Genomic DNA, 240,000 nt, shown 5'->3' on the forward strand with positions numbered 1-240,000 from the left:
GCTCTTATACTGAAATTGTTTCTTTGTAATCGAGCACTTTGATGGAATTCTTTTCCAAAAACAGTAAACAGATATATATATATATATATATATATATATATATATATATATATATATATATATATATATATAGAGAGAGAGAGAGAGAGAGAGAGATAATCTGTCTATCTGGCATTTTTAGGAAACTACTGGACCGATGACTTAAATTTTGTATGAGCCTTTCTATGATAAGGTGTAGTGAAATAAGTATTATAGTATCTGTTTGATGCACAATTAGGGATTAGGGTTTTAGTATTTATTGCAAAAAATGAATACAAATTTAACCATATTCAACCATCAATTTGTCATAAAGCACTCATTCTAAGTCACCAAGCCATAATTGTGTGTGTGTGTGTGTGTGTATATATATATATATACTAGGCCTGGGTGCCCAACCTTGTGCCGGGTGTTTGGAGGTGTGTGTTGAGAAAAAAAAAAAAGTGGTAGTAGGCAGGCAGGCTCCAACCTGTACCGTGAAGGAGGAAAAAAAGTGAAAAAAAAACGTGACATCTTTGCTGTTGTGTCCATCATAAAACCGGAAGTGGCGAAGATTTAAATTAAAGCTAGTCAATCGAAAAGATGGGATGACTTTCGAAAATATTGGCGAAAAGGCAACCTCTCCTTATAGAAAAATGCCCAGTTGAGGGTGAAGGAATTAATGTTTTTAGCCAATTTTTAGCTTCCAAACGATACTAATCTCGTGAAAATCCGTTGTCTCTGTCGAAAAGTTTAGGCAGACATACAAACATATATACATACATTTAAACAAACGTGATATATATATATATATATATATATATATATATATATATATATATATATATATATATATATATATCTTTTTTTTTTTTAAAAAGGAGTCACTACTTATCAAGGCCCAGAAGCCACTCGAGGATAAGGGTTAATGCATGTACAGAAGTCAATGGGAAAATATCATAGTAATCGTTAGTAGTGGAAATTTGGTAAATGGATTAATTAAGGAGAATGGCTCATCAAGAACTTGTTCACTTGAAGACGATCATATTGTAGTCAGTTGGAAAGCAGCGGAACAGAACAGAGTTCCACAGGTGTGCAGTTCTAAGAAAGAAACTTTGTTCATCGAATCTACATTTAGGTTTAGGCACAGATAAAAAGAGGTAGAAATTATTGATAGTGGTTTCAGCTAGACGAGTGTTTATCATGAAAGTCAGGCCAGGGGAGACCATAGATTGGAGCTCAGACGAGCACTTGCCATGAAAATAAAAATAAATCAGAGACAGGCTCGCATCGTCTCTTCTGTGGAAAAGAGGTTGCAGAGAAGAGAAAAGGGCATCCCTCACTAGGCTACAAAGTCTATTTTGAAATATATCAAGGCAGGATAAGCTGCTTCTAGCAGCTCCTACCCAAATATGGCAACTCCATCCTTGGACGTACTTGGCTCTTAAACAGATAGAGAATTGCATCAGCAGTGAGATATCTACTGGAGAAGTAGAACGATTCCACCATTTTCCCAGCAGCATTGGCAACAGATTTGATGTGCATGTTCTATCTTTGATCAGGAGTAAAGGTCAGACCCAGAAGCTTGTCCAAACATCGAGTCTCCCCCAAGAGGAGGTCCATTCATTTCAATTGAAGCCAGACGGGATTAGAGTGTTGATGATGTAAAGATAGAAGCTTGGTTTTAGATACATTAAAATTAACCAGCCACCTCTTTCACCATTGCACCACGTGCTCAAGAGAACGTGATTATTTGCGGCCTTTGAAATTGGTTGGTTGTTTTTGTTTTACGGCATATCAACTCTTTTCAGGTTATTTAATGCCGAATCCAAAGATTTTGAAGAAAAAATTTTTAATAGAATATATTTGTTGTTTTCAAGTGGGTTTCTATTTAACCCATAGTTGGAACCCTAACAGGTACTACCACTCTGGGTCAGAGCGGACCTGGGAGCAATGGTAATTAAAGGGTGGCTCCACACTCCCCAAAGCCCACAAGCTGGGGCCTCACCACTGGATATAGTTTAAGGTCATATCCAGGACCCCCATTGAGGGACTTTTACCCTCTGCAGGGGAGCAGTCGGTGTATTCTAATGCCCCACCGACAGGGCCGCGGCCTTTGAAGTGTTGCTATATACATAGTTTCATAATTTCATCAGCATAAATGTCTGAGAATGATCTTAGGATGTGATTTAGGAGATCATTGATGTAGATCAGGAAGAGAGTTGGGCTCAGAATGAACCTCTGGAGGTCAGATCAGCTGTGAGCTTCTGATCTGATTTCTGGTCATCAATCACTAATCTTATGAACCTATCAGAGAGAAATGATTTATTAATTAAAAAGACACTAGCAGGGGGCACCTGGTTTTGCCTGGTCATAAAATACACTTGAATATGATATTTTAATTTGTCCAGATTTCGTATATATTTTTATTGGGTCGTGAGTATTTAGATGCCATCAACTAGAATCGAAACCGAAAGCAAAACTGATGCATTCAAAGCTGGAGATGTTACCACTATACCAATGTGGCATGCATATGAACTGATTAAAAATTAAAATAAAAAAATAAGCTAAAATTAATGTATAAAATGTATATATTTTTTTTAATTTAGAACTTTTTTGGCCCACTTTAGATCTATTTTAACCGGCTAAACACCATAAAAGAAGGGTCCATAAAAAATCCAATCATTTGAGGGTCTTGATGCCGCTCTGTGACATTTAGTTTTCGGAGAGATAGAGTTTGAAAATATGGAGACAGACAGACAGACAGACATATAGCCGTTTTATATATTAGATTTCCAGCTATACTGTAGCTGGAGATTTTGTGGAGTAGACCTTTATGCTACACCCTATCAAAGCACTTTGATATGTCAAGAGCAATTGCCCTAGAAAAGAAGCCTCAGTTGAGATTCTCTAAACCTATGAAATATAACTGTCAGCACATCTGCTGTAGATCTAGCAGAATGGAAACCATATTGCATGTCACTGAGGAGGTTATTTTTACTGAAGTGGTTGACTGTTTAACACAGATTTCAGCAACTTACTCATGGTGCATAGGAGACTGATTGATCTTGAATTTTTAAACACGGGACATACTGATGAGGTTTTCCAGGGTGTTGGGAAGCATTTCTCCTTATGACAACACTTAAACAGCTTTGTAAGTATGAGAGCTAGTTCTGGTTGAAGCTTTTTCAGCACTATAATTATAGCTAGGGATGGGGCATTCTACCAGATGCCAGACATTCACTCATACTGTCTCATACATTCCAACCAAGATATCTTTTTAAGATTCTAACTATCCCTTTAAGTGCAATTCTTTAAATCTTTATTGCACTTGGTTCACCGGATATATTTGCTAGGTAGTTTTTGAAATTCTTTATCATGAGTTTATTTGCTCCTGTAATTACTGGAATAACCGAGATCTTCCTAAGATTCCAATTTCTTTTCATGTCATACATAAGACCTTGGTATTTCATTATCTCAACTCTGTTTAACCCAACATCATTGGGGACACTAACTGGAAAGCAGACCAGCAGAACAGAGTTCCACAGGTGGGCAGTTCTAGGAAAGAAGCTCTAATTTATTTTAACCTAGCATCATTGGGGGACTAACTTCTACCAAGGTTGCTTCTTTCTTCTTCTTGTCTTATTATGGGACTATATGTGCTCCCCCACTTGACAACAAATGCTGACCCTTTCATTGTTTCTATGGTCTTCTTGTCTTTCATCTTCTCTTCTGCCCATGTTGTTGTCTCCCATATTGGCAGCTGCTAAGGGGGTGCACATGGGTTCACAAGTATAAAATAAATAAAACCACTCAAAACATATACTCCAAAGCAACAAAAGACTTTGACACATTCCGTATATATCAGTTGGGTTCTGGATGCGTGTGTGACACCATCGTGGAAAACAACCCTGCTAAGCGCTAACATCCACATTTACATTTTTCTAGATCCTGTCTGTCAGTTGACGTCAGATCATCTCACTCTGATCCAAGTCACGACCTGCTTTTGGCTCTCGTAAATTCAAAACTGTCCTGAACCGTCGCAAACCCAAGACTGTCATTAACTGTCTCTAACTGTCGTGAACTGTCACAAAAGTCATTACCACCTCTTAAATCTTAAATTAACTCTAAATATATTCACCTCTATTGTCCAGTCCTTTTGTTCCAATCACTGCCATACTTTGATTAACAATCTTATTTCAGCTGCCTTTTGTGTACCTTAGTGAACAACTTCTTATACCTTTGTTCTGCTGATAAACTTATTTCTTTTTTTTTTTTTGTTTTTGTTACCTGCCTTCAACTGTGTCCAAGTTGAAAGTTCAAAAAACTGTCCTCAACCATTGGAAGCCCAAGATTGTCTGCAAACTGTCCCTAACTGTTGTAAACTGTCGCATGCTTAAAACTAGCCATAAATTAACTCTAAATCATTTGTCCAAATCCATGCCACACCTTCATTAGCAATCCTATTTCAACTTTCTGAGCAACTTCCAATACCTTTGTTCTGCTTATAAACTGATTTCCTCTTTTTTATCATATTTTTACCTTTTTTTTTTACTTCCTAACACTTAGGGAGGGGGGGGGCGACAGTATCACATCATATCCCTGAGAACCCTTATCCCTGAGTGGCTTCCGGGCCTTGATAAGTGGTGACCACAGTGTAAAAAAAAAATTTTTTTTAAATATCACTGTCAGGTTTTACAAGCTAGCACTAGCGACCAAACTCCAACCTCTGTCTCATCACCAAAATATTGCATCTCTGTGTCTGTTTTACAAGTATGTTAATGGAATGTGCTCCAACGAACTCAAAACACTTGTACCTCCTCAACGTAAATATCCCCAACTAACCCAACAAGCAGCAAAATCCCACACCTACACTGTAGAGATGCCTAGATGTCATAAAATCATCTATTCAAATAGTTTCTTCTCTCAAACTGCTAAACTTTGGAATCCCCTCCCAGGTCCCTGCTTCCCTAACTGTACTGATATGCAGAAGTTGTAGAGTAATTTTTGATTTTTATAGAAATCACCAAGATAACACATGAAGTCACTTGATGCAAAGAGCTAACAAGAATGAAAGGTGATCATTGCAAAAACAAGAAATGCCTAGTGACCTTAGTCTTGATCTTTTCAAGACTGTAAGTCAAAGGAAAACAATGAACTGTCCTTGGAAAAAAAAAACTACTGGAATAGGAAGCTATATTATAATGAGGTAGTAAAATAATGTTATACCGGCCTTCCTTGAACAGAGGAATTTACACCGATTAGCACTATAAATAGTGCTAGTGATTCCAACACCGGCAAGAGAGATATGACTGCACTTCAACTGCTAGCCGAGTGCCCAGCAGATATACACGCTTTCCTATCTTTGTACATTATTGTTAATACACTTGTTTCTTAACCGAACCTCGACTTGATTGTTCTTATTTTCACTGTTGTTCCACGACACAACAAACAATGAATTGATGCCGACCTCTAGACCAACGAATCAAACGAACTGAAACAAAGGAAACAGGGAATAGATCAGACAATTCTGATGAACACTTTTCTAGAAAAGACTGAGACTAGCAACATCACGTTTGTAAGAGAGAGGTTGCAGTAAAGAAGAAGCGATAAGAGTCAATCAAATGACAGGTACGTTTCTGCAATTTGTCAAGAACCTCCGAATGGGACACAAATTCACCAATCCAAATATGACGACAGATCTAATAGTAGTTTTGTAGAGATAGAGAATAACTTTCGGTGAAAGAAAGTGTTTAGAGTGAAAGAGAGAACTGATTTTACAATAAGTGGAAAAAGCAATGGATTTAATATGTATGGACTCCAAGAAAGGTTTGATGAGAAATAAAGATCAAGAAGTTTTAGGGTCGATTTCTCATTGAAAACAGAACCATCCATAAGAAGAAAAGTTTTAACAGGATTAAATAAAACAAACCATTTCTTACAATCCATAACTGAACCAAATCAACTTCTAGATCAACTGAATATTTCAACTGATGCAAGAAAGATAGGAAAAGATACTTCATCCAGAATTACTTGCAAGATTTGATCAGAAAGAAAATACTTAACAATGCCAAGAACTTTACCACCAGTACCATAACCTCGAAGACCAGGATGCCACACTCTGTTGAACCCCTTTGAAATGTCAAGCACAATGACCTTATCCTCGTTTGAATTATCCATAAATCGACAGATCCGTTCAGTTAAAACAGTTAATAGTTCAGCTATTAAACAAAAAACCATGAAAGCCATACTGAACATCACTAAAGAGGCCCAGATTTTCTAGAAAATTAATAAGCTTATCATTGACCAACCTCTTAAAAACTTTGCTAATAACAGAGAGAACACTAATAAGATTTAGTTGGCTCTGACTGATCATCAGCATTTTTAAAGGTACAAAAGAGGACTCCTTCCAACAAGAAGAGGAACAGGACTGAGATAAACAGAGATTGAATAGTATGGAGAGGATAAAAGAAAGTTCAGGTGCACAACGTTTGAGGACAACAACAGGAATCAAATCAGGACTGGAAGCCTTAGATTGGTCAAAACCAGTAAGAATTCTGACAACCATCTTTGGAGTGGTAATTATAGAATCAAGAGTCTGATCAACTTTTGAAGAAAAATCCGGAATAAAAGCACCAGAATCATTGATAGAAGAATTGTCAGCAAAATAACATGCAAAGCGATCAGCCTTATCCTTAGAAGATGAAATGACCTGTAGCCCATCAAAAAGAGAGGGAATAGCAGACTTACCACTATTAATAACACTATTGTAGATTTTCTAGAAAATCAGAAGACGAGATAGAATCACAAATCCTTTGTAACAGCTCGACTTAGCCTCAGAAATTGCTCTCTTGCAGGCATTGCTAGCTCTTCTGTAGGATTGTCTAGAAGCCTCAGAACCATCTCAACGATACTGAAGTAATGATTATGATTGGTAATGACACAAACATGTAAACCAGGAAGGCAAATGAGGTTCAGTTTGAAACTGACGAACAGGCATTTTGCTTCTCAACTCCCTACATAGTATCTCTGTAAATTTAGTTCCAAATAGTCGTCCGTTACATAAAAGGGTTACTGTGCATTGTTTGGGGTGAATTAACGATAAAAAAGAACCACAGAAATTACATAGTGGATAGTACATGCACGTTATTACATTAGTAGTATTAAATTCACTGCAGCATAAGGTGGTGTTCAATCTCTATTGTAACAAACTGAACAGCGTTTTGTAATGGACAGAAAACAGCCGATCGTTTTGTTAAATAGTAAGGAAGTTTAAAACGATATGACATGATAAGATATTACTTAAGAATCGTTCATAAAGAAGGAGTCATGTCCCAGAAATCTGTAGTTGCACTATTTCTTTTCTATGCCACTAGCAAAGCGGAAGGCAACGTCAGCAGCCTAATAAAATGATCCTTCTCACGAATTCGGGATCTAGTTCTGTTTTTTTTTTTTATGTTGTTGTGCCAACTTTGATTCCAGAATGAGAATGCCTTCCCACGAAGAGATGATCTCGGATTTAGTGCCCTCAGTTTCAAAAAACCGCTGTGGTTGATCGTTAAAGTAATGGAGTTAGGGTATGATTTAATTGCACTGTTTAAAATTTGTTGATTTACATCCAATTGCAAATGTATACTTTATTTAGTCCTGACATACAAAACATTACGCTCTCTTTTAAAGGGGGAGGTAATTTAACTGTCTCTCCTGTTGATATATAGTAGTTGACTTATTGGATAGTGATGTCTTCAACAGTAGTGGTAGTAGCAGTTACAGAGATATTGGTCTTTTTTAGTCTTATTTGTACGTGCAAAAAAAGAATAAAAATATTTGTTTTGAGATTTGATTTACTTTTTGAAGTATGTACGGTAAAATAAGCTGCATTTTCCTCTTCCAAAATCTGTACGATGACAAAGGACTTGAAACCTGTGTCCAATCACTTTGATGTCTAATTACCAGATGCAAGAACTCTCTAGCTTTTCTGTCACATACTTCCTATCATGACGCAACTACTAGTGCCTCGTTCTTCTCTTTAAAGTCTGTCAATGTGTAAAAAAAAAAAAGACTGTGCCATTGTTGGTTTTCTTTGAATACAAGAAAGACAGCATTCTCTCTCCGTTTTTCTGCTCCCTGGAACAGTCTGCTAGAGGAGGCTGCAATGATGCCTACCATATCCAGGTTTAAAGAGGCTTTAGACAAACATTCAGACGACGTGTGGATGTACATAATGTCTACTTGTGTTGTTGCACTTTGCTAATTTTTGCCAAATAAATTTGATTTAATTTGAAAAGTTAATATGAAATTGATCCAGCCCCACCGCACAACTCGAAGAACCGTCACGGTTGCCAGCTGAAGTCCTAAATCAAGATGGTTTCTCACCTCTACGGTCTTTAAACATGTCTTGTTGAATTTTGCTATTCTTTACCAATAAGATTGATTAATATAGCTGTTAGATAATAGCAGGGGTTAAAAGTGTTAATTGTTTATCTCTCTCTCTCTCTATATATATATATATATATATATATATATATATATATATATATATATTTTTATAAAGTAATAGGGTTCGTGAGTTTCTGTCTGTGTGTACAGCTCTCCATCATCAACGAAATATAAAGGAGGTAAGAGGGTAGATCTCTCCTGGTAGAGAAACATTAGAACCCATTTTAGGATGTTTCTGTTATAGGAGACATAAGAATCTATGCCTAATTTCTTTATATACTAGTCTACAAACCACCCCCATATCGAATGACTTATGCTCATTTGCATATCACATTATATTAAATCTCTTTAACTAATTACCTCGACCTTATTACGTATTGGAAATATTCTAATCATTTCAACTGTACTATTTACAAAATCTATTTAACATTTAATTATTTAATATATTTTCATTTAATTTTATATTCGATTTATTTCACTTTACGTATATTATCAAAACAATTCATTGGCGAGGAAAGCTTTATGTTTTGGGATTGTATTGAAAATGTAATGGAAATTTCAATTTCGTTCCGTTTTAATCTTTTATATTTTACTTGCCAATATAATTGAAAGAATACAATTCAACTATCGTAATTTTATATAAATAAACAAAAACAAATATTTTAAAATAAAACTTTATTAAAAAATAAATAATTTTATTTTTAAATGAAAAAAATCAATTTAGTAAAATAATTGTATTAAACACCCCCAGCCTTGTCAGCAAACCTGTAAACCTATAAAAGTTAACATTTCGAATGTAAACAGTGATTTTTCGATTTTGTTAGCGCTTGCCGCAATTAAACACAATTAAAACGGAACTAACTTTATTTCCATTCTATTTTTTAAACAACCCCCAAAACATAACGCTCTCTTCCAGTTATAGCCAATTTTTTTTTAATTAAATAAAACAGGTCAAAATAAACAGATAAGCGCATTTTCTTTTACATTTTTCTTACAACCATTGTCATTTAACCAACTGCAGGATATCGTTACTTTTGTGGGGTTGTTTTGAAAATGGCACGGAGATTATAATTTCGTTCCAATTTAATCTTTCTGGTCGAGCCTATTTCGAAAGCCTGTTTATCATAGATTTGAACTACAAATAATTTATTACATTTTGATTATTACTATCTTAAGACTTAAAGCTTATATTTATTTCATTTTTCTATTTATATATTGAATTAGTTATTTCCAGTCTTATTTAAACTTAGTGCTTTCTTTAAACCGGATGAACCTTTTATAAAAATATGAGTTTAACGTAAAGAACACGAACAAGGTTTTATTCAACTGAATTTCTTCCAGTTTACTAACAAAATATATAAATTTAAAAGAGATATAAATAATAAAATAAAAAGGTTATGTAATTTAAAAGAAATACACGTACTCACAAAAGCAGAACTTTTTTTACACATTTTTTTCTTTAAAACCATAACAATGAGACTAACAATTACCTAGATCTTAGTAATTATTTGTTTTAATGGAACTGTTTTAATTGTACTGTTTACTTAGTTAACCTAAGTTGGTATTACATTTATTTTACATTTACTTTTTTTTTTAATTATTACTTTTAGACTGTGACGTTTACACCCGGAAGTAATGAGTCACACGTAGGTCGCTTTTATTCATTCCTTTTGGTCAAGATCAAAGTGTAGTATCTGTTCTTCAGATGCTGCACTTCATTTTCTTGTTCTCTTTCGGTGGAGGAGAAATCCTTCACGACTGAGACAATTTTTATTTTTGTACCTTTTCTCCACGTTAAAAAACGACCCTGGTGTCTAACTCTGTCCCGTGGGGAGGCATAGTAAATAGGTACAATATAATTGTTTATAATTGTACTATTCAGAAATATTATTTATAGTTCGTCCATTTCAGTTAGTATACATTTCCTTTACGCTTAATTAATTTACAATCATTAATATCGTTAAACAATTCCGTTTAAAACCGAAATTATGCCACCCAAACGAAGTAGAAACGAAAGTGAGGAAGAAAGAATGGAAAGATTGGAAGCTAATAGACTAAGAGTTGTTGCAATTCGCTCCAATGAAAACAATTCAGATAGAGAAAGACGTCTAGAACTTAACAGGATACGTCAAAGAGAAAGGAGAGCAAGACTGTCAGATTTGGAAAGAGAAACCCAACGTGAAGCTGACAGAACTAGACATGCTGTAAGGCGGTTAAATTCATCACAAGATGAAATTCAAGAAAGGCAAAGATATGCACTGGAAAGAGAAGCAATATTACGATCGAATGAATTATATGAGGTAAGTAGACGTACACAAGGTCAGTTGAGAGTGGCTCAACGACATCAGAATGAATCGGAAACCCAACGAAGCTTTCGCCTATACCAAGGGCAACAACGAGAGGCTGCATGGAGAGAGAGTATGACTTTGCCCCAGCAATTGACAGAAAACGAGGCAGCTAGACAACGAATGACTGCTTTGAGACACCATGAAATAGAACACTGCAATAGAAAAGGATTGCTCTACAACAAAAATGACTCTCTCACTACAGCTGATATAGGAAAAATGGACAAAGTATGTCAACATTGCTCAGCTGTAAAATTTAAAGGAGAAACCCCTGGTTGTTGTTGTTCTTCTGGCAAAGTTGTGCTTGATAGCTTTCCACCACTGCCTCAGTTGCTTCAAGATTTGCTCTCCGGCAATGGTCCCATCTCTAAAGATTTTCTGCAAAATCTACGCAGTTATAACAATTGTTTTGCAATGACATCATTTGGTCACAAAATTGCGGCAGTACATGGGTGGAATCCTTCTTTTAGAATTCGAGGCCAGGTTTGCCACCAGATTGGGAGTCTTTTACCACCTGAAGATGAAACAGCAAAGTTTATTCAAGTCTACTTCTTGGATAGTCTGGAAGAGGAACTACATAATCGGGGACGTGACAGTAGACTCAATAGAGACATTCTCCAAAGTCTGACTGAATTTTTACATGAGAACAACAGCTTTATTTGTCAGCTGAAAACAACAAAGGAGAGGATTGAAGAAGAACACTTGGTAGAACATAAAGTTGTCATAAGGGAAGACCGAAGGCCGCAAGAAGAGCATCCACGGCGATTCAATGCTCCAACAACAACGTATGAGATTGGAATATTAATGGAGAATGAACCAACAGCTAACCGGGATATTGTCTTGCGTTTTAGAAATGATACATTAAAATGGATCTCCGAACTACATCCCCTCTACGATACTTTAATGTACCCATTAATGTACCCCTATGGTTCTCCATCTTACAACATCTACATGAAGGCATCCAATGGGCGAAAAGTTACCCAACAGCAATTTTATTCGTACCATTTAATGACTCGGCCTGGAAACTATTTTCTCTGGTACCGAAGGCTATTTCAACAATGGCTGGTGGATGTGTACTGCAAGATTGAAACAGAACGTTTACAGTTCCTGAGGCGTGAGCAACAGACCCTGAGAGCTGACAATTATAGCAACTTGAGAGATTCAATTCTTAGGGAGGATGGGAATCCAGAACAGTTTGGTCAACGAGTTGTACTTCCGGCAACTTATACAGGAGGCCCTCGATACATGTTTGAGCGTCAAAGTGATGCCATGGCATATGTTCGGCGAATGGGCCGAGCCGACCTCTTCATCATGTTCACAACAAATCCAAAGTGGACAGAAATTACAGAAAATTGTCTTCAAGGGCAAGACCCTCAGGATCGTCCAGATATTGTTGCCAGGGTTTTCAGGCAGAAGCTAAAAAAGTTACTTGAATTTATTAAAAAGGGAGGATTTGGCAGGTTGAGGGCTTTCCTGTACAGTATTGAATATCAAAAAAGAGGACTGCCGCATGCACACATCCTCACCTGGCAGGCCCCAGAGGACAAACTTCTACCAGAAAAAATGGATCTCTGCATATCTGCAGAGATCCCTGACAAAGAGGAAGATCCTGATCTTCATGCTAAAGTGATGGCACATATGGTGCATGGACCTTGTGGACCATTTAATCCAAATTGTCCATGTATGATTGACAACAAATGTTCCAAAAAATACCCAAAAGAATTTCTTCAGTGTACCAAGCAAGGCCAAGACTCTTACCCCAAGTACAGGCGAAGAAAACCAGAAGATGGAGGCCAGACTGGTACAATAAGGATGAAGAGAAATGGTCGGTATGTTAATCAAGAAATAACAAACCAGTGGATTGTTCCGTACAACAAGGTCCTCCTTCAGCAGTTCAATGCTCACATTAACGTAGAAATTTGCAGCTCGATCCAAAGCATCAAATATGTCCTCAAATACGTGAATAAAGGATGTGATCAAGCAGTGTTTGAACTACAAAGAACTGATGGAGCAGCTAACCAACAAGGCCAAGTACAAAGTCACATTGTGGATGAGATCCAGCAGTTCCAGAATGCAAGGTATGTCGGCAGTTCAGAGGCAGCCTGGAGGATATTGGAACATCCCATCCATGAACATTTCCCCCCAATTGTACAACTTTCTGTTCATCTTGAAAATGGGCAGCGTGTCATGTTCTCAGCTGATACTGCTCTGGAACGAGCCCAAGGTCCACCGCCTGCCACAACTTTGACAGCATTTTTTCAACTCTGCCATGAGGATGACTTTGCAAGGGGTCTCAAATACGTAGAAGTCCCTGAGTTTTACACTTGGAACAAATCGACAAAGAAATGGATGAGAAGAATGCGTGGGGTACAAGTTGAAGGTACTGAAAATGATGATGTATGGAAGGCACCATGCATTGGGAGAATCTACACGATTAGTCCAAAAGCAGGGGAGTGTTATTTCTTACGCCTGTTGCTCAATGAGGTTGCTGGTCCAACTTCATTTCAAAATTTGCGAGCATACAATGGTCAGGTGTTTGAAACACTGTCTGTCAGTTGACGTCAGATCATCTCACTCTGATCCAAGTCACGACCTGCTTTTGGCTCTCGTAAATTCAAAACTGTCCTGAACCGTCGCAAACCCAAGACTGTCATTAACTGTCTCTAACTGTCGTGAACTGTCACAAAAGTCATTACCACCTCTTAAATCTTAAATTAACTCTAAATATATTCACCTCTATTGTCCAGTCCTTTTGTTCCAATCACTGCCATACTTTGATTAACAATCTTATTTCAGCTGCCTTTTGTGTACCTTAGTGAACAACTTCTTATACCTTTGTTCTGCTGATAAACTTATTTCTTTTTTTTTTTTTGTTTTTGTTACCTGCCTTCAACTGTGTCCAAGTTGAAAGTTCAAAAAACTGTCCTCAACCATTGGAAGCCCAAGATTGTCTGCAAACTGTCCCTAACTGTTGTAAACTGTCGCATGCTTAAAACTAGCCATAAATTAACTCTAAATCATTTGTCCAAATCCATGCCACACCTTCATTAGCAATCCTATTTCAACTTTCTGAGCAACTTCCAATACCTTTGTTCTGCTTATAAACTGATTTCCTCTTTTTTATCATATTTTTACCTTTTTTTTTTACTTCCTAACACTTAGGGAGGGGGGGGGGCGACAGTATCACATCATATCCCTGAGAACCCTTATCCCTGAGTGGCTTCCGGGCCTTGATAAGTGGTGACCACAGTGTAAAAAAAAAATTTTTTTTAAATATCACTGTCAGGTTTTACAAGCTAGCACTAGCGACCAAACTCCAACCTCTGTCTCATCACCAAAATATTGCATCTCTGTGTCTGTTTTACAAGTATGTTAATGGAATGTGCTCCAACGAACTCAAAACACTTGTACCTCCTCAACGTAAATATCCCCAACTAACCCAACAAGCAGCAAAATCCCACACCTACACTGTAGAGATGCCTAGATGTCATAAAATCATCTATTCAAATAGTTTCTTCTCTCAAACTGCTAAACTTTGGAATCCCCTCCCAGGTCCCTGCTTCCCTAACTGTACTGATATGCAGAAGTTGTAGAGTAATTTTTGATTTTTATAGAAATCACCAAGATAACACATGAAGTCACTTGATGCAAAGAGCTAACAAGAATGAAAGGTGATCATTGCAAAAACAAGAAATGCCTAGTGACCTTAGTCTTGATCTTTTCAAGACTGTAAGTCAAAGGAAAACAATGAACTGTCCTTGGAAAAAAAAAACTACTGGAATAGGAAGCTATATTATAATGAGGTAGTAAAATAATGTTATACCGGCCTTCCTTGAACAGAGGAATTTACACCGATTAGCACTATAAATAGTGCTAGTGATTCCAACACCGGCAAGAGAGATATGACTGCACTTCAACTGCTAGCCGAGTGCCCAGCAGATATACACGCTTTCCTATCTTTGTACATTATTGTTAATACACTTGTTTCTTAACCGAACCTCGACTTGATTGTTCTTATTTTCACTGTTGTTCCACGACACAACAAACAATGAATTGATGCCGACTTCTAGACCAACGAATCAAACGAACTGAAACAAAGGAAACAGGGAATAGATCAGACAATTCTGATGAACACTTTTCTAGAAAAGACTGAGACTAGCAACATCACGTTTGTAAGAGAGAGGTTGCAGTAAAGAAGAAGCGATAAGAGTCAATCAAATGACAGGTACGTTTCTGCAATTTGTCAAGAACCTCCGAATGGGACACAAATTCACCAATCCAAATATGACGACAGATCTAATAGTAGTTTTGTAGAGATAGAGAATAACTTTCGGTGAAAGAAAGTGTTTAGAGTGAAAGAGAGAACTGATTTTACAATAAGTGGAAAAAGCAATGGATTTAATATGTATGGACTCCAAGAAAGGTTTGATGAGAAATAAAGATCAAGAAGTTTTAGGGTCGATTTCTCATTGAAAACAGAACCATCCATAAGAAGAAAAGTTTTAACAGGATTAAATAAAACAAACCATTTCTTACAATCCATAACTGAACCAAATCAACTTCTAGATCAACTGAATATTTCAACTGATGCAAGAAAGATAGGAAAAGATACTTCATCCAGAATTACTTGCAAGATTTGATCAGAAAGAAAATACTTAACAATGCCAAGAACTTTACCACCAGTACCATAACCTCGAAGACCAGGATGCCACACTCTGTTGAACCCCTTTGAAATGTCAAGCACAATGACCTTATCCTCGTTTGAATTATCCATAAATCGACAGATCCGTTCAGTTAAAACAGTTAATAGTTCAGCTATTAAACAAAAAACCATGAAAGCCATACTGAACATCACTAAAGAGGCCCAGATTTTCTAGAAAATTAATAAGCTTATCATTGACCAACCTCTTAAAAACTTTGCTAATAACAGAGAGAACACTAATAAGATTTAGTTGGCTCTGACTGATCATCAGCATTTTTAAAGGTACAAAAGAGGACTCCTTCCAACAAGAAGAGGAACAGGACTGAGATAAACAGAGATTGAATAGTATGGAGAGGATAAAAGAAAGTTCAGGTGCACAACGTTTGAGGACAACAACAGGAATCAAATCAGGACTGGAAGCCTTAGATTGGTCAAAACCAGTAAGAATTCTGACAACCATCTTTGGAGTGGTAATTATAGAATCAAGAGTCTGATCAACTTTTGAAGAAAAATCCGGAATAAAAGCACCAGAATCATTGATAGAAGAATTGTCAGCAAAATAACATGCAAAGCGATCAGCCTTATCCTTAGAAGATGAAATGACCTGTAGCCCATCAAAAAGAGAGGGAATAGCAGACTTACCACTATTAATAACACTATTGTAGATTTTCTAGAAAATCAGAAGACGAGATAGAATCACAAATCCTTTGTAACAGCTCGACTTAGCCTCAGAAATTGCTCTCTTGCAGGCATTGCTAGCTCTTCTGTAGGATTGTCTAGAAGCCTCAGAACCATCTCAACGATACTGAAGTAATGATTATGATTGGTAATGACACAAACATGTAAACCAGGAAGGCAAATGAGGTTCAGTTTGAAACTGACGAACAGGCATTTTGCTTCTCAACTCCCTACATAGTATCTCTGTAAATTTAGTTCCAAATAGTCGTCCGTTACATAAAAGGGTTACTGTGCATTGTTTGGGGTGAATTAACGATAAAAAAGAACCACAGAAATTACATAGTGGATAGTACATGCACGTTATTACATTAGTAGTATTAAATTCACTGCAGCATAAGGTGGTGTTCAATCTCTATTGTAACAAACTGAACAGCGTTTTGTAATGGACAGAAAACAGCCGATCGTTTTGTTAAATAGTAAGGAAGTTTAAAACGATATGACATGATAAGATATTACTTAAGAATCGTTCATAAAGAAGGAGTCATGTCCCAGAAATCTGTAGTTGCACTATTTCTTTTCTATGCCACTAGCAAAGCGGAAGGCAACGTCAGCAGCCTAATAAAATGATCCTTCTCACGAATTCGGGATCTAGTTCTGTTTTTTTTTTTTATGTTGTTGTGCCAACTTTGATTCCAGAATGAGAATGCCTTCCCACGAAGAGATGATCTCGGATTTAGTGCCCTCAGTTTCAAAAAACCGCTGTGGTTGATCGTTAAAGTAATGGAGTTAGGGTATGATTTAATTGCACTGTTTAAAATTTGTTGATTTACATCCAATTGCAAATGTATACTTTATTTAGTCCTGACATACAAAACATTACGCTCTCTTTTAAAGGGGGAGGTAATTTAACTGTCTCTCCTGTTGATATATAGTAGTTGACTTATTGGATAGTGATGTCTTCAACAGTAGTGGTAGTAGCAGTTACAGAGATATTGGTCTTTTTTAGTCTTATTTGTACGTGCAAAAAAAGAATAAAAATATTTGTTTTGAGATTTGATTTACTTTTTGAAGTATGTACGGTAAAATAAGCTGCATTTTCCTCTTCCAAAATCTGTACGATGACAAAGGACTTGAAACCTGTGTCCAATCACTTTGATGTCTAATTACCAGATGCAAGAACTCTCTAGCTTTTCTGTCACATACTTCCTATCATGACGCAACTACTAGTGCCTCGTTCTTCTCTTTAAAGTCTGTCAATGTGTAAAAAAAAAAAAGACTGTGCCATTGTTGGTTTTCTTTGAATACAAGAAAGACAGCATTCTCTCTCCGTTTTTCTGCTCCCTGGAACAGTCTGCTAGAGGAGGCTGCAATGATGCCTACCATATCCAGGTTTAAAGAGGCTTTAGACAAACATTCAGACGACGTGTGGATGTACATAATGTCTACTTGTGTTGTTGCACTTTGCTAATTTTTGCCAAATAAATTTGATTTAATTTGAAAAGTTAATATGAAATTGATCCAGCCCCACCGCACAACTCGAAGAACCGTCACGGTTGCCAGCTGAAGTCCTAAATCAAGATGGTTTCTCACCTCTACGGTCTTTAAACATGTCTTGTTGAATTTTGCTATTCTTTACCAATAAGATTGATTAATATAGCTGTTAGATAATAGCAGGGGTTAAAAGTGTTAATTGTTTATCTCTCTCTCTCTCTATATATATATATATATATATATATATATATATATATATATATATTTTTATAAAGTAATAGGGTTCGTGAGTTTCTGTCTGTGTGTACAGCTCTCCATCATCAACGAAATATAAAGGAGGTAAGAGGGTAGATCTCTCCTGGTAGAGAAACATTAGAACCCATTTTAGGATGTTTCTGTTATAGGAGACATAAGAATCTATGCCTAATTTCTTTATATACTAGTCTACAAACCACCCCCATATCGAATGACTTATGCTCATTTGCATATCACATTATATTAAATCTCTTTAACTAATTACCTCGACCTTATTACGTATTGGAAATATTCTAATCATTTCAACTGTACTATTTACAAAATCTATTTAACATTTAATTATTTAATATATTTTCATTTAATTTTATATTCGATTTATTTCACTTTACGTATATTATCAAAACAATTCATTGGCGAGGAAAGCTTTATGTTTTGGGATTGTATTGAAAATGTAATGGAAATTTCAATTTCGTTCCGTTTTAATCTTTTATATTTTACTTGCCAATATAATTGAAAGAATACAATTCAACTATCGTAATTTTATATAAATAAACAAAAACAAATATTTTAAAATAAAACTTTATTAAAAAATAAATAATTTTATTTTTAAATGAAAAAAATCAATTTAGTAAAATAATTGTATTAAACACCCCCAGCCTTGTCAGCAAACCTGTAAACCTATAAAAGTTAACATTTCGAATGTAAACAGTGATTTTTCGATTTTGTTAGCGCTTGCCGCAATTAAACACAATTAAAACGGAACTAACTTTATTTCCATTCTATTTTTTAAACAACCCCCAAAACATAACGCTCTCTTCCAGTTATAGCCAATTTTTTTTTAATTAAATAAAACAGGTCAAAATAAACAGATAAGCGCATTTTCTTTTACATTTTTCTTACAACCATTGTCATTTAACCAACTGCAGGATATCGTTACTTTTGTGGGGTTGTTTTGAAAATGGCACGGAGATTATAATTTCGTTCCAATTTAATCTTTCTGGTCGAGCCTATTTCGAAAGCCTGTTTATCATAGATTTGAACTACAAATAATTTATTACATTTTGATTATTACTATCTTAAGACTTAAAGCTTATATTTATTTCATTTTTCTATTTATATATTGAATTAGTTATTTCCAGTCTTATTTAAACTTAGTGCTTTCTTTAAACCGGATGAACCTTTTATAAAAATATGAGTTTAACGTAAAGAACACGAACAAGGTTTTATTCAACTGAATTTCTTCCAGTTTACTAACAAAATATATAAATTTAAAAGAGATATAAATAATAAAATAAAAAGGTTATGTAATTTAAAAGAAATACACGTACTCACAAAAGCAGAACTTTTTTTACACATTTTTTTCTTTAAAACCATAACAATGAGACTAACAATTACCTAGATCTTAGTAATTATTTGTTTTAATGGAACTGTTTTAATTGTACTGTTTACTTAGTTAACCTAAGTTGGTATTACATTTATTTTACATTTACTTTTTTTTTTAATTATTACTTTTAGACTGTGACGTTTACACCCGGAAGTAATGAGTCACACGTAGGTCGCTTTTATTCATTCCTTTTGGTCAAGATCAAAGTGTAGTATCTGTTCTTCAGATGCTGCACTTCATTTTCTTGTTCTCTTTCGGTGGAGGAGAAATCCTTCACGACTGAGACAATTTTTATTTTTGTACCTTTTCTCCACGTTAAAAAACGACCCTGGTGTCTAACTCTGTCCCGTGGGGAGGCATAGTAAATAGGTACAATATAATTGTTTATAATTGTACTATTCAGAAATATTATTTATAGTTCGTCCATTTCAGTTAGTATACATTTCCTTTACGCTTAATTAATTTACAATCATTAATATCGTTAAACAATTCCGTTTAAAACCGAAATTATGCCACCCAAACGAAGTAGAAACGAAAGTGAGGAAGAAAGAATGGAAAGATTGGAAGCTAATAGACTAAGAGTTGTTGCAATTCGCTCCAATGAAAACAATTCAGATAGAGAAAGACGTCTAGAACTTAACAGGATACGTCAAAGAGAAAGGAGAGCAAGACTGTCAGATTTGGAAAGAGAAACCCAACGTGAAGCTGACAGAACTAGACATGCTGTAAGGCGGTTAAATTCATCACAAGATGAAATTCAAGAAAGGCAAAGATATGCACTGGAAAGAGAAGCAATATTACGATCGAATGAATTATATGAGGTAAGTAGACGTACACAAGGTCAGTTGAGAGTGGCTCAACGACATCAGAATGAATCGGAAACCCAACGAAGCTTTCGCCTATACCAAGGGCAACAACGAGAGGCTGCATGGAGAGAGAGTATGACTTTGCCCCAGCAATTGACAGAAAACGAGGCAGCTAGACAACGAATGACTGCTTTGAGACACCATGAAATAGAACACTGCAATAGAAAAGGATTGCTCTACAACAAAAATGACTCTCTCACTACAGCTGATATAGGAAAAATGGACAAAGTATGTCAACATTGCTCAGCTGTAAAATTTAAAGGAGAAACCCCTGGTTGTTGTTGTTCTTCTGGCAAAGTTGTGCTTGATAGCTTTCCACCACTGCCTCAGTTGCTTCAAGATTTGCTCTCCGGCAATGGTCCCATCTCTAAAGATTTTCTGCAAAATCTACGCAGTTATAACAATTGTTTTGCAATGACATCATTTGGTCACAAAATTGCGGCAGTACATGGGTGGAATCCTTCTTTTAGAATTCGAGGCCAGGTTTGCCACCAGATTGGGAGTCTTTTACCACCTGAAGATGAAACAGCAAAGTTTATTCAAGTCTACTTCTTGGATAGTCTGGAAGAGGAACTACATAATCGGGGACGTGACAGTAGACTCAATAGAGACATTCTCCAAAGTCTGACTGAATTTTTACATGAGAACAACAGCTTTATTTGTCAGCTGAAAACAACAAAGGAGAGGATTGAAGAAGAACACTTGGTAGAACATAAAGTTGTCATAAGGGAAGACCGAAGGCCGCAAGAAGAGCATCCACGGCGATTCAATGCTCCAACAACAACGTATGAGATTGGAATATTAATGGAGAATGAACCAACAGCTAACCGGGATATTGTCTTGCGTTTTAGAAATGATACATTAAAATGGATCTCCGAACTACATCCCCTCTACGATACTTTAATGTACCCATTAATGTACCCCTATGGTTCTCCATCTTACAACATCTACATGAAGGCATCCAATGGGCGAAAAGTTACCCAACAGCAATTTTATTCGTACCATTTAATGACTCGGCCTGGAAACTATTTTCTCTGGTACCGAAGGCTATTTCAACAATGGCTGGTGGATGTGTACTGCAAGATTGAAACAGAACGTTTACAGTTCCTGAGGCGTGAGCAACAGACCCTGAGAGCTGACAATTATAGCAACTTGAGAGATTCAATTCTTAGGGAGGATGGGAATCCAGAACAGTTTGGTCAACGAGTTGTACTTCCGGCAACTTATACAGGAGGCCCTCGATACATGTTTGAGCGTCAAAGTGATGCCATGGCATATGTTCGGCGAATGGGCCGAGCCGACCTCTTCATCATGTTCACAACAAATCCAAAGTGGACAGAAATTACAGAAAATTGTCTTCAAGGGCAAGACCCTCAGGATCGTCCAGATATTGTTGCCAGGGTTTTCAGGCAGAAGCTAAAAAAGTTACTTGAATTTATTAAAAAGGGAGGATTTGGCAGGTTGAGGGCTTTCCTGTACAGTATTGAATATCAAAAAAGAGGACTGCCGCATGCACACATCCTCACCTGGCAGGCCCCAGAGGACAAACTTCTACCAGAAAAAATGGATCTCTGCATATCTGCAGAGATCCCTGACAAAGAGGAAGATCCTGATCTTCATGCTAAAGTGATGGCACATATGGTGCATGGACCTTGTGGACCATTTAATCCAAATTGTCCATGTATGATTGACAACAAATGTTCCAAAAAATACCCAAAAGAATTTCTTCAGTGTACCAAGCAAGGCCAAGACTCTTACCCCAAGTACAGGCGAAGAAAACCAGAAGATGGAGGCCAGACTGGTACAATAAGGATGAAGAGAAATGGTCGGTATGTTAATCAAGAAATAACAAACCAGTGGATTGTTCCGTACAACAAGGTCCTCCTTCAGCAGTTCAATGCTCACATTAACGTAGAAATTTGCAGCTCGATCCAAAGCATCAAATATGTCCTCAAATACGTGAATAAAGGATGTGATCAAGCAGTGTTTGAACTACAAAGAACTGATGGAGCAGCTAACCAACAAGGCCAAGTACAAAGTCACATTGTGGATGAGATCCAGCAGTTCCAGAATGCAAGGTATGTCGGCAGTTCAGAGGCAGCCTGGAGGATATTGGAACATCCCATCCATGAACATTTCCCCCCAATTGTACAACTTTCTGTTCATCTTGAAAATGGGCAGCGTGTCATGTTCTCAGCTGATACTGCTCTGGAACGAGCCCAAGGTCCACCGCCTGCCACAACTTTGACAGCATTTTTTCAACTCTGCCATGAGGATGACTTTGCAAGGGGTCTCAAATACGTAGAAGTCCCTGAGTTTTACACTTGGAACAAATCGACAAAGAAATGGATGAGAAGAATGCGTGGGGTACAAGTTGAAGGTACTGAAAATGATGATGTATGGAAGGCACCATGCATTGGGAGAATCTACACGATTAGTCCAAAAGCAGGGGAGTGTTATTTCTTACGCCTGTTGCTCAATGAGGTTGCTGGTCCAACTTCATTTCAAAATTTGCGAGCATACAATGGTCAGGTGTTTGAAACATACAGAGCAGCGTGCCTTGCTCGAGGCCTTCTAGAAAATGACCATCACTTGCATCAAGCAGTAGGAGAGGCAAGTGCCACTCAATCACCTTCAAATTTGCGAAGCCTATTTGTGATAATTTTAACAGCCTGTGAGCCAAGAAATCCTCTTGAGATCTGGATGGCTTTTCGTGATGTAATATCTGAAGACATTCTTCACAGATACAGGCAAGAAGTTAACAATCCAGAAGCAGATTTTAATGAGGACATCTACAATAAAACTCTTTGTCTAATTGAAGAAAAAGTTCTCCTTATGTGCGGTCAACCATTGGCAAGCTATGGATTACCTGCACCAATGCAAGGGAGAGATGAAAGACTCGCGAGAGAGTATCAACGTGAAGTTACTTATAATCTTGAAGAACTTCCCTACAAGCAGAAAATATGCAAGAAAAACTGACCGATTCTCAAAGAGAAGTTTACAATTCATTCATGGCAATGTTGGAAGCACAAGGTGAAATGAACAAAAACATGATGTTTCTTGATGCTCCAGGTGGTACGGGCAAGACTTTTGTAATCAATTTGATCCTTGCAAAGATTAGATCCATGAGAAAGATTGTGCTTGCAACAGCATTCAGTGGCATTGCTGCTACTCTACTACAAGGTGGCCGCACTCTTCACAGCACTTTTAAAGTACCCTTGGATACTCATCGAATGGATCAGCCAGTTTGCAAAATTACTGGTAACTCAGCCTTGGCAAATGTAATTAGAGACACCTCTGCAATCATTGTAGACGAAGCCCAATGACGCACAAGAGTGCTTATGAAGCAATTGACCGAACACTGCAAGACATCACAGGAAACAAGAATCCCATGGGTGGCATTCCAACCTTATTTTGCGGTGATTTCCGTCAAATCCTCCCAGTGGTTAAAAATGGCACAAGGGCTAACATTGTCAATGCAAGTTTGAAACAATCCTATCTCTGGAGGCACGTTATAGTGAAGAGACTGACTACTAATATGAGAGCCTATATCTCTGATAACACAGCTGCAGCAGACTTCTCAAAATTGCTTCTCCAAATCGGTAATGGTCAGTTTCCTATCACTTCTTCACCTGACACAATTAAGATTCCAACTGCGCTTGGTAAATGTGTCGGTAATCAGAAGCAACTGAAAGACAAAGTGTACCCAGACCTGCAAAACAATGGAAAATCACCGGATTGGCTTGCTGAGAGGGCTATTATTTCGCCATTAAACAGCAATGTGAATCATTTGAACAATTCAATAATGGATGAATTTCCAGGAGACACAAAGCAATACAAGTCAGTTGATTCAGCTACTAATGAATATGAAGCTGTTCACTACCCTGTGAAGTTTTTAAACTCTTTGGAGATATCTGGAATGCCTCCACACATTTTAAATCTCAAAATTGGATCGCCAATCATGATTCTTCGATCCTTGGAACCGCCAAAAATAACAAACGGAACCAGATGTGTTATCACCAGATTGCACACCAATGTACTTGAGGCCACCATTTCCTGTGGTCCCTACAAAGGCGAAACCGTTCTACTGCCTTAGTTCCATCGGACTCAGTACTTCCATTTAAATTCCGGAGACTCCAATTTCCTGTGAAGGTGTGTTTTGCAATGAGCATAAACAAAAGTCAAGGTCAGACATTTAACACCATTGGCGTAGACTTGACATCAGACTGCTTCAGTCACGGTATGTTCTACGTCTCCATCAGCCGGACAGGAAGTTCAGAAAAACTCTACATTCTGGCTTCAAATCAAAGCAGCAGAAATGTAGTTTACCCTGAGGCTCTTTAGTGAAAAGTTCGAGAAATGGATATGAGGAAAAACTGACATGATCTGATTGTGGTAAGTTTTTAGTATTGAATGTGCAAGATAAAATTTAAGCAAGAGTTGAAAATGACTTCAATGAAAAATTTACTATGTAACATCAAGTAACCTTCCTTTTTGATGAAAATGTTTTGTGAAGTTCCTGATTGAATTTCAGTCACTACAAGAGGTAGTTAAAATGTTAATCACCTTATGCAATCGTTGCTCTTACAACATCAACTTACTGGAAAGGTGCCCACAGATTTTGGTACCCGAGTGCGCAACAAAGCTCCGTGCGAAGCACGGGTATCTTTGCTAGTATATATATATATATATATATATATATATAGTAATTTATAAAATATATATGACCATTAAGCTACACTGAATATTCCGCGTGAAGCCTGAAGAATCCTAGAGTGGATGAAATGTGGAATATTCAGTGTAGCTTAATCGCCATATATATTTTATAAATTACTGACTAGCTCTACCTACGTATATTAATTTTATGTGAGTAAATATAGTAGTTATATATATATATATATATATATATATATATATATATATATATATATATATGTTAACATACACTGTTTCAAAATGTTCCTTCCAGCGTCTCAAGATACCGTCCTTGAAACAGTGTTAAATTCTTCTTCGGTAACAGACGATGAGATCATAAACTCAATTGAGCAGGTTCCCGAGAGATCAGAACTATCCGTGTTACCAACTCTCCCAGAAGTCCTTGCAGCAGTTGAACAGATATCATTGGGTAAAGCACCAGGAAATGACGGTATACCACCGGAAGTCTACAGATATGGTGGCCATAAACTGGCCAGAAAGCTACATGCACTTTTCGTGTCCATTTGGACATCTGGAAAAGTCCCACAGGACTTTAAAGATGAATTAATTTACCATCTTTATAAAAATAAAGGCTTGAGGAATTCCTGTGACAATCATCGTGGCATATCTCTGCTCTCAATTGCTGGAAAAATCATGGCCAGACTAATAATCAACAGATTAATCAGACATCTTGTAGATGAGATATATCCCGAATCGCAGTGTGTTTTCCGCTCTCTTTGGGGTACAATAGATATGATCTTTTCTCTGCGACAGGTCTCTGAGAAAGTTCGAGAAAAGAACCAAGAGCTATACATAGTGTTCATTGATCTTACTAAAGCCTTTGACACTGTCAACCGAACTGCCCTATGGAAAATCCTTAAGAAAATTGGTATACCTGACAATATGCTCAAAGTTATAACATCCTTCCATGATGGCATGAAGGCTTCAGTGATGCCCAATGGGGACTCTTCTGAGCCTTTCAATGTGACCAATGGAACAAAACAAGGTTGTGTAATGGCTCCAGGAATATTCACCCTTTACTTCTCTGTTATGCTGAAATATGCATTTGCAGATGTTGACACTGGCGTTCATTTCCAATTCCGTACAGATGGTGGGATTTTTAATCAACAACGCTTCAAAGCGAAAACACTTCTCCGAAGAACCATTATAAGAGATTTGCTGTTTGCAGATGATGCTGCCCTTGTCGCGACTTCTCGGGAGGAGTCTCAACATCTTGTAAATCGGTTTTCTACTGCATGTAAAGCCTTTGGCTTGACAATTAGTATAAAGAAAACGGAAGTCATCTACCAGCCACCACCTACACCAAAACAAGTACAGGGTGTTAAATAGAAACAAACCGTGCACAATTTTCCTCAGATGTCGATTCAGGTAGATGGGAAAAACCTGAAGTATGTTAACAAGTTTACATACTTGGGAAGTGTGGTTGATTCAAGTGCATCTCTTCACCATGAAGTTATCAACCGTATCTCCCGAGCAAGCAGCGCCTTTGGCAAGCTGCACACAAGATTATGGAATGTTCGGGGTTCAAGCCTGAAGACAAAAATTCATGTATATAAGGCTGTGGTACTGTCCACACTTTTGTATGCCTCGGAGACGTGGACCCCGTACCGAAAACAAATTTCGCAACTTGACGTCTTCCATAAGAGATGTCTACGTGCCATTTGCGGTTTTACTTTGAAAGACAAAATATCAAATGCAAAATTATTCACACTTTGTAAAATCAGCAACATCGAAAGCTTCTTAATCCAGTCGCAGCTTTGATGGGCGGGTCATGTGATGCGAATGGATGATGATAGGATACCGAAGCAACTCCTGTATGGCCAATCAGACAGAGGCCGTCGAAACGTGGGACGACCATGGTTGCGTTACAAAGACAAAATAAAGTCTAATTTGCAGGTTCTAAATATTGAATATAACAACATTGAGCTAACTGCAAAAGACAGAAGGAAGTGGATAGAAATGTGTGACAGAAAAATCAAGGAGTTCTCGGCGTTTTGCATCGAAAAACTAAAAGAAGCGAGAGTCAAGTAAAAAAATAATACTGAGCAGTGTGGAGCTAAATTCTCGCATTTATATGTCTGTCACCACTGCGGTCGCCATTGCAAGTCTCTAGCAGGACTAAAGTGCCACATACGTCTAAGTGAATGTCGACACGCTGTGTTCTAGACCTTCAGGTCAATTGTCGGAGTCTCATACGTCGAAAATCAACGGAGAGTCTATCATGTTAACATAATTAGTATCTAACTGGCGAAGTAAACACAGAGAGTTGAAGTGTCATTGGTTTGACAGACACATCAAGCTTGGTGGCCGGAAGTGACATGTCCGTTCTTCCGGGTTTTTGAGAAGCTAGGTAAGTTTGGTTGAATTGGATTTCAACCGTCGAAGAGAGCAGACGGATTAAACAGGTCTTCCCCCGCCTGAGAAGGAGGTTACATGTCTCAAAATAGAGGCTAGGAGAAACCCAGAGGCCAAATATTCACTTTCCATTCTTCTGCATAACGACACGTGGGAAGTGAAATAAAATCTTCATATAAACCAATCATCATCTTGTATCATTTGAAACGTCTTTTTTAACCGATTCCAGCTCCCCCAAGGACGAATGGCATCCCCAGGTAGAGCCAAAAGACAGAGGGTCAACAGCAGTTTAAAAGTTATGTCGTAAATACATGTCTGACACATACGCATAGCAAAACACTAAAAAATAGACTATTATATATATATATATATATATATATATATATATATATATATATATATATATAAATTACAATAAGTTTACCAAGGTAATCAAAATGGTAAACTTAAAATATATTATAAATATTAAAGAGTTAATATTTACAAGTAAAGTAATCTCAACCAGATGTAAAAGCTCAATAAAACCGAAAAGGAAATAGAGCTTATAATATGAACAAATGATTAATAAAACATGTTAAAAAACATCTTGAAAAAGAGTTAAAAACATATTTGATTTTAAAAAGAAGCACAAGATAGTCCTTAATCTGCGGAGTTTCGAAGAAATACTCTCCTTCACATCAGAGGGCAGGAATTAGCAAAATGCGGGATCGGGTTTTGCATGTAAAACTATTTAATGAAACCACAAGTAAGTCACAGATCTTACTTGGTTAAAAAAAGGGTGAGGTAAGGGGAATAGGAGGTAAAAGAAAAAATGATAAAAAGATTTCACATGAATGGATAGTCTAGTGAAGGGTAAAAAAAATCCAAGAATGGTAAAATCCAAACACGGTCGAATTAAAAACTTCCAATCCAACAGGTAAGTTCCAAAGGAATCACGTAACTGGAAGATGGTCCAAAATGATCCAAAAGGCAGAATTCCTTGGAAAAAATCACAAATGGAATGAGTTCAAAATCATTAAAAGAAAAGTTCAAATGTGTACAGAAAAAGCACTGGAGAGAATATTTAAAACACGTCTGCCAAGGCCGGAAGAATCAAGTAAATTCATTTATATATATATATATATATATATATATATATATATATATATATATATATATATATATATATATACACACACACACACACACACACACACACACATATATATATATATATATATATATATATATATATATATATATACACACACATATATATATATATATATTCGTAAGACAACATATGGTCAAGATAGTGTTAAACCACAGACATTCAGTTAGGCCAATCATAAAAACGAATTTAGTAAAATAGTTAATAAATAAAATGTTACGAAAAATAAAGATCACAATAATTTTTTTCAAATTGCTATTTTCAATCAATTGCGAGAAAAAGATTATCGAAAAAATAGTTAGAAAGATCTATTTGTATAATGTAGCTCCCCCCCTCTTCAAATGTACTTTTAATTTTGCAAAAATATGTGCACGCATTACACGGTTTTTAAGGTAAATTGAAAATAAAAAAATAACAAGAACTATATAGCTAAATATTTAGAAATTTGAAAAGAATTAAAATAAGCAATTGCGTCGGAATCAGGAATTTAAAACAGAATCTGCAATTTATCGTTATCAAGAATTTAGAAAATAATTGGTAATTGTATCAGAATCAGAAATTTAGAACAGAATCAGTAATTGTATTGAAATTGGGAATTTAGAACAGAATCGGTAATTGTATTGGAATCGAGAAAAATATTGGCATCATCTCATCACTACTTTCCACTGGATCATTAGTTTACAAATTTAAAGTTATTTAAATGACGCTACTGTTGCAAATTTTAAAAAGAATGAAAACATCTGAATTTTGTGTATTGATAAAGCATTGCTTTCTGATGGGAAAAGTACTATTCAAGCAAAACAATGGTTTTATAAATGTTAATCTGGGTGTATTTGGTTCAGGTTCTTTGATTTTCACACTAATCGAAACGTCATAACACATTGTTTTGAACTAGGAAATACACAGTTTAAATGTGCATTTAAAATGCATTGCTGCACATCCTGCAAGAGTTTGAATCACTTTTTAGCTTGAGATTAACGTGAAGCGTTGACTTTTGTCGCCCACTGATGATGTCATGAGCATCATTCATTCATTTCGCATGAATCAACATCCGAAGTGAAATTGTTTCTGTGAAACGAATTTGATTCGAACTTGGCACACTTAGATTGTCAGCCCGTGTCATTAACCATTTAACTACCATCAGCTTCCCAGATGAAGATAAAGCATGCATTCTGAAACACAAATCGAGAATGAAGGCTCACTGATCATACAACACAGATTATTGATTATTGATTATCTCGTATGGATGATCATTTGATATTTTTAACCTTTTAGCTTGAAATACAAGTCGCCCAACACGACACCACTGCTTGGCAGACACCCGAAAGCTGAAAGCAGAAAAAAAAAAATCCCTTTTGATAGGAAATAAACCAGAAATATTCTTGATACGCTGTCAAATCAAAAATTTCCCAATTCACGCAGAATCAAATAATGGAAAATCAAACAAACCGAAGAGCTTCTAGTTTCGCAAATTTTTTTAGATAAGTATCGATAATTTTGGTATCTTGAATATTTCAACTCTGTAATGGTTGCCAAATGTTTATGATTAGTTATGTCTCCCATTTTGACTGATATATATATAGATATTTTGGCGAAAATAATAATATGCCACATTATCCTGGCTTGTTTGCCTTTTTTTATCGCATATAAAAAATACGTTTTCTGATTTTTGCTCTTGAAAACATGCACTGGGTTGCATGTTTTAGTGGTGCATAGGAATATTGGACATTGCTGAATATGCTGATGAAACGTTGGTCTGTAAACTGCAGAAGTACTTTTATTTTATATGAATATGGATATTAGTTCAAACTGGCAAAAGATAATTTATTTTTTTTACCTTCGATTGACGGAGAGTATACACACGTCATTAACATTAAAACAATAGAAATAAAACAATTAGATACGTTTTGTACTCATCGTTTTTTTGTTTTTTTTTTGTTTCTTTTTTTTTTTTTGTTTTTTTTCAGAAACTAGAAAAATTGGCCAAAGTCGTCATGTGTTTTCCCCTCTACATCCTAAAAGCTGCATCTCTGGTTCAGGGTAAGTTTAGGAATGTCTTTCATGCTGTCTGTTTCTATTAAACTGAACAGTTTTGTTCCTGGTATATTACGCTACTGTGTTTCCTTTTCTTCTTCTTTCTTTTTTTTTTTTTTTTTTTGCATAAACAAAAGTGGAAATGGGAATCACATAAAACAAATTTCTACAACAACGACTGTAAAAATCAGGTACACGTGACCAGATCCCAATTAAAAAGTAAAATAATATTGTGCAACTGTAAACATTCACTGGGCTGCATGTTTTAATGGTGCATATGAATATCAGACGTTGCAGGTGATAGATATTCAACCAAAGCAAAAAAGCAGATGAGGGGTGGGGGCACCAAGAATTCAAATTATCTCTAGTTGGAATTCAGTCACTCAAGATATATTATTTTCTTTTAAATGAAATAAATATCTCATTAAATAGGGTTCAGACTGGGAGAAACCTATGTGACAAAATTAATGTCTAAGATTATCTTCAGATAAGCCCTTTGATTGAACATTGTCTCTAATAGATATCTTCTGGGTGGTCGAATAATGACCAATTTGTCTATTTTTTCCTATCTATGCAAGCTTCTATTTTAAACATACTTTTGTGAACTTATGTTTTTTTAATTTTTAGTTTATTTTATTTTTTTACTGTTCTTTCACTCCAAACAAGGTACAATGTCAATTAGACAAAACTATAAACATGCACTGGGTTGCATGTTTTAATGGTGCATATGAATATCAGAGGTTGCAGGTGATAAGTGTCGAGCCAAAGCAAAAAAAGATGGGAGTGAAGGATGATAATATCTGTGGTTGTAGTCCAGCCACTCAAGATATATTACTTTCTTTTAAAATAAGTATCTCATTAAACAGGTTCAGACTGGGAGCAACATTTGTGAGAAATGTAATGTCCAAGATTATCTGCAGAATGAATGGACCCTGTTTAGCCGTTGTCTCTAATGGATATCTCGAGGAGTAAGTTCTGGGTGGTCGAATGATGACCACTAACAAAGGCCAGAATCTAAGATTTTCTGTCAGGAGTGAAAAGATTCCAGTAAATAGGAAATACAGGCAGTCACAACCGACCTTCTGAAGGTTAAACGATCAATTGTGTTGGGGTGCTCTCAAGGCAAGATGGATCCTGGGTGTTCTTGGATAAAATATTGTGTTGAGATTTGGTCGGCCGAAAAATTTCATTTTGCAAGTCTGATAATAAACTTAAGAAAGCGAATACCATTTTAACCTCCAAAGGAAAATAACCTCCTGTTAATTGTTTTTAAACTGGAATCATGATTTTTATTTGAAAAGGGAATTCCTTTGTTGCAACACTTACTGAATGAAACAACAACTTTGAACCAGTACAACGAGTGGGACGATCACGACCTGTGCAATGAACGTGCATATGCATGTTTATAGCGATAGCAAATAATAAAATCAAACATTGCTTTTATAAAGGAAGTGAAATATATTAGTACATTTTTTTTTTTTACATTTTATTTTAAAAATATTAATTAATCCAAAAAATAATAAAATCTACTAGGTATTTTATAAATTTGAATTTCAATAAATTTTACAAATTAATCAACAAATGATAAAATCAAACGAATTGAAATATATTATAAATTTTATTTATTAAAGTTTTTTTTCATGAAATCGAGTTTTTTTCATTTTTATATGACAAATTAAACCTCATAATAATGACGTATCCAGCAGAGAATATATGATAATGATTGGCAATCAAGCTGTGCCATCCCGCCTACCAAATGGTGTTAATGTTATCGAAAGTTTGTATGCCTACATCTCAGCAAAGTTCTAATGCCTTTTTAAGAAATATAAAAATGGCAAAAGTAAAATTAAAAATCAAAAATAGGCATCACCACTTATCAAGGCCCAGAGGCCAGTCGAGCATAAACGTTAAAGAGTGTACAGCAGCCAATGGAACAATATCATAGTAATCATTAGAATTGTAAATTTGGTAAATTTGTTAACTTAAGGGGAACGACTCATCAAGAACTTGTTTACGTTGGGCTTGAAGACGGCCATATTTTAGTCAGCTGGAAAGCAGGAAAATTAAAAATCAAAAATCGATGAAGGTAAAAATAATAGACCACATTATTTTTGCCTTTGAATTGGTTAAAATGTGAGACAGAACTAAACGCAAACATTTAACAGAGCTTAAATGTTCAAGATAGCAGATAATTTATATGATTCAGGTTGTTCAAATTATTATTTTCGTCTCATCATTTCTTCAAGTACATTTTATCGAATTTGAAAATGTTTATGTCAAACTTGGAAATCTATATGGAATTTTTTTTTTTTAACTAAATCCATCTGAGTGTAGCAGAGCACATATGAATGTGTATGAAAATATCAGCAGCAGCAGCCAAAGGATGGATAGATGGCAAGCGATTGTATTGGCAGCATTTGAATGCGTATGCAAATTAGCAAGTGTGCTCGGGCTTGCGTCTGAAGAAAAAGAAAAAAAGGACACTACATGGTCGGAGAGAAACAAAGTCGGCAGGGAAGGTGATGGACGTGTAAAATGAAGGCAAGAATGGGCTGGCTGTGGCTGACATGTGGTTGGAAGAAAGAGAGAGTCTCTTTAAACTTGTGTCGGCATAGGGAGAAAAAAAAAAAGATAACAAACTACTTGTGTAAAAAAAAGAAAGAAAAGCTGAGTCGGATTTATTTTATTTTTGTTTGTTTGTTCTTTTCTGACGGTAACAGACAGCATGGTGGTTTGAGAGAGGTTTGAATTCTAACAAACGCAGTTCAAGCATAATAGCTACATTACATGGGTAGCTCGCATTCTGTTAAAAATTGAAAATCTCAAATCAAATAATGGAAAATGAAATACAACAGACAGTTTCTAGTTTCGGAATTTTTTTAGATGAGGATTGATGATTTAGATCATTTGGATTATCTGGACTATTATTCTCATCTTGGATGTAATCCTTACTTAGGTTTTATCTATATATTTTTAAAAATCTTATTCATCCCAAATAAAGTATATCACCACCGAAGCTTAAGGGCAACTATGATATTAGCCAGATTTATAGGCGACAACTTGGATGGGGAGTTGAGAAGAAAATGTTTGATTAACAGATTCAGCTTGTTTACTCTATTAAGTTTATCATGAGCTGCGTGCCACAATATGTATATATAGCATTTTAAACCTACTATTTACTTACATCCATATTGGATTCATCTTTAAAAGTTCTAGACTTCCTTTCAATGAAAATGAGTTTCACTCAATTGGTTCTTACAAATTGGTGTGCTCACTGAACAATGCTCCAAAATATCTAATCTCCGACCTTTTCCAAGTGCATCTTTTCGATTCCATGAATTTTTATGTCAAACTTGGGAATCTATACAGGATTTTGAAGTAAACACTTTTAATTTAATCTATGAAAGATAGATTGTTCTCGTCCTTTCAGCCATGATGTATCTAGTTTCAGTCTTTTCTATAAATACTATTATGGCATGTGTTCTTCAGAATTGTATGATCTAATCACTGCATCCTTTGTTTCAGCTCGTTTAACTCGTTGGTCTAGTTGGCTTCATTAATTTGCTGTTTTGATACTTCATTGTAATACAGCTTCCTATTTCAGTTGCTTCTTTTTTTTTTTTTTTTACATAGGCATCACCACTTATCAAGGCCCAGAGGCCACTCGAGCATAAACGTTAAAGGGTGTACAGCAGCCAATGGAACAATATCATAGTAATCATTAGAATTGTAAATTTGGTAAATTTGTTAACTTAAGCGGAACGACTCATCAAGAACTTGTTTACGTTGGACTTGAAGACGGCCATATTGTAGTCAGCTGGAAAGCAGCCAAACAGAAGACAGTTCCAAAGGTGTGCAGTTCTAAAAAAGAAACTTTGTTCATGGAATCTATGTTTAGGCTTAGGCACAGATATAGAGTACGGGAAATTATTGATAGTGGTTTCGGCTAGACGAGTTGCTTCTTTTCAAGAATTACAGGCTTGTGGAACTCTCTTCCTGTCAACTGTTTCCCTCCTACTTATAGTCGTGTTAAGACTAAGGTCAACAGGCATTTTTTGTCTTTGTGATAATTATCTTTTGTTCTTGTTAGCTTCTTACATCAAGTGGCTTCATGCCTTGTTTGGAACGAAAGAAAAAATAAGATCGAAGCAGATTTGGATATAAGAATATTGATTATATTTTTTGTTTTTGCAAGGGAAGTAACTCTTTGCTCTTTGTTGTCTGGCATAAGATAATGTGCATTTTAGAAAGCAAAATTATATCTTTTGATTTTGGCCAACCGACATTAGAAAACAACATTCAATATACGCTTTTTTAGATGTAAGTAATGATATAAAATTTTTAAGTTTATATTTCTGCCTGGAGTGTGTTGGGGTGGAGATGAAGGGAGGTGAGGAGTTACATAAATAAGCCTTCCCTTACTCACAGGTTGCCTGATTTGAAAATTGAAAAAAAAAAAAAATTAAACGTAGACAGCAATAGCATTTTGCTTTATAATCAGGATTTTGATCATTTCTGGAGAAGGAAACCTTTCTTCATTTCCTTCCGCTTTATTGGTGTCTGTCATGCAGAGGGTTATGTAATAGTCGCCATACTAGGCATTGCAAGTTAGCGACACTATTTTTTCATAACTAGGAGTCCACATACAGCATCTGGTTCTGTTATTTCAAAGTTTGTGTCAGGAGTAAAATCCCACAACTTTGCAAGTTAACAACTGCTATTTACAAAATAAAAATAAAAACTTCATGAAGGCTAGACAATACTGGGGTACAATCTTTATGATGTATAAGCTTGAGTCATTTAGCGACTACAATAACAACAACAGCAGGCGAATAAATTTGGAATATTTCGGCTTGATTTGAGTTGAGGGTTGAGGATATTCATTGTATGTAGAAAAATTCTACAAGAATGATATGATGGATGCGCAATCTATCTATATATATAAAAGGCAAAATGTGTGTTAGTGTGTTTGTGTGTTTTTGTGCGTGTGTGTGTGCATTTTTTCCGTATGTCCGGCGAAGGCTTTTTTTTTTGCAGGAATTCTCCAGGGGGTTACTATGTCTTAGAACTTTTTATATACTCCTTAGATAATAATATCTACGATTTACGAAACAACGTCATAACTATCTTTTATTTCAGCGACTTTTATCTTACAAAATTTGCGCTGTGAATTTGTTTTTCTACTACTGCTACTGCTATGATGTGATATCTGACCTAGAAAACCATATGTTAATGTTCAGCTACTTAAACGGTTCTTAAACACTTATTTCCAACTATTAACCTCAAGACTTCAGGTTCGAGCCTATCTTCCTCCCAAAACTTTTTCGCTGTTTTTTTTTGTTTTTGTTTGTTTTTTTAATATTCAAACAGGGTTATTACTTTGCTTATTATTTAGTTCCATCTACTCCCACCCCCGAACACACACACCTACAAACACCCAGGCAATGCTGGGTAACCCTGCTAGTATATATAAAATGCAAAATGGTCGCAAGCATTTGTGCATCTCCGTGAACGGCTTTTGAGATCGGGGTTCCGCTATTGAATTCACTATCCTCTTTGGCCTTTCATGATAAACACTCGTCTAGTTGAAACCACTATCAATTATTTCTTAGAACTGCATGCCTGTGGAACTCTCTTTCATTTCTCTGCTTTCCAGCTGACTAAAATATGGTTGTCTTCATGAACAAGTTCTTGATGAGCTGTTCCCTTAAGTAATTCAATTTATCAAATTTTCACTACAAGTTACTATGATATTTTCCCACTGACTACTGTACACTCATTAACCCTTATCCCTGAGTGGCCTTCAGGCCTTTATAAAAAAAAGTTGGAAATGAATGGAAATTTGGAAAGAGTCTATCAGGCATATATGCGCAGTGAAGTGATGAATGGAAGTAATATTTGGACAGTGAAGGCTTGAGGACATGTGTTGCATGGAGAAAAATAATATAAGAATGACACAGTGCATGTTTAATGTGAGTCTAAGAGATAGCTTAGTTCTAATGATCTCAGAGAAGATTAAAATCTTGACAGCATAAGAACTGCTTTATTTATTTTTCAAAATGTCCATATTTTTTTTACTGTTTCGTCTACACATAAACAACCAAATGTAGATAAATTTTAAATATATTTATACTTGGATATAAAGATTTTTTTTTTATTTATGCTCTATTCTTACAAAATAAAATCCATCAACCTTTAACATTGAAAGTATCAATGATTACTATATATATATATATATATATATATATATATATATATATATATATATATATATACACACGCACACACACACAGAATTTATCACAAAAGTGAGTGCACCTCTCACATTTCTGTAGATATTTCTTTTTGGACAACACTGACAAAATGACAATAAAAAGTAATCTGTGTGCAGCTTATATAACAGAGTTAATTTATTTTTCCTTCAAAACAACTCAAAATAATACCATCAAAAGATAACCAACTACTAACAAAAGTGAGTACACCTTTAAGAAACTACACCCCTAAATGTCCAAACTGGGTACTGCTTGTCATTTTCTCTCCAAAATGTCATGTGACTCATTAGTGCATAGGGAGCAGGTTTGTTCAAATTTGTAGTGCAGCTCTCATACTCTCTCATAGTATCACTGAAAGTTCCAACATGGCACAACATTGCAAAGAACTCTTCAAAGATGTATTGCTGTGTTACATGAAGATGGCCAAGTCTACAACAACACTACCAAATTCATTCAGGGATAAGGGTTATTGCATGTAGAGTACGTTAGTGTTGAGATTTAATAAAGTGTCTACTTAAGGGGGCGGTTCATCAGGAATTTGTTTACGTTAGACTTGAAGACATCCAGGTTGTAGTCAGGTGGGAAACAGGTAGACGGAAAAGAGTTCCACAGTCGTGCAGTTCTAAGTAGGAAGCTTTGTTCATGGAATCTACGTTTTGATTTAGGCACAGATAAAGAATGGGAAAAATTTTTGACAGTGGTTTCAGCTAGATGGGTGTTTTTTATAAAAAATTGGCGAGGGGGGACCAGAGATTGGAGCTCAGACAAGCACCTGCCATGGAAATAATGATAAAACAAAGATAGGCTCGCAACGTCTCTTCTATGAAAGAGAAGCTGTAAGGAAGAGAAAAGGCATCCCCCACCAAGCCATGAAGTCTATTTTGTACTCTGTCAAGGCAGGATAGGCTGTTTTTAGCAGCTCCTGCCCAGATGTGGCAGCAGTATTCCATCCTTGGACGTACTTGGCTTTTATACAGATAGAGAATTGCATCAGTAGTGAGATATCTTCTGGAGCAGTAGAAGGATCCCACCATCTTTCCAGCGACCTTGGCAACAGATTTGATGTACGTGTTCCATTTCAGATCAGGAGTAAAGGTCAAACCCAGAAGCTTGTCAAAATATGGAGCCTCCCCAAGACGAGAGACATCCATTTCAATTGATGCCAGATGGTGATCAGAGCGTTGATGATGTAAAGATAGAAGCTTCGTTTTGGATGCATTAAAAATAACCAGCCATCTCTTCCCCCGCTCTACCACGCACTCAAGATCAGAGGAGAGATAATCTGAGAGAACTTTGTCATTTACAGCCTTTGATATGTTGCCATAGCATAGATGTCAACGAATGATTTAAGTATATGCTTTGGGAGATCATTGATGTAGATCAGGAAGAGAGTTTGGTCCAGGATGGACCCCTGAGGGACTCCAGCATTAATACTGTGGGCCTCTGATTTCTGCCCATGAACCACTACTCTTATAAACCTATCGGAGAGAAATGATTTAATAACTGAGAAAACATTTCCAGTGATACCATAGCTGGAAATCTTGTGGAGTAGGCCCTTATGCCATACCTTATCTAAGGCCTTTGATATGTCAAGAGCAATTGCCCTGGAAAGGCAGCCTTTGTCAAGAGATTCACTAATCCTATGAGATATAACCGTTAGTGCATCTGCAGTAGATCTTGCGGAGCGGAAACCATATTGCATGTCACTAAGAAGGTTGTTTCTGTTGAGGTGGTTGACTACTTCTTTATTTAATATGGATTCCAGTAACTTACTCATGACACACAGGAGACTTTTTGGTCTGTACTGAGAGGGAGATGACTTTTAGTCTGAATTTTTAAATACAAGGCATACTGATGAGGTTTTCCAGGGTGTTGGAAAGTACTTCTCCTTAAGGCAACGCTTAAACAGTTTTGTAAGTATGGAGGCAAGTTCTGGTTGAAGCTTTTTCAGCACTATAACTGGAATGCCATCAGGGCCAGTTGCTTTACTGAAGTCAAGGTTCTTGATTAACTTGGCGACCTCACTCACAGATATTTGTATGTTGCATAGCGTGTTGTCTGTTATAGGAGGAAATATGGGTTCTTGGCAAATAGTTTGGCCTTGTCTGATGCTGACAAGATGACCTCTGGTCCATTGATGATGGTTGGAATAGGACGCATGTTTCTGTTCAGGATCCTGTTTGCTATTTACCAAAACTGGTGGGAACCAAGCCGCTGATCAGCTACTTTGGATTTAACGGACTGAGCATACCAGCAACTACTGTAAAAGAGTAATAAAAAATGCAAGAGAACTCTCTTGCATTTTTTATTACTCTTTTACAGTAGTTGCTGGCAGTCCTGAAAGCAGCTTTAGTCTCAGTACATCTATTATGTTGGTAGCTATGGAAAAAATGATTTCTGTGTGCAATGGCAGCAGCACATTCTGGGGAGAACCATGGCTGGCTGTTAGGATTTGTTGGAATTTTTGGGATGGTATGAATTAGTCTATGCCTACAATTAACCATTCGGTCAGATCTGATATTATAGAGGACACATCCTTTTTAAACATGGAATGGAGAGGTAGCTCAGATATGAATGTACGGAAGCTATCCCAGTCAGCCATAGAGTATCGATATACAGTACGGTGGAGAAGTACGTCTGAAGACTTATTACATTTCATTTTTATCTTAACTGATACAACGGAGTGATCAGAGGATCCCAGAGGAGATATAACGGAACATGAACATAGCTCAGGGGAAGTTGTGAGAGAAAGGTCTAGAAGGCTTGCATACTGACTGGTAGTATCAGGACACGGGTGGGTCGTGAACAATCTGGGTGAGGTCATAGGCAATGGAAAAATCATGACAGAACCTCCCCTCGTCATCGGTCTTATTTGAGTGGGTCAGTCGTTCTACATTATGGACATTGAAGTCACCGCAAATGTGAATGTTAGCTGAAGGATGAGCAGACAGTATGTGGTCAATTTTCTCAGATAAGATAGTAACCCCACTGTTGTGGGGGCGATAGAGGGCATAGTTGAATTTATCACATCATTTTTAATGGCCGCTTCTGATACACCTAGCAGAGGAGTGCTGTCAGCATTGGTGTAGAGATTGAAGAGGTGGAGAATCAGCCTGTTAGTGCTCAGACCATATTCCACACTATACATTAAATTGGTATGCATGGCTGTCACCCCAGGAGGAAGCCTCTTCTGAAGATGATACATAAAAAAAAACCCGCAAACAGTTTGCTGAAGACATGTCAACAAAGCACATGGATTACTGGAACCATGTATGATGCGAGGAAGATTTATTTGTTTGATTCAGATGGCTTCACGCATGTGTGGCGGAGATCAGGTGAGAAGTACAAAGATAAGTGTATCATGTCTACAGTCAAGCATGGTAGTAGGAATGTCATGATCTGGGGCTGCATGTGCTGCAGGTGTTGGAGAGATATTTCATTGAGGGAAACATGAACTCCAACATGTACTGTGAAATACTGCAGCAAAGCATGGACCCCTTTAGAAACTGAGTTGCAGAGCAGTGTTCCGGCATGACAATGACCCCAAACATACCTCGAAGACGATCACTGCTTTATTGAAGAAGCTGAGGGTAAAGATGATGGGCTAGCTAAACATGTCTCGAGACTTGAATTCCATAGAACATCATTGGAGGATCCTCAAGCGGAAGGTGGAGGTGCACAAAGTCTCAAATATCTGCCAGCTCTGCGATGTGGTCATGGAGGAGTAGAAGAGCATTCCAGTAGCTATCTGTGATGCCCAGGAAAGTAAAGGCAGTTTGGGATAATGACTATGGCCACACAAAATATTGACAGTTAACATAGTGTATGTTAATATTAACAACTTTCCCTAAGGGGTGTACACATTTTTATTGGCAGGAGTTTAGCTTTTAATGGTTGTATTTTGAATTATTTTGAGGGGAAAATAATATAAGCTGCATACAGACTACTTTTCATTGTGTCAAAGTGTCATTTTTCAGTGTTGTCTCATGAAGAGATATTCTTAAATATTTGCAGAAATGTGAGGGCGTATTCACTTTTGTGATACAGTGTGTGTGTGTGTGTATACATTTATATTATATATATATATATATATATATATATATATATATATATATGCACACAGAAAGTCTATCAGGTATGTATATGAAGTGTGAAGATATACAAAAATGAAATATCATTTATGAGGGCTGAGGACATGCGTTGCATGGAGGAAAACGATATGAGAATGATATAATGGATGTGTAATGTTAGTCTTTAAGATGACCTCATAGGGAGATTTGCGCAGAACAGGAGACTTTGTTACTTTGGTCACAATGAAAGAATGGATGAGAGTACATAGATTAGTAGATGTAGAGCCAGCAGAGAGTTATCACTGTCAACTAAGGGAAGACTCTATTAGGCATGTGTATGCAGTGCGATGGAAGGGAAATCTGGTCAGTGGGAGTTGCATGAAGAGAAATATAAGAATGATACAATGCGACCAAAGATGAAAACATCAGCAGGCAAGGTTTTGACCTCCATATTTAGGAATGTGAGAGATATTTTGTTCATTAATTACTTTGAGAAAGCAAGAACTATCAATAGCAAGCATCACTGATGCATTTGAAAGATGAGGTCACTAAAAAGGCAGCCACAAATGAAAAAGAAAAAAGTGCTCTTTGACTAAGACAATGAATCATGTCATAAGTCGATTGCAAAACTATATGCATTATAATTTAAAAGTTTATTTATTCATGAAAATTACAATTCTCAAAAAAATAAATGAGGCACAAGGTCATTCAAAAGTCTGGGGAGGGGGCTCTATGGTCATCCTAGTCACTGTAACTAAGATTTGTCTATGATTTTCCTAGGTAGAATCTTCAATCATAATACCACATTCACTCCAGGGGTCGTCCTACTTAAGATTCCTAAATTGATTTTTTTGGAGGGGGGGGGGGGGATAAATATGTATATAAATAAATAAATAGTTTTTATTGCCACCCCCCCGACAAAAGGAGGGTGGACCGATAAATTCACCCTTGTCCGTTCGTCTGTCTGCACTTTTCTCAATAACTACACCTTGGAATTTTTAAAAATTTTGTACAAACATTAAATATGACATGAGAAAAAAAAAGTAACAAAATGGATTTTCTGGGAAAACTCCAGTTGCACCCCCCCCCCCCGGTTAAAATGGCTAAAATTGACACTCTTTTGTTTATTAAAAAAATTGATGCCTTAGATTTTTATAAAACTTTCTGAAAAGGTGTAACTAATTTCTATATAATTTTGTTTGTCTATACTTTGTGATAACTCTTGGGTGTGCTCCACCTCCAGGGGCTTTTTTAGGCTAATAAAAACACTCCATTTTTTTAGACTATTTTACCATATTTGTCCAAAATTTTCTGTATGTCTACTTAACAGTTTTGCACGGTGTTGAACTCAAATTTAAATTGGGGACTTTTAGGACTAAATGGGGGTGGGGGCGCAAATGATGGACTTAAGTCATTTATTATTTTTGCATGGTGCAGAACTTAAATTTTCATGTGTTAAGGCTTAAAACTGCACCGTTTGTCTATTTTCCTTTTGGGGCTAAATGGGGGGGGGGACAATTCATAACTGGGTCATTTTTTTTATGCCTTATTCACTGTGCACCCACGGGGGACCATGCATGCTCCACTTGTTTAAATATGATTTGAAGTGAGGTGAGGAAAAAACAAAAATGAAAACTGTCCTCGTGGGGAGGAAAATAAAGAATAAAAACAAAATTTAGTTTAAAGCATCTCGACCTTAAATACTGCAGCAGAATAGATATTGTACTCAAAATTATTCATAAAAGTTTCATACCTTCCCCAGATAATTCCATAGTCTGTGGAGTTTTATCCATTGCTTTTCAACATGCACACCCAAATAGATTTTAAAACCAAATACATTTGCACCGCAAATGTTCGGTTATTGTAAGAGTTGACCTATTTCGAATGTTCGTACACATTGAATTTATCTTATATTTTTCTTTGCTACACTTTTCTCGGAAATTACTGAGCCAATTTGGTTGAAATTTTGTATGAATCTTTGTTGTGATAAAGTGCAGCGGAAGTATTATGGTATCTATTTGATGGACAGTTAGGGATAAATGGAGATTAATCATCGCAATATCATATTTACTCTAGTTTTCTCCGAAACTATTGAGCTGATCTGGCTAAAATTTTATATGAGCCTTTGTTGTGATGAGATGCAGCGAACTAAGTATTATGGTATCTGTTCGATGCATAGGGATTAATATGGATTAGTATTTAATGCAAAAATAAACATGTAAATATATTCGATCATCAATTTGGTATAAAACATTAGTCAACAGGCTATAACTTTTGCCTGATGTTAACGGGCTAAAAACTCTAGCTTCAAAATAACCTTGTCATTATTGGCACGTTAAGGGTCAGAGATACTTTCCTCCATATGAGGGCAATTAGAAATATAGTCAGTCTTTTTCTTTTTTCACAAAAAAAAAATGCTTCTGCATTGGACAAAAACAAACAAAAAAAATTGCATCAGTCTAAGTTTTTTTTAGCAATTGCACAGTATACTAACAAGACAAAATGTATATAAAAAAAAAAAAAAAATTATACCAAACGCAAGAAAATTTACTTTTCTAGTCTTTACTGATTGTAAGATTTATCATCTTTGCATTTGTTAGCGTAACTAGTATTCAGACAAGATGCAGGGGGTTTGGTTCGGTCTAGTAGTGCAAAATATTTTTTACAATTCGGTCAAAAATAAAATATTTGACCGATTGGTGACAACTATTAGTTGTATCTTTGTTATCATGTTATAAGCAAACAGTAAAGATACAAAACTCATCTGGAATCTATTTACAAACCTTCAAGAAAACGACACCAAATCCGAAAAGGTCACTAGGTGAATTTTCTGGTATTTGATAAGTTGTTTTCTATTAATGCAAATTGATCAGTGAAGGAGAAATCTGGCAAAGACAAAAAAATATCAGAACTGATACTACACTTTGCCCCTGATCATAAAGGCAGTTAGGGGATTAAACGTTTTTCTTCCATGAAATAAATACTGAACTGGACCAGGGATTGAACCTCAACACCTGGTTCAATCGGTTTGGTTACTCAAACAATATCACCGGATTTTACTTCACTGTAACAATAGGTTAGTCTGTCATCCAGTTAAAACACCTTCGTAGTTTTTACTTTACTCATCATCGAGAATTGACAGATGTTCATTTTACTTTTGCAAAACTCAATCATGTTCTGCAACGCCAATAATAACCTTTCTTTATCCCAAGCTTCTATTCACCCCCCCCCTCTCCAAACGCAGCATATTGACACTTGGATATGAATAAAAGACTGTTTGGGATCATGTCAACATTAAACTATGAGAGGAATTGAGCAGCTAGATGCCTGTTTACATTACATTTAAGCCTCAGTAAAGTGAGGGAAGCAGAAAACGGAGGGAATTCCAAAGTCTAAGTTTGAATGAAGAAACTATTAGAGTAGCAGGCTTTCTAGCATCTAGGGACCTTAACAGTGAAGGGGTTGAATTTTGCTGCTCATCAGGTTTATCGGGAGTATGTATGTTGAGGGGGGGGGGCGTAAGTTTGTCAAAACATACTCCATTAAAGTACGGGGGGGGGGGGGGGGAGAGAGAGAGACACACACAAGCATATGGATGAAAAATTGCAGCATGGGTTGGAGCTTGACCGATAATGCAGGACGTATTAAATTTAAAACTATTTTTTTGGACATTGTCTAAGAGTGATAGACACCAGTGGAAGATGCTCCAGCCAAGCTGTGGCAACAAAACTTCATGCATGGAGTAGTGTTTTCATCATTTTTTTCATTTCGCAACAGTTTATTGTGGTTGACAACCCGTGATGCTTAAGGACAAGATCCTGGTGAACCAGTCATCCATAATTTGGGAAAGTGGACAATTGATTAAATTTTTTTTTTTTTTTTGAAATCTAATCTCCTTTTATTACTTCTAATAAATTTATCTGTGTGTGTGTGTGTGTGTGTTTTTTTTTTTGGGGGGGGGGTGATAATCGTTAACTTAATGGTTTTCTTGTCTTCTCATTGTATAAGCGCTTCGGTATCTCCCAATTATTTACAAAAAAACAAAACAATTTGGTTACAGTAAAGATTGTCTGCTGTATTTGACTTCAGGCTTGCTGCTGTCCATTTGAATGGATATTTGGGGAGGGAAGAATTCACGTTTTCTTATCAGCTTGGAGGAATTATATCTAGCGTGTCATCGTCGTCCAGTTTGCGGAGCAGACAATTTTGACTTTAACCAAATTTTTTTCATATATTGGCTGTCGAAATAAGAAAAAGACAAGTCATTTTGTTTTCATCTCATTCGGTTTTCAAAATGAAACCATTTATTCATCATCAGGATGGAAGTTCTAAACTAAAAACTTTTTACTCATTCAAATCAACTAAAAAAATTTGTTGAAAAATCTGAAAATGATAAAAAATGAAAACAAGGGATGAAAAGTTTTATTAACAAAGTATTCTTTTTTGCCATTATCTTTTTTTTCGGAAAGTTTTCAATACTTTTTTTTAAATAGAAATTAAAACTAATTTTGAAAACTAGTGACTCAATTCACACCATCTTGAGGGTCGCCCACCCAACGTACCCGTGCTGCATCAGGCCACCCACATAAATAAACAACGGATCTGACAAGAAAATAAGTCAGATTTTCTTTTTGAAGGGAGATCTTTGTGGGAGGATGGGGAGGTCCTTGTTGAAAGATAAAAATAAAAACCCCAAAAATTTTATTTCCTTAAAATGAACCCTAACCCCGCCCCTTGGCAGTGAAAAAAAAAAAAAAAAAAAAAAAGTGTTAGAAGAGACTGATCCCCCACCCTAAATTTTAAAAGGATGTACAGGAATCTTTTTTGGTCAAAAGTATTGAAAACTTTTCTCTTTTAATAAAAGGAAAAAAAAAAAAAAAAAGGGGGGGGGGGGGTTAGGATTTTTTTTTAGGGTTCAACATAAGCAACAAGTTTGATTTTCTTTAATTTATTTAAGAACTTGAAAAAAAAAAGATGAAGAGCAGAAAAAAAAAATGAGAAAGAAATTTTATACATTTTTTTTTTTTTAATGAAAAAAGATGTTCAACTAAAAAAATGTTTTTTGCAACAATTTCATAAAAATCTTTTTGAAATTGGATTTTCTTTTGTGTGTCCATCACAAAAATTTTCATTTTGTCCCCAAAATTATTTTTTTTTTTTTTTTGTGGTGGTTGAAGGAGATGGTGGGATTCATAGTGTAGAGAAGAGAGGGGAAGGGAAGAAGGAGTTATTTAAAGATGAGGATGGGTCAAATCATGATTCTGGTTCAACTACTTCCTTTTTTTCTTCTTCACTTTCCGCCGTTTTCGTCTTCTTCGATGGACTCATGTCGTCTTTTATTACGTCTTCTGGGCCGCGTTTGCGCGGACTGACTACATCTGCGGACGAGAACAACGTTTTAAAGAATAAAAACAAATGAAACAAAAGTTCAATCTTTTTTTTTTTTAACCAAGTAAAAAAAAAAAAAAACTGAAAACAATAAACCAAATAAACTACTTTTTAAAAAGAATCGATCACATCTTTTATAGTTTCATTACACATCTATGAAGGCAAAAAAAAAAAAAAGGGGGGGGCAGTTCGGAAAGTTAATTAGAAAGCATGCGGGGGAGAGGGGTTAAAATTTTTTTATTTCAATTAAAAAATATTTAAAATAAAGACGCGATTATTGCGAAAAAACATTGGAAAAAATTCCGGGTATAAACAGTATCGGCTGAAGAGAGCTTGATATAGGGGACCTAAAACGGTCACCTACTATCAGAGATGAAACTGACGGTACCGATGACTTGCCTAATTTTTTTTTATTGTATATATGTATATATATATATATATATATATATATATATACACACACACACACACACGAATTGCTAGTGAACACACCCCTTCCCCATGAATATCGCTTTTCCCGCGCAACGCTAAATTGTTTACAAATCAAAAACATTTCATAAAAAGTTATGAAATCAGTTTACATTTTTTTTTTTAGTTTCTTACAAAAAAAAAAAAAAAAAAAAAAAGGCTCAACAATCGTGATTATCACATCAAAATGAAAGATTCATTTTTTTTTATAAAATACTGACCATCTCCATTTTCTTTCTCATCATTTTCCTTATTTGTCTCTTCTTTTTCTTTGTCACTTCCATCCTCATCTTCCTCTTCTGCTCCGGATTCTGATTTAGATTCTTCTTCTTCATCTGCTTTTTCAGAGTTGTTTACTTTGTCAGATTTATCACATTTTTCATCTTTTGTTTCACTGTCAACCTGTGATGAGTAAAAAAATAAAATTACAATTTATAAATTAAAACTTAACTTTAGTAATTTTTTATTTTTAGAAACTTGAAATTATTTTTTTTTACTAATTTTATTTTTATGAAAATAAAATAAACATAAACAAAAAAAAAACTTACATCTGTTTTTTTAGGAGTTTCAACTTCTGGCTTTTCGGCCTCAGTCTCAGCTGTTGGGTTTGATCTAAAAAAAATAAATAAAATAAAAAAATAATAAAAATAAAATTTTGTTTTAAAATAAAAGATTTTTTTTATAAATAAAAAATAAAAACAAGTTTTAATTTTTTATTTAAAGTTAGATAAAAAAAATTCGTGGAAAAAAGACGGAAGAAAACAATTTTATATTTTTCGATTAAAAAATCAAATCCTTTACAATTCGATTTTAAAGAAATTATCGATCACTTTTCACCAAGGTCATGGTCGATTTACTAGAGTCGATGATTGTATGGCGATATGCAGTCGGTATTCATGCAAAATACGGACCGTGCTGAAATAACGTTACTACTTAAAACCATTCTTGCTTAATATAGTGAGGGTGGGGGGCGTATAAAGAAAAATATTTAATTTATAAGAATTTTATTCAAAAAGATAACACGAATTCCAATGTTATATACCGTTCAATGAAAGAAATAAAAGGTGATTATGCACTTATGTTACCGTGCTATTTTTAGTGTTTTCACGACATTTATGAAATTGTTAGGTGAAAGTATAGAATCGCGAAACCCCCCCCCCTTCCCTCTGTTAATAATAGCTTTTTATAAATAACATTTTTGGCACGATTTTTTTTTTTAGTGCATAAGTACCAAAAATTAAATTGAAACACGATTTAAAAACTCAAATTTGTAATTATGGAGAGAAAAAAAAAATGAAACACGAAAAAATAAAATTAGACGATTTAAAAATTAAGCAGAAACTTTTTTTTTTACCTCACTAGTAATATTTATGATGATGCCGGTAATGGTAAAGTAATAATTACAACAAAAAAAAATAAATAAATACCAATCTTTATTAAATTCAAAAGTGAGGACTAAAATTTTTTTTTTTTTTTTATATATATAACTTTTAATCACCTTTTCATACAATTTAGAGGCAATTGCCGGACTAGATTAATCCAGCTAAGAAACGGGGGGAGGGGGGTAACGGATATAGATAGAAATAAAGGGGGTGGTAGGGTGGGCTCTTAATATATCGATCAGAAAGAATTGCAACGAGAAAAATAAAGTCAGAATTGTTGAAAGAGCCAAGATCATAAACGGCTGCTGCTGCTTATTTGAAAATATGAGGGAGGGGGAAAAGATTGACCAACGTGAGAGGGGGAGTACGAAGAAAGACAGTTGACCAATAAGAGAGGGAGGGGGAGAAAGAAATTGACCAATGAGAAGAGGAGTCCGTAAGAAAAAGAAAGAAGAAAAAACAAGCGCCAATCAAATGACGAATTGAAAAACGAAGACAAAGACCGAAAAAAAAAAAAAAAAAAAAAATTTTTTAAATATACGCTTAAATCTTTCAAACAAACGATATACAAGAAAATACTGTTCAAATATTTTAAGCGGTCAATTGAAAATTAGAGAAATGAAGCGAAAATTAGATTAAGTCGGGAACGTTCAAGTATTACTTTAACAAAATATTTTAAATTTCGCAAAAGTGATTGAATTTATTTCAAATTGCGGAAAAAAGGCGAACAATCAAAAACAAAAAGCATGAGAATTAAAAGTTTGCGTTATCTTTTTTTTTTTTTACAATTAGTTTTTTAAAAAAATAAAGCGGGGCCCAATAGACTTTAACACAAGTTTGACGATAAGTGAAGTATTGTTAATATTAAAGTACCGAATATATATATAAACATGTTTTATTAACTTCTTATATATAAGATATATATATATATATATAAAATGCGATAACTCAAAAATTCTCCAGAAGCTAATGGAAAGGAGTGAAGAAAAAAAACAAATTTTTAGTCTTAAGACAGAAGAAATTTAGTTTCATTTTTAATGAAAAAAAAAAAAAAAAAAAACCCTACTATTTAAGTGCGCGTAGTTTTTGTCGGTTTTTTCTTTTTTTTTCTCGAAATTTTCGCCTATTTATGGATTGCTAAGGGTTTGAAAATTTTTAATGAAAATCAATTCTTAAATTGATAATTTATTTTCCAACAAATTGCGGCTCAAGTCATGGCAAAAATATTTTCTTTTTTATTCAGTAAAAAAATATAATTTCTCAGTACTACAATTCGAAACGTAATTATTAATGTGAAATAAACTAACAAAAATTCGAAGGCGAACAGTGAACAAAGAAATATCAAGATTTCTTGGAAGAATAGAAATGCAGAGTAACAAAGAAACAATGATTAAGATTCTTGTAAATTCATAAAAGATTGAATTTATACACATATATATTAAGATAGAAATTAAAACAAATGAATAAATGATTGAATTTTCTTTTTTAATTTACCTTGTTTCTGGCATTTTGTCCGAAGAGAAATGTACGAACTTGCGTGCGAAGAAGCTGAGAGATGAATTGATCTAATCAAAGCAGACGACCGACTCCGACTGGCGAGCCGCCTCTTCCCGCCAACATAAAGGCGACCGGCATTACTCGTCGCTGATTGGTTAATTCACCAACACACCGAGAAGCAGCAGCCGCACGGTCACGTGGTAAAAAACCCAATATGGCAGCCGCAACAACTCTACTACAGTATGAGGACTTGAAACTCTTACTACAGGTTCCTCAATCGCTTTATTATTTTTTTTTCTTCCTATTTTATAACCCCCTTATTATATGAAATATTTAAGCGTGTATTTGTTATTATAAGCGTATAAAAGTAAGAAAAAAAAAGGAATTATTTATTTTATTTTTTTTTGTAACTTCCCTCAACGATTCTTAACTTTCTTCCTCTCTCACCCGGAAGAAAACCTCCCATTCATTGGTTTCGTTTACTTATAACCACTAAGAATATAAATAATAACAATAAAATAGATTTCGAGAGAAAGAAGTATTCAGAAAATATCTATATGTGATCTATGTAGCCTTTATTTTCTTTCGCTTTTTATTTAAAAAAAATCACTGAATGCTCTTTAAGTATTTAAAAAAAAAAATCCACCTCACATGGAGAATCAACGTGATAGTGTTAACTTTTGTGGAAGGAATAATATATATATATATATATATATATATATATATATATATATATATATATATACACTATAGATCAATCGTCGCTCTTTTCATACACGTGTGTATATATATGTTAAAAAGGAAATATTTTCGAGTGGCTCCGCCATCTTAAAGCATTTCTTCACTTTTCAAAACATTAACGTTGTAAACGTCCGTATTTGAATAAGGAAGTCCATTGTTGTCGAATTTAAATAAAATGGGGGGTGGGGATCAGGGTTTATATTAAAATCTGAATTAGAAGTTCATAAATTAGTAAATACAATATATCAAAGTCCAATTGATTATCTTATTTTAATTTCGACCCGGTGTTTTCTTTTTGAGGTTTCATTTAAGAGTATGTTTTACAATCCACAGATTCTAAAAAGCGAAAAAAACGTTAAACAATATAGCTGTGATTGCGGCTTAGATAAGTTAGTACAGGTGTTTTCGTGAAAATGAAAAAAAAAAATTTAGAAATTAGTTTTGAAACAAAACTAAAACAAACACGCTTGCATGTATTCATCCGATAAAAGTCTTTCTTTTATCATTTCCCCTCCTATATTTTTTGGTTTCTTTAATGTTTATTCTTCCTTTCCTTAAATAAAAGTAAAGTGGTTAGTTTTTTTTGTTTTTTTTTTAACAATAGAAGCAAAAAAATAAAAATTTGGATCCCATGCCAAAATGTGCGTGGTTTCGTTTTACATATCAGAAAACAAACATAAATAAAAACGACCCACCCACTTTTGTCATTTAGGAAATTTTTTTTGGTTATATATAATTAATTTCTTGCTGGGTCAAAGATTTTTAAATGTTAACCTTTTTCTTTTTTATCAGTAAAAAAGAAAAAAAAATGTGATGCCAGCTTAAGTATTTATTGCTGTACAAAAATAAATCAACTTTTTCATTAGTTAATTGTGGAGGTTGAAGAAATACTATTCTTTTCATTCATTCAACCGCTGCCCCCCCCCCAAAGTTTAATACAATTCAGATAACAATTATTCAAAGTTATTAAAAAAAACTTTCACCGTCAATAGTCTGAATTATTTTAAAATTTGTTTAAACTTCCTTTGAATTAAGATTTACTTGAGACAGTTAAAAATCAAATAAAATTCATGGAAAATTTATTCAAGTTTTAAAAAGTCAACTGAAAAAGAGTGTTTGCTAAGATTCGTCGTAATCCATTCATTGTAGCCCTATTTCATGGCATACTAAAAGGAGGATTTGATAAATGAAGTTGCTGGTTCTGCAAATAGAAACAGAAAATGAACTCTTCCGAGCTAGGGGTGTGTGGTGTGAGTAGTGGACTGGTTCATCTTTCTTCGGGTGAGAAAAGGTGAACTATTCCATAAAGTTGGAGGGAGAAAAAAGTATAGACAAATACAAAACCGTTTCATATCTTAAAAACACACACACACACACACACACACACACAAACTATAATAGTTATATTGAAGCGGTTTACTCCCAAAAGATAACCAAATTTTATATGGTTTTGTCTTATTTTTCCAAAAGGTTACAGGGCAAATTAATCCACCATATTAATTTGCTGTATGATTTTTGTTGGTTTCTTTTTAATAAACAATGTCACTGTACCAAACGTACCATTCCTTAACCATAACACTAACCTTAAGTCAGGGTGGCAATAATGACTTTCTTAATAGTGCAATTTAAGAGTCGTGCTAAAATATAATGACATTAATTAGAAAGACATCTTTAACATAGGGAGAGAGGATTAAAAAAAAACAAACTATTCTGTACTTTCACTTTGACAAACAAAAAAAATACTGTAAAATTGAATTTAAGTAGAAAATTCTATCTAAAAAATATGGCTCGGCCCGTACAATGCACAAGCACCGATTTTATTTGTTAATTAATATTTGCAAAATAATAAAAAAGAAAAATCGGCAAAAATTAAAACAAATTATTTGCAAAAATAATCCGCAAAAAAATACAATTCAATCTGCAGAAAGACGAATTAATGTTTTCAAAATAATATTAAAGGAAATTCGCAAAATTCAGGCAACAAATTAGTTTGGTCATGTTTAGTTTTGCCAGCGTTTGCAAGTACAAACTCTGGCAGAACTAGTTGATACAATTGGCAGCGATTTTTAGGAGCTAACCGGTTCAATATAACATTTTTTCCTCTTTTTTTATGTAACAATAAAAAAAAAGAAGCAAAATGCTTTTTTTTTCTAATAAGTTTTTTAGTCTGAGAAACAGGTTTTATTTATTTGTTTTAGACAAACCTTGCATTCTCCCCTCCCCTTCGTTTCTGTTGTCTGTCTTGGCGTTGTGTGTATACACTCACACACACACACACACACACACACGCACATATGCACACACACACACGTCCAAATTACATACCTGTTTGCAAAGATATTAATCTTATTCTTTGAACTAACAAGTGGTTTCTTCCATGGGGTTCGATTAAACCGCCCTATTTCTTGCAGTCGTCTAGAAACAGTCTGTCTTGACACATTAACACATGAGGTACTATTCATAACCCTTTTAATTTCTGTGCAAGACTTAAAACGGTCCTTTAATGACATACACAGCATTATTCGATCTTCTCTTGCCGAAGTTTTGCGGGGCCTGCCGGTTTTAAAAGCACTAACTATATTGCCAGTATCATTGTAGGATTTAACAACCCTGCCTACAACACTCCTGGAACGTTTCACTTTTTCTGAAATCTCTCTAATGGTGTGCTTTTCCTTGTGTAGCTTCACAATAGCTTGTCTCACAGAGTAATCAAGTTTTTGGCGTTCCGCCATGGTGCCGGCTGATGCAACGTTTACAAACGACTTATTCTTTAGAGGAAATCAAAAAATTTGAATATAGCATACTGTTTACATGGTTTTTCTCAAATTTTGTCCCTTACTTTTGGACGTAGGCCCTCTTGCAGTTTAAGGAAACTAAAATATGAAGAAGAAAATGGGACATAAGTCGTGTTACACCGGTAGGAAGAATGCCACTTGATTGGATAGTGAAATTGGCATCATTTTATAAATAAAATGAGATATTTAAACTGACATTTTTTTTTTTATTAAATTATTTTTAATAAATACAGGAATTAAAAAAAAATGATTTTTAGCAGTTTAGATTTTTTTTATTGAATTACTTCCGCGTAATTTTATAGATAAAATGACAAACAAATGGAGATAATTAAAAATGCTAGCAATGAAACGCCAAACGGTATTGAAATTGAGTCAATTTCAATGTTTTCTAGTCAATTTCAAATTGACTAGAAAACATTTTTTTTTACAAACAAATAAAGATAATTTTCGATTTTTTTTTTTTTTTTTTTTTTTTTTAGAGATCTAATCAATGTTTTTAAATTTTAAAATAAAATAATTATCTTTATTTGTTTGCCATTTTATTTATAAAATTACGCGGGAGTTATTTAAATAAAAAAGATCTTATTTTTTTTGTTTAAAAATTCCTGTATTTAATGAAAATTATTTAATAAAAAAAATATTATTTTCTTATAGTGTCAATTTCAATATTTCATTTTATTTATAAAATGACGCCAATTTCACTATCAAATCAAGTGGCATTCTTCCTAAGGTGTAACACGACTTATGTCCCATTTTCTTCTTCATATTTTAGTTTCTTTAAACTGCAAGAGGGCTATGTTATTATGGATGATAACGACTACCAAGTTGTCAAAATTTCAGCTTTTCACAGTTGTTATTTCTAACAAATATTAGGTTTTAAAATTTTGTCCCTTATTTTTGGACGCTACTGTATGTCTGTGTATCTGTATGTATATTACCTGTGCCCCCCCCACCTCCTCCCTGACGAGGGACAGTTTAAATTATGAAGGTGGGGAAAGCGCCTTGTGACGGTCTGTGATGAACGTCTTAACATTTGTTACCGGGCTTTTTTGTGTGTGTGTGTGTGTGTGCAATTAAAGAAAACTGGTCCCCTGGAGATATTCATTATAAATTGATCTTAATTAAGTTCATTTTTTTAAAGTTCATTTTATAATAATTATAATGATAATAAACATTTTTTTAAAAACTTCCCTTTTTCATCGTCAAACTTTTGCTTCCCCCCCTCGTTACTGATGTTTTTTTTTTCTGACTTCTCTCTTCGTTTTATTTATTTTTTAAACTAACCTCTTTCAAACTTCTACACTTATTACTCTCTCTCTCTCTCTCTCTCTCTCTGATATTTTCAGTCTTTCTTTTAGACGCAGTCTCTCTCTCTCTCTCTCTCTCTCTCTCTCTCTCTCTCTCTCTCTCTCTCTCTCTCTCTCTCAGGCGCCGCGCCGTCTTCTCTCTCTCTTCTGGGCGTCGTCTCTCGCTCACTTTCTCTCTGTGTCTGTCTCTGTCTCTCTCTCTCCCTCTCTTTCAGGCGCTATCTCTCGCTCTCACCTTTTCTTTCTCTTTTTCTTTCAGGCGCCGTTTCTCGCTTTCTCTCTCTCTCTCTCACTCTTTTAGGCGCCGTGCGTCTCTCTCGCTCTCTCTCTCTCTCTCTCTCTCTCTCTCTTTTTCAGGCGCCGTCTCTCGCTTTCTCTCTCTCTCTCTCTCTCTCTCTCTCTCTTTTTCAGGCGCCGTCTCTCGCTTTCTCTCTCTCTCTCTCTCTCTCTCTCTCTCTCTCTTTCAGGCGCCGTCTTTCGCCTTTTTTTCTCTCTCTCTCTTCTGGGCGTCGTCTCGCTCACTTTCTTTCTCTCTCTCTCTCTCTCTCTGTCTCTGGCGCCGTCTCTCTCTCGCTCTCTCCTTTTCTCTCTCTTTTTCTTTTACGCGCCGTTTCTCGCACACACTCTATCTCTCTCTCTTTTAGGCGCCGTCTCTCTCTCTCTCTCTCTCTCTCTCTCTTTTAGGCGCTGTCTCTCGCGTCGTCTCTCGCTCACTTCCTGTTCCAGGCGTCTCTCTCTCTCTCTCTCTCTCTCTCTCTCTCTCTCTGTGACGTATTTTGGTCGCGTTGTTTATCAGTCTTTCTTTATTTCTTTCAGGCGTTTTTATTTTTATCGGCCCCCTCACCTCCATAATTTTCCTCCATGTTTTTTCTCCTTCTGCGTATTCATTTTTTTTTTTTTTTTTCGTTTTAACTCTTTGACTGTTCTTTTCGTTTCCTCTATTTTCTTCTCCCCCTTGCATTCATTTTCACCTCCACCTTCTACCTTCTTTTCCCACTTGTTTTATCCCTTCTGATTTTCTTAGCATACTTAACGGCTAAATTGACCATTTTAATTCGTTTAAATAATATATATATATATATATATATATATATATATATATATGAAATTGATTTCAAATATTTATTTTTCAAACTATATAATTCGACATTTGACAAAATAGGAATAATTTTAAAAAGTTATGGAATTTTTTTTTCAAAAACCAAATTATAAAATAAAAATAGATACGCAATATCCGGAAGTTTCATCGAATGTTCAGCTTGTTTGGCAGGCCGAGAGCAGACTCAATGCGTTTTATCGAATAAATACCGAATAAAAAGAACCTTTCAAAACAAAGATTGTTTTATCTTCTAAACGACATTTGCCATTTTAACTCTCACAGATATTATTTACTACATTATTGCCATCATTTTAAAATGTTTAATTTAAAATTAAATATCTCCGACCAAATGTCCAGTGCCAAGGAATTGATATAAATAAATTAAATTTACCTCAGAGAAGAAAAAAAAAAAAATAAAAAAAGATTTAGAATTCATTCTCGAATATGAAAATTCAATTTATCGATTAGATGGCCTTTCAGCATAGGACCATAGGATGCTTCAGTTTGTGAAAAGGACCTGAACATTCTTTGCAATTATTTTATTTGTTTTATAGGGGGGGGGGGGGTGACTTGCCTTGTAATAAAATAGTTTTAAAAAGTGACTTTCACACACACACACACACACATATATATATATATATATATATATATATATATATATATATATATATATATATATATATTATATGGAAAAATGCGCGCATGAAAAGTAATATTATATTTTATTAAACCTGGAAAAGTAAAGGACAAGAAATTCAACCTGAAAAAGTAAAGAACAAGATATTCTAGTAAAGTAAAAAATAAGAATTTTTTAGACTTAAAATATTGCAGCTAAAAATAAAATTTGAATATTGATAAATATTTTATTTATTATTTGCATATGTTGTTGTTTATTGTTGAGTTAGAAAGGGTGTCAGTCGCTGGATTGAACTTATTTCCCCCCTATTATTTGCATATATTTATGTAGTCAAAATTTTTTGAATAAAATTAATTCATTAGTTAGTTAGTTAGTTAGTAGATGGAATTAATAATTTTATAATTTACATAAAAATTAATAATTTTATTATATCATCATTAGGATCATTTAATTCTTTCTAACTCAACAATAAACAACAACATATACAAATAATAAATAAAATATTTATCAATATTCAAATTTTATTTTTAGCTGCAATATTGGGATGAATCTTATTTTTTACTTTACTAGAATATCTTATTTTTTACTTTACTAGAATATCTTGTTCTTTACTTTTCCAGGTTGAATTTCTTGTCCTTTACTTTTCCAGGTTTAATAAAATCTTAAGAATATTACTTTTCATGCACGCATTTTTCCATATAATCCATGATTTTTCCAGGCATTGCTATTGTATTAATATATAAATTTATAATATTTATTAATGATTGTCAAAAAAAATTAGCTCTCAAACACACATTTATGAAATATTTATCATTCAATCACAGTAGTTCCAAGCCAGGGTCTCTACCGAGACTGCGGTTCATGAATTCGTGATCTGTATAGAGCGTAAACTAACAAAAAAGAAGATGGCACTCGGTTTCTTTTTAGATATCGTTGGAGCTTTTGACAACATACCCTTCAGTAGTATGTTCAAGTCGCTATGAGAACTCAATGTGCCACCAGTACTCATCCGATGGATTGAGTATATGGTGAGGCACAGAACAGTTCAAGTAGAACTACTGAGGGCAACTGTTAAAAGGAAAGTAGTTAAATGAAACCCCCAAAGTGGGATTTTATCACCTGTACTATGGAACTGTATGCTGAATCCTCTTTTAAAGGAGTTTAAAAATAGGAATATTTATGCCCAGGCTGCTGCTGATGACATCGTAGTGCTGGTCGCGGGTTCAAAAGCATCATTGGTCAGACACATTGCCAAAATGGGACTACATTTTTCATCAAATGTGATAACGAAAAATTTGAGTTCATTGAAAGAATATGTATATCATAGAATTCACTAATATTTTTAATCGATAAATTCACCATTTTTTGCTATAAAATCATAAGGAGAGTTAAAAAAAATTAGTTATTAAAAAAAAAAGTTCAGTTTTTTAATTATAAAAAAAAACGATACACGGGATTGAACCTAAAATCTTTCCACCAACCCCCGGTACTCTAATCGTTACACTAACATGTCATATTGGCAAAATCGCAGTAAAAAATATTTATATACAAAAAAAAGTTATGCAAAATAAAAAAAGCGTTAGTCACTTATGTACTTACTCTCCTGTTTGTGAACTCACATATTTTGTTGTAACTTTTTTTCTACTGAACTAATTTTCGAAATTTCTTTTTCAAAATGTAGCTAATGAGGTGTTCTATCCAACTATATAACCTGTTTGAAATTTGGTTGCGAACGGAATTAGTGGTGGGGGTTTGAATGTGTCTCGATTCATTCAATTTCAGACTTAAGCATATATTCAACCGCTACCGTGGTTGAATGATATATATGAGGTATTCTGTCGAAAAATAAATTTTTGCATGTAAATCTCCGGTTTACAGTTTTTGTTTATGCTTATGATATATATATATATACACACACACACCGGAGATTTACATGCAAAAATTTATTTTTCGACAGAAGAATACCTCCAATAAGGAAAGGTGGTGAAATATCCTTATTCCGTGGAGTTTCAAAGAATGTAAGGTTCTTTTCATTAGAGGAAACAAACTAGTTAGCAGATCATAAAGATAGCGAAGCTAAAGATTTGATGGTTTTTAGCATTTCATGAAACTTCACTCCATGATGTTGGTCATAGAGTTTAAAATACAGTTTATGTAGAGCAATGTTTGTACATTAATGCTTACATAAGGTTTGTCAAAAGGGATAAAGAAAGAGGAAAATATATAAAAATATTTTATAAAGATCGCGGGGGGGGGAGAGAATGTGAAATAATAATCTGCTTAGATGTTAAAAGTAGTTTTGTTTTCGTTATATATTACTAAATGTTAAATCTCTGTTAAAAATCAAGTTAGTAATTATGAAACTGACATTGAGAAAAGCACGCTGGAAACGTGTCTATTATGTAAAAGAAACCAAAGCAAAACAAAATAACCACTGAATTTGAACTGATGTCGTGTTTATCTAACAATTAAACTCGAATTTTAACTCAAAATGATTCCTCAGTTAATAATATTTATTAATAATAATAATATGAATTAATAATATTTAACAAAAACGACAACATAAAACTATGTTTAATGGCCAAACAGATTTTTTTTTCTCACATTCTTTTTTTTTTTTTTTTTACATGGTGGTCACCACTTATCAAGGCCCGGAAGCCACTCAGGGATAAGGGTTATTGCAAGTACAGTACGTTAGTGTGGAGATTTGATGAAGTGTTTACTTAAGGGGGCGGTTCATTAGGAATTTCTATGGCTGTAATATTTTAAAATTTGATATATAAATCTCGCTATGTCTGTATGTCTATGTGCGTCGGTCTCAGTTTTTCAAATTGTATCTCCTCCCAGACGGAAGGTCGCTGGACAGCGTGCAATGGCTCAAAAGATAGCATTTTTGGTGCAGAATTATATTAGAAATATTTACTCGATTAGAGGTTAAAAAAAAAAAGGGGTCAAAATTGAAAAAAATCACAACTTGCCAAGCGTAGCACAATGGCATCGTTCTATGCATGCATACTTCCTGTAAAACATATCTATTTATTTAGTTATTTTACAACACTTTCAAGTTGGTTTGGTGCAGTGGATAACATAACCGACTACTAATACCAGTGTTGTGGTTTCGATCTTCACCATTTCCTGTTCCGTTTGTTTTTTACATTCCGATATTTTTGACTTTTAAATGTTATGTAATAATTTTACAAGAACACTTTTATTAAAAAGATACAGAAGAATGTTTTTGATGTACGTATGTCATATTCAATATATACATATATATTATATAGATTTCTGTCTTTCTCGTAATTTATAAGAATAATTTATTAAAGAATACAATTTATATAGAAATCTATTTCACAAGCTTTCTATACTTGTTTTGACGCAATTTTAAACAAATCCAATATCTTTTATATACATTTGAAAAAATGCTGACTTATGTCACTGGAAATGATGTCAGCTCTCTATAATGCCATTAATTTTTACTTCTCGCAGATATGGTTCAACGTGTTTCTTCACTATAATACCGAGAAAAAAAATACTCATTTACATGTTAAAAAATGGCACCTACGTGAGTGTCGCGTCTCAAATAGTGAAATATCTAAGAATCACAACAAGCAATAAGGTAGAAAAAAATATTACGAATGAAAATATGTACTGAAGAACAAAATAGAGTTGCTGTGTTTTAAGAAACAAACAATGGATTTTAGTATCAGTTTAAAATTCTCGAGTCATTATACCGGAAATGACGTCATATCTCTAAAACTTGACTGGCTATTTTGTTTAGCATTTGTTCAAATATGATATCCTAACTCTGTTTATGGGGGGCGGGGGGAGGGATAAGATCGTTTGAATTCAAAGAACACATACTACACTTTGACTGGCCATTTTCTTTTGTATTAGTACAAATATGATATCTGTACTCTGCTTATGGAGTGGGAGGGGGGCAAATATGAGATTGCTTAAATGCTGAAGAACAAATACTACACTTTAATCTTAGTCAAAAGACCAAGTAACCATATTATATAGCATACTTTCCTCCCAAACATTATGTTCTATTGAAAAAAAAAATCTTTATGATGTACGACACTGACACTACATGTCATATTCCAAAAATCACATGGAAAACCTGCTGATTCCTATAATCAGGTAAATGTATCAGATAACACTGAGGCCTTATTTGTCACATCCCAAATATCACGAAAATAGATCAAGTAATGTGTATTTTCGTCCATTATGTCCTCATGGCAGTAATTGCAAAATCTCTTAAGGGAGTCACTGGAAAACTGAGACAGATACTACACTTTGATCTTAGCCAAAAAATCAAGTAGCCATATTAAATAGCGTAGATTCATCCCAAACATAATCTTCTATCAAAAAAAGAATAAAAATCTTTATGATGTTCAATACTGACAATGTCATATTCCAAAAATCACATTGAAAAACTGCTGATTCCAAAAATCAGATAAATAGATAAGTTATGGTGACTGCATATTTTTCACAGTCCTACCAGGCATTATCTCCTCCCTAAACATGAATTTGTATTGGATTCACTCCTTAACTAATTAAGCGATCATTATGAATTTTTGATATGTGTATATATATATATATATATATATATATATATATATATATATATTCAATTTAAAATGGGAAATAATAGGATCTTATAAAGCATATATGCCGGGGGGCAGATTCTGTGCACTTTGTAGATCTGAAGCCCTTAAGATTTTGAAATATAATAAAAATAAAACCATTCTCTGGAACTTAAAAGGTGAAATTTTTTCCGGATGCGTTCATAAACGTTCGTTTAGATTTGACAAATTTAAGTCACCATAAATCATAAATTTATCTTATGACTACTCTATTTTAAAATTTATAATTTATAAATTAATAACTATTATTATTATTATTATTATTATTATTATATTATCTAATATTTTACCATTATGTTCTTTTTTATTTTATTTTATTATCTATTTCACTTTGAATTTATATGTTACTATTGTATGAATATAAGGTCTATAAATATTATAATTACTAATTTTTAAAAAAATATTTTTATTTAATCACTTCCAATAGGATTCCTTTATTATAGTTAAATTCAACTATTAAATAATTAGTGTTTATCTCTCTTTGAATAGATAAATCCGTTATTTTTCTGTTTTAATAAAATTATCTCCTTTTGTAATTGAAATATCTCAGCTGATTTTAAATTTAACGTCACTAACGATTTTAACTGTTAATATTGTTCCATAGCGTCTCCTTTGAAAGTTTGTATATCAACATTTTCAAGCATTCATAAACTACATTTACCATCCCAATGAATGCATTGACGATGATACGTACGACTTTTAGAAAGCGAACCATTAAAAGGTATTTATATTTTGTTAAAATATTTAAAATTTAGACTCTCTTAACCTTACCCTTCAACAAGATCCTATCTTATTTTATTTTCATTTTATCTTACTTTGTTTATCAACATCAAAAAAGTAACTATTTTCCTTTTATATTTTAAATATTTTCCAGGTACATCTGCCTTACATAAAAATGCTAGGTTTATTTTGGTGTCTTTAGAAGAAAAAAAAAAACCCACCCAGTATTATTGCTGATGAGGAGACTTTTTTTCAAAAGTATATGATAAAATTATTGTCCAAGACTCAATATCTATCACAATAAAAACATCGTTTCCGAAACGATCGTACAATTTATTGATTTTGTTTTGTTCTTCCTTATGAAACCGATTTTTAACTTTTAATTCTAATTATAAATTATTAATCATCTTACTTAATATTAAAATAGCTCTAGAATATATATACCTATCGAGCTTATTATATATCTACATTACAACGAGCACTGTTTTCTTTTCTTTTAATTGTATTATTGAATGTACTAATACATTAAAATGTACTTTGCTCTTTTGTTCTAATCCCTTAAGTATATGTATTATAAATTTCTGTAATGGATTCACTCCTAAACTAATTAACCGATCATTATGAATTTTTAGTGTGTGTTTATGATTATACATTTCTATGTATTGGATTCACTCATAAGCTAATTGACCGATCATTATGAATTTTTAGTATGTGTATATATTTATATGTTTTTATATTTTGGCAGTAAGTCATTATTCAAGCATGTCTGATTGTTATTCTTTTTTCCAATTTTTCTGGATATCTTTTCAATTCGTCGAGCAGTCTTTTTATTTCAGCTGGCATGTTGTATATAATGGTGCCCAAAAGTTGTTGTTCAGCCATATTCTTCTCAAACGCTTTCTATCGGTGCATCTGATTGTCATCAGGAGCGATTGTTGTTATTGCTTTCTTTTTCTGTTTCTTTGAGGCTTGGTGTATTTATAGTTTTCTATTTTTTTATTTATTGGTTATAAAGGTGGGTACAAGATGGTTAGGGGCGAATTATTTTTATTTTTAATTTTGATTTTCTTATTCTATATTTTATTTATTTAGTTTCTTGTAAGTTATTAAATACGGTTAGTATATTTGTCCCGGTGTTAAATGAGATCCGGTTAAAAAGGGGCTGTAGTTTTTTGATTAGTATGTCTTCTAGTAATTTTAGTTGCTGTGTGTAATTGTTAAGGTATCGAATTTTAGTATTGTTAGTTAAGATGTTTCTAATATCAGATGACTGTAGGTTTTTATTATGGGATGTTAGGTGTTGTTTTATGGCGCTATTGTCGACTAAATGATAGTCAGGAGAGTGTTGTTGTGGTGTGGCCTATGTATGCATTGTATGAGTTTTTAGAATGGGTTCGGAGACCTTCTTCGAAGGGGCAAATAAATTCATACACTACATTAGTTTGGTTTAGTGTGGTGTTTGTATTATTATTGTTTTTAATTATTAAATTGGAGGTTTTAAATTTAGTATAATATATTAGTTTGAACTTTTTGTTCTAGTTGGTGGGCCTGGTGTATCTTTTAATTAGGTTATTATTTTTTCATCTGTTTTCTAGTTAGTGTGTAGTTGGTTTTTATAGTATACTTTGATGGTGTCATTTTTGTTAGTATTTATGTTTTTATTGTGGAGTGAGTTTAAATACAGCTTTATGTGCTTCTCAACAATTTTATTGGAAAAATTATTGTTTATTAGGGTTTGTTTTATATTTGTTGGTTCTTTGTAAAATATTTGTCAGGTTCATGCTATATTGTATGAGTGGTGAATCAAATTTTTTATAAGGGTTGTTTTATATTTTTCTGGGCGTTTGCTATAGTAATTTAAGAGTATTGCATTATTGTTGGTAGTTTTTTTTATATGTTGATGTTATGTATTTAGTGGGGTTGCTTGAATCTACTGATATGTTGAGAAATGGTATTTTGTTATTTATGTTTGGTTTGTGTGTAAATTTGAGGATGGAGTGTGTTTCTAGTTTAGTTTAGTTTGAGTTTTTAATGTCTTGTACAGATTCAGCTGCAATGAATGTTGTTGACATATCGGGCATAGATAGTGGGTTTATTTTTTTGATCTGAGAAGATTTTGTTTTCGAGGTGGATCATGAAGTAGTCTGCGAATGTAGGGCCTAGAGGTGACCCCATTGAGATACCATCTATTTGGATGTATGTTTTCACATAAGGGTCAGTGGAGGGAACGTGTGTGGTGCATTTTAATAGTAATTTTTCGAGGGTTTGGTGTTTTATAGCTGGAGGGGATATCATGTTGTGGTTGATAGCGACATTAGTGAAGAGGTTTTCGGCATTGAGAGATGCGGTTATGCATTTGTGGGGAGAGTTTAATTTTAATAGGTCGATGAAGTCAGTGGTAGATTTTATGTAGTATTTACTAGGTATGTAAGGTTGGATAATGTTATTGATTGTTTTAGCAATATTATATACTGGGGTAGGGATTTGGGAGATTAGGGGTCTTAGAGGATATCCTGTTTTGTGAATTTTAATTTTCCCGTATATATAGCCATGTTTATAGTCTCTTATTATTTTATTAAGTTTTATTGTTCCGCTTTCAGTGTTGTTTGCTGTTATAATATGGTTAATTTGTTTTTTTTTAGTTCTGTAGGATTTTTTGTGGGTGGTTTAAATTTTGTTTTATCTCAGAGAATGTTGTTTATTTTCATGTTGTAGTCGGGTTTTATTTAAGATTGTGTACATATTGGATTTGTCCGCCATTCATATTGTGATGTAGGTATTGTAAAGTTCTTTGGCTGCTTCTTTTAGCTTTGGGGTTAGGAGGGGGTTAAGTTGCCTGCATTTGTATCGATTTTTATATCCTTCAGCTTTTAAGAGATCTTTGAGGTTGGGGTGTGTGGAGATTTTATTTATTTTTTTTTTTTAGGTCTTGGATTTGTTGGTAGAATATTTCGATTTCACATAGTTTAACGTTTTTGGTTGTAATTCTTAGAAAGGTGGCAGTTGGGGCCAAGGTTAAGTAATTGTTTTTGTTGTTCGATAAGGGGGTTGTTTGATAGGTTTAAGTATTTTTCTTTAGTATTTGGAAGATAAATGTGTCCTTTGTATAGTCAGTTCAGTTTTTGTTGTAGTTTTATTTTGTGTTGGATTTGGTCAAGGTTGGAGATTGTGTTGATAGTTTGAAACTGAGTTTCAGTTGTTTTTTTCTTTGAGTTACAGTTTAATTGTTTGAAGTTCTTGGTGAAGGGTTTGAATAGCCTTGTTGGCAGATGATATTTGCCTTCGGATCAGGTTTTTCTTGAAGTTGTTAGTAAATCATTCGGTCCGTAGATAGATAGATAGAAAGCGCTTGAGAAGAATATGATTGAACAACAACTTTTGGGCGCCGTTATATACAACATGCCAGCTGAAATAAAAAAGATCGCTCGACAAATTGAAAAGATATGCAGAAAAATCTGAAAAAAGAATAACTCTGTCGTGTTCAATCAGACGTGCTTGAGTATTTATATATTTGTATATATCGGATTCACTCCTAAACTAATTACCGATCATTATGAATTTTAAGTATTGTATATGTTTCTATATTTGTATAGATGTCATATTCCAAAAATCATATACAAGAATCACTTACTTTTTAATGTGTACAAGAAATTTTACCCAAAAAATAAAGTGCTTTACAATATAGTACTCTTATGAAAAAAAAAACAAATAAAATCTTACCTGTAATGTACATAAAGTAACCTTATATATTCGAGTAGTATGATTTTTAAATAAAAAAAATAAGGTGCTTCTTCACTATAGCACCCAGATGAAAAAAACAAATTTTTACCCCTGACATAAAGAAAATTTAGCAGAACATAAAATTACATAAAAGTATCTTTTTTCTTTTTTTTAAATAAAAAATAAGGTACTTGTACAGTATTGTACCCATATGAAAAATAAAGAAAATCTTTCCTAACATACATAAAAGTTATCAAAACCGAAAATCGTGTTATATATTCTGAGTAGTATGACATTTATATAAGAAATAAGGTACTTCACTATAGCACTCTGATGTAAAAACAAACTCTTACCTGTGAAATATGGAAAAGTTAGCATAACAGAAAATTATGTAAAATCGAGTAGTTTCATCTTTATTTTAGAAATAAGGTACTTGTACAGTATCCTACCCAAGAAATAGGGTACTTGTGCAGTATAGTACTTGTATGAAAAAAAAAAAAAAAAAAACTACCTTTGACGTACATACAAGTTATTTAAACCAGCAGTCACGTAATATAACTGAGTAGTACTATATTTATATAAGAAATAAGGTGCTTCTCCACTATAGTACCAAGATAAAAAAAAAAAACTCTTACCTTTGATGCATGGAAAAATTAGCATAAAAGAAAATTACATAAATAATCGAGTAGTTTCATTTTTAAATGAGAAATAAGGTATTTGCACAGTATTTTACCCAAGAAATGAAGTACTTATACAGTATAGTACCTGTATAAAAAAAAAACAAAAATAATTTTACGTGCGACGTACTACAATTCTGTTTATCGTCCTTATTATTCATATTCTAAAAATCTGGTTTAAGTATCCAATAGTTTTTGATGATATTTGTCATATTCAAAAAATCATGTAAATTGATCAAATCTTCTGTATTTAGGCAGCAGTGGGGGAACTAGTCTGTTTTGTTATCACAAGTTGTTGGTTGGTTGTTTTTGTTTTACGGCATATCAACCCTTTTCAGGTTATTTAATGCCGAATCCAAAGATTTTGAAGAAAAATTTTTTAATGGAATATTTCTTGTTTTCAAGTCAGTTTCTATTTAACCCATAGTTGGAACTCTAACAGGTACTACCACTTCGGGTCAGAGTGGACCTGGGAGCAATGGCAATTAAAGGGTGGCTCCACATTCCCCAAAGTCCGCAAGCTGGGGCCTCACCACTGGATATAGTTTAAGGTCATATCCAGGACCTTTGTTGTCACAAATCAATCTCCCAAGCATTATTGATTACTTTATTTCATATATAGTTTAAAGAGTGAGGTATATGAAGTCATAGCCAGAAATGGCTGAAGCAGTTTACAGTCTAAAAATTAATTTTTACATATATTTTTTTAAGAGGGTTGTATATGGAATCAGTCCTGGAAATGGCCGAAACAGTTCAGTCTCAGAATTATTTTATTTCATATATATTTTTAAGATTAAGAGGGTATATATATGGAGTCGGTCCTGGAAATGGTTGAAGCAGTTTCTGATTTAAAAATGACATTTTATAGAATTATATTTTAAAATTTAAAAGGGGGTGGGGAGTCCATCCCAGAAATGGCTGAAGCAATTTATGATCTGAAAATTACTTTATTTCATATATATTGCAAGGAAACGGAGCAGGGGGATATATGGAGTCAGTTCAGGAAATGACTGAAATAGTTTATGATCTGAAAATTACTTTATTTCATATATATTTTTAAGAGTGGAGGGTGGGAGGAAGAATATGGAGTCAGTCCCGGAAATGAATGAAGCAGTTTACAATCTCAAAATTACTTTATTTAATATAATTTTTTAAGAGAGACGGAGGAAGGGTATATGGAGTCAGTCCCAGACATGGTAGAAGCAATTTACAGTCTCAAAATTACTTTATTTCATATATATTTTAAAGAGTGAGAGAGGAATGTGTAGTAGGTTCCGGAAATGGCTGAAGCACTTTATGATCTCAAAATTACTGTATTTCATGTATATTTTTAAGAAGGGGGGGGGAATATGAAGTAAGTCCCATAGATGGCCGAAGCAGTTTACGATCTCAAAATTACTTTATCTCATATATACTATAGTATACCTGCAGAATCATATTCCAGAAATGACATCATTTATTTTGCTAATATGCTGTCGCTGGTGGGGAGGGAAGAAGTAATATTGAAAATCATGGTGAAGCAAGGGATGTTTTATCACTATTCATGTCAATGCATTTATGTAATTCTTTAGAAAACGTGCTGAGTTCTGTTCCAGAAATGATATCATTTCACTAAAATTGATAGTATTGGTATTCAGGACGGGAAAAAACAGTAATGGGGAATTTTATAGTGAAGCAAGAGTTACCTAATCCTAAGCTTCTTAATGTATTTATGTATTTATTTTTAAAACCAGCTGAGTAATCTTCCAAAAATTATATCTTTTGTCAAAAAATTTTAGTGTTGGTGGGAAAATAAAATGAAACACAGTAATGTGGAATTTTATACTGGTGCAAAGGTTGTCTAATCATTGACTGTCAATGAATTTATGTATTAGTTTTAAAATCCTGCTGAGACATCTTCCAAAACTGATATCATTTTTCTTAAAATCATAGTGCCGATAGTAGGAAAAAAAGAAACTCAAAAATGTTGAATTTTTTGTAACTGCGACAATTTATTTATGTATTAATTTTTTTGTAACTGCGACAATTTATTTATGTATTAATTTTTTTGTAACTGCGACAATTTATTTATGTATTAATTTTTTTGTAACCGCGACAATTTATTTATGTATTAATTTTTAAAATTTGCTGAGTCATCTTCCGGAAATGACATTATTTCTCTTAAAATTATGGTGTTGGTAGTGGGGGGGGGGAGAAACACAACATTATTGAAATTCATGTTGAAGCAAGGGTTTACTAATCTCTAACTGTATAAATGTATTTATGCATTAATTTCGAAAATCTTGTGAATTTGAATTAAAAAAAAAAAAAAAAATTATCTTTAATTTCTCTAAAAATACATGGTGCCAGGATGTGGGGGACGAAAACTAACACACTGTTGAATTATATCATGAAGCAAGAGTTGCCTAATTTCTAAGTGTGACAATGTATTTATGTATTAATTTGAAAAACCCGATAAGTTATCTTCCAGAAATGGCAACATTTCACTTAAAATTATAGTGGTGATTGTGATTGGAGAATAAACACAGTAATAACAAATTTTATGTTGAAGCAAGGGTTGCCTAATCACTAACCAAGACAATGTATTTATGTATTAATTTGGAAATCCTAATGATCCATCTTCTAAATATGACTTTATTTTTTTAAATTTATGGTTGCATTGGGGGAAGAGAAATTAGTTCATATACATTGTACCATACTTGTTAAGAGTATGTTAAATTGTACCATACTTGTTAAGAGTATGTTAAATTGTACCATACTTGTTAAGAGTATGTTAAATTGTACCATACTTGTTAAGAGTATGTTAAATTGTACCATACTTGTTAAGAGTATGTTAAATTGTTTCATATATGTATTTACATTACCCTTCGGGGGGGTAGATAAAATTATTTTAAATATGTGTTGTTAAAATTATAGTGGTGATATATTATCCGTTCTAGGAAAGGAAAAATGTTTTAATATACATGCTGTAAATTTCCTGTTCTAGGAAGATACAATTATTTCATACATATGTTGTGTAATACGCGTCCTATGGTAGGTAAAATAATTTTTTTGCTCGAGATAGCAAATGATACAGAGAGATGAAAAATTCCTCTATTCTAAGAATAACAAGTATGTTCAAAATCAACTTCATTTTAATCATTGTTTTATACAGTCCCGAGCAACGCCGGGTAGCCCTGCTAGTTTATATATATATATATATATATATATATATATATATATATAAAACAATCTTATAAGTATACCTATAAAGTTGAGTTTCTTTTTCTCGCTCTGACCTTGATATTATAACTTTATTTATTCTATTTAAAAATGATTAAAACAAACTTTTTAATATACTCAATCATGGATATGCGAGCAACTTCATGAAGTTTAACTAATTTGCATATTCCTTTAACAAACGAGCTTTCATTAATTAATTATTCAATTTTTATGGTTTTTGCATTGTGCACAATTGCATAGCATTTAGGATGAAAAAGTTCTTGCATAGAACACAGACATGTTATGTATATAAAAAGTGACCTTGTTTGTGTGTGCGTGAAACTCCCCTATGAATACTTGGTCAACAGACTAGGGTGTTTGGACCCCGGGGACACTTTTGATCATTAAAAATAACTGTTAAGTGGTAAAAATGATCTGTTTCGTTCTGCAGAAACAAACGGTTATTATTATGTTAATACCATCTCTTTTCATGCATATACTCTTCAGAAAAATTAGAAATTCTTTGCTTGAATATAAAAAAAATTGAATGACAATATATTGCTGCAAGAAAAAAAAAATGTACCAAAATTTTTACATGCTGCAGGAGCTGTTTTGCATGAAATTAAATATTTGGATCTTGGAATGTAACTATACTGTTATTCTTATATATATATATATATATATATATATATATATATATATATATATATATATATATACGCACACATTTCCACAAAACCTCTGACCTTGATGGAGGGAAGACGAAAACTTGCTGCTATGGTTTCAAATGATCTGAAATAACAACAAAGGGAGACTTGATTCCAAATATTTCTCGTATGTTATATCTTTCTTCTTTTGAAAATAAGGTACAATTATGAATATCTCCAGTATCAAATAATCCTTATACACTGAAATTTACTTTATGTATAAAAACCAAAGAAGAGAGATATAACATGAGAAATATTTGGAATCCAGTTTCTTCTTGCTGTTATTTCATATCATTTGAAACCATAGCAGCATGTTTCATCAAGGCCAAAGGTTTTGTGGAAATATCAGGTATTGTAATTTATATGTAAAACTAGGAAAACAAATGACTGTGATTGAAACATTTTATAGCTGTAAAAAAAGTGCCAAATATAGGCTCTGTATGATGGATGATCCACTTAATGTGTGAGCTAAAGGGCAAATGTGACATAGTCCACTACACAATTCCGGTCATTACCTTTCTAATGAGCCTTTATTTGTTAAATTCTGATCAATAGTCGCTGAGATTTGGACCTTACAAAACTGACAAAAAAGGTGGTGAAAACCAAATAGGGCAGATATAACATATGAGAAATATTTGGAATCAAGTCTCCCGTTGCTGTTATTTAAGATCATTTGAAACCATAACAGCAAGTTTTAGTCTTCTCTCCATCAAGGCCAGAAGTTTTGGGGAAATATCAGATATTTTGTAATTCATATGCAAGACTAGGAAAACAAATGACTATAATTGAAACATTGGTAAACGTGCAGTATATTTCCACCCTCAAAAAGTCCTTTAAAATTACCACCATTATAGGTTTTTGAGAGTGCTGAAAACAAAAATAACATTTAAAATTCCAGGAAACGATTAGTTTTCACGGCATGAAGTAATTATAGTTTCAAAAGTGGAGAATCACTTTTCTACATTAATTTAAGATAAAATGAGCACCCACTTGATGGCCAATTTTCCGTAAATCAGTATTTTTCCGGGTATCAAGCAACGTAATTCTTCGTTATAAGTAGTGGGCATTGTTGTACGTGCAAGCACGCTCATGTTTTTGCTTAATATCTGGAAAAATACTTATTTGCAGAAAATTTAAATGCGATATTCGTTTTCTGCACACCCAAAAACCTGTAGAAAAGGTAGGTTTTGTGTTGGTCTAGCAGGCCACAATAAACACTACCCCTAAAAAAAATGATAGACTTCCCCCCCCCCCCAAAAAAAAGTGGGCATCAAGTGGGTTCTCATTTTACATTAAATTAATGTAGAAAAGTGATCCCCCACTTTTGGAAACTATAATTTCTTCATATCTTGGAAATTAATCGTTTCCTGGAACTTAAGACATTTTTTTCGTTTTCAGCACCCTCGAAAACCCATAATAGTCGTAATTTTTAAAGGAGTTTTGGAGGCTGGAAAGATACTGCATCTGTACCAAAACATTTTGTGGCTGCAAAAAAAAGTGCCAAACATAGGCACCAGATTATAAATGATCCCCTTAATATGCAACCTTGAAGGCAAATGTCATATATTCCAATACACAATTCCGATCACTAGCTTCCCAACGAATCTTCATTTGTTAAATTCTGATCAATAGTCGCTGAGATTTGGAACTTATAAAAATTGCCAAAATGGTGGTATATTTAAATTAGTGCCCTGGCAAGGCCAGAGGGGAGACAAGCAAAACAAAACTCTAAGAAAAATTCATCCCAAAGCAGCAAAACTAAAGCCACGACACTATTTATACAAATGTAGTCAAATCTGGGCATATTTTATTGGTTTGAAAATATAGATTCTTTTTTACTAATTGTCATAAAATTTTAACCATAGAATAGTATTATAATCTTCAAAAAGCTTGCAAATTTTCCTGTAGTTTCGTCTCATAGAACCAAAGATATGAGCATTTCGATATTCAATTTGGCTACAAATATATATATATATATATATATATATATATATATATATATATATATAAAGTTGGTGCAAAAATGTTTTTTTGACGTTCAACTTCAAAAGATCATAACTCCTTTCATAATAAACTTTATTAATCGAAATAAGAACCATTAGAATCGACACATTTTTGCCAACAAGAAACAAGTTTATTTATCCCATTAGCATAGAAATCCGGAGTTCTGGAAGTGATGGAGTCATTGAAGGCCGATTCGGCATCATCTCGGCTTTTGATGCATTTTTCGCGCAGGAAGTTGTCGAGATGCTTGAAAAAGTGATAATTGGTGGGCGAGAGGTCCGGTGAATATTGCAGGTGAGGCTTCTGCAGGGTCAGTTGAGCAACATGTGGGCAAGTGTTGTCATGGAGGAGAATTGGTCCCTCCATATTGACCAATTTCCAGCACATATGTTGGAGCTTCTGGTGCATTCTGTCAATTTGTCAGCAGCCCAGATTCAAGAAGTTGTGATGGATGAGACCAGCTGCAGACCACCAAACAGTCACTACAACCTTCTTTTTGGTGCAATTTCAGCTTCAAGAAGTGTTGTGGAGCTTCTCTGGTATCCAACCACTGTGCTGAACGTCGCCGGTTGTCGTAGAGGATCCACTTCTCATCACGCGTCACAATCCGCTCAAGAAATGGGCCGTTTTCGTTGTGCAGAAGGAGCGTAGAAGACAATTTTTTTATTATCGTTCAGTTCATGCAGCACCCATTTATCCAACTTTTTTGACTTCCCTATTTGTTTTAATTGGTGAACTAATTGAAATGAGCTTTCAAATGTTCGTTATCAACCGCAGTCGGCCGGCCAGCCGCGACCGTCTTCAGCTTTGAGGCTTTCGTCACTATTGCGAAATTTCTTGAACCACTGTTGGCCCACGTGTTCGTTAGTAGTTCCTGGGCCAAACATATCATTGATATCACAAACTGTCTCAGCAGCTTTTCGGCCTAGTTTGAACTGGAACAAGAAAATCGTGCAGATTTGAATTTTGTCCATGATGTTGAAAAGCCTGCAAAAAAAATGAAGACATTGAGAATAGTAATGAATAGCATGATTCGATAGAGCGAAAAACGCACTTCAAAATGATATATAACATGGCTATATATATATATATATATATATATATATATATATATATATATATATTTATATGCGAGATAAGACACAGATTAAAGATCAGGTAAAATATCCTTTGAGGTAATACTTTCAGGGTGATCCTAGCCAAAGGTAAAGCTCAATATTTAAAAATAGAGCAATATATAAGTTTAGTGGTTAAAGTTAAATTCTGAAAATCAAAATATAAACACATATATTCGAATTAAAACACAAGGAATATATAGAGGGGAGTAACTCCCCTCTATATATTCCTTGTGTCAAACAGTAAATTCTTAATTCGAATATGTGTTTATATGTTGATTTTCAGAATTTAACTTTAACCACTAAATTTATATATAATATCAATGAATTAATTCATAAATCATATATATTTCACATTCAGTTATCACATTTTTCAAATCATGAAGAGTGTGGACGATTTTAGTAAATGGTTGAATCATTTAAGGTGTCCCCAAGGAAATAGTCAAGATGTGAAAGATTTGGTGATCAGGGTGGGCACTCGATGGGAACAAATCCTTAGTTAAATATGAAACACAAAACAAAAGTATATATATTGTAACATAACGGTGATTTGGGGAATTTGGTTCTTTTGATGTGATGTAGGGATCGAGAGTATTTTGCCATTCAATTTCCAATCTTGCTTGATTTTTTTATTTGTAATGCAAACCAATTTTTAAAAAAATATTTATAAAAAAAAAATTAGATGTTATGTATTGAAACTTAAGAATATTCTTTTTATTAACATGGTTTCAGTGACTGGGCAAGCTGATTTGGGTTATTTTGTCGTTTTAACCTATCAATTACAGAATATATAAAAGACTTTAAATCATAAACATTTGTTTTGTTTTTGTTTGAAACGATTCCAACTTGCAATGAAAAATACAAATGAAATTCATAAAAATTAGCCAAAGGGTTTTACAGTTTTTCTTTTTATTTGCATATTTTAAACGCGAAAAAGTTGTCGATTTAAAAAAAAAAAAATTTTTTTTAAAAAAAGCTTTCATGGCTTTGGCTTTATTTCTTTACGTGTACACATCATAAAGCAGAACCAGATACATTGTTTGAACGCCCAAGCAAGAAGACTTGAGTTTTATAATATGATAGATATATATTTTAGTTTGGATTTCAGTATGTTAGGTTCAATATAATAATCAATAGAAAATTGTCTCTACAATATTATAAAATATAGTCTAATATATAAACAACTATATGTCTGTCTGTCTATTGATCTGTCGGTCTGTCTCCATATTTTCAAACTCTATCTCCTCCGAAACTAAAAATCATAAAGCGGCACTAGGGGCCTCAATTGATTGGATTTTTTACGGGCTATTCTTTTATGGGTCTTTAACCAGTTAAAATTATTTTTTTTAAGGGATCAAAAATGGGTCAAAATTGAAAAAATTTGTTATACATTTTGTACATTCATCTTAGTTGATTTTTAATTTTAAATTTTGAATCAGTTTATATGCATGCCACGTTGGTACAGTGATAACGTCACCAGCTTTGTATGCTACAGTTTTGGTTTCAATTCTAGCTGATGGCACTTAAACACTTTTTTTTTTTTACTTTTGAAATCACGGCTCTATAATATATATGAAATCTGGACAAATTAAAATATCATATTTAAGTGTATTTTACAACTAGGCAAAGTTAGCCCTCCTCCCCGTAAGTATTACATATATGTAATCGGCATGAATTAAAATATATTTAAACATATCTTACGATTGGGCAATGTAGGGCGACCTGCTAGTATATATATATATATATATAATGTTTGTGAACTGAAACTATATTATTACTATCTTTCTATGCCCAATCTAGGCGAAGGAGCCAAATATTATCTGTTCTGTTGTCATATCTTCCCAGGCATTACCTTCCTCTTGTAAAAATATGCTCTGTTTGGTTGCATATTTTTGTGAGTGTATATAATATCTATTAATGTGTGTATATTTAATGTGTGCATCTTTAATAATATACATAACTGGTGGTTTAATGGAGTGGAAAATATCAAATTTGGTCAACGTGTTACTTCATTGTTGACCTTCTTAATTGGATTTGTTTGGACACATGTTTATATCCAGCATCACTTTACTTGTAATACCAGTTAATCGGCTTTAAAGTGATTTATGTGTTTGAAAAGTACTTATGTTTTTATGTATGAAGAATTAGCCTTTATCTGTTTTTCTGCATGAAGACTTAGCTCATATTTATTTATTGGGTTAGACTATATCTATTTTTGTGTATGAAGAATTAGGCCATATCTATTTTTGTGTATGAAGAATTAGGCCATATCTATTTTTGTGTATGAAAAGTTAGGCCATGTCTATTTTTGTGTATGAGGCCATATCTATTTTTGTGTATGAAGAGTCAGGCCACATCTACTTTTGTGTATGAAGAGTCAGGCCACATCTACTTTTGTGTATGAAGAGTCAGGCCACATCTACTTTTGTGTATGAATGTCAGGCCATATCTACTTTTGTGTATAAAGAGTCAGGCCACATCTACTTTTGTGTATGAAGAGTCAGGCCACATCTACTTTTGTGTATGAAGAGTCAGGCCACATCTACTTTTGTGTATGAAGAGTCAGGCCACATCTACTTTTGTGTATGAAGAGTCAGGCCACATCTACTTTTGTGTATGAAGAGTCAGGCCACATCTACTTTTGTGTATGAAGAGTCAGGCCACATCTACTTTTGTGTATGAAGAGTCAGGCCACATCTACTTTTGTGTATGAAGAGTCAGGCCACATCTACTTTTGTGTATGAAGAGTCAGGCCACATCTACTTTTGTGTATGAAGAGTCAGGCCACATCTACTTTTGTGTATGAAGAGTCAGGCCACATCTACTTTTGTGTATGAAGAGTCAGGCCACATCTACTTTTGTGTATGAAGAGTCAGGCCACATCTACTTTTGTGTATGAAGAGTCAGGCCACATCTACTTTTGTGTATGAAGAGTCAGGCCACATCTACTTTTGTGTATGAAGAGTCAGGCCACATCTACTTTTGTGTATGAAGAGTCAGGCCACATCTACTTTTGTGTATGAAGAGTCAGGCCACATCTACTTTTGTGTATGAAGAGTCAGGCCACATCTACTTTTGTGTATGAAGAGTCAGGCCACATCTACTTTTGTGTATGAAGAGTCAGGCCACATCTACTTTTGTGTATGAATGTCAGGCCACATCTACTTTTGTGTATGAAGAGTCAGGCCACATCTACTTTTGTGTATGAGAACATATCTACTTTTGTGTATGAAGAGTTAGGCCACATCTATTTTTGTTACTTTTATTTACCCATCCACCCATTTCTTCCTGTTTCTTAATTTTTTGTAATAAAATATTTACAGTTTTGGAAGGATAATTCAATAACAGAATATCTCTTTAAGAAAACCGTTTTTAATAAAATCAGTAAAACCTTTTATGAAATATTAAAATTTAAATCCTACAAATACTTATATGCACAATAGACTTTTTGTCTATTAAAAACGGAAGTTATAGCCGAAATTTCTTTATAACAAATTGACGGTTGACATATGTTTAAATTTATGCTTATTTTTGCATTAAATACCAATTCCTAACTGTGTATCGAATGAATACCATAATACTTAGTTCACTGCACCTTATCATAACAAAGGTCCATATAAAATTTCAGCGAGATCAGCTCAGTAGTTTCCAAGAAAAAGTGGAACAGACAGACAAACAAAGAGAAATGTAATATAAAATTTTTAGCAGCTGTTACCAGTCAGTAATCATTTTTTTTTAAATTAGATTTTTGTGAAGTTGAGATACAGATGAAATTGTTTAAAACTATAACATAATTTAAAACAAGTTCAGCTATAAAAAATGTTTGACTGTTAATTGCCACAGACATTGATTTCTTTGACAATTTTATGTAGATAGCATATTAATAAATAATTTCAGATTCTCACTTGACCCCCAATTAAATGAATGGCTCTTTCTCTCCTTGACAAAGCCCTGACCACCACCACCACCACAACTTTGATAAGCTCCTGGGCCTGAATTCAGACTTTAAATGGAATAATAAATAATTAATAAAATAATTATAATAATAAAAACGAGTTATATTATTTACCAAGACTGATTTTTTATGTAGAGGGTGTTTATATATTTACAAAACTTTTTATTAAAACTATTTAAACCAAGCCTTTTAAAGGCAGGCATTCCAACCACAGTGTTCTATTTTGGGGGTAACAATCAAAATTTGGATTGATATTTTTATTTAAAAAAAAAAAATAATAATGATAAAAACGAGTTATAATAAAAATATCAATCCAAAGTTTGATTTAAATAGTTCTATTAAAAGTTTTGGAAATATATAAAAAACGCACTCTTGGTCATGAAAATCCGTGAAACTATCGCAAATATGTGTGCAAAGGTCAAGGACAAATCAGTGTCAACCAGAATTTGTCTTTTTGTTTCTTTCTTTGCAGTGAAATCGGTTGGGGTATTTATTCCCTACTTGATCCCATTCTCTTGATTCGTTCTTCTTCTATCCTTAATCAGTATTCTTTCCTATTTTCATTGTTTTTTTTGTTTGTTTTTTTTTTTTACTAATGAATCACCACTTGTCAAGTCTAAAAGCCAATCAAGGATAAGGGTTAATGAGATGGATAGATTGTCAATCGAATGATGAACAGTATGAGAGGATTGAAAATAATGAATGGAATAAACAATATTTAATTACTTATGAGAATTGAGCATTGAAAGATAATACAATAGTACAATGTGATAGAAGTAATAGTATAACTTTAGCTTCAGAGAGACAGATACCAAATCTCCATTATTTATAGACAAGATTAAGATTAATAATAGAAGTATGAGTAGAGTTTTGGCGATAGACAGACAGATAATCTTGATTATTAATAGATTAGAATAAGATGCTGAGAATTTGAAATGAGCCTCATTTTCAAAGCTTCTTTGTGATAAGTTGACCAATGAGAGAATAGAGATTGGCGACAATGGAAGCATAATAAAAAAAAAAAATGATTTTTCTTAAATCCTTGACAGATTTAAAATAAGAATAGATACATTCATAAGAATAGATTACATGAAATGCGTCAATAAAAGAGTTTAATATATTTGAGCGAAGCGTTGCAATTATCTTTAACAATAAAAACTATCTCTTGTTAAAATAAGATTACTACTAATAATACTAAATCTACTACTACTAATAATAATAATTAAATAAAGAGTTAAATACGTCCTAAGATGAAGTATTGTACCTTTTCCTTCTTTGACATGTTACAAAAACCATCTTCGAAATTTAAGTGGGCGAGGACCGATTCGCTTCCCTACTTCCTCTTTCTCACAGAAGACAGAAGAGACATTACAAGTCTTTCTCTGCTCTATCATTACTTTTATGGTAGGTGTTCGACTGAGCTCCAATCTGTGACCCCCCCACCCACCCCACTGTAAAACATTCACAACAAATACTTATCTAACTACAACAATTGTCAACAACTTCCCTCACTATGCCTAAAACTAAATGAAATTTTCATGAACAGAGTTTCTTTCCTAGAACTATTCATTTGTGGAACATATTACTGTAGGGCTGCTTCACAGCTGACTACAGCATGGTTATTTTCCAATCTAATGTGAATAAGATCTTATTGAACCGTTCTCTTAAATTATGTAGCATAAACGGAGTTCCATGATAAATAATCATATTGTCTTATATACCTAACACTTAATCCTTATCCTAGAGTGGCCTACAGGCCTTGATAAGTCGTGTAACCCCCAAGTGAAAAAAAAAAAGAAAAAAATCCAAAATTATTTAAATAAACCTTTTATAGTTACGGGTGATCCATAGAATCTAATCTTTTTACCATCTCTCATTACTTCAGTCTTCCCAAGAACTTCCCATATATGGAACATATTACGATGTAACTGATTTCCCTGTAGGCAACAACGTTGAATTTGAAGACGGGTGTTAACGAATGACTTATCCATAAGTAATTATGGATACCCGGCATTGCCCGGGTGGAGATGAAGTTAGGGTTGGACACAGCTGCTAAGTCAAAAATAAAAGAACGGATAAAAACAGTGAAAATGTGATGAGGCAGAAAAAGAAGTATGTGAAAACCAATTTAAGTGAACTCGGTCTAGAAAAATGAAAAATAGAAGAAAAACACGTAATGTGACCCAAATGTTAAAACTTTTAAAAAAAAAAAAAAAAAATCGAAATAAGGAATTGTTTTTTAAAATTACAAAACGACCTTGTTTTCAAAAAATAAAAAAGATAAGTTCTAAAAAAAGTAGAATTTTGTTTTAAGCGAAATAACCGTTAGAAAAATGAAAAATAAAAGAAAAAAAAATCACATTACGTAACCCAAATGTTAAAACTTTCTATTAAAACCTCTAGTAAAAAAATCGAAATAAAGAAATTGTTTTTAAAATTACAAAACAACCCTGTTTTCAAAAAAACAAAAAAACACCATTACATGTCGTTACAGTATGTTGCAGCAAAAACAAAATGAAAGTAATTCAGTTTTATAAAAGTAGAATTTGTTTTAAGCAAAATAACGTTTTAAAAAAATGATTAGTTAAGAGGAAAAAAACTCACATTACGTAACCCTTCAAATAAGAAAAATGTTATGGCAAATAAAATCTTTTAACCCTGATAAAATGTTAAAACTTTCTTTAAAAATTTGTGATAAAAAAATTGAAATAAGGAAATTGTCATTTAAAATTACAAAACAACCCTGTTTAAGAAAAAAATAAAAAGACCACCATTATGTGTACGCTAATGTGAAAACTAAAGCTTACGATGCAACCTCCTAATCAATTGCCTCACGACGCTGAGAGCGAAATAGCATTGGAAATTCTGTTATTTAAATGAATCAAAAAAATAATGCTTGACTGTGCATGCAGTCGTTTAGAAAGGCACGATTTTTCCGACCCTTCCTTCTTACAAACGTTTATTTCCATAGAAAATAATTGAGCATTTTTTCTAATTCTCACATATTATTTGACTGAGACATGACTCTCTCAGATGGTACTGGTCTCGACCCGGTCTGGCGCGTCTGAGAAAAGTTTTTCAAGACATACACACACGCACACATTTTGCCTTTTATATATTAAGTTATATTAGACCCAATGTATAGTAATAATTTTAAGTTTTTAAAAAAAATGAGTCGTGCACCACCACCGAGAACCAAAATGTTTAGCTTACAATTTACTTTTTCCTTTGATGTTAATGACTCAGCTATGAAGACATCTTTGCTACAAGACTAAAAATCAAAACATGAACCAATAGCTATTATGTTACGCGTGCATATTCATAATGCCGTCGTTCGACCTTTACCTGGCAAATTTCATTTTTTTTTTTTTAATTGTCACTTTTGCAGTGATTTTCTCTGGCTAAAACTTAAATGTAAAATTTTGCATGCGTTCGAATACCCTATATATAAAGTTCCATTCTGTATACCAAAAACTGGCAGAGGAGTTTGGTAGGCAAAATTTTTTAAAAATAAATATATATACGCATACATAAATATATATATAGAAAGAGATTTGTGTTTACTATAACCTTTTTACGCAAATATTACTCAAGTATAAATCCTGTAGAATATCTGCGTGAATATAATTACATGTAATAGTTAATTGGAAATAATCACCCCCTAAGAAAACCGAAAAAACTAATAAGGAATTAATTAAAATCAATGTTTAAAAGAATATGCAAATTAGTTTGATCTTTTGCAAATTAATGCAATTCCACAATCCATGTATAACAAAGTATTGTATTTTCTTTTTAAATAAATAGAACAAAGGGTTTTTAATATGAATATCAATACACAAAAAAAATAGATTTATAGGAGTATAGATATGTCTGTGTGTGTGTGAGGACACTTCCCAAACCATATACTGAACAAATTTTTGATCTACAGATTTGAAATTTGGTATATAGGATATTCAGATATGTGGAAAACTTTTTTTAATCCGTTTTTATCTAAAAAAAAGAACTGCCAAGGGGTTAAAACCGAAAAATTAGTACCTGGGAGTAATCAGATTTTTATCTGTTTGCTAACTGTTTCATGAATGTGCATGCGTGAATGGTTTATATTACACATTATAGATTCTTTATGTAAAGAATAAGTAGGTTTGAAAACACTTTTTAAAGATAGTTTTTCCTGTAAGTAAAAAAAAAATAAAATAAAATAATGAAGCTGAGATCCAAACCAAAATCTAAAGACAGTGAGTCAAGTGTGATGGCCATTAGGCTAGCTTGACATAATTTTTAAAAAGTGTTTTCAAATCTATTTATTCTTAACATTAGGAATCTGTAATGTGAACCATTCACGTATGCGCATTCATGAAACAGCAAAAAGATAAAAGTCTGATGACTCCCAGGTACAAATTTTTCAGTTTTGACCCCTTGGCAGCCCTTTTTTTCTGGATGAAAATGGATTAAAAAGTTTTCTACATGTCTGAATATCCTATAAACTAAATATATATTTATAATATAAAGCTGAACGTTTGTGTGTGTGTGTGGTCACGAATAGGCTCCTATATGGTTGACTATTATAGAAAACATATCACATATAATGATAGATATATCGAGACACAGGAATGGGTATGTTTGATTTGGCATAACGATGATTCATTAAAATTGTTGGGTCTGTATACGCGCCTGGTCCACAAAGTATGGAAATAAAAAGTTTAAAAATTAAAAAAAAAAACGTTTACAAGTGTTTTTGATATAGATGTACATAATAATACTTTGATAAGTATGTTTTAACTTAAATAAGGATGGTATAATAAAATTGTGGGGTCTGCGTTCGCGCCTGGCCTCCATAGAAGGGAAATAGGCACAAATTTTAATAAAGACTTTTCATGTCTATCTGCGTAAGTATACTTTGATAATTATGTTTCAGTTTGAAGAAATATGGTATAATAAAATTATTGGGTGTTCGTTCGCGCCTGACCTCCATAGAATGGAAATATGTCGCAAAGTTTAACAAGGTTTTTTAATATAGATTCACAGAATATTGTGATAAATGTTGCAGTGTGAACAGGTATGGTATAATAAGTTATGGGGTTTATCTATTTTATTTTTACTTTCATCATATTTTGCTTTGGTTTTGATACCCCCAAATTCAAAGATCTCTTTACAACCCTTCCTTTTCATAACCTATCATGCTTTCATAAATCAGAGTCCATTTTCCGTAGGCTGTTTTTGAACCCAGTCAACGACGGGTACTTTTGCTAGTGTGTGTATGTATATATATATATATATGTGTATGTATATATATATATATATATATATATATATATATATATATATATATATATATATATGCTAGATATACTCATAACCCATTAAGTCACACCAACTACCACTATTTTTTCTACTTTGATTTCATTAAAAAGAATCCAGAAACTGTAATGTATCTGTTAAGATATTTGACATGCATAATAAAAATGAGTCACTTTACTTCTATATTATTTTTATTATTTTTTTTATTATTATATAGAAGTATTATTTTTTTTATTATTTGATATAAAGTTATAGAGACTTATTATTTTGCCATCTAATTTGCATATGTGTTTCTGGTATGCACAGACACATGTAACTTAGATGATTACACCAAAAATAGTCATGCTTTCTCTAAATTCTTTCATAGATGTACCCAGCGTTGCCTGGTATTAAACGTAGCGTTAAATTCCTTAAAAAAATGATGTAAAAAAAATTTTTTAAAAACAGAAAGAAATCATTGGGGACACTACTTCTACTAAGGTTGCTTCTTTCTGTTTCTTATCTCATATCATTATGTCAGGTTTAATAGCTTTTTTTTTTTTTTTTTTTAGGTATGTAGCTGTAGAAATTGCATAGTCATAGTTGATTGTATATGATTTTCTATATAAAACTAAAAAGCTTGGATGAAAGCTTAAAAAAAGCAAAAATTAAATATATATATATATAATAATATATGTATAATGTGTTTTTTTTTCTTTTGTATATATTGCAGATTCGAATATATTGTATATATGTATATTCACTCATGTAGTTTCCTAATTTACATAAATTTAGGTATTCTTGCAGAATGTGACCCAGATATTTGGGATTTTCCATTAATATGGCTCAGACTCGACTGGCAATCACTGGATTAAGCCGAATTTTGTTCAAATGTTGAAACGCTAAATCGACATTTTTGTTTTTGTTTTTTTTTTTATAAAAAATGTAACTTTAAATTATGTTTTTGGGGTGATGGGGTATTTTTTCTGTTTATATTTTTTACTTTTGTTGACAAGACATAATTTGTAAATTTTCTTTAAAAAAAACTTCTCAGTACTTTCACCTAACAATTTACAGTTTTCATAATAATCAATTATCTTATCTCATAAAAAATAATAGTACTTTTTTTACGATAGTACCCAGCATAGTATAAACATTCCCAACCTCCCATGTTAAGAACAGCTTTCGGAAATAAACACCCCAACTTCCCCATGTTAAGAATGGCTTTCGAGGTTGGGGGTGCTTATTCTGAAAGCCGTTCTTAACATGGGGATGTTGGGGGTGTTTATACTACGCTGGGTTAGGTTGTAAAAAATACCAAACTTCTGTTTACACACATAAAAAAAACGTTTACTCCTAATTTTCTTAAAAAAAATAAAACAAAAATGTAAGTGTTCTTCAAAAAAAACTAACAATTTATGATTAAAAAAACATTCATTTTTTTTTTCTTGAAAAAAAAACTTCTGTCGGTAAAAAAATTGCAAAAAAAAATAATAAAAGTAAATAAACAATACAAAATGCAACTTTTCTTGACAAACAAATATACATATTCAGTAAATTTACAGTAGGTTTTTATTATTTTTTAGCAATTGTATTGCTAGTTATTTATATATATTTTTTTTCCAGTTTGTTTGTTTTGAAATTCACTTGCATCTGTTACTTAATCCAGTGATTGTTGGTCGAGCCTGAACCATAATTGATGGAAAATCCCGAGCATCCGGGTTAAATTCTGCAAGAGTACCTAAATTTATATATGTTGCTCTCACCTTTTGCATATATGTATTTTAGTATTTATAAATATGCTATTAAAAAGTCTTGGGGGAAAACAAATGGCATTAAACAATAACGTTAGATACATAATGAATTTAATTTATACTTTTAATCAATATGAATATTTAATTTCCACACACGTGTGTGTGTGTGTGAGAGAGTAATGCAACTGTAGAAATCTGATAATACTACCTGGAATGCTATGCTAGTGCATGGGCCAACCTGTTACTAGATTGTAGAACTTCTCGGCATGTTAGATTTCTTGTTCAGACACCTGTTTACAATGAGAACCACTTTACTAATAAATACTAGTTTATCGACCTTAAAATGATCAGGTTGTAAATAGCTGACATTTATTCTTACATAATACTGAGACAGCCTTGGAGACTTGAAAAGTAATTAGGATTAGATCCAAAATGCTTGAAAACTACTGCTGTATTGAAAACTGAAAGAGAACTGACCTCACTGAAATCATGGGCGTAAATTTTTTTTTTTTTTTTTTTAAGACTAAGATTATTGAGTGAGAGTTCAAATCGTAAGAATGCTATAGTTGCCAGTCCGACTCGTAAGAATGCTATAGGGTGAGAGTCCAAATTGAAAGAATGCTATAGTTGCCAGTCCAACTCCTAAAAATACTATAATTGCGAGTCTGACTCATAAGAATGCTATAGTTGCCAGTCCGAATCGCCAATATGCTATAGTTGCTGGTCCTAGTTGCCAGGATGCTATAGTTGCCAGTCCGAGTTTCCAGGATTCTATAGTTGCCGGTCCAAGTCACCAGAATGTTATAGTTGTCAGTCCAAGTAAGAAATCTATAGATGTTAGACCAGTACCCATTCCCAGCTAGGGATCTAACTTTCAGCCATCTAATTTATAGTTGATAATTCTTACCACTGAGCTATGGAAGAAGCACTCCTAAATTATATCTACGATATCTTTTCTATAAACATTGATACAGCTTTATTGTTCTCTATTTGTTTATTTACAAAGAACTTTGCGTAACACTAAGTAGTAGAATACAATCTTATTTAACGAAAGTGCTCTACCCAATAAAGAAGAGGGGCTTATATACACTGTGTGAATAGGTTTTAAATATTATTTTTATTAGTTTTTCTTTCTTGATTTTTACCTGTCTCCACGCAGCTCTATAAGATGTTTTGATTAAACATCTGTGGTCGTGCTGAACGTTGAAGTAGTATTTTCAATGATTGTAAGCATGCCTTCTGCTACATGAACTCAATCACATGCATGGATATCCAGACACGAGGGTGTGTGAATAAAACCAAGGAAAACTTGCTTGAGTGTGTATAAAGTGACTTGACTGCTTGTAACATGATTGGTATCCATGATATGGGGTTGGACTGCATGATAAGCAGACATGAGACGCTGTCAAATACTAAACCCTGATGATGATGACGACGACATCACACCTAAATTTGAAATGACATTTCTGTTGATTTCTTACGCTCGAGTTTAAAACTAGCGGGGGTACCCAGCATTGCCCGGGTGTTTAGAGGTATGTGTGTGTTTGTGTGGGAGGGGGTGGGGGTAAAATCAAAACAAAGTGAAGTAATAACCCTAAAAAAAGAAATGTTAAAACTTCTAAAACAAATCAGGAAAACAAAAAAATAAACAATTAAAAAAAGGAACATGATGCAATACGAAAGGTCTGGCGGTGACCTCGATGTTTGAAAAAAGGGAGATAGGCTCGAACCCAAATCCTTGAAGGGAAAGCGAAAAAAAAAAAAAAAATATGATGGACTTAACTAAAAAGTGAATTAGCTCAAACATCAATACCGCAGTTAAGTTTGTTTTGGTTTTGTTTCCCCAAGGTGTTTGGTTGAAAACCAGCTCCCCATAAAAAATGGGTGTGTCCAAATGAAAGCAATTGTCTGATATGACAGTTTTCACCACATTTCTGGACGTTCCAGTGCGAGAGACGAAAACACACACCGTTTCAATTTATTTTTACTTTATTTATACTAAAAAAACGAACAAACAGGCCACACAGCCAAATAGTGCGATTTTTATAAAAGTCGATCAAAATAAATCACAAATCGTACATATGATCTAGGGGGTATATGAAAAGTTCTAAGACATATTACCCCCACAAGAAGCCCGGCAAAAAAAGCCTTTGCCAGACATACATAAAATGTGCACAGACATTTTGCCTTTTATATATATAGATAACATTTTCATTGCTCCAGGCTTAGAATGAATGGTTATATTTTAAAAACATATTTTATTTATTTACTAGCAGGCCACCCGGCATTGCCTGGTCGTAAAATATGCATAAATATTATATTTTAATTCATACAGAAACTGAGACCTGTGCATGCGAGTATTATGTTTTTTCTACAGTTCACTTCTTGTAAGTAAAAAAATAAAAATGCTCGCGCTGTGGTCAAAACCAAAACCTAAAGAAAGTGAATCAAGTATAACTATTGGATCAACTTGACATGATCTTTACAAAGTGTTTTCAAACCTACTTGTTCTTAACATTTCACAGCCGTGCATGCGCATTCGTGAAACAGTTGATAAACAGATAAAAATCCAATGACAACCAAGTACCAATTTTTCAATTTTGACCTCGTAGCAACCTTTTTTCCGGATGAAAACCAATTAAAAAGTTTTTCACAAATCTGAATACCCTATATACCAAATTTCAAGTATGTTGATCAAAAATTTGTTGAGTATATAGGTTAAGAATTGTCCTCACACACACACACACACACACACACACACACACACACACACACATCTTCATGATTACCGTTTCAAATTCACTTCCGGTTGCTCTTTCATTTTGTATTGATTTTTTAGCGTATCTTTTGTTTATTTAATTGTTAGGTGAAAGTACAGAATAGGTAAAGGAAGACCCACTCTTCTGTCTCAATCCCATGTTAAGAATGATATTTCTAAATAATATTATTAAGAGAAATCATTCTTAATCTGGATAGTAGCAACCGGAAGTGAAGTGGAAACAGTAATTGTAAAGATAACCATTTTTTTTGTTTGTTTTGTTTTGTTTAATTCTATGCATTAAAAGAACAAATTTAATTAAAACTGTTAATTGAATACGAAAAATTGTTTTTGTGTCAGAATCTCTAATTACACCAGAAGAAAATTGTCAAAATTTCTATGGAAAGAAAAAGAGTTTGCAACTGCATTCTTCATCATCTAATGACTAAACAATTGATTGAGAAGATGTACAAATAACAAAAAAAAGATGGAGAAAATAAAGAACACCCCCACCCCAGCTGTCAAGCCTAATGAAGAAACTATGTGAATTAAAATAATGAGAATCTCATAATACACATGAAACAGTTCTTCCCACTAATGGAAAGAAAAAGGAATGATATTAGACAATATTCTCACCTACCCCCACTCCACCCCACTTCTCTCAACACTGACGGTCACCTAATTATTACGTCTGAAATAATAAAGTTATTATTTAGAAAACCATTCTTAACATGGAGAAGGGAGAGAATTGTAACTATTCTGTACTTTTATCTAGAAATTTGATAAACAAAAGATACCATAAAACTTGAATTTAACTTGAAAATACGATTGAGTAAGATACGATGTCCTACCAAATAAAAAGTATTTAAGTTATTACAGTTGTCAAAAACTAACTTATTTAATTGGTTACAGGATGGATATAAACATGTATTTCTTATACATCTTTAAGTATGCAACTATGTAGCTCAAAATGCTATACATGTTGCTTATACCCGTTCAGGCACGGGTATTCTTCTAGTTGTTATATAAAGGAAAGTTGTATTTTTTGTCTACTTAAAACTTGGAAACTACCAAAGATATACCAATTAATCGGAATCAGAAAAATCAGAACTTTTAGGAGTATCGGTATCGGAATAAAAAGAAATGTGCCTATTTCCCAATGCCAAAAACGATTCTTTTAATAGTCTTTTTTATTTGATTTTGTGGTGCTTATGTATTTTTGGTACCATGCTATTTTTAAATAGTTTTTTCAGGTTAAATTCAAGTTTCACGATATCTTCTTTTATTATTAAATTGTTAGGTGGAAGTACAGAATAGTTATAAAACATCCGCCCTTCCCCATGTTAAAAATGGCTTTCAAAATAACGTTATTATTTCAGCGCGGTACAAAAAATACATAAGTACCGATTTTGTTTAAAGTAAAATCTTCCACTGTTGGTAGTAATGTTAAATATTTATTGATTTTAAACTACCAGTCGAATAAAATCTATAGATCACCTTGACAAGTGTATTTTCATGCTTCAAAAATATCTGTGCATTTAACGTGTGTTTTTCCAGTAATCAGGAAAATATAACAACTCTATAGTTCATCATTATGCAGTCTGTCAGCCTTGACGATGACTAGTTGGGGCTTCAGTGCTTTATCCTTTGGTACAGAACTTTCCACTTTTGCTCCTAACTTGCTTGTGCAGTTTACATGTAGTATCTGTTGTGCATCAGATAAACACCCTCTGAACATCCAATGATCATTTCCAGTGGAGTGAACCTGCAATGACTGGCAGCAAAGGAGGCCGCAGCTTCTGTAATCTCAGTGAGGTAGACGCCCTATCACGTCCGTTACTACGCCTTTTCTTTCTGGATGAGGTTCTATAGGCTTTTAAGGAAAACTGCAAGGCAGCAGTAGGATTTGAAGTCAGTTTCCATCTCTTAGCCTTAAGATCTCTTAATCTTTAACTCTATAGTTAAATATTAAGAGATCAATAATGAATCGAAATTGGTAATTTTATCAGAACCAGGAATTTAGTAAGTAATTCGTAAATGTATTGGAATCTGAGAAAGTAGTGGAATCGTCCTATCACTAGTACCAACAAACCATATATATTCTACTTCAGTAAATAACTCAGTACCCACATTTGATTGATATATTTTTACAAGTTATCGGAAAAAGCCAGTTTACAATTCATATCAGGTTACTTATTCTAACTTTTGTTGAAATTTGTTTTGGTTAAAATGTACAAAGTTGTTGATGAGCATCATTCATTTTGTTTGGATCAGATTATTATTGTATTCTGTGCATTCATTCTTTTGCGGACTGTTATCCTCGTCTTTGTAGTTGATGATTATTGTTGGCATTGGTTTACTCGATCTCTTTCTAGTTAAAATTCTTTCTAGAACAGGGTTCGTACAGACTTGAAAAGTCCTTGAATTTTTACTTTTGCCTTGAGAAGACTTTATTTTTATTATTTTCTTGAAAAATCCTTGAAAATATGGAAAATGTCTTAAAAATTTCTTGAAAAGGTCTTGAAAATTGTTTTCTTTATGTGCAGTAAAAATTTGTTTCGAAATATTAAAAATAGAATCGAAATAATTACTGTTAAATTATTTTAAGTATTAATAAAAATATTAAAATATTTGTTAAATATTGAAAATAAAATCGAAATACATTGTTCTGAAATTGTATCATATTATTGTAGATACTTTATCACAAAACTATCTTAAGTAGTTTCATGATAAAGATTCAAATCTCTGTCTATTTTTGTTCTCATTTATAATTTAAATTAAAAAAAAAAAAAATTATGGGGAGGAGGGTGTCACAAGGAGAGAAGAGTAGTGGTGGCCACCATAAATAAAATTCCCCCTCCCACCCCCTCTAAAAAAATGCTTTCCTTGTGCAGACGCAGGTAGGTTGCAAAGCGACTATTATTGGTTATGGTAACATTTATTTGTTGTATATTTGAGTTTTTATCACTCTTTGGAATCTGTGAATTGTCAAACAAATCCCAAATTTTGTTTTGAAATTTGAATTTTGTCTGGGGAAGGCCTTGAAAAGCTTTGAAAAGTCCTTGAAAATGAACATTGAAAATCTGTACGCGCCCTGTAGAAAGACATTGGGTATTTATGAGAGAGATCACATGAAGGTTGCCAACATTCCTAAGTGTTTCTGTGGAATAGACTGGATTCGAACTTGGCTCACCAGGTTGTTAGTCCGTGTTGTTAACTACTTAGCTACCGTCACCTCTCTGATGTTGATGTTGTCAAATTAGATTATTATTACTTTAGTATACTTAAAATCTGGTTTGTAAAAGAACCTACTGAATCCCCATCCGATGATGATGCTATGAAAAGGAATTTGGAAACAAATCCAAACTAATAATGATTTTCTATCATACTAAATTAAAAGAACAGATATAAGTAATTGTTTGCCAAAACCTGTCCGAGGTGATACTGAAGTAGAATATATGTGGTTTGTTGGTATATCTTTGGTAGTTTCTGAGTTTTAGGTAGACAGAAAATACAACTTTACTTTATATAACAGCTAGAAGAATACCCGTGCCTGGACGGGTATAAGCGACATGTATAGCATTTTGAGCTACATATTTGCATACTTAAAGATGTATAAGAAATACGTGTTTATGTCCATCCTATAACTGATTAAACATAATTTATTTAATGAAATAACTAAATGCTTTTTATTTGGTAGGAAATCGTATCCCACTTATTTTAATGTAGTGGAAACACCAGTGAAGTATGCAAACAAATGAATAGAAAAATGCACTCACTTTGTTCACCATGTTGCCTAGGAAATGTATCCCATAATTCATAAGTTCAATTAGTTTAGGAGTTTATCCCACACATATATATTATTGACGATCACATGCATTGATCCAATTAAAATTTAATTAATATAACTCAAAAATTATTTCTATTAAATATGGTTGGATTTTGGATTGCAGAAAGGATCATGAATTTTATTAACAATTTCAGGAGTAACATTTTCTTATATGCTGGGTATGCTGGGGGGTCTTTTTCTGAAATAAACATAAGATTTCTTTTCTGATTTAAAAAGGGGTGGAGTAAAAAATATGAGGTTTTCTTTTTCAACTTAATAACAAAACAAAAATCTTTTTAATGATTTTGTTATTCCCTCGTGTTAAATGTAATCCTTTCAGCTGATCCATTATTATGTGTTTGCAATAAAGATTTGATGGATCAGGTGCATACTTACAATGATGTCATCATGTGTAGTATAACTATTCAAATCTTAAGTATGTAACTATAATTAGTGTTGGGCATTCATGGTTGAAACTTGGTGGACAATTCAGGCAGAGGCTAAAATTTATTTGTACCAAAGTTTTTTTGAGTTGGGAGGTGCTTTTGGGGCTTGAATCTGGAGGTATCTGAGGCATCTTTTAAAATTTGTTGGATTGGTAAATTCCTGGTGTCTTTTTTAACCTTTTGAATCGATTTTTGAGTTGCCTCTTTCCTCTTGAAGTGGGGTGGTGCGATTGAACTTGCTGCTGGTAGCCATTGAGTTGGGGTTGACTTCAGACATCCTGAGGTAATGCGCATGGCTTTTTTGAGTTTTTTGTCAATTGATCTTGTGTGCTGGCTGCAAGACCATGCTGGGGCGCAGTATTCTGCAGCACTAGCAGAGTTTGACTGCTGTTGTTCTGAGGACTCTTTGGGAAGCTCCCCATTGCATTTTGGTTATTTTCTTTAGGAGGACTCAATTCTGAAAGCTCTTTTACAACTCAAAAATAAAAAATTTCGACCCAGTTAAGACATGAAAGGAGGAATATAAAAACAATACTCCGAAAGGAAGGAACATCATTGAAGACCTAACTTTGCGCCTCTTACGTTTTGCTACAAATAGTAGTAAGCAGTGGGTAGCCGCAAACCAGTTAAGAACAAGATGCAGGACTGCAGTAAACAAACACAGGTGGAGACAAATAGACTTCCCAATCTGCCCAAAATGCAAGAAAGACCCCCAGGACACAGACTATCTGATCCTACACTATCCAGTCACCCAACTGGAAGGAGGCTATCTATCTGAAGACAATTTCTCAGACTGGCTAAAAAAATAGTGCTATAGAGGTCTAACCCATGCAAAATTTGTATCAAATATATGGATTGCAAAATAAATTGATGGGAAGAAGGTCACTTATTTCATTTTTTTTTTTTTTCTTAAAAAAACAAACATAATATTTCAATAAAAATAAAACCGTTAATTTTATTTGGAGGTAGGGGGTAAATAAAATCTTTTTTCTTCAGCAACTTAACAACTGTAGAAGTGGAAGTCAGTTTCAGTTTCTTCATAACTTCTGAGTGCCACCTTGAATTGGCTAAAAGTCATGGGTTTTTCTTTCTGGGTTATCACGGTGGTAAATGGCTTGAAATTACTCGGTAATCCCTTAAGGACCATGGAAATTAACAGACTGTCACTTATAACTTCACCAGACATTTTTAAAGAATTTGCAGTTGTCTCGGCTCTTATAATATAATCAGTAATAGTTTCGGCTTCCATTCGTTTTAGAGAGGTCAGTTCAGTGTATAAAGAAATAATTTTGGGTTTTCCTTTCGATAAATAATGCTCTCTCAATATGTTTAATGCTTTGCAGCCGTCGTTCAGGGCTTCTCTCATTACCAGTGATAGACTTCGGTCATCTAAACACTATTAATTCCGCAAAGACAGTTGCGTTCTTTTCAATGAAGTCGGGGTCGTTTCTGTTTTCAGGTTGTGTTTCTAGTACTTTGTGTAGCTTTTGGATTCGTAGATATCCCAGAAATTTAACTTGCCACAATTCGAATTTTGATTCGGATCCATCGAAATAAAGACGCACGCTGGGCCCATAACCTCTAGAAGTGTAAGCCATTTTTAATTTCAGATGGTTCGCTGTTACACACAAGTCCTGGTAGATGACTTGTTTGTAGTAGACAGTTCCACAGAACAAAATATTCTTACCGTGTTGAAACCCGGGAAAGAATATGTGAAATTGCTCCAGAAAAGGTTTAATATTTATGAAGCAATTCTGGTTTCTGATTGGTTGGTAGCAGAACGTGAATTAATTTGATTCGTCAGTTCTTAGCAGCATCGTTTATAAATAGAATCGTCTGACTGTGTGGGATCATACCCCATTAGTCTTCCAAAATATTCCAACATCCTCCCTATTTTTTATAATGGGGAAGTCCCTTGTGTTTGTTCTGCTCAAAAATAAATATATTTTTATATTTACTTAGACATACTAAAAATTAGAAATCATTTGGATCTTAGAATTTTAGCATTTAAAAAGACGCCATTTTTAATTGTGTTCAAACGTCAAAAAGGGAAAATTAAACCGTTAATTTTATTTGGAGGTAGAGGGTAAATACAATCTTTTTTCTTCAGCAACTTAACAACAAAAATAAAAATCCTTTTCTTTCTAATGTACTTTCTTTTTTTTTTTTTTCTTTCATTCTCTGGTGTTAAATATGATATTTTAGACACGAGTCCATGCACAAGGCATCTGAGATAAAGGTCTGATGGATCAGTTGCATTCTTGTGCTGATGTCATCATTTGTAGTATAACTATTCAACTTCTGATAAGTATCCAAGTTGACAAGATTATCAAAATATGCAGTCCAAGAGCTGAATTTAAAAAAACAAAAATTTATTTTGTCCATTTTTTTTTGTGTATTTTATTACACAAGTAAATTTACAAAAGAATGATGTATGGTTGTGACAGATTGCAAAGAAACTAGGAAGAAAAATGCGTTCAAACTATGTGTTCTCAATTTCTCAAGTTAAGAAAGAAAGAATTAGTTGACACATGGTGGGTAATTTTACAGTACATCAAACCAGTATAAGAAAATGAGTATGTAACTCATTTTACTTTTGAGGTTCTTTTGTTTGTTTGTTTAGTGTAGGTGTTATTAAGATGGTCATTATAATTTGTGACGTGATATTGCCATAATAAAGTTATTTAGTTATATTTACTGTTATGAGGATCCATGAAATTTTGTTATTGAAAATTTTTTTTGCTTTCGACAAATTTTTAGATAGATAGAATTTTAGCATAGATTTTTTTTTTTTATTTAAATGCTTGGTTAAATGATTGTTTAGTTTGAGGGCAGTGGTTGCCAACCTTTATGGACCACTCAATGTAACATTTTAAATTTAGAACACAAATATGAATTTAGAACAGCAAAGGTAAATACTTTTTTATTGTAACAGTTATGCAAATGATTAGTGTTGGGACGATGAATCGAAAAAATCAGCACATTTTGAGATGTTGGAATCAGTATCAGAAAAATTTGAACATAATTTCCAATTCCAAAAATTATTTTTTTTTTATTTTTACTTTTTAAATTTTTTGTTTAAAATTTCATCTTTCATTTTATCGTAGTAATTATAAATCAATAAATATTTATTGATTTGAAACTACCAGTAAAACTAAAATCAATTGTTAGATAATTTGGATTATTTGGACTTATTCTCATCGTGAAGGATGCTATTCTTACGTTTCCACTGATGTAACTTTCAATTTTCTTCAAGTGCATTTTGTCAGAGTTGGGAATACTCATATCGAGCTACAATTTACTTTTAAAATTACTTAGTTCGGCCTGGACAACTGTTAATAGTAAACATTTTTAAATCTAATATATAAAAGGCAAAAATGTGTGTGTGCCTCGTAAAAACTTACAACACATGCGACAGATCCTCACGACATCAGTATTGTTTTAAAGCTCGATCCTTCGGATGACAAATATCGAAAAATTGGCCAAAAACATTCATTCCTTCACCTTCAACTGGGCAGTTTTGTACAAGGAGGGGCGCTTTTTTATGGCAACATTTTAGCAAGTCATCGTCACCATTGGATTGACTATGTTTAATTTCAATGCTCTCAACTTCCGGTTGCGTGATAGAGATATTGGCTAAGACGTTAGGTTTTTTTTTTTTTTTTTTTTGTTCCTTCATGTTACGGGTTCAAGCCTACCTGCCTACTACCACTTTTTTTTTTTTAACACCTCTCTCCACCCAAACTTCCTACTGTTGTTTTGATTTCCCACCCTACTACCACTTTTTTACCCCCCACCTCACCCTGGGGTTCCTGACTCCACACACCTGGGCAATGCTGGGAACCCTGCTAGTAATCATCTAAAAATAAAAATCAGCACAAAGATACTTCATTTCAAGTTGAAGAATGCAATAAGTGTTGTCTACCTTAAGCTTTAAAATTTGTAAATAAATGAAAATAAAAGCAAAATAACTTTCATTCACCCTAGAAAACGTTGGATAGGTACAGTTAAAATAAAACGCTCATAGATTTTGGATTATTTGGCTACTTTTCTCATCTTGGATGTTATTCTCACAATGTTTCAAGCAGTGTAACTTCCAACCTTCTTGAAGTGCATTTTTTTAAACTCTGGAAATCTGTATGGAATTCCAAACTAAATTCCAAGGCAACATTAACAAGTTTCCTTTTTAAAAGAATTTTAATCAAATCTTAATTTAGTCCAAAGTAAAAGTTAAGTTTGGATTGTCTTTTTGAAATGTAATTTTTGTTCTTAAAGGTTTTTTTTTTCTTCTTATACTTATTTTGTCCTTTAGTCCTCACATTCCATGAGTGATGTTTCTGACAAAGGGAGAAGAATTGTTATTTTCGGGGTTGGAATCCCTCCAACCAATGCTTATTGCTGACTACTTTCTGGCTTCGAAGTAGTTTTGGTACTTGTACTCAAGACATTAAAAAATGAAAATATCAAAAAAAGGTTATATTGTACGTATCCGTTATGGAATGAAGTTCTCAAAAAAAAAAAATTTCACTTAATTTCATCAAGTAGTTTTTTTTTGTTTTTTTTACGGCAAAAAAACAATTTGATACCGAGCAAAAAGTTTGATTTTTTGGAAGAAAAGCTAGTATTAAAGATGGGGAGGGAGTGTCGGCGCTTTAAACTGAGTTATCTCCCCGTGGCGTGTTCTAAAAATTCAAACAAAAATTTAAAAAATTCAAAGATGTCTTCCTTCAACGTGCTGTCATAAAAACGTGTTTTTCCACTGTAAAAAAACTATTTGACCAAATTAAGTGAAAACGGATACATACAATATAACCTTTTTTTTTTTTTTTTTTTTTTTTTTTTTTAATGTTTTCATTTTTTAATGTCTTCATTAAACTGTACAAGTACCATAGTTTTTATTTATTTTCTGCTCCTTAGATCAAGTGGCTTAATGTGTTGTCTGGGGTGATTCCTATAAAAATCACAGTAGTCTTGCTTATGCTTTAGGTTACATGTGATGACATCACAAGCCTTCTCTATCAAAGAGACATTGGCCATTGTCAAATAACTATTGTTACATTAAGGTGTTTGTGATAAATTTGACATGTTTTGGAGAAAGAAAAGAAAAAAATATCTTGGTCGATAATTAATGCAGTCTCAAAATTCAAAGTGCATGTCTTAAAAGATTTTGCTGAATCTAATTCACTCATAGAAGCTACCTTGAGTTTCCACCACAACCTCCAGGCAAAACTTGAACCTGAAGAATACAGCTTTCATGGTGTCTTTTTAGAGATGTCTGAATACTAGTTTGCTCCTGGCAATCAGTTTATTCTTAATCCTTTATGACCTGGTTAAACTAAGTCGTTCAGTTATAAATAAATGAATATAACAACATAAAGTGAGAATTGATTCAAACATGCCTTGTACATATTAGTTCAGTATCTGGGTAGATGCCAGATACCTCTAGATTGCAACAGTCCATTGCTTACATTCAATATGTCGCCATCTAAAATTAACAATAAATATTTTTTTAATCATCTACATCATAATTCAGGTCATGAAGAGTTAATGTTGTTGGTGATAAAATTGGTGTTTTTCTCTTTTGCTCCACACATAGTAGTCCATTGGTCGATTGGAGATTCTGATGTTGGTACTGATGAAATTGTTGAAGTTGTTAGACAACCATCACTGGATTTACCCCCAAGGTGTGACATGAAACTAGATCCTGCTGTTACACGTATGGCCTTCCTACAGCCACCGTCTCCACTCAGTGCTTGACAACAGTGGACGCAGTCAGAACACCTGCTATGAATCTTGTTAGCCTTTGCTACTACATTTCTGTTGCAATTCTTCAGCTCGAATGTCACAGATGGTATGATAATTTACGTATTGTAGGAGCGGCAAGTTACAGCTAAGATTTTCGCATTTTAAAATCTGGTGCGAATCATAATTCAGGTCACTCTCTTGTAATATTCCAGAGCTTTCTAGTCATCTATGGTCCCCAGCTCTGAAACCCACCAATAGTACACAGAAACACTACCACTATGAAATTCTTCAAATGGTTCTGAAATATACAGAATATATATATAAATATAAATAAATTAAATTTATTCTGAATACCTTGTAGTGTTTTATTATACTAGAAATATTCTAGCAGGAAAAATAAAAGAAAAATGATTTGCAGAAGACACTTTGTTTATAAAAGAAAGATTTAATTTATAATCTTCCTTTTATGGAGAGTTATTTAAAAGGGGAAGACATTCTCTGTTTTGTGTTAACTATTTTAAAAAATTTTTTTACATTTTAGAACGGCTTAACTATAATCTTTTTATTTGTATTTATTTTCACTTTATTTTGCTCTCAAACAAGTTGCATTACCACTGAGATATAAGGGTCGACTGTGAATTAAGATGTCCCTGTAAATATAGCGCCGAAGTGGGAAGCTTAACAGCAAGATATTTGTTGGCATTACATTTAAATTTTTGCATGTTGATACAGTAAGGGAATTCCAAAGGCTAGCCATACGAATTAAGAAGCTATTAGAGTAGAAAGCTTTCCGATATTTGGGTGTTTCTATTGAGGGGGTGGGATTTTGCTGATTGTTGGGTTGGTCGAAGGTATTTCAAATCTTTTAATGAACTGCACACACAATTGTTTTCACATGTCACCATAATAAAAAAAAAAAAACTCATTTTAATTCAATCAACCAAAGAATAGTTTATTTTTCTTCAGTTAAAACAATGAATCAAATTGATTCTGAAAGAAAATTTTTTTTTTTAATTTTTTTTTTTTTTTTTTTACTGATTTGTCTAACAACTTCAACAAATTGCAAATTCTGTGCAATAAATTTGATTTTGTTTTTAGCCAGTAAAAATAGCTGTTAAGGGATCCAAATTGATAAAATTGGAACTTGGCAGGCGTAAGTTTACTTATGTTTTTATTTGTTTTTGTTAGCGATACTTTTTGAATGCATTCAATTATTTATATGAAAGTGCATTTTTACCTAAATGCGTGTTGGGAATAATTTTCCCTTAGACCAATTTGGTATCCCCTAAATGGTGAGCGGCATATATATTGTTTTTAAAATATAATTATCCACTGACACATGTTTATTCAGCCTCAGCCACTCTGATGAGTCCTAGACAACGAAACACGTGTCGGTGGATAATTATATTTTAAAAATAATATATATATACTATTTACTATAATAATTATTAAATATCTACAGACACTAGTTTTTCATTCTTTCTGGAATCTTCAGTGCAGAGTGTCATGATTAACATCAGTCGATAGATTCAAACCCAGCGATAGAAGACATGTCGGTCTTCATTAGCAAAGACCATATCCATTCAACTATCATTAACTGTGTGAAATAACATTGAAATTTAAACATTTTATTTTTAACTGTTTTTTTACGTCAGTCAGTGATCTAATCATTACATGATGATCTGTGCAAAAGAGCTAAATTGACCGACTTAATTCAACTGAAAAAGCTCAACGATAAGAAACGGGTTTCTTAAGGGGCTGACATAATTATTTACTATAATAATTATTAAATACCTACAAACACTAGTGTTTCATCCTTTCGGGAATCTTCGGTGCATATATATATATATATATATATATATATATATATATATATATATATTAGTGGTCTGGCAAGGCCACAGGGTAGTCAACTGAAGCAGCAAAAATGAAGCTGGCCTGCAGGATGCTATATATACAAATGTAGGCAAATTTGCGCATATTTTATTGGTTTGAATATATAAATTCTTTTTTTACCAATTGTCATAAACTTTTAACCAAAGAATAGTATTATAATCTTTAAAAAGCCTGCAAATTTTTCGTGCTATAGAACCAAAGATGTGAGCATTTCAATATTCAATTTGGCTACCAGTATAGATATATCCATAGTTATACCAGCTTTTTTGGCAATTTTATAAGTTCCAAATCTCAGCGACTATTGATCAGAATTTAACATAAAGGCTTGTTGGAAAGGTAATGACCTGAATTGTGTAGTAGGCTGTGTGACATTTGCCCTTAAGGTCGCATATTAAGTGGATCATCTATCATCTTGAGGCTACTTTTGGCACTTTTTTTACAGCCATAACATGTTTCAATCATAGTCATTTGTTTTCCTAGTTTTGCCTATGAATTACAAAATATCTGATATTTCCCCAAAACCTCTTGCCTTGATGGAGGGGAGACTAAAACTTGATGCTATGGTTTCAATTGATCTGAAACAACAGCAAGGGGAGACTTGATTCCAAATATTTCTCATATGTTATATGTCCCCTCTTTTGTTTTCATACATAAAGTAAAGTTCACAGTGTATAACGATTATTTGATACTGGAGATATTCATAATCGTACCCTATTTCCAAAAGAGGGGAAATGTATGAGAAATATTTGGAATCAAGTCTCCCCTTGCTGTTATTTCAGATCATTTGAATTCATAGATACAAGTTTTAGTTTCCCCTCCATCAAGCCAAAGGTTTTGGGGAAATTATCAGGTGTGTGTGTGTGCGTGTATTTTGTTTTTACAGGTGGTAAATTTTAAATTAATATAATTCAAAGAAAAATATTCTTATTATACAAATATGTGGTTTATTTCAAACATAAATGTTTGGCATTTATAATTGGAATACAATTTGGGGCATATGACCCCCGCAGCTCATGCATATATGGCATAATCTAAACATTTAATTTTCACATACTCTATACATTAAATTAGACAGTTTTTCTGTAATAAAACGTTGAATGTTGTCTTCCAAGTGGTCTATTGTGCCTAGTTTATCAGTATAGACATGGGATTTTACATATCACTAAAGAAAATAATCTAATAGGGTTAAATCGCATGAACAAGGTGGCTAGTTGACAGGTTTATTTTATGAAATTATTTGTTCATTAAATATTTTTCTCAGTAAATTGGTGGTTCCATTTGTAACTTGAAAACGTTGCTTGCGTGTCAGTCTCTTCCTGATGAATTGCCAAACAAAGCTGAACTTAAAATAATTGATAGTTGTTAAATCTGCAATTAAAGAAAACAGTTGTCAATTTAAAGTTTGCTGCATCTAAAAATACCCTGTGTGTGTGTGTGTGTGTGTGTGTGTGTGTGTGTGTGTGTGTGAAATAAAGCCAGGTTAGTTTCCCCTATGATTGTAATTAGTAGTGTATTTACTAGGGTTGTACCAATTAATCAGCAGGTAATCTGTAATCTAATTGGCCAATTTGCTGATTAATCGGCTGATTAATTACTTTTCTCTTTCCTATTAAATGTAAATCATTTCATCACTGCCAACAAACCCATCAGATAGCATTAACATATTTACATAGTAACTACCAATTTACCTTAACATTTAATTAAGTGTCTGACCACCATTATGGCTTTTTTTCCTTTATTAACTAAAATTACAAAGCACAAACTACAATTGTCAAATGAATATAATTAAACAGTTAGAGTTGCATACTTTTAAGTTGTAATACAGAAACATTAGAGTTTCTCCATTCTCAGGACATGTCCTGTTTCTCATAAATTCATACACATTACCACTTGTACTAAAGAGCTTCTCACTCTCCACAGATGAAGGTGGTGCGCTTAAATATTTTCAGGCCAGTTTACTCAGCAGTGGTAAGATCTCCTGAAATGGATCATCACCTCTTGCAACTAGTTGTAAAGCTATGTAAAGGTTCTTTTGTGCATTTAAGCATAAGGGATTTACTCCTTTTATGTAGTTGCAGTTTCCCCGGTTTAACTCAGCTTCTACCTGCTCTAAGTTTTGATTTCTTACTGTAGGCTTATTCAAAGCTAATTCATCAAACAGGCTTGAAAGAGATACAATTTTAATTTCACTTTGATCTTCTTGACCCTTAACAGAGCTTGAAGAAATGTATCCTGTTGATTCTGCTTCATTATCATCAGTAGGAAGTAGAAGATGTAGAATCCTATTCTTAATGTTTTCTATGTCATTCTTTTAAAATTTAAATTTGAATCTTGGATCTAAGAAAGTAGACACAAGTTCTTACTATATAGATGGAATGAAAATCTTGTTTCTATTGATTCATTGAATTGTTCAACAGTGGTAAGGATTCCACTAAAGTCAGAAATACCAGATGTTTCCATTGATTAATTGAATTAATTTTATTTTATTTCGGACTATTAGTCTCATCTTTATTAGTTGTTGTTTTTAATCTTTTTATTGGTTCACAACGTTTCGGCCAACTTCCTCTGGCCTTCGTCAGGTGGTAAATAAAAAAATATAAATAAAAAATTCCAATTAAGGAATAATATATATACATATTAATTGAATTGTTTACCAGTGGTAAGGATTTCACTAAAATCAGAAATACCAGAATTAGATTGGACAGCTTTTAAAAGAAATAACCTCAAAGCTAAAATTGTAGGTATTATCATCGATATGGTTGCAGTTTTGTGACTTGTTTCTTTGGTAATTTCTTTAATTAGACAATTTTTTGAACAAGTGCCTATTGGTAAATTGTTTCTATTTACTTGCTTCCCCACGAGGGCAGTTAGACACAATGTAGGTTTTTAATGTGGGGAAAATCCAAAAACTCCCCAAAAAGGATCACTCTGGATAGGAACAAAAATAAAAATTATCTGAGTTTCCGACCGACGACAGAAAAGGTAAAGTGTAGCATCAGACCAGATACTACACTGTGATCTTGGCTTAAAGACCAAGGAAATTCCTTAAATTGTTTGGGTAGGAATTTTATAGCATCCCAAATTATTGTATAAAAAAAATGAATGAATCTCTTAAAAAATTCCGGTTTGTGCAAATCATTCTGTTTCACACATATGCCATGAAAACATCCTTTCTGATTAATGTTTACCAGATCAAAAAATATTCTGTTATTCTAAACAACAGCCAAGTTCGTTTGCTTATTTTAAAACCAGTAAACATTAATCAGAAGGGATTTTTTTCTGGCCATTCAACATAAAGCAGAACGGTCTGCACCAACCGGAAATAAATCATTTGTAAACAATCACAGCGATAACTTGAACAAAACCAATACAAAATAAAATAAAGATGTTAAAACAATAAAAAACCATAGTATTTATACAGAGAAATTTTTGGAACCCCATTTCTTAACATGTAGAGAAGAGGGTGTTTTTGGGGGTTTTTTTTTAACTAGTCTCTACTTTCACCTAACAATTTAATAAACAATACAAAACAAGTGATTGGAGAAGGATAGCTGAAGCTTTTTTTTTTCCGTATGTGTTTGACTAGGGAAGGGATTGAGGGAACCACCTCAAATAGACAAATGTAATCAGTGACAAATGAAGAATTCAACAGAATTGCAAAGAAATACCAATTGCATAAACAATTCTATCGTTGATACATGCAGCTCTCTCTTTTATTAAAATTAAATTGATACTGAACATGTACATTTTCTTTAATTAAATTGCCATGATAAACAAAGTGAAAAACATGACATAAAATTATTACATTTTCTTGAGGATACTATTCATAGTGTAAAGAGCTGACATTTGGATATAGCATTCTACAATAGATATCGATTTATCGATATTATCAAGATTTGTATATTTTAATAGTTTTTGTGATACATGATTTTGTAATTAGCATATGTTTATGACATTTGGTACTTTATTTCCATCACAAAAATTGAACATATCAGTATTTTTATCAACTTATAATTAAGTTGCAGCTGGAATTGTTTTTAAAAAAATAGGCATGATAATCATTATGTATAGAATCATATTGAATGTTCATATTTACTTTTAATTCAGTTTTATTTGATGATACTTTAAAAATTGTCCATTAGTGTAATTTTGCTATTATAAATGGTACAATGTTCACTTTTCACACTTCAAAAATTAAAACCGAAATTAAATTATAAATAATTGTAGTTTTACTTCCTATTGTCTTCTTATACAAAGAGTGTTGAGAGCATCTTTTGTGACATTTTTGCTCGTTATTTTTTGTCAGTTGGTTTCAAAGTTGCAATGTTGTAATTTCTTCACCCTCAGCAGTGTAGTGTATACTGTTGATTCTGCTTAATTATCATCAGTGAAAAGTAGATGTAGAATCCAATTCTAAATATGTTTTCTATGGCAATTTTTAAAAATTAATATTTGCATCGTGAGTCTAGGAAAGTAGGCATACACAAGTTTTTATCATTTAGATAGGATGGAAATCTTGTTTCCATTGATAACCTGACTTGTTCAACAATGGTAAGAAGGATTACACTAAAGTCAGAAATACTAGAATTAGATTGGACAGCTTTTGACAGAAATAACCTCACAGCTGAATTTGTTGGTATCATTGATATGGTTGAAGTTCTGTGACTTGCTTCTTTGATGATTTCTTCAAATGGACTCAGGAACTGGATATTTTTTCAAACCAGTCCCCATTGGTAAATTGTTAAGGTAGGAATCTTATCAACAGCTCATATTACAAGAGCTTTTTCGTTGTTCTTAATTTATTTTCAGCATATAATATGTTGAATTCCACCATATGGTCACACCTTGAATAAGTTTGTTTTTCCAAATTAAGCTGATCCTGTATTTCAATTAAATTGTTGATTGCTAATAGAAAGCGATTAAAGTGAGAAACTTAGATGTAATGGTTATCTTTACAGCCTGAGTTACAATATATGATAGTTATTCTAAATCACATTCCCTGACACCAGCAACCATATTTGTTCCTGAATTCTGCAAAACTAAAAACTTTATTGAAGATTTTATACACATCCAGAACATTGTGCAATTCTTCACTTATTCTTGCACCTGTGTGTGCACCAGCGAATAGAACAACTCTAAGAACAGCTCTGCACTGTCCAAAGTCATTTGAAAGCCAATGATCTGTTAAACTCAGAAAGGGAGCATTATTTGTTGTAACTGTCTACAAGGTACATAATTAAATCTGTTTTGTCAATCATATAAGGTAAATTAGAATTGCATTTTTAATTATATGCAATATTTAATCCTGTGCAATATTTTATTCTTTTAGTCATAAATAAAGGAAAGTATGGCAGTTTTACCCTCACACTCAGAAGTCTTCTGACTGTCACCCATAACAACAGCAACAGATTTAATAATTCTGAGGATTGTTTTTAGCAAAAATAAAATTGGGTTTAACATGATCTGCTTCATGGTATTGATCAATTATCAATAGGTATCATAAACCAGCTTAATTTAGAATGTGAAAATGAGTAAATATAGTGAAACTAGACTGTAGCCCATTAAAAATGGCAAAAATTATAACCCATTGACTTAGTAGGAATACTTTATTATCAAAATGAAAGTTCAATATGTGCTTATTTTTGCATTCACTAACAGAATGGATAGCATAATACGTAGTTCTTTGCATCTTACCATAACAGAGGTCCATACAAAATTTCAGCATGATCAGCCTAATAGTTTTCTGGGGGGGAAAAAAGTGGAGTGGATAGAGAGATCGACAGACTAAAAAATTCAATTAAATTTCAACTTGCAAAATTTTGTTTTATTTTTATTTTTGTTTTGTTATTTAGATAAAATTTTGATGTAAACAAAATTTACCTTTTTTTTTCTTTTATAAATGTAAAATTCTCTCACTTATGTCATTAATATTTACATTTTTGTGCGTGAGTTTTTTATATTTTTTTTTTTTGTTTGCTTCTAAGCTACTTCAAGTTGGTGATGGGCAATTTATTTTTATGTGATGAAATGATTTTTTTTTAAAATTTGGTCCATGAAATATTCTCTATGTATATAAAGATAGTCTTGTCTTAAAGTAAAGGGGCATCTTGTCAATGAAAGCTTAATGTAGGGTTTTAAGTTGTCTTTCACAAAATATAATCGAGGTTGAAATTATTAGTGAATAAAATACTTAAATGTTTGCCATATTATCGAATTGTGCTTTAATTTGTTTTTACATCTTATCAGAGACGCCCCATGGGAAAATATTTTTTCTCTTCCTGCTGAACAGTGTGCAACTGAGACCACTGAATGGTTCAAAACTGCAATCGAAGCGCATGTTCCCATGCGGAAATTCTATAGCAAGCCCCACTCTCCCCAATGGTTTACTTCGACTTGCGCAACTGCCATTGCTCAAAGGCAGCATGCATTCCGAAGGTTTAACCGACATAAGTCCAGTTCAAACAGACAAAAGTACATAGAAGCTAGAAGTAACGTTAAGAAAGAAATAGCGACAGCTAAGAGGGAATTTACGGAAACCACTAAAAAACGCATCGAAGCACAAAAATTAGGAACTCGTGACTTCTGGAAAATCTACAACAGTGTAGTAAATAATGGGCAATCAACGATTCCCCCACTAACCAACAATCACGAGGTTCTTTGCTCAGCAACCGAGAAGGCTAACATGCTTGCCAGTCGGTTTGCCTCCAACTCTACACTGGACCCTTTAAACCACCCCCTACCTGACTTTCCTATGCGGACAGACGCCAAGCTAGACGATCTGGAAATCACCCCTGCTCAGGTGCATGCTATCATAAAAAACCTTGACACTTCCAAAGCATGTGGACCCGACCTCATCCCAGCTGTGCTATTAAAAAAGTGCTCAGCCGAAGTAGCTCCAGTTCTCTCCAAACTCTACAACAAATGCCTTAATGAATCTTGCTTTCCGAGCTGCTGGAAAACTGCTTCTGTGGTACCAGTATTCAAGAATTCTGACGAAAGAACTGACCCATTAAATTATCGCCCTATTAGCCTCCTCCCACTTTTTGCCAAAATATTTGAGACCTTAATTAACCATGCTCTAGTCCAGCACCTTACAGATGCTAAACTTCTGACCGACCATCAATATGGATTTAGACAAGCCCGTTCCACGGCAGACATCCTCACTGTAATCTCTGAACGCATATACCATTCACTGGACAAAGCGGGAGAGGGCAGAGCGGTAGCTCTAGATATATCTAAGGCTTTTGACAGGGTATGGCATGAGGGTCTCCTCAGGAAGATTAGATCTTACGGTATCACTGGTAGAATACTTAACATAATTAAATCCTTCTTAGATAAGAGAAAAATCCAGGTTGTCCTCGACGGTCGTACGTCTAAACAATATAATATAAATGCCGGAGTGCCCCAGGGATCTATCCTTGGTCCTCTGCTGTTCCTGATATTCATAAATGACCTCCCCGATAAAATTGCCTCTGAGATGGGTATATATGCTGATGACACCACACTCTATAGCAGGCACGACAGGAAAACAAATGAACATATATCTAAAGTAATGGCAGAAACACTAGAGGATGACCTCAAATCAGTAGTGGAATGGGGACAAAAATGGATGGTAACGTTCAATGCCACCAAGACAAAACTGGTTTCATTCAATAATTACAGGAAACCTTCTCTACCACCTATAGCAATGGCCAACAACTCTTTAGCTGAGAGTACGTCTTTCAAGCTCCTTGGCCTAACGTTCACAGGAAACATGAGCTGGAACAATTACATCGAGGGCATTGCCAGGGCCGCTGCGAGGAAGGTGGGCTCTCTCTACCGTGCTAGAAAACTTCTAACACCCGAAAGTATCCTGTACCTCTATAAGGCCACTATTCGCCCATGTATGGAGTATTGCTGTCATATTTGGGCCGGTGCATCGGCTACTAGTCTCTCTCTCCTTGACAGGGTTCAAAAGAGAGTCGCAAATCTGATAGGCCCTAAACTGGCATCAAAACTTCAGCCTCTGTCCCATCGTCGAAACGTTGCATCCCTCTGCCTGTTCTACAAGTATTATAATGGTGAATGCTCTGAAGAACTGCAAGCACTTGTGCCCCCACGACGTGAACACCCTCGACAGACCCGACAAGCTGCAAAATCCCACCCCCACACTGTAGAGATCCCTAGATGTAAAAGATCGTTCTACTCCAGTAGTTTCTTCCCCAGAACTGCTAGACTTTGGAATTCCATTCCAGGTCACTGCTTCCCCAACTGTACTGACATGCATAAGTTCAAGTGCAACGTGAACCAACATCTCGCTGCCCTAATCCCTACATAGTGCCCCAGTAGATGTTTCCCCTGATAGTAGCCCCCTACACCAAAGTGGCAATGTGCCTTGTTTGGGGTGAAAATGTAATAAAAAAAAAAAAAAAATTAAAAAAAAAAAACAAAACATCAGGGTTTTACTCGTTATGTACGATAAATGTACGACAAAGCACATTAATTGCTTCTGTTGGTTTTTTCTATCCATGTGATATTTAGTCACGTCATTTGAGCAAAGTAAGATTCTTATGACAATAACAGGAAGAAGCAACCAATTTTAATTTAAACAGATTAGCATACTGTTTTTTTCCACTAAAAATATTCGTTATAATTTTTTTTATCTGACTGATGAGCTGAGGTTTGAAGAATTAAATAATTTGACCTTTTAATTCTTTTTTTTTTATAAACCCATACTATTAAAAAGAAACACTATATAAAAACAAAAAACATTCATGATTTTTAAAAAAAAAAAGCAAAAAAATATTTTTTCTTTTAACTTAAGGGAACATTTTCTTATGTTTGACTATCATATTTTGAAACAATTCCTCCAAGTCTGAAAAAAAAACATTTATTCTATTTAAAGATTTTTTTAGCAAAAAAAAGAAAAAACAAACAAAACGGCAACAATTTGTCATGCCTAAATTTGTGCCTAAATATCACAGAAATAAAGAAACAGCAGAAGCAGTTGTCATGCTTTGTCGTGCCTTAATTTGTTATACGTAAATAGTATAAAACTGTTTACATGGTTCAAATCTAAATATTTTTTTATTTACTATTAAAAGAAAAATCTAGTTTGATCTCTAATGTTATAAATCATTAAGACGATTCAGTCGGGTTAAAGGTTGAGGTGACATATGATTAATCAAAGTCATTCTTTCGTGTCAATTTTGCACGTTTTTATTTGAAAATGAAAAACTTTTATGTTGTACCTACTCATCATGGCACAAAGATGTTATTCCAAAATCACAAAAATTGATCAAGTAATAATTTTTTTTTATTTAAGAAAATCAAATCTTATTATTTTTAGCGAGTAAGTATTTTTGCAGCGATTGATGAGCCCTTGACTTTGAAGAGATTGTTAAGGGGGAAGTAATCAGGGATGAATTTTGAATTCAATCAAATATGGTGATTGGTTTCTCGCACGTTGAGCAAGTCATAAAATTTGATTTTCTTAAATAAAAAAAGAAACAAACAATGTGATCAAATTACTTGATTTTTGGAATATGCCATCTTCGTTCCGTGATGAATACTTACATGATAAAGAATTTTCTGCATTTTATTTACTCAAAATTTTTATTATAAGTACAATTCTAAATAAACACAGATTGTTTCCTTTGAAGCCTACATTTTTTTGTTAAATGTTTTTCCTTTAAATTTTTTAATTTGTAACAAATTTTGAACAGTCATAATTCTGTGTCTTATTGTGCTACTAAAACAAATTTGGTTTGAATGTTTTGTGGCATATCAACCATTTTCGAGCTATTTAAATATAGAATCCGACCATTTTGATAAGAGTTTTTATTCTTAGAGTTCTTTATATCTTCAAATATTATGATATTTGGTGTGCTTGTTTTGTAGAGAAAATTATTGTTTTAGTTTTTGACTTTGCAGAACATTAAATTTTTAAAAAATTTTTTATTATACTCGTGCTCACCCCTAACAAGGCATATCGCCACTTGGACGTAAGAGGCTACTATGCCTAGGAAAGATTAATAAGATGTTGGTTTTCATTATATTTAAACTTCTGCATATCAGTACAATCAGGGAAGCAGGTAGCAGGAAAGGAATTTTTTTTTTTTTTATTACATTTTCACCCCAAACAAGGCACATTGCCACTTTGTTGTAGGGGGCTACTATCAGGGACATAAGCATCAGGGGTACTGTGTAGGAAGTTGGGCACAAGATGTCGGTTCATGTTGCACTTGAACTTCTGCATGTCAGTACAGTCGGAAGGTAATTCCAAAGTCTAGCTGTTCTGGGGAAGAAACTACTGGAGTAGAAGGCTCTCTTGCATCAAGGGATCTCTACTGTGAAGGGGTGGGATTCAGCTGCTTGTCGGGTTTGTCGAGGGTATTTACGTCGAGAGGGCATAAGTGCTTGCAGTTCGTCAGAGCATTCACCATTAAAGTACTTGTAGAATAGGCAGAGGGATGCAACATTTCGTCGATGGGACAGAGGCTGAATTTTAGCTGACAGTTCAGGACCTATCAGATTGGTGACTCTCTTTTGAACCTTGTCTTGGAGCAAGAGACTAGTGGCAGATGCACCAGCCCAAATATGACAACAATACTCCATACATGGGCGAATGGTGGCCTTATAGAGGTATAGGATACTTTCAGGCGTTAATAGCTTTCTAGCACGGTAGAGAGAACCCACCTTCTTCGCAGCGGTCCTGGCAATTTTCTCAATGTAATTATAAAGTTTAACTTTTCGAGGGAAGACACTATTAGCTTTCTGGCATTTAGGAACCTCAACATTGAAGGGGTGACATTTTGTTGCTAAATGGGTTTGTCAGAGATATGTACGTCGAGGGAGTACAATGGCAATGAGTTCATCAATGCACATTCCGTTAAAATATTTGTAAAACGGGCACAGAGGTGGCAACATTGCAGTGATGGGTTAGGGGTTCGAGCATAGTTGAACTTTTTTTGCAAGGAAAGAAAACAAAAAAAAAATAGCATCAATGTTTGGTGCATTTAAGTCAGGAAGTCAGTATCTTCAGACAGCCTGATCTGGTAGCACCAGTTAAAAATTTGCCACCATTGTTTGAAAAAGATCTATGTGCCCACATGAAAAGTTTAGATAAAACGAAAATAAAATTTTATTTTGGGATACTTGTTTTTCCATCTAAAAACTGGACCCTGACTAATGGACCATTTAATTTCTGTTAAAATTGAATTGTTATCACTTAAACTGTTTATAAATGAACGTAAAGAAGATAATGACTTAATGGCATTGCAGTAATTAAGATTAAGTAATTATTTAATTTGGCCTAGTTTTATAATCAGCTGATTGGGGGTTTTTTTTGGTTTTTTTTTAGTTTGATCTAGATAAAATGTTAAAATCTCCTTGGCAGTCATGCAAATTTTATTTATTTATTTATTTATTTATATGGTGTGTATTTATTTACATCATTTGTTCAAATAATACAGTATATTTCTATTTTTTTTTCTTTGCTATGCATTAATTTTTTCAATTTATTGGTCCCCCGACAAAAGGAGGGTGGACCTGTAAATTCACCCTTGTCCCTTCATCTGTTTGCACTTTTTTCAATAACTACATCTTGGAATTTTTGGAAATTTTGCACAAACATTAAACATGATATGAGTAAAAAAGTAACAGAACGAATTTTCTGGGAAAACTCTGGTTGCCCCCCCCCCCTCCCCTAGGAGTGCCTTGTGGGTTAAAATGGCTAAAATTTACACTTTTGTGCTTATTAAAAAAAATTGATGCTTTGGATTTTTATAAAACTTTCTGAAAAGTTGTAACTAACTGATTTCTATATAATTTTCTTTGTCTATACTTCACGATAACTCTTGGGTGTGACCCAGGGGCTCTTTTAGAGCTAATACACTCCATTTTGGGGACTATTTTACCATATTTGTCCAACTTTTCTGTATGTCTATTTATTAGCAGTTTTGTATGATGCTGAACTCAAATTTAAATATATTAAGGCCTTGGGGATTTTGGGGGGCTAAATGTGGGGGGGGGCTCAAATGATGGACTTAGTAATTTCTTTTTTTGCATGATGTAGAACTCAAATTTACATATGTTAAGGCCTAAAACTGCATTGTCTGTTTATTTTCACCAGGATTTGACGTCCCCTGGGGACTTTTGAGGCTAAGTGGAGGAGGGAGATGCTGAACTTAGTCATTTTTTTATGCCTTGTTCACTGTGCGCTCGGGGGGGGGGGGCATGCATGCTTCACTTGTTTATATTATTATCAGTATATTTATAAGATATCTTAGATATTATCTATACTCCTATAAGTTTTTTTTTTTTTTTTTCCATATTAAAAACCCTTATTTCTATTTATTCAGAAAGGAAATACAACTTTGTTATACGTGGGTTGTGGAATTGCATTCACTCGCTAATTTTCAGATTTTTTTAAACAGTCTTTTTGATTTTTAGTTTTTTTGGTTTTCTTATGGGATGATCATCTTTAGTTAACTATTATGTGCAATTATATTCTACATGATTTATACTTGCGTAATATTTGTGTAAAAAGGTTATAGGCGACACAGGTGACGGATTTTCACGAGATCAGTATCATTTGGAAACTCGACCCTTCGGACGACAAATAACGAAAAATTGGCCAAAAACATAAATTCCTTCACCCTCAACTGGGCACTTTTGTACAGGGAGGGTCGATTTTTTTTTTTTTTTTTTCACTGACATTTTTTACAAGTCATTCTACCCACGCGTTTATGACATCGCTTAAAAGGCATTATTTTGACCGCCCGTGACATCACACCCATAGTAGGCACATTGGTAAGAAAGTTTGTTTTTTTCACCTCTTTTTCCTCTGGCGTGATACGGATTTGAGTCTGTTTACTACTCCTATTTTTTTTTTTTTTGCTCAACTAACACCCTTACACACACCTCCACTTTTTTTCTGCCTTCGCGTCATGGGTTCGAGCCTACCTGCTTATTACACCTTTTTTCAAAACACACCTCCAAATACTTGGGCAAAGCTGGGCACCCAGGCTAATCTATTATATAAAAGGCAAAATGGGTGTGTATTTTTGTATGTCAAAGAAAGGCTTTTTTCGCCGGGCTTCTCACATCAGTTATGTTTGCAGACAAGTTTCCTCATATTCTGTAGATTATAATATCTCGGATTCAAAAATGAGCATTGTCTCTATCTTTATTTTGATTGACTTTTAAAAAATTCGCTCCATCCCGTCCTTTCCAGTGTTTGTTTGTCTTTTTCGTATAAATAAAGCGAAACTGATCGAAGCAAAGTCAAACCCCTTCTGGCCTGGGACGTCTAGAAGTCAATTAGGTTTGGTCAATGTGGGGAAAACCCTTCATATCAGACAATTGCTATTCATTTGGACACTGCCAGAATTCCCCTTTTTTGAGGCGAGTGGTTTTCCCCAACATCGTGGGGAAACAAATACAGCAGAAAGCTGAAAGCTTAACTGGCCTACAGCTAGATGTTCACTACTGCGTCTGTGTGATTCTTAATTTAATTACCAACTCGTTCATTTCTTTTGCATCGCTAAATTTGAACACTTTACACTTCCGCACGCATCATGGCACAGCAGTAAACCCTCAGGTTTTCTTTCACTTTCTTTTCCGCCTTCGCATCACGAGTTCAAGCCTGCCTGTTTACTAATACATTTTTTTTTTTTTACACACCTCCAAACACCTAGGCAATGCTAGACACCCCCACTAGTATACTAATAAATACGAAATCTGCATTAATCAAAATATTATATTTAAACATATTTTATGGTCGAGCATTGCCAGGTGGCCTACTAGTATATCCATAAAAGTGAGAATTCTCAACCTATTTACTCAACTATAACACAACGTGCCCCACCTTGGGGAAGTATGCCGATACATGCATTCATTTTAGGCCTTTTCAATCATGGAATGTCCAAAAAAGTTCAATAGTTATTCTGGTCACCTAGAACAACATGACAGTTTGGCCCTGAGTGTCTACACAGGGACAAGGTTTGATGAGGATTTCTGAATATTTTGTTTCAACAAGAAATGTCCACCAATCCAGTGAGATAGCTGCAGCCACACACCACATAATTGTTTTTGTTGATTTGTGAGTCACAGCCCTCTCCTGGTGCTGAGGTACGCACTGCTCTGTTTCGATAGATGTCCTCTGTAGAACTACTTCAGACGACTGTCCGGTCTTGCAGCAATGTTAACCACCTCGCAGAAACAATAAGTAAAACTCCAGTCATTGCTTTTATTTTTTATAAAAATTATATTAACGGAAACTGTATAACTTCAAAGTTCTACTATAATACCACTATACAAAGATAAATTGATCTTGAGCATGTGGTACAATGGGGAAAGGAGTGGCTGGTTACTTTTAATGCATCTAAAACCAAGCTTCTATCTTTACATCATCAACGTTCTGATCCCCATCTGGCATCAATTGAAATGAATGGCTCTCGTCTTGGGGAGGCCTCATGTTTTGACAAGCTCCTGAGCTTGACTTTTACTCCTGATCTTAAATGGAACACATACATCAAATCTGTTGCCAAGGCCGCTGGAAAAATGATGGGATCCTTCTATCGATCCAATAGATATCTCACTGCTGATGCAACTCTCTATCTATATAAGAGTCAGGTATGTCCAAGGATGGAATACTATTGCCACATGCGGGTAGGAGCTGCTAGAAAGGACTTGTCCTGCCTTGATAGAGTTCAAAATAGACTTTGTAGCCTCGTAGGAGATGTCCTTTTTTCTTCCCTGCAACCTCTTTCCCACAGAAAAGACGTTGTGAGTTTGTCTCTGCTTTATCATTATTTTCATGGCAAGTGTTCGGCTGGCCTTCAATCTATGGTATCCCCGTTGCCAAACTTTTGCAAGAAACACTCGTCTAGCTGAAAACACTATCAATAATTCCCCCCACTCTTTATCTGTGCCTAAACCTAAACGTAGATTCCATGAACAAAGCCTCTTTCTTAGAACTACACGCCTGTGGAACTGTCTTCTGTTTTCCTGCTTTCCAGCTGACAAAAATATAGTTGTCTTCAAGTCCAACGTAAACAAGTTCTTGATGAACCGTTCCACTTAAGTTAATAAATTTGCCAAATTTCCATTAGTAACGATTACTATATTGTCCAATTGACTACTGTACACTCTTAACCCTTATCCTCGAGTGGTCTCTGGGCCTTTATAAGTGGTTTTGCCTATGTAAAAAAAAAAAAAAGTGTAGGCATTAAAATCACTTCAGAGTCCACAGTTCAACACCTGTCGCATCATCTGCAACCGATAGCACTTAATACTAATATAATACCACTGTACAAAGATAATTTATAGGCAGTTGAAATTGAATGACTTCAGAGTCAACAGCTCAACATGTGTTGCATCATCTGCGACTGACAGCGCCTTCACCCAGAGAAACGGTCACCCATAATTCCGGATTCAATTTTCATATATCATAAATCTTGATAGGTGGGATAATAACAGACACAATTAAGTGAATCTATCTTTTTCTTTTTATGTCAGCACCAACAGTCTGAAGATAATGTCAAGCGATGAATTATCCGCAGTGGAGGGTTTTAGCCAAGCATAAATCTATTGTGTTTGTGCAAAATACCATATGTGACAAAAGTATTCAACCAGGGTTATTCAGCTTGCAACAGAAGAGGATTGATGGCAATATTTCAATGTCGGCGTATTTTCCAGTGGTCAGGAACTTCTACTCAACTCACTGTCAGCTCAACTCCACTAACTAAAAATTGCACGTGCATAAGCTTATATAATGAGGTGGTAATGAGAGTGAATACAGCTACCAAGTTCAAATTAGCCAAGTAGGGGTCATTACAACATATCCCCCTCTCTTCTGATTGGCCCAATGCCAACCGTGAGCAATCACTTATCAAAGTAAATTTCCATTGAGCAGTTTTCACGCCAGTCATCCATGGGAGATGACCTCAGGGTCAGTATTTGTTGTGAAGGAACATAACTGGCTATACACCGGTTACAAACTGTATATATATATTGGACTGTTTGGCAGACAGCGGCAGACAAGCAGTCGCAGTAAGACGGATAGTCTTACGTGTTGATTATCAGACTTTCTTCCCCATACTTGTTACTATGTACTTCTATTTACCTTAGGCGAGCAGCCTTACGTTTCTGTATTATAAATAAACCCCATTACACATACCACTCGGTGTAACTCACGTTTGTCTTTATTTCCTAAGTATTTAGGAATATAACAATGGCGACGAAAGGATGTTCTTTCTCTTAACAGAGATAAATTACCGTACCAAGGACTGTGTACAATGCAAGGATTTTTTGTTTTACGAAAAAAACAAACTACACAAGGATTTTTGACCACGTGCGTCAATGAATTTAAAAATTTTTCCTACCTAAAGTAGCGAAAAGTACGGATTTTTCTTCGTAAAGAACTCACAAGAAATTATAGAAACATGTTCAAGGTAAAGTGGAATTTATATTTATTTTGACAAGTAAAAAAAAAAAAAAAAAAAAAAAAATGGTCGCAAGTTGAATTCGAAACTACACTAAAGGATTACGAGTTTCGAAAGAAAAAATATAAATACAACGACTATTGTACCATTTTATGCCACGTGGGAACGGCAGCCATATATTTTTTTTTTGGAAAATTAATTGTTTGTTATTGCCTTTATATAAATAATTGGAACTATTTGTCGTGGGAAGTAAGAAATATTTTGTGTATGAACTTACGTTGTTGAAAAAAAAAAAAAAAAAAAAAAAAAAAAAAAAGAATTATTTTACAAAGCCTGTTGAATTACTATGGATGAACTTTGTTGAAACGTGTTGTGTCTGCATATTGCTACTAATTTACGATATACGTAAATTTACGATTTTTCTTTGGAATTATTGTGTAGAATTCGAAAAGACATTTTTGTACTAGAAGCTAACATGGAACAATTAGCAGAGTTAACTAAGGCTCTAGCCCTTAGCATCCAGGAACAGACAAAAATGACTCAACAATTTTTAGCGCAACAACAACAACAACAACAAATTCAACAACAACAGCTACAGCAACAGCTGCAACAACAACAAGAAAGAACACAAAAAACTTTAGAGGCACAACAAGAACAAACAAACATACTACAACGACAAATGTCGACACAGCAAAAGAATTTAGAAAAGCTAATTCTAACGTCGACCGGGAAGAAGACTAATTTTTCTGCCGAGGGTATTTCAAATTCACTAACGGAATTTCGTTACTCCCCGGATACTGGTGTTACTTTCCCTGCATACTACAGAAGATACGAAACAATTTTTACGAAAAGATGTTTAGACTGGACCGATGAGGAAAAAGTTACCCTGCTACTACAAAAACTGGGTACTGATGAAAACACCAAGTATGCAAATCTAATTCTACCAAAAAAACCGGAGGAGGTTTCGTTCGAGGAAACAATTAGTACCTTGTCGAAAATATTTGATAAAAGGGATAGCCTATTTCACTCTAGATACAAATGTTTGAACATTCAGAAGGCAGAAGCTGAAGACTATCTAGAATATGCTTGCACTGTGAACTGTTTATGCGAATCATTTAAATTGAATGAAATTTCCGCAGACCAATTTAAATGTTTAATCTTTGTACAAGGTCTCACAGCACCAAGGGACAAAGATATACGTTCACGGATCCTAACAATTATGGAGGCGGATCCTAACATAACATTGCAAAAAGTCACTGAAGAGTGTCAACGTCTGATTAACATAAAGAAAGACAACACTCGCATTGAAGAGAAAAATATTTTTAAGGTGCAGCAAGTAAAAAGGCAAGGGACCACAAGAAAGTCCAGGTTCCAAGAACACAGGATCCTTAAAGGATACAAAGACCCAAAGCTAAAGTGTAAATGTTGTGGTAGTTTAAGACACAACAATAAGACCTGCTGGTTTAGGAACAAAATATGTTATGAATGTGGTCTCAGAGGTCACAAGGGAACATACTGTGCCCAGAAGAAAAGACAAGGGACCGATAATGTAAATACGCTTCGCATGAATAAGGAAAAAAGCTGCGAAAGACGGAAATATGTTGATGTTCGGATAAATGGACATCTGGTTACATTGCTTCTGGATAGCGGTGCAGATATTAGTATTATAAATGAAGATATATGGAAAAGGATAGGTCGACCTGAATTAACGAAAACCAGAAAGACGGCGAGAAGTGTGTGCGGCAAAAGATTAGAGTTCAATCGCTAACCAGACTCATAAATCCAAAGTGTACGTCGTACCAGGAAAGAATACATGCCTGTTTGGGGTAGATTGGATTGTCCTGTTTAATTTATGGGAGAAACCCATAAATTCGTTTTGTAACGTTTTAACTGCAGAAAAAGCAAACCAAAGGGAAGACTTCCTGAAGGATTTGAAAACTGAATTTCCCAATGTTTTTGCCGAAGGACTAGGACTCTGTATTAAGACAGAGGCAAAATTTGAATTAAAGAAAAATGCCACTCCAGTATTCAAACCTAAAAGGAATGTGCCTTTTTCAGCGATGGACGCAATCGAAAAAGAGTTGGATAGACTTCAACAACTGGAAGTCATTGAAAAAGTTAACCACACAGATTGGGCAAGTCCAACCGTGTATGTAAAGAAAAAAAATAACAGAATAAGGGTCTGTGGAGATTTTTCAACGGGTTTAAATGACTGTCTATTGGACCATAATTATCCCCTTCCGTCCGCAGAAGATCTGTTCTCTAAGCTTAACGGAGGAAAAATTTTTTCTAAGATAGACCTCTCAGATGCTTACTTGCAAATTAAGATCAGCGATGAATGCTCCAAATACTTAGGCATAAATACTCATAAGGGCATTTTTAAGCTAAAGAGGCTTCCTTTTGGATTAAAGGTTGCTCCTGCTATTTTCCAGCAAATTATGGACACGATGCTGGCAGGGTTGGAATTTTCAATGGCCTACCTTGACGATATCCTAATTAAAAGTGAAAATTTGCAAGATCATAAGAAGCATGTAAAAGAAGTATTCAAAAGAATACAGGAATTTGGTTTTAAATTGAGCCCAGAAAAATGCGATTTTTTTATGAAAAAAATTAAATATCTAGGTCAAATAATCGACAAAGAGGGTCGAAGACCGGATCCACAAAGGACTGAAGCAATTGAAAAGATGCCTGCTCCAGATTCAGTGACAAAATTAAAATCGTTTTTGGGATTAGTTCAATACTATGCAATTTACATCCCTAACATACATAATTTAAGAGCTCCTCTTAACGAGTTACTGAAAAAGGGTGTTAAATGGAACTGGAATAAGGAATGTGAATCTGCTTTCCAAAATATCAAAAGATGTCTACTGTCAGACTTAGCATTGGCACATTTCAATCCAGAAAAGGAACTAATACTAGCAACGGACGCCAGTGATTACGGTGTTGGCGCTGTATTACTTCACAAGTATGAGGATGGTAGGACAAAAGCTATCGCCCATGCTTCAAGAACGTTGGTTGCAGCGGAGAAAAATTACAGCCAAATTGAAAAAGAGGCGCTGTCGATAATATTTGGAATTACAAAGTACAATCGATTTCTCCATGGACGATCTTTTATTTTGCAAACCGACCATAAACCCCTACTTACCATATTTGGATCAAAGAAAGGCATTCCCACACATACTGCGAATCGATTACAGCGATGGGCTGTAACCCTCTTAAACTATCAGTTTAAGATGGAACATGTATCCTCAAAAAAGTTAGGACACGCAGATGCATTATCACGGTTGATCCCTAAAAGAAGCGAAAGTTTCGAAGAAACGGTAATTGCTGCGCTTAAAGACGAAAGTGAATGTACAAGTTCAATGTGTAATATGATACGTGAACTTCCGGTAACTTTCGAAAAAATAAAAAAAGAGGCAGTAAATGACATTTTCATTAAGAAAATGAAAAATCAATTGGGATGGATAAAAAAAAATAAAAAGGTAGATCAAACAACGCCTTTTTCCATCTGTGAAGATGTGCTCATGTATGGTGAGAGGATCGTAATTCCACTAACGTTACAGAGGAAAATTCTGAAGGAATTTCATACAGGTCATCCGGGCATTTCGAGAATGAAATCCCTTATGAGAGGATATGTGTACTGGCCTGGTATGGACAAGGAAGTTGAAAAATGTGTCAAGACATGCAGAGGATGTCAATTAGCAGCTCGAGATCCTCCAGTAAAAACGACGCCATGGCCAAAGACGGACCTACCCTGGTCACGTCTGCATATTGATTATGCGGGACCTATAAATGGTTATTTTTACTTGATTATTGTAGATTCTTTTTCAAAATGGCCAGAAATATTTAAGTTTAGACATCCAACAGCAAAAAACACTGTGAGTGCGCTTAATGAAATTTTTAGCCGTTTTGGAGTGCCAAAAACCTTAGTGAGCGATAATGGAACAGCATTTACTGCTCATGAATTCAAAGAATTCTGTGACTCACTAAATATTCTACATATGACAACACCTGTGTACCATCCACGATCGAATGGGTTGGCCGAAAAATTTGTAGATACGTTTAAAAGGGCACTTAAGAAAAATCTTACTACGGACACAGACGAACAATGTATTCAAACATTTTTAGCAATTTACAGGGTGACACCAAATCCTAATAATAATGTCAATTCTTCCCCGGCTGAGCTAATGTTTGCAAGAAAGATAAGATCTGTCTTCGATAGGCTGCTACCAGAGAAAAAGAAAGTTTTCAAAAAAGAAAACCTTAATACCAAGTGCTTCTCCCCAGGTGAAAATGTATATTTCAAAAATTTTCAAAATGGACGAAATCAGTGGGTTGAAGGTATTATCAAAAAAAGGATTGGGAGCATGGTCTATACCATCCAAGGATTAAGTTTTGTCTGCAAAAGACACAGAAATCAAATACGTCCCAGACTGTCTCCAAATGTGGAAGAGACACCAATGGAAACATTGTGCGATATTTTTGATATACCAAAACCAGCGTGTGTACCGCAAACAATGAATATTTCGCCTGAACCGACCATACGGGCTGGACAGAAACCTTTACCCCGGGTAACGCTGACCAGAAGGAAAAGCGCAAGAAAGAGAAAAGTTACCAGGAGATTAAGCCCTGACCCTAAAAGGAAGAGGTATTTAAGCTAAAATCAGGAAGATTTCAGCTTCAGGGGGAGGTGTTGTGAAGGAACATAACTGGCTATACACCGGTTACAAACTGTATATATATATTGGACTGTTTGGCAGACAGCGGCAGACAAGCAGTCGCAGTAAGACGGATAGTCTTACGTGTTGATTATCAGACTTTCTTCCCCATACTTGTTACTATGTACTTCTATTTACCTTAGGCGAGCAGCCTTACGTTTCTGTATTATAAATAAACCCCATTACACATACCACTCGGTGTAACTCACGTTTGTCTTTATTTCCTAAGTATTTAGGAATATAACAGTATTGCTCTCAATCATGGCCCAAACAACTTTTAATACCATTCTCTCCAAATCAAAATATTTTTGATCTACGGACTTGGAATTTGGTATATAGGGTATTCAGACATGGGGAAAACTTTTTAATTAGTTTTCATCCGAAAAATAAGGGTTTGCTAAGGGGTCAAAATTGAAAAATTAGTACATGGGGGCTATCGGATTTTTCTCTGTTTGCTGTTTCATGAATACGCATGCGTGAATCGTTTACGTGACAGATTTTTTTTGTTAATAATAAGTAGGTTTGAAAACACTTTGTAAAGATTGTGTCAAGCTGGCCTAATGGCTATTGTAATTAACTCCTTGTCTTTAGCTTTTGGTCTTTTCTCAGCTCGAATTTTTTTTTTTTTTTTACTTGCAAGAAGTGAACTATTTAGAAAAAACATCATGCTCAGTTTCTGTATGAATTAAAATATATTTATGCATATTTACAACCAGGCAATGCCGGGCGGCCTGCTAGTCTATTATATAAAAGTGAAACTCTGTATCTTTGTGTGTGTGTATGTGTGCAATTTTTTTGTATGTCCAGCAAAGGCTTTTTTACAAAAGGAGGTCGTCTCTATCTTTTATTTGAACGACTTTTACATGCTATTTTCACGCTATTTCTTACTCTCGCCTGTTTGTTTGGTTTTTCCATATAAAAAAGCGAAACTGAATCAGGAGCAAATGTGTCTACCTGGCCAGAAAGCAATGAGCTTTGATCAATGCGGGGAAAACCTGTCTTATCAGACAATTGCTATTCATTTTGACACTCCCCTTTTTTATGGGGAGCTAGTTTTTCCCCCAACATCTTGGGAAAACAAACAAATATGCAGAAACTGGCTTGCAGCCAAAGTTACATGTGTGATTTCATTTCTTTATGGCATGATGTTTGACCTCGTTAAATTTACGCAACTGTGTGAACTCATTCACTTAACTTTTTATTCGTTTAATTTGACTGATTCTCACTTCTTCTGCCCTCTTAGCGTCACGGTAAGTTATCAAGTTTTGTTTCACGCCTACGTCTCAAGGCTTCAGGTTCGAGCCTAACTGCCTACCAAAATTTTTTTTTTCCTACACACACACACACCAACAAACACCCAGACAACACCGGGCACCCTCACTAGTGTTATATAAAAGGCGCTGTGTGCGTGTGTGAGTGAGTTTCCATGTGGACTCGGAAATGGCTGGGCTAATTTTTTTTAATTTCAAATGAAGATACTTGATGTATTTGGGAGAATTCTTTCGTAGGTTTTGTGTCAGAATGCATCTGATAAGTATCGATAAATCGAAAGAATCCGATTAAAGAAAAAAGTCTGATTTCGACCAAAGTTAACACTTATGCAACATAACATCATAGGTGCATTTGAAGTGTTATCACTGCTCAACCATAAAATCAATTGTATATTCTTTTATATGACAGAGACGCATTCAAAATGAATGTTTCTTTTTAAGATCACAATTGAACCATGACACTTAACTTTAGTACGTTTAACTTTAATTGAAGTGATTATGTAAAAATAATTTAACAAAATCAACTGCTGGTTCTTTGATACAACAGGGACGCGTTCGAAACGAATGTTTCTGTTTAGACCACAATATAACCATGATACTTCATTTTTTCATTTTACACTTTAAGTGAAGCCATTATTTACAGATAATTTTATACAAACAATAGTATTCTCTACAGTGCAATGTAGACTACCATGTATTGTAGACTAAGGCATTGTGAGGAGGTACTTGAAGCTTCTTCCCTGTACAATGGAGAGAGGGGGGTTAACTAGAGCAAGTACCTATTTACTATGCCTCCCCACGGGACAGAGTTAGACACCAGGGTCGTTTTTTAATGTGGAGAAAAGGTACAAAAATAAAAATTGTCTCAGTCGTGAAGGATTTCTCCTCCACCGAAAGAGAACAAGAAATAGAAGTGCAGCATCTGAAGAACAGATACTACACTTTGAGATATTAAATCTTTTATTCATGTTAAAAAATACAGTCAAAATCAACGATGAACAAAAAACTTAGGCACATGGCCAACTCAAAAGGGGGGATTTTGGGGTCGTTGGTCATCCTTGTTACTCCAGAACTAAACAAAGTCAAAAGTTTCTCCCAGCTAGTATCTTCTTTCACCATAATACCGCATTCACCCTTTCATATTGGGGGACGTCCTAGTAACTCCCAATTTTTAAAACATTTTTTATTGACGTGTAAAAACAAAAAAGATAACAATAAAATGGTACAATAATTCATTTGTGTCGAGGGCGGGGGAAGAAAAAACAAAAGGTGATTAGTAGGACCCTCCTAACCCCGTTTAGTTGATAGACTGCCCGTTCCACTAGGATTGTAAAAGGAACCTCGCTTCTGCGGGTCAGTCTCTAGGTGGGGATGCCCTCTAGATGGGGGTGAATGGAGAAAAGAAAATTTTTGTGGGTAAGGGATGGAGGTTAGTTTGTATTTCTTTTACTCCAAGATAGGTAAAATTTAGAGGAAGGGGTGAAAACAAAAATTGCAGGTAAGAGGGGATGGGGATCTTGAAGGCTTCCTAATCGGGGAGTGATGGAACACACACTCAGCTAGCTGAGAGGCTACTTGTTTAATTTTACTTTACAGAACTGCGCGTTCCACACCTAGGCGGGGAACACGTATTCAAATTTGGCTCCTCTTCGTACACACAGACTTGCCACATGTATCCATCTTCTGTCAAATGCCGCGCGATGCAGCCTTCTTCTATCACATCTGATCTTCACCTGTAGTTGGTGTTTAAAGAAAGCATCAGATCTTGATCAGAAAAAGACAACACCCCCGGCAACCTTGCAGACGCGACGTCCAAATCACCATTCTCGCCACGGCCAGGATCGTAACGTAGACCATTTGTCTTTCCCGGTCCCACGGCGGCCTCACGTTGTCCACAACATTGGATACCATAATTGGCCGAGGATGCTCAGGATCGATGCGAGCCGTCACTCTGCTGACATACGACCAGTACTGGTTGAGTTCGCGGCAATCGAAGAAAGCGTGATCCGTAGTTTCTACGGCCGTTGTCCCACAACGGGGACAATCAGGCGACTCCAAAAACCCAGAACTGCATTGTATGTTGTATTCTCTACAGTGCAATGTAGACTACCATGTATTGTAGACTAAGGCATTGTGAGGAGGTACGTGAAGCTTCTTCCCTGTACAATGGAGAGAGGGGGGTTAACTAGAGCAAGTACCTATTTACTATGCCTCCCCACGGGACAGAGTTAGACACCAGGGTCGTTTTTTAACGTGGAGAAAAGGTACAAAAATAAAAATTGTCTCAGTCGTGAAGGATTTCTCCTCCACCGAAAGAGAACAAGAAATAGAAGTGCAGCATCTGCCGGAACAGATGGTATTTATTTGCTCCCCCACCGAGCAAATTAGGCACAAGGCCGATTTTTAATGTGAGGAGTGAAGGGAGGGGGAAGGGAAAAAGGGGACCAGCTCCCGAGAGGTGGGAAATGGGAGCTGGTTAAAGGTCAGTCATGTGGGGTTGCCCCCACATCTGGTCTTTGCTAGTCATAGCTTGCAGTATCTGCCGGAACAGATGGTATTTATTTGCTCCCCCACTGAGCAAATTAGGCACAAGGCCGTTTTTAATGTGAGGTAAAAACCAGCTCCCCTAAAAGGGGTCACTCTGGTTACCAAAAATAATAATTGTCCCAGTATAGAGGGTTTCCCCTCCATTGACTGGTACAAATTATCTTAAGTGCAGTATCTGCCGGAACAGATGGTATTTATTTGCTCCCCCACTGAGCAAATTAGGCACAAGGCCGATATTTAATGTGAGGAGTTAAGGGGAAATGGGGACCAACTCCCCGGGGAGTAAGGGAGCTGGATAGTGACAATTGGTATGAAGGGTTGCCCCTACATTGACCAAGGTCTTATATGTGGGGTCGCCCCCACATATGGTCTTTGCTTGCAGTATCTGCCGGAACAGATACTACACTTTGATCTTGTTTATATATTTTATTGCTTTTTTAAAAATTTTGAAAATACAATTAAGTAAAAAACAAAAGATTTTTAAACAACAAAATTAGGCACAAGGCCCTACAAGAAATTGGGGAGGGGAAGGGTTCAGGGTCTTTGTGACTAAAGTGATTAAAAAGTAATAAATGTAGACTTTGGAGTCTTACTCTTGACTGGCAACATTTACCAAAATACCTCATTCACTCTATGGATCTTAAACTAACTAATAAATCCCCAGCGTTTAAGAATCAAAACCATATTTACAATTAATAAACAGTTGTCTGTGTGTTTGTGTATGCATTTTTTTTTTTTTTTTTTTTTAAATATTAATTTTATGTGTGTGTGTGTGCATGTGTGAAAAAATAAAGTTCAATTTCATTGGTAAATAAAAAAGTTTTTAAATTAGGAAAAGGATTGCTCGCGGAGAGGGGAAAACTAATTAAAAGTGTTCATATGAAAAACAAAAAATAAATCCTACTGGGTTGTTAGTGAGACCCCCCTGTACTAATCTAGGTGACTAGACCCCCCACTGTTTTCCGGGGAACCGAAAACAAGCAGGGCGATCCCTGATTGGGGAAAATATCTAAATGGCAGTGGGAGAAAACAAAGCAACGGGTGGAGGGGGGTTGGAAGGTGACCTCTGAGTAGGGGAGTGACCGAGGATGTTGAAAAAGCAAGGATGTGGCACAAAGGGGATGAGCAGACTCAGAGGTTCTCTAGTACCAAAAAATAAAATCAGGAACAGGATCTCATTTATACCACCAGTCAAGAGTCTTCTTAAGTTTTTCTTAGCTAGAACCTAAGCGGGATGGGTTCCGAAGGCCCCAGCACCGCCCGTGCCATGCTTAAGGAGGGAACACGTATTGAAACTTGGCTCCTCGACGGATGCACAAACTAGTGCTGTGCACCCACCTCTTGTCAAATTCCACTCTAGGTAACCTCCTCCAATCGCATCTGATCTTTACTTTAAGCAGATGTTTAAAGTAAACGATCAGATCCCGATCCGGAACAGATGTTCCTTCGCGGACCAACTTGAGGCGCGTGATCCAAATCACCATGCGCGCTACTGCCAGGATCGCCAGGATAACCATTCTTTCCTCCCTGGGGAACGGCGGCTCCATGTTGTACACAAAAAAACCTTCGTCGAGATCGAGCGGACATTCGGCATTGATGCGAGCCGTTACCCCCTCGACGTACTCCAATAAGGGCTGGATCCGGCTGCAACTAAAAAACGCGTGCCCGATCGTTTCGGGCTCGCGTTCGTCACAGCGCGGACAGAAGCCGCTTGTATTTTCTTTATACCGGCAGAGTTCGTCGAGAAGGGGCAGCGCGTTACGGACCAGTCGCCAGGTAAGGGAAAATTCCGAGTTGTTCAGAATCTCCCGTCCCGGCGCCCAACTCCAATGAGAACAGACAACCTCCATCGACCATCCTATCCGCCTACAAAGTGGATCCTTCGCGGTCCCCTCCACTAGCTCCCGATATAGTTTCTTTCTTGGCTGATCGAGGACACTGGTCCCCGGCAAAGCTCTAAGAGCGGTCCGGCATTCGGAGAAGAACTTAGACTCTCCCCTCGGCCTACGACGACCTTCTACCGAGGGGTTGGGTTTGAGATTGGGAAACGAGTTCTCAACCACAGGGACCCAAGGAGCGTCTTCTTCAAACGAACGACCCAGGAAAGCCAATCTCTCGGCATTTCTATGACACAAGAGACTGGGCTGACCCAGGCCTCCCTCGCTCGGCCTCTGGACACAGACCTCTCTGCAGACATAATGCTTACCATCGTTCCACAATAGTGAATCGAGGCGCCCTTGCAAGCGGGTTAGTCGTTCTGCAGGGAGAGGAAGTACAGACAATCGGTAAAGGATGAGCGGAAAGACGTATGTAGCACACGCCTCCCCCCGACCCTTCAAGGACAATTTCCTTCCAATCCAAGTCTTCACCGACGATTTGACCTTGCCATATACTTCCGACCAATTCTTTTCCAGGTGAAGTCCCGGTCCAAACCAGACACCGAGAATACGGACCGGTCCATCGGTCCAGCTGAAAATACCTGGAAGCGAGTTTACCCCGGTCCAGGCCCCCAACCGCAGGCCGACAGACTTGCTGCGGTTGAAGATGGCCCCTGTGACTTCTTCGTATCGAGCGAGCGCCTCGACCACCGCTTGAACGTCCGTGTGGCAAGACACGAACACGGTGACATCATCAGCGAACAAAGAAACCCTGGCTCGTGTGCCTCCAGGGAGGGCTATTCCGTGCAGGACTGGTGTAGCCACCTCGTCCCTTAACTTGCGAAGGAGGGGTTCCAACGCCAGGACGTACAACAGAGGCGACAGCGGACAACCCTGACGCACCGACCGAGAGACAGCGAATGACTCCGACAGCTTACCGTTGATCTGCACCGCTACCGTCGGCCTATCATACAGGACAAAGATCCACTTGCGGAAGTCCGGATTAAATCCGGCGGCCTCTAACACAGCTCCCAGGAACCGATGATCGACCCTATCGAATGCCTTGGACTGATCTAAACTGATCAGCGCGGCTTCGGCGTCGTCTTCTGTCTCCTCTATGATCGAGCGTATCAAATGCAAATTGTCTTGAATCGATCTCCCCTTCACAGCATAAGTCTAGTCCGGTTCGATCAAGTCTGTGATGACAACCTGCAAACGATTCGCAAGAATCTTTGCCAAAATCTTTAACTCTGTGTTTAGCAGAGTCAAGGGCCTAAAATCGTCGAAATTTTCCACCCCACCATACCGTTGACCTTTCCTCAGCAATGTGATCACTCCCTTGGTCACCTGTCCAGGGATGGAACCCTGAGCAAACCAATGGTTGAACATATCCTTCAGAATAGGGACCAACATGAGCGACAGCCTCAAGTAGAACTCCACTAAGAAGCCCTCCAACCGTCGGAAAAAGGATGCCCTCTCTACAGCAGAATCAAGCCCCGGGGATTTGTTGTAGCCGACCTGCTTCAACGCAGTAATGACCTCATGTTCAGTAACAAGATCATCACAGCTAGCCGCCCGAGCCGCCGTGAGGCGGGGCGAGTCAGCCAAATAGCTGCCAAACTCATCGACCCTGAGTCCGGGTAGTTGGGTGAAGCGCTCCGATAGATGCTCCCGAAATCCCTCGCAGATCTCCCGAGTCGAAACTAGGGCATGTCCTTCCAGGTTATGTACTTTACGAATGTACCCGTCCGAACCGCGCCATAAAGCAGCCTTACGCTCAACAGCGTCAACATTCACAGCCTCGTTGGAAACTTTCATTAATCTAGCCCTAACTACTTGACCTTCATAGCGCTCGCTAGCCAAGCGGCTGAGGTCTTGTTTAGCTAGTGCTACCTCTAGGGGATCCCCCCTCTCCACCGCCCGGGTCAGCTTATCCTCTAAGCGCTTCTTTGCCTTAGCCTTATCTAACGCGAGGCGTTGGCTGTATTGGACAGAGAAGCACCTAATTTTGGCCTTAAGACTAACCCACCACTTACTCCCTGTAACCGCCCCCACTAAAGCCCGCTGAATTAATTCTGTAACCTTCAACCGGTAGTCCTCCAACTCCAACAAGGTGCTGTTGAACTTCCAGTATCCAGCTAGTTTAGGCCTAGCACTTAAGTTCAAACGGGCCATAACGAGTTTATGGTCCGAGTGTCCTAACAAGTGGAACGTGGGGCACGATAGAAAGTCTACGTCGCCTCTTCTAACTAACATCCGATCCAAGTAAGTACTCGAATGGGAAGGCGTTCCAGGATGCCACGTCCACATCTCCTGCCCTGGATGATCCAGACGGAATCTGTCGACGAGATCGCACGAGGCCATCAGGTCGAACAGAGTGCTGTCACACCGCACCGACCCACTAGTCCCCCCGACCTTATCTATTTTGGGATCAAGGATTGCATTCCAATCACCCATTAGAACTAACCGTTCCGGATCCACTAAGAAGCCCTCCAACCGTCGAAAAAAGGATGCCCTCTCTACAGCAGAATTGGGAGCATAAACAGCGAAAATCCGAAAAACACTACTATTAACGGCAACATCAACAACAACTAGCCGCCCGTCCTCGCCTGCGTGAACAACATTCACCGACGCTGACAGGGTGCGACTCACTAGCAAGGAGATTCCACGACTATAAGTATTGCCATATGCTTAGTAAACATCGTAATCGTTCACCAGCACCTGACAATCCTCGTCACAAATAAAGTGGTCTCCTGGATAGCGGCAATATCTACCTTAAGGGACACCAAGTCTCTCACAACGCACGAGGCCTTGCTTCGACACCTGATGCCCCTCACATTCAATGTAGCCAAGTTCAAAGCCATGTTCACTTACCTTATTCAGTGTCACAGACGGGTCTGAAATCCTTGGCAGTGAGGACGTGGCAGGCCTGGCCGAGGCTGCCGGTAAGTAAATCTGCTGAGGGTACTCCGTCCTTGGCCACACCTCCCACGTCCAGGGGGAAGGTTAGTTTAAGTGCCCCGTAGAATGAGGAGTGTATATACACAGGGACTCTGCCCTCACACTTAAAGAAAAAATTTTTCAGTGAAGGATGGTCCCTGTCCACCAGCTGCTGGCCCGGGATCGCATCCTTCGCTGCTTTGATCATGGCCCAGAGGCCTTGTGTTCTGGCATCCTTGTTGATCCTCACAAAGGTGGTCAACATCGGAGCGTCTTTAAACTTAGTTGGGTCCGCCACGCTGTCACCGTCCACATAGGCGAGACCCCTCAACTTGTTATACCAGACCTTTTGCTGTCCTTTGAGGTCCGGTATTGTTTGATGCGGGTCCAGTTCGCAAATTCTACCTCCTGGCAGGAAAGGTAGTTTTTTGGTCCGTTCCGTGCGAACCGCCATTGTTCGGGGAGGGGGGCTTTTAGGTTGGGGGGAGGGGGGTGAAGTGGGGGTAGTTGTAACAGTTCCTTCCTGGCGTGGTTTATCACAGGGTGGGGGTGGTGAAGGGTTTCTGGTGGCTTTGGGGAGATCTGGGGAGGGGGATGGTTGCTCGGACTGCTGAGGTAGTGGGGATGACTGTTGGGGGGGTCTTCCCTTTTTTGGTGACCGTCACCCAGCCCGTTAGTGCTTCTGGGAGGCTTGTGGTCGGAGTGGGAGCGGAGGCTTTGACTGGTGCCGCTTCTTTTCCGGCTGTCTTGGGCGGGTTTCTGGTCTTCTTGGGGCAGTCTTTAGCCATGTGCCCCTGTTGTTGGCATTGCCAGCAGTGAGGCTTTCTCCCTTCCACTATTAGGGAGAGGGTCCAGTCCCCGAACCTCAGCGTTGCCGGGATTCCAAAGAAGCCGGCCTTGTCCAGGACCATCTGGATCTTGTAGTCCCCGGTCATTATGTTCTTTTGACCGCGGACTGGAGTTACCTCCTCGACGTCCCCGTACTGGCTGAGGATGGCTCCCAGTTGGTTTGCTTCCATGTAACAAGGGACGTTCAAGGCAGAGACGTTTGCCCTTCTTCTGTTCAGGTACACTGGCTGCAGCTTGATGTTCCTGCTCTGGTGTACGGTCCTGGACAGTTTGTTGGCGGCTTCTGGCGTAGGTAGCAGCACATCCCACTGTGCGTAGCTCCGTCTGCAGACGTAACTGGCTGGGATGTTCTGCTCCAGCAGGAGTTTCAGCATGGTGTCTTTGTTGACCCCTCGTCTTTGTGTCTGACGTGATGAAGGAGAGGACTCTTTTCTCCAAGCCTTCGACCTGACCCGGGAGGGGTTTGATTGTGTTCCCCTCCGTATAGTCTTTGTACTTGGAGTCAAAGAGCTTCTTGTAGTCCTCTGGCTTCATTTTGTTGGGTTGTTCTTTGGGGCCCCATGCTGATCCTCCCTCCGGTTGGGTGTTTGCTGGTCCGGGGACAGGAGTTGTAGGTGAGGCTGCTGGCTGCTCCGTGACCGTTGTTGTGCCTGCAGTGCCTGGGGTTTGACCTTTGCCAGTCAGAGTTGGCCAGTCCGCATTGGTCCTCGCGTGCTGGCTTTCTCTGCTTTCCGGGTCGTTCCCCTTTAGTTTTTTGTTCTGCTGGGTGGCATTCTCTTTCGGGGATGCAGGTGCCTCCCCTCCTGGGGATGTGTTCCCAGCAGTGGTTCTTGCAGTTGCAGAGGTGGGGGGGTGACGCTGCTTCCAGCTTGCGTTTGTTGGAACTGGTTGCGGCGTCTACCTCCACCCTGGTTTTCATCATCCCTTCATTGCCCTCTTGGGGAGTGCTGAGGGTTGGGATCTTCATTTCCTCTTCAAACAGCGCTTTTAGGGTTGCGTTGACTAGCTCCTCTGTCTCTTCAGTTGCGCTGTTTTCTTCCATTTCCCCAGCTGAGAGGGAGTTGCCCTCTTGGGGAGCCGGTGGCACTGGTCTAGCAGACCCGTCCACTTTTTGGGGGACTTGGGATGCTGTAGGAGCAGCTTCCGTTGCGTTGTCCCCTGTCGGCTGTCCGGCTGCTGCATTGTCAGACGGGCTGCCCTCGTGGGGAGCAGCAGTTGCAGGTGGTTTCCGGGGGGTTGCCGCGGGCTGCGGCCCTACCCCTTCATCAGTAGTCAAGGCCGCGCTGTCTCGCCGGGAGATGCATCAGCTCCCTCACATGGGGAGTCGTCTGCAAGGATGCTGCGCATTTGGGGTGACGTACCCCTCCTGCCTGGCATCGTGGCAGTTGCACTGGCCGCTGACGCGGACCAAAGTGTAGTGGGGAGAAAAGAAAACCCAGGGGAATGGAGGGGGAGGAGGGGGGGAGCAGACTTTGAAGAAATTAGAGTTTTTGACTTCCCCTCACGGGGATGTCGGGTTAGCAGCTCAGATCCCCCCGCGAGGGGGGAGAGCAGAGAAGAAAGACGCAGTGGGTGCTAGCGGGTCAGAGTGCCGCGTCGCAATTAAGAGAGAGAGGGGATAGGCATCCCTGCCCACAGAGGGGAGCAGAAACAAAGCACCCGCCCTACCCCACGTCACCCTACCCACTAACTACCCCAACGGAAGCGAGAAAGAGAACCCTGTCTGCTCGATCCACTGGGAGAGCAGCGAAAATAGACAAAGTTTGGGCCTGGCAGGTCAGAGTGCTGCTCAGGCAATTAAGTGGTGAGAAAGTAGACCATCCCCTGTCTCTAAAGGGAAGAGACCGGAACGAAGAAAAAACGCATGCAAAAAAACGAAAAAAGAAGGTCTCAACTACCAGCTAGTGGTGTTGGTCCCGAGATTCCAGTCTCCCAAAAAAGGGGATCGGTTTCCGGGTCCAAGCTCCCACAAATGTGGAGTCGGTCCTCTAGGTCCTGACTCCCCAAAGGAGGGTGTCGGTCCTTACTAACAAAGGTTAGTATGAAAAAACACCTTAACCTAGCCCGAAAGCCCGGTGGTGGGTCAAGTTTAGTAACTGAGAGAACAGATGGTATTTATTTGCTCCCCCACCGAGCAAATTAGGCACAAGGCCAATTTTTAATGTGAGGAGTGAAGGGAGGGGGAAGGGAAAAAGGGGACCAGCTCCCGAGAGGTGGGAAATGGGAGCTGGTTAATGGTCAGGCATGTGGGGTTGCCCCCACATCCGGTCTTTGCTAGTCATAGCCAGTCATAACTTGCAGTATCTGCCGGAACAGATGGTATTTATTTGCTCCCCCACCGAGCAAATTAGGCACAAGGCCAATTTTTAATGTGAGGAGTGAAGGGAGGGGGAAGGGAAAAAAGGGGACCAGCTCCCGAGAGGTGGGAAATGGGAGCTGGTTAATGGTCAGGCATGTGGGGTTTTTATTTAAATGCTGCCCACATCAGCATTATGTGGCACAAGGCCGGAAAGTGGGAACCCCGCAGGCTCCCCTAAAGGAGGGGCACTCCTGCAATTTTAAAAATTGCCTGAGTAACCCCGTCGGCATTCCCCGGTCGGGGCGCCTCAGGCAGCAAGCAATAAACTTGCCCCACCGGAAAGCCCGGTGGCAAGGCCTGGGAGGGTGGACCTCCTAGGTATTACCCAGGCGGTGTACCTCAGTCCAACAGGTGCTGGGCCGGTTCCCGGCCCCTCACCTGTTGGGCTGAGTGTCAAGTGACGAATCCTTGACAAGTAAGGTCAGGCATGTGGGGTTGCCCCCACATATGGTCTTTGCTAGTCATAGCCTGCAGCATCTGCCGGAATAGATACTACACTTTGATCTTGTCCCGAAGGCCAACTAGAGCAAGTAATCAATCAATTTAATTTAAAAAATGGATGATTTCACTGATTTCAATGACAATGACAACATTTGTTGATCCTCATTCAATCCCGGACAACACTGAATCTGCCTGCTAGTACTAGATGAATATCTGACCCAAAACAGGTGGTTTTGGGTATGACCTTAAAAAGCCATCCAGTGGTGAGGCTCTATTTGGGGCCTATGGGGAATGTGGAGTTACCGTTTAGTTACCATTGCTCCCAGGTCCACTTTAGTCTATAGTGGTAATTGTTTTCAAGGCACCTATGCTACCAGATCAGGTTGTCTGAAGATACTGGCTTCCTGAATAAAGATGCATCAAACGTTGATGTTATTGTTTTATTGTTTCCTTTCCCATTTCAAAATTGAATCGTGTTCTTCAATGTCAAAAACAAAAACAACAATTTTCTTCTTCAAAAAAAATCAAACCAGCACCATGAATAAATATTTCATCGATTTCGATGACAATAAAAATATTGGAGTTTGAAACATTCAATCCCGAACAACGTTGGATCATCCTGTTACTATATATATATATATATATATATATATATATATATATATATCATTTAAACACGGTAGTGTTTGAATATATGGTTAAGTGGCAGTTTTAGTAATTTAGAACTGCTTTAAAGCGGTGAACCGCTCACTTATTTTTCAACCAAATCAACTACAGTTGTTACTAATTCATTGCTGTCACGAAAAGAGAAGTAATATGTGAAACAGAGAAAATGAAAGGGAGATAATTAGGGGATTTTATTGAAAGCAGACGAGTGCAATACATTATTATTGCATATGTGTTTATGGGGGCCAAAAAATAAGACTGAAATTAAACAAAAAACAAATTTACTGGAAGCCTGAAAAAATCATGGATTACAATAGAAAAATACGAGCATGAAAAGTAATATGGTTTAGCTTAAACATGGAAAAGTTAAGGTCTAGTTGTTAAAACTAGAAAAGAATAGGACAAGATATTCTAGTAAAAAATATAATAAATTTATAACTTAAGCATTAAGATTTTTTTTTAATCCAATTTATAACATTATATAATCAATTCTTAATGCTGCAATATTTTAAGTTATAAATTTATTGTATTTTTTACTAAAATATTTTATCCTTTTCTTTTCCAGTTTTAACAACTAATCCTTTACTTTTCCATGTTTAAGCTTAACCATATTACTTTTCATGCTCTCATTTTTCTATTGTAATATATATATATATATATATATATATATATATCACACACACATTTTTAATTGATTCATGGGAATTGATAGGCATTAGGGCATAATCTTGCAAGTTTGAGTTATCTCTTCGGGTTTTTTTTAGATTGTTTTCAAAATGGCAGGCAAGACAACTGCTTTTCTGTTACTCAAAACATTTGATCTTATTTAAAAATAAAACTACTTGATCAATTTACTTGATTTTTGGAATATGATATTTTCATTTGGTATGTACATCATACAGATTTTTCTTTCTTTTTTCCTTTTTAATATTGGAAGGATTATTGTGGACAAGAACCCATTTCTTTCTTTTACTCCAGCGTTTCTACATGTGCACTTGCTAATAAGGTCTAGTAGAGGGGAGGGAGGGGGTATTACGTCTTGTATAGTCCTGTGCCTGGCGATCAGGTTGAAAAGGTCAAAATGATCGGTAAGTAGTTTAAAGAATGTTTATATAACATGAGAGATTTAAATGACAAACTGCTTAAAGCTGTAGAACAAGGTTGAAAGGGTGCCGGTAGTGGGTGGGCGTAGGGGTGTAAGTTGTTCATGTGAAAAGAGGTTATTTGAGGATAAAATTCAGTTTGGTGGAGAAGGGTGTAAGAGGTGGGCAAATCAGGACAGGTTATTTTAGGCATTTAGTTTAGCAATGGTCAAGGCCTTTCTGGAACAACAGGTAATCAGGCCAAGGCTGGACACTCCGATTAGTGTACTTATATATATATATATATATATATATATATATATATATATATATATATATATATATATATATATACTTTTTTCTTTCTTACCTTTGTTCATGACTTTTCTCTTTCTCTTTGTGACTTCCACCCAACTCTTCTTTTCTGCTGCTGCTTCTTCCATCTGGTATTTTTTTTTTTTTTTAAATATACTGTTAATATAAATGAACGTGTAAATTTTCTTTTCGTTTTTTTTTTTTCATATTTTTTCTTTTTTAATTTTTTTTCTTTTTTTTTTTAAGCTTTTTTCATTGAGGAGGGGGGTGTAAAATCAAATAAATTTAGTAAATGTGTGGAGGTTTGTAATAGTTATTATTGCTGGAATAAGAACCTGTTTAGTCGCTTTCATTTCCTGATATCTTAAAGTGCATCTGCCTCTTATTGTTAAAATTTCTAAAAAATTGTACTTGTCTTAATTCCACCAACGAGCTTCCCCCACTTCATCATATGAACGAATGTTGTTTTTATTGCAGGGAAATGGTCAGCTGTACTATGCATATAATTAATAGAAATATTCTTTAACATCTGAAAGTTATTCCAAAAGTAAGGCCTATTTATTTTAATTAAAAAAAAAACTAACATGTTGAAGAGGTATGAAGGCTGGAGTAGTACCATTAAAACGAGCGACCTTTTATGTCCCGGAATTTATCTTTCTACGTAATCCGCACTATCCTCAATGCATTTTTGCTAGCCTCTTTTGATGTCTCGGTCATAAAAGTCCAGAGCATGCTTTGTCATTCACATCTCTATCGCCACTCTGAAATCAACGAACCCATCTCCCAACTGTGCTGAGATCAACTGCATCGACTTCGTAAATGTTCAACAGGCGCCGATGAATGTTGATCAGTTCAATTTTTTTTTTCTGCATGGTGGAATTCAGTGACGCATCTCTGCTTCTGATGCCTGTCCATGACAGGAGTTGCTTTCTTAGTCTCGCATGCATGAATATCTGCAACAGAAGATCAAACTTTTAGGTTATGAATGCATAAGTTCAATCATCATAACAATGCAATTTGCAGTCCCTTCTAGTCCATTCAGGTATAATATAAAAAATAGGAGGCATTACTTTTGGAACACCCTGCATACAAATATTTCTTTGTTTTATCACTGTTTAATGATTTGCCTCAACCACACCTTGATATGACTAAATTTGGTTGTGATGGTCTGCTTCAGTTCAGGAATAGTCTAAGGATTGTTTTAATAGAAATCTTTAAAATTATCCTACAGGTAAAAATCAGAGTGTGTATGGAATGGAAGCTAAGGTAAGGTGAATGTGAAGCCCGTTTACGGTTGCATGTTCTTCTGATAAGACGATCACCAAAGTGTCTTCATATATCTGTGAAATGCAGTAAAACAAAAACTGTTGTAGATTTTCGACTGAAATATTGGATGTACCAAATATGGTTGTATTGTAGCATATTAGTGTGAAAATGTGAAACCCTATTTATTTCAGCTGTCCATAGAATTATTTATCCGTTTATGCTGCACTAAGACATTTAGTTAGTTGCATCTTTTGAGTATATGACATATATAAACAAACTAAAAGAATACTTGTTCCAGAATAGCTAAAATAAATTTTTCAAACAAAGCAATTTTACAATACATTTATATCCTCTTACACGGATTAAAATCAAGATATAATGCTACTAAACTTTATGTCTAGAATCCTTATTCTAATTTGATCAAAATCCACCATATGATTTTGATTCTAGAAAATGTCTAAAATTTAAGCATCAGGAGGTCTTGATAAAAATTGAAGGAGTCTTTTTTATTTGGTGTTTAATGTATTTATGAATCAAATTTAATGCAAATCTGAAATATTTTAATTTTCAAATAGGAAGTTGTGCTCATCTACACTAAAAAAAAAAAATACTCCAAAGAAACTGCAACGAAATTTTTTTAAAAATGCTCCACTGAGGGTGCGCCAGTCTTCCCCCCCCCCCAAAAAAAAAATGCCTTAATGAATCTTGCTTTCCTGACTGCTGGAAAACTGCTTCTGTGGTACCAGTTTACAAAAATTCTGGTGAAAGAACTGACCCATTAAATTATCTCTTCCCATTAGCCTCCTATCGCTTTTTGCCAAAATATTTGAGTCTATAATTAATCAAGCACTAGTCTTACAGCTGATAAACTTTTGACCGACCAATAATATGGATTTAGGCAAGCCTGTTCTACAGAAGATATCCTAACTGTAATCTCTGAACATATATACTATACACTGGACAAAACAGGAGAGGGTAAAGCGGTAGCCCTAGATATATGGAATGGGGACAAAAATGGATGGCCACATTTAATGCTGCTAGTAATTAGCTTTTCCTTCAATAATTAGAAGAAACCTTCTCAACCACCAATAGTTATAGCTAAAGATACATTACCTGAAAGTACTTCTTTCAAACTCCTTGGCTTAACGTTCATAGTTGGAACAGGTACATTGAGTGAGTGAGTTGGAACAGATACATAGAGAGCATTACCAGGGCCGCTGCAAGGAAGGTGGGCTCTCTTTACTATGCTAGAAAGTTACTTATGCCTGAAAGTATCCTGTACTTCTACAAGGCTACCATTCGCCTATGTATGGAGTATGGTTGTCACATTTGTGCTGGTGCATCTGCTACTAGTCTCTCACTCCTGGACCTCTGTCTCATCGACAAATGTTGCATCCCTCTACCTGTTTTACAAGTATTTTAATGGTAGATGCTCCAACAAACTATAAGTCCTTGTACCTCCTTGTTGTAAATACCCCCAACAAACCTGACAGCAAAATCCTGCCCCTGCACAGTAGAGACCCCTAGACGTAAGAAGGCCTTCTACTCTAATAGTTTCTTCTCAAGAACTGCTAGACTTTGGAACTTCCTTCCGAGTTCCTGCTTTGCCAACTGTACTAACATGCAGAAGTTCAAGTGCAATGTGAACAGACATCTTGCTGCTCAACTCCCTACATAGTATCCCTGCAACTTATGTCTCTGTTACATCAAAGTGGTACTGTCTTGTTTGGGGTGAAAATGGAATTAAAAAAAAATTAAAAATTAAATACAGTAGAACCCCGGGATACATATTTTTTTTTAATAAGTTTACGATGTGGAATACAATGTTTTTCTGGACCCTAGTTACGGTATTTGTCCTGCCTTGCGATGTTATTTATAATGTTATTTGATTATATACATGTGTATTATATACTGTACTGTATTTTGCTACTAATTTTTAATGTGTATTGTATAAAATTTTGTTTAGGCCTTGCCATATGGCGATTTCACCTTACGATCCTAACCCTAGAATGGATTAATGTCGTATCTCGGGGTTCTACTGTCTTAAAAAAAAAAAAAAAAAAAATTATCATAATTTCAATATCTGGTTGTCCTACTACTCTTAGATCAGGAAAACGTTTACGCTCCATGTAGACAATAACATTTTTGGATTCACAGTCAATAAAGCATCCAGAAACACCTTAACTTAAAAGTCAATTTTGCCCCTAGAAAGTAAGTAGTAAGAAAATGAGAAAAATTTTAATTAATTTGCTACATGGCCTTACTAATGTTATCTGACCTAGAAGTGTGTGATCGTTTTAAGTTAAATTTATATGTAAACACTGATCCCTAACACTAAAGTTTGAAATACAGTAGAACCCCGGGGTACGGTGGCCTTAGGATACTTTTTTTCAAGTTACGGTGTGGAATACAATGTTTTTCTAGACCCTGGTTACAGTATTTGCCCTGCCTTATGGTGTTATTTATAATGTTATTTGATTATATACATGTGTATTAAATACTGTACTGTATTTTGTTACTAATTTTTAATGTGTACTGTATAAAATTTTGCTTAGGCCCTGCCATACGGCGATTTCACCTTATGATCTCTACCCCGGAATGGATTAATGCCGTATCCCAGGGTTCTACTGTATTGCTTACATCACTCATCCTTACACTTGAAGCTGTTTTTTTTTTTAATTTATTATCGGTTTAGGAGTGAATCCTGTACATAAAAATATATAAACATATACACATACCTAACTTTATATATAAATAGAGATAAAAACAAAGAAAATAGAAAGTTTCGTTTTTATTTATCTATTTTTTTTTTAATAATGAGTTACTACTTAACAAGACTTGGAAAAAAAACACTTGAGGATAAGAATTAATGAGATGGATAGATTGCCAAATGAATGATGATGGATACTGTGGGAGGTTCGGAAGTCTACGTATACCTAACCCTAAACCACTCAAATTAACCCTGAAAACAGCAGCGCACTACCATGGAACTGCTTCCCATTTTCAAGTGTAATATAAACAAGTTCATGTATTCATTCTTTGACGGGCTGTTATCCTCATCTTCATAGTTATTGTTTCACCATGTTTCGGCCAACTCATCCTCTGGCCTTCTTCAGCCACGATGAGGTAGGAATGCTGAGTCTTGTAATTGTATCCTCAGTAATTACTGCCTTCCATAGTTGTTGTTGCCTCACCACATTTTGGCCAACTAATCCTCTGGCCTTCTTTTGGGTAGGATTGAAACAGCTATCTTCAGACAATGCTTACCTGAAACGATAGAGACTCAACGCCTCTATCCACTGCTTCCCCCCCCCCCGTCCAAAAGAAGTATAATAAACAAATTCCTCTTGAACCGTCCTCTTAAACATTATCCAAGTTCCACCATTGCTGATCATCACGTTGTCTCATCGGTAGTTGTTTTCAAGCCTAATGTAAACAAATTTATGTTGAGCCGTCTTTTTAAATGAACAACCATTATAGATAATCATGGTGGCTTCACTGGCCACTTGACACTCATTAACACTTATCCTCGAGTGGCGTTTGAGTCTTAATAAGTGGAAACATCCTCTCTCTCCAGTAAAAAAAAACAAAAAAAAACTTTTCCTTGATCTTGACCTTTGACATAGATGTCTCAAAATAAAATTGGTTCTCAAAATCAGTAATGTAAAAAACAAGCATGATGATAAGTAGGGTTGTGGCACCAGAATATTCATGTCATTTTTTTTACTCTCCGGTATATATCCGACACAGTTAGACACACTTAATCAACCGAGAACCACATCCATCTATATAAAAAATATAAGATATTAATGGCTATATACTCAAGAGTCAAAACAATGAAAAGAATATGCTGTTGTTACAGCCCTAGTGATAAACCAACAAACTTGACTGAAACTAACCTTTTTGTTGAAAGTAAAACAAAAACAGATGCAAGTTAGTGAAGAACTCTCAAATTTTGCTACATGAGCTATGCACCTTTTCTGATGTTGATGCTGCCATGGTAACATTTTATTGATTGGGCAGTGTTAATTACGATGGCATCATTAACCAAAACTTTTCAATTGATGAAAGGGGTCATCTATTTTGTTTTTCCTTTCAATTAACTGTTACCAAAATTATTAACGCTCCTCAACTACTATCCTAATATGAAATATATATATATATATATATATATATAAATACAGGGTGTCCCAAAAAAAGCTGAAGGTTAAAAAGAATTCATAACTTTCTTAATTTTTTTATATTTTTTTTATTTTTTAAGATCATCTAGAGTAACCCTTCCAAGGTCATCATGAGTTGTTACACTACCGAGGAGCGGATATTTATCGTAGAGTCGTATTTTCGGTTGATTAAGTCTGTATCAGAAACTCAAAGATAATTTCGACGAAACTTCAACACAAGAAATTCCCCTACTCCCAATGCAATAAAAGCTATGGTGGATCGATTTCATGAGCGAAGATCTGTATATGACCTCCCTAAATCTGGTAGACCCCATACGACAAGAAGTGATGAGAATCGTCAGAGATTAGCAGAGAGTGTGTCCGAGGATCCATCCACATCAGCAAGAAGGAGATCAAGTCAAAATTGGGGTCTTTCCATCAATGTGGTTCCAGCAGGACGGTGCAATGGCGCTTACGGCACGAGAAACATTTAATCTGCTCCAGGACATATTCGGCAACCGAATAATTTCTCGTGGCTGTGAGATAAATTGGCCACCCCACTCGCCAGATCTCACATGTGCAGATTTCTTCCTTTGAGGTTACCTCAAAGAGCGGGTATACACAACCAAACCAACCACAATAAATGCCCTTAAAAACAATATAGAGGAGGAAATTAGAGTTATAAGCCCTGAAACATCAAGTCATGTGCTGAACAATGCCCTGCAGAGAGCACAAATGTGTGAAAATGAAAATGGTTGACATTTGAATAACATCATTTTTCATAACTAAAATTAGACCTTGTGAAAAACATACCCTAGATTAAGTTGTGTAAATAAAATTAGAATTGGTAGACTATGATATCTTACTATATCTCAAAAAATCACGGAGGGGCTTATCTACCTACATATGAAAATTGGTAAGCATAACTTAAATGTTGAGGAAGTTAATCAAATTTAAAATCCATCAGCTTTTTTTGGGACACCCTGTATTATATTTATTTCAGTCTGTTTGTTTATCTATTCCACTGTTTCTCACAATTACTGGGTCAATCTAGCTGAAATTTTGTTTGGACATTTGTTATAATAAAGTGCAGCGAACTAAGTATTATGGTATCCATTTGATGCACAGTTAGATTAATAGGGATTAATATTTAATGCAAAATGAGCAGGGATTTAACCATATTCAATCAATTTGGCATAAAGCACTTGTTCTAAATCAGTTGACTATAACTTTTGCCCATTTTTAATGGGCTAAAAAATTATATATCTATATATAGTGACCACCAAATTTATGGAGTGTTTTGACTTTCGTAACGGTCTGTCTTTAAAAATCTATCAAAGATCAATTAATTATCTAATCAATATAAAATTTTCAGCGATTAATAAGTAAAGAATGCACTTTATATGAGTGTAACTTTTTTTTCCATATTCATTGTATAAATATATTGGGGGGGGGGGCTTCATGTTCCCCCTTTCCTCATTTTCTCATTATTCGACACCTTAAAGTCTAAGCGATCCACTAAGCAAAGACTCATTTTGTGATAGAAGGGTGAACGAGTGTAGAAAAACAAAAAGCAAAAATTTCACCGGGTGTCTTCAATATCAAAGATTGAAATCCGAAATTTGAATGTGTTTAATTTATCCTTTGCATTTTGAAGTGTGAGATTCATTGACTATGTTATCAATAATTATTATCTTTCAGAAGAGGATAAAAAAAAATAATTTTTTTACGAAAACGTTAAAGTAGTCATACTTTTATATCTTTAAAAATTAATTAAAAATTTTATTTTAGAATGTGTAAACTTTCCATGTACCAGTACATAAAGAATCGATGCCAAAAAAGAATTAATTAAATTAATTTCCATAGATGATGGTTGTGACATTCCAACAAGTTGCATCTCCCCAGAGGGTTACCAAAAAAGGCCCTTTTAAGGGCCACCAAATTCTAATGAAAGTCTTTGTCAACTTGATTTATGCAATAAAGAATTTGGGAAAATACAGTATGATCTAGTGTATGAAAAACAAAAGTGTTGCTCATTGGTTATTATTAATTAGAAAATAAGAAAGGAAAATGATTTTAATCATGAAATTAAAAACTGACTATAAGTGATATTAAAACTGAGAAATATAATGCTAAAACCTTATGTTTGATGTAAAAATGGAAAAAAGAAGTTTTTCTTTACTTTTAACAAGTATAAGAAAAAATTTAAAGCTTGATTGATCAATTATTATGAAGGAAAAAATTATAAAGCTAAATGTAACATATTTCACTATAAATGGCATTTTTAATTATTTAATTCAATTATTTTTTTAAATATGTATTTACCTGTCTAGTTACATTGAAATTCATGAAAATGCTTAAATAAATATTTACACGTGACTGGGTGCCCATACCTAAAACTCAAGATGGCGGCAGTAAGCACATGGTTCCTAAAATGTATGAGATCATGCATTGAATTATTTAAATTCATTTAAATATAAGGCAATTAGATTCTAATATTTTTGCATATTCTTATAGCCAATCATAGTAAATTTTATTTAGACAAAATAAAGTTAGTTTAATTGATTCGAAAACCTTTAAAAAAAAAATTTGTTTTGCTGTCATTTAACAGAAAATGGGTTAAATACGTTTTTTTTTTTTAATTTAAAACTTAAAATTCTATTAAAAATTATAGAAATATTATATTATTCTTCTTTAAACATAATAAACTTCAGGGTTTTATCTTTCTGGTAAAACCAAAAGTTGTTCAGAAATAAGGAATTTTAATAGATTTTAATAAGCTTTAGGAAAAGCAGTTTTCGATCGATTGGCAGTCACTATATATATTAGAAAAAAATATGGCGCGTTGGGTCACCTACTGAGTTCAAAATATATGGGAGGAAAAGTGAATTTCTAAGTCTGGTAAATTTAAAATAAAAAAGAAAAGGGACAAAATCCAAAATTATTTTTTCTGTTCAGTATAATAATTGACTATCCCAATCTTCTGTTTTATAGTCAGTTTTATTACTTTTGACTCTTAATAAAACAGGGAGATGAAAGCAAGTGTGATAGAAACTGCTGAAAATAAAAGGAGAAAGTCAAAGAATACCTGAGAGAATATAAGATTAATAGACTTAATAAAAAAGAAATCATTTTATGATTAAGTTTAATTCCAACAGTTAAAATGATTTGATTTCTTTTGAAAATAAAACTTGTTTCTGTATAGCTTACTTTTCATAAATATATCTTCATGCTAATATATATATAAAATATAAAGCTGAACGTCTGTGTGTGTCTGGTCATGAATAGGCTTCTATATGGTTGACTATTTTAAAAAACTGATTGCATATAATAATAGAAGATGTATCGAGGATCAGGAATGGTTATGTTTGATCTGGCAGAACGGTGGTTCATAAAAATTGTGGGGTCTGCGTTCGCACCTGACCCCCAAAGTATGGAAATAAAAAATGAAAAAGAAAACGTTTACAAGTGTTTTTGATATAGATGTACATAAGAATACTTTGATAAGTATGTTTCAACTTAAATAGGGATGGTATAATAAAATTGTGGGGTCTGCGTTCGCACCTGTACTCCATGGAAATATAGCACAAACTTTAACAAAGACTTTTCGTATCTATTTGTGTAAGTATACTTTGATAATTATGTTTCAGTTTGAAGAAATATGATATAATAGAATTATTGGGTGTTGGTTCGTGCCTGACCTCCATAGAATGTAAATATGTCACAAAGTTTAACAAGGTTTTTAAAAAGGGGTGAGGGTCCACAATAACACTTTAACTTTAATCTTAATTCACGTTAGCTTTTTTTTTTTTTTTTTTTAGTTAAATCATATTGTGTCGAATAAATTCATCTCATAAATTCACGTTCTTATTAAAGTGAAAGCCAAAAAAAAAAAGTTGGAACTTTAGACAATTCTCGACACAAATTTTGCATAGTTCTGTTTTTTTCCTTCTCCACTTGCATGTGGCACTCTTTTGAAAATAGATAAATAATAAAAAATAAGAACGTTACTTGTTATCGTGTCATGCTCACGTGATTATGTGTCTTTTTAAAAACATTTACATAACCTTTTTATTTTTATTTATATATCTGTTTAAGCTTATTTTTTGTCAGTGTACTAGAAGGAATTCAGTTGATTACAACCCTTTCTGTATGTTCTTTACATTACAATAGTACAACCCTAAATTTTACAGTGCAATACTACACCGTTCAATACTGTAAAACTGAAACAAAGCTGTTCTGCTTGAAAAGGGCGCCATTTTCTTCTTATTCCTATTTATATCGATTCTTTGCTTTAAAAAACTAAAGTAATTACGTGTTTACTTTTTTTAATATCCCATTTTGCTGTTTCGGATTATTTTACTAAAGTAAGTAAAGCTCCATTATTTTTCAAAACTGTTTTTGTTTCTTTATTTTTCGATATTTCGTCGATATTATTTAGTAAGAGTGTTTATCAGAAAAGCCAACAAACGACTACCCGAAAAAATAAATATACAAGAAATAAATGTTACCATAGTCAATAAAAGTTCAGTCATGTTTTCTTTTTTGTTGTTTTGAAATAGTTTTTAATGCTCTTTACTTGAAATAATTTCAGCGAACCGAAATTCAAACAAAATTTGAGGCGGTAGCTACTTAAATGAATTTTTATATAAACTACACATGCCATAATCGAATATTCCTCAAACACAAAATAATGGAAAACATTAAAATATGTTTATAAATATTCCTTACGTTGACGGACCTCTCTTAAATTGTTAACACAGAATGCTCAGGTGCCCCTCCTTCAAATTGAAAATGGGGCTCTCCTTTTCAAAGTCGCTGCCATTTTGATCTTTTTTTAACCAGTTTGTGAATTAAAAAAAAAAATTTTTTTTTACAAACTACTTAAAAATAAAAACCAATGAACTTTTCTACCATAAAAGTAACTTTTATTGACTATGGTAACATTTATTTCTTGTATATTTATATTATTATATATATAACATTTTCTCTTTGTAAGGAAACATCATTTTGTTGGTCACTCTTGGCTACGAATGAAAACAAAGTTAATATAAAAAAATATATTTTCGCGAAAATTATCTTTACTTTCATCATATTTTGCTTAGGGTAAAATTTTTGAGTATCAAAACCTATCTCTTTACAACCCCCTCCTTTTCATAACCTATCATACTTTCATCAATCACAGTCCATTTTATGTAGGTTGTTTTTGAACCCAGTCAACGACGGGTACTTCTGCTAGTGTGTATATATATATATATATATATATATATATATATATATATATATATATATATATACACACACTAGTCAGTTGTCCAATCGTAAAATATGCATAAATATGTTATGCAGATTTCCTATTCATTATTATAGGGCCAATTCTCTATTGATTATTATATTGTACCCAATATATAATGATAATTTTAAAACGTTATATATATATATATATATATATATATATATATATATATATATATATATATGACTTGGTGCAATCAGAATTGAAACCAAAACATTTAGTGCTCCAGCCTTGGTCGCTATCGTTTGGGATACTAATAGATGAGAAAGATTAAAAATTAAATGACATTAAGCTATCAATATATATTTGCACATGTGCAGAAGTAACAGGTTTAGTCCACTTATTCTTTTTCTTTTCTTGTTTCTTTTTTCTTTTCAATTTTGACCCATCAGTAATTATTTTTATCAGCTAAAAACCAAAGTGAAATTATCCAAAGCTCCAGATTCCTCTTATGTCAAGTTTCAAGTCTGTAGATCAAAAATTCAGTGAGGAGTTTGGTAGAGACTGTTCCACAGAGACACAGACAAGGTCACTTTTATTTATATATATATATACTAGCAGGCCTCACAGCATTGCCAGGTCATAAAATATGCATAAATATTATATTTTAATTCATGCAAGTTTTGTTTTATTATTATAGAGCCAATTCTCTAACGATTATTATACTAGCAGTTCAGCCCGGCTTTGCTTGGGCCCTATGTGCTGTTCATAACTTTATGTACATATGTATATATATATTAAAAAGTTTTACTCATGTCCAGGTAACCTACATTTAAAATTTCAAGTGTTTAGACCCAAAATTGGCAGAGAAGTTTTGCAAAAGTCAACTCTTCCAACTTTGACCTCTTGGCAGCCAAATTTTCGCCCAAAAACTGATTAAAAAGCTTGCTGCATGTCTGAATACCCTTTCTATAAAATTTCAAATGTTTAGACTCAAAATTAGCTGAATAGTTTGCTAGAGTTGGCAAAGGTAAAATCTTTTGAACTTTGACCCTTTAGCATCCAAATTTTTGGCCAAAATCCAATTAAAAAGCTTACCCTATGTCTGAATACACTTTATGTAAAATTTCAAATGTTTAGACCAAAAATTGGTTGAGTAATTTGGTGGAGACTGCAGAAGTAAAATTTTTTAAATTTTATCCCTTATTTTGACGCACAAACATTTATTTTTTGGGGCTCAAATCAAATTAAAAAGTTTGATCCATGTTCAAGTAATCTACATCTAAGATTTCAAGTGTTTAAACCCAAAATTGGCGCAGGAGTTTGGTAGAGTTTTCAAAGGTCAAATCGTTGAACTTTGACTCTTTGACAGCCAAATTTCTGGCCAAAAACCAAGTAAAAAGATTTTTCCAAATCTCAATACCCCTTATGTCAAATCTCGAGTCTATAGACTGAAAATGGACAGTGTAGCTTGGTAGGGAAGTGTACACACGTACACACACACACACACACACACAATTTCACTTTTATAGATATATAGATTTGTGGACTATTATTCTCATCTTTTATAGTTGTTGTTTAACGACGTTTCAGCCAACTGTTTCTCTGGAAAAATAAACACACAAAGAAAAAAGGGTGAACCAGAGGTCAACTATGCCTTTGTCTGGTAAGTGCCCGCCCTTTGGCTAACGAGGATGGGCACGGTGGTAACTAGAAAGCTGATTGGTTAACTAAAAACTCAATAACATGTATGTATATATAAACACGCAATAACCACAATTTTTTGCATAAGCCTGACAAATTCTCACGAGAATGAAACGCAGAATAGTCTATGTAGCTTAACTGTCATATATATTTTCATAACTTGCTATATATATATATATATATATATATATATATATATATATATAAGTTATCTCCGGACACATGTTTTGATGTACCATGACTCATCAGCATAGTTGATATCTCTCTCTATATATATATATTAAGTAGTAGTGTTTGTATGCCTGTGTGTACAACTCTCCTACAGCCCAAACCATTGAACCGGTCATGACCAAACCTGACATGATGATGGTCCCCCATCTAGGGACGGTGTACACTATTTTTCAAGGTTAAGATTAAGGTCAAGATCATAGCCTATATATATTTACTCTCCTACAGCTCACGCCACTGAACTGATAATGACCAAACCTGACATGATGGTGGTCTCCAACCTAGAGATGGTAAACACTATTTTTCTGGATCAAGGTCAAATGTTAAGGTCGGCACTTTACTAGTATATATATATATATAATTACTATGTGTACAAGTTTTAAGCATATATATATATCAGTAATATTTTCACCTTTTTATATACGAATACCGTCTATCCTTGTTGAGCATAAATATAGAAAACTTGTTACTCTTGCATGCAGATCTTTGGTGCAATTGTATGATTGATTCTGTATTTCGCAAAAGGAAATATTATCCGACATGTAATTGAGTAATTTTTAGTGAACTTTTATGAGTTGGGAAAGTTTAATCTCACTGATGTGATTACTCACTACTGGAAAAGTAAACAAAAATAAATTGCAAAGACCTGTGGCGCAACGGATATAGGTACTATGTTATAATACTGAATGACTATCAGCCAAGATTGGGTAGAAGTGTTCCTATTTACTTGCCTTCCCACGAGGGTAGTTAGACACAAGCTCAGTTTTTAATGTGGGGAAAATCTAGCTCCCCAAAAAGGAGCATTCTGGATATGAACAAAAATTAAAATTGTCCAAGTCATGGAGGACTTTTCCTCCAGTGACTGAGGACAGAAAAGGTGAAGTGCAGCATCAGAACAGATACTACACTTTGATGGTATTTATTTGCTCCCCCACCGAGCAAATTAGGCACAAGGCCAATTTTTAATGTGAGGAGTGAAGGGAGGGGGAAGGGGAAAAGGGGACCAGCTCCCGAGAGGTGGGAAATGGGAGCTGGTTAAAGGTCAGGTATGTGGGGTTGCCCCCACATCTGGTCTTTGCTTGCAGTATCTGCCGGAACAGATACTACACTTTGATTCTGTTCTGAAGGTCAAAGTGTTAAGTAAATATAATAATCCTAGTTATTATTGTCTTCTGTAATGATTAGAACCGTCAACTTCCGAAGATAGTCACACCCACACAAACATGCTGGGATAATGTTTAGTGTTTATACAGACTCCATATTATCATAGTTTTTATGATAATATGGAAATTTGAAATAAATTACACCATCAAATTCCTTGTAGAAAAACTAGTTATGAAATTATTTTATACTTCAGATGTTAGCTTTCATATAATAAACTTTCTCTCCCTCACATTCCTTTTCTTGCTCCCTCTATTTTTCCCTCCCTCTTTGTTTTCCCTCTCTCTTTGTTTTCCCTCTCTCTTTGTTTTCTCTCCTTGTCTTTTTTCTCTTCCTCCTGCTTTTTTTCTACCCACCACTTTTTTCTCACTCCTGCTCTTTCTCTCCTACTCTCTCTTCCTCGTACTCTTTTTCTCCCTCCTACTCTTCTCTCCAAAAATTAAAATCAAGATATAATATTACTAAACCATATGTCTATAATCCTTATTTCAATTTGGATTAAAATTCATTACATGATTTGGATTCTAGAAAATCTCTAAAATTTAGGGCTTTAAGCTTAAGGGATCTTAAGAAGATTCAGAGAACCTTGCTTAATTTGTGTCTAATGATATGGAGCAAATTCAATGCAAGTCTTAAATATTTGAATTTTCTATTGAGAAGTTGTGCCCCCTAAAATCCCTTTAAAATAATCCAAAATAAATTGAAATTTGTGGAATATCTAATCTAATACCTATTGTTAAAATTTCATAAAAATCAGGTTTCTGAATTTTTATCAAGTGCTTTCATTCTCACTTTGTATAAAAATAAATTAAACTAATTATAGCCAACATTACTCATCCGTACAGCTAGAAGTTGTATTCCAAAATTCATGATGATCAGTTAATTAGTTTAGAAGTGAATCCTATACATAGAAATATATAAATATGTACATAGACCTAACTATCTCCATGCACCCCCTAAATGTTAAAGTTTACAAAACAAAAATTATGTGCCCATGTTACTAACAGTGTTGCCTAGAATATATATCTCAAAATTCATAATTAGTTTATTAGTTTAGGAGATGATTTTGCACATAGAAATATATAAACATATGCACATACCTAACTTTATATATAGGAAGATTTACAGTTTTCAGATTGGTTTAATCATTTTGATTACTGTCATCACAATATTTTGGTTGTTTAGTCTTCAATTTTGAATATTAAATAATTTTTCTCAATTTTTATTTTTATGTTGGACATACTTTAGCAACAAAATCTCCAGAATGCCTTGACGTCATCAATGGCCGAATCACTCTCTTGTAAGCATGCTATTACGTGTTTAAGCAGGTAAAAGTTGTTTGTAATCGAGGCTTGTCCTGTCTAACTTTTTAAGTGCAGTGATGAATAAGTGTTGACTTGGTCTTAATGACAACAAGAACTATTTTCCTAATTTGAATTTAAATCTGTCCCACTGCTTATATATATATTATACTAGCCTGGATGCCCGGCCTTGCCCGAGTGTTAAGAGGTGTGTGTTGAGCAAAAAAAAAAAAAAGGTGATAGTATGCAGGCAGGCTTGAACCCGTGACGCAAAGGCGAAAAAGAAAGTGAAAAACAATCTGACATCTTACCCCTACTCCATGACGTGACTGGGAGTTCAGAACATTAAAATTAGGCAAAGTCAATCTACACGATACAATGACTTGCAAAAATGGTTCGCAAAAAATCGACCCCTCCTTGTAGAAAACTGCCCAGTTGAGGGTGAAAGAATTAATGTTTTTAGCCAATTATTCAATATTTTTCGTTTGAGACGTTGAGCTTCAAAATGATATCAATCTCATGAAAATCCGTCGCCTCTGTCAAAAGTTGTGGGCAGGCATACATACGTACATATATTTAAACAGACAGGTGAGATTTATATTATAGCTCTCTCTTAGTTTGTCTGTCTAGTCATTCTACTTTTTCTTGAAAACTGAGTCGATTTGGTTGAAATGTATGAACCTTTGCTATGTTAAGGTGCAGCTAACTATTATAGTATTTTTTCAATGCAGTAAGGATTAGTATTTAATGCAAAAATGAGTTCAAATGTAACCATATTAAACTATTAATTTAGCATAAAACACTCATTCTAAGTCATATATATATATATATATATATATATATATATATATATATATGTATATGACTTTTTAGCCCATTAAAAATGGGCAAAATTTATAGCCCACTGACTTAGAATGAGTGTTTTTATGCTAAATCAATGGTTGAATATGGTTACATTTGAGCTCATTTTTGCATTAAATACTAATCCTTACTGCATTGAAAAAATACTATAATACTTAGCTGCACCTATATATATATATATATATATATATATATATATATATATATATATATATATATATATATATATATATATATATATATATATGGGGTGAATTAAATGAATGAATAGTCAAAAGATTATTCGACTAAAATAAATAAATAAAAATAGTCCTCCACACACAATACTGTTTTGCTGCTCATCAGTGCAGCTAGACAACCAACTACTTCAAGCCAGGATTGAAACCCGGTCGCTGAAAGTGAATTAACAATGTTTTGACATTGTCCAAATAGCTAAGCTCAATTTGTTTACACAAAGAGCATCGCTTCATACGCTAATGGTAATTTGTATATCACTTCCCAAATGCTCAACCTAAGATAGGGAGCATTATGATTACTTCATTTAATCATATAAATTAATATACGAACATATAATTTTATGCATAAATTTTTCAGTATTTACTTCAACAGTGCTCAATACATAGCTAGAGCTAGGTAATAAATTATGAAAATATATATGGCAATTAATTGCCATATATATTTTCATAACTTACTAATATATATATCTCAGCATACCATCCTAGGATGGTAAAATTAACTTTTCAAACAAAAGTTTTGCACTACATTTATCTCTCCTTACAAAGATTAAAATCAAGATATAATGATACTAAACCTTATGTCTAGAATCCTTATTTCAATTTTGATCAGAATCCATCACACGATTTGGATTCTGGACCATGTTTAAAATTTAAGGCTTAAGCATAATGAGTCTTAAGAAGATATTGAAATTCATGAAATCTTGCTTAATTAGTGTCTAATTACTATGGATAAAATTTAATGCGAATTTGAAATATTTGAATTTTTTAATGAAACATACAAAAATTTGGGAATATTTATTAATGTCAAATGCATTAAACTTTCACTAGTACCTGAATTCTTACAGAGGGCTTCCACCCACTTTTTGCCCCCTTTACATAAAGCTATATTAAACTGTACACGTCCCACACTATCCAATCTTATGCCTAACAGCTGTGTTTCAGGAGTCATAATGATCGTTTAGTTTAGGAATGTCTCCTGTACATACAAATGTATAAACAGACTAGTATCATCCTGTTAGTCTCCTCTCTGCAAAATTTTGGAAAGATTGGTCAATTGCAAGCTTGTTTATCCTCTGGAAAGTCTGTGCCTCTTTTACAAGGCCTTGTAGTTCATCGGAGCATCCACCATTAAAATACTCGTAAAACAGGCAGAGGAATGCAACATTTTCGATGGGACAGAGTTTGAAGCTTAGATGACAGTTCAAGACCTATCAGGTTGATGACTCTCTTTTGAACCCTGTCCAGGAGTGAGACTCATAGCAGATGCACCAGACCAAATGTGACAATAATGCTCCATGCATGAGCGAATGGTAGCCTTATAGAGGTATAGGATACTTTCAGGCATAAGTAACTTTCTGGCTTGGTAGAGAGAGTCCACCTTCCTCGTGGCAGCCTTGGCAATGCCCTCGATGTATCTGTTCCAGCTCCTGTTCCATGTGAACATTAAGCCAAGGAGTTTGAATGAAGTACTTTCAGGTAATGTATCTTTAGCCATGGCTATTGGTGGTTGAAAAGGTTTTTTGTAATTATTAAAGGAAACGAGCTTAGTCTTGGCAGCATTGAACGTTACCATCCATTTTTGTCCCCATTCCACTACAGACTGGAGGTCTTCCTCTAAGGTTTCCGTCATTGCCTTAGATATGTGTTCATTAGTTTTCCCCTCATGCCTCTTATAGAACGTAGTGTCATCAGCAAATATGCCCATCTCGGAGACAACTTTATCAGGGAAGTCATTTATGAATATTAGGAATAATAAACGTCCAAGGATCAACCTCTGAGGTACACATGCATTTATATCATATTGATTTGACGTACGACTATCGAAGACAACCTGAATTCTTCTTTTATTAAGAAGGATTTAATTATGTTAAGTATTCATCCAGTAATAACATAGGATCTGATTTTCATGAAAAGACCATTGTGCCATATGCTTAGATATATCTAGGGCTACTACTCTTCCCTCCCCTGCCTTATCCAGTGCATCGTATATACGTTCAGAGATTACAGTTAGGATATCTGCAGTAGAACGGGCTTGCCTAGATCCATATCAATAGTCAGATAGAAGTTTAACAACTGTAAGATGGTGGACTAGAGCTTACTCGGCTTGAGTCTTTCAGTCATAGGCGTGTTCATTTTCTTTCTGAAATTCTCATCAATGCCTCTCTATCGCTCCAAACACTTTCTCACACCTGAGACTATTCTCTATTTCTACAAACCTATTATCTGGTCATGTATGAAGTACTGTTGTCGTATTTCGGCTGGTAAATCTCTGCCAGGTTTGAGGGTTCTTGATATGCAGAAATGTATCTGTAATTTGATCAACCCAAACCTTCTTCTCAGCAACATCTCTTTCATAGATGTGATGTTGCTAGTCTCAGTCTTTTCTATAAATACTATTATGGCATACGTTTTTTTTTTTTTTTTCAGAATTGTCTGATCTATTCCCTGCTTCGTTTGTTTCAGTTCGTTTGACTTATTGGTCTAGTGGTCTCCATGAATTTGTTGTTTTGAATCCATCATTGTAATACAACTTCCTATTCCTGTACTTTCTTTCCACGGTTTTGGAACTCTCTTCCTGCTAACTGTTTTCCTCCTACCTATAGCCTTGGACTTTTCAAGATTAAGGCCAATAGGTATCTTCTTTCTTTGTGAAAATCGTCTTTTGTTCTTGTTAGCTCCTTACATCAAGTGGCTTCACACCTTGTCTGGAGCAATTGCCATGAAAATAAAATGCACATGCGTAATTTTACACGAATGGAGGTAATATCATACAATTATGTTCTGATTGGTAATCTGTATCAGCAGTTTCTGGGGCAATAGGCAGTTAGATTGCACTTCTTCATCAGCAGTTAAATGGTCCATCTCTGAATAAACCATTAGTCCAGCTACTAATGGAGTGATATCCAACCATATTTTGTCCCAGAAAATGCTGGTATGAATGTCTAATTAGCACATAATTGCATGAATATTATAAATATATTATGTTCTCATTATCATTATACTATATCTAAATGAATAAATTCCAAAGTTGTTTTTTTGGGTTTTTTTTTTTTTTAATTTATTAATTGTTTATTACCATCAAAACCAGTTAATGTTATTTGAATCCATAGTAACACAGTATATTTTATACATAGTACCGATGAACAATCTGAAGACAATCATTTGTATAATTAGCATAACTATCTTTTTAAAAAGTTCATAATAAGTTTGTGTTTGGTATTATACATTTTAATTTCATTGTCCCATTTTATATTTCTATCTATCTATCTATCTATCTATCTATCTATCTATATCTATATCTATATATATATATATATATATATATATATATATTTAAATAAATGTTTAGAGGTACAGAATTTATATACAGTTTTGAAAATAATAAGCAAAAGTTTCTCAAGAGCTCTTTGTGCCGGCAAAAGGAAACATCCAACGCATTGTTTCTCTTTGGGGAACTTTGAATCTTTTCTCCCGTTTTTTTTTTTTGTTTTTTTCCCCCCCTCGTTGTGCCAATATTTTAATCATTTATAAACGTTAATAAATTTTAGTGTCCCCATACTTTTGGCACATTCAATAAGTTCCCCATTAGAACTCTTTATTTTCGACATAATATTATTTTGTATGCTATCGATTTTCTCCTCATGAGATGATAGCCGTAAGAGCTCTTGAGAAACTTCCGCTTATTATTTTCAAATATATATATATATCTATATATACATGCAATAGTTTTGTTGATATTAACAGTAATTAATTTAAATGATCTAATAAAAAAATGATAACTTACTAAAAACCTTCTTTTATTTTTTTAACATTGCTCACTAACCGACAATTATTATATGTATAGATATTTAAATATGATCTACCTAATATGTAAAGTGAAGCCGATTCCCACCACCTCCCATACTCTTGTAGTTAATACCTTTTTTGCAACAAATCATATAAAAAAAACTTTTGTTGAGAGAAAATATTGGTTTGTGTTAAAATAAACAAATTTAGGTACATTTTAGGAATAAGTACCCAAGAAGATTTTGGCACTTATGTCATCAATTCAGTTTCACCAAAGAGACTTCTGAGACTGGCAAACTTTAATAAATTTCACTGAACAAACTGAATTCTTTCCATTTTTTTTACCATTTTTTTTTATTTATTATTTTTTATTTTATTTATTTATTTTTTTTTTTTTTCTAAAAAGTTGTTTAACATAAGAAACTGTTGGGTTTATCTTATATTTAAATGTATTCTGTAATATTGTTTCTGTACTTTCACACAATATGAACCAAACTAGTTTATTTTTTTACCTTAACCCTAACTAACTAACCCTAACCTAAGCTTTTGGTTTAATTCTTTCTTGATTTTTCTAAATTATTGAAAAGTGGCCATCTTGCAAGTAAAGTGGAGCACTTTTGTATTTGTGTATTTCGATAAAAGTTAGAACTTTATTTGACTTTCTTTATTCATAATTAGAACTGCTTATACAGGATGGAATGATAAAGTTGTCGTTCTAAAGAAAACAACACTGTAGCTTTATTTTAAAATTTTTATGGAAAAAATCAATTCGGGTAACTTGGTAATACAATAGAGCTTACATCTATTCAATGTAGTCGCCTTCAGCCTCAATTACCACCTCGATACAGATCTGGAACTGAGAGCATGCCTTTTCCACAAGCGCTGGCAGGAATTCAGTGAATACTCGGTGGATAGCGATGATTAGGCTGGGTTTGGTGTTGTGGGAGGTCATGTTGGTGATGTTCTCAATGTATGACCAAACGAAGTAGTTCAGCGGGTTCAGATTGGGTGTGGAGGGGAGAGCAGTGAGAGAAGGGTACAAAATCGTAGCCTTCTGAAGCCAAGCCTAGGTTTCTTTGGTCCTGATCAATCAGGTGGCTGCTTATAGACCAGGGTCTGTCAGCAGCCACCTGATTGCACCAGGGAATCACCACACCCTTCAGCACATCCAAGTATGCTTTGGTGTTGACTTTCAAACCAACTTTGAAGATGTGAGGTGACATGATATGGCCGTGAAACCATACCAAAGATCATAACCATTGTTAGAAACTTTATTTTTGTCACCCTGGTCACATCCCTGTTATTTGTGACAATCCAGCGATGCATTTGGAGGGTCTGGCAATGGTCCAGTTGTCATAACTTGGATTGGTAACTACTGGCCAATTAGTAGATAGATGGTTTGCAACAAAAAAAGAAAACCGATTTTCATCAAACGGAAATGGAATCATATCGTCTTTTTTAGGGCGACAATTCCATCATTCTACCCTGTATCATAACTGTAAATTTATAAGTATATATTCCTAAAAATTTTCAATTGTTTTCATTGATTTTTTTTTTTTTTAATATTTAATCCTTATTGGTTTGGTCACATTGAATGAATTCACAAAAGCCTTTCGGTTAGTAGATGTAGAACAGTTGCGATAGCAGGGTCAGTTAGCAGGGGAAGGCCAACAAGCAAAACCTGGTATGGATGGATGCAAAAGAAAGAGATAAATAAAAACTTGGTCATTTGAAAAATAAATTTTTAAATACCATCATGTAAAACAGACGTTAATTCAAAAATGATGCTGGTAGTCAATAGTTACTTTTAAATCATGAAGAATTTGAATCGTGGCAAAAGAATTTATATTGAATTCAAAACAATATCTATTTGGATTTTTAGAAAAATTGTAAAACTTATACAGGGTGTTCCAAAAGAAGCTGACGGATTTGAAATTTAAATTCAACTGAAAGTACCTCTCTACGATAAATATCAACTCCTTGATGGTGTAACGACTCATGATGACTTTAGTAGGGTTAATCTAGATGATCTGAAATCTTTTTTTGCTAGTTTGATGCTTCTGTTGTTCAATCTTATATTTGATCAATTCAGCTTCTTTTGGGACACCTATACAATTTTTGATTTTGATGAAAAGATATTTTATTGCTATGAATGTAATTTAATTTAGAAGAAATTGAATATCTTGGATACAACTAATACATGTGAGTGTATGTAATTTATGGCACTTCTACACTATTGGGACGAAATTTTGTAGTCGATAAATGGAGTTTTCAGATAAAAAAATAAAATGGTTTCTACTAATTTTTTTTGTCAATTCTAATAAATTAAAATGGTAGTTTCCAAATTATGCAGTTGAAATTACCTGAATATTACTGAATTATTAAAAAGAGAAAAATTTAATTATGTTATCAGGTGAAAAATTGTGGCCATCTTGAAATGGAAAATTACCTCCCTTTTGAGCTCTCCTGTGTCTTACGATCGTTTTCATCAAATTCTATTTTTTATTTTTTTAAAGAAATAATTTTCATAATACTAAAGCTTGTTTCTCTAAGTTTGTTTGTTTTGTTTTTTTTTTTGTACATGTTTTAATTATGCAAAATATATGCTAAAATATTCCCCGTTTTTTCTAACAAATTAAACGTACATTAAACCAAGTATGATGATGATGATTAATTCCTCCCAAACTAAAAATTATAGTCTATCACTTAAGCGATAAAGTATTGGCCATATCCAAAAACTTTACTTCCTATAAAAATAAATACTGACTGTACTGACATGCAGAAGTTCAAGTGTAATGTGAACAGACATCTTGCTTCTCATTTCCCTTCATAATATCCCTGCAACTTGTCCCCGATAGTAGCCCCCTAGTTCAAAGTGGCACTGTGCCTTGTTTGGGGTGAAAATTGATTTAAAAAAAAAAAGAAAAGAAAAAGTTTTATGTGAACAACGATTTCCAAATCCTATTTAAAAAAATTTTTTTTTTTTTAAATTTTTTTTTTCTTCTCTTCAGGCTCCGGGCAAAGAAACTGTTATTGAGATTTGCAATGATCTTATGCTGCCTTCGGATCACCAGACTTCTGGTAGCATGCAGGTTCAGTCCATTGCTAAGGCTATGAACATTGAAAAAGAACAAAGTCAAAAGGTATCACCTGTTTCTTTTTTTTTTTCTTTTTATTCCTGTATTTTTCTTCATCATGTTTGTAATGTATTTGGCATGACTAATACAGAAATTAGCATTAAGTACAAAGTAAGTAAAGTGGTTATTTGTAGTTGAGGGCGACCCAAAGACTCCCTTTTCTTTAGTTGCTACACCAAAGTGTTGGATAGGGTGTCATTTTTTGCCCAGTGTTACTCCACTTACGCTTGACCCTTACCTTATAAATTATAATCTTAAGTGTTTAGCAACAGGTCATCAAGTATCATTTTATATACATTTGGCATGTCTTGACTTAGGATTGAACTGTGGACTCCCTGTCCTAATGAGCAGGGAGACACTTATCATTATGTCAAATGGGGTGGGTTTTATAAGTAGCATATATAATAATAATCTGGAATCCCATTAACATACCTACTTAGTGAACCAACTGCTTTGAATATTGTAACAGAATGGTGTCATCGATGGAATCTTTGTTCAACATGAAAAAAAAAAGACAAATTTCATAATGCAAAAATATACACAACACATTGTTGATTTGAAAAAAAACCATTGGGTTCAAAAAAGTCTAATCTAATAGATCTTGCATTGTCTATCAAGCTCCAACCTTTGCCTCATTACTTTTTTTTTTTTACTTTGGAGTTACCGCTTATCAAGGTCCGAAGGCCACTCGAGGATAAGGGTTAATGAATGTAAAGTGTTAGTGTAGTAATCATTGATGGTGTAAATTGGGTAGAATTTGATTATTTATGGGGACGACTCAACAAAAACTTGTTTACATTGGATTTGAAGGCTACCATGTTGTATTCAACCAAGAAGTAGGACAATGGAACAGTGTTCCACGGGCGGGCAGTTCTGGAAAAAAAAAGCTTTGTTCATAGAATCTGCGTTTACATTTAGGCACAGATAGAGAGTGGTGGAAATCGTTTAGTGGTTATAGATAATCAAGTGTGTTTTTTTTTTTCTGTGAAAATTTGGCATGGGGGAATCATAGATTGGCGTTTAGTCAAGCACTTGCTATGAAAATCATGATAGAGCAGAGACATGTTCGCAACATTTCTTCTGTGAGAAAGAGGTTGCAGGAAAGAGAAAAGGGCATCACCTACTAGGTTTCTAAGACAGTTTTGAACTCTTATGAAAGCTGGATAGGGCACGCCGAGCAACTCCTGCTCAGATGTGTCAACAGTACTCTATTTCTTTTTTTTTTTTTTTTTTTTACAAAGGCATCACCACATTATCAAGGCTCAGAGGCCACTCAAGGATAAGGGTTAAAGAGTGTACAGTAGAAGTTGGTCAATATAGTAATCATTAGTAATGAAAATTTGGTAAATTTAATAACTTATATGGAACGGCTCATCAAGAACTTATTTACCTTAGACTTGAACACAACCATATTGTAGTCAGCCGGAAAGCAGGAAAACGGAAGACAATTCCACAGGCGTGCAGTTCTAAGAAAGAAGCTTTGTTCATGGAATCTATGTTTAGGTTTAGGCACAGATAAAGAGTGGGGGAAATTATTGATAGTGTTTACAGCTAGACGAGTGTTTCTTGTGAAAGTTTGGCGAGGGGGGACCATAGATTGAAGCTCAGTTGAACACTTTCCATGAAAATAACGATACATCAGAGACAAACTCGCAACATCTCTTCTGTGAGATAGAGGTTGTAAGGAGGAGAAAAGGACATCTCCTACGAGGCTACGAAGTCTATTTTGAACTCTATCAAGGCAGGCCAAGTCCTTTCTAGCAGCTCCTGCCCAGATGTGGCAACAGTATTCCATCCTTGGACGTACCTGGCTCTTATATAGATAGAGAATAGCATCAGCAGTGAGATATCTACTGGATCGATAGAAAGATCCCACCATTTTTCCAGCGGCCTTGGCAACAGATTTGATTTTAGGGCGTACCTAGCTTTTATACAGATAGAGGATTGCATTGGCAGTCATGGGAGTCAGAGCAATTATGGTGAAAGGAGAGAAGCTTTATTTTGGATGCATTAAAATTAACCAAACATTTTTTTCTTCATTGTACTACGTTCTCAAGATCAGAAGAACTAGAATCGGAAAGATCTTGGTCATTGCTAGCGTTCAAAGTGCTTATTGCAATGTTGCATCCTTATTTCTTGTTTTATAAGTATTTCAAGGAATGTACTCTGATTAATTTGCTGCACTTATGTGTCCCCAACCAATCTAACAAGCAGCAAAATCCCACTCCTTCACTGCAGAGGTCCTCAGATGCTGGGGGGCTTCCTACTTTAATAGCTTTCCTCAAATTGCTTGCTTTTGGAATTATCTCTCTGCTCTGTGTTTCCCTGACTGAACCAACATGCAGAAGTTTAAATGTAATGTGAACAGGCCTCTCGCCACACAACTCCCCACTTAGGATGTTCCCATAAATCTGGCCCCTAATTTAGAGTAACCCCTTACAGCGCAGTGGCCATGTGCCTTGTTTGAGGTAAATTAAAGTTTGAAAAAAAAAAAAAACAGTTTTTAGGATAATAGTAGTGATGGGACGATTCCAGTATTTTTTCCAATTCTGAAACGATTATCGATTGTGTACTAAAATCCTGATTCCGATACAATTACTGATTCCAATTCTTTTAAGATTTCTAAATATTTAGCTATAGAGTTGTTTTGTTGTTTTGTTAATTCTCTTATTACTACTCATGTAATATGTGCATATATTTTCTTAAATGAAAAAACACACTTGTTGGCAGTGATCTAGATATTTTAGTTTTACTACTAGCTTAAAATTAATAGATATTTATCATTTTATTATTGGTACCTGCAATGGAAAATTAAGTTTTAAAAAAAAAAAAAAATTAAAAGAATCGTTTTTGGCATCAGAAAATAGGCACAAATTTTTCCGATTCTGATGCTCCTAAAAGTTCCTTTTTTTTTTTCTTTTTTTTTTTTTTAATCAAATTCCAATTAATCATCCCAACACTAGTTAATCGATATAGAACAGTTGAGGTAGCAAAGGCAGCTGACAGAAAATTCAATGAAAACATGGCAAAAAAAATGATAAGGATGAATTTTAAAAGAAAGAAGGATAAAGATAATCTCATAAATTAGCAATACACATGAAAAAATTGAAATTGATTAAAATCTCTCAATGATGGCATACATAGAAACATGCTGACCCTCAGGGGTCCATCCTGGGCCCAACTCTTTTCCTGATCTACATTAATGATCTTCCAAATCACATCCTTACATCATTTGTAGACATCTATGCTGACGACACTACCATTTATGGTAGCACATCTAAGACACTAAACAATCAAGTTCTCTCCAATTCTCTCTCCTCTGATCTTGAGCACGTAGTACAATGGGGTAAAGAATGGCTGGTTACTTTTAATGCATCTAAAACCAAGCTTCTCTCTTTACATCATCAACATTCTGATCCACATCTGACATCAATTGAAATGAATGGCTCTCGTCTTCAGGAGGCCTCAAGTTTTGACAAACTTCTTGGCTTGACCATTACTCCTGATCTTAAATGGAACACGTACATCAAATCTGTTGCCAAGGCCGCTGGAAAAATGGTGGGATCTTTCTATCGATCCGGTAGATATCTCACTGCTGATGCTATTCTCTATCTATATAAGAGCCAGGTACGTCCAAGGATGGAATACTGTTGCCACATCTGGGCAGGAGCTGCTAGAAAGGACTTGTCCTGCCTTGATAGAGTTCAAAATAGACTTCGTAGCCTCGTAGGAGATGTCCTTTTCTCTTCCTTACAACCTTTATCTCACAGAAGAGATGTTGCGAGTTTGTCTCTGATGTATCGTTATTTTCATGGAAAGTGTTCGAATGAGCTTCAATCTATGGTCCCCCCTCGCCAAACTTTCACAAGAAACACTCGTCTAGCTGTAAACACTATCAATAATTCCCCCCACTCTTTATCTGTGCCTAAACCTAAACGTAGATTCCATGAACAAAGCTTTTTTCTTAGAACTGCACACCTGTGGAATTGTCTTCCGTTTTCCTGCTTTCCGGCTGACTACAATATGGTTGTCTTCAAGTCTAACGTAAATAAGTTCTTGATGAGCCATTCCATATAAGTTATCAACTTTACCAAATTTTCATTACTAATGATTACTATAATGTCCAATTTCTACTGTATACTCTTTAACCTTTATCCTTGAGTGGCCTCTTGGCCTTGATAATGTAGTGATGCCTGTGTAAAAAAAAAAAAAAAACTTGACAGAAATTTAAAAAAAACAAAAAACAACAAAAATATAAAATTAATATAAAAATTTAATGTAAAATAATCTTAGATTTTAAGGCTATTCTAATATTTTAGGGCAGTTAACTATTGTTTCCATGTGAAATAATTTTTTTTTTTTTTTTTTTTTTAAGACAATTATCTGTGGTCTTGAGTATCTCTATAGGAGGAGGTTGGGCACTCTAACTTTGGGTTAGTAGTAGGACTAGTAGCAATTATGTGTGAATGAGATATGGGACCACCCTGACACCAGGTTTTTATGATCATAGATTGGCAGCTGATTATATGAAGTGGTCCTTTTTGGTGTGATACCAGACTATATAGTAGATGAGTAGGGAAGTTGATTGACATTCTAGGTGTCTCAGAGTTTGGATTATGTGAGTCTCAAAAAGAGGGGATTCCTTGGACTCTAAACAATTAGACTTGTGTTATGATTTGGTCAGACTATGAATTCTCATTTGCATGTGTTTTTTTTTTTTTAAATTTTTTTTTTTATTACATTTTCACCCCAAACAAGGCGCATTTTTTTTTTTTATTACATTTTCACCCCAAACAAGGCCCACTTTGGTGTAGGGGGCTACTATCAGGGGCAGCAACTACTGGTGCACTATGTTGGGATTTGGGCAGCAAGATGTCGGTTCTCGTTGCACTTAAACTTCTGCATGTCAGTACAGTTAGGGAAGCAGGAACTTGGAATGGAATTCCAGAGTCTAGCGGTTCTGGGGAAGAAACTACTGGAGTAGAAGGATCTTTTACATCTAGGGATCTCTACTGTGTTGGGGTGGGATTTAGCTGCCTGTCGGGTTTGTCGAGGGTGTCTACGTCGTGGGGGCACAAGTGTCTTCAGTTCGTCAGAGCATTCATCATTAAAATACTTGTAGAACAGGCAAAGGGATGCAACGTTTCGTCGATGGGACAGAGGCTGAAGTTTAGATGCCAGTTCAGGGCCTAACAGATTGGTGACTTTTTTTTTTAACCTTGTCTAGGAGCGAGAGACTAGTAGCAGATGCACCAGCCCAAATGTGGCAACAATACTCCATACATGGGCGAATGGTGGCCTTATAGAAGTACAGGATACTTTCAGGTGTCAGTAGTTTTCTAGCACGGTAAAGAGAGCCTACCTTTTTCGCAGCGGCCCTGGCAATGTTTTCAATATAATTGTTCCAACTCATGTTTCCTGTGAACGTTAGGCCAAGCAGTTTGAAAGATGTACTCTCAGACAGGGAGTCACTGGCCATTGCTATTGGTGGCAGAGAAGGTTTCTTGTAATTATTGAAGGAAACCAGTTTAGTCTTGGCGTTCGGTAGAGGAAAACTGTTACTTGTTTTAACCCATTAAATCCCAGGTGTCTAAATTTATTACTATTGCATTGAAATTTCATGTAATGACTAAAAATGGGTTAGAATAAATAAATTCAAAGGAAAGTTATTTACTTTATTTAGAAAGTGAAATATTGACACTTCTATAAACAGGACACTGGATACATGTGATATATTTTAGAAATCAAGATAAAATTTAAACATTATGTGAACTGTTTTGTTCCTTAATATAAAGAGTTTCATTACATTTTTGGCAATAAGTTCATCGCTTATTATTGCAAGGCTCATTTATATAAGTTCATACATTATTGAACAAATAAAATTTTAGCAAATTTCACAAAAGTTTTTAAGAAGGTTCCAATAATTCTAGGAGAGAAGTTGATGAATATAAATAAAATTTATCATTTCTTCAGAGTAATTATGCAGTAAGCAGTACTATTATATATCATCTTATTGATTTTAAATATAAATTATTTGATGTCTTATTTCTCAGACAGTACGACTGAATGGATTAAGCTGGAGTAGTAATTTTATTTGAAGGGAGAATTCTTCTGTTGTAGCATTGAGACCACACAATTGACACAGCGGCTGGTCTGAAATTGGTGTAGAAACTGTTAAGTGTTAAGTGTTGAGACGTTATATTAAACAAAGATGGCGGCAGTAAATCAAATTGGTGAAGAATCAATGCAGTCACAATTTCGAGTGTTAAGTAATTCCTAGTAATAAAGATGGCGACAAAGAATCAATGTAATCCCAGTCCTGAGTTGTTTCAAGACGGGCTGAATGTGTAAGGGCCACAAACTTACTAACCAAATTAACATAACTTTTGAAGCTTCTGATTGGTTGATTATTATAACTGTGGTTATAAAAACGATCATTGAAATCATTGGCGTCATATCCTCATTAGAAGTAAAAAAATATTTTAACAGAAACCAAGCAATTATTTTAGACTAATTCAATGAATGGATGATCACGGCCTGTGCAATGAACACATACCCAGACGCTCGTTCACAAACCAATGAAAATGTGAGCACTGAGTCAATGGAAGGCCATTCACAAGATTATGGTCACTATGAATAATGCAATAAAAAGTGAGAATACCATTAACCATAATGAAATAATTAAAAACAAATGTGATATGAATCTATCTCATCTTACTGTTCTTTTTCATTAATAAATTACGTATCATATGTCTTGCATGGGGAGAAATGTTATCAGAATGATATGGTGGACGTGTAATGTGAGTCTTAAAAACAGTCTTAAATCTAATGAGCTGTGTTGTCTGAAGTTTTTTTTTTTTTTTTTTTTTTTTTACACAGAGATCACCACTTATCAAGGCCCGGAAGCCACTCAGGGATAAGGGTTATTGCAAGTACATTACGTTAGTGAGGAGATTTGATGAAGTGTTTACTTAAGGGGGCGGTTCATTAGGAATTTGTTAACATTAGATTTGAAGACATCCAAGTTGTAGTCCGGAGGGAAGCAGGCAGACGGAACAGAGTTCCACAGGCGTGCAGTTCTAAGAAAGAAGCTTTGTTCATGAAATCCACGTTTTGATTTAGGCACAGATATAGAGTGGGGGAAATTTTTCACAGTGGATTCAGCTAGACGGGTGTTTTTCGTGAAAGATTGGCGAGGGGGGACCAGAGATTGGAGTTCAGACGAGCACCTGCCATGAAAATAACGATAAAACAAGGATAGGCTCGCAACGTCTCTTCTGTGGGAGAGGGGTTGCAGGGTAGAGAAAAGGGCATCCCCCACTAAACCACGAAGTCTATTTTGTACTCTGTCAAGGCATGATAGGCTGTTTTTGGCAGCTCCTGCCCAGATATGGCAACAGTATTCCATCCTTGGCCGTACTTGGCTTTTATATAGATAGAGAATTGCATCAGTAGTGAGATATCTTCTGGAGCGGTAGAAGGATCCCACCATCTTTCCAGCGACCTTGGCAACAGACTTGATGTACGTGTTCCATTTCAGATCAGAAGTAAAGGTCAAACCCAGAAGCTTGTCAAAACACGGGGCCTCACCCAGACGAGAGCCATCCACAATTGATGCCAGCTGGGGATCAGAGCGTTGATGATGTAAGGATAGGAGTTTGGTTTTGGATGCATTAAAGGTAACTAGCCACATCTTCCCCCACTGAACCACGCGCTCGAGATCAGAGGAGAGAGAATCAGAGAGAACTTCGTCATTTACAGCCTTTGATGTGTTGCCGTAGATGGTCGTGTCATCAGCATAGATGTCAATGAATGATTTAAGTATGTGTTTAGGGAGGTCATTGATGTAGATCAGGAAGAGAGTTGGGCCCAGGGTTGACCCCTGAGGGACTCCAGCATTTATATTGCAGGCCTCCGATTTTTGACCATCTACCACTACTCTTATGAGCCTATCGGAGAGAAATGATTTAATGATTGAGAAAACATTTCCAGTTATACCGTAGCTGGAAATCTTGTGAAGTAGACCCTTATGCCATACTTTGTCGAAGGCCTTTGATATGTCAAGAGCAATTGCCCTAGAAAGGAAGCCTTTGTCAAGAGATTCACTAATCCTTTATCAAGAGATTCACTAATCCTGTGGGATATAACCGTCAGCACATCTGTTAGAGAGAAAGATGGGGGGGGGGGCATGTTATGATATCACAATGTATTCTGACTTTGTGAAATCCTTCGACTTTTCTAATCCTTATAAAAATATGATTATCAACCAATGTTAAAGTTAGAAAATTTATGTTATATTTCTCTTAGTCCATTTGCCTGCCATTCCACTTTTTCTTGGAAAACTATTGGTCTGATCTGATTCAAATTTTGTATGGACTTTTGTTATGATAAGGTGCAACAAACTAAGTATTATGGTATCTGTTTAATTAGGGATTAATATGGATTAGTATTTAATGCAAAAAAATGAGCAGAAATTTAATCAAATATTCAACCATCAATGGGACATAAAACACTCATTCCAAGTCAACGAGCTATAACTTTTGCTTGTGTTTAACAGGTTAAAATGTCTAGTATATTTAATAATATACTAGAAAAAATGTGTTTATTAAGTCAACCATTAAACTCTAATAAGATTGTTTGAATCAGGAAAAAGATAACAATAACCCTTCCCCCCTTAATGCTTGAGTAGGTGACCTCCTTAGATCAAACCAAACTCTACTTCAAATAAAAAAGTTGGGTCCTTTGCAAATCAGACCCTAGAATCAAATTATGCCAAGGGTTCCCATCTGATATGAAAGAAGAGTCATAAAAGTGCCCTTTATTTACACAGCAGCAAGATGTGACAAACGGTCAATTTAATATGGGAAAAACTAGCTGCCTTGAGGGGGAAACCTTGGAAGATTACAAATATAGCCTTTGACCACATAGTAGAGGCACCTCGAGTGACAAGCAATAAACCAACCCCTTTCTGAATAAGGTGGTAATGCCTAGGACACTAGTCTCGTAAACCATACTTAATTCCAACAGAAAAGGCTCTGCATAGAGATGAGACAGTTTCTATAGATTGTCAGAATGATGCCAAGAATTTCTTTGGCGGGTATGAAAATAAGTAAGTTTGCAAAGCCAGTTAAATTTTAAAAAAAGATAAAATCCAAAACTAGTTTCTTTCTGTTCACTATTGTGTTCCCCTATCTGCCATCAAAATATTAAAAAGAAAAGTGGTTGTAAAGAGTTGCAGAGAATGGAAAGAAAGGAGAGAGAGAGAGAGAGAGAGAGAGAGAGAGAGAGAGAGCACCACCCAGACCTCCCTTGGAAGGGTATGAAGGGTACTGGAACCTTGTGAAAGGTTATTGCCACTCTAATTCCAAAGAAGATCAAAGGTCATTGCCAGCAAATATCAATGGTACACAACTGTTGTGATAATGCAAAATTATTTGCAATGATTATCAATAGAGGTAGAATGTATTGGAAATCTGGAATAACTTGTTTTCACTCTTTCACCTAAGAACACCGCTTATTATTTTAATTCGGTTCTTTTCATGTTAGACACAAGGTCAAGTGTTGATTTGATGAAGTTGTTTCTCTGGAACAAACTTGGCACCTAAGTTTTCAGCCTGCCGTTAACCACTTAGCCGTCATTACCTGACTTGTTTTTTGCCAATAAGCGATTGCTGATAATAACTGATATCAAAACTAGTTAGTAAAATGATCTATCTATCTGGTCAGGCTCCTTGCCTTGATCAATGTGATGCTCTCTCTCCAGACTTCACAAATACCAACCTCATATCATAGTTCATGCAGATGTAGCAACAGTCTAGGATTGCTTCATTAGGCTATACCGTCAGACGAAAGGAGACTCTCTCATTTCAGACCTAAACTGTGGCAGAATAAGAATATAGTCTCCGGTAATCCTTGTAGGGCCACTTATGGCAGGCAGATTGATGTAGAACCTGAACTGGCTAACGGGGCTCTGATGATGTAATAGGAACAGCATGACAATAACACGCCTTGGCGGAAGAACTAAAAAGAACAGTCAACGACAAGGCATAAAAGACTTTGAGTGGAAGAATCAATCCTTGATCAACAGTCACGGTCAACCAGTCTAACTGAGAGACTACTGCATTGTAGACGTAGATCACACAGCACACAGATGATATTATCCGAGCTGTCAAAAGATTCAATGTGACTCAAAGTCAAACCAGTATAATAATAATAATATATTTAAAAAATTTACTTTGAACAAGCTAAAAGTTTGTTCAAAGTATGTTTTATAAGATGATATAATTTATCACGTGTTGTTTGAAATAACTTCATTCATTTTTTAAACATGACAAATTACATTTTATTCCCTAAGAATAAGTCTTCTACTATCTTTGTCAATACCAGTAGGCCACCCAGCATTGCCCAGTAATAAAATACGCTTAAATATAATATTTTAAGTTATGCACATTTTTTTATTTATTATTATAGAGCTCAGTTTCTATTGATTATTATACTATATCCAATATATAGTAGTGATTTCAAAAGTTAAAAAAAAAAATGATTTGGGTGCTCTCAGCTTGAATCGAAACCAAAACATTTAATGCTCCAATATTATTCAGATAGGGGAACTCCAATTATATTCAGATAACTACAGATAGATATTAAAACTTAAATTAAATGACTTTAATGTATAAATGTATATTCACACATGCGTAGAAGTAACACATTTAGTCAACTTATGCCTGCCAAGTTCTAAATATTTACAAGTCTTACTTCTGAGCAGGTATCTTTACCGGCTAAAAACAAATTAAATTTGTTCCACAAGTCCAAATCCCTTATATATATCAAGTTTCACATTTGTAGACCAAAAAATGATAGAGTAGTTTGATAGAGACCATTCTTCATACAGATAGACAAATTCACTTATATACATATATAGATTATAAGCGAAAGGTAAAAGTCCAAAATAGTTAACATTCAATAATTTGTAAACAACAAAAATAGGTGATTTTCTAGAATAGTTAGCAAAGCAAAAATGGTGTAAAAAAAAAAATAAATACACAACAAATAAATGTTACCAAAGCAAGCTAAATTACTCTTCTCCTTTCATAGTTCTTAGTTTTTTTAACTTATTTATTTATTTATTTTTTTTTTAGTTTATAATAAGGATAGTGTAAAGGCTGTTGCGAAAAACAAAATGGTGGTTTCAGTTGAGCCACGGTGAATGCTTAAAAATCAAAAATTGAACAAAATACTGATAGAAACACATCCAATAACTGTCACCAATTGTGCGAAAAAGTAATGTTCTAACAGTATTTTGTTTTATTTTCGATTTTTGAGAAATTATCCAGGTTCAACTATGGATCGAATGAAACCATTTTGTTTTTCGTTCTAACTCCATAGCCTTTACATTATCTTTATTTTTAAGTAAAATAAAACAAAAATACAAAAAAAAAAGAAAACCTTATCCAGATAGGTGCAAGAGCTTGCCTTTGGTAACATTTATTTGTTGTGGATTTGTTCTTTTTCTTTTTTGCCCCTTTTTTTTTTACTTTGTTAGCTGTTCTGGAAAATCACTAAAATATATAAAGACATTATTTATTGGCCTCAAATTCTCTGTCTAACTAGTTTTTAACATTTTATAACATTTTGTTCTGTTACCTTTTCTACAAAATCTGTCTTCCCAGCATTTAACGGCTGCCACAACATGCCTGCAGATCATGACCACCATTGTCAAGTGCTAAGAAAAGAGATCTTATAGAAAAGTGTGATAAACGTTTAAACTGGAAGAGTCAGAGAATTTTATTATAAGTTCGGTATAGTTTTTTTTTTTTTAATGCATACAAGTTATTAGGTGTTAACTATTCTGTACCTTTACCGAAGCTAAAATATTAGGTATGGGGTTCCAAAAATTCTTGGGTTGGGTTGAGCCATTTACCATCTATCGTTTTGTCAAAAAGATAAAAAAAAATATAAGTATTGTTTTACTTTCTTTTCACCTCCGCACTAACCTTTAAAATGATGACTTTCTATAGATTTTCAGGTATGCTGAAAACGAATATCATATTTAAATTTTGCTTAGACAACTTGTTTTCTGGATATTAAGATCTTTATTATCTAATTCTGGTAATTTCATTGGTGGCCAATACATACATACATACATACATATATATATATATATATATATATATATATATATATATATATTATTTGGGGTAAACAGTTACATATGGTCGCTACAAGTAGCCATCTGTTTCAGTCAAAGAGACTTCATCAGGCGACCTGGAACCTGGAAAAGAGGTTCCAGGTCGCCTGATGAAGTCTCTTTGACTGAAACAGATGGCTATTTGTAGCGACCATATGTAACTGTTTACCCCAAATAATAAAAACATATTTTGCTCTTTTTATTGAGCACTATTTAACAACCTCGTTGTCTTCATTAGTTCTGACTTTTGAACACCTCAAACCTGAATATATATATATATATATATATATATATATATATATATATATAGATTGCAACAAGGCTAGACATGAAGTCAGTTTAATATGTGTGTGTGTGTGTGTGTGTGTGAATAAGGAGGGTGGACAAGTCCAGCACCCCCTAAAAAGGCACTCTAGAAGAGTACAAAAATAGCTGAGAATTGACCTGTCGGTATTCCACCATAGGGGCATCCCAGGCGACAGATAAACCAATCTCCTCACACCACTTGAAGGAGAAGTTAATGTCTGGGAAGATAAATCCTAATGCTGATCTGGACTATATCTCATTCTGACAAATTATCTGGTCAGCCAAGTCAGTTCAGTAAAATTTTAGAAAAAGCGTGAACTCGAATTTGTTGAAAAAAAAATATTTTTCTTGTAGATTTCGGTGTGCTGAAAAAGAATGTGAAAACCGTATCCGTCGCAAATTAATAGTTTTGGACATATTAATATTTTCCTAAGGATTATTTTCTTTGTAAAATCGGCTATAATGGCGTAAGTTGGTTGATTGCGCATGTGCACAGACCGAAGAGAAATCACATTTATTTTTTAAAATCAGCATTTTATTAGTTTCCGTAAGTAAAAAGGAAATATCACAACGCATCATTGTATTTGTTCACATAATTTCGGTTCTTGCGTTCACGTGCGCACGAGCGTAAAATGACTTGTCACATTGCAAAGGAATTTTTAGCAGGCATTTTAAAAATGGTTCATTTTTGTGTGTTACGTAGTTTTTAATGCTTTTTAATTGATCTAAAAAATTGGGTTTGTATTACTGTATAAACAAACATATAAAAATAAATGTTATCAAAGGCAAAAGTTACTTTTCTACCTAACTGGATATGTTTTTAGTTTTTTTATCTAATGTAACATCTTTATTCAGCTCGATAAACATACAGTGTTTACTGATGTATTGGAAAATTAAAAATGGCGCCCGACTCTCATTTTGACATGGTAAGTTTGGGAAAAGGAGTTCAAAATAAAAAAAAAACGAGACAAAATACTGTTAGAAACTCGCTTAATATATGTTACCATGACATAGGCCACTCCAGAGAACGGAGGCAGGATAGGACCATTTGCTGGAAGCACAAGAGATTTGGGGAGAAGGCAAATTCCTGTATCCCACCGTGTAGTTACAAGAGTTCGGTAAAAGCTTAAACCGACAGAAGAATGCGGCATCAACTGTCGGTGCATCTCGTTCAGGCCGCCTATTGTATGTGGTGGACAAAAACTCAGGTACGTCCTTTTTGGTGGACAGCGGGGCACAGGTGTCTCTCATTCCTGCGACTGCAGCCGATAAGAAATCCCCTCCCTGTAAATTCACACTACGAGCTGTGAATGGCTCGTTAATACACACATATGGGGAGAAGTGTATGGACCTTAATTTAGGCCTGCATAGAACATTTACCCACATTTTTATAGTGGCGGATGCAGACAGTGCTATTTTAGATACCGATTTTTTACAGGCGTTCGGTTTGGTGGTGGATATAACAGGCCAGTGTCTGAAAGATCCAGAAACGCATCTCACAGCGTGTGGGGTAGTTAGGACTGGTACTCCATTGTGTCCAGCAGTGGCACATGCAAACCAGGATAACGATTTTCTGAGTCTCTTGAAGGAATACCCTTCAATTTCAGTGCCTTCTTTCCATAGGGACGTTTTGCCACACTCCACCACACACTATATCGAAACAAAGGGTCCGCCCGTTCATAGTAAAGCTAGGCGCTTAGCACCAGAAAAGGTAACAGCGGCCAAGGCTGAATTTCAGCAAATGATGAAGTTAGGCATAGTTCGCCCTTCAAAGAGCGAATGGGCTTCACCTCTTCATCTTGTCAACAAAGGTGTTAACACATGGCGGGCATGTGGGGACTACAGAGCACTGAATGCAGTCACTAAACCAGATAGATACCCAGTACCACATGTCCAGGACGTGACAGCAGTGGCTCAAAATAACCGTTTTTTTACAAAATTGGATTTAATTCGAGCATATCACCAAATACCGGTGGAGCCCGAACACATTCCTAAAACGGCTATCATCACCACATTCGGGATGTTCGAGTTCATGCGAGTTCCTTTTGGGTTGCGGAATGCAGCACAAACATTCCAACGGTTCATAGACCAGTTGTTGTCAGATTTGCCATTCGTCTGTGCATATATTGACGATGTACTTATTGCTAGCCAAGCTAGAAAGGAACACATCGGTCATGTGCGACAGGTCTTCGAACGTTTGAAGCAATATGGGATAGTCCTAAACCCATTAAAATGTGCTTTTGGTCAATCCGAAGTAATTTTTTTAGGACACCATATTTCAGAGGGGGGAATATCCCCATCACCAGAGATGGTCAAGTCCATTCAAAATTTCCCTATCCCTGCCACAATGAGGCAGCTGGGTCAATTCTTGGGGCTGATAAACTTTTATCGTAGGTTCTTACCTCACTGTGCACAAGTACTTTTACCATTGACAAGTTTGTTGACAAATGTGAGGAAGTGTGACATTGTATTTTCAGAGCACGCGGTAGAAGCATTCAACAAGATCAAGGCTATGTTGCAGGAGACTGCAAAATTGTCTCACATCCAACCCAACCAGGAGCTGTGCCTAGCAGTGGATGCATCCGCAATTGGAATTGGAGCAGTCCTACAACAAAAATGTGATGCGGACTGGAAACCCATTTCCTTTTTCTCAAAAAAATTAACAGAGACTGAGAAACGCTATAGTACATTTTCCAGAGAGCTGTTAGCTGCATTCTCCGCGATACGCCATTTCCGGCAGCTCTTGGAAGGTCAGCAGTTCCATATCCTCACGGACCACAAACCCCTGTTAGGCGCTTTACAGTCTTCCTCGGACAAATATTCTCCCAGAGAGATTCGCCAGATGGATTATATCCTTCAATTGACATCGGATATCCGGCACATCAAGAGAGCAGACAACATCCCAGCAGACACCTTATCGCGGGGAATTAATTCCTTCCTGTTGCAGCCGGCAATTGACGTCGACACCTTGTCTAAAGAACCACAGAAGGATGAACATTTACAAAATCTCCTGCAGAATAATCCAACTTCATTGCACCTAGTGACAATTACCAACCCTACCAGCCACACAAAAGTTGTGTGTGACACAAGCACAAACAAACTGCGACCATACGTTCCAGCATCGCTACGCAAAGACATATTTAAGGCAGTACACGGTCTATCGCATCCAGGGGCCAATGCCTTTGTAAGGCTACTAACAGACCAATATGTCTGGCCGCGAATAAAAGCTGATACAAGAGCGTGGGCGAAAACGTGTGTGGAGTGTCAAAAAGCCAAGGTCGGTCGTCACACGCGGGCTCCTCTAGGCACGTTTCCAGTTCCAGATGATAGATTTCAGCACATTCATATCGACATCACCGGACCATTTCCGACATGTGAAGGTCAGTGCTATCTGCTGACATCTATCGACAGATTCTCACGATGGTTTGAAGCTCTACCAATGCCAGACATGACGGCATACACAACTGCCAGGACATTCCTTGCTGGCTGGGTGGCCAGATTTGGTGTACCACAAAATGTCACATCAGACAGAGGTCGACAGTTTGAGTCAGACCTTTTTCATAAACTTGCAAAACTTTTGGGCACCAAGAGTATACACACCACGGCTTATCACCCCCAGGCAAACGGCATGGTCGAGCGACTACATCACAGTCTGAAAGCCTCCTTACGGGCACAGCTTACGGACAATACAAGATGGTTAGAACATCTGCCACTAATATTGTTGGGACTGCGGACAACGGTGAAAAGAGATATGGAGTGCTCAGCAGCGGAGGCTCTATATGGAACCACATTGCGGTTGCCAGCACAATATTTTTTGAAGCACCAAAAAAAGTTATGGACATGACAGCGTTTGTCGACCGGCTAACAACAAAAATGGCCAAGATGGCATATTCTCCCTCAGGCTCGAATAGGAACATGGTCCCATATGTACCTAAGGGTTTAGAAACTTGCACGCACGTCTTTATCCGTGATACGGAAAGGAGGCATTCCCTGCAACCGCCGTATCTTGGCCCCTTTAAGGTTGTGGAGAGACAAAATAAGTTTTTCAAGGTGCTTATCAAGAATGAGGAACAAAACATTTCGGTAGACAGGTTAAAACCCGCAGCACTGGAAGAGACATATCTGAAAGTATCACCCCCAAATGCCATGCCGGTAGATATGACGCTTCATAAAGTAAAAAAGAAAAGGACACGGTCAGGTAGACATGTCAGATGGCCAGCATATTTAAAAAATTTTGTGACGGTTTAAATAAAATTAAAAATGTTGCCCATTTATTTCAGGTACTCCGTATTTTGGGGGGGAGTACTGTAGGGGAATAAATAAGAGCACCGGATTACCGGTGTAGGGTAAGGAGTGAGGTCCCTTGAGAAAAGAAGAGGAGAGTCCGTACACATGAGGCATGGACGCAAAAAGTTCTTCTCCTAAAAGACAATGTTGGACAGGCAGAGTACAACTCTAGTATACAGTCCTCACTCCTCCCATAAACCCCACTATTGAAGTGAGTAGTCTTTTTACCTTAATGTTCTGAATTGCAGTGTTGTCATGTTTTCATGTTTGTTAATAAGTTCTTGTCGTTTATACTTGTTGTACGTTTAGTAATTATTAAAGCTGGTCGGTAGTTTTGGGACTTGGAAGAACCTAAATCCGTACCAACAGTATGAACATGTCCAGGTTCAGTGAATTCATTCACCTACCCTTTCTCTTTTCATCATCGATTTCGCTATGCACGTCGGAATTTAAATATATCAACAAAACACCAGCAAAACGGGCAATTGACTTTTTACTTTCAGACAAAATTAATTTAAATGGAATCAACAAACTCACAATCTACTTTTGATTGCATAAACTTCATTCTAGAATTAGTCGTTTGTCTTATTGTGAGCAACATCACTAACATCACGCTGGCCAAATAAATACAGCACGTTGGTGGCCTACCAGAGGAGTTTTTACCAATCACGTCTACCGAATCCACGTGCCGAATGATTCCAGCAGTGACTTCTAGCTCACTCCAGCGCCTGAAGTCTTCTAGCTCACTCCACCAGCTTCCTGCTCATTCCCGCGCCCTTTCCAGCCCTTGGTGCCTCCAGCTCACTCCTGCAGCCCTCCAGTTTCCTCCTACAGTTTTCCTGCAACCTCTCTTGCACCTCGCACCTCTGGTCTGCTACCTCGCTCACACCTTGTTCCCCCGGTCTGCAACCTCACTTGTACCTGGCTCCCTACCGCCCATCCTTTCTTTAACACTGATCCTCCGTTCTCAGTGTCGCCCCTTCCATAACACTGACCCTACGCTCTCAGTGTCGTCTGTTCCTTAACACTGACCACCTCATTCTCAGTGTCCACCGACGCCCCGACGTCCAGCCAATCGTTCCAGGCTCAGCGAGCAACCCTGAACCACACTACGTCTAGAGTACCTGTTCCAGACCTCCAGACCTTAGCCTTCAATGACGTGCGACCTTCCAGACAACCAGCATCCAGATCATATGATTTTTTGCTTCCTTTGCAAATAACAGGCGAACCCTTGTCCGTAACCAAATAACTTGTGTCTTTCATTCTTTGCCTTTTTTGCTGTTTACTTTTTGCCCGTGTCTACATTGTTAGTTGTTGGGTCAATTGCCCCTGGACGACCACCCCCGAAACATATTTTATGAAAATATTTCTTGTGATTTAAAATGTCCGCCATGTATACATGCGCCTTGTGAAATATCACGTGACTACCGCTCTCGGGCGTAGCGTAAATGAAGTCAGTACTCAGTAAAATGGCAATCAGCCGACTTATGCCATTATAGCTGATTTTATAAAGAAAATAATCCATTAGGAAAATATTAATATCTCCGTCACTATTAATTTGCGACGGATACGGTTTTCACATTTTTTTTCAGCACACCGAAATCTACAAAAATAATATATTTTTATCTACTAGTTCGAGTTCACGCTTTTTCTAAAATAATACCAGAACCACCAGTTCCTACGTTGTCAGATTTTTTTTTTTCTACAAAGTTTTAAACTTTTATTAATATTCATGAAAAACTTAAACACTTTGCAAAATGTAAAATAATCAAAATACGAGTCTAATAAGACAAAAAAATAAAATTTTAAAAATACGGTTTTCTTTATTTCTAAAAATGAGCGCAAAAAATGAATAAAGGCAGACGACACAAATGTATCATTGTTTTCCTTTTTTCTTTTCCTTCTTTTTATTTTACTGTTTTTTTTTTGTTTTTTTTTCTTGTGCCATGTTTTCGTGTTTTCGTTACTTTATAAACACAATAATCTAAAGATTATCGATTTAGGTGTTATTATTAGTCTTTTAACTATATATTCAATCATTTTTTTTTTCTTTTTAAAATGTTAACTTCCATTAATAAAACAACTAAATATTTATTTTTCTGTCTGTTCCTTTACTTTTTGCGCAATGTTTTTCTTTTTTAAAAACAAAATATCATACTTGTTTGAAAATATAATTCGCAAAATACAAATCAATTTATTTATTTTTTTTATCATCATCATCATCATCATCATTTTAATCTCAATTATTTTTAAAGAAATAAAAATAAGTATTTCTATAATCGGTTCGTTTAAATCGTTTACAAAAATGGACTCTTTTTCTGTCTTCGTCGAATTGTTTTAATTAAAAAAGATCAATACATTTTTTTAAAATCTAATTGAAAATTTTAACAATAGACTTTTTAGTACATAATTTACTTTTTTTTCTCTACATTAAAGCTTCATAGAGTGAAATTAAAATAAAAAAAATCAATTTTAATAAGTAAAAACAAAATAAATGTTTGAATAAGTCCGATTTAATGGTTGAAAATTTAATTAAAAATTAACCTTTTTCTTTTATTTATTTATTTATTTATTTATTTAATTAATTCCTGGACAAAACTTTTAAACATTACTTTGGAGTTTTATTTATTTAATTTTAATAATTATTTTCATGCTCTCTCCAATTTTTCTTTTTTATATGTTAGTTCATAATTCTTGATTAACACGGTCGTTTGATAATTTTACTCTAAACCACCGAAAATAATAACTGAAATAATAATAATAATAAGTTTTTCCTGCTAAAAAAGTGTCCAACGAAGATGATTTACTCTAACTCGTTATTTTACTATTTATAATTTTGTTTTGAATTATTTCATTTTTTTTTATTTCGAAATTCTTATTTAAAAGCATCTTGACCTTCGGGCCAAGACCGCAGTGTAGTAGTATCTGTCTACCTTTTCTGTTTTTGGTCAGTAAAGGAGAAATCCTTCATGACTGAGATAATTTTTATTCCTCTCCAGAGTGCCCCTTTTGGGGAGCTGAATTTTCCCCACATTAAAAACCGACCTTGTGTCTGCTGACTGCCCTCCTATGGAAGCAAGTAAATAGGAATATCTTCTTGGCCTTCCTGCCAAGATCACAGTGTAGTATCTGTTCTGATGCTACACTTCACTTCACCTTTTCTGTCCTCGGTCAATGGAGGAAAAATCCTTTATTTTTGTCCCTATCCAGAGTGCCCCTTTTGGGGAGCTGGATTTTCCCCACATTAAAAACTGACTTTGTGTCTAACACTGCCCTCGTGGGGAGGCAAGTAAATAAGGAACATTAATCAATTTTAGAGATAAAATTTTGAATTCTGTCTGTCACGAAATTATAAATAGTAAAATAACGAGTAAATCTTTATTGGACACTTTTTTAGCAGGAAAACTTTTTTTTTTTTTTATTATTATTATTATTATTATTATTATTATTATTATTATTTATTTATTTTTTTTTATTTCAGTTATTATTATTTTTTTTATTTCAGTTATTATTATTTTTTTTTATTTCAGTTATTATTATTTTTTTTTATTTCAGTTATTATTATTTTTTTTTATTTCAGTTATTATTTTCAGTGGTTTAGAGTAAAATTATCAAACGACCATGTTCAACCTTTATCAAAGATAGACATAATCAAGAATTATGGACTAACATATGAAAAAGAAAAATTTGAGAGAGCATGAAAATAATTATTAAAATTAAATAAATAAAACTCCAAAGTAATATTTAAAAGTTTTGTCTCGGAATTAAATAAATAAATAAAAGAAAAAGGTTAATTTTTAATTAAATTGTCAACCATTAAACCACATTAAAAACTGACTTCGTGTCTAACACTGCTCTCGTGGGGAGGCAAGTAAATAAGGAACCTCAATTAATTTTAGAGACAAAATCCTGAATTCTGTCTGTCTGTCTGTCTGTGTGCGTCTGTGCGTGAGAGAGAGAACCTAATCCGATTTTCCGGTACTTGTAAAGAATTAACACTGAGAGGATGTAAGTTCCTGTGGTGTCAGTTCCCAGTATTGACGGAAAATCCCAAGTCAGTTCCTGAAATGACCGAAGCAGTTTTAGATTTGAAAACAGAAAAAAATGTAAAGTTAAACGACATTGAGCAATGAGCACCCCCGGGCGGAAAAAAAATAATTGCTGATTGAGAGGGGAGCCTAAAGAAAAATAATTAAAACTATAGTCAATAAATAATAATAATAATAAAATAATTTTATTATTTTTAAAAATCGTTTTCGTTTTGAAAGTTTTCCATTATTTTATTTTGTACTTGTGCACTTATTGAACCGTGCGTGCGGAAATAATAACGTTATTATTTAGAAAGCTATTCGTAACATGGGGAGAGGAGGGTGTTTTGAAACTATTCTGTACTTTCATCTAACAATTTAATAAAAACAAGATATCGGAAAACTTTAATTTAACTTGAAAAAATACTATTTAAAAATAGTGAGGTTCAATAAGTGCATAAACTGCATAAGTACTTTTTAATTTTTTTATTTCAATAAAAATTCGATTAATAATAATTTTAAAAAAGTATGTATGAAAAACACTAAGATAATGTTTTTGTCAAAACACCGTTTTTTTTTTTTTTTTTTTTTTTTTTTTCTCGTTTTCTTCCAGAATTCTAAATTCTAAACCTTATAAGATGTTTTTAAAAAATGAGGATTTTTGTTTTTCATAACAATTTTTCTTTCTAGGTTTTATCGATACTCGCTGTATTTTTTTTTTTTTTTAGTATGACAACAGAAGAAATGTGTTTAAAAATGATATAGGTCTTTTTTTTTCTTTTTTTTTAAGTACTTGGAATAATGTATAATTTAAATAATAAACCTTTAAACAAATTTAGTCACTTTTATTTTTAAAAGTAAATTAATAATTAATAATCGACATTAATCATGTTGTTCCGCTGGTGTTGTTGTTGTTACCGGCATTTCTTTGTACCTTTTTTAGTTATATCTTGTTTTGATTATCAAAAAAAAAATATCAAATAAGTAAAATGACTGAAATCTGATTTAATTGAAGGAAATTTACAATGGCTAATTCCCTTAAATGCACATAAAAATGCCTAACAAAAACAAACAATTGTCGTCTTCCAGTGGAAGACTCTTCCACACAAATCGTCACAAATAAAGAATTGGTTTACATCGTTTTCCATTGTTACGAACAAAGAAAAATATCTCTTTTCCCCTTCGAATTATTTAACTATTTACAAAAATATTAGACTAAGCACATTTTAATTATATATTTTTTAATTCATCCAATAACTTGAAAATTAAGATTAGAAAAAAAAATGTTAGAAACAATTTTGTTTTATCTGTTATTGTATAAAATAATTTAAATTATACATCCATTATTATATAATTATTGTTTATTAGATATTAATTTTATTCAAACTATAATGTATTTAATTATTTTATAATGATTTTGCTTTGGTTAATATTCTGGTCGTGTCGTCTACAATGAAAGGGAGACCATTTTTTTTTTTTTTTTTTTTTTTTTAAATAATAACCGACTTATTCCGGAATCCCAGGCGCAGATTTCCGAATTTCACCGAAAGCATGTCGTTATTTCATTCATTAAAAAAGGCGGGCTTCTTCAGTTTTCATTAAAAGTTTTAAATATTTTAATATTTTTTCAAAAAAATGAAGAAAAATCCACTGATTCTTTTAAATTATTAATTTATATTTTCATTATTTGCAGTTTTTATTGATTTTTTAAAAAAATTCTTACTTATTTTTTTATTTTTTCAACGGCCTAAACTAGCTTTTTTTTTTTTTTTCTTTCTTTTTTTTAAGAGACTAAGTGATTCCGATTTTATTTTTAAACAGTAATACAGATATATTTTGTTTCCCCAAATAAATATTTTTTTTGAATAAAAATAAAATTATTTTATATTAAGTTACAAATGTTATATTCAACGAAACTATAAATATTGGACTGGCTTAATAAATTTTCTTAGATCTTAAAAAATTATTATTTTTTATAAGTCACATTTGTACCTATGATATTATGAATGGAAAAGGTATTTAACGTTGTTTTTTGTAGTTAGGTATAAATCTTTTTTATAAGATTAAACTAACACTTCCTTGGCCTCCGTTTATCTGGTCTTATTGCTACACTTCACCTTTTCTGTCCTCTATCAGTGGAGGAAAAATCCTTCACGACTGAGACAATTTTTATTTTTGTTCCTATCCCCTTTTTGGGGGGGAGCTGGATTTTCCCCATCCGACCTTGTGTCTAACTCTGCCCTCGTTGGGAGGCAAATAAATAGGAATACTAAACTCTCTCTCTCTCTCTCTCTCTCTCTCTCTCTCTCTCTCTCTCTCTCTCTCTCTCTCTCTCTCTCTCTCTCTCTTTGATTGTTAATATCAAAGAACATTCGATACTTCTATTATTATACTTGCACAACATATGGGGATATTTTAAGTAGTTTAGGTCCATAGAGTGAATGTGGTATTGTGGTGCCTGAAAACTAGTGTAGGAAATAGACAAAGTGGACGACCCCCCCTTACCCTTTTTTAATCTTGTGCCACTTGAAATTGTTAATTTTGTAATAAAGATAAATAAAAACAAGTTTAATTGTAATTTTAAAAATTCACTACATTTTCCATTGTTAATATTTTTATTGTTAGTGCTTCTTCATTTCATTATTGTTACCGCTTCTTCATTTCATTATTGTTACTGCTTCTTCATTTCATTTTAAAGTAAAAACTGTATTTGAATTATGAAAATAAAATGTCCGATTTTTAAATTATGAAATAACAGCATATCTTTGCCAAAGTCCCGAAATGTGTTCTTTTTTCTTTCTTTTTTTTTATCTACTTTTGGCCAAGATCAAAGTGTAGTATCTGTTCTTCAGATGCGGCACTTTCATTTCTTGTTCTCTTTCAGTGGAGGAGAAATCCTTCACGACTAGACAATTTTTCTCCACGTTAAAAAACTTTTTTAAAAAACTTTTCTCCACGTTAAAAAACGACCCTGGTGTCTAACTCTGTTCCGTGGGGAGACATTGTAAATAGGTACTTTACATTGTAAACCTGGTTTACACTTGTTAATTGACCTTTTTTTTTTTTTTTTTTTGGAAGGTGGACTTTCAGAAAAAATATAAAATACGAGATTAATTAACTTTTCCGTAAACTCTAAAGAGGTTCATTTTAATTCGTTTTAAAGACAATATAAGAAGTTAACTCATATTTTTCAATATTTTATATTAAAAGTACATAATTTAAAAAAAAAATTTTTTTTTTAATTATTAAATTAAACATTAATTTTTTTCATGTAGATTACCTCCAACCCCCCTCTCTCTCTCACACACACACTAAATAAGATTCTACCTTTTTGGGGCAATTACATATGAACACTGAAACTTTTTACGGAAAGAGTATTTTAGAATTTAGTGGCGAATATGTTGCGTTCATCAATTTAAAATAAATCCAAATTGCCGACCAATTCTAGCGTTTTAAGTTTGTTTTTTTTTTTTTTTTTTTTTTTTTAATCGTAGATAAATTATATGGCGTTTGTGTGTGAAGGTTCGTTCCTTATAGACTCGAAAACGGCTGAAATTTCACACGAAGTACTTTATGTGCCTGAAAGAAGGAATAGGCGATTTGGTACTTGTACAGTTTAATCAAGACATTAAAAAATGAAAATATCGAAAAAAAGGTTATATTGTACGTATCCGTTTTGAACTGAAGCTCCGAAAAAAAAAATTCACTTAATTAGATCGAGTGTTTTTTTTTTTTTTTTTTTTTTTTTACAGCGGAAAAAACATGTTTTTATGAGTGCGCCTTGAAGGCAGACATCTTGTTTTTTTTTTTTAATTTTTGTTCGGAGTTAATAAACGCCACGGGGAGATAACTCCAGTTAAAGCGGCGTCGCGGCGACACTCCTTTCCAATCTTTAATAATTAGCATTTCTTCCTAAAAATCGAACCTTTTGCTCGGTATCATAACAAATTGTTTTTTCGCTGTAAAACAAAAACTACTTGATGAAATTAAGTGAAAATCTTTTTTTCGGAGAACTTCATTCCATAACGGATACGTACAATTTAAACTTCTTTCGATATTTTCATTTTTTAATGTCTTGATTAAACTGTACAAGTACCGGCGATTTTGATCAAAGTTAACACCTTACACAGCCTAACATCACCAGTGCATTAGCAGTGTCAGAAATTTCGTGAAAATAGTGCCACCCCATCTTTCCAAGCTTATAACTCCTCGAAAAATGTAATTCAAGCCCTAATTTATTTTTTCAATTAAAGGAGTAAGGACCAAGGTTTTATTAAAAAAAAAAAACAAAAAAAAAAACAACAATGTGTTTTTTTAAAAAAAAAAAAAGGTTTTAAACTTCGGACTTTACAGGTAAATTTCTAAAAAAGCGATTTTTTTTTTTGTTTTAAATTTGAATATTTTATTTATTGACCTTTTCTCTTCAATTTGTGATATATAAAACTCCCCGACATAATTAATTATTTACTTTTTAATAGACATTTCAAAATGAGAGGCGTGAATTATTCGACCCCCTGTCTTTCCAAGCTTATAACTCCTCGAAAAATGTAATTCAAGCCCTAATTATTTTTTTCAATTAAAGGAGCAAGGACCAAGGTTTCATTTAAAAAAAAAAAAAAAGACAAAAAAAGACAAAAAAAAACAATGTGTTCTTATAAAATAAGGTTTTAAACTTCGGACTTTACAGGTAAATTTCTAAAAAAGCGATTTTTTGTTTTGTTTTAAATTTGAATATATTATTTATTGACCTTTTCTCTTCAATTTTTGATATATAAAACTCCCCGACATAAATTAATTATTTACTTTTTAATAGACATTTCAAAATGGGTGATACTTGGGGGGGGGGGCGTGAATTTAAAAAAAACGTTTGTCTAAAATATTATATTCAGTTTATTGGAAAGAACATAAAATTTCACATTGACCCTGAAAATATCGTAAAAATAGAATCAATAGAAAAATTTTGATAGATTTTTAAAGTTTAAAAATTGAAAAATATTGAGTTCGGAAAATTCATTACTGTTTTTAAAAAAAAAAATATTTCTATTACTTTTAAAACAACTGTAATAGTTTATTTTGGAAGTATAATCCATAAAGAAAATAAATAACCCACTTTTAACAGAGAAATTACGAGATTTTTATATTGTATTCGCAGTTTCGTGTTAGGGGTATCAAAAATTCCTACAAAAATTCTGATACTGCTACCAGTGCATTTGAGAAGTTTTATTACCACACAAACCGAAAGGTCCGACATATAAAATCAAAAGTAGGTTCTTTGATATGACAGGGGCGCATGAATTTTCTGTTTAAAAAAAAACAATTGCACCAAGATACTTGACTTTTTCATGTTAAACATTAATTCAAGCCATTATATATAAAAAATGCTTTTATAAAATCAACAGTAGGTTCTCTACAGTGCAATGTAGACTACAATGTATTGTGAACTGCACTGCAGAGAGGCATGTTAAGCTTCCACCCAGTGCATTGCAATGGATCCTAGAACAGGCAATCGCCGATTTTTATGATGATAAAAATATGGGAGAAACATTCGTTAACCATCATTCAATCCTGGGCAACGTCTAGTTTGTGTGTGTGTGTGTGTGTGTGTGTGTTCTTTTTCGTTATTGTAGCGAAATTCGAAAATTGAAATATTGAATTTCAAGTGAAACCAATGATATCTACTGAATTGTCATGTCACAGTAATGAACATATCCAAAAATTATGAAAAACGATAAGGCAAAAAATCATAACTTCTCTTGAAATTCAATATTTCAATTTTCAAATTTTACTACAATAATGAAGGAGAATATTTATATATGCATGATGGACCCTTCTGTCGATTTCAACGTCTCGAAATTCACACATAGTGGTGAAGACTTTGCACAGAACCAATCACACTTTTTGGTAGAACTGCTAATCTTTGTCGATGCAATGGCGGCAACAAGACAGAGTAAATAGTAGACCTTAGTTTTTTTGTTTTTTTTTTTACATAGGCATCACCACATTATCAAGGCCAAGAGGCCACTCAAGGATAAGGGTTAAAGAGTGTACAGTAGAAATTGGACAATATAGTAATCATTAGTAATGAAAATTTGGTAAATTTGATAACTTATATGGAACGGCTCATCAAGAATTTATTTACGGTAGTCAGCCGGAAAGCAGGAAAACGGAAGACAATTCCACAGGCGTGTAGTTCTAAGAAAGAAGCTTTGTTCATGGAATCTACGTTTAGGTTTAGGCACAGATAAAGAGTGGGGGGAATTATTGATAGTGTTTACAGCTAGACGAGTGTTTCTTGTGAAAGTTTATATAGATAGAGAATAGCATCAGCAGTGAGATATCTACCGGATCGATAGAAAGATCCCACCATTTTTCCAGCGGCCTTGGCAACAGATTTGATGTACGTGTTCCATTTAAGATCATTTTTTATATCAGAATGTTTCTTTTCATAGATGCCTGTCAATATATATCAACGTGATTATGCAGTATATGTGTGTATATATATATAATTTTTTGTTTTTTGTTTTTTTTACACGGCTGTCACTAATCAAGGCTCGAAGACCACTCGAGGATAAGGATTAATATATTATATTACTACTCAAATTCAAAAAGAAAACAGAAAACACAATTTATGTGCAAAACTGATCTCCTATTCTAAAATAATTCTTTTTTTCAGGTGGCACTTGATCAAGGATTTGTCTCATGTGACTCAAATTGATCAATGAATCGCAACCATTTGAAATTAAAGAAAAATTGCTTTGTATATTAAAAAAAAAATTTAAACCAGTGCTTATTTTAGTTTCTACTGTGAATATTTGCTGACTTTACAATAATTTATTTTTTAAATTTTTTTACTGTTCAAATTTAAATTAACATTAAAGTGTAGTATCTGTCTGATACTTTACTTTTTTTGTTTTTCAAACAGCAAAGGAGAAATCCTTCTAGATTGTGGCAATTTTAATTTTTATCTCAATCAGAAGTGGGAAGCTGGATTTCTGCCCTTTATCTTGTGTTTAACTCTGTTCTTTATTTCAATATTTGCCGATTTTACAATATTTCTTTTCTTTTCTGATGGTCAGTATGCAAGTCTCCTAGACCTTTTTCTCACAACTTCCCCTGAGCTATGTTCATCCTCCATTCTGTCTCCACTGTGATCTTCCAACCACTTGGTTGGATCATTTAATATAAAAGCAAAATGTAATAAGTCCTCAGATGTACCTCTTCATCGTACAGTATATCAATACTCTATGGTTGACTGGGATAGCTTCTGTACATTTATATCAGGTTTACCTCTGCATTCCATGTTTAAAAAGAATGTGTCTGCTATAGTATCAGACCTGACAGAATTGTTAATTGTAGGTATAGGCCATTTTATACCTTTAAAAAAAATTCCAGCAAAAACCTAATAGCCAGCTGCGGTTCTTTCCAGAATGTGCTGCTGCCATTACGTACAGAAATCACTTTTTCCATTGCTTCCAATGTAATAGATGTACTGAGACTAAAGCTTTTTTTTTTTTTTTTTTTTTTTTTTACATAGGCATCACCACATTATCAAGGCCCAGAGGCCACTCAAGGATAAGGGTTAAAGAGTGTACAGTAGTAATTGGACAATATAGTAATCATTAGTAATGAAAATTTGGTAAATTTGATAACTTATATGGAATGGCTCATCAAGAACTTATTTACTTTAGACTTGAAGCTGCTTTCAGAACTGCCAGCAACCACTGTAAAAGAGTAATAAAGAATGCAAGAGTTATATGCTCAGTCCGTTAAGTCCAAAGCAGCTGAGCAGCAGCTTGGGTCCCACTAGTTTTGGCCAATAACAATGTATTGAACAGAAGCATGTGCTCTATCCTAACCATCATCAATGGGCCTGAGATAATCTTGTCAGCATCGGACAAAGCCAAACTCCTTGCAAAGAACTTTGCAGCTAATTCTACCCTATGCGATCAAGGCTACCAACCTCCCCTATTTCCTCCGCTAACTGAAAACATGCTATGTGACATACAAATATCTGTACGTGATATTGCTAAGTTAATCAAAAACCTTGATCCCAGTAAAGCAACTGGCCTTAACAGCATTCCAATTATAGTACTGAAAAAGCTTCAATCAGAACTGGCTCCCATACTTACAAAGCTGTTTAAGCGTTGTCTTAAGGAGAATTCTTCCAAACCCCCTGGAAAACATCATCAGTATGCCACATATTTAAGAATTCAGGAGATTGATCATCTCCCTCTCGGTACAAACCAATAAGTCTCCTATGCACCATGAGTAAGCTGCTGGAATCTGTTAAATAGAAAAGTAGTCAACCACTTCAGCAAAAATAACCTCCTCAGTGACATGCAATATGGTTTCCGTTCTTCTAGATCTTTAGCAGATGTGCTAATGGTTATATTTCATAAGATTAGTGAATCTCACGATGGAGGCTTCCTTTCTAGAGCAATTGCTCTTGACATATCAAAGGCTTTTGATAGTGTATGGCATGAACATCTACTCCATAAGATCTCCAGCTACGGTATAGCTGGAAATGTTTTCTCAATTATTAAATCATTTTTCTCTGATAGGTTCATAAGAGTAGTAGTTGATGGGCAGAAATCAAAAACTCACAATATTAATGCTGGAGTCCCTCAGGAATCCATCCTGGGTCCAACTCTCTTCCTGATCTATATCAATGATCTCTCAAATCACATCCTAATATCATTCATAGACATTTATGCTGATGACATTACCATCTATGTCAACACTTCAAAGGCGGTAAATGACCAAGTTCACTCTGATTCTCTTCCCTCTGATCTTGAGCACATAGTACAATGGGGAAGAGGTGGCTGGTTAGTTTTAATGCATCTAAAATCAAGCTTCTATTTTTACATCATCAGTGCTCTGATCCCCGTCTGCCATCAATTGAAGTGAATGGCTCTCGTCTTGGGGAGGCTCGATGTTTGGACAAGCTTCTGGGTCTGACCTTTACTCCTCATCTGAAATGGAACACGTACATTAAATCTATTGCCAAGGTCGCTGGGAAAGCGGTGGGTTCACTCTACTGCTCCAGTAGATATCTCACTGATGATGCAATTCTCTACCTGTATGAGCTAAGTACATCTGGACAGGAGTTGCCTTGACAGAGTTCAAAATAGACTTTGTAGCCTAAGGAAATAAAAATATATTCCAAAAATCAAAAAAAAAAAAAATTGATTAAATAGTTTTATAATGAGCTAGAAGCAGCTTATCCTACCTTGACAGAGTTCAAAATAGACTTTGTAGCCTAATGGGGGATGCCTTTTTCTCTTCCCTGCAACCTCTTTCCCACAGAAGAGACATTGCAAGCCTGTCTCTTCTTTATCATTATTTTCATGGCAAGTTCTCATCTGATCTCGAATCTATGGTCATTCCTTGCCAAACTTTAATGAAAAACACTCGTTTAGCTGAAACTACTATCAATAAATTTCCCCACTTTTTATCTGTGCCTAAACCTAAATGTAGGTTCCATGAACAAAACTTCTTTCTTAGAACTGCATACCTGTGGAACTGTTGCAATATTTTGGACATGTTAATGGGGTATGATCCCACACAGTTGGACGATTCTATTTATAAACGATGCTGCTAAGAACTGACGAATAAAATTAATTCACATTCTGCTACAAACCAATCAGAAACCAGAATTGCTTCATAAATATTAAACCTTTTCTGGAGCAATTTCACATGTTCTTTCTCGGGTTTCGACACGGTAAGAATATTTTGTTCTGTGGAACTGTCTACTACAAACAAGTCACCTACCAGGACTTGTGTGTAACAGCGAACCATCTGAAACTGTTCTGAAACTCAAAATGGCTTACACTTCTAGAGGAACTCTCTTCTATTTTCCTGCTTTCCAGTTGACTACAATATGGTGATCTTCAAGTCCAACATAAACAAGTTGTTGATGAGCTGTCCCCTTACGTAATCCAATTTACCAAATTTTCACTACTAATGATTACTACAATATTGTCCCATTCATTACTGTACACTCATTAACCCTTATCCTCAAGTGGCCTCCAAACCTTGATAAGTGGTGATTTGTTTGTAAAAAAAAAAAGAAAAAAAAAATTCATTGTGTTTTTATTTTTCATTTTATATACATCTCTTTAATTGTTGCATAAAAAGAGAAATGCTTCCCATCACTCTGGAAAACTTTTCAGTCTGTCCACTCCACATTGATCAGTCTCTTGTGAGTCACGAGTAAAACTGTGATAAATCAAAAAGTTGTCAACCACCTTAGCAAAAACAAGTTACTCAGGGACAAGCAATATGGACTTCGTGTTGCATGATCAACAGCTGCTGTACTAATGGTAATATCACAAAGTATCAGTGAATCTATTGACCAGGAGGGCAGAGTTGGGTTTTGTTTCTAGAGCAATAGCTCTTGATATGCCAAAGGCCCTTAATAGGATTTTGTACAAAGTTTTACTTCACAAGCTTGCTAGCTATGGAATAATATCTGATAATGTCTTCTTAACTATCAAATTCCTTTTCTCTGTTAAGTTTTTAAAAGTAGCTATTGATTGTCTGAAACACATATAAACATTAGTATTTCGCCAGAATCCATTTTGGGCCCAATTCGTTTCCTGATCTCCATCTCAAATCACATTCTAAAATAATTTGAGATTTGTATAGATAACAACCATCTATGGCAACACTTTGAATATGATCAGGATTTTTCTACTCCCTCCCCTCTCTCAACTTGAAGCACATTGGGCAATGGGGGAAAAATGTGATTTCTGACTTTTAATTCACCTAAAACCAGGCTTTTCTCCTTTCACCACTAATGCTCAGATCCTCACTCTACCCCAATTGAAATGAATGGATCTCTTCTTGAAGAAGCATCCTATTTTGAAAAGCTTCTAGGATTGACCTTCATTTCATACCTGAAATAGAAGCCATATCTAAGCCATTGCAAAGTAGCTAGAAAAACGGTTGGATCCTTCTACTATTCCAGAGGGTGTCTTACCCCTGATGCAGTTCTCTACCTTTATAAGAGTCCAATACATCCTAAGAATGAATATTATTGCCATATCTAGAGAGGTGGTACGCAGAGCACCCTTTCTGCCCTGACAGAGTTCAAAGGCAACTTCAAAATCTGATGCAAGATGTCCTCTTCTCTTTCCTGCAGCCTTTTTCTCATAGAAGAAAGGTTGGTACTTGTACAGTTTAATCAAGACATTAAAAAATGAAAATATCAAAAAAAAAATCAATAAAAGTTAAATTGTACATATCCATTATGGAATGAAGTTCTCCAAAAAAAAATTTCACTTAATTTGATCAAGTAGTTTTTTGGGGGGGTTTTTTTTGTATTTTTTTTTTTTGTTTATTTATTTTTTTTTTTTTTTTAACAGTGAAAAAACAATTTGTTGTGATACCGATCGAAAGGTAGCCATGTTTCGATTTTTAAGAAGAAAAGATATGATTTAACATGGGGAGGAGGGGTGTCGGCGCTTTAGACCGAGTTATCTCCCGATGGTGTGTTCTAAAAATCCAAACATGGCTCCCTTCAGCGCGCTGTCATAAAAATGTGTTTTTCCGCTGTAAAAAAAAAAAACTACTCAATCAAATTAAATGAAATTTTTTTTTTTTTTGGAGAACTTCAGTCCAAAATAGATACGTACAATATAACTTTTTTTTATATTTTCATTTTTTAATATCTTGATTAAACTGTACAAGTACCGCAAAGTTGCTAGTTCCTCTTTATTTTATCATTATTTTCATAGTAGGTATTCTATTGAGCTTCAATATTCACAACAAAAATTTGTCTAGCTACAACCACTATAGTAATTTTCCTTCCACTGTGTACCTAAATCCAAACAGAGATTCCATGAGCAAAGGTTATTTTCAAGCACTATACGTCTGTGAAAAATATTATCACAGGGCTGCTTACCAGCTGAGTACAACTTTTATGTTCCTATTTACGCACCTCCTCACGGGAAAAGTTAGACACAAGGTTGACTTTTAATATGAAGAAAATCAAACTTTGCATTTAGGGGCAGTCTGTATTTGGGCAAGAAATTGCTCAAGTCTAGAAGGATTTCTCCTTCACTGACCGAGGAGAAAAAAAAGTTATTATCAGAACATATACTCCACTTTAATATTAATTCTGTTTTTAAAAATAAAATTAAAATAACCCCCTCATGTGTTCAAAAATTATAAAGTCAACAAATATTCCAAATAGATGTTAAAATAAGCACCGGTTTTTATTTTTATTTATCTTATTCAAAGCAGATAATTTTTCTTTAATTTCAAATGATTGCAGTTCATTGATTACTTTGAGTCACATGAGATAAATTCTTGATTGTGATTGGTGAACACTCGATTTTATTTGCCGTCACTACACTAAATGCTTTAAAATATTTATTTTTTTTAAATATTATTTGTGTGAGTGGTGGCTTAGTCTTTAAAACTATATCTCCCTCAAGAACGGTTTTAAAGTCTATTTGCAATTAATATTTATTCCATAGTTATTTAATTTACCTACCTTGCTAAAATTACTAGATTTTCCAGTTCCTAATTTTTCTTAATTCTAAAATATAGTTAACAAAACATTAAAAAAAACAAAAAAAAAAACATGTCATTGATGCTGTTTACATTTTTATTTAACCAATTTTTTTTTTGTTTTCAAATATAATATAACTTTAAATTGAAATTTAGTCGATTTTCAAATTTCAAAACTAAATTCACAATATATCTTGCTTCTCCTCCCTTTCAAAATGGTAATTAAATTATGAAGAAAGTTTTGCTTCATGAAAAAGAAAATAGACACTAATTCAAAAAGTAAAATTGTCCTGTTTTTAATAAATAAATATAATATTTGGTCAAATTTTTTCGCCTGATGTATTTGTTAATTTTTAAAGGTTTTTTTCTAAATTTTAAGGTTGTTTAGAATCTGTTGGTCTTGAAGTTTTTTGGGGTCTTTGAAAACATTTTTTGAGGTTTTCTGATATTTTGGTTTCTTGCACTTTTAATTTTTTAAGCCCTGGGAAATTTTCTGTTCAGGTTCAATTCTTTAAGAAAAAATTTAAGAAAATTTGTAAATAGTATTTTCTCAAGATTTTACTTTTGTCATACATTTTATTATTCCAAGAAATTTTTAGTTTACTTGAAAAGAAATTTAAAATTTTATTACTGTAATTTAACATTTACTCTAAAATTATCATTAATATACTTACACGATTAAATTAATCCATGACTATAAAAGTATATACCCTCACGGCCCACTCATAAATATATATCTATATATAATATAATGAGTGGGCCGTGATATCCCTAAACATGGATGTTGCTGACTCTTCGAAATAACTGATTTTAATCAGTTGTCTCCCTTTAACAATTAATTTTAACAAGCTTTTTGTTTATTCCAGCAGAGGGAGTTTGGCAACACAGATCAGCAATTCAAATATTTCCTTGTTAAGGCAGTTAGGTGGGGGGGGGGGATAAATAATTAATATTAGATCTTGAATGTTTTTTATAAATTTTTATTTGTAATGTCTAAATTTTTTTAATTTAAATTTTGTTTAAATTTAGGTTATTCTCACAATTTGTTCTGGTTTTTAGGAGTTATTGATGTTTTACTCCAAATTATTAATTCAAGAATACAAAACAAAGAACAACACCTCTTTAAGACAAAATAAAGAAAAACAGATAGGAAGTAGACCGGCCAGAAATAAATAAGCTGTTTCTTTGGTGCAGGTTCAAACAGACAGAAGTACATAGAAGCTAGAAGTAACGTTAAGAAAGAAATAGCGACAGCTAAGAGAGAATTTACGGAAACCACTAAAAAACGCATCGATGCACAAAAACTAGGAACTCGTGACTTCTGGAAAATCTACAACAGTGTAGTAAATAATGGGCAATCAACAATTCCCCCACTAACCAACAATCACGAGGTTGTTTGCTCAGCAACCAAAAAGGCTAACATGCTTGCCAGTTGGTTTGCCTCAAACTCCACACTGGACCCTTCCAACCATCCCCTACCTGAATTTCCTATGCGGACAGATGCCACGCTAGACGATTTGAAAATCACCCCTGCTCAGGTGCATGCTATCATAAAAAACCTTGACACTTCAAAAGCATGTGGACCCAATCTCATCCCAGCTGTGCTATTAAAGTGCTCAGCCGAAGTAGCTCCAGATCTCTCCAAACTCTACAACAAATGCCTCAATGAATCTTGCTTTCCGGGCTGTTGGAAAACTGCTTCTGTGGTACCAGTATTCAAGAATTCTGGTGAAAGAACTGACCCATTAAATTATCGCTCCATTAGCCTCCTCCCACTTTTTGCCAAAATATTTGAGACCTTAATTAACCATGCTCTAGTCCATCACCTTACAGATGCTAAACTTCTGACTGACCAACAATATGGATTTAGACAAGCCCGTTCCACAGCAGACATCCTAACTGTAATCTCTGAACGTATATACCATTCACTGGACAAAGCGGGAGAGGGCAAAGCGGTAGCTCTAGATATATCTAAGGCTTTTGACAGGGTATGGCATGAGGGTCTCTTCAGGAAGATTAGATCATACGGTATCACTGGTAGAATACTTAACATAATTAAATCCTTCTTAGATAAGAAAAAAATCCAGATTGTCCTCGACGGTCGTACATCTAAACAATATGATATAAATGCGGGAGTGCCCCAGGGGTCTATCCTTGGACCTCTACTGTTCCTGATATTCATAAATGACCTCCCCAACAAAATTGCTTCTGAGATGGGTATATATGCTGATGACACCACACTCTATAACAGGCACGACAGGAAAACAAATGAACATATATCTAAAGAAATGGCAGAAACACTAGAGGATGACCTCCAATCAGTAGTGGAATGGGGACAAAAATGGATGGTTACGTTCAATGCCGCCAAGACTAAACTAGTTTTATTCAATAATTACAAGAAACCTTCTCTACCACCAATAGCAATGGCCAACGACTCTTTATCTGAGAGTACGTCTTTCAAGCTCCTTGGCCTAACGTTCACAGGAAACATGAGTTGGAACAATTATATTGAAAACATTGCCAGGGCCGCTGCAAGGAAAGTGGGCTCTCTCTACCGTGCTAGAAAACTACTAACACCCGAAAGTATCCTGTACCTCTATAAGGCCACCATTCGCCCATGTATGGAGTATTGCTGTCATATTTGGGCTGGTGAATCGGCTACTATTCTCTCGCTCCTTGACAAGGTTCAAAAGAGAGTCGCAAATCTGATAGGCCCTAAACTGGCATCTAAGCTTCAGCCTCTGTCCCATCGACGAAACGTTGCATCCCTCTGCCTGTTCTACAAGTATTTTAATGGTGAATGCTCTGATGAACTGCAAGCACTTGTGCCCCCATGACGTGAACACCCTCGACAGACCCGACAAGCTGCAAAATCCCACCCCCACACTGTAGAGATCCTTAGATGTAAAAGATCTTTCTACTCCAGTAGTTTCTTCCCCAGAACCGCTAGACTTTGGAATTCCATTCCAGGTCACTGCTTCCCCAATTGTACTGACATGCAGAAGTTCAAGTGCAACATAAACCAACATCTTGCTGCCCAAATCCCTACATAGTACCCCAGTAGTTATTGCCCCTGATAGTAGCCCCCTACACCAAAGTGACAATGTGCCTTGTTTGGGGTGAAAATGTAATAAAAAAAAAAAAAAAAAAAGGTTGGTATGCCAAAGCGCCCAGTGAGTCGGCAGCTTCTCCAACAAGAGTTGATAAGTTGTTGCCTCCAGTGGACAGTGTGCGAATTGATTCCGCCACAACTGACCAATTTGTTAGCATAGAGGCATCAATTCGTAGAACAAAATAGTTTTTCAGTTTGTTAGCTGCTACAAGTTTTTCTTTTTCAAGTTTTTTTTTAAACTGCTTCCCCGAAATTAGAAGATTATATTCAAGGGGTTGTTGAGAACAAAGCTAATTAATTTTATTAATTAAGGAAATAAAGAGATAAGTCTATTCTATTAAACCTTTCATATATCAGCAAAATTTCAAAAAAACAAAAAATAAAGGGGATTGCAAAAATAAAAATAGGTTTGAGAATTGTAAACAATACAACTGAGTTCCATACAGTATGAAAAATGCTATTTCTGCGGAGACAGATATAAACGGAGGCTGAGAGACTGAAGACTGGCCCCCTTTGTGTTGGATTTGAAACTGACGGTATAGATATTTTTCTGATCTTCTTTAACAATAAATATAAATATGTATTTATGTGTGTGTGTGGAAAAATTTAATATGAAAAATATATTAATGTTTATATCTTTTCTCTATTTATTCTTGCTAGCAGGCCATTTGGCATTGCCCAGTTGTAAAATATGCATAAATATTATATTTTAATTAATACAGAAACCGAGACGTGTGCATGAGAGTATTATTTATTTTTCTAAACAGTTCACTTCTTATATTATTTAATTGGAATTCATTATTGACATGAATATTATTTATTAATTTATTCATTGCGGACTATTATCCTCATCTTTCTTAGTCGTGGCTTCACAACGTTTTAGCCGACTATTCCTCTGGCCTTCGTCAGGTGGTAACGGCGACGGGATAGGAACTCCGAATCTCCTAACTGCATTCTTAGCAATTACTGCCATTCATAATTGTTGTCGTCTCACCACGTTTTGGCCAAGTAAGCCTCTGGCTGGCTTTGGGTAGGATTGAAACCACTATCTTCAGACAATTCTCACCTGGAACCGTAAAGATTCAACATCTCTATCCACTGCGTCACGGGCTTCAAAGGGTGATCAAAAGTGGTGAGACAACAACAACTATGGAAGGCAGTAATTGCTGAGAATGCAGTTAGGAGATTTAGAGTTCCTATCCCGTCGCGGTTATCACCTGATGAAGGCCAGAGGAATAGTTGGCTGAAACGTCGTGAAACAACAACTTAGAAATATAAGCATAATAGTCCGCAATAAATAAAATTAATAAATAATAATCACCTCAATAATGAATTCCAATGAAATAATATATATACCATTTGATATCGACCTGACGATGGAAGATCAGATAATAAACGTGGATTTATAAGACCAAAAAATCCAACCTTGATTGCCCTTCGGGGCTCGTGGTGCAGTTGATAGACGTTGAATCTCTATGGTTCCAGGTGAGAAATGTCTGAAGATAGTGATTTCAATCTTACCCAAACCCGTCCAGAGGCTTACTTGGCCAAAAACGTGGTGAGACGACAACAACTATAAATGGCAGTAATTGCTGAGAATGCAGTTAGGAAATTCGGAGTTCCTATCCCGTCGCCGTTACCACCTGACAAAGGCCAGAGGAATAGTCAGCTGAAACATTATGAAACAACAACTAAGAAAGATGAGGATAATAGTCTATAGGAGGGAAATGTTGTGCATTTCTCTCCTAATAATTACTTAAATGAACACAAGGCCAAACGACATTGCTTTTAACAAAACAATAATAAAGGGTTTATTTAAAAAAAAGGTCAGATTGTATCTCAAACTGGAGTGAAAGAAAGAAAGTGTAAATGTCTGAACGTGTCGTCTGCCATCAGACTGCAGTCGTCAACAAGTAGCAGTGGGAGGGGTGAGTGAGAGAGGTCTGTATAGATCGCTTGCTGGCATCTCTCTGGCGATTGCAGCTGAGATCCCAAAGGGCTAAAAATAGTCCTTAACTGATTGGTCAATGTGGCCGAATCAATTTGGCACCGGGCATTGATCCGCTTATAGTAAATAGTTTGTTAACTGCTACAAGTCTGCAATAAATAAAATTAAGTTCACTTCTTGTAAGTAAAAAGAAAAAAATTGACGTGCATAGTTTTTAACTTTCAAAACTATTTTTAAGTTTTTTAATTTAAAAAATGTTGTTTTACTTTCATTTATTGGACTTAGTCAATCAAAAATTGTGATTTTAGGCTTAAAAGATTTAAATAAATCTGACTGGTACCTCCTCGGGACTTAAGGTTAGCAATGCTGTAAACATATTTTTAACTATCTTTTAAATGTTAAGATCATAGAACAACTCAAAAATCGGAAATTAAACAAAACTGCAGCTAATAACTGTTATGAACCAAAATTTAATTTTCACTCAATCTGTACATTTTTATTAGCTTTATTTTTGTTCGATTTTTGAGTTGTTCTACAACTATGGGTTTCACTTAGAGTAAAATCTGGTGCCATTTTGAATATGTGTTTACAAGACTTAGAAGGTATCGATAAAACATGTACCGGTCAGAACAATAAAATTGTCATCCTAGAAAGATGACCTGTACGGCACAATCACGTTGACACACTGGTTCCTGCCAGATCACTGAAGTTAAGCAACATTGAGCCTGGTCAGTACCAGATGGGTAACTATTTGGGAAGGCTAGGCACTGTATGTACCTTCTGGGAAGGTTAGGCGTGGGGCCAGCACCCTCACTCTGTAAAAAGAACTCCTCGCTACAAAAGCATCTACAAAGTTGTAGATGGCCTATGCCCCTCCAGGGGCTCAAGGCTATGGATGGATGGAGAAAGATGACCCGATTCCATTTCCATTTGAAAAAAAAACGGTTTTCTTTTTTTATGTTGCAGACCATTTACAAGTTGGCCAGTTGTGTACAAATCCCAAGAGCAATAGGAGCCATCTATCATGTCTGAAAGTGACGCAATGTTCAACTAGCAAGATCAGAAATGCGCCACTGTACAACCCATGCTCTCTACCGATCCAAGTTGTGACAACAGGACCATTGTCAACACCCTCAAAATGCAAATCCAGAGGGTTTAACGCTTGAGGGCACAACTCAACAAAGCTTTCTGGCCACAGTTATAGTCTTTGGTATGGTTTCAAGTGAGAGCCATATCTGTCCATCTCACATCTTTCAAGTCGGTTTGAAAGTCAACACCAAAGTGTGCCTGGATGTGCTAAAGAGTGTGGTGATCCTCTGATGCAATGGGGTGGCTACTGGCAGACCCTGGGTGTGGTAACAGAACTCTGTACCAGCCCACAAGTTCAAAGAGATCCACACTTGGCTTCAGAAGGAGTGCTACGACTTTATAACCTTACTGACCTTCTCCTCCTCCAACCTGAACCCGCTAGACTTTTTTTGGTCATACATCGAGAACATCACCAACATAACCTCCCACAACACCAAAGTCAGCCTGATCGCCGCCATCTGCCGAGTATTCACCGATCTCTTGCCAGCGCTTGTGGAAAAGGCATGCTTCCAGTTCTGGGCCCATATTAAGGCGGTGATTAAGGCTGAAAGCAGCTACCTGAATTGATATTTTTTCAATAAAAGTTTTAAAATAAAGTTGTAGTGTTGTTTTCTTTATTATTCCACCCTGTAAAACTCACTTTAAAATCCCCCCCCCTCCAATTAGGTATGTAAGTAAAAAGTAATTTTTCTTGTGTAACGGTTACGTGTTGAATATTTGTTGTTGTTTTTTTTTTTTTTTGTACCCCTCTTTTTTGTCTTTGTTGGAAATTATTAATAATAGCCCCCAAAAAATTGAATATTTCAAAATATTGAAAATTAATCTTTTTAACTTTTAAAAGTTTAACAGTTCTTCTTCTCTTCTAATTTTTGTTCTAATTCTGCTTGTTATGCTCCACTTCTTTTTTCCTCCTTTTCTTTTTTCTTTTTCCCTCGTCCTTTTCTTCTTTAAATGCTTCTTCTAATGATTCTTCATATCTTTTGAATGTTGAACCAAGGGAGACAAATAACAGAATTTTGTCAAACTGAAAATGTCAAACAACTAGATAAAAAAAGGGGTGCTGTTGTAAGAAATCTTTTATTAATGCCGTTATAAATATATACCTTAACAGAACCTTGTTCAATCTGAAGCCTGAAGTTATTTTTTGCTTTGCTTTTTGTTTTCTGTAAGGACAGGTAAAATTAATTCTTCAAACAGAATAGTTCAATCTAGTTCATTATTTAAAACTGTTCTGGAACAGGCAATCACATACAAGCTGATATTAGAAGAATTATTGAGATACTTCATAGAAATAAGAAACATAGACAGAAACAGATACTACACTTAAAATTATTTATTCGCAAAAATAATTATATATATATATGTATGTATGTATGTATGTATATAATTCATTTACAAGTTAAGTATAAGACTATCAAAAGTGTGGGATTGTTGGTTAGCATTTATCTATTTTCCTCTTAACTGTATTCATTTTGACCCATTCATTCAAATATTGTTCCTTTCATTCTTTCATGGTTTGTCCATTATTTTCACTTCAGCTGTCACCACAATACCACATTTACTCTAATATATATAATTGTGAAATATATTATTATAAATGCCTCAATAGAAATCTTCAGTGATGCACAGTCCTCATTGCCAATTTTGGGTTTCACATCATATCTACTCAAACATCTACCCTGACCTGCCTCTGGACGTGTCTGATTGTCTCCTTGAAAGCTATCAGCCATGTGCACTGACATTGTAAAAAAAATTTGTGTTCTAACAATCTATAGCCTTTCTTTTTAACAACATATCAGCAGGCATCAGCCAATGAGCTTAACTAAACATGTAGTCGTGAAAGATACGAAAAAATTCAAAGTTACTTTTGAGTCCATCTTTTGCCCCATCCTTTTCTAAATTCTCTGCCAGGGTTTTGATCTTTTTAGCCAAATCCATTTGGCGGCAAATAGCACTTAATTTGTTATTTCCTTTAAAGCACGGGTTCTCGTTGTTCCCACTACACTTATTTTTGTCAGTGCTCTGCATAGTGAAGAACTCACAAAATCCCTGCAACCAACTTCTTTAGAGTCATAGTGGACCTTCTATCCATTTTCTTAACATTGTTCAACCAGTTCCTAGTATTTACTCCCCTTCTTTCGTTAGTTAATGTGATTCCTCCCATGACCTCGATAATTCACAGATTATGCATTGATTTGTTCTTTCTGAATGCAACATCAAGTCGAGTCTTTGCATTGATTTTATAAACAAAAAAAATAAGAAACCAAATCAAAATAATAATAGTAAAACCTTCCCAAACCTAACAAAAAAATAGACTGATCAGTGTTTTCTAGTTTATTCAGAATGGAAAACAACCAGGCTAGTCTCTAAATGGGAGAGGGACTTAAGTAGAAGGAAATAAAATAGGGGTAAAGATTTTTGAGTGGGTGATGTCCTTCCAAGATGTAAAAAAAAAAAAAAAAGAAAAAATCAATTAGGCAGCCAAAGTCAAACCAAGAATGGGGACATCTTAGAATCACTGTTCTTTTCACTCTTTCACTATTTGCCCATCATTTTCATTTCAACACTCACTATAATACCATATTTACTTAAGAGGATGGCTCAACAAGTATTTGTTAACTTAAAGACGACCATGTCGTAGTCTGTAGTAAAGCAGTCCTGTGGCAAGGTGTTCCAGAGAAGTTCTTGGTAAGAAACTGGTTCATAGAAATTATGTTTGAAAGAAAGAAAAGGAAATTATTTGTAGTGGTGGTAGTTAGACGAGTTCTTACTGTGAATGTCTTACAAGGATGAATCAAAAATTGGAGCTCAGTCAAGTACCTTCAATGAAGATAATGAAAGAGTGGAGAAAAAACTAGTAAAGAGTAATCCTTTAATGAGGGCACTATATCATAGATTTGGGATGGGCGTTACAAGCATTATTACTTACTAAATAATCCCTTTTTCTTTTTTTATTTCCAGTTGCATACAGCTCTTGGTCGATTGCTGAAGAAAGCTCTCTTTGTTGATACACAAGATCCAGAAATTTTACTTGCACTCTTTCCAGGTAAAAAAAAAAAAGAAAAAAAGGGCATTTTATAGTATAGACAAAAAAACTAAAAAGTGGTAAAAAAAACCAAAAAAAAAACCAAATATATAGCAAATAAATGTTACCAAAGGCAAGATAAAGTTATTCATCTGCCTACCTGGTTAAATTTTTGGTGCTTTAACTTATTTTAAAGCGTTTATTTACTTTGAAACACAAATAGTGCTGAAGCTTAAGTTAGAACAGGAACAAAATGGTGGACATAAAACTGTCTTCTGGGGATGGTGTCTGGATAAATATCACCGTGACATTTATTGGGTGGGTTTCTATCAGTATTTTGTTTCATTTTCAATTTTTAAGCAATTATCAAGACCCCAAATATCACTCATGTTTGCCATTTTTGTCTTGTTCAAAGCTAAAGTTCAGCATTACTTGTGTTTCAAAGTAAAGAAATGCTTGAAAATAAGTTATCCAGGTAGGTAGAAGAGTAATTTATCTTGCCTTTGGTAACATTTATTTATATATATTTTTTGATGACTTTTTCTGTTTTCGTATATATTACAAAATGCACCCCCTCCCCAAAAAAAAACAAAAAAAAACTTTTTTCTTTTTTTTCATATTGAAATCATCGAGAAATAAATGAGGCACTTTTATAAGAGAGGACCCATATCAACCTGAATGTTTCTAATTGTGATTTATGGAACAGACCAGAAATGATTGCACCATTGACAAACAGTCAATTAGTAGCAAAATCCATCATCATCATTATTATCATATTCGATTTAACATTTATTTTACAATGTTGACATTCAAGGGATAGTTGTAAGATACTAATTCTCAAACTAATCTATCTCTGGACAAGTCTTTATTTATCCATATTTTCCTCAAATCCATTTGGTGATATTGAATTATTAAACCTAAGGTGGCTGAAAAATGCGATGTTAGTAAGTTGTCTGCAATTTGCAGGCAGTTCTAACATTTAAAAAATAAAGAAGTCCCCTAGTATGCAGATAAAACAAATTGCAATTCTCTGATTTATTTAGTATTTTGTATGGACTTTTGCTATGATAAAGTGCAGCAAACTAATTAGTATAGTATCCATTTGATGCGGTCCTGCATATGACCTTAAACTATATTCGATGGTGAGGCCCCAGTTTGTGGGCTTTGGAGAGTGTGGAGACACCCTTTAATTGCCATTGCTCTCAGGTCCACTCTGACCCGGAGTGGTAGTACCTGTTAGGGTCCCAACTATGGGTTAAATAGAAACCGACTTGAAAAAAAATATATATTCTATTAAAAAATTTTTCTTTTAAATAACTGGATTTGGCTTTAAATAACCTGAAAAGGGTTGATATGCCGTAAAACAAAAACAACCAAACCAACCAATCCATTTGATGCACAGTTAGGGATTTAAATGAATTAGTATTTAATGCAAAAATGAGCACAAATTTAGCCACATATTCAACCATCAATTTGGCATAAAGTACTCATTCTAAATCAATGGTCCATAACTTTTGCCCGTTTTTAATATAAAAAAAACATCTAGTTGTTTTTATAAATAGTAATTTATTTTATTTTTTATTTTTCAGATTAAAAATTTATAATTTTTAACTTACATCTCAAAGTATTTTTTTAAGGACTTGTTTTTTACATGACGACATCATAAAATTGATGCCTCTCATTGCATAAAATTTATACTTATACAAACTCAAATAAAAATCACAGTGGATGACCAGGTTTTTCTTTTACACTGCAATCGCCGCTTATCAAGACCCGGAGGCCACTCGAGGATAGGGGTTAATGGGTATACATTGGTCAATATGATTATAGCGTAGTAAACATAAGTAGTGGGAATTTTGTAAATTGGATTACTTAGGGGGACGGTTCATCAAGAACTTGTTTACATTAGACTTGAAGAAAATAAGATTGCAGTCAGCTGGAAAGCATGCAATCGGAAGAGAGTTCCACAGGTGTGTAGTTCTAAGTTTGTTAATGGAATCTACATTTAGGTTTAGGCACAGATAAAGAGTGTGGGAAATTATTGATAGTGGTTTTGGCTAGACGAGTGTTTTTCATGAAAGTTTGGCGAGGGAAGACCATAAATGCAATCTCTAACCACTGAATCACAAATGTAACATCTTCTAGTCTCGGACACCTCAGATGTATTCAGGCATTCACCAGCTTCTGGAGCTATGCATATAACATCTTTTAGCTCTGAGGTGCACAAAACATGCCGGCCTCAAGTCTGTGTGGCAACACAATTTCCACACCAATGGGTTTTCGGAGATACTAAATCAGTACTTTTGCTCTTCAGGACATCAGAACACCGTCTGAACTCCAATCTCTGGTCCCCCCTCGCCAATCTTTCACGAAAAACACCCGTCTAGCTGAATCCACTGTGAAAAATTTCTCCCACTCTATATCTGTGCCTAAATCAAAATGTGGATTCCATGAACAAAGCTTCTTTCTTAGAACTGCACGCCTGTGGAACTCTGTTCCGTCTGCCTGCTTCCCACCGGACTACAACTTGGATGTGTTCAAGTCCAACGTTAACAAATTCCTAATGAACCGCCCCCTTAAGTAAACACTTCATCAAATCTCCACACTAACGTAATGTACTTGCAATAACCCTTATCCCTGAGTGGCTTCCGGGCCTTGATAAGTGATGATCACTGTGTAAAAAAAAAAACATCTTGGAGTTGTTCATCAGTCACTGGTCTTTACTAATTTCTTCTCTTACAAAAGGTTACCATTTGACTGGAAATCCTCATTGCTGGAAAGATATGGTTTGTCGATATCTGAAAAATTGAATCACTTTCAAAAGAAAAGAGAACAATTAACAAGTTGTTGATAATAGTTTTCTTATCAAAAATAATTATTGTTAAAATATTCCTATATATATATCAGTGGCGACTCTAGCCTATTATTGCTTGTCGTGCCGCCCCCCCCCCCCGCCCTTTGTCAACTTTAGTTCCCAATCCGTGGTCCGTGGACCCAAATAAGTAATCATAGTTGCTATTGCGTGATTCTCCATTGCATAGCACAGATTGACTAACGTACCTTGCATGGTGTTTGTTTTTGTTTTTTTGTGAACAATCAAGATACTATATAATTTGTGGTCTTGTTGATACAGTAGATAAGATATTTTTTCCCTTTCAAAAGTATAGAAGAAAAGAGATATTCATTACTATGAGTAGAAAAATATGTTTATTAGAATAAAGAAATTGATGACAATGACAACTAACCAGGTTAGCAATTAAGTCCACAAATCGCCAGGTCATTTGTCTCATGGAATTATAAAATAATTAAATGATTGATTTTTTATTAGCACTTCACAATCCCTTTTTTTTCATTAAGGAATGGTTTATTCGTGAATTTGGAATCATAGAAATCTACAAAATATACGGGTTCTATGTCATTTTATATTAATAGTAAGAAAAACTCTCAAACCTCGGAACCTTCGTAGAAGTCCGTAGTAGTACGTAAATACTTTTTTTCATAAAGATTCTGTATGTAACTTTTTTTTTTTTGCTTCATCATTTTACAGCTAGTGTTCGTCTATAAATGCCTTTGAATAGGAGTGTCTGCAGGTCAAGCGCGTTTTTGGGAAGGTCATCTCATTTGAGCATAAACTCCAGGCGTCTTGGTTTGGCCGCAAATTTTTCTAATACCTTATTGTGCAATTCATTTCTTTGCTCTAAGTCTTTAAGCATTTCCTTCTCAATTGAAATTCGGGCTAAAGACGAAAGTCGATCCTCAGCCATAGTGCATCTTAAAAATGATCGTATTCTGTCCAAGGTTGAGAAACTTCTTTCATTTGAAACTGAAGTAGTGGGAATGGTAAGGAAAAGTTGTATCAGTCTCACAGTTTCAGACATTGCAGACAAAAAACCGAGTTCATGAAGCATCTCCAAAATAGCTTTACTTGAGGTACATTTTTTAAATCATTGTCAGAATACAAATACCTGAGCTTGTACGAGCCTTTTTCAAGTCTCACACAAAACACACATTCATATTTCAAGCTGTCATATACATACGCGCACACGTCCACACATGTACACTTATTCACGTTCGCGTACATACACTCACATTCACGTATATATACACACACACTTACGTATACACATGTACTCACACACACGAACACAGCACATGGACGACGTCACTTCCGCTTTCTAAGGAAATACACATGCGCAAAATACACTCTGGAAACGAGTATAAAAACAAGGTGATAAGCTGTTTCTAATCCTCTTCAGAACCAACTCTCAACGCCCACTTCCTACTATGTATGGGGCACGAGCTAAAGACTGTATGTATACATTCTCACTCTTTCTCTCTACATCTACTACTGGCCACTAAGAACACCTTCGCTTAGCTGACTACTAACTGATGACAACTCTAATATCCTCTTCTTTGTCTACACGCTGGACTACCATTCTCAATTTTCCTACAACATTTATTTCTCTTCCCACGCGCAAACAAACAATAGTGACCCGAACTTGAGATGAAAACACATTTCCTATTCTTGCTACCACACCAGTCCTGTAACGAACATGGGTTACATACGCGCGGACATGTTATAACTAAAATGTTCATTTCTTTCAACAGCAAATAAACAACGTTTATCTTATCCATTAATTGAGTCTTTGTTTCCTTCAATTCCCATTCGTTTCATTATTCTTTTGTAACGGGATTGGGGTATTTATATATCCTAGTCCCCTACAAGCTCACTTGTCAAGGATTTTAGGTAAAAAATACCAGGGTATTTTTTCTGCAACGCATCTATATGTTGCTTAGGGAATGTACAGGAAAACTTCTTCACATCGAGCAATTCAAAATATGAAAAGTCTCCTATGTTGGCGAATCGATCCTTTAGTGACGAAATGATGTTTTGAATTATTTCAAAATATACACTTTTGTAGTTGATTCGATTTCCCCTAGTTCTTTTTGTTGGTGGAGCGTGTGATTCGTCAGATATCTCCATGTCTGTCATCGTTTGTTGGATCATATTTTCATAATGTTCATTGTCACAATTGTTTGATATTGATTGAATGAAATCATGTATTTTATCTTGAGCATATTTCACGTCGAGTTTTCTGCACTGTAAAATGTCAAATAGTTTCTCTGCTTGAGAAAGAATGACATAAAAACAGTTAATAAAAAACATGAAAGTGAAATCATTCAATTTTGACAATAAATTGTCGGTTTCACTTAGTGTTGCTTCATCCCATATTTCGCCATGATCAAGAATATCTTCGAGTGCGTTCATTATTTTTTGACGATCGTCTTTTATAGCGGATACAGTTCTTGATTTATAAAACCATCTGGTAGCACACAAAGATGGGATGCTGATTTCAAATTTTCGGAACACACTCTTCCGTTTCGTACTAGATGATGTGAATTTACTAAAGCTGTGTAAATGTGAAAAAAATATTTTAACGCCATCAACATTTTCCGTACTTTTACTCAAAACTAAATTAAGTTTATGGGCATAACAATGGATGAAATCGGCGTATTTAAATCCCCTCTCTCTCAATTTAATTTGCACTCCGTTCCGTTCACCTGCCATCACGGCTGCTCCATCATAAGTTTGGCAAACCAATTTTGATTTTGGATCATCGAAGGAATTTAAAGACTTCTCGATTACATCAGCTAATCTTGTGGCACTTTTGTCATCGCTCACATCATGAAATCCAAGGGATCGTTCAATAATTTTGCATCCATTCACATACCTAACAATGATCGAAAGCTGTGCATGCATTGCACAGTCAATTGTTTCATCAGTCTGCACTGAAATAAATGGGACACTTTGAATTTCAGCGTAAATAACATCAGCAATCACGTTATCAATTGCAGATATAATTTCATTCTGTATTGTTCTGGAAACACCTGAAAATTGCCTAGAGCCTTCTTTTGCGGAAAATTTTGATGCAAACACACTGTCAATTTTAGAGAAACACTGCAATAATTCTCGATAATTACCTTTGTTAAGACTATCTTCCCCTTCATCGTGTCCACGCAATGGTAGTTCTTGTTTGCAAAGATATAATATTGCGTTTATCAGGTGTTTCAGATATTGTCTATTTTCTTCGACTAATTTATTGTGCCTTTCTCTTTCAAGTTTGGCCGATTCACTAATAGCAGTAACTATGTCATACATGCCAAATGTTTTTAAACGCTTATAATTGTTCAAATGAGTCATTGATTTCGAATGAATTTTGCAGTCAGCCAAAATATGCCTATAATCAGTATAGCCAGTATCAGTCCATGATTGGCCTGATTTAGGCGTGAAAAGCAAGCAAGGCCAACAATAGAGTTTTTCCTCAGATTTACTCGCACATAACCAGTCAATGTCATTAAACCATTTGGATTGGAAGGAACGAGTTCTAACCTTATTCACCAATAAAGGAGTTGGGCGCCCAACTTTGATAATTTCTCGCTTCTCGGCTACATTTCTCTGGCCAAACGATCTATTTTTCAGGTCTAACACAATATCCATTTCCATTCTATCTAATTTTAAATTCAGATCATTAACAGTAAATGCAGTAAAACTTTTTTTTTTTTTAATGTTTTAGAGAATAATCTGCTTACCCGTGAAACACAGGAAAATTAGCCCAAGTGACGTTATACGCAAAATACAGGGAACTTCCAAAAAGTAAATTCCATCTGATGAATCTTGAAACATATGATATCTTGACCAGTTGAAGTTATCCGTGGAAACACTGAGAACATTGAAAATCTTAATTTTATCCAAAAATTCTAAGATACAAAGAATTCGTAAATAAAGTCCGTGGTAAAATTGAATGTAGTGAAGCGACTGAAATATTTCGGCAACTGAAGTAATGTTCTCCAAAAACGGCGATTAAATTTTCCCATAGAATAAAAGGTAATATTGATGAATAAAGTTGGGTTTAAATAGCTGTGAAATGATGGATGCAGCAAAAAAAGTTACATACAGGGTTTTTATGAAAAAAAATTACAAAGTATTTACGTATCACTACGGAATTCTACGAAGGTTTATTGGATTGACGGGTTTCTTAGTCTCTATATAAATAAAATGAACGCATTTTTTCCCCTCCGACTTTGACCTTTATAGGACTGCACCTGTATACATTTGGTGCAGCCATATCATTTACAAACTGAATCACGACATCTGCCGTATGTTATAGGCTTATTACGTATCCAGTATCTCGCTGATCAGAGTTTCCTATATTCTGTCTGGTGAGAGTCCACTGTAAAAATCGGTTACATTTTATGGAAGTAGTAAAGTATACTCTCTCTGATAAATTCATCCTTCCACCGCCACTCACTTACACCGTTCCAGACCGTTCACAGGAGACATTTAAAACCGACCACCGGTTAGAATTTATCTAAAAACTGGACTGGACTTACGCTGAAACGAACCACGCTTACTTTGCCATTGGTTAGCATAAAACATAAACACAATTTATAAAGCATTTATTATAATAAAATTAGATTATAACAGAACACAATCTTTAACCTGGAATTGAATTCACAATTACATTACTTCGATTTCGTTATAACCCGCGTGGTTAGAGTTTTATGAAAACCTGGATTGACATTTACGTGAAACGCACCAAACTTACTTTCATAAACACAACTTCTGTTTTGCTCTTTCCTTTCGTTCTTTTTTTCTTTCTTTCTTTCTTACCTTTTGTTGTCTTTTTCGCTTTTTTTGGTGATGGTGATAGTGCGATTTACGGGACGGCATGTTTAACATCGTTACATTTTCATTTTCATTCCTCGCTGTCAGACGATAATACGACTTCTTCTTTTTAATTTTATACTTTTATATTATGCTATGTTTCCACTAATTTCGGAATTCATACTCAGGGGACGGGTGACTTATTACATCAGTGGTTATTTATTTATTATTTTTTTTGCAATTTATTACTTTTTTTCCCTACACATCGTCTGCAACGAATCGCTTACACAAAATAAAATATACCAAAATAATAAAACAACAACAACAACCAATAAACCAAAACAAATACACAATTACTTTACCCTAACAAACTACATAAATAAAAACTATAAATTTTTTGTTGCATTTTTATTCTTTCCGGTTTGCAGTAGAACCTCTCTTTCTCCACTTTTTATTTCGTTCTTTATTTACTTCCTTTTTTTTGGGGGGGGAACATCTACCAATGATTTTAACACACATTTTCCATTGCGTCATGTACGAAATTTTACTTTGTTGTTTTTTGCGAACGCCAATATCATTCGGTTTGACTCTAATTAATTCATGTTTTGTACTAACAAGGCGTTTTTTTTTACAATGTCTTAGCACTTCACTTTACTAATTAACTCGGAAATAGACCCAGAAAACTTTATTTTTCACCTGTACAAATACTTTTTCCCCCTTTGGCACATTAAGTTTACTCCTTACTCTTTCGAATACAATAGAAAACTCATAGGAAACCTACAAAAAATTTAGGATAAATCGGCTTGCACAACTAAGTCCCTCATTTTTGCCCGCCCAGTTTTGCACAGTTTACATATTTGGGTCCTTCTGTTTGCCGGGGGTGGGGGGGCGCGATTATAACTTCCCCAAAACCGGGGTATTGGAAACATCCACAGCAATGTATTTTTTTTTTCAACAAAAACTGGCCACTACAAGAACTATGATTATTTCCATTTTTGTCCGCAATAAATAACAAATAAATATACATCATTACCGGTTTATTTCGTTTGCAAAATACAGTCCGATGTTTGCATTTACATAAACTTTACTCCCCTCATATATTATCTACATTAAATTGTCATATTTGTGGAAGTACATCAAGACTGTAACCTTATCTACAAACATGCGTGTCCATCTTAATAGTGACCCATTGGCTGATAAATTTGCTTCCATACTTCTACAAATTGGAGATGGCAAAATTCCAACAGACAAACATGGTAAAATTGTAATTACTTCAAGTATTGGATCAATTGTTTCCTCACTCGCAGAACTTTGTAACAAAGTTTACCCAAATATAGCTGCAAATTATACTAATCCTCAATGGCTAACAGAAAGAGCAATTTTAGCTCCAAAAAATGATATGGTACACATCATCAATGACCAACTGCTTGATGAAATTCCAGGTGAGGAACAAATTTACACTTCTCTAGATTCTACTGTAGATAATGACCATGCTGTACAGTACCCTACAGAATTTTTAAATTCCTTGCAATTACCTGGTATGCCACCACACAAATTAAAACTGAAATCTGGATGTCCAATTGTGTTACTCAGAAACCTTGATGCTCCACGACTATGCAATGGAACAAGATTATGTGTAACACGAATGCAACCTCATGTGATAGAAGCAGTCATATTGACTGGTGTAGCTACAGGCGAATTGACATTTCTTCCTAGAATACCAATTATTCCATCAGATTCAACAATTCCATTTAAAAGTCTTCAGTTCCCAATAAAATTATGTTTTGCCATGACAATAAATAAGTCGCAAGGACAAACCTTGGCATTGGTTGGTCTGAACTTAGCTTCTTCTTGCTTTAGTCACGGACAGTTTTATGTAGGATGTTCACGGGTAGGTTCCCCACACAATCTATATATATTAGCACCAGAGGGTAGAACATCAAACATTGTGTATCCAAGAGCTTTATACAAATAGGAAAGCCAATTCTCCCTTCTATTATTATTTATAGTTATTTTTTGCTGTGAATTATCAGCATGGCAGTCTCATAAGTATTGTCCACACTCCACCCATATTCCTGTCAGATCAATGTTTTAAAACTCTGATAGGAAATTCTTATGGGAAGTTTCTAATCTTTTTCATTATAGAATGTGTACCTTTTTCTATTCAAAATTTAATTTAATACAACCGTTCACTTCTTTCATGTTAAGTTACTTAAAATCACTAAACTCAGTTGCAGTGCTCCGTGGCATAGTGGTTAGCATGCCGGACAATTCACATTATATTTTCACATTCGCGCTGACCTACCGTAGTCTTTTTTTTTTTTTTCATAAACACCTAAAATGGATTTTCTTGGTGGCCGAGTTGTTAACATCGCATGTTTTTTTTTTTCACACTTAATTTTCCAACTTCGCCCCAATACTCCGGGTTTGATCCTTCCTACTTACCTAACATCACTTTTTTTTTTTTTAAACAATCCCCACCCCGGAAACAAACACCCGGGCAACGATTTTTTTTATTCTTTTGTTTTGATTTACTCAAAACCGCACACACCTCGAAACATCCGAGCAACGCCGGGTACCCCTGCTAGTATTAATATAAAATGACTTAAAACCCGTATTTTTCGTAGATTTCTATGATTCAAAATTCACGAAAAAAAAATTTCTTTAAAAAAACAAATTCACTCTTATTCAAAACCTGTTCTTTATTAATTAATGAAACAATAACTTCATCACTGATATTTATTTACAATCTGATATACACGCGTGGTTATGTTTACACAGAACTATTCGTGCTACTACATATTGCAACAGTAGTAGTAATCGTTCTTCATGTGTTTATGCGTATGTATGTGTCTAGAGATCTCTCTCTCCCCCCTCTCTCTCTCGGTCCCTCATCCTCTTCCTAAAACAGACATCAGCAGGCTCGATCGTGCTAAATATTTTAGGCACTATAAGTGGGCTTCACTTTGCGGGTGATTACAGAAAAATCTGGATTTCTCTAACATTATGATTATTACGAGTAAAGGTTTGGCTTGGCACGAATTACGGACGTTCAACGTCATAGCCGCTGTTATGGAGTTTTCAATGAATCTGGCGGTGGCCGGACAAAGACAACCCATTCAAAACAGCATCCTTGTATTATTCCCAGATATATTTATGAATTTTTTGCTACTTAGTTATCGAAACTTGAATAGATATATAATTTAATTGAGATCAGACTAAGTATGTTTGCTTGAAATTAATGGATGATTTTTTAATCCATTTTGAATAACATTAACCGAATTATTGGTCGTGCCGGGCACGAGTGGCACTAGTCCCATCTCCGCCCCTGATATATATATATATATATATATATATATATATATATATATATATATATATAATCTGTATACAAAAAATGGATAGTTAGACTTTTTCTTCTGATTTATGAAACGCATTCTGGATAAACTAGAGTTCTTGTTTTCAATTTATCATTTCTACTAAGTGCCTTTGGGCAAAGTTTGGTTGGCGATTCGATCTTTAGTCCAGGCAAAATACGACTGGCAGTAGCAGGGATTTGCCAGGAACTGTGAAGTGGAAACTCTCAGTCGTCCGAAAAACTCTTTCATCGACAATTTATTTCTCTCCTCTCTTATTGCGATCATTATATTTATCCCAACTTTTCTCTATATTATCTTCCCCTTTACTTTTTCTAATAATTATATGCTATCTTCCGCTTCCACATAGTGTTAGCCTCAACTCTCACATATAGAGATTTTAATTTAATAATTTTCCTTTTTTTTTCATTTCTTTCTCTCTTTTCCAAACTAAATCATTTTTCTAATTCATCAGAGAATATTAGTTTCACTGAAAAAATCTACCATTCAGTAACTCATCAAAAATACTCCAGTTCATCTGGGTGACCTTTTTTGTTTTTGCCAGCTGTTTTTTTTTTTATTTTAAAACTTATTATCTGGGAATCAAACTTTTATCTGGTTCCCCTATTAGCAATAAATTATTCCTGAGAACCCTCCGATAAAATTAGTTGAATTTGCCTGGGATCCATAATATCAACACATATATTTAACCAAAATAAACTTATAAAATTTTTAAAAAATAAATAAATAAATAACTTACAATAAAAATGAAAAAAAATTACTTTTGTTTTTTTTTTTTTATATTTCAAATCGATTTATGAATAACACTGATTTTATTTTCACAATTAAATTTAAAAAAAAAAAAGATTTTCTGATATATTTTTTACTGCAAAAAAAAAAAAAAAATTCTTAAATAGGCCGAGGAATAGTAATTTGTTTTTTCTGTATTCTAAGGGACTTTATTTTTTCAACACATGTATTTAACAAAAATAAACACATAAAATTTTTGAAAAAAAAAAAAAAATAAATAAATAAATAACTTACAATAAAAATGAAAAAATTGGATTTTTTTTTTTATATTTCAAATCAATTTATGAATAAGACTGATTTTTGAGAAATCTAGCTAGTGAGGGTTCAATTCATATTTTAATCACAAAAATATATGCCAAAATATTTATTAGTTTTGAGATTGAGTTATGTTTGAAAAAATCCATTTTGATTGTTTGAGTTAGATTTAATTATGAACTAGCGGGGGGGCCCGGCGTTGCCCGGGTGTTTGGAGGTGTGTGTGGTGTTAAATAAAAAGGAAACTGGGGGGGGGGGGTAAAAGTTGGTAGGATCGAACCCAAAGCCCTGAGGCGAAGTTTGAAAATAAAATCGGCCAGCCAGAATGAGTTACTGAAAGATGTTTGAATTTATTTAAGTAAGAACCAAATTGACAGGTGCGCAAGCAAATGAGGTCAATGACCAGGTTTATTTGTTATAAGTTAAGTAAAAAAAAGAAAACAACGTTAAAACTTAAGCGGGGGGGGGGGGTAATCAAAACATAAAAAAAAAAACGCAAAAAACTAATGTAAGGCAAACGAACAATGTTAAATGTAAAAATCGAAAAAACAAAAAAGAAATGGCTTAAATAAGCCTGTTTTGATATTAAAATTTAAAAAATCGGTGGGTACCCGGGTGTTTTTGGGTGTGTGGTCGGGGGTGGATAAGCGAAGTAAAAAAAAAAAACAGAAAAACGAGCGTTACGTGAAAAATGGCTTAAATAACACTGGTTCAATATTTAAATTTAAAAAATCAAAAAAAAAAAAAAAGAAGACATCTCACACCACGATTCGAACCCAAAACATTTAGATAATGGACCAACGTGTTAACCAACTGACCTAACACGACGTACATGAAATTTGTTCAGTTTTTCAACTATTTAAAGTAAATCAGGTCATGACGTCATCTGACACATACGTAGAACCAGTCGTCGTCACGAGAGGACCGTTTTTGTTGACCCCACCCCTGTTGAAAATTGTCGATTTCAGGGTGAAAAAATGAACGTTTTTGGCCAATTTTTTGATATTTTTGAGCGAAGGATGGAGCTTTGATATGATACCGAGTTTGTGAATTTTCGTCGTGTCTGTCGAAAGTTTTTAGCGGACACACAAACATACATACAAACATACATACACACATTTTCGCTTTTATATTTATAGACTAGCAGGGAGTACCCAGCGATGCCCGGGTGTCTTGAGGTAACTCAAAACTCCGGGAGGGGGGGGGGTAAATAATAAAAAAAATGTTTTGGTAGATGAGTATGAGAATCGAACCCATACCCTTGAGTTGGAAATTAATGTGTGAAAAAAGAAACTGGGCAACGTTACCCATTAGGCCACCGCGACATTCACAGAATATACATTGAATTTATTTATTGAATTATAAAAACAGGCGTGCGCAATAAAAGTTAACTTGCTGCTTCCATTTGACCTAATTAAGAAGGTCAAATAAAAGTCACACAGCGTTTGGGTTTGTTTACCGAAATTTGACAGCTTTTTACCCCAACAGATGTTGCGGAGGGGGAAAGCAGCTCCCAATTGTCGAGATTGATAAGATTGATCAAAGCTGATTGCTTCTGGACGTTTTTCCCGGCGCAATGCTGCGAACACGGCTGTTTTAGTTTAGTTTCACTTTATTTATACTAAAAAGCCCAACCAACACGCGAGAAGCCAAAATAGCAATAATTTTGTAAAAATCGCCGTAAATAAATCTATACGCTACGCGCTTTCCTAATTCCTAGATATTATTATATAGGACCTATATAAACAGTTGTAAGCGATAGTAACGACCCCGGAACCGTGTGCGAGAAAAGCCTTTTGAAGACATACACGAAATGGTCACACACATTTTGCCTTTTATATATATAGATTAACTCACCAGGAGATTCATCTCTTAAAGTTTCTGTCTGTAACTCTATTCCTCTCTCACTATATGTTATTGAACACCCCTCCTCCTCCTTATTTTATATAGTTTCTATCACTCTTGCACCCCTACCCGGTGTCTCTTAGCAGAAAGTAATAAAAGAAAGGAAAGAATAAAAAGCTTGGAATAGTTCCTTATAAACAAAAGAGAATAACACTACAAATAATTAAGTGAATTAGCTCATAGCCAAAAGGGGGAAAAAGAGAGAAGGAGGGCGAATTTGGTGAGTAGAAAGTGACTAACTTGGGATTTTGTCTTTTTATTTTCTTATATTTAACTGGCTTTTAAAACCCACCTCACTCCCATTCATTAATAGAGAGAGAAAAGGAGGAGATAGAAAGTGAGAGTGAGAGGAGAGTAAAGGATATTGTAAACTTATATTGATTCCAATAAAGAATCAACCAAGCGCCTGCCAAGTGTTATTCAAAGGAAATTAACAGGTGTGTTTGCCATTGGTATTATTATAACCCACACAAACAACATAAGAATTATCTGAACTCTTTACAATTTTTTATAAAAACATGAAATTTAACAGATATTTCTTTTTTAATTCTATTAAAAAAAAAAAAAAATCGAAGTGTAATATACCGTAATTCACCTAAAAAAAAAAAAAAGATTTCTTTTTCAAAAAAATATGGAAAATGATCGAGTAGAAGATCTGCTAGAACTATTTTTTATCAAAAAAAAACAAACATTGCTATTATTGTTCCGCGATTTTCTAATTTGAAATAGCAAAAGTTAAATGAAAACAAGGGAGATAAGTTCATTTGTCATACGGAATTGTCATGGTGTTATTTAACAGATCCCGATGTGTATGAACATGGTTGCATTTCATTAATTTAGGAAAACAAAACAACACGACTGTTATTTTATATGGTCCTTTCGATATTCAAAGTCGAAAGATTTGATTTTGTATAAGAATAAAAATAAGTTCCCCATTTAAAAACTGAAATAAATAAATAACAAAAACAGCATGGTGATTGGTTGAATCAAAATCAAACAATTATATATTCCTAAAAATTTGAAATGGTTACTTTGCGTTTTTTTATTTTGATTATAAAAAGACAGAAAAGTCATGGCTAAGTTGCTGGAATCTGTGTTAAATAAAGAAGTAGTCAACCACTTCAGTAAAAATAATATCCTCAGTGACATGCAATATAGTTTCTGTTCTGCTAGATCTACAGCAGATGTACTAACAGTTACATCTCATAGGATTAGTGAATATCTTGAACGAGGCTTTCTTTCTAGGGTAATTGCTTTTGACATAATAGGGTATGGCATAAGTCTACTCCACAAGATCTCCAGCTGTGGTATAGCTGAAAATGTCTTTTCAATTATTAAATTATTCTCTCTGATAGGTTCATAAGAGTAGTAGTTGATGGGCAGAAATTAGAAGCTCAAGTATTAATGCTGGAGTCCCTCAGGGGTTCATCCTGGGCCCAATTCTCTTCCTGATCTACATCAATGATCTCCCAAATCACATCCTAAGATCATTCATAGACATTTATACTGACGACACTACCATCTATGGCAACACTTCAAAGGCCGTAAATGACCAAGTTCTCTCTGATTCTCTCCTCTCTGATCTTGATCACGTGGTGCAATGGAGAAGAAGTGGCTGGTTAATTTTAATGCATCTAAAACTAAGCTTTTATCTCTATAATCGCCAAACTTTCACAAAAAAAAAATCGCCCAACTGAAATCACTATCAATAATTTCCCCACTCTTTATCTATGCCTAAACCTAAACATGGATTCCTAGATTCCATAAACAAAGCTTCTTTCTTAGAATTGCATGCCTGTGGAACTCTCTTCCGTTTCCCTGCTCTCCAGCTGACTTCAAGTCCAATGTGAACAAGTTCTTGATGAAGTGTAATCCAAATTACCAAATTTCCACTATTAACGATTACTATGATATTGTCCCAGTGACTACCGTACACTCATTAACCTTTATCCTCGAATGTCCTCAGACCTTGATAAGTGGTGACTCCTTTGTAAAAAAAAAACAAATTAAAAACTTCTAGATTTAAAACAAATATTAATCTATTTTTCTTTGTAATTTGGAAAAATGAGAGAAAAGAGAGGCTTTTCCTTTATTTATTTATTTATTCATGCAAATGCAGTGTTATTATTATTTATTTATTATTATTAGCTTTATGAATGTGTCTTATGTAGTTTGCGACTTTTAGCTGGACAACCATACAAATAGATATCTGTCTTTTATATAATAGATTTTAAATAAAACTCCAAGAATAAAACCAAAAACATTCTGTTGATTTTTTTTAATCTTTTTTTTTTGTCTGACTTTTTTCTTTCCTTTCCAATTCTCTGCATAAGAGACTGATTATCATATTAACGATTGTATCTTTACAGCCAATTTTCACAATAACTTGAAAGAGCTTCTTGTGAAAATTATCCTAGATAACCAAGCCAGATGGAGAAAAGAGGCCATTTCGAATCAAGGTAAAGTGTTAGAATTATGTCTTTTGAAATAAAACAATTTGTTTGTTTTTTTTTTGTTTTTCTAAAGCTTATAAAAAATAAATAACTATTTTTTGTTGTTGTTGTTGTTGTTATGACAAAAATATTTGTATTATTTGGATCTATCAGATGACTATTCTTATCTTGAGTGTTATAACATTTCGGTCAGTGTTATCGCCGACCTTCTTTAGATGTATCGTATCAAACTCAGGAATGTTCTGGAATTTGAACAGAATTTTGCATGGAACTCTTTATTTACTTCACGAGTGTAGCATGCTCTTGTTCTGTCAACCATGACTAGATAGAGGTCCTAATTCGCAATTGTATTTTTTGGTCGCCCTCACTGAGAATTGAACCATTAACTGTCAGGAGAATATCACTTTTACAATTGATTTTTCCAAGTATTCTAACCACTGCACCACGGGTCCTTGTGAACATTCCCAAGTTCGACAAGATACACCTGAAGAAGGTTGGAGGTTACATTGACTGAAATGTTCTGAAATTGACACTCAAGATGAGAGCAGTGATCCAAAGAATTCAAGTAATATGAATAACCAATCCTCATCTAAAAAATTTACAAATGACAAAAATATTCTTTTAAATTTTATTTTTCATAAAAGTAAAAAGTAAAATTTTTCTGTTTCAGGTTAATTCCTATTTCAGTCACCTAAATTAAGAGAAATCTACATGTTCAAAAATATTATAAGTAATTTTGAATCCAATGGATTGACTGGATTTAGGCATTTCAAAACAAAGCACATAGAACAGATTCACTTTATGCAACTTATAAGGAAGGTAGAACAAAGATTTGCCGTTATGGAAACCAAAATGCTCTGCTGGATATATAATATGTGTGTGGTGTGTGTACATGTTATCTATAAAAGTGAGAATGTGTGTGTGTGTGTGTGTGTGTGTGAGAACACTTCTCTACCTATATACTCAATGATTTTTCTTTATCTGCAGAATTGAAATTTGGTATATAGGGTATTCAGACACCTGGAAAACTTTTAAATTGGTTTTCATCTGCTAAGGTGTCAAAATTTAAAAATTAGTACTTGGGGGTCATCAGATTTTTATCTGTTTGTCAACTGTTTCACAATTGCGCCTGTTAATAAGTAGGTTTGAAAACACTTTTTATAGGTTATGATAAGCTGGTCTAATGGTTATCATACTGGTTTCAATCTCAGCTCAAGATTTTTTTTTTTTTTTTACTTACAAGTAAACTGTTTCGAAAAAGCAATACTCGCATACACATATCTCAGGGGGGGGTTTTCCCATTTTTTAAACTTTTTTTTTTAATAGGAGTTTTATGGCATTTCTATTTTAATAAATAAGAAATTTGTATTAATTAAAATATAATATTTATGCATATTTTATGACCAGGCAAAGCCCAGCGGCTTGCTACCATAATATATTAACAGGCCGTCCAGCGTGGTCCAATCATAAAATACACTTACACTCATGAGCAAAAAAAAAAATGGGCCAAGAGTGAAAGAAGGAAGAAATCGATTTTTCAATATTTTTCTATGAATTTTTTTTAATTTTAACTGAAAATTTCTATTTTGCAGATCATTATTATTATAGCATATAATAATAAGTGGAAAAATTAATCATAAAAATGGTAAGACTGCATCTTGGCGAGGATATAAAAAACCGAATTGAAAAGTTAAGACAGTCGAAAATGATTTACAAACAGATTTTTGATATTTTAAGAAAAGAAAATGTGAAAACATCTTTTTCTGTAGTGAAGCGAATTGGTCGAAGGTTCGAAGTCGAATGCTTGGTAAAAGGGAAATCTGGATCTGGTCGCCCTAGAGCATCAACTTTGAAGGACGACCACAGGCCTAAATTAACTGTTTTGAAGTATTGAAAGAAAACTTCTGTTGACCATAGCAAAGAATTCAAAACAAGGGCTGGAAATTCTCTTTCTAGATATACAATATCTAGATGAATGAAAGAAATGGGATTTTATTCTAAAAGTTGTGCAAAGAAGCCATTTTCTTGTGTTATGGCAAGAAAGATACAGACTGGTTCAGGAAGTTTTCTGGTTAGACGAATCAAGATTTTGTCTTGTTAGTGATGCTCCCGATGCTCCCGAACGGTGCAATCGAAGAACTGGAGAAAGATTTTCGCCAAGTTGCATAAAAACGACAGTTAACACGGGAATGGAAGGATAATGGTATGGGGAACTTTTACTGTAGCAGGAGTTGGGAAACATTAGATGTGAGAAGTCAATCAATGCAAGGGAATACATTCGAATATTAGAAACAGGACTGTTACCAAGTATCCAGGAACTGGGAATATCTCAGAACATTATTTTTCAACATGATAATGATCCTGCACACACTGCTAAAATCACAAGAAAATGGTTTTCTGATAATTCAATTAATGTGATATTTTGACCAGGTCAAAGCCCCGATTTAAACCCAATCGAGAATATTTGGTCCATAATATCTCGTGCATTGGCTGGAAGAACTTTTTTGAATGATGACAAACTATGGGAAGCTGTGCAAAGCGAATGGAATAGCATCTCCTCTTCACAGTGTTCCACTCTGGTTGAGAGCATGTCTAAAAGGATTGATCTTTTAAAGAAATCAAAAAGGAATGCAATTCCATCCTAAGCATTTATTAAAGTAAATGTTTTGTTCTGTGTTATTAGTCTCGGTTAAGTTTCCTTGTTCAATTGTTCTTTGTTCAATATAGCTTTTAGTGCAATAAAATGTATAAAATTTGTTTGCCCCCCCCCCCTTTTTTTTTGCTCACGAGTGTATATATGATCTTTTAATTCATGCAGATTTCATATTTATTATTATGAAGTTAATTCTCAATATTCAGTATATGGTAGTGGTTGCAAAAGTTTTTAAAAAATATGACTTTGGTGCCATCAGCTAAAATCAAAGCCAAAACATTTAGCTCTCCAGTGGTATTCACTATTATTTGACCTAAGGACACATGCATATCAAAACTTTAGAAAATAATGCAGTTAAACATATAAATGTATATTTGTGCATGCATAACTTACATAAGTTGACTTATGCCTGCCAAGTTCCAATTTTTACCCATTAGCAGCTGTTTTTACTGGCCAAAAACAAATTGAAATTGTTCTACAGATCAGAATCCCTTATATATCAAGTTTCAAGTCTGTAGACTAAAATTGACAGAGTAGTTTCGTAGAGAGCGTTCTGCGCACACACACACACACACACACACACACGGTCACTTATATATAGGGCTATGACAACAGAATATTCTTATCATTGTTTTCACTCTTGAGTATGTATCTGACACAGTTAGACAACTGGCAACCACATCACTATATAAAAGCATATAAGATATCAAAGGATACACACTCGAGAGTCAAAACAATGAAAAGAATATGCTGTTGTCCTAGCCCTAATTATATAATGGTGTAATTTCAGAAGTTTCCACTTCCTCCTAACAATGTGCTCAACAGTTGGTGGTAGTACGCAATGAAAATCAAGTTTTGGTGTATTACTTTTTTAACATAGTAAAATGTAGATCAGCACATAATAAAATCTGAAAAGTGATTTTTTTTTTTTGTTGTTGAAATATGCTTATTTACAAAAATATAGTTCAAATAATTTTTTTAATAAATACAAAATGAATGAAATTAAATGAACATCATGAAATGTTGCCCTTTTTTAATGCTTTTTTAACATGTTTAAATAAATAAATATGTTTTTGTCAAAAAAATATGAATTTCTAAAATTAGAAATGTATTTTTATTTTGAATATTTTGGAAGTTTTTTTTTTATTTTAAAATACTCAAATGAATGTTTATTTAACATGTATTAGAAAAAAATTTGTAATCAATGGTAAATTTAAAAATGCGATAAAACTGATTAAAATTTTTAACAAAAATTCTATTCAATAATTTTCTCTAATTTTTGCTGTAGATACCTATTTTTGGTTGATACATAAATATATCAGAGATTTCCTGTTAATTTACTTTGGTCTTCCATATTTCATCTGTGAATTTTTATGAACAAGCACCAAATTTTGTTAGTGAGCTACTCCATGTTAACCCATAACACATTTTCCATCCCACCTAAAATGAACAAAAACATTTTTTTTTTCTTTGCTCTTAGTTTCAATGCCTCGTCTTGCTGATTTTGATTGGCGGGTTGATTTAAAGGCGGCGTCAGGAACGATTTCTCGATTGTCAGTTCCAACCTGTCTAGTACAATTTAAGGTAAGATGTTTATTATTTGAATCTGCTTTTCTTGCAATAGTGCATATGGGATGAGTGGATCAACCCAAATTGGTGCATTGTTATATATTGAACACGTAGATCAAATAATACATTTTATGACATGCCTTCAATAAGATTCCAGACTTTTTTGTACAAGCATTTAAAATTGTTGTAGACTCTTGAAAATTCAGTATGTTATTGCTAAACATCTTATGAAATGACTATCCACTTTTTATGATTTCAGGTTTAAATGAACAGCTACAGCAGGAATTGGAATACACCCTACTAAAGGCTGATTGTCACAGCTGTTGAATTTCAAAAACTGTAAGCTGAATATGCAGACACTTTAGAAGAATGTTATGCAATAAAATTCTGTTTTAAACTTGGAAAAAAGCGTTGAATGCATTAGACTGCTTTTGGACTATCTTGCATGAATCGAGCATCAGTTTTTGAATGGCATAAGAAATTTAAGGAAGGCAGGGCGTCTGTGAGGGATGATGAGAGGTGTGGAAACAATAAGGAAGTGAAAACACCAGAGTTAATTGGCTAAATAAAGAATTTCATGGATAAGGATCGTCGGGTGTCTATAGAGACCATAAATGTACAGTTTGATGTCAGTGTGGGAACTGTACACACAATTATTTGCAAGGAACTGAAGATGCTGAAGATTTGCTTAAAGTTAAAGTTTGTCCCAGGGTGCCCAGAGAAGATCAGAAAGAAAGATGTTGTCATAGTAGGCATCAAGACAGTTCCTCACCCTCTCTATAGTCCAGATCTTGTTCCCTGTAACTTTTGGTTATTCCCTAAGCTTGAGGAAAACCTTAGAGGCTATCGTTATGAGACAATTGAAGAGATGAAAGAGGTTGTGACGAGGGTCATTGACATGTTCACACAAGAGGACTTTCATGGGTCCTCCCAGAAGTTGTTGGAAGGGTACAACAAATGCATTGCGGCCAGGGGAGATCACTTCAAAGGGGACTAGAGTTTCATATGTGAACTATCAATAAAAGTGCCTATACAAAAAAAAAAGTCCGGAAATTTATTGAAGGCACCTCATAGTATTTCAACATAACAGAAAAATCTAGCAAACCAAAGCCAACCAACGTCAACTTGTTGAGCTCAAGTGAAAATTAGCTAGGCTCTAGGGTCTTTTTCAGGAAAATCCAGATAATAATTTTTTTCTTTTTCTTTTTCTGGGTCAAAAATTAAATTTAATTTCGATAAAGAAATATATTTATTAACAAAAATATCCTGCACTTGTTTTGTATTTTAAGCCATTAAATTTTGAATATATATATATAATTTTATATAATATTAATTATATATATTTTAATTACATTTTCACCCCAAACAAGGCACATTGCCATTTTGATGTAGGGGGCTACTATCAGGGACCTAAGTTGCAGGGGTGCTATGTAGGGAGTTTAGCAGCAAGAAGTGTGTTCACATAACACTTGAACTTCTGCATGTCAGTACAGTTGGGGAAGCAGGAAATCGGAAGAGAATTCCAAAGTCTTGCAGTTCTGAAGAAGAAGCTATTCGAGTAAAAGGATTTCTTACATCTAGGGATCTCAACTGTGTAGAAGTGGGATTTCTCTGCTTGTCGGGTTTGTTGGGTATTTTTGTCGAGGGGATACAAGGGCTTTTAGTTCGTCAGAGCATCCATCATTAAAATACTTGTAAAACAGGCAGAGATGTAATATTTCGTCGGTGGGACAGGGGCTGAAGTTTAGATGAGAGTTCGGGACCTATTAGGTTGGCGACTCTCTTTTGAACCCTGTCCAGAAGCGAGAGACTAGTAGCAGATGCACCAGCCCAAATGTGACAGCAGTACTCCATACATGGGCAAATGGTGGCTTTGTAGAGGTACAGGATACTTTCAGGCGTAAGTAACTTTCTAGCACAATAGAAAGAGCCCACCTTCTTTGCAGCAGCCTTAGCAATGATCTCAATGTATCTATTACAACTTATGTTTCTTGTGAACGTTAAGCCAAGAAGCTTGAACAAAGTGCTTTCTGTAAAGTATCTCTAGCCATAGCTATTGGTGGTTGGTAAGGTTTCATGTAATTATTGAAGGAAATGAGCTTTGTCTTGGCAGCATTGAACATTACCATCCACTTTTGACCCCATTCCTCTACAGACTGAAGGTCTTCCTCTATGGTTTCGGCCATTACCGTAGATATGTGCTCATTAGTTTTCCCCACATGCCTGCTATAGAGCGGGGTATCGTCGGCAAATATACCCATCTCAGAGACAATTTTATCAGGTAAGTCATTTATAAATATCAGAAATAATAAAGGTCCAAGGATCGATCCCTGAGGTACACCCGCATTTATATAAAAAATTTTTGACGTACGCCCATCGAGGACAACCTGGATTCTTCTCTCATTTAAGAAGGATTTAATTATGCTAAGCATTCGTCCAGTAATACCATAGGATTTTATTTTCATGAGAAGACCATCGTGCCATACCCTGTCAAAAGCCTTAGATATATCAAGGGCTACTGCCCTCTCCCCTGCCTTATCCAGTACTTGGTATAAAAGTTCAGATATATATATATATATATATATATATATTTATTTATTATAATAATTATTAAATACCTACAAATATTAGTGTTTCATCCTTTCGAGAATCATCAGTGCAGGGTGTCACGATTAACACCGGTTGATAGATGCAAACCTGGCAACAGAAGCCATCTCTAGTCCCATTAGCAAAGGACCTAATCCATTTGGCCATCATTAACCGTGAGAAATACGGTTGAAATTTAAACATTTATTTTTGGAAAATGTTTTTAACATCTATTAGAGTGATCTAATCATTATATGATCTGCACATACAAGCTAATCTGACCGACTTTATTTCAGCTGAAAGTGCTCAATGATAAAAAACAAGTTTCTTAAAGGGTCTGACGTTATATTGGTTTCCTAGAAGTAAATCCAGTGAAACTCATGTGATTATTAAAGAGTCAGTGTCGATTTTTGCAAGTCATCGTATCGGTTGAATTGACTTTGCCTAATTTTAATGTTCCGAACTTCCGGTCACATCATGGAGTAGGGGCAAGACGTCAGATTTTCTTTCACTTTCTTTTCTGACTTTGTGTCACGTGTTCGAGCCTGCCTGCCTACTACCACTTTTTTTTTTTTTTGCTCAACACACATTTCCAAACACCTAGGCAATGCCGGGTACCCAGGCTAGTATAATACTAAAATAATGTATTTTTGACAATTTAATCATTTCTAAATCGTATTCAAATAAAGAGGATACACAAAGGCATTATAGTTGTTTCTGTTTCAAGGCAGTGTTAATTTTAAGTTGGTACAATGAACGTTAAGATTTCTTTTTAAACACTAGATTATCTTCAGGACAAAATTTTTGTAGATGCCTATATGTATATATCAAATGAAATCAAAATAAAATAAATAGGATATATCTATAGTGTATATTTCATGTTAGGACATGGATCCAACATGTGAAGAAGAGGAGAGAGTGCACAGCTGGAAGATCATGAAAATCTAATTTATAAAACTCACTATGTCTGTCTGTCTCCATATTTTCAAACTCTATCTCTTCCGAAACTAAAACTCACAGAGCAGTGCTAGAAGCCTCAAATTAAAATTGAAAAAAATCCTTATACATTTTGTACATTCATCTTAGTTTATTTTTAATCAGTTCATATGCGTGTCACGTTGGTTCAATGGTAACGTCATCAGCTTTGAATGTTACAGTTTTGCTTTCAGTTTCGATTCTAGCTGATGGCACCCAAATACTTTTCTTTTTTACTTTTGAAATTACGACTTTATAATAATATATACGAAATCGACAAATTAAAATATATTTAAGCATATTTTATGACCGGGCAAAGCCAGGTGTCCCCAACACCTCCAACCCCTGCTAGTGAATAAATAAAAAACAAATTGTGCTTCTTTTTTTTTTTTTCTTGGCACATGTAACTATGACTTCTTCTTTTTCTTTTTCTTCTCGCACTCTTCCCCCCTTTGAAAAGGCTGAGCTTGAGTACAAATTGTCCACCATAAACAAAGAATCTTCGCTTGATGTCACAATTTCCCATAGATGAATGCACAAAAGGAAATGTTATAAAATAAATGTGCTTTGTTCCTCTTTCTTTACAAAAGGACCTTTTTCCTTTTCATTTGAGGAGGGAGGGTGAGAGTATAAAGAGTATAGCCTTGCAAGAAGGATACTCTCTCTCTTGCCCTTTATATCTATAATGGGAATTTATTATAAATTAATTTATTGTACAAATATATTATTAATGCTATTTTTATTTTTTCTGGAAATGAATTATTGTTCGTGCTGATTTAAGTCTTGCATGGAGAAGAAGGTAGAGGAGGTGAAGCACTTAAATGAGAAAGAAAAGGAGACGAGTGTAGGAATTAAGCAAAAACATGTCGTCTTTAACACTTTATTGCATTGTTACAAATGCGCACGTGTACACAGTGATAGCGCAATCTCTCAGAACCCTTAAGCCAGCTATGGCTTCCTCTCCTTCAGAAGTGATAATTTCAGCAATACTTGGGAGGCCTCCTTAGTTTTAGATTTAGTCACCATAGTAAAAATGTTGTTGAAAAAATTATGAAAGCAATCATTTAATAAGAAATCATAAAAATGAATAATTAATTAATTCACACTCGTTTTTCAAATAAATATGCAAAGTAGTTAACTGAGTCTATTAAGAAGTTTGTTTTGATAATTTTTAAATAGAAAAGATAGACTGCCTGAAAGTACTTCCTTCAAGCTCCTAGGCTTAACATTCATAGACAACATGAATTGTCGAATGAAAAAACTCTTAAAAAACTCTTTCAGCAGAAAGCTCTATTTTTATTGCCAAAATATGTGCCATCGACCTCGCACTCAGCATTCTAGAAAAAGATAAGCATAGGAAATTCCTAATTCTTTCCGTTTTAACATTTCTGAATGACAAAAAAGTTGAAAACCCTCTAATCATCAAACTAACAAACAGAATTGATTCATAATCTGAACACAGAGAAATATTTATATGTTGGATCCCAAGTCACATCGGGATAAGAGGAAATGAAAGAGCCGACTTAGCAGCCAAATCAGCTCTAAACTTGAATCCAGATACAATAAACGTACCATATACTGACTTCAAACCCAAAATTAATCAATTAATTCACGCAAAATGGCAACGACAATGGAATAACAACATAACAAATTATACCAAATCAAACTCATACTGGAAAAATGGAGACAAACTCCCCCAAAATCCAGAAAAGAACATGTCATTATAACTAGAATCCATATTGGCCATACAAAACTCACACACTCCTTCATTCTAAAACAAGAACAACGACCACAATGCCCGTTCTGCCAGAAAACTTGCACCATTAAACATCTTTTCGTGGAATGTAAAGCTCTAGATAAAGCTAGAAAACAATATCTCAAATACAACAGCATAAAGAAACTTTTCGAAAACAACTGTCTAGATGAAATATTATTCTTTTTAAGAGTAACAAGGATCTTTACAAAAATATAAATTACTCTCTGAAACAACCCAACTAAACCTTATGAATGAATATTTGAGGATATAAAAGACTTAAAAGAAAAAAGAGAAAAAAGAGATCGTTAGATATTAAAACAAACAAAACTATTGAACTAATCAGAATAGATAGATACTTGAAGACATAAAGTTCTTTGAATACATATTTTTTTTTTTTTTTAATTCTGGGTTTGGCATTTAATAACCTGAAAAGGGTTGATATGCCGTTAAACAAAACCAAAACCAAACAACATGAATTGGAACAAATACATTGAGGTAATTGCCAAGGCTGCTGCAAGGAAAGTGGTCTCCCTCTACCATGCTAAAAGGTTACTCACACCTGAGAGTATCTTGTATCTCTACAAGGCTACAGTTCGCCCATGCATGGAGTATTGTTGCCATATCTGGGCTAATGCATCTGCCACTAGTCTCTCACTCCTAGACAGGGCTAAAAAAAAAGAGTTCCCAACCTAATAGATCCTGAACTATTAACTAAACTCCAACCTCTGTTCCATTGCCAAATGGTGGCATCCTTTTGCCTGTTTTATAAGTATTTCAATGGCAAATGCTCTGACAAACTCAAAGCACTAGTACTCCCTTGATGATAATACCCTTGACAAACCTGACAAGCAGCAAAATCCCACCCCTACACTGTAGAGATCCCTAGATGCCGTAAACATTCTACTCAAATAGCTTTTTCCCTTGGACTGCTGCACTTTGGAATTCCCTTCCAGGCCCCTGCTTTTCTGGCTGTACTGACATGCAGAAATTCAAGTGTAATGTAAACTGACATCCCGCTACCCAACTCCCTAAACAGTATCTCTGCAAATCTGGTCCCAAACAGTAGCTCCGTATAACTAAGTGGCTCTGTGCCTTGTTTGGGGTGAAATGACAAAATATATTTCTGTGGAAATATGCTTTATTTCCTTATAATATATACCAATCCTTATTTAAGAAGCTGAATGTAATTACAGAGCAACATAGTGAATGAATGACAAAATCCGAAAATTGAAAGAAGAGCTGTAAATACCTTATACTATGTTTACATTACACCATTTTGAATTACTTTTTGGATTTTAATCATGTAAAAATGCACTTTATTTCCTTGTGATGGATTGATTATTGCTATTTCTTTTGATGAGTTAAGGGCAAAATAAATTCACTAATTGATATAATAATCAAGTGATTGATTTTGTGCTATGAAACAGATACTGTCAAGAATTGTAAATGTCAACTGAATTAAAGGAATAAAATTGTAAGATGGTCAACATCATGAACTTTAGAATATCGACTTTTGTCATTCATTCACTAATATGTGTGTGTGTGTATATATATATATATATATATATATATATATATATATCTCGATTTGAAGTTCAATATACTTTTTTTCTTTTTTTTTTTTTTGCTGCATTAATATTCAGTTTCCCTTGTTCTATGTAGCTAAAATGATTTAAGAACTTTAAAAACATTTAATTTAATTTTCTATGTTTATTACTTTTAGCAAATCAGGTGCAAACCTTTTATAATATTTGCTAATATTTTCCTTCGAAGAGATGTATAAATATCGAAAACTCATGGGTTAAGGAAATATATTTTACTAAACTGTATTCTTTGTCTTGCATACAATAAAATTTCTATATTTGAAATTAAACTTTTTCAAATCACAAATTTTAAATTCCTAAATTATGATATATATATATATATATATATATATATATATATATATATATATATATATATATGGTGTTGTTCCAAAAGGATCAGGTATTTTCTGTATGAAATCTCTAGTTCAGTGCAGAACAGAGCATACATAAGGGTTAAAAGAAAAAATCCAACACAAACTGGGCTAAGTTTGTGTTGGGTTTTTTCTTTTATTATATATATTACCAAATTAAGCTTATAGCAACTAAGTTGTATGTTCATTTCATTCCTGAATGAAATCATGAAGTTAATTGCTCATCTAAGCTTTACTCATATATTGTGCACCGTCAAAGTAAATTCTTAAAATATATATGCATAATAGATTATTCGAGTGTGTCCAGAAAGAAATAAGTTTTCGCAAGTGTTCACATTTCATGTGGAAAAACAAGGACCTAAAACTCAATGTTTTGCCCAACTGTTATGTGGACTTTTTCAAGAGGGAAAAGCTAAAAGTGTCAGAAAACAAGAGAATCTGTAAATTAGGTGAATATACAATATGTTAATTGGGATATAATAAATTTAAATTTATGTTGAGCAAAATGTTGACTTTTTTTTTTTATTTTAACACATACAGTAGGATTTATTTTACCCTTTTATTATCACTAGTATTCAAAATAAATTCTTTTTTAACTTTCTGGTTTGAGACGTTTTCTTTCTTTCTTATATTTTTCTTTTTTTAACTTCACCGATTAGGATGGTGTTTCATATAAATATTAGTGTGAACAGCAGTGAGTGATAATTTTTTTTTTTTTTTTTTTTGTCATTTAATTTATTGAATAAATGCTGAATTTTTTTTTTTTTGTCGTTTAATTTATTGAATAAATGCTGAGGATATTTCTACTTCCAATAAAAAGGTTTAAATTAAAACTAATCCTCTCTTTTTTTTTTTTCTTCCAGGTGCAAAACATTCCCCAAAAAGTTGGAGTTGTTCCAGAATTGGATCTGATCAATATGGAACTTTCTAAAGAGACCTTGGATACAATGTTGAATGGCCTCTACAAAATCCAGGACCAATTAGCATTGATAGCAAAACAAGAATAAAAAATAAATTGGTTGTTTAAATCATTGGTGCATTTTTACACCAGCTTTTCTTGTAAAAAAAAAAAAAAAAAAAAAAAAAGAGATTAATTTAGTCTAGAGTTTTTATTTTGAATCTAGTCGATTCGTCTTCCAAATTCACAACAATTCTCAAATCAAATTCTTCATATTTATTTTACTAAAGCATATTTTATACCTTTTTTTTTTTTTTTTTTTAATTATTAACGTCATCAAATTATTGCCCTTTGTTTAATTTCGATTAAAAATTTAAATGGAATTTTTAATAAAATAAAAGATACCGAAACGAAGAGGCATAATCTAATTATGTAAAATTGTCTCAGATTTTCAAAACCTAAGGACCTACTATTTAAAAAAAATAAAATCGATATTTGATTCTATCTAGCTTTTTGTTTTCTTTCATTTACTATTGATGCATATCATAAGAACACTAAAGTTTAATTGCATTTAATTTTTTTGCAAATAAAACTTATCTAACTTGCATTTTATTTTTGGGGGAAAAGGGAAAAATGTTTTCTTTCAGCAACAAATCTCCTCACCAGCAATAACGCACAAGCGCATGTTTGTTGTGTGTCCCTTCATGTTCTCTCGTTTAAAATTTATTCATTTTAAAAATGTTTTTGTTATGAAAATGTTACAAAATCACAAGTTACTCATTCAGTCCAACAAAGAAGGAATGTTTCTGCTGTTGATGAAGACAGGGAGGCATCATGTTCATATCCCATTGCAGAAGACTCTGTCTGGTTGTGTCTGGTATGCAATGCTCTTTAAGTAGATCTGGACGATTGGGTGTGATTCATGCAATGAATGGTTCCAAATTCGATGCGTCAAATTGGTGAAGTACCCCCAAGATGACAAAAATAGTTCTTCCTTGAGTGAGTACTTCAAACAAATGTAGAGATAGACTGAGCTGAACTACCCATGTGACATGATGCGGACCGAGCGATGCCGAGTGACGTTGTTAGTTGATACGAATTCAGAGAAATTCGCGCGGCTGAATTCTAATGATGATGATGATGATGGTTTGATGTTGTTTAAACAGAAATGTCTATAGGATTTTGTCAGAGAGAGAAAAAAAAAACAAATAATTATTCTTATCTTATTGTTGGAAATCCGTTAACAACGAAAAGGTTGTTTTGGGCCCTCTGTTGAGCGATATGAAGAAATCCAGATTCTTAAGCTGACAGCTTGGGATGGGAATCGGGGGTGAGGGGTCGCCGGCAGGCATTGTCGACCTGGGAGTGACTAATAGCTCCTAATAAGGAACACCTCAGTGCAATGAGGGTTAAAAATGGGGATAGATAAAGCCGAACGGAGGAGTAGACATCAGGGAAAAAGAGAAAGGAAAGAAAGAAAGAAAGAATAACTCCAAAGAGGTGGACGGAGGAATTACTGATTTGATAAAAACAAGACACTTAGCTAATTGGCGTCTGTTTTCGCCGATCCCTTCCCGTGGACGGACGGTAGATGAAGAACGGAGAACTTGGTAAAAGAAACAAAACTGCCAGCCCCCTAAGTTGCATGACTAGGCAGTGTGTAACTATTATATTGTAAAGTCAAAGACAATAATCAATTCTGTGTTAACCAATTAAGTTTTGACTTTCTTTTCTTTGATTGGAACGCCGTTGTGTATGCAATATATTTCTCTGATAGCCCAGATGACAGTTGGAAGCTGATTTGAAGCAGAACCGGTATAACCCTTTCTCCCTCGCAGGGGTCGCGTGCGCACGGTGAAAAACGACGCGCACTAACCCTAAGGACGGTTGGCTATATTTTCGCTCCTTCGAGCCTCGGACCCCGCACAAGCATCCGTCTCTCTCCCTCTGCTACTGAGTCTCTCCGAATTGGACGTTGGTATCTGGCCGTCTAGAGTTGTAACGCCCAATCGGGAATTCTTGGTAATTTCTGGCATGATCGTCTTCTCGTCGGTGGCCGTCTCTCTCTGTCTGCGATGGCTGGAAAGTCAAGTTTGGTTATGCTGAAATCGAAGGGCAGTCTTCACAAGTATAAATGGAAACAATCAACAACGATGAGGATAGTTTTAGGCTGTTCATTTAGTGATTCGGTATACATTAAGGCTCGGCTCGTCACTTATACTTTCGTCAGGCTTGGAATGCAACCCCCACAGTGTATTTTAACAAAACTCTAAGTGGTGGTCTTGTTAGTTCTCTTCGTCTTAATTAGAAGTGGCTGGCGGCACGCGTGGCTTCCCAACTTCTCTGTTCGACCGACTGCCCGATTCTCCCTTGACGTCTATTTCCGCAGTAGTTTTATTAAACGTCATCCTCCCCTTCCTTCTGTAGTCGACCCAATCTCTCTATTCGACGGGTAATCATAATTCTTTCTCTCTCTCTCTCTCTCTCCTTCCCAACCGACCCCCTCTCGATTCAATTCCGAGAATTAGTTATCTGTCTAGGCATTTAACCAATTTGTTCCCTTAAAATTAGAATGACTAATTCAATTGTTTTCGGGGTTTGTTCTTTCTCTCTCATCACCTCCAACTTGTTGGTTTAAGTGAATCGTGTTATCATTTACACTCGGATCATCGACTTTACTCGTCGACCTTTCCCAGACCTCCTTGCGTTTTCCTCGCCAACCCAACATCTGGCTTATCTTTAATCTGGCCCTTTTGAACTCCAAATAATTTACTTGTCACCTGATGACAATTCGTTGGTTTCTCATGAGATGGGGCTGAGACCTCTCGCCCAGCTCCATCCCACTCACCCTCAACCTAGGAAGCAAGGTTATCCGGTGTCGCCCGGCTTCGTTACACCGGAAGGAGACCGACGACGACCCGAAGATGGATTCGACCACTAGACGAAACCACAGGTGGCGCCGCAGGTATCGGCTACAGGTGCATTTCAATCACGAGCCTATGCACCTGAGCTGAGCTGCACGGAGGCGTTAAACCCGCATAAAACTATACTCAATGGCAGATTATTCATAAGGGACAAAAGAGAATAACCTTTTCCAAGTGAACTGTGAGTGGAATTTTATATCTATTTATTTCTTTTTCATAAGCTACACATTTAATACTTATTCTTTATGATTCCTGAGTTCAACAAGATACACCTGCAGAAGGTCAGAAGTTACATTGACCAAAATGTGAAAATCACACTCAAGATGAGAACATTAGTCCGATGAATCCAAATAATACGAATAACCAATCCTCATCTCAAAAAATTCAGAAACGTCATAATTATGTTTATTATTATTATATATTTTTTTTTTTTTGAATAGGGTCTTTAGAAATTCGTTTTAATTTGCACTTATTTTATATTTTTAAATATGTCTTTACTCTGATAACACTGGATATCTGGGGAAACATTCATCCTGGGTGGATTGAGCTGGCTTCCTTTGAGGATTACTAGAGGATATTAAATTCACAAGTAGTCCTAAGTCACACATATATCTAAGTCAAAGGAAGTGATAATCTTAGTTTTTTGTAGGGAAGTGTTACTGTCCTCTCACATACAACGCCTGGTCACCTATGTGGCACTGATCAGACTTGGTATCACTTTTAAATGATCAAATGAGAACTTGTGTGTCAACGTTATTATGCTATACTGCTAGTCTCTAATATAATACAATACAGGGTGGAATAATAAAATTGTCGCCCTAGAAAAGACGACATGATTCCATTTCCATTTGATGAAAACCGGTTCAACGGTCAACACAATGTCTCAAAACTTAACAGATTACCTGGATTTTTCTCTTACATAAGAGATTTAAATAAATGCAAGCAGCAATAACTGACTGTGTGACACTTACGTCACCCGCGTGTCGTCCAGTGGTGGAATGACCCCAGTTGTTGGTCCTGGTGTCTCCTCAGCGATGATGTCAACGGCCGGTTTCCTTAAACAGACTTGTCATGCAAAACAATTGAAAGGACCAAGTCAATAAGCGTTTCTTTTTGTTTAAACTTCTTTGTATTCAATCAGGGTACAATCGCAGCTAGCTGTTCAGTTAGGGACTGGCCACTTGTTAACTGCGAGGTTTTCTCTTCTCTCTCCGACAGAAAACTCAATTATCTACGTGACAGGGTCAATCGATGGGGGAATCTTCGTTCGTCGGACCCAAGGAAGCAAAGCTCTCTCTCTTACTCTAACTCAATCTCTCAAGGCTCGCTGCTTATATTGTGGGGGCGTGAACGTGGTCTCTTCCCGTTTCGGGTCGCTGGCCAATCAGAACTAAGGGATCGCTGTCCGTCAAATCTTCGTTGTTGGCATTCGGGCGTTCTCCATTTCGACCGATGCGGCCTAATGAAACTTGACAGGTCGTAAAAACAGAGATGTCTTACTTAATTATTTTTGAGAGGACATAAAAACAGCTGAATCCGATTCCACAAAGGCCACGTGTCTTTTCAATAGGGTCACTTATCGCCCAGCTGTTCGTCGACCCTGTCTGCTTCGTACATCGGAATTTCATTGGTATCCTCGCCACCCACGGGCTGTCATGGCCAATTTAACGTCGTCACGTTCTCCCACCATAAGCTATGATCTTATCTTTTTTTCTCTGTCTTTCTTTCTCTTCCTTTCGTCGTTTACAGCTGCCTTTTTTTTTCCTTTCTTTTTCCACGGGTTCACCGCTACTCTTGGCCTTTTGGTCAGGATCAAAGTGCAGCATCTGTTCTTCGGATGCCGCACTTCCATTTCTTGTTCTCTCTCGGTGGAGGAGAAATCCTTCACGACTGGGACAATTCTTATTCTTGTACCCTTGAGCGTCTCTCAACTGAAGTATTAGTATTGTTTGTAAAGCAGCCAATTTTCATTTGGTATTGTTTTACTATGTTATTGGCACTATAATGTTATACTTTTTCCACAGTTTATTTAAAAATTGTGTAGTATGCTCAGGGGAAAAATGACCAAGAAATCTAAATCAGCAAGGGGAATAACTCTTCTCTTAAATTGGATAATATAAAAAATTCTCTAAAGAACTAAAATCGTATTTCTTTTTCTGCATAAGTTTTACTAATGTGAAAACAAATAAAAATATAAAACAACAAAATTACTTTACTCTGTCCTGGTCAACGTCGGGTAGTTATAGCATGTAATAAATAGGAGACAAACGATTTATTAGATTTGGGAAACTGAATTCTGACCAACAGCCATTTTGTTGTAAGGGCAGTTGCCACTGAAATAATTGCTTATAGCAGCATCATGAGGCAAATAAGAAAAGAAAAAAAGAAATTACTACTTATTTTTTGGTGTTACTCAGAAAAAATAAAAACGTGTATGTAATATTTTGTTCAAGCTCTTTCACTTTTTTCTTCTTAATTTAGAAGGAATACTCAATGTTCAAATATACAAACATCCATACATACATATATATACACACACACACACACACACACACACAATATATGCATACACATACATGCACGTACATACATATATGTACATATATATACATATATACATATGTGCATATATAGATATGTATATACATATATACATATGTATGTATATATATATATATATATATATATGTGTGTGTGTGTGTGTGTCTGTGCATGTATATGTATGTATATATATATGTGTGTATTGCATATACATACGCACATACATATTTACATACACATACACATATGTATATATACATATGTATATATACACACACACACACACACACACATATATATATATATATATATTTCCAGCCTTGTTTAAAGTCAATTATCATAATGACCTACTTTGAAGTGTCATCTGTCCCAATCCCATTACGTGTCTGTCCCTCTAAAAAAAAAAAAAAACTGAAAAGTATTTTAAGCAATACCAAAGCAGATGTTTTTCCTGTTTTCTATTATGTCAATAAACAAAGTAACATCTATTACTAATGGAGATTGGATATATGTCTGACTGAAGCCTAAAATATACTATTACTGCTATTACTTGTACTTTTGTTACTAAGAAAGATTGGTGTCTGACTTAAGTAGAAACTACTATAACTGATTTTTTTTTTTTACATAAACCTTAACTAAATAGCAGTTGGAATAGTAGCATTAATAGTTGTGTCCTTTCTAATACAGATAATTATACAGATTCTTAGCAATACATTTCAAAAGTCGATAACATAATAATCTGTCAAATTTCAAACAATAATGATTATATTTTTCTGATTTTTTTTAGATGAGGATTAATAGATGATGAGGAGGATTCGTGTTATTTAGATTCTTCAGATTATTGTTCTCATCTTGAGTTTTATTTAGATGAAAATGGAGACAACGAAAGGAAGTCTTATTTTAACATTTAATAAACAACTTTATTTGTCATCTTTGTTAGTAGGAAAGAGAAACAGGTTAATAGGAGAGTTCAGTTTTCATGCGCACTTGCATTTATAGTAGTCGTGAAGAGTTTCTGATGTGGAGACGTGGATTAGATATAGGTCAGCCCTGTTGAAAGAGAGAGAGAGAAAGTGTTTATGTGTTGTAGGAGCGTGTGTCCGATAGTAGAGACGGGTCAAAGAGCTAGTGTCTTGTGGTAGGAAGGAGTATGTGTGTGAAGCGCACATAGAAACAAGTTTTGATGACAGCCATGTTGGCCTGTTGTACTCAGGTTAGGTCTGGGGCCAAAGGCCCAGGCGAATGTCTGCTGCAGCTAAAGCCGGGGAAAAAGAGAAGGAAAAATTACTGATTTCACCTTTTATGTACTCGGTCACATCATTGAGAGCTGGCTTGTGATTGGACAAGCCAGGAAGAAAATGGATTTTAAATCTCAAGCTGCGAGACTTCGCTTCTGCCTGTTATTGTAGCAAGTTTCGACTGCTACAGTTATTTTCATTCAATGTAACCTCTGACCTCTTCAGGTGTATCTTGGAAATCTGCATGGAATTTCGAATAGAACCTTTTATTTAATCCACAGGGGGAGCATGCTCTCGTTCAGTCAGCCTTGACTGAGTAGAAGTCCTAAGTTTATGATTGTATATTTGCTCACTCGCACTTAGGATTGAACTTTCAAATTCCAGAAGAATGTAATATTTACAACCAGCCTTTGAGATTTGAAATAAAAATCACTCGACCGCCGGTCGAGTGTGAGGGAAAATTTATTCGCCCCAAAATATTTTTACTCATTCGACTTTGTCCTTGTTTCAGTCAATAATAGTAAATAATTTTACAACAATTCAATTATATTTTTCTTCTTTATTCTTAATAAAAATATCAACAAACTATTCTTCCGATACCCAAATTATGTCGTAAAATTTCATACAAAAATTAAAATATCTAGCCTAAACCGTGGGTGTTGAAAAAAAAAAGTGTTACGAAATCTCCGGGTATTCATGATTGTGGACTGAAATCTCCTGGTATGAGATCTCAGTGGCCTGTACTCTCTGATATTCAAAAAAAAAAAAAAATACCATTTAGCTGAAATTAACTAGATTTCTTAGAAAATTGACATGGTTTAATATCTTTTTAAAATTTAAACGGTCAATTTTTCTTTGTAATTTATGGAAAAAAACTTTGATATAGAACAGAAATTGGTCTCTTTTGTTTCTATTAAAATCACAAATGATGAGACATAGATCATTCTAAGTCAGTGCATATTTGACGGTCGTAAAATAAATGAGTTTTTCCCGTTTCTTTATTTAAAGAAATTTTATCGACTGGCGGGCGAGTGATTTATGACTTTTAGTCGTCCCAAGAAATTTTCAATTGACTGTGGCGACCTGTAGTGTAAAGTCTCAAAGGCTGTTTACAACTGAATTTTATTATGTACTCTAACCAATGCGCCATGATTCCTTGCAGACAACCAACCAAAGCATGAAAATAAAACTCAAGATGAGAACACTAATCTAAAGAATCTAAAAAGTTCCAATAAATATTAAATTCTGATGTTTTACAAAAACAAAAATAATAATAAACAAATGTTATTTTTTTACAAAAAGCCGTTCCCATAAAAAATCAACTTCTACCAAATTTATGCCATTAATGATTACTACACTACCACCTTACATTCATCAACCCTTATCCTCGAGTGGCCTTCGTGCCTTAATAAGTGGTGACTTCCAAGCAAAAAAAAAAAGAAAAAATTAGGAAAAAACACTTTATAATCTTATATAAAAAATATTTTATGAACATTTAAAATTTTAAAAGTATTTAAACTGTGAAATAGAAAATCACATAAACTGACTTTAAAATTCTTAATAAAATACTCGTTTAATTAAAAGATTGAAAGTTTTAGAAGTTATTTACGTACAATCATCTTGTGTGTGTATATATATATATAATAAAAGAGGCACAAATTTTCCCCTCTGGACGAAACTAGCGTAGAAACAGATGGCACATAAAAATTTACACCATTACCCGTTACCTTATTTATCTATAGAACGTATTTACATACACATTATTTCGTAATATTTAAACATTACATTTATTCCGAGGAGCGCCATGTTCATCATCGTCCTAACCTATAGAGGAAGTAGCTAGATTTTACATTTCACCGCAAACAAGGCACAGTGCCACTTTGATGTAGGGGGTTACTATCAGGGACAAAAGTTGAAGGGATACTATGTAAGGAGTTGAGCAGCAAGATTTCTGTTTACATTACACTTGAACTTCTGCATGTCAGTATAGTTGGGGAAGCAGGAACCTGAAAGAGAATTCCAAAGTCTAGCAGTTCTGGGGAAGAAACTATTAGAATAGAAAGCTTTACCTCTTTAAAGTTAGAAAGTTCTTCTCGGTTCTGAAGTTTTAAAAAAAGGTAGGTCTAGTACGACCAGATTTAGGGGCATCATGAACACTGCTGGTGTTTTGGTGCTTTTGCACAGTCTTTTGTACTGTTTTCTCATCACATTTCAATCTGTGGACAATTTCTCAATTGAATAAACCAGAAAGGTGGAGATTAATGAGCTCCTGATGATCACTAAGAGAAAGTCGTGGCATATGGACTAAATGTTATGTTGTATAACCTGGAACAACAACAATTACAATTATAGATGCTTTGTTACCTATTTGTAGATACTTTAAACTGATTTGGGGCGATAATTTAAGCTGGTTTTAAGCGAATGTTGCTGCAGACTTCCTTTTTGCCGCCTCAATTTGAAGTTATTTTTTTTAAATTGACCTGAACACTAGAATATTTCAATTAAAAGTCAAATATGAACAGGTAAAACTATAGAAGAATAAAAGGCCAATCAAATGAGGTATAAGTTGTTTAAACGGTTACATTAAATTTAGCTTAAATTTGCAGTTTTTGAAAACAATTACCAGTGTGGACTTTTTTTGCCACCTGTGAATATATATATATATATATATATATATATATATATATATATATATATATATATATATATAAGTTGATTTTTTTTTTTTTTTTTTGCTCTGTCATTGATATTAAAAGCCTACTTTACCTACTGGTATTTATTTGCTTCTCATGAAAATAAAATGTGGCACAAGGTCGTTTTTAATGTGGGAGAAAACCAGCTTCCCAAAAAGGGGCACTCTGGAATTTGGCAAAAATAAAAATTGCCTTAGTATTGAAGGGTTTCCCCTCCATTGATTAAAGACAAATCAAGTATAGCATCAGAACAGATACTACACACGGATCTCAGTCCAGAGGCCAGATACTTTTTCTATTTAAAAAGGATTAAAACAAACTTCTTAATATACTCCCTCATGGATATGTAAGCGATTTTATAAAAGTTAACTAATTTGCATATTCCTTGGAAAAACGAGCATTCATTAATTACTTATTCAGTTTTTATGGTTTCTCATTAGATGATTAGTTTCATTTCACCTGAATTCATTACCCTGAATTTTATACATAGTTTCTACATTCTGCATAATTTCGTAGAATTTAGGATGAAAATGTTCTAGCACATGGAAATGTTATACATATATATATATATATATATATATATATATATATATATATATATATATATATACACAGTCTATCGACTTGAAATTTGATATATAAGGTATTTGGGGATGTGGAGATCATTTTCGATTTGGTTTTTAGCCTGTAAAAATAGCTGCTAAGAGATCAAAATGGAAAAAAAAGCACAGTTGACCTAGATGGGAGTAAATTTACTAACTCCAGAGCATGTGTATATACACATTTTTAGTTTTTGTTCACATAACGATAGCTCAAACGGTAACAATGAAGGCTGGAGCATTGAATGTTTTGATTACAATTCCAGCTGATGGCACCAAAATCATTTTTTTTTTTTTAATTTTTGAAATTATTCTTATATATATTGGGTACAATATAATAATCTATGAAGAATTTGCTCTATAATGATAAATACGAAATCTTTATGAATTAAAATATCATATTAAAGTGTATTTTATGACCAGACAATGGCGGGTGGCCTGCTAGTATATGTATAAACCCGGGTGTAATATGTAAACATATTAAAAATATGAAATACAAGATGGAACGATTAAATTGTTGCCCTAAAGAAAACAACACTTCAGCTTTATTTTAAAACTTTTATTGAAAAAATCAATTCAGGTAACTTGATTATGTAGTAAAGCTGATATCTATTCAATGTAGCTGCCTTCAGCCTCAATCACCGCCTCGATACGAGTCCGGAACTGGGAGCATGTCTTTTCCACATGCGCGGATGGGAGCTTGGTGAATACTCAGTGGATGACAGCGATCAGGCTGGCTTTGGTGTTGTGGGAGGTCATGTTGGTGATGTTCTCGATGTATAACCAAGCAGAATAGTCCAGTAGGTTCAGGTCAGATTGGAAGGGAGGGGGCAGTGAGAGAAGGATGCAAAGTCATAGTACTCCTTTAAAGACAAGCCTGGGCCTCTTGGAACTTGTAAAAAAATAAACATGAAAAATAATTTAAACAACTTTTAAACAATTTTTATTTTAAATAATTTTTTTTTATATAATTTAGAATAAAAAATAATTTAAACATCTTTTAAACAATTTTATTTTAAATTGAATTTTTTTTATGTAATTTAAAACCCGCTTAGCAATAAGATCTCAGCCCTTCACTGTTGATGTCCCCAAATGCCAGAAAGCTTCCTATTCTAATAGTTTCTTCCCTCAGAACAGTTAGACTTTGGAATTCCCTTCCTGCTGCCTGCTTCCCTGATTGTACTGACATGCAGAAGTTTAAATGTAACATAAACAAATATCTTGTTAATCTTTCCTAGACATGACCCCAAATAGTAGCCCCTTACATCCAAGTGGCGGTATGCTTTGTAAGAGGTGAACATGGTTTAAAAAAAAAAAATACTGTTCTCATCTTGAGTGTTATCTTCACCACATTTAATCCAATATAACCTCCAACCTTCTAAAGATATATCTTGTTGAACTCATGAATCTGCACGGAATTTCGAACAGAACCCTTTATTTAATCCATGGGGGTAGCGTGCTTCCGTCCTATCAGCTGTAATTGAGTAGAAGTCCTACGTAATTCACAATTGTATTTGGATTGTTGTCTGCACAGGATTGAATGTTCAACCTCCAGAAGAGTGTA

At 34.7% G+C, this 240,000-nt stretch overlaps 3 protein-coding genes across 4 annotated transcripts in view; 1 reads left to right on the forward strand and 2 right to left on the reverse strand.

Moving 5' to 3' along the window:
* Positions 1 to 45,037: 45,037 nt before the first annotated feature.
* Positions 45,038 to 49,704, reverse strand: LOC145292909 (uncharacterized). Its single transcript, XM_080139050.1, has 4 exons — positions 49,505 to 49,704; positions 47,177 to 47,240; positions 46,850 to 47,030; positions 45,038 to 46,150 (listed from the first exon to the last, which is right to left on the reverse strand). Exons 1-4 carry the CDS (start codon positions 49,516 to 49,518, stop codon positions 46,026 to 46,028), a joined length of 384 nt encoding a protein of 127 aa, XP_079995176.1. The 5' UTR covers positions 49,519 to 49,704; the 3' UTR covers positions 45,038 to 46,025.
* Positions 49,618 to 228,945, forward strand: LOC145292908 (COMM domain-containing protein 9-like). The gene is made up of 6 exons (XM_080139049.1): positions 49,618 to 49,775; positions 156,979 to 157,110; positions 199,539 to 199,623; positions 215,964 to 216,053; positions 220,181 to 220,284; positions 228,407 to 228,945. The coding sequence occupies exons 1-6, from the start codon at positions 49,722 to 49,724 to the stop codon at positions 228,548 to 228,550; spliced, it is 609 nt and encodes a 202-aa protein (XP_079995175.1). The 5' UTR covers positions 49,618 to 49,721; the 3' UTR covers positions 228,551 to 228,945.
* Positions 228,946 to 238,980: 10,035 nt separating this feature from the next.
* The window catches only part of LOC145292910 (uncharacterized), a 69,570-nt gene continuing 68,550 nt past the window's right edge, over positions 238,981 to 240,000 (reverse strand). For both annotated transcript variants that reach the window (XM_080139057.1, XM_080139056.1), the window contains exon 6: positions 238,981 to 239,328. In XM_080139057.1, coding sequence (XP_079995183.1) covers positions 239,302 to 239,328 — 27 coding nt within the window. In that variant the 3' untranslated portion in view covers positions 238,981 to 239,301. The remainder of the gene's footprint in view (positions 239,329 to 240,000) is intronic.

This window comes from Euprymna scolopes, chromosome 14, assembly GCF_053919585.1.
Source record: "Euprymna scolopes isolate OS-2025 chromosome 14, ASM5391958v1, whole genome shotgun sequence".
Taxonomy (NCBI): Eukaryota; Metazoa; Mollusca; class Cephalopoda; order Sepiida; family Sepiolidae; genus Euprymna; species Euprymna scolopes.

Coding starts and splice junctions, on each gene's coding strand:
- LOC145292909 (XM_080139050.1), bottom strand. Junction 47,031..47,176: donor AAACTCCTAAAAAAACAGAT/GTAAGTTTTTTT, acceptor TACTCATCACAG/GTTGACAGTGAAACAAAAGA. Junction 46,151..46,849: donor TGAGAAAGAAAATGGAGATG/GTCAGTATTTTA, acceptor TCTCGTCCGCAG/ATGTAGTCAGTCCGCGCAAA.
- LOC145292908 (XM_080139049.1), top strand. CDS start 49,722: ATGGCAGCCGCAACAACTCTACTACAGTATGAGGACTTGAAACTCTTA. Junction 157,111..199,538: donor AAAAAGAACAAAGTCAAAAG/GTATCACCTGTT, acceptor TTTTATTTCCAG/TTGCATACAGCTCTTGGTCG. Junction 220,285..228,406: donor CCTGTCTAGTACAATTTAAG/GTAAGATGTTTA, acceptor TTTTTCTTCCAG/GTGCAAAACATTCCCCAAAA.